The sequence below is a fragment of the Saccopteryx leptura genome, chromosome 4 (assembly GCF_036850995.1).
Source record: "Saccopteryx leptura isolate mSacLep1 chromosome 4, mSacLep1_pri_phased_curated, whole genome shotgun sequence".
Taxonomy (NCBI): Eukaryota; Metazoa; Chordata; class Mammalia; order Chiroptera; family Emballonuridae; genus Saccopteryx; species Saccopteryx leptura.
In genome coordinates this window covers 98,423,071-98,704,853 of record NC_089506.1, presented here as the reverse complement: position 1 = coordinate 98,704,853, position 281,783 = coordinate 98,423,071, and the positions used below count along the sequence as shown (strand labels likewise).

Sequence of the window (281,783 nt, the reverse complement as noted above, 5' to 3'; positions counted from 1 at the left end):
GTATTTTTTCATATCAAACTATTTAGATGTTGTACAACACAATCAGCATTAATTCTAAAACATTTTCATTGCCCTCTCAAAGAAACTCCATACCTATTAGCAGTCACTGTCGATTTCTTGTTAACCCTCCACATGTGCAGTGCCCCAGTCTTGGTAACCACTAATTTACTTTCTGTCTCTAGGGCAGGGGTCCCCAAACTTTTTACACAGGGGGCCAGTTCACTGTCCCTCAGACCATTGGAGGGCCAGACTATAAAAAAAACTATGAACAAATCCCTGTGCACACTGCACATATCTTATTTTAAAGTAAAAAAACAAAATGGGTACAAATACAATATTTAAAATAAAGAACAAGTAAATTTAAATCAACAAACTGCCCAGTATTTCAATGGGAACTATGGGCCTGCTTTTGGCTAATGAGATGGTCAATTAATGTGCTCCTCTCACTGACCACCAACCAATGAAAGAGGTGCCCGTCCAGATAAATGACCTCAGGGGGCCGCATGCGGCCTGCGGGCCATAGTTTGGGGACCCCTGCTCTAGGGGTTTGCCTATGCTGGATATTTCACATAAATGAAATCATACAATATGTGTGTTCTGTGTCTGGCTTCTTTCACTTAAACACTGTTTTCAAGGTTCATCCACGTTGTAGCGTGTGTCAGAACTCGATTCCTTTTTATGGCCAAATATTTCTTTGCACTGATATTGAAGGTGTTTCATCCATTTATCAGTTGATCAGCATCTGGGTTTTTTCCCCTACTTTTTGTTAGTCATGAATAATGCTGCTATGAACATTTGTGTACCAGTGTTTTTCTGTGTACATATGTTTTCAATTCTCTTGAGTGTATACGTACCTAAAAGAGGAATTGCTGGGAATGTATGGTAACTCTGTTTAATATTTTGAGGAACTGCAAACTGTACCATTTTACATTCCAACCAGCAGGGTATGAGAGTTTCAGTTTTTCTGTATCCTAGCCAACACAGGTGATTTTTTATTTTGTTCTGTTTTTTAATATAGTAATCCAAGTGGGTGTGAAGTGGTTTCTTATTGTGATTTAGAATATCTTTCATGAGCTTGATAATCATTTGTGTATATACTTTGGGAAAATATCTGTACAAATGTCCTTTCTCCATTGTCAATTGGGTTTTTTGTTTTTATTTCTTATTTTATATATATAAGTTTCACATACTCTAGACATAAGTCCTTTATCAGATATGTTATTTGGCAATATTTATCCCTTTGCGTGGGTTGTCTCTTCCTTTCACTGATGATATCACATGGAGCACAAAAGTTTAATTTTGATTAAGTCCCCCTGCTACTTCTCTCTCTCTTTCTCTCTCTCTCTCTCTCTCTTTCTCTCTCTTCCTCTCCCATAGCTATGGCTGGATTGGTTCAAGCACAGTGTCCTGGATGCTGAGGATGGCTTTGTGCAGCCTTCATCCTAGGTGCTAAAAATAGCTAGGTTGTGAGCATGGCTCTAGATGGGCAGAGCATTGGCCCCAGACAGGATTGCTAGATGGATCTCGATTGGGGTGTGTTGGTCAAATAAGTTTGTAAATATGATGTATATGCTTGCTCACTTATAGTTTGCATTGGGTGTGGGGGACAGACTCTAAGCAGGCAGGGTCCTTATAGCCTGTCTTAGTTTTAAGACTAAGCTTTTTCCCACACCCTTGACTGTTGCATGATGTAGGGTGGTGCACTCATGAGGAATCTCATTATGCCTCAGATAAGTGACTTTGTATCAGAGACTTTCTTGTTTGTATATTGGATTAAAGGGTTTTGATTTCTACAGTATAAAATGGGGCAGAGGAGCCCATGCTGAAGGAGAGCAGAGAAAGGCCACGTGGAGGAGAGGAGAAGCAGCCAAGATGGTGGAGTGCTGAAGGAGAAGCCAGTTTGTGCAGAGTTTGTGCAGAGAGAAGTAGATGGGGAACAGAGGTGAATAAGGCTGGTGAGGTAGAAAACTTTGATTCTAGGAAACTCAGATGAGTCAGTGGCTTTGGGAGCACTGAATGGAAAGGGAAATGTTTTCCCACTATATGTATTCCTTGCCCACTGGGTGCAAGCTAGGATTAAAGCTAATGGCCCACCAGTTCTTGGTTTTGTTGTTTCATTACTGTCTGTTCGAATCAAATTCAAACCTGCATGGGCCAGGCGGCTGTGATTGTGGCCATGGCTACTGGCTTTACATATGGCGTAGTCTGTGGCAGGATTCAATACAGATGAGTGTGGATCCACCACCACCTTGAGCAGTGGAGTAGTGGACTGGCTGCTGTTATGGTTCCTCATGGCTGTCCTTTTGGGGGCCATAGGCTGGCTGACTTTTACAGGCATGCATGAGGAAACCAAGAGCTCTGTGGAAGAGGCTGCCTGGGACCTGCAACCAAGCAGTGGAAGGAGCTGGAGCAAACATGGGAGAAAGAGATGCTGACTCTGGAGCTGGAGCAAGCACTGGAGGAGGCCAACCCGGTTCATGATATTCGCTTGGAAATGAAGCAGCTGCTGGAGAAGGAATCCCAGGTTCATGAGTTGCAACTTGCCCTGGACATTGTGGAGAGCCAGCAGTGGTGGGAGGCTGGGGCTGGGGCTGCAAGGCCCACAAAACAGAAAGAGGGAGCAGCCCGAGGCTCAAACCCAGCAGCAGGAGCTGATATTTTCAGTTCCTCTTTGGAAGGTGAGGAGAATCGGGCTGGAGTTTCAATCTGCAGATTCCAGAAGATGAGAGCCCAGCAGCAAGGAGTACCTACTATGCCCTTGGTAGGTCTGTGATTTTGGGACATAGGGGTGAATGCCATCATGCTCTCCAGAGCAGAGATAGAAATGTTAACTGCCATTGCTATGTGCTCCTCCTTGGAACAGTGTAAGACCTGCCAGGATGGCAAGGATGAGGGCGATGGCTGAAGCCCCATGTGCATGGACTGATTTCTGGACTATGACCAGAGTGGGCACTGGCTCCTTTGTTAGATGGACTTACAGACTTTGGACACTGCAAAATATCCTGATGCAGGTGGGGGATGGCTTTGCTGGAGGCCCTCCCCCTGCCCTGGGAAGATTTTTCCATGGCTAGAAAGAAGTCTGAGGACATTTTGTGCTTTTGGCAAAGCGCTCAGAGACTAGTGAAATGTACCTTTGTAATTGTTGAAACTGTATGATTTGTGGTGTAATTTGTGTAATGTGCCTAATTTTCTTGTGCAGGAGTACCTGTGCTTTAGATTGTGAAGTGAGAAAAAGGGGTGGAATATTGGTCAAATAAGTTTGTAAATATGATATATATGTTTGCTCACTTATAGTTTGCATTGGGTGTGGTGGACAGGCTGTAAGTAGGTAGGGTTCTTACAGCCTAAGGCATAGTTTTAAGACTAAGCTTTTCCCCACACTCTTGACTGTTGCATGATGTGGGGTGGTGCATTCTCATGAGGAATCCCATTATGCCTCAGATAAGTGACTTTGTATCAGAGACTTCCTTGTTTGTATATTGGATTAAAGGGTTTTGATTTCTACAGTATAAAATGGGGCAGAGGAGCCCATGCTAGAGGAGAGTAGAGAAAGGCCACGTGGAAGAAGAGAGAAGCAGCCAAGATGGTGGAGTGCTGAAGGAGAAGCTAGTTTGTGCAGAATTTGTGCAGAGAGAAGTAGATGGGGAACAGAGGTGAATAAGGCTGGTGAGGTAGAAAACTTTGATTCTAGGAAACTTGGATAAGTCAGTGGCTTTGGAGCCCTGAATGGAAAGGAAAGTGTTTTCCGTTGTGTGTTTTTACTTGCCTGCCGGGGGCAAGCTAGGATTAAAGCTAATGACCCACCAGTTCTTGGCTTCGTTGTTTCATTACCATCTGTCTGAATCAAATTCGAACCTGCATGGGCCAATCGGCCATGATGGTGGCCTTGGCTACTGGCTTTACAGGATGCATGTGGGAGTATGTCTCTCTTTCTCTCCTCCTCACACTTGGAAAAAAAGAAACAAATGTTTTATCTATTATAAGATCCGAAGGATGTAAATAATTTTAAAAATTTAGAGAAATTACACATTTAGAGGATTTTTTGTTTTGTTATTCACTATTGAGATTTCACATGAGTTCATATGATATTTATCTTTCTCTTCTTACTTATTTCATTTAGCATTATACCCTCTAGATCAGTGTTTCCCAACCTTTTTTGTGCCATGCCCCACCTTAACCTTTCTAAAATTTTTATGTCCCCCCCTATGTAACATACATAATTTTTAACATTAAAAAATTGATTTGTTCACTTAATAAACATAAATGATAGGTTCTAGGAAGAAATCACTATGAAATTGTTAACAAAACACAGTAAGTAAAATTTCAAAACATATAATGAAAAACAGAAATTTAAATTCCAAATAATTTTAATACAGATTTTTCTATATTAATTTATTATTTTAATTTAGTGTGTTCCTTGTGCTTGATGCTTGCTGCACAGAGATTTTATATTAGGTTCCAATTTGGTTAGCTTTAGTCTCAAGTCTCCACGTTGTGTTATATCCAGCTGATTTCTTTTTTTTACCAGTAAATCATTTACAGCACTAAATCCACATTCAGCTAAAAATGAAGATGGAAACGGTAGCAATAGTTTTCTTGCACATTTGGTTGAATTTGGGTATTTGATTTCTGTTTCCTCACAAAGCCATGCCATCGCTCCTTTGATATTAAATAAAGCTTTAACTGACTCATCATTTTGCAATTCTGCGAGTTCTTCTTGATACTGCATATTTGATAGATCAGACAAATCCACTAACATTGGCTGCATCGTCCATGTTGGGAAATCAATTTGTTTTAAATCAGAAAATCTTCCTTTTAAATCAGCCGATAGAATATTCAAATGATTGACAATAACAAGTAAAGCGGTATCAGTTACTTCACATTTTTGGAGCCAATGAAACTGTTTAAAGTTTTTGTTGTTAATATGTTTCTGACATAACTCAATATTGGTAATGAAACCAAATATCTTTGCTTTTGTGTCGACAAGAGTTTTATTTGTTCCTTGAAGTTGCTTATTTAATATATTTAGTTTTTCAAAGATATCGGCTAAATAACTCACAAATGCTTTATCATCTATTGTTAACAGATACTTCATTTCAGGTTTGTCACTTAAAAAATCACTAAGAGTATCAAACAGTTCCATAAATCTTTTCAAACAATTTCCTTTAGATAGCCATCTTACTTCAGTATGAAGTAAAAGTCTCACATGGTCTTCATTTTGTTCTTCACAAAATAGCTTGAAAAGACACTCACATTTGGCACTAGCTTTAATAGCATTAACACACTTTATTACTGTATGTAATACTTCATTCAGAACAGGCGAAGATGTTTTTAGCTACCAAGTTTTCCCTATGAATAACACAATGCACAAGAATCATTTCTGGATTCGCATCTTTCATCAATTTTAAGCAGCCATTTTTCTTGCCCATCATATTGGGAGCACCATCTGCAGCACAAGATGTTATATTTTTCATTGGTATATCATTGATATCTAAGTAGTTTTTTAGCTTATTATATATATTTTTGGAGGTAGTGGTGCTTTCTAATCTTTTACAGAACAACATTTCTTCAGCAAAATGTCCTTTATCAATATATCTTATGTAAGTTATCGATACTGCCTCACTGTCTCTCAAAGTTGATTCATCCATTTGCAAGGAGAATTTTCTTGTTTTCAGCTTTTCAATAAGTTGTTTTTCAATATCCTCACTCATTTCGTCTATTCTTCTGCTAACAGTATTGTCACTGAGTGGCATAGCTTTTACATCTTTGTCATCTTTTTCAAGAACCGTTTTAAGAAATGCTGATATTGACGGTTTTATTCAATTCTCTCCTATAGTGTGATTTTCTCCAGTTTTAGCGATGAATAAAGAAATTTGATAACTAGCCTCAAGAACACGATTATTAGTTGAAGTATGAGCAGTAAATAGAGACTTTAATGTTCTTCTTTTTTCAAAATTTTTCTTTAAAGTTTTAAAGTAACTCAAATCTGAATTAATATGAGCACTATGTTTTGCCTTCAACTGCGCCTCAAGACGACCTCGTTTCATTGATTCATTGGTCAAGCATTGCTGGCATAAAAGACAAAAAGGAATCCGCTCATCGTGAACAGCGGGTATGAACCCAAATTTTAAATATTCCTCCGAATATTGACGAGTTTTTTTTCTTCCTTGCACCATTCATTTTACTATGGGCTATAAGAAATAAAAATAAGATCAATTAAAAACTAATATTAAAATATGTGTTAAAATATATTCAATGTGACATAGAGTAAACGTATACTAAAAATTCATATTTATTTAAATGTATATAACACATTTACTACACTACCACCGCAAATCAAAAGGTATCTATATTTTTTCCACTTGACAAAATTTTCTGGAAAGTTATGCTTCTAAAATTAAAATTGTCGTGCATGCACTATTATAGCCCCAATAATATTTATAAAATATTAGTGCTTTCTAGCCCCGATGCAAGAAGTACTTAATATAGAGTTTAATATTGATAAAAATAAAATCAAATACTTACCAATTATATCTATACAATATATATATGTATATTTATTAAATCAATGAGCTTTTACAACAGTTTTGACTGACACTTATTTCAAATTAACACCAACTGAATGATGTGAAACACTACAGAAGTTGCGATGGGCCAATTAGGTGAGAATAACTGCATTGTTTAGCAAGTTTTTAAAACATCCGGGGTTCCCCGTGGCAGACAGCATGCTCCACGGTGAACCCAGGATGAAGTTTACTTGACAACGTCAATCAACCAGTTGATATTTTGGTCTCGTCAAACGAAATTATACTTAATAATTATTTACCACAATTATTTAAGAATTGCATTTTTTGTTAAATTTGGCACCGATATCTAGCATTGCATTTAAATGGCCCGGGGCGAAAGAGTTAAAGTCATGTGGAGTCCATTTTCAAATTGCCCCCCTTAACTATCGAATTGCCCCCCTGTGGGGCGCGGGCCCCACGTTAGGAAACACCAATTTAGACAGTCTGTTTAGTAAGGCTGGGGATACTAAAACGGAGGAAGGTCTTAGAGTAGTAGAAGCAACGGGAGAGAATCTAGGTGGTGTTCTGCTTTTGCTCTCTAGAAACATTATAGGAAAGAAGTGAGCCAAGGCAGGACTGCTCCTTTAAAATTATATTATTTATGTGAGAGAGAGATAGAGGAAGGGGGGAAGAGAGAGAGAGAGAAACATTGATTTTATTGTTCCCCTTATTTATGCATTCATTGGTTGATTCTTGTATGTGTGCTGACCAGAGATCAAACCTGCAACCTTGGTATATTGGGACAATGCTCCAACCAACTGAGCTACCCAGCAAGGGCAAGGTAGGGCTGGCAAATCAGAGAAAAAGGAGGCCATGGAGACAGGTTCATGGAGTAAGCCCAGGACAAGCTGCTGCTACCAGCTGCTCCCGCTGGTTGCAAGTCTTATGGAGACTGTTGGGCGGATAAAATGTATTATGCTCACTTTGTTAAAGATGACACTGCCCACGTGGAGGCCATTACCCAGGTGATATTAATGTGTGTTGGGGACTGGCTGTGGGCAGGCCAAATCCCTGTAGCCTGGGGCTTGGTTTTGGGATTAAGCCTTTCCCACCCTTTTTGATGTGGGGCGGTACAATCCAATCATGCCTCAGAGAAGTGACTTTGTATTAGAGACTTCCCTATTTTGTATATTGGATTAAAGGTTTGGATTTCTACACTATAAAATAGGGGCAGAATGGGAGCTTGCTCTCTTGGTTCCTGAGATTATTATTAGAGGAGAGATCAGAGAGGAGAGCAGAGAGAGGCCACGTGGAGGAGGCTAGGAAAAGCAGCCAAGATTGTGGAGTGCTGAGTGAGATGCCAGTTTGTGTAGAGTTTGTATCTGGGATAAGGAAGGAGATGGGGAACTGAGGAGAATAAGGCTGGTGAGCTAGAAACCTTTGATTCTAGGAAACTCGGATAAGTCAGTAGCTTTGTGAGCACTGAATGTGAGTGGGTTTTGGAGCCCAGTGTGTGTTTTTACTTGCCCGCCGGGTGCAAGCTAGAATTAAAGAAAATGGCCTATCAGTTGTTGGCTCCATTGTTTCTTTACCGACTGTCTGAATCCAATGAGAACCTGCATGAGCCAGGCTGTTGTGATAGTGGCCCTGGCTTCTGGCTCTACAGAGACCCTTAAAGTTTAGGAGGAACTAAAAAGTTCATGCCTGAGAAAGGGCATGGGCTTGCTCTAGCACGAGTCTGCACTAGATCTTTTATCTCTTTATTACAGGCCAGAGTTTTAGGGGAGAGCTTTAGCAGAATATTCATCAGCTTTGCAGGTGCATCATTCAACGTGTTAACTCATCAAAATGAGGATATACTGTAGGAGACTTTGGGATTATTTTCTGGTCAGCTTTACTGTATACATTTTATCTTGGGTCTGCCTGGCCTTAATTGGGTTTTTGGTATTTGTTCCCCTGACTTCATCTGTCTTTGGGTTTGGCTGGCACAAATGTCATTAATTGGGTCTCTGTCTTCAATCTCTCAGACCAGGGTGGTTTAAGCTGTTTATTCTCTGATCAGGAAGGAGAGGTATAAACCATTTGTTCTCAATTGTCCGTGTTAAGGGAAGATAAGGTCCTGTGATTCACTAGCTGCACATAAATTGGTCAAATTGTTTGGCCTTGTTTAATTTATCTTGTCTCAGTTTCCCCATTCCACCTGCCCAGAAATTTTCCTAGCTTCTTACTATCCTGTTTCAAAACCTTCAAGAAGCAAATGTACAAAAGTCATTATACTGATAACATTAACTTATATTAGAAAATATAACTTTCATAGACATTGGTGATTCCTAACCAGCACATATTCATATGGTCCAGTCTTCATGCGACAAATTCCATGGACTTGGATTCAGAGTTAACAGAGTAAATTGGATGATTTTAATGAGCACTGTCAAGGCAGTTTGCAAAGCGGGTGCATTTGCCTTCACAACAGGATTAGACCTGAATGGATGATTTCTTTGGATAGAGCTGGATCTATAATGCCCATAATGACAAGGGCCAAGTGTTTTCTAGGTGTTCACACTAGAACTTCTCCCCCATACCTCTGATTGCCACATACTTTCTTTTACCACCACTCTCCCCATTATTTCTGTAGTTACATCATTTTTAAAATCAGATTAATAGTAAATCTGTGAGTGTGACTTATTTTGCTCCTTTAAAATTACATATCATCTCTGATTATATTCTTTGTAATTTAATTCTTTAAAGAACATCATATATAACCCAAGCTCCAATTTTATGTGTTTGGGAGTGGGGTGGATGTGAACACATTTCTTGCCTCCTTGTACTACTAAGCCTATTATCAGAATATCATTAACCATGTAACAGTGATTTGGGTGTCTAAATATTGTTAATGTTTATAAAATAGCAATGCATAGAGAGCACAAAGAAGGACATATTTTATGATATGTTTATGATGAATTTCATAAATTTAGAGATGAAGCAACTATATAATTTCTGATGTAAATTCATTAAAATAGTGAACATAATTCCACCCTGTTTTTCTCATGGTTGAAATATATAAATATTGAAAGATTAATTACTATGCTTAGTTCATTCTAAAATGGAAGTCCTAAAACTCAATCTTGACAGAAAGCATAGAGCAAATTTTTCTTTGCATAGAAATGCAATAATTGTACAAATTTCAGCAAAATTTATCTTCAGATATCTTAGTCTCATTAAACAAAATGATGTGTGATACCATATAATAAAATGTTTCTCATAGAGGATCAATAAATATTAGTGCCTTATAATATTATACACAAAATGGTCAACATATAATAACAGGTGTTTGTTATAACAGGAACCAAGTGAAATCACAACTTGAGTAAGAATAGACAATTAACTGGTGCCACTACAGTTGAACCAGATGCTGAAATTATCTCATAAAACTTCAAAGCAGCTTTTAAAATGTTTCAATAACTTATAAATTCTCCCAAAACAACTAAAAAAAGAGGAACAAACTAAATCTAAAGTTAGCAGAAGGAAAATAATAATGATCAAAGTGGAAATAAATGAAAGAGAGACCACAAAAATAATAGAAAAGATTGGTGAAACTAAGAGCTACTTTTTTCAAAATGATGAATAAAACTAACAAACCTTAACTAGAGTAATTAATAAAAAACAGAAGACAAATAAATAAAATTAGAAATGAAAGAGAAGACATTACAACTGATACTATTTATAGGTTCATAAGAGAGTACTATTAACAATTATATGCTAATAAATTAGATAAGCCAGAAGAAATAGATAAATTCCTAGAAATATACAACCTAGCAAGACTGAATCAGGAAGAAACAGAAAATCTGAACAGACAAATATCAAATAATGAAATTGAATCAATCATCAAAAAATCTCTGAACACAGAAAAGCCCAGGACCAGAGGCTTCACTGGTGAGTTCTAGAAAACATTTAAAAAAAATTAATTCTACCTGACCTATGGTGGCAACCTGGGCCACTGAGGTCGTAGGTTTGAAGTCCTGGGCTTGCCTGATTAAGGCACATATGGGAGTTGATGCTTCCTGTTCCTCCGCCCTCTTCTCTCTTTCTCTCTCTCTCTCTCTCTCTCTCCCCTCTCTAAAATGAATAAATAAATAATAATAAAAAAACTAATTCCAATTCTTTTCAAACTCTTCCACAAATTTAAAGAGAAGGGAACACTTTCAAAATCATAGTATGAGGGCCCTGGCCGGTTGGCTCAGCGGTAGAGCGTCGGCCTAGCGTGCGGAGGACCCGGGTTCGATTCCCGGCCAGAGCACACAGGAGAAGCACCCATTTGCTTCTCCACCCCTCCGCCGCGCTTTCCTCTCTGTCTCTCTCTTCCCCTCTCGCAGCCAAGGCTCCATTGGAGCAAAGATGGCCCGGGCGCTGGGGATGGCTCTGTGGCCTCTGCCTCAGGCGCTAGAGTGGCTCTGGTCGCAACATGGCGACGCCCAGGATGGGCAGATTATCGCCCCCTGGTGGGCGTGCCGGGTGGATCCCGGTCGGGCGCATGCAGGAGTCTGTCTGACTGTCTCTCCCCATTTCCAGCTTCAGAAAAATGAAAAAAAAAAAAAAAAATCATAGTATGAGACCAGTATACCAGTATAGTATGAGATCATCTGATACCCAATCAGATGAGGACCTTGCAAAAGTAAACTATAAACAGATATTCCTGATGAATATGGATGCATAGGTGCTCAATGAAATATTAGCAAACCAAATCCAACAATACATTAAGAGGATGATACACCGTGAGTAAATGGGATTTATTCACGGGATGCAAGGACACTTCAACATATGTGAATCAATAAATGTGATATCAACTGTAAATATATATACTGCATTAATAGAGTGAAAGATAAAAATCATATGATCATCTTAATAGATGCAGAAAAGCATTTGACAAAATAGAACATCCTTCTATAATAAAAATGCTTAACAAATTGGGTATCAAAGGAACCTACCTAAAGAATAAATGTCATATATGACAATTCTACACTAATATCATACTCAACAGAGAAAAATTGAAAGCTTTTCCTCTGTCAACAGGAACAAACAAGGGTGCTGATTCTCACCACTCTTATTTAACAAAGTACTGGAAGTCCTAACTAGACTACCATATTTCCCCATGTATAAGATGCACCCTTTTTTGAAAAATTTGGTATCTAAAAACTGGGTTCATCTCATATGGTGGTTGTAGATTTTTTTCCCTATCACTTTCAGCTTTTTTATGCAGATAAGGAGTTGTATGAATTTTATGATGAATAAAACTTGAGTTCAATAACTTTATGTAATACATTTTTTTTCAAATTTCAGGCTCCAAAATTAAGGTACATCTTATACATGGGATCATCTTATACATGGGAAAATACTAGTGTTAGGCAAGATGAAGAAACTTAAGGCCTTCAATAATAAACAGCAATAAAATAATTGTATGAGTCTTTAATATCCTACTATAAACAATGGACAGATCACCCAGACAGAAGATAAAGAAGGAAACACAATTTTTTTTTTTTTTTTGTATTTTTCTGAAGTTGGAAACGGGAGGCAGTCAGACAGACTCCTGCATGCGCCCGACCAGGATCTACCCGGCACGCCCACCAGGGGGCGATGCTCTGCCCATCTGGGGTGTCGCTCTGTTGCAACCAGAGCCACTCTAGCGCCTGGGGCTGAGGCCACAGAGCCATCCTCAGCGCCCAGGCCAACCTTGCTCCAATGGAGCCTTGGCTGTGGGAGGGAAAGAGAGAGATGAAGAGGAAGGAGAAGAGGAGGGGTGGAGAACCAGATGGGCACTTCTCCTGTGTGCCCTGGCCGAGAATCGAACCCGGGACTCCTGCACACCAGGCCGATGCTCTACCCTTGAGCCAACTGGCCAGGGCAGGGAACACAAATTTGAATAATTCTATATAACACATAGACCCAATAGACATATACAAATATTCTATCTAACAGTTCCAGGATTTACATTTTTCTCAAGTGCACATTGAACATTCACCAGATAGATCGTATATTAATGACCACAACAATATAAACTAAAAATTAGTAAAAGGAAGATAATTGCAAAATTCACAATATGGGAATTAAAGAACACACTTCTGAACAAGGAATGGGTCAAAGAAGAAATAAAAAGGAAATAAAAAATTATTTTGAGACAAATGAAAATGCAACCACAAAACTTAAGGGATGAAGTAAAACAGTCATAACAGGGAATTTTATAGCAATAAATGCCTACACTTAAAAAAAAGAGTCCCGACTGGTTTGCTCAGTGGATAGAGCACCAGCTGTGCGTGCAGACATCTCAGGTTTGATCCCCAGTCAGGGCACACATGAGAAGCGACCATCTGCTTCTCTACCCCTCGCACTCCCACTTCTCTCTCTTTCCCTCCTACAGCCCGTGCCTAGGTTTATCTGAGTGTAGGCCTCAGGCACTGAGAATAGCTCAGTAGATTTGAGCATGGGCCACAGACAGGGGTTGCCAGGTAGATCCTGGCCAGAGTGTTTGCAAGAATCTATCTCTCTATCTCCCCTCCTCTCACTTAAAAAAAAGAAAAAAGAAAAGAAAAGAAAGAAAGAAGGAAAGAAAGGATCTTAAATAAACAGCATAACTTTATATCCTAATGAACTATAAAAAGAACAAGCTAAGCCCAAAGTTAGCAGAAGTAAGAAAATAACAAAGATCAGAGCAGAAATAAATGAAATAAAGACTACAAAAACAATAGAAAAAATAAAACTAATAAGCTGTTTTTAAAAAAAATAAACAAAAATTACAAACCTTTAGTTAGAATAAAAAGAAAAAAGAGATTCAAAAAAATCAGAAATGAAAGAGATGTCACAAGTAATAATACATAAGACTAAAGACTATGAGAAACTACTGTGAACAATTATGTCAACAAATTAAGTAACTTAGAAGAAATAAATTCTTAGAATCATAAAGCCTTTAACCAAACCTGTGACATAGAACCTATGACTGAATCATGAAGAAAAATAGGAATCTGAACAGACAATTAACAAATAAGGAGATTAAAGCAGTAATCAAAAACCTCCCAAAGAAGAAATTCCCACATCCAGGTGGCTTCACTAGTAAAATCTTCAAAACATTTTTTAGTGTCTGTGACAGAGATAGAGAGACAGAGAGAGGAACAGATAGGGGCGGACAGACAGGAAGAGAGAAAGATGAGAAGCATCAATTCTTCGTTGCTGCTCCTTAATTGTTCATTGATTGCTTTCTCGCATATGTGCCTTGACTGGGAATGGGGGTGGGGGTGGAGGGGTGGGAGGGGGCTTTAACTGAGCCATCTCTTGCTCAAGCCAGCAATCGAGCTCAAGCCAGCAACCTTGGGCTTCAAGCCAGCAACCTTGGGCTTCAAGCCAGTGACCTTTGGGTTTAAGCCAGAGACCATGGGGTCATGTCTTTGATCCCACACTCAAGCCAGCAACCTGTACTCAAGCTGGCAACCTCGGGTTTTCAAACCTGAGTCCTCTGCATCCCAGTCCAACACTTTATCCACTGCACCACTGCCTGGTCAGGCTTCAAAACATTTAAAGAAAAATTAACGCCAGTCCTTCTCAACTAGTCTAAAAATTAAAAAGGAAAGAACACTCCCACCTGACTGGTGGTGGCACAGTGGATAGAGCCTCGACTTGCAATGCTGGGTCCCAAGTTCGAAACCCCAAGCTTGAGTGTGGGCTCTTACAGCTCAAGCACAGGCTTGCCGGTTTGAGCATGAGGTCACCAGCCTGAGCATAGGATCATCTACGTAATGTCGTATATTTCCTGGCTTGAGCCCAAAGGTCGCTGTCATGAGCAAAGGGTCACTAGCTGGACTGGATGGAGTTCCCTCTCCCATCAAGCACGTATAAGAAGCAATCTACGAACAACAACTAAAATGACGCAACTATAAGTTGGTGTTTCTCATCTCTCTCCCTTTCTGTGTCTGGCTGTATCTCTGTCACTTAAAAATAAAAAGAATAATTCCAGACTAATTTTATGAGGCCTTCTTTACTCTCATATTAAAGCCAGGTAAGAACACTACAAGAAAATTACAGTCCAATCTCTATTATGAACACAAATTTTAAAATCCTCAACAAAATATTAGTACACTGATTTCAAAGCATATTAAATGGATCATACACAAAAATCAAGTGGGATTTATTCCTGAAATGTAAGGTTGGCTTAACAAATCAATAAAAGTGATACATCACACTAACAAAATGAAGTAGTAAAGTCATAAGACTGTCTTAATAAATGCAGAGAAATATTTGACAAAATTTACCATTTCATAACTTTCAAGAAATATGGTATAGAAAGAATGCTCCTCAACATAATAAAAGCTATCTATAGCCCGACCAGGCAGTGGCACAATGGATAGAGTGTTGGCCTGGGATGCTGAGGATCCAGGTTCGAAACCCAGAGGTCGCCAGCTTGAGCACAGGCTCATCCAGCTTGAGTGCGTTCTCGCCAGATTGAGCGCTGGGTTGCCAGCTGGAGTATGGGATCATAGACATGACCCCAAGGTTGCTGGCTTGAGCCCAAAGGTCACTGGCTTAAACAAGGGGTCATTCTCTCTGTTGGACACCCCCCTCCCGCATCATCAAGGAAAGCAATCAATTAACAATTAAGGTGCCACAATGAAGAATTGATGCTTCTTATCTCTCTCCCTTTCTGTCTCTCTCGCTCGCTAAAAAAATAATAATAAAAACAAAAATAAAAGCTATCTATAAGTCCACAGCTAACACCACACTAAATGGCAAAAAGCTGGATGCATTTTCTTTAAGATAAGGAACAAGACAAGAATGTTCACCTTCTATTCAACAGAGTACTGACAGTCATAGCCAGAGCAATTACGCAAGACAAAAAGATAAAAGGCATCTTAATTGGAAAGAAAGAAGTAAAATTATCTGTGTAAAAAACATCTTATATATAGAAAACCCTGAATAATCCACAAAAAAATGTCAGAACTAATCAACAAATTCAGTGAAGTTTCAGGATACAGAATCCACATACAAAAGTCAGTTGCATTAAAACACACAACAAACTATCTGAAAAAACAATTTAAAATAATCTCATTTATAATAAAATCAAAACAATAAAATACTAAGACATAAACTTTACCAAAGAGGTAAGAGATCTGTATCCTTAAAGATATAAGACATTGTTTAAAGAAGTTTTAAAAGGCAAAAATATTTTGAGTTCGTGGATCAGAACTGGTATTGTTAAAATGTCCATACTACTCAAAGCAATCCATAGATTCAAAACAATTTCTATCAAAATTTCAAGATCATTATTCACAGAAATAGAAGAAACAATCATAAAATTTGTATAGAGCCACAAAAGACTCCAAATAGCAAAAGAAACTTATTTTTTTAAGCAAGAGAGACAGACAGGGACAGATAGGAAATGAGAGAGATGAGAGGCATCAACTCGTTGGTGTGGCACTTCGGTTGTTCATTGTTGCTTTCGCATACATGTCCTGATGGCGAGGGAGAGAGGCTCCAGCCAAGCCAGCAACCTTGGCTCAAGTCAGTGACCTTGAGCTTCAAGCCAGCGACATTTGGGCTCAAGGCAGTGACCATGGGGTCATGTCTATGATCCCATGCTCAAGCCAGTGACCCTGTGCTCAAGCTGGCAACCTCAAGGTTTTGAACCTGGGTCCTCAGTGTCCCAGGTTGACGTTCTATCCACTATACCTGGTCAGGCTAAAATTTTCTTTTAACATTTATTTTTATTGAGATAAAATTGATATATAACACTGTGTACGTTTAAGATATATAATATTTTGAATTGGTACATTTAGATATTGCAATCAAATTACCACATAATGCTAATACCATTATCATACCCCAAACTATAATTTTTTCTTGTGGTGAGAACATTTAAGACCTACTTTTTAAAAATTTTGAATTTAAATTCTATAATAAATACAATACCGTCAATTATAACCACAATGCCGCACATTAGCTCTCCAGAACTTATTAATCCTCTCACTGCAATTTGTACTCTCTGAGCAACATTTCCCCAAATCTGCTACTGTTTGGTGTTCTCCAAACTCCTTAATCTGTGCTTTGGTGTCTGACATTAAGTTGGGGAAATTCTCAGTTGGTATTGTGTCATGTATTTCTTTTGTTAACTTCTTTTCTTCTCTTTCTGGTATTCCCATTGAGTATATGTTACACTTTTTTTTTTTTTTTAAGTTTTCCCACAGTCCTTGGAGATTCTGTTCCCTTTTTCCCCCACGCTTTGTTCTCTTTGCTTTTCAGTTTTCAGAATTTTTATTAATATACTTAAGCTCAGAAATCTTTTTACTCAACTGTTCTAGTCTACTGTACTAATAAGCTCATAAAGGCATTCTTCATTTGTTAGTGTTTTTTATCTCTATCATTTCTTATTTATCTACATTTTATTAAGGTTTTTTTTCTGAAGTTTTATCGTTGTTGTTTTTTTAATTTGGAAAACATTGCTTTGTTTCTTCATTTTGCTTAACTCTCCTGTGTTGGTTTCTATTGCGTTAGATAAAGCCACCCCTCCCATTCTTAATATATTTTTTAAAAGATTTTATTAATTTCAGAGAGGAGAGAGAGAGAGGAGTAGGGGAGGAACAGGAGCCATCAACTCCCATATGTTCCTTGACCAGAGAAGCCAGAGTTTCAAAAGGATGACCTCAGTGTTACAGGCCGATGCTCTACCCACTGCGCCACCACAGGTCAGGCATCCCTCCCATTCCTGAAGGAAACGCTTTGTGTAGGAGATGAACCTTATCTCATTTTTCCCTGACTTAGCTCTTGGTTGTCTCTCAAATCATTGTGATTGCCCAAGCAACGTACGTTATTTTTAATAGCTTCCGATTGTTGAGGGTGTCCCAAGACTAGACAGTGTCCCCAAGGGGAGGATCTCAGTCAGCACCTAGTTTCAGGCGGACTGGAAGTCAGGCCCTCGAGCAGCAGCTTTTAAGGAATGCAAATATATTCAGTCCATGGGACCATGAGCACAGCCACCAGAGCCAAACGGTCTGCCCGTGACTCTCAGGTGGTATTCGCAAACACTGGGGTTCCAGGTCCTGGCAAGGTAGCTCAGTTGGCAATGAATGCACAACCTAATGGAACAACAAATCAGTGTTTCTCTCTCTCTCTCTCTCCGTTTAAAATCAATAAAAAAAATGGGGCTGTAGATGAGTGTTTAAGCTTCTTTCTGGGAAATAGCCGTCAGCTGTAGTAAGGCTGAGGGGAGTGAAAAGACAGCACTCTGGGCATGTTCCCTGAGAGCACATCTGTAGCTCTGGATGTGTGCCAAACCTGAAGCCTGCCCCTAAATCCAAAGCTCCAGCACAAGCAAGTAGGTTCTTTTACAGACAGGCTGGGATTGTGTTTCAATCTACTGTTTGTGCTGTGCCCTGGGAGTGGTACCTGTCACAAATTGTCTCTTCTATTGTTACAGTCCCATGGAACCCAGGAACCCAAGCGCCCTGGCCTCTGAATCCAGGTGATTAAGGGGTATCCCCTAAGTAGTAGCTGCCAAAATCAGGTCACCAGATATAAAAACTGGAGCATCAGGCACACATAAGAGCCTTTCTCTGAGAGATACTAGCACTATGGAGCAAGGCAGAGAGAGAGCAAGAAGCCCACACCAGATGTCTAGGTCTAGAAAGGTTTAAAGTGTATTTAATCAGAAGCCTGCCCCTGGGCTGCAACTGTGATGATGAGCTCACAGGCCTCTTCCATAGAAAACCTGGGCTCCTGAGTCCCTGGCCTCTTACTGTGCCCTGCGGATGGTAGCTGCTGAAGAACTCTTTCTTCTCTGCTTACTGGCCTGCAGGAACCACAAGATAAATTCCATGGGCCATCAGAACTCGGTGATGTAGAGATGGCCCTGGGCAGCAGCCACAAATACCAGGGCACCAGACAATGGGGCACCATCCTTTCTGGATGATACCAATGAACTGGAGTGAGGCAGCGGGAGAGCCCAAGATTGCATCCACTGGTCTTTGTCTCCTGAGAGCATGTACTCAGGCATCTATAAGTATGCCAGACAGGAAGCCTGACCCCTAGGTCTGAGCTCCTAGACTGTGTGCTTTAGTCTGCTGTCTTTGCTGTGCCCTGCGAGGGGCAGTCTGCCAAGTACGGTCTCTCTAATTGTTACAGTTCCATGGGACCCAGGAACGAGGGCCCCTCTGGCTTCCATAGTCAGGTGATGAAGAGGCATCCCCTAGGTGGCAGCCACAAAAACCAGGTCATCATACTCATGTAGAAGTTCCTCCGTTGGGAAATACTGGCACTCTGGGGCGGTGTAGCAGAGGGAGACTGCAAATATGGCACCTGCTGTAAAGAGAAAGAGAAAGAAGGAGAAAAGAGATAAAAAAGGAGAAAGAAAAGGGAAAAAATGGTGAACACTGGCTCTAGCAAGGCAGAGAGCACAGAAAACAGGGCCTGACAGCTGGAGTACAAATCTGACACCCAGTGGAAAGCAGGGAAATTGGGCCTGCTGGATTTTGCAAGGCAGGGGGAGAGTGGTAAGACAGCCCCCACCAGTCCCATTCCGGGAGAGCTTCCCAGCAGGCCCCTGCCCCTCAGACCAGCGCTGTCACATAAAGCCTGGGCACTTCCCAACGGGCTGCTTCTGTGCTGCACCCTGGGGTGGGTTGAGTCTGTACCCTGAGCCCTTTAAGGACCCTTTCTCAGCCCCACAGGTCTTGTGGGTTAACCTAGGTGTTCTGGGGGCTCAGTTGCTGGTCTTAAAAGTTGAGGGTGCCCATTGTGGGTTACAAACCCCTCACTTCTCAGGGGGAAGCTCCAGGTGTCGAGTTCCCTCCCATTGTGAATCCCAGCACCAGAGGTGGGATTTCTGGCCAGATTGTGTCTGAACCTTTCCCGCCCACATTGATGTGGTTTCTCTTTCATTTGCCTAATGTGAAGAGGTTGGCCCACCAGTTTTGAATTTCTTTTTCAGAGGAAATTGTTCCATATAGAGATGTAAATTTAGTATGTCCATGGGAAAAGGGAAGTTAAGGATCTTCCTGTGTCGCCATCTTTTTTATTTTTGACAGAGACAGACAGACAGGAAGGGAAACAGATGAGAAGCAAGCATTAATTCTTCGTTGCAGCACTTTAGCTGTTCATTGATTGCTTTGTCATATGTGCCTTGACCGAGGGACTCCAACAGAGCAAGTGACCCACTGCCAAGCCAGCAACCTTGGACTGAAGCCAGAGACCTTGGACTTCAAGCCAGTGACCCCACCCTCAAGCTGGTGAGCGGCACTCAAGCTGAATGAGCCCATGCTCAAGCCAGCGACCTCAGGGTTTCAAACCTGGGTCCTCTCCTTTCCAGTTCAATGCTCTATCTGCTGTGCATTGCTCTATCCTGGTCAGGCCTGTGTCGCCATCTTGAACCAGAATTTCTATCATTCATTTCTGGTTCTTTTTCAGGCCTTCCAGTTCTGTGCTGACAGTGCTTATCAGTTCTTGTATGCTGTCTACTTTATCCTTAGAGTCCTTAGCTTATTATTTATAGTTGTTTTCAATTCCTGGTCTGATCATTCCAACATCCCTTCCATGCCTGGTTCTGATGCTTGCTCTATACTTTCAAAGTGTGCGTTTTGCCTTTTAATTTTTTCTTGATAGCTGGGTGTGAGGTACTCAGTAAAAGGAACTGCTGTAAATAGGCCTCTAGTAATGTGGTGGTGTAAAGCCAGTGGCCAGGGCCGCCATCACAGCAGCCCGGCTCATGCAGGTTCGCATTGGATTCGGACAGTCGGTAAAGAAACAATGGAGCCAAGAACTGGTGGGCCATAGTCTTTAATCCTAGCTTGCACCCGGCAGGCAAGTAAAAACACTCACATTCAGTGCTCACAAAGCTACTGACTTATCCAAGTTTCCTAGAATCAAAGGTTTCTAGCTCACCAGACTTATTCACCTCTGTTCCCCATCTCCTTCCTTCTCCCTGTACAAACTCTGCACTAACTCTCTTCTCACTCAGCACTCCACCATCTTGGATGCTTCTCCTGGCCTCCTCCACATGGCCTCCTTCTGCTCTCTACTCTGCTCTCTCCTCTAATGATAATCTCAGGAACCAAGAGAGCAAGCTCTCATTCTGCCCCCATTTTATAGTGTAGATTCAAAACCTTTAATCCAATATACAAAATAGGGAAGTCTATAATACAAAGTCACTTATCTGGGGCATGATGGGATTGTACCACCCCACATCAAAATGGGTGGGAAAGGCTTAATCCCAAAACCAAGCCCTAAGCTACAAGGGTTCTGCCTGCCCACAGCCTGCCCCAACACACATTAATATCACCTGGGCAACGGCCTTCACATGGGCAGCGCCATCTTTAACAAAGTGAGCATAATATATTTTATCTGCCCAACAGGTGGTAAAATGTGGGGGAGGGGAAATTGTTCCATTGTTCTATCTTTATTTTGCCATCTTTTAGTAAAACTATGCCCCTGAACTGTTAGCTTTAAAAGTGTTTTTATTTTCTTTCCTCACGGGTGGGGTAGAATTGGGTTAGAGAGGGCTGGAGTTGCTATTTTCCTTCTTCCACTGGGAAGGCTAGAGCTGAGTAGAGTTGGGTATTACTCTTTCTTTAAATCAGTTAGGCTCTGATAAGACCCCAGTACGTTAAGCTCTGGTTAACTAGTTTCCTCTGAGGGCAGTTCTTGTTAAGAACAGAATGCTCTGGTGTATTTAAAAACAGTTTCTTTCCCCCCTCTCTTCAGAAGTATGAGGATTTTTTTCTCGCACTTTTACTGCAAAAACTTGTCAAGCTCCTGCAGGTAAATCTTTCACAATATCACGGGGCCCCTCCGTGACTGGGTCCTCTGGAATTTTTAACTCTAGAGTTGTCCACACTGAGCCTCCAACAAATCGTCCAGTGTGTTTCAGGTTCTCCTACCTTGGCCGGAGTCCCTGCAGCAGTTTCTGCCCTCGGGCCTCTGCTCCGGTAAGGCGTCACTCCCTGTGTTCCCCGTCAGTCTCTCCAATCTCAGCTGTTTGCCTGGGTCTTCCCCTTTCCTCCAGATTCAAGAAGAGTTGTTGATTTTCAGTCCATTCAACTTTGTACTTGTTGTTAGCACAGAGTGCTGACTTGCAAGCTCCTTACGTGCAAAACCAGAATTGTTTTGCATTTTTAAATCATGAAACATAAAGTACGTGTTGTACCCCTTCAGTTTTGTAGCAGTATTGGTGGTTAGGACACAGTGTAAGATCCCTGGCACTTGCATTTAAGACTGGTCTTTTGGTGGTATCTTTTCCAGTGGATTAGCTCTCCAGTTTGAAGATCAAGTAAGGGCTGCATGGGATAGGAAACTTCACCTGTTGATGATATACATGAGTGTATTTAATAAGATTTTTGCAGTTAATACTTTAATAAGGATAGCTGTTGGCATAGATACAATTAGGGTCACCTAAGGACCAGAGGAAGTAAGGAATCCTTATTGGCCTGCCAGTATAATTCCATAAGAAACGACTGGAGGTGGATGATTCAGGCGATACCAAGGCTCAGTGCAAGGGTTTGGGCATGTTGAACTCCTTAGAGAGCTTGGTGAGTTTGATTTTAAGAGATTGTTTGCCTGTTTCATTTTCCCAGAGGATTGAGGGTGGTAAAGATAGTAACATTTTAGGCTGTGAAGTTCTCTATCACAAGAAAGGAACAAAGGGATCCCCAAGTGAGGAAAATTCTTTCTGGTAAGCAGTTTAGCTACAATTGTGGTGGTAACTTTGTTTGCAGAGAATAGCTTCTAACCATCCTGAAAACAAGAATATGCATATCTTTCTTTTTTTTGTTATAAAAAGGGAAAAGGATGATGAGTAATTGGGCAAGTCCAAAAGCAAGAGATGAATGAGCACAGAGAATTTTTCAGGTTCTGAAATGCAGACATTGGAGGAGAGCCCCAGTTAAGGGATCTCTGGTGTTTCCTTAGTCAAGGCTTATAGGGAAAGGGAGTAATGAAGGCTAGGGATCCAGTCCCAGAAGTAGCCAACTAACCCTACAAACTCTCAGAGCTGTCTCTTGTTCTTAGGGAAGGGGGAACTGATAATGGTGTTAACACATTTAGGGGACAAATTCTTCCCTTCAAGCGAGACAACGTATTTTAGATATTGCTCTCGAGGGGGGCTAAATATTGAATAATTGCATTTTGCTTTTAGAAACTTTATGTCTGTTGTGGGCAAAAACTTGGAGCACCTGAGTTGTCAAAGTGAAGTAAGCAGAGAGGAAGGTCATCTACGTACTAGAAACGGAAAAAGTTGCAGGGCAAGATTAAATTTCTCAGGTTTGCGTTTAGGGTCCTAGAGAAATAATTAACCTGTAAGGCATGGTGACAAACCCTTGAGGAATGGCAATCTATGTGCGTTGTTGATTTTTCCATGTGATAGCAAAAAGGATATTGTGAGTAAAGGTGAAGGGGTATACTGGAAAAAAACAAAAACAAAACCCAGGACATAAGTGAGTGGTGTTGGATGGGATATAAGCCAGGATGGTACTTGGATTAGGAACTAGAGGAAACCTGTGTTTAACTATTTTATTGCTTGCAAGTGTTGGACTAGTCAATATCTCTTGTCATTGGGATTATTTACTATGGGGGTCAGAGTATTACAGGATGTGTTGATAAGGTTGAAAATTTGGAGGTTGTTTTTTTTTTTAATTGACTTCAGAGAGAGAGAGAGAGAGAGAGAGAGAGAGAAACATTGATTTGTTGTTCCACTTATTCAAGCAATCATTGGTTGATTCTTCTATGTGCCCTGGCTGGGGATTGAAACTGCAATCTTTTTTTTTTTTTTTTTATCTTTTTTTTTTTTATCTGTACTTCTCTGAAGCTGGAAACAGGGAGAGACAGTCAGACAGACTCCCGCATGCGCCCGACCGGGATCCACCCGGCATGCCCACCAGGGGGCGATGCTCTGCCCATCCTGGGCATCGCTATGCTGCGACCAGAGCCACTCCAGCGCCCAAAGCAGAGGCCACAGAGCCATCCCCAGCGCCTGGGCCATCCCTGCTCCAATGGAGCCTTAGCTGCGGGAGGGGAAGAGAGAGACAGAGAGGAAGGAGAGGGGGAGGGGTGGAGAAGCAGATGGGCGCCCCTCCTGTGTGCCCTGGCCGGGAATCGAACTGGGACCCCTGCACGCCAGGCCGACGCTCCACCACCGAGCCAACTGACCAGGGCCATCCGCAATCTTGTCATATCAGGACAATGCTCTAACCAACTGAGCTACCTGGCCGGGGCCAGAGGACTTCTAATTTTAAGTATGTTATGATAATCTTGGGAGTTTCGTGAAAGGGTCAATTTCTACTTCAAGAGATTCTCAGGTTTGGTTTATGTCAGTGGAGTGAGCAGCCCAGAGGGAGTCATGTATTTTACATAGTTTGTACTTGTATTTTTTTTTTATAGGAGCAAGAAAAGTCTGATGCTCAATGAGAATCATAAAAGAGAAAAGGTATATATGTGTGGAGTTAGGGGCTTCAAGGGTGAGGCACTTGGGAGAGAAAAAAATACTGATATTCTTACAGGAAATAAATCTCTTCCCAGAAAGATCACTGGGATAGTGGAGCTAAGCAGAAAGCTACGCTGTGTAGTGAGAGGTACTAGGGAGGCAAGAAGAGATTTAGCCTGACCAGGCAGTGTTGCAGTGGATAGAGTGTCCGCCTGGGATACAGAGACCCCAAGGTAACCCGGCTTGAGCGTTGGCTCACCAGCTTAAGCATGGGACCATAGACATGACCCCATGGCAGCTGGCTTGGCTGGAGCCATCACCACCACCACCACCACCCGTCAAGGCTGTCTGTCTCTCTCGCTAAAAAAAAAAGAAGATGGATTTTTGGTCTTTTATTCACTTTTCCATTTTGAGGCTGGTTAATACCAAGTCTTACATTCCTTTTCTTTACAATCTCTGTAATTAGCTCTATCTATGGAAGTTATGGAGGGAGCAGATTGTCCTGGATTGTTTCCTTCAAATTAAGTTTGAAAGTCTTGAGTTTGCATTGTTTTTGTTTTTTTAGTGAGAGATAGACAGACAGACAGGAAGGGAGAGAGACAAAAGGCATCAACTCATAGTTGCGGCATCTTAGTTGTTCATTCATTGCTTTCTCATGTGTGCCTTGACTGGGGGGCTCCAGCTGAGTCAGTGACCCCTTGCTCAAGCCAGTGACCTTGAGCTTCAAGCCAGTAACCATGGGGTCATGTCTATGATTCAAAGCTCAAATCAGTCAACTTTGGGGTTTCAAGCCTGGGTCCTCAGTTTCCCAGGCCAATGCTCTATCCACTGCACCACCACTTGGTCAGGCGAGTTTGCATTGTTTTGATTTGACCTTTTCTGCAACAAAGTCCTTGTGATGTTGAACTAGTGTATGTAGTTCAGAGAGCTATCACCTCACTAATTCACAATATGTTTTAAATAATCTCTCTAATTTCTGGTCATAATCTTTTTTTTTTTTTTTTTTTTTTTTTTTTTTTTTTTTTTTTTTTTTTTTCATTTTTCTGAAGCTGGAAACAGGGAGAGACAGTCAGACAGACTCCCGCATGCACCCGACCAGGATCCACCCGGCATGCCCACCATGGGGCGACGCTCTGCCCACCAGGGGGCGATGCTCTGCCCATCCTGGGCGTCGCCATGTTGCGACCAGAGCCACTCTAGCACCTGAGGCAGAGGCCACAGAGCCATCCCCAGCGCCCGGGCCATCTTTGCTCCAATGGAGCCTTGGCTGCGGGAGGGGAAGAGAGAGACAGAGAGGAAGGCGCGGCGGAGGGGTGGAGAAGCAAATGGGCGCTTCTCCTGTGTGCCCTGGCCGGGAATCGAACCCGGGTCCTCCGCACGCTAGGCCGACGCTCTACCACTGAGCCAACCGGCCAGGGCCTCTGGTCATAATCTTAATGAAGCTAGTGACTAAGGTGGAAAGGGTTCAGCCATTTAAACTGAGACCAGAGTAGTCCTTCCAAACATTTTCTAAACTGTTTCTATGGTTACAGAAAGATTTATCTCTTTGTATTCTGCAATCTTTTACTTTAGCCAATCACTTGAAATTTTTTTATTTTTTTTATTTTAGAGGGAGAGAGAGAAAGAGAAAGAAACATTGATTTGTTGTTCTATTTAACCAGGTCAAATTCACAACCTTGGTGTACTGGGATGACATCTAACCAATTGAGCTACCCACAGGGCTGACCAATCAATTTTCTTTTTTTTTTTGTATTTTTTTTTTTTTTTTGTATTTTTCTGAAGCTGGAAATGGGGATAGACAGTCAGACAGACTCCCGCATGCGCCCGACCGGGATCCACCCAGCACGCCCACCAGGGGAGACGCTCTGCCCACCAGGGGGCGATGCTCTGCCCCTCGTGGCGGGGGGGTCGCTCTGTCGCGACCAGAGCCACTCTAGCGCCTGGGGCAGAGGCCAAGGAGCCATCCCCAGCACCCGGGCCATCTTTGCTCCAATGGAGCCTTGGCTGTGGGAGGGGAAGAGAGAGACAGAGAGGAAGGAGAGGGGGAGGGGTGGAGAAGCAGATGGGCGCTTCTCCTGTGTGCCCCGGCCGGGAATCGAACCCGGGACTCCTGCATGCCAGGCCGACGCTCTACCACCAAGCCAACCGGCCAGGGCCTGACCAATCAATTTTTGAAGGAAGACAGGGAGGGGGGCTTGTAGAAGGCCTTTCCCCTATGGTGTTAGCCTATATGTAAGCCTCAAGATGTTCTGATTTCTTTGAAGGCCCTCTTGAATAGTGGTCCATGTGACTTTTCAAACAATAAAGTGGCATCTCTGGAACCCACTAGTAGTAGCACAAATTGTTATAACTCATGGATCCCAAGAAAATATACCCCAAGAATCAGTCTGAATTGATTACTAGATCCTTCTTTATTTTTATGGAGGTCCGGAAAGACCTCCGGACCTCCATAAAATATAAATCTGGGTGAGATCAAGGGTTGATGAACACCTGCTTAGGTGGGTCTCAGATCATGGACCTTCCCTCACAGGTTGTGAAGGATCAATAATAAGGGTATTATTATTGGGATTTTTGAGCAAAGTAGTTTCATGGAGGCAGGGAGGGATAAAAGGGAATAATAGAGACTGAAGGAAGGAAAAGAGAATCCACAACAAAAGCAGGAATAGTGAGTGGAGACAAGGCTCAGTTGGTTATATGTTGAGTTCTGGATGGGGACAGAGTCCTGAGACTGTGGTCTGATGGTAAAAGGGACAGTCTTTAAGAGACTATAAAGTTTGAGGTAGACTGGAGCTATTACATTTTCAGCCTTCCTATACCAAGCAAAATAAGCTGAGAAGGGATCTTAGAGAATGGAGATTTGAGGACATCTTATAAATAGAGAGGCTTAGGGAAATTCCAAGTATCCCAAATGGGCCACTGGAGTTGTAAGTTGTCCTCCATAAAATCCTGCCATTTTTTGGAAGTAATGATCTGAATTTTGACTTTAATAGGGAAGCATATACTTAGTGAGAATTTTGAAGACACTGGAGAAGTGGATTTAGAGCGTCCCATAATACTAAGTTTAAACAATAGCCAGCCTCAAAACGAGTTGAAACTTTATGTCCACAAAAATACCAGCACATTAGTGTTTATAGATTTATTCACAACTAAAAATATTCAAAGCAAGCTTGACCAGGTGGTGGCACAATGGATAGAACATTGGCCTGAGATGCTGAGGATCCAGGTTCAAAATCCAGGTTGCTGGCTTGAGCATGCGCTCCCTGGCTTGAATGTGGGATCATTGGCTTGAACCCAATGTCACTGGCTTGAGCAAGGGGTCACTGGCTCATCCGAAGCCTCACGGTCATGGCACATATGAGTAAGCAATTAATGAACAAGTAAGGTGCTGCAACTATTGAGTTGATGCTTACCTCTCCCCCTTCCTGTCCATCTATCCCTGCCTGTCTCTCTCACTTTCACTTAAAAAAAAAAAATTCAAAGCAAATGAAATTTCATTTAGTAGGTGAATGGATAAGTAAACAGTAGTATACAATGGCATATTATTCACCAACAAGGATAAATGAGCTATCAAGCCATGAAAAGACATGAGGAGAACCTGAAATGAATGTTGCTAAGTGAAAGAAGATATTTTAAAAGACTACAAACTATGGTTTCAACTATATAACATTCTGAAAGAAGCAAAACTACAGAGGCAGTAAGAAAAGCAGTGGCCCCCAGTGGGTGGGGACAAATAGGAAAGAGGAAGCATAAATAGATTGAACACAGAGGATGTTTTCTGTTTTGTTTTATTTGAATTATTATATGAGTTTATTTGGGCCAAACATGCTGGGAAGCAAGATCACGAACGCTTCTCCAACACAGGACTTTTAGGGCAGTGAGACTGTTCTGTAGAATTCTGCAATGGTAGATACATGACATATATTTTTCAAAACCCATAGAACTGTACAACAAAGAGTGAACCCTAATATAAATTATATGCTTTAACTAATAATATATCAGTATAAGTTTATCACTTGCAATAAATGCATACACTAATGCAAGCTATTAGTAATAGAGGAAACTGAGGGGATGAAGCACATGGGGATTCCTTGTAACTTCCTGCTGGACTTTCCAGCAAGCCTACAACTAATTTTAACAATAAAATTTATTATTAAAAAAGTAAATAAAGCTTAAAAAGCACTCTGCGAAACACGCAAGGTTTTAATTTTTTTTCCTATGTCCTGGCAGGGTAGCTCAGTTGGTTAGAATCCGCTGGATAGTCAAGGTTGTGGATTCCATCCTCCCAGTCAGGGCACATGCAAGAATCAACCAATGAATGGGTAAACAGATGGAACTGCAAACTCTCTCTCCTCAATTAAAACAAATATTACTTTAAAAATAAATATAAAAACTTTCCTACAGACTGATGATTACAAATGAGTGTGTACTTCATTTTTCATAAATTCTAACGGGAAAGCTAAAACACTGAAACTTTAGATGATACGTACTGCGTAATCACTTGGTGCGTGATCACTTGATTTTACCAATAAAATATATGTAATTAGAGAACCCGATGTATCCTATGCAGTTTATCTCATTTAACCTTAAAATAATGACATGAGAAATAATTCAAACAATTGATTAATACGGGAACGGGTGCCTAATTCGGATTCTAAACTCAAAGTTCCTCCATCACACCGAATCCGGTAGAATTAACTATTTTTAATTTAGTGAGCTGAAACAATGAACGGCCGATAAATCTCGCGATACTATGGAAACTACTGCTCCCAACATGCAAAGCGGCTTCTGTCCATCTGCCTATGCCCGTGAGTCTGGAGGGCCCGGCATGCCTCAAGGCGCGAAAGGCCACCTGGGCGACGTAGTTTGCCTGGACACCTAGCGGTTCTGCCAGCACGGCGGCGGCGGCGGCGGCAGCGGTGGTCGCGGCGATTCTCTCGGTTTTAGCCAGCGGTTTCGGTGAGGAAGAAAGGGTGTGGAACCAGAAAAGGGTGAGTCGGCACGGTCTACGCGATAAAGGCAGGTGGCACCTTGGCACAGGGCTGAATTAAATAAATGAACTTGTGCTGCTTTCTCTCCAGAGACAACGTTATCTTTGTACCCGTGATAGCACGGTGAGAAGAAGCCGGACCCTGGTCCTAGCCTAGCACCCGTCTCGGCCTCGGCACCTGCTCTCACCCTCCGCACCTGCTCTTGCCCTGGGCACCTGCTCTCGCCCTCCGCACCTGCTCTCGCCCTCGGCACCTGCTCTACCCCTCGGCACCTGCTCTCGCCCTCGGCAGCCACCGCCATCTGCACCATGCAGTCCCGGGAAGACGCTCCCCGCTCTCGCCGCCTCGCCAGTCCCCGTGGTGGGAAACGGGCCAAAAGGATTCACAGGCCCACAGTTTCAGCTTTTTTCACAGGCCCGGAAGAGCTGAAGGACTCAGCCCATTCTACTGCCCTGCTGGCACAGCTCAAGTCCTTCTATGATTCAGGGCTGCTCTGTGACGTGACCATCGAGGTGGTGACGCCTGGCAGTGGGCCTGGCACAGGCCGTATCTTCCCTTGCAACCGTAACGTGCTGGCCGCCGCTTGTCCCTACTTCAAGAGCATGTTCACCGGTGGCATGTACGAGAGCCAGCAGGCAAATGTGACCATGCACGATGTGGATGCCGAGTCCTTCGAGGTGTTGGTCGAATACTGCTATACAGGTCACGTGTCCCTGAGTGAGGCCAACGTGGAGCGTCTTTACGCAGCCTCTGACATGCTACAGCTCGAGTATGTGCGGGAAGCCTGTGCCTCCTTCTTAGCCCGCCGCCTTGACCTGGCCAACTGCACTGCCATCTTCAAATTTGCAGATGCCTTCGGCCATCGCAAGCTGCGATCACAGGCCCAGTCCTTTATAGCGCACAACTTCAAACAGCTCAGCCAAATGGGTCCCATTCGGGAGGAGACTCTGGCCGATCTGACCCTGGCCCAGCTGCTGACTGTTCTGCGCCTGGATAGTCTAAACATAGAGCACGAGCAGATGGTGTGTCACGTGGCTGTGCAGTGGTTGGAGGCAGCTCCCAAGGAACGGGGTCCCAGTGCTGCGGAAGTCTTCAAGTGTGTGCGCTGGACACATTTCACTGATGAAGATCAGGATTACCTGAAAGGGCTGCTAACCAACTCCACTGTGAACAAGTACTGTCTGGACCTTATTGAAGGGGCCCTGCAAATGCGATACGGTGACAAATTGTACAAGTCTGTGGTGCCAAAGCCAGAGTGCAGCAACAGCAGCAACAACAGTTGCAGCTCTGTTGTCTCCGCAGCAGAAAATCCACCCCAGAGGCTGGGTGTGTGTGCCAAGAAGATGGTGATCTTCTTTGGTCACCCTAGAGATCCCTTTCTGTGCTGTGACCCTTACTCCGGCGATATTTACAAAGTGCCGTCACCTTTGACCTGCCTTGCTCACACTAGGACTGTAACCACCTTAGCTGTCTGCATCTCTCCAGACCACGACATCTACCTAGCTGCCCAGCCCAGGAAAGACCTCTGGGTGTATAAAGCAGCCCAGAATAGTTGGCAGCAACTTGCAGATCGCTTGCTTTGTCGTGAGGGCATGGATGTAGCGTACCTCAATGGCTACATTTACATCTTGGGTGGGCGAGACCCTATTACTGGACTTAAATTGAAGGAAGTGGAATGCTACAGTGTTCAGAGGAATCAGTGGGCACTGGTGGCTCCACTACCCCATTCTTTTATCTCTTTTGACTTAATGGTAATTCAAAACTATCTTTATGCTCTCAACAGTAAGCGCATGTTCTGCTATGATCCGAGCCATAATATGTGGCTGAAGTGTGTTTCTCTTAAGCGCCATGACTTTCAAGAAGCCTGTGTCTTCAATGATGAGATCTATTGTATCTGTGACATCCCAGTCATGAAGGTCTACAATCCAGTCAGAGGCGAGTGGAGGCAGATTAATAATATTCCTTTGGTGTCAGAAACCAGCAACTACCGGATCATCAATCATGGCCAAAAATTGTTGCTGATCACCTCACGCACCCCACAGTGGAAAAAGAACAGAGTGACTGTGTATGAATATGACGTTAGTGGAGACCAGTGGATTAATATAGGTACCACATTAGGCCTCTTCCAATTTGATTCTAACTTTTTTTGCCTCTCAGCTCGTGTTTATCCTTCCTGCCTGGAGTCTGGTCAGAGTTTCCTCACTGAGGAAGAGGAGATACCAAGTGAATCTAGTACTGAATGGGATTTAGGTGGATTCAGTGAGTTGGATTCAGAGTCGGGAACTTCAAGTTCTTTATCTGATGATGATTTGTGGGTGCAGGTGGCACCTCAGTGAAATGCACAGGATCAGCAGAATTTGTTCCGGATAGGTTGAAACACTAAGGTCTTTTTACTGCTTTGGAAAGTATTTTAAAGAAATACCCTTTCCCTTTACTGGAAAAAAAAAAAAAGGCTGATTAACTTCAGGTTTTGTTAGAAAGGGTATCATTTGAAATACTAATATAATTTAATGTTATAGAATTTAAGCACTTCAAAAAATGAACCTATTTAATAATTTACTGTTCTAGAAGTCCAGTATTGATTTGATTGTTTAGTATGTTTTTGTTTGATTATGCTAATTTTGCCTTACATTCTGTTTAGTGCCACAAGTACAGTAACTGGAATTTTAATTTTTATAATAGAACACTGACTGGACAGGAATTACTAGATAGGGTTTTGAAAGTATTTTCCTTCAAAACCGTGTAGTACAGTTCCAAAACTTTAAACTAGTGGGTTTTTACAAAATGTGTTGTAACTTAAATATAGTTTACAAAGTTTTAGTTTAGTTTCCTCCCCTTTCGTGAAGAAAACAATGCATATATGTTTAATGTGACTGAATGGTGATTTCTAATGTGATTGAATGTAATACTGTACAGAATGGCTATAAGCTCACTGATAGTAAAAACAAAACAAAACAAAAAAACCACTCAGAATTCTACTGTTTGAAAAGAAATCTTAGTTTTAAATTTATAATGTAAAATGTGTATTTGCAAGTAGTGACCAGTTTTCCATCAAAAAAGAATTCCATTCTAGCAGTGTCACCAATCATCTACAAAGCTTTAAAAAACAAAAAACCATGTAACTTGCTTTGTAGGTTCATGTTTTTTATCTGTACTTGGTATATGTTTCATTGAATCAGAGGAATTACCCTTTTTCTCACTGGACATGATTGTATAAATTTTTATCCATTGTCTTGAAAAGTTAATTGTATTCTTAAACTATTTTGGCTCTATAGTTTTGCTGTTCATCTTTGAAGGATTGTTAGCAAGATGTGATTATTCTTTACTGTTTTGTGAGGTAATATTGGTTTTGGAAATATGTATAAGCTAAGAACAGTATTTTATATATTAGTAGTCATTGTCTCTACCAACTATAAAATCAAGTGCCAGCAAAGAACTTTACAATTTTAAGTTTTAAGTATAGAACTGTTTTGTGTAGCACTGAAATATTCTGTCAGTTTTGTAAGTCACTAAATGTTATTATCAGCTTAAAGGTATTTTTGTATTAAAAGTTTACAGTTAAATAATGTAAGTGGGTGATGGCATTTGGGGCCAGTAGTGAAAGTATATTTCGTCTAAAATATTTCCCTAAACAGTGGTATACATGGTTATTTTATTAGGGTATTTGTATCTGTTCTGTGTTTTTCTGTGAATCAATGCTCCAGTTTTTGTTTTTGTGACTGTATTAAGGAAAAGTCCAGAAATAGCGACTAAATCACATAAAATAACATTGTTAAATACAAGAAAATGTAAATGCTTACCTCTTGAGGTTTATTAGATATGGTTGTCATTATTCATATACATAATAAATGACCAGGTACTTAGAGTGTATAAAATTTTCTGTACCTAATTAGAATTATCTTCCAAAGTCTTCATTTAATAACATGTTAATTCGTCTTCTGTGTGTATTTGCTAGTGACAGAGTGCAAACCTTTCCTACACTGTGGCAGAGGACTAAGGTGTGTGCTCTCTCAGATGGGAAGGAAACTGGATTTTTGAATGAAATACCATAGGATGAAAATGAAAAAAAGGACTGAAGAGAAGGAAGCAGACAATGTTTTTTTTTTAAAGGTTTTCTGAGTCATTTTTATTGGTCATTTGAAGATTCTATCGAACATTCCTGTTTAACATTTTTAGTGAAATAAGGTGCTTGTCCTAGCAGTATGTGTTCCTTCAAAAGATCAGACATGCATTTAGTTCTCTAAGGCTATATTTTGTTCCATTTGACACCAGGGTTGTTATAAATACACTATTTAACAGAAAACTCTTTCACAGTAGTGTTATTTTTGGCCACCTTTTTCTTTACCAGAAACTTTTGATAGCTTTTTGTTTTTTCATGTTGAAAAAGGACAGTGCTGATTTCATCCAGGTCATCCATCTGTAGAACTGAGGTATGCAGCCAGTTTATAAAAGACAAATTCTCCAGTTTGTCATTTTCAACCTGAAATTTCAGTTAAAGCCTAAAGCTAAATGGCAGTATCTCCATTTACCAAGAGCTTTTCTTGGAAAGAATTTTGGTTTTGTGATATATTTGTGAATTAGGGAATAGATGTTAACTATTATTTTATAGATGAGTGATTTCTATATGACTAGGTACAAATAAAACTGTTACAAAAACCCAGACTTTCTGACTTTTTAGTTCAGTGTTTCTGCTGACTACAACCCTTGCTTGTGCGGTGAGTGACATAACTTGCAGCGTTGAAATCCCCTTGTGACAGAAAAGCACCCTCGTCTCAGTTTTCCAATTAATTATCATATCTTTTAGCAAATTCTCAATACAATGTAGTTTGCAGGACATAGTATAGTATTGTTTGTATTTATAAGATTTAGAATAATTATTTTATTTTGTATCTGTTCCTGTAGTCTGAAAAGCTCCAAGAGCCCAAATATTTGTGAGCTCTTCTTAGTTCAAATGATAAGTGGCATTAAAGTTTCTAAAAGGATGGAGTAGAAATTCATTTAGCATTTAGTTTGTCTATATGTGAATAAAAGATTGGAATGAAATAATAATAAATCTTCATCATTTTTAGTTGAGCTGGAATTTTAAAATTGTACCTGATACTGTTGAGAATCTGGAGAGAGCTTTTGATCCATTCCCTCAAAAGACAAGTATTCTTAATTTAATATTTTCAATTATGACACTTTTGAAGCTCATCAGACCCAAGATAAGAATACTTGTGATAGTCTCTTCTTCCCAATGCCTACTTTAAAACTTCCACACCCTTTTCATTATTCTAATTTTATTTAAAAAGTTTTAAAACTTATTTGATTGTGGAGAAAGGGAGAGAGAGAGTGATTCTTGTTTGTGCTCTGACCGAGGATTTAACCCACAATCTTGACTAGTTGGGATGACACTTAACAACTGATCTGGCTAAGGCCTAACTAATTTTAAAGGAGCACTTACTTTAGTAAATTTGATAAAACAGGATAGTATTAAGAGGCAGAATTATTTATAGAAAATATGACTATCAGTGGAATTCCAAGAAAATTAATATTTTTAGAGCCAATGAGAGGGTTCAATATATATAAACTAATTTAATAGTAATATTAAAAATTTAATAATGGTAATAATAAAGATCCTGTTCACAAAAACTGCCAAACCTCAGAGTACCATGAAGGCAGTAGGTTTCATGCAGAATAGAAAGGACTTCCTCCTTGACTCTGAGCTGGCTATCACCCAGGTCTGTTTCATCAAACTTCCATTCCTCACATCTGTAGCCTTGAATACTCAACATGGTCTGAGGCAGAGGGAGAATAAAAACATTGTGCATAACATCTCATCTATATCTGAGACATATTTTCTCCTATGGGGAATTACCAATCTCTAATGGAGTCAAACTTTTATATTCTTAACCTCCAAAGCCAAAATTGCTGCTTAGAACTACCATATCTCAATCTGGAATATTGTTTAGATCATCTGAAGAAGATAAAATAGAGGTTCTGGCTGTGTCGCTCAGTTGGTCAGAGGGAGTTGGTAGAAGCAGTTTTTTGTTGTCATCCCATACAACAAAGTTGTGGGTTCAATCCCTGGTTAAAACACATACAAGAATCAGCCAGGCCTGGCCTGTGGTGGTGCAGTGGATAAAATGTTGACCTGGAATGCTGAGGTCACTGGTTCGAAACCCTAGGCTTGCCTGGTCAAGGCACATATGGGAGTTGATGCTTCCTGCTCCTCCCCTGCTCTCTTTCCCTTCTCTCCTCTCTAAAATTAATAAATAAAATCTTTTTTAAAAATCAACCAATAAATGCATAAATAAGTAGAACAACAAATTGATATTTCTCACTCTCCCTCTCTTTCAAATAAGTAAGTTTAAAAAATACATAGCCTGACCAGGCGGTGGCGCAATGGATAGAGCGTTGGACTGGGATGTGGAGGACCCAGGTTCGAGACCCCGAGGTCGCCAGCTTGAGCGCGGGCTCATCTGGCTTGAGCAAAAAGCTCACCAGCTTGGACCCAGGGTCGCTGGCTCAAGCAGGGGGTTGCTCGGTCTGCTGAATGCCCACGGTCAAGGCACATATGAGAGGGCAATCAATGAACAACTAAGGTGTCGCAATGAAAAACTGATGATTGATGCTTCTCATCTCTCTCCATTCCTGTCTGTCTGTCCCCCTCTCTAACTCTGTCTCTGTAAACACACATACACACACACACACACACACACACACACACATATATTTATACCTAACACTATATATTTATAATATATATACTCAACCTTGAGGATATATATTATACTCAAGGTTGAGTATTCACTGCTCACAAAAATTAGGGATATTTTATCACTTCATATTCATTTTGAAGTATCCCCTAATTTTTGTGAGCAGTATATATATATATATGGCCCATTATATGCAATGGCATTTACTTGAAGAAAAGCCTGAACCAGAATCTTAGATTCTTCAGGGCTTTCTTTGTACAGAAAGATATCACATGTTTTCTTTCATTTTATACATTAGCTAGGATTTAGGTGTTATATATACAGAGACCCTATAGTTATTTTAATTAGAGATATTTCTCATACAAAAGTTCAATCCATTTTGTTGACCCTGATCTAGAAAGTCATCTGATACCAGACTTTCCTGTTTTTCTGTCCTACTGCCCTTTGAGTTTTGTTCAGGTCCAGATGGTACAAATTAGTTCACCCTTGTGTTCATATTCCAGTTGTCAGGAAGTGGGGGAGAGGTAGAGGAGGGCATGACCCTTCCCTGTAAGGGAAGTTGTTTACATTACTTTCAGTCACATGCTATTGGTTATATCTTAACTACACGGCCATACCTCTTTGCAATGCTGCTTGGTAGAGGCGGTTTTTATTCTGGGTCAACATGAGTATAGGTGAAATTCAGGGATTCCTTCTTATAGAATGGGAGGAGAAAGACTATTAGGTTAAATAGCAATTTGCCACACCATGTGTCAGGTTAGATTTTATCACATGACAGCCAAAATGATGACACCAGGGGTTAGGGCAGTTGACACAACATGAACGAAACCTCCCATCCAGGAAAGACTATGGGAATTCTCTGTGGTCTGCTATTTCTCTGTACAGAAAAGGCAAGGGTACTTTATCTTGTTTTGATTAAATAAAGCTTAATAGACTAATCGGTTGCTGGTACCTTAGATTACAAGCCAAATTCTAGTGTTGGCATTATATCATAGAATGTCCCAAATTCCTAAAAGGAAAGAAAAGAACATTGAAAAATGGCTCTGTTTAATCAACAACATTATTAGTTATCTTAACAAATGTTGCTTCTATTAAATAAATAAAAAATATCAGAGTAATAATAAAAACTGAAAATTTCTTAGAGCAAGCTAGGCTATTTAGCAACATTCTTGCGTTTTCTGTGCCTGTATCATTTTTGCTATGTGAATGTAATCTACTTCTCTCCGCTCTGTTGAAACCCAGACCATTAGCCACAATAGTCTATTCAAAACTTAGTTTCTTGTGTTCTCTAGGCAACGCATATACTAAAATTGGAAAGATACTGAGAAGATGAGCATTGTCCCTGCACAAGGATGACAGACAAATCTCTGAAGCGTCCCATAGTAAAAAACAAACAAAAAATCTTAGTTTCTTGATGCATTCTTATACTGACTTCAGGTTAATCATGTCACATTTTGTGTTTGTGAAAACAAAACAGTTGCCAGAAGATATTTTGAATAATTGCTTTTGTCAAGTATGAGATATAACTTTTATCATAATTTTCATTACAAATACCCATACTTACTTTATTCATTTATTTTATTGATTTTTAGAGAGAAAGGAAGGGAAAGAAACATCAATTTGTTGTTGTACTTATTTATGTATTCATTAGTTGATTCTTGTATGTGCCCTGATTTGGGATTAAACTCATAACTTTGGGTATTCTGAAGATAATTTAACCAATTGAGCTACCTGGCCAGGGCCCCATACTTATTTTAAAAACACATTCAAACAACCTTTGTTTTCATATGGAATCCTAACCTCTACCAGCAAGTGAAGCATAATAATATTTCAGTTGTAGTTGTGTTTCTATTTTTATATAAATATATATAATATACTATATTATATCAGTATATATTATATAATTATATATGTATATAAATATACTATATTATCCTCATTTTAGCAAGGAGAGAGAAAGAAGGGGGGAAGAGCAGGAAGCACCAACTCTCATATGTGCCTTGACCAAGCAAGCCCAGGGTTTCAAACCAGCGACCTCAGTGTTCCAGGTCGATGCTTTATTCACTGCGCCACCACAAGTCTATTTTTATATTATTCAATAATAAAGGCTATAAGACTCCATTTTCTGTTTCACTTCTATTAAATCTCTTATAAGCTTAAAAACAAAAATTTTAATATATGCCGTGACTGGGTTCTTCTCCATATTCTGTACATACACAGCTTGTTTAGTATTACAGTCCCTTTTCTGTCTTTCCTGTATGGCCTTCTCACACACTGGAATTAGTCAATGTATTGATTTGTTTACTCTTTATTATATGTTTCCTGCACGAAAATGTGCACTCCATTATGGAGGGACCACGTCTATCTTTTGCACAGTTCCTAACATTTGCCAGGCACAGCATAGGTATATGGGGAAAATATTTTGAACAAAGAAATGTATTTGGTGCTTTCTTGCATTTATACGAGAAACCATTGCATTTAGAGCTCTCATCTTTCAGGCAATTTTCTAGCTTTGAAGGAGAGCTATTATTAAGCTCTTGCCTGGTTGTCATAGCAACTCTCTGGCCTCCAGAGCTACAGGTTATTTCTAATGGGCATATTCTGCTAGACTACCAAACACTAAGTATTTTCAATTATGGGATAATGATGCTATTATGAATCACATTTCTCATAGTACATATTTCTCTGTCTTTTATAAAGATGGTGGAGAATTAGAAAGTGAATATGTGCAAACCATTGCAAGCTAAAGGAAATAAAGCAGTAGAAACATATCTCTGTTCCCAACCCTTTCATATCCCTTCAAGTTTTTCACCTTTTCATAAGTGCTTGTGAATTTAGTTGGTTTTTCTGTCCATGTTTTTAAGGAAATTTTGAAAGTTAATTGCTATAAAACAAACTCTGAAGACCTTTGTTACAGCTTGAATATTTTGTCTTTCTTTTCCTTGCTCATTTCTTAAATTTTATGTTAAATCAACAAATGATTATAGTGTTACAAAAATTGAGATTTGCTCGAAGAAATTCACAAATCAGGTACTTCCCTTGCCCTCACATTTTAGTGGCAGGAGGTCAGAAGGGTTTTATTAAACTGGATTAGTCATCATAGAAAATTCATTATTATCAGTTCAATAAAATGGGGTGTATCTCGGCCTTTCAACTAGCCGGCTAGCTGCTGGAGATCAAGATGTTGAGCAAGGTCACTTGCTGTGCATACATCTTTAAACTCTCCCAGTTTTTCAAAGTGTAATAAATGACCTGTTTCAATGTCAGAGATGAAGAGTTCCAGCTTGTTTTCAAATGCAAACACTGCTTGTTGAAGGGATAAGACTGTATCCAGCACCTTGCATTTTCACATTGAGCTGGTTCAGATGTTCAGTCATGTCCACAAGATAGTAGAACTTCAGGAGCCACTCAGTGTTAGCTAACTCAGGATGCTCGACGTTTTTCATTTCAAGAAACGTACAGATTTCGCTCAGATAAGCCGCAAAACGGCTGAGCACCTTCTCTCTGGACAACCAATGCACATTGCTGTGCAGAAGCAGACCAGGATAATTATTCCCAACTTCATCCAGCAGTATTTTAAACTGGTAATCATTTAAAGCTCAGGCAACAATAAAGTTGACCACCAGAATGACCAGCAACATCACCTCACCAAGCTGCTCACCACACATCTGAGCACAAAGTGCCTCCTGATGTAGGATGCAGTGAAAACAGGATGAGTCTCTTTTCATGTTCACGAAAAAGCACTACAAATCCTCTGTTTTTCCCCACCATGCATGGAGTACCATCAGTACACACCAAAATAAGTTTATCCATCGGTGGATTTTTTTCTTTTTTTTTCTTTTTTTTTTTTTTTTTTTAATGTGTGTGTGTGTATTTTTCCAAAGCTAGAAACGGGGAGAGACAGTCAGACAGACTCCCACATGCGCCTGACCAGGATCCACCCGGCACGCCCACCAGGGGGCGATGCTCTGCCCCTCCGGGGCATCGCTCTGCCTCAACCAGAGCCATTCTAGCGCCGGGGCAGAGGCCAAGGAGCCATCCCCAGCGCCCGGGCCATCTTTGCTCCAATGGAGCCTCGGCTGCGGGAGGGGAAGAGAGAGACAGAGAGGAAGGAGAGGGGGAGGGGTGGAGAAGCAAATGGGCGCTTCTCCTGTGTGCCCTGGCCGGGAATTGAACCCGGGACTTCTGCACGCCAGGCCGACGCTCTACCACTGAGCCAACCGGCCAGGGCAAGGATTTTTTTCTTTAGTGAACTCGGTGAAAGACTTGAATAAATCCTCCCCTCTTGTTGACTCTTTCATAGGCAAAACAGCAAGACTTTTCTCGCGTAGTGTGTCACCCACGGCATACCTTGCAATCACGCTGAACTGGGATAAATGGCTTATGTCTCTTGACTTATCCAAAGCGAGAGAAAAGAATGGTGCTGCATTTATGTCCTTCACTTGTGTTGCCTCAATTTGATTTGCCATCATGATGGTACAATCGTGAATAGTTCTTGCCAACAGAAGCATGTCTTTTATTCGTTTGATTATCTTGTCTTTATCTGAAAAGTCATCAAAAAATTCATTGGCCACATCAAGCATGAATGTTTTTACTCCACATCGGTGAATGGCTTTCTGTTTCTCACAATTGCTAAAACACCAGCAAAGCTAGCCGAATTCCAGTCACCTTGTTGGGTCCAAACACGGAGTTGCTGCTGACTAGCTTGCGTTCTGCACAGTAGCTCTTGACATGCTTTCTTCCTGCTGTCCCCCACTGGATATTTCGATGCAAATGTAGTATGGCCTGTATCAAAGTGTCACTTTATATTTGACTGTTTCATTGAGGCAATTTTATCATTGCATATTAGATACACTGCAGAACCTGTTCTCTTCACAAAGGCAAATTCCTCTGTTCATTCCTGCTGAAAAGTACGATACTCCTCATCTTTTTTTTCTTTTAGCCATCTTCTTCGTCAAAAGGGTTTCTGCAATTAGCTAGCTGACTACTTGATTAAAAGGAGGGAAGTTTATTTCCTGACCTCACAACAACCCATGTACATTAGGCATTATCCAATAAAAATTTGGTGTTGTCCAGGAGGACAGCTGTGATTGGCTTCAGCCACCCGCAACCATGAACATAAGCGGTAGGAAATGAATGGATTGTAATACATGAGAATGTTTTATTTTTTTATTTTTATTTTTTGCATTTCTCTGAAGCTGGGAACGGGGAGAGATAGTTAGACAGATTCCGCATGTGCCTGACCGGGATCCACCCGGCATGCCCACCAGGGGGCGACGCTCTGCCCACCAGGGGGCGATGCTCTGCCCATCCGGGGCATCGCTCTGTTGCTACCAGAGCCACTCTAGCACCTGGGGCAGAGGCCACAGAGCCATCCCCAGCGCCTGGGCCATCTTTGCTCCCATGGAGCCTCGGCTGCGGGAGGGGAAGAGAAAGACAGAGAGGAAGGAGAGGGGGAGGGGTGGAGAAGCAGATGGGCACCTCTCCTGTGTGTCCTGGCCAGGAATCAAACCTGGAACTTCTGCACGCCAGGCCGACACTCTACCACTGAGCCAACCAGCCAGGGCCAAGAATGTTTTATATTTTTAATGTTATTTTTTTTTATTAAAGATTTGTCTGTGAGCCAGATGCAGTCATCAAAAGAGCCACATCTGGCTCGCGAGCCATAAGTTCCCGCCGACCCCTGCTCTATCCACTGCACCACCAACTGGTCAAGCAAGTTGTCTTTTTATTGTTAAGTTTTAAAAATTCTTTATAGATTTTGGATACTGCTGTCTTATCAGATATATGATTTGCAAATATTTTATACCATTCTTTGCATCATGGGCTGAATTGTGTCCCCCCAAATTTATATGTTGAATCCCTTAACTGCCCTTCCAGTATCTCGTTTTATGTCTGAATTTTTAAGATAGGGCCTTGAAAGAAGTAATTAAGTGAGAATGAGGCACCCTAGTGAGACAGCTAGTAAGCTAGGACAACTAGAATAGGGAAACTGAGACAGATAGTAAAATGACCAAGCATTTTACAGCCATCTAGTAAATCGCAAAATCCTATCTCCTCTAACCAAGGACACTTAAGAATAAAGAGTTTACACTTCTTCTCCCCAACCAGAGGGTGAATAACTTAAATCATCCCACTCAGGGAGATACCCGTAGATAGCAGAAATTCAATCAGTGCCATTTGTGCCACCACACCCAAGGACAGATGAAGTCAGGAAGATGAATCTCATTTTGATTCATTAGCATAAAGCCGATGAATATTCTATTGAGATCCTCCTCTAAGACCTCCCCTAAACTCCCAGCCTTTAGAACCCTGAAGATGAGAGACCCAGTACACTGCTCTCCTTTCCTGGCACAATGGAGCACACGCATGTCTTCCCTTTCTCCTCTTCTCCCCACAGGCACATTACCTTTGCCTCTCTTTTCTATGCTCCAAGGGCCCTTCTTTTGTCTCTGTAACTTGTTTCCTGAGCCCTTTTCTTCTCCTGCTCACTTTTAATTTTTTTCCCCTTTTTTTAGCTTTTGTTTATTTATTTTAGTGAAGAGAGAGAAGAAGGGAGGAGCAAGAAGCATTAACTCCTGTATGTGCCATGACCAGGCAAGCCCAGGGTTTTAAACCAGCAACCTCAGCGTTCCAGGTTGATTTTTTTATCCACTGGTCAGGCTACTGGTGGAATTTTTTAAATAAACTTTCTCTTACAATTTGAGTTCTTGACTCTGAATAATATCTTTGCCGAATTTAGAACCAAGGTCCAGGCCCTGGCCAGGTAGCTCAGTTGGTTAGAGCATTATCCCGACATGCTGAGTTTGTAAGTTTTATCCCAAGTCAGGTCACTTATAAGAAACAACCAATGGTTGTTTGTATAAATATGAATGTATAAATCTATAAATATGTGAAGCAACAAATTGATGTTTCTGTTTCTTTCTCTCTCTAATTGAAAAGAAAATAACCAAAGTCCATAATACAATATACATCATCTGTATATTGTATTATGTGTTCTCCACTGCAAGTCAAGTCTCCTTCCATCACCATTTATTCTCCCTATATCCTATACTTTCTGTACTATAGAAAAATAGGAAGCAGTGCACTCTCCCTCTCAGGAGTATGCACATGCCTTTCTCTTTCCCCTCATTTTCTCCCTCTTCTTCCCCCACAGGCATGCAATTCCTAAGCTCTAAGGAACCCCATGAAACTTGATACCAGGGGAGGAATGGGCAAGAGCAGCTCATTCTGGGCTAAGACCCTGAACTCGTCTCCAAAGCCTCATTTTCTCTGACTTCCCAGTGAACCAAAGCAGCCCCTCCTAGGTTTTCCTGCGCTTTCTTTATCCTAAACCCTTCTTTTTTTTTTTTTTTAATTTTTCCAAAGCTGGAAACGGAGAGAGACAGTCAGACAGACTCTCGCATGCGCCCGACCGGGATCCACCTGGCACGCCCACTAGGGGGCGACGCTCTGCCCACCAGGGGGCGATGCTCTGCCCCTCCAGGGCGTCGCTCTGCTGTGACCAGAGCCACTCTAGCGCCTGGGGCAGAGGCCAAGGAGCCATCCCCAGCGCCCGGGCCAGCCTCGCTCCAATGGAGCCCTGGCTGCAGGAGGGGAAGAGAGACGCAGAGAGGAAGGAGGGGGGGGGCGGAGAAGCAAATGGGCGCCTCTCCTATGTGCCCCGGCTGGGAATTGAACCTGGGTCCCCCGCACGCCAGGCCGACGCTCTACCGCTGAGCCAACTGGCCAGGGCCCTAAACCCTTCTTTGTTTCACTCTCTCCAGCTTTAATAAATGTACTCTCATAAAAAAGTGGAGCATTTGAGATCTTGCTCCCCACGATATGTCAGTTTTGCTCAAATAAACTCATATAAATTCTTTAATGAATGAAAGAAAGAAAAGAAACAGAGTGTTGGGCAAACAAGTGTGTTAGGCTTGCTCACTTGCACTTTGCCTGATTGGTGCATGAGCACAGAGCAGCACCCTGTGTGTATAGTCTATGTAAGGCTGCAGGTGCTTCCCCTCAGGGCAAAAGATTGTAGATTGCAGAATGCTTGCCGCCATTAGGAGGGGCCATTGTTTGCTTTTGTTTGCCAGAGAAAAGGTTTTCCCCTTTGGCCTGTTTGCCCATCAGCTCTGAGAGAGAGAAGCCATTTTCCCTGCCTGCTTACTCATCCCTTGTTGTGAAACTAATAAATGGAAGGGCCCACCATTTTCCGGCTCCACAGTTCCTTTACAGTCTCCCCAAATTCAATGTGAAACTGTATGGCCACAGCCACTGGCCCTAGGCAAATGTAGGAAGGAAAAAAGGAAGGAAAGAACGAAGGAAGGAAGGAAGGAAGGAAGGAAGGAAGGAAGGAAGGAAGGAAGGAAGGGAGGGAGGGAGGGAGGGAGGGAGGGAGGGAGGGAGGGAGGGAGGGAGGGAGGGAGGGAGGGAGGGAAGGAAGGAAGGAAGGAAGGAAGGAAGGAAGGAAGGAAGGAAGGAAGGAAGGAAGGGGGGAGGAAGAGAGAAAGAAAGAAAGGAAGGAAGGAAGGAAGGAAGGAAGGAAGGAAGGAAGGAAGGAAGGAAGGAAGGAAGGAAGGAAGGAAGGGAAAAAAGAAACGAAAACCCAAGAAACAAAACAAAGAACTGAGGTCCAGCCTGACCAGGCAGTTGTGCAGTGGATAGAGCATTTGACTGGGTGTAAAGCCAGTAGGCAGGGCCGCCATCACAGCAGCCCGGCTCATGCAGGTTCGCATTGGATTTGGACAATCGGTAAAGAAACAACGGAGCCAAAAACTGGTGGGCCACAGTCTTTAATCCTAGCTTGCATCTGGCGGGCAAGTGAAAAACACACACTGGGCTCCAAAACCCACTCACATTCAGTGCTCACAAAGCTACTGACTTATCCAAGCTTCCTAGAATCAAAGGTTTCTAGCTCACCAGACTTATTCTCCTCTGTTCCCCATCTCCTTCCTTCTCCCTGCACAAACTCTGCACTAACTGGCTTCTCACTCAACACTCCGCCATCTTGGCTGCTTCTTCTGGCCTCCTCCACGTGGCCTTTCTCTGCTCTCTGCTGTGATCTCTCTGCTCTCTCATGCTAATCATCCCAGGAACCAAGAGAGCAAGCTCCCGTTCTGCCCCCATTTTATAGTGTAGATTCAAAACCTTTAATCCAATATACAAAATAGGGAAGTCTCTAATACAAAGTCACTTCTCTGAGGCATGATTGGATTGTACCGCCCCACATCAAAAAGGGTGGGAAAGGCTTAATCCCAAAACCAAGCCCCAGGCTACAACGATCCTGCCTGCCCACAGCCTGCCCCCAACACACATTAATATCACCTGGGCGATGGCCTCCACATGAGCAGCGCCATCTTTAACAAAGTGAGCATAATACATTTTATCTGCCCAACACTGGGACACAGAGGACCCAGGCTTGAAACCCTGAGGTTGCCAGCTTGAGCACAGGCTTATCCGGCTTGAACATAGGTTTACCAGAATAAGCATGGGATTATAAACATGACCCCATGGTCACTGGCTTGCGCCCAAAGTTCACTGGCTTGGGTCGCTGGTTTGAACCCAAGTTTGCTGGCATGAGCAAGGGGTCACTCACTCTGCTGTAGCCCCTTGGTCAGGCACATAAGAAAAACAATCAATGAAACTAAGGTGCCACTACAAAGAATTGATGCTTCTCAACTCTCTCCCTTCCTGTCTGTCTGTTCCTATCTATACCTCTCTCTGTCTCTTTCTGTCTCTGTCACACAAAAAAAACAACCAATGTACAACTTCACCAGTAACAACTGATGCCATTTTGCCAACATTACCAGTAACACTAGGATGGGCCTAATCTAATCATGTCTGTACAGAGAGGAAAGGCCATTTTAAGATACATTAAGATGGTGGCCATCTGCAAGCCAAGGAGAGGAGCCTCAGAAGGAAGCAAACTGGCCAGCAGCTTTATCTTGGACTTCTAGCCTCCAGGAACTATGAGAAAATAAATTTCTGTTATTTAGGCTGTTGGGGAAAGAAGTGTATTTAGGTTTGTTCACTTGTATTTTGCATTGTACTGGGGCAGTGCCGTGTGTGTAGTCCAGGGGTAGTCAACCTTTTTATAACTATCACCTACTTTTGTATCTCTATTAGTAGTAAAATTTTCTAACCACCCACCGGTTCCACAGTAATGGTGATTTATAAAGTAGGGAAGTAACTTTACTTTATAAAATTTATAAAGCAGAGTTACAGCAAGTTAAAGCATATAATAATAATTACTTACCAAGTACTTTATGTCGGATTTTTCCTAAGTTTGGCAGAATATATTTTTTTTTTACAGGGACAGAGAGAGAGTCAGAGGGTGGGATAGAAAGGGATAGACAGACAGACAGGAACAAAGAGAGATGAGAAGCATCAATCATCAGTTTTTTGTTGCGATACCTTAGTTGTTCGTTGATTGCTTTCTCATATGTGCCTTGACCGTGGGCCTTCAGCAGATTGAGTAACTCCTTGCTCGAGCCAGCGACCTTGGGTCCAAGCTGGTAAGCTTTTTTGCTCAAGCCAGTTGAGCCCACGCTCAAGCTGGTGACCTCAAGGTCTCGAGCCTGGGTCCTCCACATCCCAGTCCGACGCTCTATCCACTGTGCCACCGTCTGGTCAGGCATGAATAAATTTTCATAAAACAACTTACTATAGTTAAATCTATCTTTTTATTTATACTTTGGTTGCCCCACTACTGCCCACTATGAAAGCTGGAATGCCCACTAGAGGGCGGTAGGGACCAGGTTGACTACCACTGGTGTAGGCTGCGGGTGCTTGCTCTCAGGGCAGCAGATTGCAAATGGCGGATTGCCTGCCCACTTGGGAGGGGCATTTGTTTGCTATTGTTTTCTGGAGAAGGGTTTTCCCCCCCAGCCTGTTTGGCTGGAGAGTCCAGAAAAATAGAGATAGGGAGTGCTGGGGGGCTTGGGAGCCCTGTCTTCGCAGCCTGTTTTGCTGAAGAGTGCTGAGGCTGGTGGGAGCCTGTGAGTCTGGGTTGTGAGTCCAGAGAGGGTCGGGGCTTTGGGGAGCTCTGAGTGAGGGGGAAGTGGTCTTCCCTGACTGTTTGCTCATCCACCGTTAGGAGACTATAATAAACGAAGTGGCCCACCACTTTCTGGCTCCACAGTTCCTTTACCGTCTGCCCGAATCCAGTGGGAACCTGCCTGGCCACGGCCATGGCCCCTGGCCTTACCTAGGCCATTCTGGGTGTAGTAGTTTGCTGTGGCAGCAGACTTCAGTATTGGAAATGGGTTTTATTGTTTCAAATATCTAAAAATGTTGGTGGTGGCAAGAACAAAAAATGGTACCACATGTTAGAACAGTGGGGACAGACCGAACCTTGCTTGATTCAGCAATGTTGGTCAAATAAGTTTGTAAATATGATATATATGTTTGTTCACTTACAGTTTGCATTGGGTGTGGGGGACAGGCTGTAAGCAGGCAGGGTTGTTATAGCCTTAGTTTTAAAACTAAGCCTTTCCCACCCTAAGTGACTTTGTATCAGAGACGTCCTTGTTTGTATATTGGATTAAAGATTTTGATTTCTACACTATAAAATGGGGCAGAGGAGCCTATGCTGGAGAAAAGCAGAGAAAGGCCACGTGGAGGAGAGGAGAAGCAGCCAAGATGGTGAAGTGCTGAAGGAGAAGCCAGTTTGTGCAGAGAGAAGAAGATGGGGAACAGAGGTGAATAAGGCTGGTGAGGTAGAAATCTTTGATTCTAGAAAACTCGGATAAGTCAGTGGCCTTGGGAGTCCTGAATGGAAAAGGAAGTGCTTTCCCACTGTGTGTATTTCTTGCACGCCAGGTGCGAGCTAGGATTAAAGCTAATGGCCCACCAGTTCTTGGCTCCGTTGTTTCATTACCATTTGTCCAAATCAAATGCAAACCTGCATGAGCCAGGCGGCTGTGTTGGTGGCTGCGGCTACTGGTCTTACAAGCAACTTCAGTACGTACTTGAATTTTGGCTAGGAAAGAATTCAGTGCTAAGAGGCAAAATAGTAGAAAATCTATTTAGAAAGTCACAGAGGTAAAATAAATGGGCTTGCTCTGGCTGAATTGCTTGGTTGGTTAGAGCATCATCCCTAAGCACAGAGGTTGCCAGTTTGATCCCTGGTCAGGGTACATACAGGAACAGATCAATGTTCTTGTTGCTCTCTCCCTCCCTCTCTCTCTCTAAAATCAATAAATGAAAAAAAGAAAGAAAGAAAGAAATAGGCTTTAAGAAACAAGTTACAAAGGCAGAAGAAGGGGAGCTTAGGAGAAAGAGAAATGCCCCTGTGAGGAAGTGGGAAGGTGAGAGGAAAGCCATGGGTGTGCTTGCCAGGACTGAGAGGGCTGGGTCCTCTGTCCTATGGACTTTTTTTTTTTCATTAGTTTTTTGTTGCGACACCTTAGTTGTTCATTGATTGTTTTCTCATATGTGCCTTGACCGTGGGGCTATAACAGACCAAGTAACCCCTTGCTCAAGCCAGTGACCTTGGGTCTAAGCTGGTGAGCTTTGTTCAAACCAGATGAGCCCGCGCTCAAGCTGGAGACCTCAGGGTCTCGAATCTGCGTCCTCCACATTCCAGTCCGATGCTCTATCCACTGCACCACCGCCTGGTTAGGCTGTCCTATGGGCTTTTAAGGGTGGATATTTTAGAGGAGTTCCCAGGGGAGGATACCAATTGGCTATTCATCAACTCTCCAGGTGTGTCCTTTTGGGGGTTATTGTCTGCACTGAATGGTTGACACTAAGGCAGGGGGACTTAATAAATGCAGCTGGTCCTGAAGTCAGCTGTGGAGTCACTTGTCTGGTTTTGCTGCTTTTCTGGGCTTGGAGCTGAAACACAACTGAGGCCTGGCCTATCATTCTTGATTTGGTGACCTCCTATACCTGACCCATTGTTCTGTCTCTGCTCTTGTCTGTTTAACTGCCTACCAAAGAACCGGGTAATGAGTAGAGGCTGGAAGAATTTTGAGGCACATGTTAGATAATGCCTAGATTGCATTGAGGAGACCATTAACGAAATACAGACATTAAAGGTGCTGCTGCTGAGGCCTCAGATGGAAATAAAGAACATGTTCTTGGACACTGGAGAAAAGATGACCCTTGTTATAAAGTGACAAAGAACTTAGCCAAGTTATGTTCTAGATTTTTGTGAAAAGTAGAATTTGTGAGTGATGAATTGAGATATTTAGCAAACACTTTGATTTCTAAACAAAGTGTTCACAAGATGTGACATAGTTTCTTCTTGTTGCTTATAGTAAAATGTGAAATCAGAGAGATTAATTGAGGTAAGAAATGTTTTTTAAAAAAAGAACTCAAACTGGGAGATTTGGAAAATTCTCAGCTTATTCTTATTGGGGAGAAAAAGTGTGTTCTAGAGAGAACATCAAGGGTATAGCTACAAAATCACTTAATAAGAGATTATGGATGTGGCCCATGAATCTAATCAGCCATTTCAGCAGAAGCCAAGAATAGAGATGAGGTTATACCATCATCTATACCATCATCAATTGCCAGTTTGGCCTAAAAGAAATAGATATTTGAGAAAACAAAGAAAGGCTGTTGGACCCCTGGGATTCTATAGGAAGAAACAACAAAGCTATCCTCTAGCTGTGAGCAGGCCTTATCCTTCAAGAAAAGAAGAGAGTGACTCAGAGATGTGAGGGGCTGTTGCTCCCATCACAAGCCCACAGAGCATGGCCCTCGAGGTAAAGCTGTTCCTTGGTTCAGCAAGCCGGCCACTCAGGGCCTCAGGGGTGGAGCTTCCTTTCAAGGTGAAGAGAAAAGGGCTGCCACCATAGTGGGCCTGAGGACAGAGTACCATGACAAAGAATATTATTTTCCAGCCTTAAAATCAGTGGTGGGATTCATCCAGTTCACACCAATTCAGCAGAACCAATACCTAATGTTTTGTTGAGTTCGGCAAGCCAGTTGTTAAAATGGCACTTGTAATCAGGGTTCTCTCTAAGGTGGGCACCTGGGCAGCCGCCCAATGTGAAAATCACAAATTTACATTCCTTACTCTTTTTTAATGTTCATCTGCGCAACAGTGTGTTCTAAGCAAACATAGTAATGTTCATTTCATCCATAGGTGAAAAAAATGGCAAGTGAAGATGCCAATCAAGAAGCAATATGGAGGCCCTGGCCGGTTGGCTCAGTGGTAGAGCGTCGGCATGGCGTGCAGAAGTCCCGGGTTCGATTCCCGGCCAGGGCACACAGGAGAAGTGCCCATCTGCTTCTCCACCCCTCCCCCTCTCCTTCCTCTCTGTCTCTCTCTTCCCCTCCTGCAGCCGAGGCTCCATTGGAGCAAAGATGGCCAGGGTGCTGGGGATGGCTCCTTGGCCTCTGCCCCAGGTGCTAGAGAGGCTCTGGTCGTGACAGAGTGATGCCCCGGAGGAGCAGAGCATCGCCCCCTGGTGGGCAGAGTGTCGCCCCCTGGTGGGCGTGCCGGGTGGATCCCGGTCGGGCGCATGCGGGAGTCTGTCTGACTGTCTCTCCCCGTTTCTAGCTTCAGAAAACTACAAAAAAAAAAGAAGAAGAAGAAGCAATATGGCCTGACCAGGTGGTAGTGCAGTGGATAGAGAATCAAACTGAAATGCTGAAGGATCCAGGTTCGAGACCCTGAGGTCGCCAGCTTGAGCTCGGGCTCATCTGGTTTGAGCAAAAGCTCACCAGCTTGGACCCAAGGTCGCTGGCTCGAGCAAGGGGTTACTTGGTCTGCTGAAGGCCCATGGTCAAGGCACATATGAGAAAGCAATCAATGAACAACTAAGGTGTCGCAACGAAAAACTAATGATTGATGCTTCTCCTCTCTTGGTTCCTGTCTATCTGTCCTTGTCTATCCCTCTCTCTGTCTCTGTTAAAGAAAGAAAGAAAAAAAAAAAGAAGCAATATGGAAATATCTCAAATAACAGTTCTATTGTTTTTTATCAGGTATTATTTGATATTTTTTCATTAATATTTTAAAACTTATAACATAATCTAGTCTTGTGTACCTCTTTTATTCTTACTTAAGTATTAAATGTGTGAAATAATACACTAACTTTTGGTATATTTTTTTTTATACTAAAAATAGTCATTAGGTTAGAGAACTGGTTGGTAAATTATTCGAATTTTACTACTGCTTATGTAGCAGGAAGCGACCTGACAGAGGATAGACACTCATATAACTTAATCAATAAAGGAAAGAGAATTTAATTTTTTTTATTTATTCATTTTAGAGAGGAGAGAGAGAGAGAGAGAGAAGGGGGGAGGAGCAGGAAGCATCAACTCCCATATGTGCCTTGACCAGACAAGTGCAGGTTTTGAACCGGCGACCTCAGCATTCCAGGTCGATGTTTTATCCACTGCGCCACCACAGGTCAGGTAAGGAAGGAGAATTTATTCAAGCCAGCGGCACATGTGAGATTGTAGCTCCAAAACATGGGCTCCCCGAAGTTGACTTTCTTACAGGTTATATACCTTGTATCTAAGCAATGTGCAGGTGATTTCTTTGTTTAAGGTTTCCCAGGACTCAAGGAGAGGGGAGGGAGAGTTTCGGTGGGGTAAGCAAGGGGAAGGGATTTCCAGATCACTGGTCGTAGTTACATACAGATCCTCTATCATGTTCCTTATGCTGCTCATTAATAATGGCAACAAACACAGACCTATTAAACAAATTTCTAGGAGTAGTAAGACTACTCCTATTAGCATTTTAAACCCACCAAAGGCTACTGGGATTCCATCTGTGCCAAACTTGCATGGGCACGTGTGCCAGTTTTGTCATCGTCTTGTCCAGGTCCTCAGCTGCCTGGCCCTGGTCATCTATTTGCAGGTAAGATTGAATTTCCCACACACTCCTCCTTCTGCTGCTAACAGATAATCTATTGCCAATCTGCTTTGGTAAATGGTGTTTCTCATCTGAGTTTTCTGATATGCAAGAAGGGCCCTCCTAGTCTCATTGATAATATTTCCAAAACTGCCTGCAATCAGATAATCTGGTTTAACATGTAAATGGGGATGCAGTACCCCCAAGATCCATCCTCTGCCCAGGTGGCAGGTCCATAGTATTGGATTATCCACTCTGAGGGCCACTCATCATCTTTCTAGTCTCCTATCTGGAGTTCTCTTTTTACCTGTTGTAAGGGCTGGGGAGCTGGGGAGCCAAGCAGTTCCCGTTACCAGAGGCAAGAGGAAAAAGGAGGGCTTTATCATACCTATTACACAGCTTTCTTCCCAATTCATGGGGAGACGGGTATAAGCCCTATTTCCACAGATCCAGTAAAGTCCACGTGGTGCTCTCCAGTCTCTGGCCCTGCCTGGGTCCCGCCAGGCTCTAGTTAGCTCAGGGAACCTGGCCAACGGATTTCTCTCCATCTGGTTTCCCCACCGCACACTCTGCTTGGAGGTGGCATTATAATACAGTTGCCCAAGGCAAGTCAGTTCCCCGACTGATTCAGTCAGATCTCCTCCTCCTCTGGCTAATGTACTGCCCTATGATAGCGTGTTTTAAAATCTATTGGCTGTCCTCAGAGGTGTGGGGGTTCGTTACATTTGGCCTCGCCTCTGTGGGAACTAGTTCCTTAGCTTCCCACAGCCATCTGTCCCCTGTTAGAGTTCCCCCACATACATAGAAGAGTGATATTTAGGGAATGGGCTATTCCCTCAGCCATCCTGAGGAACAAGTTTTTAGTTGTTGGCAGGAGTGGTGGTAGGCATCTAATTGCTTCTTCATAAAAGCACTTATATACTTGGGAGGCTCGAACCAGGTGGTTCTGTATCTGGCCCTGGATGAAGAGTTTTAAAATCTTGGGCCAGCTCCAGTAATGCCAAGGGTTAATACCTCATTTTTCCTCCAGCGAGGATCCAGAGGATTGGTTATAACTAGCTCTAAGGGATTGCACCATGGCTAGTACAATTTGACAGGGCTGTTCCTTTCTCAGGTATACTTCCCTCTTCTTGGAACTATCCTTTTCCCAGGTTGCCCATAAAACACATGACCAATATACACAGCTGGTTTCACAGGTGAAACTTTGTGAGCATATATACTTTTCTTCTACCCTGTAGCTTCTCTCCCAGTGGAGAGACTGCAGGTGTGTCCTTCACCCCATGTCGCCTGGCTTATGGCTGCACATGCATCAAAACCCAGTGTGACTTGTCTGGGGTTTCCTTTAACTTTGGTCTGGGCTATTGTTGGTCCTTCTACCCATTTCCCCCATCCTCCTGCTGCTATTTTTATTTCAAATATTGTTGTAGGAGGATCTGTAGGATCATAACAGACATAGGGCTGGTTGTCCCCTGGGTCACACACTGAATATTGAATCTGATTACAGGTACAGGTTCCTCTCTGAGTTCCCTCACACTCATAGAAGCCATAGGTACAGGTCCCTCTCTGAGTCCCTCACACTCATAGAAGCCACAGGTACAGGTCCCTCTCTGAGTTCCCTCACACTCATAGAAGCCATAGGTACAGGTCCCTCTCTGAGTTCCCTCACACTCATAGAAGCCATAGGTACAGGTCCCTCTCTGAGTCCCTCACACTCATAGAAGCCATAGGTACAGGTCCCTCTCTGAGTCCCTCACACTCATAGAAGCCATAGGTACAGGTCCCTCTCTGAGTCCCCTCACACTCATAGAAGCCATAGGTACAGGTCCCTCTCTGAGTCCCCTCACACTCATAGAAGCCACAGGTACAGGTCCCTCTCTGAGTTCCTCACACTCATAGAAGCCATAGGTACAGGTCCCTCTCTGAGTTCCCTCACACTCATAGAAGCCATAGGTACAGGTCCCTCTCTGAGTCCCTCACACTCATAGAAGCCATAGGTACAGGTCCCTTTCTGAGTTCCCTCACACTCATAGAAGCCACAGAAAAGCAAGGTGCTGGAGACCTTTTGGCCTTCCTTGGTGACATGGATACACAGTTCACAGTCCTCTGCCCTAGTTCTCCTCCCTCCCCAGAGTCCAATTATAAGGAGCCCCACGGCAAGGTTCCTCGGGCTTTGGTTATAAGTGAACCAGCCAGCTCCCGGTTTGTGGCTGGAGCAGGGCATGCTGCCCTTCTCAGGATCAATTTACAAGGGTTGGCAGGGTCAGTCTCTGCTGTCCATGAAGGTGTCTCTGCTGGGGCCACAGGCTTCAGCTGGCTGTGGTGAATCCAGGCAAGTATGCCTTCTACTTTGGCAGCAGTGGGAGTGATCAGGATCGCGAGGTAGGGTCCCTTCCACCTGAGTCGGAGGGGAGCTGGATTTCTTATATATATTTTTTGTTTGTTTTTTGTTTTTTTTTTGTTTTAATTTTGTGCGAACGCAGTCCCCCACTACCACAAATTATGCATTCAAGTTTCCCACATTTGGGGAAATCGCAGGGGTCAGCACATCCGGAGTGCAATGGATAAGCCTCACCCTGGGAAAACCACCTTCGTGATCATGGTATCTCCCCTGCCAGGTAAGTATGGGGGGAGCTGGATTTCAATCCTTGACCTACACCTGTTTTCCTGGGAAAAAAGAATGGACACGGGCAAACAGACGGGTCAGAGCCCTGTCTAGCACCCACCTGGATATGGTACCGGCCACCTTTGCCTAAAGCATTTATTTGCCTATGTAGTTCTGTTTCTCCTAATTCTTGGGGAGTCCCTGGCAAGCTATGTAATATTGGGAGAAGGCCTATGGTATAATACCTCATAAGGTGAATACCCAGTGTTCTTGGAGGGAGTGCATCAAACCTTAAACAATACTAGAGGCAAAGCTTGTATCCATTTAAGACCTGTTTCCTGGCATAATTTGCTAAGCCCTAACTTCAGAGTCCTGTTCATGCGTTCCATCTTTCCCGAATTCTGAGGTCCGTGTGAAGCTTCCAGGTGATGTCCAACGCTTGAGCGATTCCTTGTACTACCTTAGCCACAAAGGCCGGGCCCTTGTCGGAGCTTATCTGAAGTGGCAGTCCAAACCTTGTAATTCCTTCTCTGAGCAATGCCCTTGTTACTTCTCTAGCCTTTTCAGTCCGAGTGAGGTAGGCTTCTACCCATCCTGAGTAGGTGCACACTAACACTGACAGGAACTGGTAACCTTGACTCAGGCATCTTGGTGAAGTCCACCTGTAGATCCTCAAAGAGGGATGCCCTGTAGGACTGAATACTGGGGGTACTGAAGGTTCCTGTTTTGCATTATTCTGACAGCAGGTTGAGCAGCGTAGGCTGACTTTCTTGGCTAGAGTTGCCAAGAGAGGGATATAGAAATATCTCCCTAGCAGTGTTTCTGTCTTTCCTTGTCCCAGATGGGTGGCAGCATGCAAAGCCTGGACTACTGCTGTCCCCAACAGGTGAGGAACAGCTCCACCATCTGGCAGTTGCAGCCAGCCAGCCTCTAATTCTTTGGCCCCTTCTTTCTCTGTTCACCTTTTCTCTCCCTTGGAATATCTGAGTGCAAGTTCTGGGGCCCATGGGATGAGAGGGGCTATAGTACCCTTGTCGTGGGGCAGGGTAGAAGTCCTGTTTGCCTCTCATCTGCTCTGGAACTTCCCTGGGCTTCTACCGTTCCTCCCTTCTGGTGTCCTTAGCAGTGGGTCACTGCTACTTGTTTTGGCTTCCAGACAGCTTCCAGCAGCTGGAAAATTTCTCCTGGATATTTAAGTTCTTTGCCGCCAGCAGTTAAGAGTCCTCTCTCTTTGTAAATTGCCCCATGCACTTGGAGAATGAGAAAGGCAAAACAGGAATCTGTAAAGATATTCACTCTTTTTCTTTCACTGAGCTCTAAGGCTCGAGTCAGGGCAATCAGTTCTCCCCACTGAGCAGAAGTACCTTGGGGTAGAGGCTGTGCCTCTATAGTCTCTGTTAGAGTCACTACTGCATGTGGCACCTGCATTTTTAGGTCTTGTCCTAAAGTTAGTTTGTCTGCCTCTTGCACCAGCATGGCAGTGGCTGCTAGGGCTCTTAAGTATGGTGGCTTACCCTTTGCAACTCCATCTAGTTGCCTGGAGAGGTAAGCAAGCTACCGGTCTAGGCCATGACTCCAAATCCTGGGTTAATACACCCACTGCAGTCTTGCTTCTCTCTGAGACATACAGCACAAAAGGTTTTGCTAGTTTAGGAAGACCTAGCGCTGGGACAACTTGTAATTCCTTTTTAAGAGTCTGAAAGGCACAGTCCTGTTCTGGCCCCCAGTCCATGGGCTCCTTTTCTCCCCACTTTGTGACTTCATAGAGGGGTGTGGCAAGTACTGCAAAGTTGGGGATCCACAAACTGCAGAATCCTACTGCACCCAGGAACTAACTAGTCTCCTCATGGTGGGGACTGGGATGTTCTTAATAACCTGTTTTCATTCTACCCCTAGCCTCCTTTCCCCCTGTTTGAGAATAAATCCCAAGTATTTTACTTGCCTTTGGCAGACCTGGGCCTTCTTCTTTGAGACCTTGTACCCATTCTTCTCTAGATGATGGAGAAGCTCGTCTGTTTTTTTGAGCACATCCTTGGAGTCTCATGACCTAGCAACAGGTCATGTATGTACTGAAGGAGGACACACTCCATGTCCTGTGGTGGAAACCTCTGGAGTTTCCGAGCAAACACCTCCCTAAAGATGGTAGGGGAGTTCTTAAACCATTGCGGGAGCCTAGTCCAGGTGTACTGCACCTTTGCCTCATAGCCAAGTCCTCCCATTGGAAGGCGAATAGCTTCCAGCTTTCAGGAGCCAGTCTTATACTAAAGAAGGCATCTTTTAAGTCCAAAGCAAGTGAACCATGAGACTTGAGCAGGGAGGATGCTTAAGAGTGTTTAAGGATTTGGTACTATTGGGTGCAGAGTCATTGCTGCCTCATTTACAACCCTCAAGTCCTATACTGGCCAATAATCATTGGTCCATGGTTTTCTGACATGGAGCAAAGGAGTATTCCAGGGTAACTGGTACATGATAATAGTGCCATGCTCATTGAGCCTTTGGAAATGCACCTAGATTCCTTCCAGGATCCCCTAGGAATCGGGTATTGTTTCTGGCTGACAGGCAGTGCCCCAGGTTTTAACTCTTACATGCACTGGCACTTGGTTTATTGCCTGCCCAGATGCAGTAGCAAAAATCCTCTACTCCTCCTCTCTGGGACCAGAGTTAGAACAAGCCTAGGGTTAGGCACCTGTTGTAACCTCCCAGCTAGAGGAGGAGAGCCCGGGCCTGATTCTGGCGATGCAGTGGGAGTCACCTCAGGCTCGGGCTCCGGCTCGGGCTCGGGTGAGCTTATGCTGGGACCTGATAAATCTGGCGATGACGGGCCTGAGTCAGAGGCAGTCTCTGGGGTGGACAGGGAGTCAGGTATGGATGGGTAGAGCCTTGCTGGCATGTAAGGTGGAAGAGCCAGAGTTTCTGCTTCTTCTGGGTCACTAAGGGTTAAATTTCTGGCTTTGGTTGCTATAGCGACTCTCTGGGTCTGGTGGAAAGCTTCCCCGCCTTAGCTACCAATACTGTAGAAGCCTGACCTCTAAGCCAGGTGGGTGGGTGCAAAACTACTGTATGCCAAGTGTCTATGTAGAGAAACTGGTCGGGTGGCCTGGATCTCTAGGGACTACCTGCCATAGCTTCTGTACAACAGACTTATCCAAGCTTCTTTCTGTCGGCCATTCTACCCCCAAAGCGGGCTACTCCTCGATTTCCCTGGGGACATAGTAAACCTGTAATCCCCTGAGAACCTTTTCTTAAAATTCTTGACTATCGTGGCTAAAGGAGTGGGTTTTCCTTGTGAACCTCCCATACCTCCCACGACAGACAACAGTCACACCACAAGAAGAAACCGGGGAAGGGGAGGAGAAATTTAGAGGGGATGCCACTCGCTTTAGTCCATCACCGGCTGCTCCTCTCGCAGGAATGGCGGTCCCTCTTGGCTTATAGCAGGCTGATATAAACCGTCAGCACACAATTCTGCCTCTTAGCTGTATGAGGCGCCCTATGGACTGCGGATCAGGACCCAACACTCACTTCGGCCCTGTGGGAAGGAGTCAGCACCCTCTCCTGGTGTCCGTCTCATTCACTCTGCACTCACTCTCTTTCACACAACTTCCCACGCACCAGTGGAGGGTGATGAGTCACCACTCAGTGGGGACCACCCCCTACAACCAGTGGAGAGTGCATAGTTGCCACTTCTAATCTATGGAGGGAAATTAGTGACTCTCCGGAGGGTGATCAGGCCTCCCTTCTTCCCAGTAGGACAGGACCTCAGCTAGCTTCCCTTGCCTGGCATGCCTTACGCGTGCTTCAGATGCAACCCCATTCCCGTTCCTTTGTTATCTGAATCTTGCTGGGACTGGCAGATGGGAATTCCCCTTTCTGCCCTGTGAGGCATTCACACAGGAAAATTCCTGGTGCGCACTCAGTGGGCACGTCTATAGGACAGATTGGGGGCTCCCCAGTGGGGTTACCAAAGTCTGCCTAACGCAGATGTCTCTCCTACTTGCTTCCTGGCCAATTCACCAAAATCTGTAGCAGGAAGCGACCTGACAGAGGATAGACACTCAGATAACTTAATCAATAAAGGAAGGAGAATTTATTAAAACTGGCAGAGCACATGAGGCTTGTAGCTCCAAAACACGAGCTCCCCAAAGTTGACTTTCTTACAGGTTTATATTTCTTTACAGTATCTAAGCAATGGACATGTGATTTCTTTGTTTAAGTTTTCCCAGTACTCAAGGAGAGGGGAGGGAGAGTTTCAGTGAGGTAAGCAAGGGAGAAGGGGTTTCCAGATCACTGATCATAGTTACATACAGATCCTGCTATTCTTGCTTTGTATTTGTGAAGCCAGTATACACAGCCACCATCACAGCTGACTGGCCCATGCAGGTTCGCATTGGATTTGAACAGATGGTAATGAAACAATAGAGCTACGAACAGGTGGGGCATTATGTTTTATCCTAGTTTGCACCCAGCAGGCAAGTAAAAACAAACACTGGGTTCCAAAACTCATTCATTCAGTGCTCACAAAGCTACTGACTTATCTGAGTTTCCTAGAATCAAAGGTTTCTACCTCACCAGCTTCATTCTCCTTTGTTCCTATAAGACCAGGAGCCGCCATCGTGGCCATTCAGATGCAGGTTCCCATTGGATTCGGGCAGATGGTAAAGAAATGGCGGAGTTGGAGGATCGTGGGCCATTCTGTTTATTGGTGTCTCACCAAGACAGGCAAACCACAAGAGAAGACAAGGGAAAAGCAGAAAACCAGCTTTTCCTATGAAGAGCAAGGGATCAGGGAGGCCCCTGAAATGGTGATAGCAGGAACTGAGAGAGCAAACTCCAGGTCTGTCCCACTTTATAGTGTAGAAATCAAAACCTTTAATCCAATATACAAACAAGAAAGTCTCTGATACAGTCACTTATCTTTATTATATGCGGCTTAAGAGTCTGTTTGTCGCCGATAGCTTATTGGTTGCTTGCATAACTGTACTAGCCAATGGGGTGAAGTTGCCACGCATTCAAATAGTCCCGCCTTCTGGCATGCCACCTCACAAATTGAGATTAAATATTGGAGCAACTATTATGCTGTTAAGAAATCTTAACACCAGAAGGGGTCTTTGCAATAGTACAGGACTAGAGGTTCTCCAATTGAAAAATAATGTCATAATAGCTAAGTCTTTGACTGGCTCCTCTAAAGGTGAAATATATGTCATTCCAAGAATTGATTTGGCTCCATCTCAAACAGGGATGCCATTTCAATTGAGACATAGACAATTCCTTGTAAAACTTGCCTTTGCTATGACCATCAATAAGTCTCAGGGCCAAATGCTTAAGCGTGTTGGCATTTTTTTACCTGAGCCTGCATTTGGACACGGTCAACTTTATGTTGCCTGTTCAAGAGTTCGTGAAAGAACGGATGTAAAATTAAAAATAATTGATGGTCCTCTGCAAGGCGAGCTTAAAAATGATGGAAAGATCTACACAAGAAATGTTGTGTACAAAGAGATCTTTGACATGTGAATTAACATTTTATTATTTAAATCACCTTTATTTATTGAGCTAGTGGTGGCTCTTAAGAAATGTACCGCCAGTGGTTTCCTTCATTGCACTCTACTTTAAGCAATTAAGCAAGTAGAAGGGGGAAACCCCGTGGGGCAGTAAGCAAAGGGGCATCCTCGCTGCCTGCCCTGGGTAATTCCGTTTGAATTAGCAGACACCTTTGCACAAATCATTTTAATTACAATTTATAATATCTAGAACAGCAGTCATTTTGTATGACCGCCGGGCTTTCTAGTCTGAGGCATAATGGAATTCCTCATGAGAGTGCACCATCCCACATCATACCATCAGTCAAGGGTGTGGGGAAAAGCTTAGTCTTAAAAATAAGCCTTAGGCTATAACCACCCTGCCTGCTTGCAGCCTGTCCCCCACACCCAATGCAAACTATAAGCGAGCAAACATATATATCATATTTACAAACTTATTTGACCAACAGTTCCCCATCTCCTCTTTGCACAAACTCAGCACTAACTGTTTTCTCCTTTAGCACTCTGCCATCTTGGCTGCCTCTCTCCTCTCCTCTAGGTGGCCTTTCTCTGCTCTCTGCTGTAATGATAATCTCAGAAACCAAGAGAGAGCAAGCTCCCAGTCTGCCCCACTTTATAGTGCAGAAATCAAAACCTTTAATCCAATATACAAAATAGGGAAGTCTCTAATACTAAGTCACTTATCTGGGGCATGATGGGATTGTACCACCCCCACATCAAAAAGGGCAGGAAAGGCTTAGTCTTAAAACCAAGCCCCAGGCTACAAGGATCCTGCCTGCCCACAGCCCACCCACAATACACATTAATATCACCTGGGTGACAGGCTTCCATGTAGGCAGTGCCATCTTTAACAAAGTGAGCATAATATATTTTATCTGCCCAACAGTATTATACCTATGGGATATAGTTAATTTATCACTGGTTGACTTGGTTACCCCTGCAGGCTCCTTTCCCTTGTATTCTTTTGTTTCTTCCTTCTCAGGGAAGAGGGACCTGCCCCTCCTTCCTCATTTAAAATGTAATAGAATTTTCCCTGGTAAATTTGTACTTGCTTGGGATCCATGAGCCCTTTCTTTTCTCCAATTTTTTACCTTTGGAATGGGAATGTCCATCCTACATTGGTCCCACCATTGTATTTTTTTTTTCACTATTGTATTTTGGAAGTAGGTAATTTTTATGGTTTCCCAGTGTCAGTGGACAAATGTCCAAACCTGTAAGAATTTTTTAGTTTTTTTGAGCCAAACTGTCCACAATTTCCAGGAAGCAAAGTCTGAACGGGTTGAGAAAATGCTCTGAAAAATAGCAGTTTCATCACTTATTTTATACATTATAATCAAAGGGGAACCATGAGGTTAAATGAAATTGAATGGTGATAGATGAGGGAGGCGGGAGAAAGCAAAGTGAGAAGTCTCTGGGACTGGATAAAAAGTAAAATTATATACTGAAACTTTCTTTACATAGGCAGGTATAAGATAGTTAACAGTTAATATGGTAATAACAACAATGAGGGGTTGCTGCTTTTTGCTCTGGTGGGACACTTGCTCTGAGGGGGCCAGGAAAAGATTATAATCCTTACACTTCAAAGGCATGCTATCAGGTACATTATTATAGATGTAAGGCAAGCATTGACCTCTGTTAGAGACAAATACCTCCTTAGGATGTGATTACTGTAAAGCCAGGAACCGCCATCATGGCCATTCACATGCAGGTTCGCATTGGATTCGGACAGTTGGTAAAGAAACCATGGAGCCAAAAACTGGTGGGCCATAGTCTTTAATCTAGCTTGCACCCGGCGGGCAAGTAAAAATACACACTGGGCTCCAAAACCCAGTCACATTCAGTGCTCACAAAGCTACTGACTTATCCGAGTTTCCTAGAATCAAAGGTTTCTAGCTCACCAGACTTATTCTCCTCTGTTCCCCATCTCCTTCCTTATCCCAGATACAAACTCTACACAAACTGGCATCTCATTCAGCACTCCGCCATCTTGGCTGCTTTTCCTGGCCTCCTCCACGTGGCCTCCTTCCGCTGCTGGCTCTACTTTCTCTGCTCTCTCATGCTAACCTCAGGAACCAAGAGCTCAAACTCTCGTTCCATCCCCATTTTATAGTGTAGAAATCCAAACCCTTAATCCAATATACATAATAGGGAAGTCTCTAATACAAAGTCACTTCTCTGAGGCATGATAGGATTGTACCACCTTACACCAAAAAGGGTAGGAAAGGCTTAATCCCAAAACCAAGCCCCAGGCTACAAGGATTCTGCCTGCCTTTAGCCCACCCCAACACACATTAATACCACCTGGGCAACGGCCTCTTTAACAAAGTGAGCATAATACATTTTATCTGCCCAACAATTACCCACCCTGAACTTCTTTTAGTTAGAAAGTTTTAATTTTAGACCATCCTGTGTGGTTACTTTAGCTCTCTGAGTTTGCACGGCCACCATGCAGCTTGTCAGGTGTTGGTCAAATAAGTTTGTAAATATGATATATATGTTTGCTCGCTTATAGTTTGCATCGCGTGTGGGGGAAAGGCTGTAAGCAGGCAAGGTCGTTATAGCCGGAGGCTTAGTTTTAAGACTAAGCTTTTCCCCACACCCTTGACTATTGCATGATAGTGGGTGATGCGCTCTCATGAGAAATCCCCTTATGCCTCAAATAAGTGACTTTGTATCAGAGACGTCCTTGTTTGTATATAGGATTAAAGGTTTTGATTTCTATACTATGAAATGGAGCAGACCAGGAGCTTGCCCTCTCTCTGTTCCTGAGATTAGCATTAGAGAGAGAGCAGAGAAAGGCCACGTGGAGGAGAGGAGAAGCAGCCAATATAGCAGAGTCCTGAAGGAGAAGCCAGTTTTGTGCAGTTTGTACAGAGAGAAGGAGATAGGGAACAGAGGTGAATAAGGTTGGTGAGGTAGAAACCTTTGATTCTAGGAAACTTGGATAAGTCAGTGGCTTTGGGAGCCCTGAATGGAAAGGGAAGTGTTTTCCCACTGTGTGTATTTCTTGCCCGCCGGGTGCAAGCTAGGATTAAAGCTAATGGCCCACCAGTTCTTGGCTTCGTTGTTTCATTACTGTCTGTCTGAATCAAATGTGAACCTGCATGGGCCAGGCGGCTACGATGGTGGCCGTGGCTACTGGCTTTACATCAGGTTCAGCATATGGTCCCTTTTTAAAAAAAAAAAAAAAAAGGATTTTATTTATTTATTATAGAGAGAGGAGAGAGAGAGAGAGAGAGAGAGAGAGAGAAGGGCAGAGGAGAAGAAAGCATCAACTCCCATATGTGCCTTGACCAGGCAAGCCCAGGGTTTTGAACCAGCAACCTCAGTGTTTCCAGGTTGACGCTTTATCCACTGCACCACCGCAGGTCAGGCTATGGTCCCTGTTTTGTCTGCAAAAAGTTCGTAGCTAAAGGGTAATTTTTGCCTCAGAATGAATCATAGCTTGAGTCTCTTCCATACCTGATTTCAATATTTAGGTGAACTTCAGGACTTAGAGCTCCTGGTGGAATGGTTCAGATGTTTCAGCTGTTGGGATTGTGGTCAATCTATTTTGTATGTGAGATGAACATTAATTTTGAGGATCTAGATCAGGGGTCCCCAAGCTACGGCCCGCGGGCCGCATGCGGCCCCCTGAGGCCATTTATCCGGCCCCCACCACACTTCCAGAAGGGGCACCTCTTTCATTGGTGGTCAGTGAGAGGAGTATAGTTCCCACTGAAATACTGGTCAGTTTGTTGATTTAAATGTACTCGTTCTTTATTTTAAATATTGTATTTGTTCCCGTTTTGTTTTTTTACTTTAAAATAAGATATGTGCAATGTGCACAGGGATTTGTTCATATTTTTTTTTATAGTCCGGCCCTCCAACAGTCTGAGGGACAGTGAACTGGCCCCCTGTGTAAAAAGTTTGGGGACCCCTGATCTAGATGGTGGGTGTAAGGCCAGTGGCCATTGCCATACAGATTCGCACTGAATTTGGGCAGACAGTAAAGGAACAGCAAAACAGGAGGATGTTGGGCTATTCCAATTTATTGGAGACTCACAGAGACAGGAGAGCCAAAAGGAGACAAAGGAAAAGGTAAAAACCTGCTTTTTTTAGTGGAGGCAAGGAAGAAAAACCCAAGTGTACCTCTCAGTGTGGGGAGGGGTCCTCTCTTATCGTCCCTGAGGGGAAGTATTTACATCCTTACAATAGTGCTGTCACCTGCTCCTGTACTATTTGCACAAAGGGCTTGCAGCCAGTAAACCTATGAGCAAGCCTAACACAGCCATTTTCCCCACAGTGTGCTAAATCATGTTGTAAGGCCAGTAGCCACACCCACCATCACAGTCGCCTGGCCCGCGCAGGTTCGCATTTGATTTGGACAGACATTAATGAAACAACGGAGCCAAGAACTGGTGGGCCATTAGCTTTAATCCTAGCTTGCACCCCATGGGCAAGAAATACACACAGTGGGAAAACACTTCCCTTTTCATTCAGGGCTCTCAAAGCCACTGACTTATCTGAGTTTTCCTAGGATCAAAGGTGTCTACCTCACCAGCCTTATTCACCTCTGTTCCCCATCTCCTTTTCTCTGCACAAACTCCATACAAACTGGATTCTCCCTCAGCACTCCGCCATCTTGGGCTCTTCTCCTCTGCATTGTTAATTTTAGAAATTTAGAGACAAAGCCCCTGGTCTGTCTCATTTTATAGTGGAGAAATCAAAACCTTTAAGCTAATATGCAAATAAGGAAGTCTCTGATACAAAGTCACTTATCTGAGGTATTTTCTTTGTCTTCTTTTGGCTCTCCTGTCTCTGTGAGTCTCCAATAAATTGGAATAGCCCAACATCTTTCTCATAAGAGTACACCACCCAACATTATGCAACAGTCAAGGGTGTGGGGAAAAACTTAGCTTTGAAAAGATCTTAGTATTAAAACCGATCTTAAGTATTAAAAGATCTTAGTCTTAAAACTAAGCCTTCTTAGGCTATAATGATCCTGCCTGCTTATAGCCTGTCCCCCACACCCAATACAAACTAAAAGCGAGCAAACATATACATCATATTTGAAAATTATTTGACCCACATGTGTCCTCCAAAATTCATATGTTGCATGACTAATCCCCAGTCTGTCTAAATGTGACTGTATTTGTGAAACCAAGTATCCTTATGACTTTGATTAAATTTAGTTTTAAATCTGGTCTCTAGAAATCACCTCTCTCTCTCCCACCTCCAAAGACCTAGCCTTTCCCCAGAATAATCAGCAACCTTTGAGTCAGCAAAAGGCAGTATTCCACACCGGACTAATGGTTCCAGAGTCCTGACCTGTGGTAGGTTAAGGGTAGTGTAAGGCCAGAAGCCGCCGCCACCATTGTGGCCGTTCACATGCAGGTTCTCATTGAATTTGGGTGGACGGTAAAGAAATGCCAGAGTCGGAGGATGGTGGGCCATTCTGTTTGTTGGTGTTGTAAGGTATTTTTCCCCACTGAGAAGGAAGGAAGGGGCCGGAGCCACGAAGTGTGGAATAGTAAAAGGCTTTATTGAGTACAGAGCGTGCATCCCACCCAGTGAGGTTCCCTGGCCCCGAGGAAAGATGGAGGCCAGGGAAGTCGCAAGTGGTGACCCGTGTGGGAAATATTTAAAGGGTCCCTAGAGTGGTCAAGCTAATATGACATGGTGAAATCTCACTGGCTGGCAGACAGTCACTGTTTTCCAAAGGGCTCCAGGGAAGTTTCTTTTGGTACACTTGGTTATAGGCGGTCCTAGCCAAAGTTCGCGGGTCTGGGGTTCCCCACGTGACCATCCCCCACTATCCACCGACCTTACAGGTGTCTGTTGGGCAGATAAAATATATTATGCTCACTTTGTTAAAGATGGCGCTGCCCAAATGGAAGCCCATCACCCAGGTGATATTAATGTGTGTTGGGGCAGGCTGTGGGCAGGCAGGATCCTTGTAGCCTGGGGCTTGGTTTTAGGACTAAGCCTTTCCTGCCCTTTTTGATGTGGGGTGGTGCAATCCCATCATGCCCCAGATAAGTGACTTTGTATTAGAGACTCTTCCCTATTTTGTATATTGGATTAAAGGTTTTGATTTCTGCACTATAAAATGGGGGCAGAACGAGAGCTTGCTTTCTTGGTTCCTGAGATTAGCATTAGAGAGCAGAGCAGAGAAAGGCCATGTGGAGGAGGCCAGGAGAAGCAGCCAAGATGGTGGAGTGCTGAAGGAAAAGCCAGGTTGTGCAGAGTTTGTGCAGGGAGAAGGAAGGAAATGGGGAACAGAGGTGAATAAGTCTGGTGAGCTAGAAACCTTTGATTCTAGGAAACTCGGATAAATCAGTAGCTTTGTGAGTACTGAATGTGAGTGGGTTTTGGAGCCCAGAGTGTGTTTTTACTTGCCCGCTGGGTGCAAGCTAGGATTAAAGATGATGACCCACCAGTTTTTGGCTCCGTTGTTTCTTTACCGACTGTCCGAATCCAATGCAAACCGGCATGGGCCAGGCTGCTGTGACGGTGGCTGTGCCTACTGGCTTTACAGTGTCTCACCAAGACAGGCAAGCCACAAGAAAAGCCAAGGTAAAAGCAGGTTTTCTTTCCATGAAGGGCAAGGGATCAGGGAGGAAAGAAGAAGAAATCCTCCTGCACCTCTCAGTGGCAGGACAGAATCTCCCTTCCAGTAAACATTAGCAAGACAATGGCTCCTCCCAATCAGGAAGGCGACCTGCAACCTCACAGACCACTCTATTTGGCTGCCCAGCCTCCAATGCAAACTATAAGCGAGCAAACATATACAGCATATTTACAAACTTATTTGACCAACAGATCGCATCTTGACCTAAATTATGTTTCAGCATCTGAGCCCTAATGTGAACAGTCAGTAGTCCCCTGGCTACTTTCTGGAGAAGTGCTGAATTTGTACTCAAGACCTGAAGAAAGCGTCGGCCTAGCGTGCGGAGGACCCGGGTTCGATTCCCGGCCAGGGCACACAGGAGAAGCGCCCATTTGCTTCTCCACCCCTCCGCCGCACTTTCCTCTCTGTCTCTCTCTTCCCCTCCCGCAGCCAAGGCTCCATTGGAGCAAAGATGGCCCGGGCGCTGGGGATGGCTCTGTGGCCTCTGCCCCAGGCGCTAGAGTGGCTCTGGTCGCAATATGGCGACGCCCAGGATGGGCAGAGCATCACCCCCTGGTGGGCAGAGCGTCGCCCCATGGTGGGCGTGCCGGGTGGATCCCGGTCGGGCGCATGCGGGAGTCTGTCTGACTGTCTCTCCCTGTTTCCAGCTTCAGAAAAATGGAAAAAAAAAAAAAAAAAAAAAAAAAAAAACCTGAAGAAATAACTCATTACATTTACCTCACCTCTAACCACCCAGTTTCCAACACAACCCCTACATTTTGGGTGTTTCCCTGTATAAACATCATCTGGGAGTTTAGGCTTTTGAGCATTAGCTTTCCATTATCCTAGGTGGCACCATTTATAATAAAATAGCCAATATTTCTTTACTGAAATTCTGGTGTCTAGTGTTTGGCTCCACTAACGCCTGGTGAGTGAACTCTTTTTATTCTGTAACACTAATGGCGACTTTAGTAGGACTCAGCCCTGAGCGGGCTTACCACCTGCAGTTCAATAACCCCTGGCTGGTGGAGGTCTCTCCATGTTCTGTAGGAGCAGCTGCCAAGACTGTTTGTTCCAGGGATGGGCCTGCCCTGCTCACCACCCACTGGGCATGGCTGACCAGCAGAACTTTTCTTTTTTTCCTTACTTTTTTAAGTGAGAGAAGGGAAGATAGATTCTTGCATGCACCACTCAGTAACCCCTGTCTGGGACCAATGCTCAAATCAACTGAGTTATCTTCAATGCCAGGGGCTGACGTTTGAACCAATTGAGCCACTGGCTGCAGGAAAGGAAGAGAGAGAAAAGGGGGAGAGGGAGGGGAAGAGAAGCAGGTGGTCACTTCTTCTGTATGTCCTGACCGAGGATCGAACCTGGGACATCCACATGCTGGGCCAATGCTACATCCACTGAGCCACTTGGTTGACTTTTGTATGTACCCTGGATCAAACCAACAACCTTGGCATATCGTAACAATGCTCTATCCAACTGAGCTACCCAAGCTAGGGCAAAAATGAGTTTTCTTACATAGATTTTCTAGATTATACTATAGATAAAATTTTATATAACTGGCTATATATTGTAAACAGTGTCCCACTCTGGTAAGGTATATTAATAGAGGGGGAGAGTATGCATGTCTGGGAACATGATGTATATGTATAGGAACTCTATCTTTTAATTTTGCTGTGAATCTAAAACTGCTCTACAAATATTCCTTTTTTGTGTGTGTGACAGAGACAGAGAGAGAGAGGGAGAGATAGGGACAGACAGAAAGGAAGGGAGAGAGATGAAAATCATGAATTCTTCGTTGCTGCACCTTAGTTGTTCATTGATTGCTTTCTCAGATGTGTTTTGACTGGGGTGGGGGGGGGGGGTGGATACAGTAGAGTGAGTGACCCCTTGCTGAAGCCAGCAATGTTGGGCTTCAAGCAGTGACCTTTAGGCTCAAGCCAGTGACCATGGGGTCATGTCTATGATCTCATGCTCAAGCTAGCGACCCCTCGCCCAAGCTGATGAACCCGCGCTCAAGCTGGCAACCTCAGGGTTTTGAACCTGGGTCCTCTGCATCCCAGTTCGAAGCTCTATCCATTGCGCCACCTCCTGGTCAAGTTCCTTTTATTTTTTTAATTTAAATTTTTATTTAATTCATTGGGGTGACATTGGTTAATAAAATTTTATAGGTTTCAGATGTACAATTCTATAATCCATCATCTGCATATTTTATTGTGTGTTCACTACCAAAGTCACATCTCCTTCCATCACCATTTACTACTCCTTTACTCTCTTCTACTTCCCCACCCCCTTTCCCTCTCATAGTCACCAAACTGTTTTCTGTGTCTATGAGGATTTTTTGGGGGGGGGGTTGCTTAATTTCTTTACATTTTTTACCCAGTCTTGCAGCTGCCCCTACTCCAATAGCTGTCAGTTTTCTGTCTCTGTAGTCTGTTTATATTTTGTTTTGTAAAAATATCTCTGTTTTTTTTTTCTTTTTGTATTTTTCTGAAGCTGGAAATGGGGAGAGACAGTCAGACAGACTCCCACATGCGCCCGACCGGGATCCACCCAGCACGCCCACCAGGGGCGACGCTCTGCCCACCAGGGGGCGATGCTTTGCCCCTCCGGGGCGTCGCTCTGCCGCGACCAGAGCCACTCTAGCGCCTGGGGCAGAGGCCAAGGAGCCATCCCCAGCGCCCGGGCCATCTTTGCTCCAATGGAGCCTTGGCTGCGGGAGGGGAAGAGAGAGACAGAGAGGAAGGAAGGGGGGGGTGGAGAAGCAAATGGGCGCTTCTCCTATGTGCCCTGGCCGGGAATCGAACCCGGGTCCCCCACACGCCAGGCCGACACTCTACCGCTGAGCCAACCAGCCAGGGCCAATATCTCTGTTTTGAAGATGAGAAGGGATGGCTTTAGCTCAGTGGTTACTTTGAGTCAAGTTTGTTAAAGATGAGAAAGTGGAGGTAGAGAGAGATGAAATAACTTGCCTAAGTCTTACTAAGGTCTATTATGTACAAATAGAAATTGGCAATGAGTCGTTCTGGCATGAGAATTTTTGTTTTTGCTGGACAAACCAGTGTTTTACAAGTGTGTTAGGCTTGCTTGCTTGCACTTTGCCTAACTGGTGCGCGGGCACGGGGCAGTGCCATGTGTGTATTGTTTATGTAAGGCCTCGTTCCTTGTGCTCAAGGAGGCAGATTGCGAATTGCAGATTGCCTGCCACCATGGGCGGGGTGGTGGGGTGGGGTGGGGGTTCTGTTTGCTATTGTTTGCTGGAGAATGACACCCCCACCCCCGCCACCTGCTTTGCTCTTCAGTCCTGAGAGAGAGAAGCGGTTTGCCCAGCCTGCTTGCTTGGCTGCAGTTACAAGACTCTAATAAACAGAATGGCCCACCATCCTCCAGCTCCACAGTTTCTTTACCGTCTGCCCGAATCCAATGGGAACCTGCATGGCCACGGCACCTGGACGTACAGTCTTCAACCAGTGCACTTTTCCTCCTTTTCTGAATTTTGCTTCTTTTACCTAGCAATGTGTCTTGCCGACCAATCCATAAAAGCACACACAGAGCTCTTTTTAAATGAGCCACTTCTGTATTGGTAGACCTTAAGGGTGCTTTTAACGTTCAATTTAGGAGTAATGCTGCATTAGTCTTACACATGTCACTTCTCACATGTGTGAGTACTTACTAAATTTCTGTAAGTGGGGATGACAAGTTAACAGATTTGGTTAGGAGATAATGAAATTTAAAATTCTGATATTTTGATAAATTTCTCCCTATAGAGCAGGGGTCGGGAATCTTTTTGGCTGAGAGAACCATGAACGCCACATATTTTAAAATGTAATTCCATGAGAGCCATACAACGACCTGTGTATGTTATGCATTATCCAATAAAAATTTGGTGTTGTCCCGGAGGACAGCTGTAATTGGCTCTAGCCACCCACAACTATGAACATGAGCGGTAGGAAATGAATAGACTGTAATACATGAGAATGTTTTATATTTTTAACATTATGGTTTTTTTTATTAAAGATTTGTCTGCGAGCCAGATGCAGCCATCTAAAGAGCCACATCTGGCTCGTGAGCCATAGGTTCCCGACCCCTGCTATAGAGGTTGCATCAATTTATACTGTTTTAGCATGGTAAAGTAGGTGTGCCCACTAGAGATGAGAGTGAGGCTTGGAAGGAACTTTCTGTTACTCACAGATCTCAGAGAGGAGATCACTACATGCCACACAGGGCCACAGGGAAAGCACAAGGTTTTGGTAAGGACAGGAGTAAGAGGAAGGTCTAGGCTAAAGCCTTTATTGGCATTTTGCAGGAAAGTCAGGGTAGGCCAGAGTAAACAGTTCAGGATTTGGCTAGTTTGAATAATTCTGGTGGTCTTTGTGCTATAGGAGTGGTTTCTAGTTGTCTACTATCTTGCCCTGGGATAATTAGGGTGGAAGAAATAATGGCTTGGTATGTGAGTTAGAGAAGGAAATGGTAGGGGCCATGGGCTTGGAATTGATTGGTTTATATATTAAAGATGTACTCTGGGGCAAATTTTTTGCTATCTCTAAGACAGAGAGAGCCATAAAAGGGCAGTCTTTCTCAGGCTAGCAAGCTGCTTAAGATGTCAAAATGTAAAAAAAGATTAAAAGCATATACTTTAGCAGTGTTTAAGATCACCTATTTCTCCCTGGCCAATTGGCTCAGTAGATAGAGCATAGGTCTGGCGTGCAGATGTCCCAGGTTTGATCCCCAGTCAGGGTACAAATGAGAAGCAACCATCTGCTTCTCCTCCCCTCCCTCTCCCTCTCTTCCCTTCTCACAGAGGCTTAAATGGTTTGAGTGTGGGCTCCTGGCGCTGAGGATAGCTGAGTTGGTCCGAGCGTCAGCCTCAGGTGCTGAGAATAGCCCAGTTGATTTGAGCATCAGCACCAGACAGGGGTTGCTGGGTGGATCCTGGTCAGGGCACATGTAGGAGTCTGTCTCTCTATCTCCCCTCTTCTCACTTAAAAAAATAAAAAAAATGACCCATTCTCCCACATCTTCACAAAAATTAAATTATTTGATCTTTGGTAATCTGATTGTTGAAAAATGACTTCCAGTTCTAGTTCTATCTGTATTTCCTTTTTAGCTCATTTTTCTTCTGGCGATTTTTTTCATTCATTTACTAAACAACAAATAAGAAGTGCTTATAATGTGCCATGTACTCATGATGTGTGAACAAAATAGACAAAGCCCTCACTCTAAGGGAGCTTACATTTCAAGATGTGTAGGGCCCAAAAGGGGAAAAACTACAAAATTTAGAGACAAAATAACTAAATAAAAGACAATGCTGATAGAAGAATCAATGTCAGAAAAAGGGCAATTATTACCAATCAAGTAGGTATGGTAGGCAGTCACAAAGAGTTTTCTGGGGAAAGGCAGAGGTGGCAATGTGGCAAAATGTTACTTGAAATGATGGCTATTGTTAGGTGAAAGCTGCAGGTAGCCGGTTCGCTGGGGAAGGGGAAAGCCTCCTTTCAGCTTCTCTTGGCAACTGGCACATCGGTATAAATCCTCAACTAGGTCCGACCTGGAGAGATTTCCAGCAGACTGCCTCCTTATCCCGTATGAGATAGCTGACAGGCTAAGCCCCTTCCCGGGTCTATGGGTGGGCACCAGGGAGAGCCAAACTGAAAACACAAGGCTGGTGTTTTCCAAAAGGATTGTTTATTTAAAACGCTTGAGAGCAAATGTGCTGAGACGGACCCAAATGCCGTGTCAGCCCTGGGGAGGGTTGGAGTTGGGTATTTATAGTTTAGTCAGGGGTCTTGGAAAAAGCAGCTGAGGTCACTGCCTCTATAGGTACAAAGTAATATATTTTTCACATGTGGATTGGAAAAGCGCCAGTTTCTCCAAATTGTTTATCTCCTTGCTCGACTGTCTAAAGGAGGCCTGTGCCAGTTCAAAAGTTCCCAGGCCAGCCAGGCAGGCAGAGGCTTCAAGCAAGCCAGTCACCCCTCCTCCCCCTGGTTTGTACGCCCCTTGGAATGGGGTGGGGGCTGATCTCCCAGAATACGGCTATCAAAAGATAGCGCCCCTGGGCCTGTAGCCTGCCTTTTATTGTGACTTAAACTCCTCTGATTGTCAGGTCCCTTTCCAATGTAAGCTTTTCCTGACTTTTGCAAAGATAAACTTTTTGTTATATTTCAAAGTGAAGGCCAGGAAGCCATTAAGGGAGAGACTAGCAAACCAATTAACTACAATCTCACAGTGGGGCTGGAGAATGTACTGCTTTGAGCCTGGGTAAGAAATTAGGTAAGGGGAATTTTAGTTTTAAAGGGGCCTCTGGTTTTATTTTAATTTTATTTTTTGTATTTTTCTGAAGTTGGAAATGGGGAGGCAGTCAGACAGACTCCAGCATGCGCCCAGCTGGGATCCACCTGACATGCCCACCAGGGGGCGATGCTCTGCCCATCTGGGGTGTTGCTCTGTTGCAACCAGAGCCACTCTAGCACCTGAGGCAGAGGCCATGGAGCCATCCTCAGCGCCCAGGCCAACCTTGCTCCAATGGAGCCTTGGCTGGGGGAGGGGAAGAGAGAGACAGAGAGGAAGGAGAGGGGGAGGGGTGGAGAAGCAGATGGGCGCTTCTCCTGTGTGCCCTGGCCAGGAATCGAACCCAGGACTCCTGCACGCCAGGCCGATGCTCTACCACTGAGCCAACTGGCCAGGGCCGGGCCTCTGGTTTTAAAAGCCTCCCTAAACCCAAACCTTATAGCTATGAACATTTTGAAAAAGAAAGGTAATATGAGGACATCTGCTTTATTAGATGTTATACTATAAAAACACAATAGTGAAATCAGTGTGACAACCAGAAACAAATTCTAGCTTATATATAAGCCTATATGTAAACATATACCATACTGTTTTAACTATTATAGTTTTTCAATACTTAAAAATCAGATCGGGTTGTTCTCCCAGTAGTTTTCAGAATTTGTAAAAACTGCATTAAAAAACAAAAATCATTTATTTTTTTACTAAGGAAGGCAGAGAGACAGACTCCTGCATGCACCCCGATAGGAATCCACCTGGCAAGCCCCCTATCAAGCAATGCTCTCTCCATCTGGGGCTGCTGCTCTGATGCTCGGCAACCAAGCTATTTTAGTGCCTGAGGCGAGGCTATGGAGCCATCATAGCACCTGGGGCCAACTTGCTCCAACCATTTGAGCCATAGCTTTGGGAGGAGAAAGGGGTGGTGAAGCAGATGATCACTTCTCCAGTGTGCTCTGACCAGGAATCAAACCTGGGACTTCCACATGCCAGGCCGACACTACCACTGAGCTAACTGGCCAGGGCAAGTTCTGGGTGTTTAGATCATGCTTCTTTGAATATTATTTCATCTAGAGAGTGGACTTCATAGGTTCAAATGTCATAATGGTTGCCCACATACAGCCAGTGTTAACATTCTTGAGGGAAAAAAAGACCCACAGTAGTAATGGGGTATAGGGTCAGAGATTGGGATTTTAAAACTTTTTTCACTGGTTATTTGGATTTCTGTTTATAATAAAAATATGTAACTTTTATAACATCCCACCTATAGCTACATACAAATATATAAAATAATATAGAAAAGGCAGAAATGATCATATCAAATATTTTTGTGAAAAAATATAGGTAAGTTGATAGGTTCTTATTCTTTCAAAGCAAATAGAAAAGTATTTTTTTACAGTATGATTTACTAAAATACTTGTGTTTGTTAACTCTTCTGAGGAATTCTTAAAACCAGCTTAAGGAGATTCACCTTCAAACTTCTAAGGATAATGTCTTCTTATAAAGGTAAAGGAGTTAAAGAATGCATTAAAGAGAAATACTTTACCTACTGAGGTGTTTTCCAAAAAAAATTATTAGTTTATTTAAACAAAACTAATGACATATGCTCAGGAGCAAGATCTCAAATGCTCCCCAAACCGTGGTTTTAAAAATGTCAATTGTGTATTTTGTGTAAGCTAAATGTGGGTCAAATGTAGCAGCATTCCATTTATTGTATACCTTACAATCTTTTCCAACTGAGGAGTCAAGCAACAAAATACATTACTTAGATGACAAATGGGCTATAGATTATCTAAAATATATATTTTTGGACAGAGAGAGAGGGAGAGAGACAAGAAGCATCAATTCTTCATTGCAACTCTTTAGTTGTTCAGTGATTGTTTTCTCATATGTGCCTTGACCGGGGGACTACAGCAGACCGAATGACCCCTTGCTCAAGCCAGTGACCTTTAGGCTCATGCCAGCGACCATGGGGTGATGTCTATGATCCCGCGCTCGAGCCAGCAACCCCTTGCTCAAGCTGGTGACCTTGGGGATTCAAACCTGGGTCCTCTGCGTCCCAGTCCAACGTTCTATCCATGTGCCACGGCCTGGTCAGGCTAAAATATGTATACTTCTTTATAATGCTACATTCATGAAATACCTAAATAAGTAATCTGAACAAATGGAAAAACAAATCTTCAAATATTCCCTCTCCAATGCTAAGCTAACTCTGATCCATATTAGGAAAAAAAACCCAAAACCAGTATTAATTTAATCTTTTGTAAAGTTTTTAATAAGCTATCATTTTCTTACATGTACACTAGTAACCTTAAAAAGACACATATTTACTGCCAAACATTAAATACTGTACAATTTGTAAAAAATATAAAGAATTTGGAGTTATAAAGAGAAGGTATCTACTTCAAATTGATTAAATAATAATATTCTACTTATTAAGAAATTTAATCAGAAAACAGGAAATTTGTCTAGGCCTTGCTCAGCAAACCATGGCTCGTGAGCCACATGCGGCTCTTTGGCCAGCTTAGGAGTACCCTAATTAAGTTAATTACAATGTACCTACCTACACAGTTTAAGTTTAAAAATTTTGGCTCTCAAAAGAAGTTTCAATCGTTGTACTGTTATTTGGCTCTGTTGACTAATGAGTTTGCCGACCACTGCAAGGGAACACTAAAAATTTTTCCTGAAGCCAGAGACCTTACTATTTTTGTTCAAGCCTTCATCTACGTAGTTTTAAATAAATCTTAAAAAGCTATTCCAGTACATATAAATAAGGCTGCTAAACAGTGTATAACTGGGGAAAAGAGGACTATCTAGAATGTGAAGTTGTGAACAGGAATATGTCTTATCTTTATATCCCCAGTTCCTAGCATAATATACCTAATTCAAAGTAAAAAAGTTTAAGCAATGGTTGTTGCCTTGAACTGAACTGGGCAAATACACATTTGTATCTGTCGTCCAATTTGCACTCTACCTGAGCTGCAACCCTTGTTCTTGGTCCTTGACCTTAAATATTGAGTAACATAAGTCATATGCGGACATTTCCTACAATGCCTTTTGACAGGATTCTCAGAACTGAATCCATCACTGGGCTGGGAATCTCATGTGGTCTGATTCTTATTTCTTGGATAGCAGTTAATACCAGTGTATGAAAGTAATGCATTTTCATTACAGGGTAAGTATGTTCGTCTGAGTAAGAATGGAATAAAGGCCTTACTTTTCCAGGTTTAAATAACAGATACATAGCATCTTATGACAATTAGCATTATTTTAGACACTGAACATAACACACTGTAATACAATGCAATGTGGTAGCCTTCCATTTTAGGAACAAAAATAAATTTCACATGAAAGAAGATTTATTTTAAATTCACATAAAATACATTTAGAATAAATCTAAATTTTTAGCATTAAAGTATTTAGAAATAACACAGAAAAGCTTTTAAGATGTGTAGTCTCCATTGTATACAAACAGAATGTTCAAAAGCTCTTTTCTAATTATTGATCATCACCTCGTTGTCTTAAATTTCTCGATTTTCCATTTTCAATTCTTCTCTTTTTGAAGACTGGGGCCACTCCATCTGCCATGACTCCAAGAGAAGTGACTGTTTTTTCTTTAAAAACCACTTTGGGTTCCCTAGAAGCATCAGCTTCTGAGGTTGATACATACTCTCTTTCACTGCTTGGAAGTTCCAAATCTACCTCCTCTCTGGAATAGAAAGTAAAAACAACATAAAGTGTAGAAATAACCTAAAAATGTCAACAAATCGATTGTTGGCCTTTTGGCAAAGATCAAGTGTAAATGTCAACAGAAAAGGAATGGTTGAGCTTAATCAATGCACATCGAAATGATTAAATATTATATAACAATTAAAATAATATTTATAAAATTTTAACAAAATTAGATAATATGATGCTAAATAGGAAAAAAAATTGGGGAAAATACTTCAAAATGTTAGTAGTATTTCTGGCTAAATGAGTAAGTTATCTTATGCTTTCCTTCAATTTCAAAAATTTTCTATAATAAACACATGTTATTTTTAGAGGAAAACCCTTTAAAAATTAGGCTAATCCATTTATGAACTCCAACACAATCCATCACATATTAAACTGGCTGAGTGGTTAAAATTTAACAAGAATGGCTTTATAATATAGTTGTCACAAGAAAAAATATACTCAAAATCTAAGAAACCATTTAGTCAACTTTGAAGTATAGGAGATATTGGTATAGTAGGACCATCTTCCTATTGTAAGTCACTTAAGAAATTACTTAGGGTTGAAATAATGTAGTCTATATATTATTTCTGCAACTTCTATATATATATAGTCAATATGGTTATCAAGGTGACTGGCATTATGTAGTATTAAATATATATTTCCTAATATTTCATTAAGTAATAGATACATCTTGAACCACATAATAGTAACTTTTTTTGGCTTTATTTTTTAATTATTTTTTTATTTTTTAATTATAGTTGACATACAGTATTATATTTGTTTCAGATGTACAACCTAGTGATTAAACATAACATACTAAGTGATCATCCTGGTAAGTCTTGTACACCATATATAGTTATTAGACTATTCACTATGTTGTATTTTATAGCCCCATGACTATTCTGTAACAATCTGTACTTCTTAATCCCTTTATTTTTTTCACTTATCCCCCAACCACCCTCTCATCTGGCACCCATCAAAATGTTCTCTGTATTTATTAGTCTGTTTCTGTTTTGCTTGCTTGCTTTTTAGATTCAAATGTTGATAGATATGTACTTATTGCCATTTTATTGTTCATATTATTTTCTTGAAGACCCTTTAACATTTCACTATTACTGGTTTGGTGGTGATAAACTCCTTTAGCTTTTTCTTGTCTGGTAAAATCTTTATCTGTCCTTCGATTCTCAATGATAGCTTTACTGTGTAATTTTGGTTGCAGGTGTTTGCTTTTCACCACATTATTTGTTGCTAATCCCTTTTGGCCTGCAAAGTTTTGGTTTCAGCCCACAGTCTTACTGGAACTCTCTCTTGTAGGTAACTAACTGCTTTTCTCTTGCTGCTTTTAAGATTCTTTTTTTTTTTTTTTTTTTTGTATTTTTCTGAAGTGAGAAGCAGGGAGGCAGAGAGAGACAGACTCCCGCATGCACCCGACCGGGATCCACCTGGCAACCCCGCTAGGGGGTGTTGCTCCATTGCAACAGGAGCCATTCTAGTGCCTGGGGTGAAGGACATGGAGCCATCCTCAGCGCCTGGGCCAACTTTGCTCCTATGGAGTCTTGGCTGCAGGAGGGGAAGAGGGAGGTAGAGAAAAAGGAGATGGGGAGGGGTGAAGAAGCAGATGGGTGCTTCTCCTGTGTGCCCTGGCCAGGAATTGAACCCGGGACTTCCACATGTTGGGCCAACAGTCTACCACTGAGACAACAGGCCAGGGCCTTCTCTCTTTGTCTTTAACCTTTTGCATTTTAATTATGATGTCTCTGGGTGTGGGCTTCTTTGGGTCCATCTTGTTTGGGACTCTCTTCGCTTCCTAAACTTGTATGTCTATTTCCTTCACCTGGTTAGGGAAGTTTTCTATCATTTTTTTCAAATAGGTTCCATTTCTCGCTTTCTCTTTTCCTCCCAGCACCCACATGATACAAATATTTGTATGCTTGAAGTTGTCCCAGAGGCTCCTTACACTATCTCCATTTTTTTTTTCTTTTCCAAGTTGAGAGGAGGGGAGCTAGAGACACAGACTCCCACATGTGCCCTGACCGGGATCCACCCAGCAACCCCTGTCTGGGGCCAATGCTCTGCCCATCTAGGGCCATGCTTGCAACTGAGCTATTTTTAGCACCTGAGGCAGAGGCTCCACAGGGCCATTCCTCAGTGCCCAGGGCTGATGTGCTTAAACCAAGTGAACCATGATGGATGCAGGGGAAAGAAAGGAGAAACAGATGGTCATTGCTCAAGTGTTGCTGACCGGCAATTGAACCCAGGACATCCACACACCAGGCTGACACTCTACCACTGACCCAACCGGCCGGGGCCACTATCTCCATTTTGGGGGTATTATATTTGTTCTTCTGATTGGGTGTTTTATGCTTCCTTTATTCCAAATTATTAATTTGATTCTCAGCTTCATCTACTCTGTTGATTCCCTGTAAATCATTCATTTCAGATAGTATAGCTTTCATTTCTGACTGGGTTTTTATAGTCTTTATGTCCTCACTAAGTTCCTTGAGCATCCTTTTAACCACTGCATTGAACTCTGTATCTGTCAGTTTGCTTGCCTCCATTTCATTAGTTCATTTTTGGAGTTTTGGTCTGTTCTTTTACTTGGGACATGCTTCTTTGTCACCTCATTTTGGCTGCCTCCTCTTTGTTTTAATGTATTAGCTAGAACTGCTACATCTCCTGGGCTTGGAAAAGTGGCCTATGTAGTAGGTATCCTGAGGGGTCCAGTGGCACAGTCTACCCTTCACTAGACCTGGGCACTTCAGGTGTGGCCTATCCCACCCACCATGTGGGCTGTGTACACCCTCTTGCTGTAGTTGAGCCTTGACTGCTGTTAACAAATGAATAGGAAGGATTTAGCCCCCAGGCTGATCAGCTGAAAGGACTGGCTAGGCACACGATAAAGGAGCAGCTGTGCAGGGGCCCACCCATGAAGCCAGACTTACTTCAGCAATGCTCTGGAGCCTGCTGAGTCTGTCCCTTGAGTGTGTTGCTTCTGGAGGAGGCTGCATGCTGCTCCAATGTGGTCTGATGCTGTGTGCTAAGTGTGCTGGTCCTGAGGCCTCCTGGAAGATGTAGGCCAAGGTCAGCCACCATCTGTGTTCTACCTGCGGCCACCTGGCCTGACCTACAAAGCTATCTGCAGATGGCTGCTACTTGTGCTGGCCATGGAGGTGCCCAGGCGAGGTCATACTGTTAGTACTGGGCCTAGGGACACTTAGTGAGAGGTACAGGACATACTAAGACCCGTATCTTGTTGCTTGTTTGAGAAACTTTAGAAAAGTCTGAAATAAGAGCCAAGACCAGTCAGTCATTCATATGTATAAGCCACTGAAACAGCTTGGTTATGCCTGCATGGTAGGTGGGGCAGGGTCTCAGGGAATCACCAGGGCAGGGTGAACAGTGATAGCCAGGTTGGTGGAGATGTAGATATGGCTCCTGCCTACTGAATTTGCAGGGGAAGGGCTCAGAAAAGGAACAATGGCCTTTGACAACACTTCTGTCACAGGGGTCTCCAAACTTTTTACACAGGGGGCCAGTTCACTGTCCCTCAGACCATTGGAGGGCTGCCAAATACAGTGGTCCTCTCACTGACCACCAATGAAAGAGGTGCCCCTTCCAGAAGTGCAGTGGGGGCTGGATAAATGGCCTCAGGGGGCTGCATGCGGCCCGTGGGCCATAGTTTGGGGACGCCTGGAGGAAAGCTGCACCTCCAGCTTTTGCTCTGATGCCAGACAATTCAGTTCCATTCCACATGTCCTTGGTGCCTTTTGAGCTGTTGCCCCAGCACAGCTCAGACAAGTGAGTCTAAGCAATTCTGTGCATGGGTGCTTTAAGAGGAATGCTTGGGACTCCAAACCCCTTCTGCCTCCCTCAGCCTCAGTCCTAGCTGGGTTTTATAGCCAGAAGTTGTGGTAACTTCTCTTCTAGGTAACAGAGCCCTGGCGGGGGGGCCTGGACCCTCACACATCAGGGGGGACCTCTGCAGCCAAGATATCCCTCCTGATTTTTATCTGTTACACGTGGGTGTGGGACCAGCCAGTTCTGTGTCTCTGGATGTGGCTGCTTCTTTATATCTGTAGTTGTAGGACTTCCATTTAGCTACATTGCAGACAGTTCTGAATGACAGCTGTTCTGTAGTTTAGTTGTATTTTGATGTGGTGTGGGAGGATTTGAGTACCATCTTGACTGCAATTCATCAAAGTAACATTTTAATAGCAATTTTAAGATATATTATGGTGTGTTATCTTTATGGAATCAATTCTAATTAGAACACTGTATAAAGCTGTCTGAAACTTGCACCACTCTATCTTGTGAAAAAATACACACTTTCCATTAAAATACAGTTTTAACAATAAGTGATTTCATTATAAAAGTACTGACAGGGTAGTCATATTACTATTTCAAAGCATTAATGTTTTGGAGAATAACTGCTTACTTAATGCAGTTAGCAGATTTTTTTTTCACCTGCAGATTTTTTTAGGCCCTTAAATAATAACCACCTTTGAAGCTGGAAGTGACACTGTCATTTCACTGTGTAAAATGCTTCTAAGACAGGGGTTGGGAACCTTTTTGGCTGAGAGAGCCATGAACGCCACATATTTATTTTAAACTGTAATTCCATGAGAGCCATACAACGACCTGTGGACATTACGCATTATCCAATAAAAATGTGGTGTTGTCCCGGAGGACAGCTGTGATTGGTTCCAGCCACCCACAACCATGAACATGAATGGTAGGAAATGAATGGATTGTAATATGTGAGAATGTTTTATATTTTTAACGTTATTTTTTTTTTATTATTAAAGATCTGTCTGCAGCCCTCAAAAGAGCCACATCTGGCTCACGAGTCATAGGTTCCCGACCCCTGTTCTAAAACAGTAACTGATTTGAACATGTAAGCTAAGAAAATAAACCAGATTACAACATACCTTGATCTTATTTACTTGATTAAATTTGTTTTTTGAAACCGGCTTAAAAACTTTGGTTAAACTTTGTCATAAGCCATTTTTTTTTTTTTTTTTTTGGTGGCAGAGACAGAGAAAGAGAGAGAGGGACAGACAGACAGGAATGGAGAGAGATGAGAAACATCAATTCTTCGTTGCAGTTCCTTAGTTGTTCATTGATTGCTTTCCCACATGTGCCTTGACCGGGCGGCTACAGCAGTCCGAGTGACCCCTTGCTCGAGCCAGCAACCTTGAGCTGAAGCTGGTGAGCCTTGCTCAAACCAGATGAGCCCGCGCTCAAGCTAGCGACCTCCGGATCTCGAACTTGGGTCCTCCACATCCCAGTCCGACACTCTATCCACTGTGCCACCGCCTGGTCAGGCATGTCATAAGCCATTTTTAAGACAGCAAAAGAATGTTTTTTTCTTGCTTTTAGATGTATCATATGCACCATTTATTTACTCTGCAGATATCTGTTTCTCTGATAGAATAATGATGATAAGTGTAAAAATGGTCATGTGTGCATAATGTGAGCCAGTGTGTGAATGTGTGGTTAACAGAAATGTCATGTTTTAAAGGAATTGAAAACAATCATTAACTTACTTATTTAAAATAATCTTTAAGTAACATTTAAAAATATTAGGGAAGAAAAAACCACTCTAGAAATAAATGAGCTACACTTAATGACCAGTTTAACCTTCAAAATAGTTATTATAATTTACTGAAGTACTGGGTTATAAAATATATACTTGTAAGTGTCAGTGGATTGTGTTTCAGGTACTTACTGAGACACAACTTGTTTAATTTCTTGCCATTCTCCATAGGGGTTTGGTTTTCTATGAGCTTTGGATTTTTCTTCATTTGAACCTGATGAATTCTGCTCTTGGATATTTTTTTCTTTCTGTTTTTCTGGTTCAGTTCCTTTATCACTATTTTTATTATTTTCCTGAAATGTCAAAGTCAAAAAATAACACACCAGCAGGACAGAAACAAAAGTTCTCTACTTAATAGAGTCTTGTTTTTGATTTAAAAATAATAATACATTTACTCAACAGTTTAAATTTGCACATAATAGAACAAATGTATATAAAAAATCTTTAATGCTTGATTAGGTATTTCATTACATTTTAAATGTTCACACACCACAGCCAAGGCTACTTTTTAAAACAGAACATGATCATATTAATGTTATACAATTAAAGGCATATACTGGCCTTTTTTATCCTCTCCTTTCCTGCATTTTCTCTCTACTTATATATCCAACACTGACCTTCCTTTATACTGTGCTCCTTTTGAATTTAATGCCTGCCACTGGACCCTTTTACAACCATTATCTATTTTTTTTTTTTTTCCTGAAGCTGGAAACCGGGAGGCAGTCAGACTCCCGCATGCACCCGACCGGGATCCACCCAGCATGCCCACCAGGGGGCGATGCTCTGCCCATCCAGGGCGTCACTCTGTCGCAACCAGAGCCACGCTAGCGCCTGGGGCAGAGGCCAAGGAGCCATCCCCAGTGCCCGGGCCATCTTTTGCTCTAATGGAGCCTCAGCTGCAGGAGCGGAAGAGAGAGACAGAGAGGAAAGAGAGGGGGAGGGGTGGAGAAGCAGATGGGCACCTCTCCTGTGTGCCCTGGCCGGGAATCGAACCCGGGACTTCTACACGCCAGGCCGACGCTCTACCGCTGAGCCAACCGGCCAGGGCTCAGCCATTATCTATTTGAAGAACTCGCTAAACCTATTAGTCTTAACTGAACTCAGTCTTCATATTGAGTGCATTGCCAGAACTTTGGTGTCCTATATAACTGGCAGCTATGTGAAATTAGAAGACACACCCTGAGGTACAAGTAACTCCCATGGGAGTCCCTGGAGATGGATAGTGCTTTTTGGCACCCCTTCACCTGTGAAAACAAAGCCCTAGGAGCCAATTCAGCAAGTGGACCACGCACCAAATATCAGCCTCTTTGCAAATGTACAACTGTGAATGGCAATCCTAATATACTGTTTTGTTTGCATTTGAATGAATATTAACTCATTCCCTCATGCTACTTGTATCATAGGACTAGGAATCAGCATCCACTTTCTGTTAGCAATCTTGACTGCTTCCAGCCATGACATTTATTATTTTTATTTTTTAGAGAGGAGTGAGGGAGAGAAAGGGAAGGAGGGAAGGAGTGAGGGAGAGGAAGGAAGAGAGGGAAGGAGGGAGGGGGAGAGCGGGGAAGTGGGGAGGGTAGGTGGGAAGCATCAACTTGTAGTAGTTGCTTCTTATATGTGCCTTGATTGAGCAAGCTCAGGGTTTTGAACCAGCGACCTCAGCACTCCAGGTCAATGCTCTATCCCCACTGTGCCACCACAGGTCAGACCATGACTTAAAAAAAAAATTAGGAGGAAGGAAGATGGCAGCGGAGTAGGCGGACACACAGATGCCCAGCTCTCACCACCAAACTGGAATACAAATCAATTTAGGAAAAATCAACATGAAAAACCAACTCTGAACTGCAAGAACAGCTCTCAAAAACCAAAGAGCAAAGAAGAAACCACAATCCTGGTAGGGAGCACCTGAATCTCCTTTGCTTACAGGAACGGAGGGTGGGGGGTGAGACTGAGAGCCCAGAGAGGATCTCACATAGGGAAAAAAGCAGAAACTACTGCTCACAGCCACTTACCTGGCGACCAGGGAGCGAGGTGTGTTGAAAAGACCAGCTTATCTCCCAAGTGGAAAGGACAGGGAGAGGGACAGACTGTGAGGGGCTTAGGAATGCAGGAAACGAACTAAAAAAGCTGACTCATCCGTGCTGGAGGCGGCCATAGCTGGGGGAGGGACTGAACCTTTCACAAAACAGAGCTGAACTGCTTCTGGATCAGAGATCTCCGGACATCTATCCAGCTCCAATCAGCGCAACAAGACACAGCTGAAAACAAGAAATGGGGAGGAGGGGCAGTAACTCAGGTCTCCATGGAGATCTGAGATACACCTCCCCCTACTGAAGCTGAGAAAACCCCCTGCACCCAGTGAGATTAGCTGCTAAAGAGGCCTTCAGAGTCTCAGGTTACACCCATCGCATTCCTGGATACAGTTTCAAGGAAGCCCCCTGCTAAGATCAGTAAACAAGACTATCACCTATTAAGAAAACAAACAAATCAAGACTTCAAAGCTGCCCAAATCCAAAAGTGGATTACAGATAACAGCTGATACCAACCCAAGAAGACCTAGAAATAACACAACTGAAAACTGGAGGCAGACAACACCAAGCCTAGACTCAACCAACTCTACAAAAAAAAACACCATGAGAAGACAAAAAAGTGCAATCCAAATGAAACCACAAGTGACACCATCAGGAGATGAACTGAGTGATACGGAAATAATTAAACTTCCAGATGCGGAGTTCAAAATAATGATTATAAGGATGCTTAGGGATCTTAGAACAACAATGGATGGTCACTATGAACACCTAAATAAAAAAATAGCAAGTATAAAAAAGAATCAGTTGGAGATGACAAATACAATATCAGAAATAAAGACCACAATGGAAGGAATTAAAAACAGGATACATAGAGCAGAGGATCGAATCAGCGAATCAGAGGACAACTGGAATGAAGGCATGAAAACAGAGAAGAAAAGAGAAAAGAGACTCAAAAAGTCAGAGGAAACCCTTAGAGAGCTCTGTGACAACATGAAGAGAAATAACATCCACATCATAGGGGTTCCTGAAGAAGAAAAAGAACAAGGAATAGAGATGTTGTTCAATGATATCATAGCTGAAAACTTCCCTAAATTAATGCAAGAGAAACTCTCACAAGTCCAAGAAACACAGAGGACTCCATTAAAGAGAAACCCAAAGAAACCTACACCAAGACACATCATAATTAAAATACCAAAGCTAAGCGATAAAGAGAACATATTAAAAGCTGCAAGAGAAAAAAAAGTTATCACCTACAAAAGAGCCCCCATAAGGATGACATCTGACTTCTCAACAGAAACACTTGAGGCCAGAAGGGAATGGCAAGAAATATTCAAAGTAATGCAGAACAAGAACCTACAACCAAGACTACTTTATCCAGCAAAGCTATCGTTTAAAATCGAAGGAGAAATAAAAAGCTTCCCAGAAAAAAAACAACTCAAGGAATTCATTACAACCAAACCAATGCTGCAGGAAATGTTAAGGGGCCTGTTGTAAACAGATCAAAGTGGGAAAAGAATATAGCAAAAAAGAAATACACCTTTAAAGAAGAAAATGGCAATAAACAACTACATATCAATAATAACCTTAAATGTAAATGGATTAAATGATCCAATCAAAAGACATAGGGTAGCTGCGTGGATAAGAAAACAGGACCCATACATATGTTGTCTACAAGAGACACACCTTAGAACAAAAGACACACATAGATTGAAGGTAAAAGGATGGAAAAAAACATTTCATGCAAACGTAAATGAAAATAAGCTGGGGTAGCAATACTTATATCAGACAAATTGGACTTTAAAACAAAGGATATAGTAAGAGATAAAGAAGGCCACTACATAATGATAAAGGGAGTAATCCAACAGGAAGATATAACTATTATAAATATCTATGCACCTAATATAGGAGCACCCAAATATATAAAGCAGACTTTGATGGATTTAAAGGGCGAGATCAACAGCAATACTATAATAGTAGGGGATTTCAATACCCCACTAACATCACTAGATAGATCCTCAAGAAAGAAAATTAACAAAGAAACAGCAGACTTATTGGAAACACTAGATCAACTCGATTTAATAGATATCTTCAGAACCTTTCACCCTAAAGCAGCAGAATATACATTCTTTTCAAGTGCTCATGGTACATTCTCTAGGATAGACCACATGTTAGGGCACAAAAGTGCTCTCAACAAATTTAAGAAGACTGAAATCATATCAAGCACTTTCTCCGATCACAATGGCATGAAACTAGAAATGAATCACAACAGAAAAGCTAAAAAATTCTCAAACACATGGAAACTAAATAGCAGGGTGTTAAATAATGAATGGATTAAGAATGAGATCAAAGAAGAAATAAAAAAATTCCTAGAAACGAATGACAATGAGCATACAACAACTCAAAATTTATGGGACACAGCAAAAGCAGTGCTGAGAGGGAAGTTCATAGCACTACAGGCACACTTTCAGAAGCTAGAAAAAGCTCAAATAACTTAACCCTGCATCTAAAAGAATTAGAAAAAGAACAGCAAGTAAAGCCCAAATGTAGCAGAAGGAAGGAAATAAAAAAGATCAGAGCAGAAATAAATGACATAGAGGCTAAAGAAACAATACAGAGGATCAATGAAACTAGGAGCTGGTTCTTTGAAAAGGTAAACAAGATTGATGAACCTTTAAGTAGACTCACCAAGAAAAAGAGAGAGAGGACTCAAATAAATAAAATTAGAAATAAGAGAGGAGAAATAACAACTGACACAACAGAAATACAAAATATTGTAAGAAAATACTGTGAAGAACTGTATGCCAAAAAACTAGACAACCTAGATGAAATGGACAAATTCCTTGAAGCATACAATCTTCCAAAAATCAATCTGGAAGAATCAGAAAACCTAAACAGACCGATTACAACAAATGAGATTGAAACAGTTATCAAAAAACTCCCAACAAAGAAAAGTCCGGGGCCCGATGGCTTCACAACGGAATTCTACCAAATATTCAAAGAAGAACTAACTCCTATCCTTCTCAAACTATTTCAAAAAATTCAAGAGGAAGGAAGACTTCCAAGCTCCTTTTATGAGGCAAGCATAATTCTGATTCCAAAACCAGGCAAAGATAACACAAAGAAAGAAAATTATAGGCCAATATCTCTGATGAATATAGATGCTAAAATCCTCAACAAAATATTAGGAAACCGGATCCAACAATATATGGAAAAAATCATACACCACGATCAAGTGGGATTTATTCTGGGGAGGCAAGGTTGGTACAATATTCGTAAATCAATCAATGTGATTCATCACATAAACAAAAAGAAGGAGAAAAACCACATGATAATTTCAATAGATGCAGAAAAAGCATTTGATAAAATCCAGCACCCATTCATGATCAAAATTCTCAGCAAAGTGGGAATAGAGGGAACATACCTCAACATGATAAAAGCCATCTATGAGAAACCCACAGCCAACATCATACTCAATGGGCAAAAATTAAAAGCAATACCCTTAAGATAAGGAACAAGGCAGGGGTGCCCCCTTTCACCGCTCTTATTTAACATGGTCCTGGAAGTCCTAGCAACAGCAATCAGACAAGAAGAAGAAATAAAAGGCATTCAAGTTGGAAAAGAAGAAGTAAAACTATCATTATTTGCAGATGATATGATATTGTATATAGAAAACCCTAAAGTCTCAGTCAAAAAGCTACTGGACTTGATAAATGTATTCAGCAAAGTAGCAGGATATAAAATCAATACTCAGAAATCAAAGGCATTTTTATACACCAACAATAAACAGTCAGAAAGAGAAATTAAGGAAACAATCCCCTTCACAATTACAACCAAAAAAATAAAGTACCTAGGAATAAACTTAACCAAGGAGACTAAAGACTTGTACTCGGAAAATTACAAAGCATTGATAAAAGAAATCAAGGAAGATACAATTAAGTGGAAGCATATACCGTGCTCATGGTTAGGAAGAATAAACATCATTAAAATGTCTATATTACCCAAAGCAATCTATAAATTCAATGCAATACCAATTAAAATACCAATGACATACTTCAAAGATATAGACCACATATTCCAAAAATTTATATGGAACCAAAAGAGAACACAAATAGCCTCAGCAATCTTAAAAAAGAAGAATAAAGTGGGAGGTATCACACTTCCTAATATCAAGTTATACTACAAGGCCGTTGTACTCAAAACAGCCTGGTACTGGCATAAGAACAGGCATAGAGATCAATGGAACAGAACAGAGAACCCAGAAATAAACCCACAGTTCTATGGACAACTGATATTTGACAAAGGAGGTAAGGAAATACAATGGAGTAAAGACAGCCTCTTTAACAAATGGTGTTGGGAAAATTGGACAGCTACCTGCAAAAACATGAAACTAGATCACCAGCTTACACCACTCACAAAAATAAACTCAAAATGGATAAAAGACTTAAATGTAGGCCGTGAAACCATAAGCATCTTAGAAGAAAACATAGGAAGTAAGCTCTCGGACATCTCTCGGAGCAATATATTTGCTGATTTATCTCCACGGGGAAGTGAAATAAAAGACAAGATAAACAAACGGGACTATATCAAACTAAAAAGCTTTTGCACAGCTAAAGACAACAAGAGCAGAATAAAAAGACAAACTACACAATGGGAGAACATATTTGACAATACGTCTGATAAGGGGTTAATAACCGAAATTTATAAAGAACTTGTAAAACTTAACACCAGGAAGACAAAAACCCAATCCAAAAATGGGCAAAAGAGATGAATAGACACTTCTCCAAAGAGGACATACAGATGGCCAATAGGTATATGATAAAATGCTCAACATCACTAATCATTAGACAAATGCAAATTAAAACCACAATGAGATATCACCTCACACCAGTCAGAATGGCGCTCATCAACAAAACAACACAGAATAAGTGCTGGTGAGGATGTGGAGAAAAGGGAACCCTCCTGCACTGCTGGTGGGAATGCAGACTGGTGCAGCCACTGTGGAAAACAGTATGGAGATTCCTCAAAAAACTGAAAATCGAACTGCCTTTTGACCCAGCTATCCCACTTTTAGGAATATACCCCAAGGACACCATAGAACAGCTCCAAAAGGAGAAATGCACCCCCATGTTTGTGGCAGCATTGTTCACAATAGCGAAGATCTGGAAACAGCCCAAGTGTCCGTCAGAGGACGAGTGGATTAAAAAGCTTTGGTACATATATACTATGGAATACTACTCAGCCATAAGAAATGATGACATCGGATCATTTACAATAACATGGATGAACCTTGATAACATTATACAGAGTGAAATAAGTAAATCAGAAAAAAAACTAAGAACTATATGAATCCATACATAGAAGGGACATAAAAATGAGACTCAGAGACATGAACAAGAATGTGATGGCAACAGGGGTGGGGGGTGGGCGGAGGGGGGGATGGGGTGAAGAAGGAGACAGGGGTTGGGGGAGGGGAGGGGCACAAAGAAAACCAGATAGAAGGTGACAGAAGACAATTTAACTTTGGGGGAGAGGTATACAGCACAATCAAATATCAAAATAATCTAGAGATGTTTTCTCTCAACATATGTACCCTGATTTATCAATGTCACTGCATTAAATTTAATAAATAAATTTTAAAAAAAATTAAAAAAAAAAAGAAATATATAGCCTGACCACGCAGTGGCGCAATGGCTAGAGCGTGGGACTGGGATGCAGAGGACCCAGGTTCGAGACCCCAAGGTCGCCAGCTTGAGCACGGGCTCTTCTGGTTTGAGCAAAAATCCCATCAGCTTAAACCCAAGGTCACTGGCTCCAGCAAGGGGTTACTCAGTCTGCTGAAGGCCCGCGGTCAAGGCACATATGAGAGAACAATCAATGAACAACTACGGTGTTGCAATGCACAATGAAAAACTAATGATTGATGCTTCTCATCTCTCTCTGTTCCTGTCTGTCTGTCCCTGTCTATCCCTCTCTCTGACTCATTCTCTGTCTCTGTAAAAAAAAAAAAAAATATATATATGTATTATATATATATATAATATATATAATATATATATATATTTCTGACATACAAAGAGAGAGGGATACGAACAGACAGGAAGGGACATAAGCATCAATTCGCCTGACCAGGAGGTGGCACAGTGGATAGAGTGTTGGACCGGGATGCAGAGGACCCAGGTTCGAGACCCCAAGGTCGCCAGCTTGAGCGTGGGCTCATCTACTTTGCGCAAAGCTCACCAGCTTGGACCCAAAGTCACTGGCTCGAGCAAGGGATTACTCAGTCTTCTGAAGGCTCATGGTCAAGGCACATATGAGAAAGCAATCAATGAACAACTAAGGTGTTGCAATGAAAAACTGATGATTGATGCTTCTCATCTTTCTCTGTTCCTGTCTGTCCCTATCTATCCCTCTCTCTGACTCTCAATCTGTCTCTGTAAAAAAAAAGAAGCATCAATTCTTCGCTGTGGCACCTTAGTTGTTCACTGACTGCTTTCTCATATGTGCCTTGACCTTGGGGCTACAGCAGAGCGAGTGACCAGCTTGCTCAAGCCAGTGACCTTAAGCTCAAGCTGGTGAGCCTTGCTCAAACCAGATGAGCTTGCGCTCAAGCCGGCAACCTTGGGGTTTAGAACCTGGGCCCTCTGCATCCCAGTTTGACGCTCTATTTACTGCGTCACCACCTGGTCAGGCGAAATAAAGTATTTTTTTATTTTTTATTTTATTTTTTGACAGAGAGAGTCAGAGAGAGGGATAGACAGAGACAGACAGGAACGGAGAGATGAGAAGCATCAATCATTAGTTTTTCGTTGCGCATTGCAACACCTTAGTTGTTCATTGATTGCTTTCTCATATGTGCCTTGACCGTGGGCCTTCAGCAGACCAAGTAACCCCTTGCTTGAACCAGCGAGCTTGAGTCCAAGCTGGTGAGCTTTTGCTCAAACTAGATGAGCCTGCGCTCAAGCTGGCAACCTTGGGGTCTCGAACCTGGGTCCTCCACATCCCAGTCTGACACTCTATCCACTGCGCCACTGTCTGGTCAGGCAAAATAAAGTATTTTTAACAAAGGCCATGACACTTTTTACTTAGATCCTCATGCAATAAATGCCTCTTCTGAGGCTCATAACACCACCTTCTATACAGAGCTCCTCAGTTCCTCCTTATATGATCTAGAGACCTGGCCACCACTCCACATTCACTGATGACTGTGGAAACTCTGGCATCATGTTCTATTCAAACACTTGTCATCCTAGAATTCAAAAATTCTGGAGCCTCAGTTTTGTGAGCTTCAAAGCCAATCATTTTGGTCTTCGCTCTACAAGAATACCTCAGAGATACTGTGGGCTCAGTTCCAGACCACCGCAATGAAGTGAGTCTTGTAATCTTTTTGCTGGTGGAGGGTCTTGCCTTCAATTTGTAAAACACAAAATATGCATGAAGTGCACTAAAGCAAAGTGCAATAAAATGAGGTATGCCTGTATTTAGCCACTTAATGGTATATATCAGTGGTCCCCAACCTTTTTTGGGCCACGGACCGGTTCATTGTCAGAAAATATTTTCATGGACCGGCCTTTTGGGTGGGACGGATAAATGTATCATGTGACCGAGACAAGCGTCAAGAGTGAGTCTTAGATGTAACAGAGGGATGTTTTATTTTTAAAAAACAAAACATCGTTCAGACTTAAATATAAATAAAACAGAAATAATGTAAGTTATTTATTCTTTCTCTGCGGACCAGTACCAAATGGCCCATGGACCGATACCGGTCCGCAGCCCGGGGGTTGGGGACCACTGGTATATATGATAAGATTATATGTAGTTTGCCCTTGCTTATTTGTATTTTGTAATATTTCGTTTGCTTGAAATTAATAGTATTGGTCCCAGATTGAATGCTGGGTTACCTAACCTTAGCTATAATCATTCTGAGATGACTTTTACTGTAAGATCTTTGTTGCTGCTCCTCTACAAACTGGATACATTCCTCACCCTAAATTTCACCAAGATTTATGAGGTAGGTAGAGAAATTTCAGGCAATGACAGGATCCTAGCTATGGCCTCAAAGTACCTTCTTTCCAGCATCCTTGATATTCCTTCACCTCTCTCGACAACAATCTCAACCATGGATCAGTGCTACGTGTCCTGTCTGCTTTGGCACCTAGGCTCCTGAGTGTTCCTCAAAAGGTCACAAAACAAGAGGACTAGTAATACTGTATAAATCTGTTTTTACTTTCTTGCCATAGCTGGGCACTTAGTACCAACTGTCATTCCTCTTACCTGGTTCATTCCCTCTCCCATCCCAGCTCAGTGACTATGTCAATCCATTAATGATATCAAGCTCACCAATGCTACTTACTGTCAGAAGCAAACTTCATTTCTGTATGAGTAAACTGAGACTAAATGGAATGCCTCTTTCAATTTTCTCCAACTCATCCACTGTCATACTGTTTTATATAAAATGAGTTTATTCCTTGTTCAAGACCAACCTATCCACCTACTCTTGCTGGTATTCCCTTTCTACCTCTCCTTTGGGGTCCCTCTCAATGAAAACATCACCACTACAAATCTCTCATGATTAATATGTAACATCCTATCATCTAATTTCATTTCATACCCAAACCACATATACCACAGAGTGAACCACTTTTCATCCCTCTGTAATGAGCTACACCATCCAAAACTCTGGTGAAACTGCTAGAAGGGAATCAAGAATTTCATTACTGTAAAATTCAATAGACATTATTCTTTTACTTAGCCTAATTAATCCTTTGACTTATGGGATACTAAATTCTGCTTCTAGGCACCCCTTTCTAATCATTCTTTTCTCGTTCTATCTTGTGGACTCTTCCTTTCTCTGCCTGCCACTTAAATGTTTAATGTTCCCAGGGTCATTTCTTTAGATTACTGTACTCATTCTGAGATTGAAATTATTACCAGTAGGTTGTTGATACTCAAACAGCATTTGTAGTCTAGACATTCAGACTTGCATGTTAAGACAGCTCTCTAAATGTTACAAAGGCATCTCAAGCTTAGGAGGTCTAGAAATAAATGTACTGTCTTGCAAAGAGATAACAATAAATGGTACAACGATTTATCCAGTTGTCAAAATGCAGGTCTTGGTTTTATGTCTATCTTCCTACCAGAAAACTGAATCAAGTCTAGAGCTCTTTATAAATTGATAAAACTTTCATAAACAGTAAATCCACTAACCTGGGGTGGTGAACACACCATACAGTATATGGATGACATGTTGTAGAATTGTGCACCTGAAACCTGTATAATTTTGTTAACCAATGTCACAATAAATTCAATAAAAAAGAAAAAAGACTAAACCAAGAACCTACCTTAAACTTTATTTTTAGCTTTGTTGTTTCTGTAGAGACCTCTACTTTTTCTGTTTCCTTTTCCCCATCAGAATCACTATGTGAATCTGATGATTTGGACTCTTCTAGAGTTCCAAGTGACTTTTCATTGACTTTACTAGAGAGCAGATCGCCAGAGTGTGGAATGAAATCATCAGGTTTTTCCCATCGGGATTCTATTCAACACATTTTAATAGTCATGTTATTTGGTTACCAATTCAATTCAGAAGTAATTTCCAACATAATGCTTCCTGTCACTTATTAAATAACACTGAATCTATTTCATACCGTCACCTGATCAAGAATATAATAATAGTTCTATAAGCTCTTGCTCTTGTATCTTTCAGAAATTTGTCTTTTTTTCCTTTAATTCTTTTTAAGCTTTTATTTATTTTATTTATTCATGTTTTAGAGAGAGAGAGAGAGAGAAAGAGGGAGGAACAGGAAGCATCAACTCCCATATGTGCCTTGACCAGGCAAGCCTGGGGACCCAGAACCAGAAACCTCAGCGTTCCAGGTCGTTTTATCCAGTGCCACCACAGGTCAGGCTGTCTTTTTTTTTTTTTTTAAGTGAGAGGTGGGGAGGCAGACAGACTGATTCCCGCATGCTCCCTGACCAGGATCCATCTGGAAACCCCTTATGGGGGGTTGCTCTGCCCATCTGAGACCATTGCTCTGTTGCTCGGAAAGGTGGAGAAGCAGATGGTCACTTTTCCTGTGTGCCCTGATGGGAATAGAACCCGGGACTTCCACTTGCTGGGCCAACGTTCTACCGCTGAGCCAACTGGCCAGGGCCTCAAAATAGTCTTGATTCACAAGATGTATAAACTATAGCCCAAATGAAAATAAACTTAAGAACTAGGGAATACTTCCTAAGGACTACCACAATTTAAAACCAATTTCAGGAAATGTATATAATAATGAACCCATATCAGATTTTGTGCAATTTCTTTACCAGAAGAATTTTCTGGGATCTTTACAAAGTGAAAGCATACTGTAAAAATCGAAATAAATTTACTTTATCAGTTTATATAGTAGGGAAAAAACTCGACTGAACTCTACTGCCACCCAGTGGTTTACTGGGTAAAATGAGAGCTTTCTAATTATCTGTTATTCTGTTTTTAGTTTAATAAAAGGGAAAAGAATCCTAAAATGTACAGTCCAATTGGAACGTTTTTAAGAGCAAAAGAGGCTCTATTAATAATCACACTGGTCCAGACATAAACCAAAACTGCTGAGAATATGTATAGCCCCTTATTAAACCAGGGTACTTTCAAGCACTAATGAAAAACATTAGTTTTCTTCGTCTTTATTTCACAGAAACAAAAAGAATTTTCAGGAAATAAAACAATCTGTTAAGCACCCAATATATACCAGGCACTATCCTGGGAACTTTACAGACATCTGACTCTCACAACCCCACAGAAGACATGATTGTGTCTATTTCACTTAAGAGCAACTATAGGCCCACTGACTTACCCATTATCATTTGGCAAGGAAAGAAGCTGTGTGTTAAGTTCAGATCTAACTCTAGAGCTACATTATATAGTACTTAATATCTATAAAGATTCAGTAACTCAACTTAACCATAGGACCATTACTATATGAAGGGCAGGCTAGGTATCTACTTAGAGGTTAAAAGGGCCTTTTCCTCCTAAAAGATTTAATGCTATGCAGAAGAAATTAAGTACAATTACCTAAAATCAAGTTTTATGAAATTAAATTAAAATTTTAATTTGAAAATCAGATAATAATTACATAATAATTAGGCATATTTTATAAATACTTATAACTAGAATATTTTCTTCTTTTCTTTCTTTCTTTTTTTTTTTTTTTTGAGAGAGAGAGGATTTTTTTTAGGAAGAGACAGGAACATTGAGCTGCTCTTGTATGTGCCCTGACCGGGGAATCAAACCAGCAACCTCTGTACACCGGGATGACACTCCACTCAACTGAGCTACCTGGCTAGGGCTTGATATTTTATTGATTGATTGATTCTTAGAGAGAGAGAGGAAGGGAGAGAGAAGGAAGGGGAAGGAAAGCATTCATTTGCTCTAGAATAGGCGTCCCCAAACTATGGCCCGCGGGCTGCAATGCGGCCCCCTGAAGCCATTTATCCACCCCCCACTGCACTTCTGGAAGGGGCACCTCTTTCATTGGTGGTCACTGAGAGGACCACTGTATTTGGCAGCCCTCCAATGGTCTGAGGGACAGTGAACTGGCCCCCTGTGTAAAAAGTTTGGAGACCCCTGCTCTAGAACATTATATAACTGGTAAAGTGAACAACTGACAATCCAGCCCCTGCAAAAACAGCATCAGTTTTTTCTTTTTTAAAAGGAAAAGGCAAGTTGAACTCAGTGAGCTCTAAGGTACTTTCCAGAGTAATGAATATATTTCTAAAACAAGTATGATAAAAATCTGTAATGGCAGAGAAAGTAAAAATCACTCAATTTTTAAAACTTGTGACTGCATTATCAACTGAGAATTACAATGAATAGTACAGTATAGTATATATAAAAATCCTTTTTGCTTTTTCCATTATATTAATGTTTTTAAATTACAAACAAATAATACAGACTTGTTATAAAATATGTTTACCACTGTATATACTAAAATTCCCTAGTTCAAATGATTCATCAGCCAGCTAATAAGCAGTTTCAGGTATAGTTTTAGATAGTTAAGATAATCAAAGGTAATACTTACCTCCTGTTTCTGTATTATAATAATAGGTATGCCCTTCTTCACTTAAACCTTCTACCCAAACAGCCTTCACTGCTGTCTGATGAGAGGAAACAAATAGTGTGGTTATATAGAGACAAGCAAGGCAGAACCAGCCACCCTTTCCTTTCCTCTTGAAACCTGGGAGTTAGAGGTAGTGGTACCAATCATAGCTAGGAAGCTTGATTTGTGTTCATCATAAAAAGCCAACTTTCAGGAAGAGAATGCCTCAACTCTGAAAGCTAGGAATAATTTTGCACAAATGGACATGGGACATGTAAATTGCAACTAATGATATTTGTCCTGCACGGAGTTTTTCAATAGGTTATCACTTTTAACCTCCACCCAGCCTTCTAACAAAAGGATTAATGGAAGGAACAAAGAGTTTGTGAGGAAGGGGGGGGGGGGGTCATTTGATTGTAAATTTGCTTAATAAAACTAAAAAAACCCAGAAGCCAATCTCTTTAAAGAATAAAGCAAAAACACCAATAATGTACTTCAGTTACCTTTTTTAAGTTTCCTTGAAATCCTTCAGGCTTCTCCCACTGAGATGCTTAAAGCAAAATATATTGCATTTTAAAAAATCTTTTTGCTTAAAAATTTTTCAAAAAATTCAATTTGGCAAAAATTGACAGGCTCTTCAATGTGTACAAAACACTCAAGTCTATAGTTAAAAACATAATAAAGAACCAACATACAGTATTGTGCAGAACAATACATATGAATGCTATGTAACCAAGAGGGAAGGGAATGATTAGAAGTTACAAGTACTTCCACAGGAATTATCAAAGTCGGTAGAACTTGTCTTAAAGACCTCATGAAATTCAGGCTTGATAAATCAGGAAGGAAAAACATACCTCCCCTTTTTTTTGACTTAGTCTTTTGATATCTTGGGATAGAAGAGTGAGAGATGGAATGAATTACTCAACAGAGGAAAAAAATCAAGTATGTATGAATTTTAAAAAGTATTAATGTGAAAGTATATAAAGTAGGATGGTAAATAGGGGAAGCAGTCACTAGAAAGGAGGAAAGACATTAATAGTTTCTATGTAAATTTAAATAAAACACATAATCCCTAGCATACAATAATTTATGATTCACTGCTAAAGTATAAAATGCATCTCACTTAAGGCTCAGTGTGAACTGATTATTACTGTTCCTAAGTAGTTTGAACTGATTGTGATTCCAAGATCATAATAATCACAATACTTTTAGCCCAAGGTTTTCTTTATGATTAACTCTCTGATCTCGTTTCCTGCCTTCTTAATTGTCCATTCCTTTAATATGATATACTATTCTTCAGACATATCACTTTTTCTCTTCCTTCTTCTTATGATCTCACATAGTCCTAAGAGTTAAAACATATTATCTGTATTACCAGACTCAATTTATCTTCCTAACTCCCAACTCTACTCATCAATTAGCTACTGAAAATTGCAACAATGTTCTATTGGTACCTCAACCTCAACATATCCAAAATTGAATTACTGTCACACTTAAACTTACTGTTCCCATGTTTCATATCTCAGTAAAGGGCACTGCCATCCTCCTAGCCTCCATGACATGGCCTCGATCTATTTTCCTAGCCTCTTTCTTCTGCCATGACATCTTCAAAGAATCTTATGCTTTACCTCCACCAGATAACTCTTTATTTCCCAAACTTTCAAACCTTCTTTAGAGTCATATTGTCCTACTTATCTGAAATGCTGCTGTACTCTCATAACAAACTACTGCATCTTTTTCAATCACAATACCCATGGAGTGTCTGCACCATGCCAGGCACCGCATCAAGTGCTAGGGATACAAATGGTATGATGATATCTTTCCTGACATCCTCATTTTACTTTATAGATCAGCTCATAAGTGATTTCTGTGATAGTCTCTCAGATGCACATAATCATTATTGATTCCTCACTATTTTAGCTCCCTATATTTTCTTGTGTGTGACAGAGACAGAGAGAAGGACAGATAGGGACAAATATGAAGGGAGAAAGATGAGAAACATCAATTCTTTGTTGCAGCACCTTAGTTGTTCATTGATTGCTTTCTCATATGTGCCTTGACTGGGGGGGCTACAGCAGACCGAGTAACCCCTTGCTCAAGCCAGGGACCTTGGGCTCAAGCTGGTGAGCTGTGCTCAAACCAAATTAGCCTGTGCTCAAGCCGGTGACCTCATGGTTTTGAACCTGGGTCCTCTGTGTCCCAGTCCGACACTCCACTGCGTCACCACCTGGTCAGACTCCCATATAATCTTAATTACATCTCTATTATAGTATAGCTTTTTAATAGTTCTCCTTGTATCACACTTATTTTTGATACTATATTTCTGCAGAGTAAATGTGTCAACAAATGCATTTATTTGTCAGAATTAATATGGAATAAAAATGCCAAATACGGCCCTGGCTAGTTGGCTCAGCGGTAGAGCGTCGGCCTGGCGTACAGGGGACCCGGGTTCTATTCCCGGCCAGGGCACACAGGAGAAGCGCCCATTCGCTTCTCCACCCCCCCCCCTTCCTCTCTGTCTCTCTCTTCCCCTCCCGCAGCCAAGGCTCCACTGGAGCAAAGATGGCCCGGGCACTGGGGATGGCTCCTTGGCCTCTGCCCGGGGATGGCTCCTTGGCCTCTGCCCCAGGTGCTAGAGTGGCTCTGGTCGCAGCAGAGCGACGCCCGGGAGGGGCAGAGCATCGCCCCCTGGTGGGCAGAGTGTCGCCCCTGGTGGGCGTGCCGGGTGGATCCCGGTCGGGCGCATGCGGGAGTCTGTCTGACTGTCTCTCCCTGTTTCCAGCTTCAGAAAAATACAAAAAAAAAAAAAAAAAGCCAAATACATTTAGTTTTAAAGGAAAATAGAAAAGATGTTCTTGATAGTCTTACTAAGAAATACCATTGTGTATTTTTTAGAAGTTGATATTCAAAACATTAATGGGGCGAGGGGGAGCTTTACCAAGTCAATCAAAATAGCTACCCAAAAGAGAAATTAGACTCTGGTTCCCAGTCTGCTTTTCGACAGAAAAATCTTTTCCAGAGTATTTTAGTTCAAGAACCCCTGCAATTTGCAAAGTGGATCAAAAATACCTTAATTCTATGTAAATATTTACATGTAGTTCATTGTTTTAGAAGGTTTTATTGAGAAAACTAAAACTTTAGTTTACTGATAAGGAACCCATTATTAAGCCTTTAACTAACTATGACACTGAGTCTCTGAGAAGGGTACTTTTTATTTTTTATTAAAAAATAATTTATAAAAATTTATTTATTTTTAGAGAGGGGGAAAAAGAGATGGGGAGGGGAAGAGAGAGAAAGAGAGAAAGAGAGAGAGAGAGAGAGAGAGAGAGAGAGAGAGAGATGGGTCTGTTGTTCCACGTATTTGCACATTCATTGGTTCATTCTTATGTGTGCCCTGACAAGGGATTGAATCCACAATCAGCGTATCAAGACACTCTAACCAGCTGAGCTATCCAGGCAGGGCTTGAGAAGGGTACCTTTTAAAAGAGCACATAATTATTTTTTCCCCCCACTGTGGCAAAATATAAAGTTAGCTTTTCATTGTTTAATTATCCCAATATTAACTAAAAGTCTAAAGACAAAATAATTTATCAGTTATCATTCTCTACAGTTCTATGCCTACATGACTTACCTCCTGTGATAAGATCATAATAGTAATGGTAACCCTCAGAAGTTATGCCTTCCACCCATCTGCCTTTTGAAGGGTCTTTTTTCTTTTTCTTCTTTTCTTTCTGTTGATTTGATGCAGAGGTGGGTGGGACAGTGCTGGTTTGTGGTGTTATACTTGGCTCTGGAATTTCTAGAGGAAAGATGAGAGAAGGGTGAAGTTATACACAATATAACTCCCCCCCCCCCCCGGGATAAAACATTTATAATGTTATTCTAATCAAAAAACCTAATAAGATCTCTTCTCAGCCTTGGGTTAAGACCCACATAAGGTTCTTTTGGAAACTTGACACATCATTATAAAGCTCATTTTGGAAAACTAAACATGCACCAATATCCAGGAGAATTACATAAAAGAAGTAAAAGGGAAATGTAGAACTAGTAGGTATTAAAACTTATTCTAAAACTATGGTAAAAAAGACCAATAGTATAAAACTGATGCAGGAATAGGCAAACATATGACTGAAATAGAACAGTACAGAAATAAATACAACTCCAGGAGGAAAGAGAGATCATTTAATAAGTGATGTTGGATTATTTGGAAAAAGGTTAAGCTGTTCTCTTCGCCCTGGTACCTGCAATGTTTTTCACCAATATAAATTCCAAATCAAAAATATTTACAAAAAGAACACAAAGTGCCTGACCAGACGGTGGCACAGTGGATAGAGCGTCAGCCTGGGATGCTTAGGACCCAGCTTCCAAACCATGAGGTTGCTGACTTAAGCCCAAAGGTCATTGGCTTTAGCAAGGGGTCACTGGCTCTGCTGGAGCCTCCCAGTCAAGGCACATATGAGAAAGCAATCAATGAACAACTAAAGTGATACCACTATGAATTGATGCTTCTCATCTCTCTCCCTTCCTGTCTGTCTGTGCCACTCTATCTGTCTCTCTCGCTAAAAAAAAAAAAAAATTAAAAAAAGAACACAAAGTAAAATATAATGTTAAATTTGACAATAAGAATTCAAATATTTTGTATGAGGAAAACAGAAATACACACACACACATACCCACAAACACAAAGAAAAAAAAATGACAAATATGATAGATTAATGTTCCTAACAAAAATTCCTTAAAAATCCAATATTGTAATAGAAAAATGAGCAGAAGAAGGTATAATGGCAATTCAGAAAAATGAACATTTATCTTCACTAATATTCAAAGAAATACAAATAAATATCATACACAAAATTTATATTTGTTTTTAAGTAAGAGGAAGGAAGATCATGAGACAGACTCCTGCACATGCCCTGATCTGGATGTACCCAGCAACCCCATCTTAGGCCGATACTTGAGTACTGAGCTATTTTTAGTGCCTGAGACTGGTGAGCTCCAACAGAGCTATCCTCAGCACCTGGGCCTATGCTTGAACCAATAGGGCCACTGGCTGCAGGAGGCAAAGAGGAAGAGAAGTGGGGGGAGAAGCAGATAGTCACTTCTCCTGTGTGCCCTGACTTGGAATCAAACCCAGGATGTCCATACACTGGGCTGACACTATCCACTGAGCCAATGGCCAGGGTCATATTTTTGCATTAAATAAGTACTGAAAGCAATGACCAAACCCATGTTAGATAGTCTAATCCAGTGGTAGTCAACCTGGTCCCTACCGCCCACTAGTGAGTGTTCCAGCTTTCATGGTGGGCAGTAGCAGAGCAACCAAAGTGTAAATAAAAAGATTTAACTATAGTAAGTTGTTTTATAAAGATTTATTCTGCCAAACTTAGTGAAAATCCGATATAAAGTACTTGGTAAGTAATTATTATTATATGCTTTAACTTGCTGTAACTCTGCTTTATAAATTTTATAATGTAAAGTTACTTCCCTACTTTATAAATCACCATTACTGTGGAACCAGTGGGCGGTTAGAAAATTTTACTACTAACAGAGATACAAAAGTGGGCGGTAGGTATAAAAAAGCTGACTACCCCTCGTCTAATCTATGGGTGTGCAAAATAGGTAGTTTTTATAGCTTTACTTTTTTTTTTTTTCCTAAAGGACTAGCCAGTTATTGCCAACACCAGATAATAAACTAATTTTCTTTCCTTCTTTTTAAGCAAGGAAGAGAAAGCGACAGACAGAAAGGGGGAAAAATGAGAAGCATCAATTCTTCATTATGGCACCTTAGTTGTTCACTGATTGGCTTTCTCATAAGTGCCTTGACGGGGGGGGGGGGGGGGGGGGGGGGGCCAGCAGAGTAAGCGACTCCTTGCCTCCTTGCTCAAGCCAGTTACCTTTGGGCTCAAGCCAGTTACCTCTGGGCTCAAGCCAGCAATCATGGAGTTATGTCTATGACCCCATGCTCAAGCCAACGACCCTGTGCTCAAGCTGGCAAATCCACACTCAAGCCAGATGAACCTGTGCTCAAATCGGCGACCTCAAGGTTTTGAACCTGGATCCTCTGTGTCCCAGGCCAATGCTCTATCCACTGCACTACTGCCTGATCAGGCAATTAATCTTAATTTTTTTTTGGTTTTTTTTTTTTTTTACAGGGACAGAGAGAGAGTCAGAGAGAGGGATAGACAGGGACAGACAGACAGGAACAGAGAGAGATGAGAAACATCAATCATCAGTTTTTTGTTGCAACACCTTAGTTGTTCATTGATTGCTTTCTCATATGTGCCTTGACCGCGGGCCTTCAGCAGACCAAGTAATCCTTTGCTTGAGCCAGCGACCTTGGGTCCAAGCTGGTGAGCTTCGCTCAAACCAGATGAGCCTGCGCTCAAGCTGGTAACCTCGGAGTCTTGAACCTGGGTCCTCCGCATCCCAGTCTGACGCTCTATCCACTGTGCCACTGCCTGGTCAGGCAATTTTTGTTTTTTTTTTTAACAGAGACAGAGAGGGGGGGGGGATAGATAGGGACAGACAGGAACGGAGAGAGATGAGAAGCATCAACCATCAGTTTTTCGTTGCAACACCTTAGTTGTTCATTGATTGCTTTCTCATATGTGCCCTGACCATGGGCCTTCAGCAGACTGAGTAATCCCTTGCTCAAGCCAGGGAGCGACTTTGGTTCCAAGCTGGTGACCTTTGCTCAAACCAGATGAGCCCGCGCTCAAGCTGGCGACCTCGGGGTCTCGAACCTGGGTCCACTCCATCCAAGTCCGACACTCTATCCACTGCGCCACCGCCTGGTCAGGCCAGGCAATTTTATTTCTAGCAAAAGATTAAAATTTGGAGACATTTCTGGAAAAAGGCTGATACTAACTATCAACCTATAAAATACATTCAGACTTTGACTCAGCAGTATCAGTTCTAGTAAACTTACAGAGAGAAATGTGAAAACATGTATACATAAGGATGATCACTGAAGCGTTCTAAAAGTGAAAAATTAAAGGTGAAGTGGATAGAGCATTGTCCCAAGTGCCCAGGCTGCAGGTTCAATCCCGGGGTTGCTGGCTCAATCCCTAGGGTGCCAGGTTGACCCAAAGGTTTCCGGTCAACAGCACAACTAAGTGGAACAATGAGTTAATGCTTCTTCCTTTCTCTCTCAACAACAAGCAAAGAAAGAAATAAACAAAAATAACACCAAAAAATATCTAGGCAACTTAAATGTTAACCAGGAAGAAATTAGTTAAATAAATGTTCGTATTTTTATGGCATTTTATACTCCTTACTAATAAACATATTGTAAGTGGTCATAAGCACATTATACCATTATATTATTTTATTACTTAGTTTTAGTAAAAATCAAAGGTTATAGAACTAGCAAGAGATAAACTCAAAATCTGTGCTACTAACAATTCTGTAGCCACTAAAAATGATGTATATCCTTAATTATTTATAAGAAAAGATATGGTCTGGGCCGGTTGGCTCAGTGGTAGAGCATCGGCCTAGTGTATGGATGTCCAGGGTTCAATTCCCAGTCAGGGCACACAGGAGAAGCGCCCATCTGCTTCTCAACCCCTCCCCCTCTACCTTCTGTCTCTCTCTCTCCTTCCTGCAGCCATGGCTCATTGGTTTGAGCATATCGGCCCCATGCACTGAGGATGGCTCCATGGAGCCTCCACCTCAGGTGCTAAAAATAGCTTGGTTGAGAGCATGGGCCCAAATGTGCAGAGCATTTTTCCCAGACGGGAGTTGCCGGGTGGGAGTCTGTCTATCTCCTCTCCTCTCAATTGGAAGAGAAGAAAAAAATAAAATGAAAAAAGAAAAAATGATGTATATAACATATCAAGAGAAAAAACAATCAATCTCCAAACAGACCATAGCATTAAATGTATAACTTTGTTTAAAAATTCTTTATATTCATTGTTGTACTTTAAAAGGACTACAAAGCCTATAAAGAAAAACAAGGCTATGAAAAATAATAAAAACTCATTTAAATATAAAATGCTAAGATTTATTTGCTCATAGGGCAGCATTATGAATTTTCCCAAACCACAACTACTCTTCTTTAATTCTGTAGGAATGCCAACATCCTTTCCACCCTTAAAATGAACATAACAGCGCTGTCCTTGTGAAAATAACACTTCCCCCATTTTAACTAATGATATCCAGGATAATATTTTTAAAGTCTGGTACAACTGTTCTTATTTGATGAAGGCAATGTTAATTAACTGCTTTCTGTTTAAAAACTTTTTGGAAAGCAGTTTTTTAGAGAGTTAAGAATACCATTCCATACTGACTATTCCAGCCATATGTAAGATCAACCAACTACCACTATTTGCTATATGCCTGGTTTAAAAAAAATGGATCTGTCACAGAAGAAATAAATGGTCACAGAAAGTTTCCAATTTAAAGCCTAAATTCACTGACATATAGATACATTCTACTTAAAGAATGCTTTTAATCTGGAACAGAGTATCCTCAAACCTTCAACTTACTTATTTTCTTGCTAGCAAGGATGTGGTGAAAAAGAAATCCTTACACTGTTGGTGGATGTAAATGGGTCTAATCACTATGGAAAGCAATACAGAGGTTCCTCAAAAAATGAACAAGATTCATCATAAGATTCAAGTATAAACCCAAAGAAACTAAAAACAGGATCTCAAGAGATACATGTTCTCCTGTTTATTGCAGTATTATTCACAATAGGCAAAATAAGGAAACCTAAATGCCCATCAACAGATAAATGGATTGAAAAACACATAGTATCTATACACAATAGAATATTATGCAGCCCTGAGAACGGAGAATATCTTGCCATTTGTGACAACATGGATGGACCCTCAGCACAGTGTGTGCTAAGTGAGGTAAGTCAGAAAGAGAAAGACAATTTCTGTATACCTCTTCTTTGTGGAATCTAGAAAAGAAAAACTTGTGAAAAACAGAGTACAATGGTGGTTACCAGGAAATGGAAGGTGGGGATGTTGTTTAAGGATAAAACTTATAATGAATAGTAAATAAACCATAAAGATCTAATACAAGCAGCAGCAATTTTCAACTGGTGTGCTGTAAGAATCTTTAAAACCTGACTATTCACTCAGGAGCATTGATCTCTTTTTCCCTTAGATCGTTAATTAAAAAAAAAAAATTACAACAGCCAATACAACAGTATAGCTGTAAAGGGAGAATGAATCAAAATTATACCTATTTTTTTGTCAGATCAGAAAAAAATATATTTTCGTGTGCCACAGAATTTTAGTAATTAGTTTATGTGTGCCATAAGATAAGATTAAAAATTGCTGGCATAAAGTAATAAAGATAAATAAAAATAGTGCACTACAACTGCACAATGTGATAAATATCACAATGGCAATGGCATGACAATATATAAGTGTACTGAAGCAACACATTGCACACCTATAATTTATACAATGCTTATGTAAAATACATTCAATTAAAAAAGAAAAAAATTAACTATCATCTAGCAAAAGTCATTTAATTTGTCCACAAATGGCAAATTCACTGTAATTCAACCATATAAATAAACATGATTCAGTTTTCACCATATGGATAAAGTGAACTGTAGTTATAATATAAGGCCCTATTTTTTAATGAATAGATTTTATTTTCCTTTTTAAAGGCTGTTAAATTGACAATAGACCCTTTTTCATATTTTATTTATTGATTTTACAGAGAGAGGAAAGGTAGGGGGAAGTGAGAAGTATCAACTCATAGTTGCTTCACTTTAGTTGTTCATCGCTTGTTTGTTGCTTGTCATTACGTGTCCTGACCAGGCAAGCCCAGAGTTTCAAACTGGCGACCTCAGCGTTCTAGGTCGACATTCTATCCACTGTGTCACCACAAGCCAGGTATGAATAGTTTCTTTTAACCAAATTATTAGAGCACCTAAAAAACCCTGGCTAGACTGCTCACTGGATAAAGCATTGTCCCCATACACTGAGGTTGTGGGTTCAATTTCTGGTCAGGGTACCAATGAGAAGCAAATCCATGAGTATACAACTAAAAAAATGGAACAAAAAATTGATGCTTCTCTCTCTCTCTTCCTCCCTTCCTCTTTCTCTCCTTCAATCAATGGGGAGGGAGTAGAAGAAGACCTAAAAAACTCAAGGTCTCTGAAATGAACCACTGACCTAAGACAGAGCTAGGATTAGTTAATCACCAAGGTAGTATAGTTGTGCTGAATAGAAGTGTTAAAATATGAAGCTTTAAAAGCAAAACAAAAGTGCACGAACAAACTCCCAAAGTCTAAATAGGACTATGATGTGTAACAAAAGCACTATGAGTATACTGAGTGTATGTATAACCTCTTTATGGAAACAATAAAAGCTAACTTAGCATGAACTCTGATGTTACTTTTAAAACATGTTGGCTGTTTTTTTACCTGACTCTAAGCCAAGCCTTTTCAAATCCTCTTGGTATGCTTTTAGGGCAGCTGCCTCCATTGCAGCAAATTCCTTTGATGCCTTTTCTTCTTCCTTTGCCTTGTCCAGGCTTTTTTGCTTAATCTATATGAGATACATATAAAAGTGAAAGCTCTATAAAGGACTGATATTTACACAGAAAAACTGGCAAAGAAACAAATTAAATTACCTCACTGATCCTCTTTGCCACATTTTCCTTATGATTCTTTCCTCTTTCATGAAATTCAACACTCTTGAAAATAAAAAGAAAAAACAAAGGAAAATGACATAAACATCATAATAAGTTCACAGTAAAGTAACAGTTAACTTAGGAATGGAACATAACAAAATTACAACTAAAATGACTGGCAGAAAAGATAAAAAATAATTTTAATGCAAATTGGCCCTTTTTTATTAAATTTAATTGAACTACATTATTTATTAAGACCTCTGACTAGGTCTCCTTGGGTGCTTAAAATATACTTCTATAATACTTCTATGACCTATTAATGGAGAAAAACACAAGGTACACTTGATGACTAATCCAGTGAAAATGTCTGTAATGAGGACTCAAACAAGACGTGAAGCCACAAGAAGAGTGGAAAAAAACCTTAAATTGAAGAGACACTTCTCAACATAAAATGTCAAAACTAGTAGGTCTCCAGAATTTATACTGCTCTATTTGCCACATTAGGTAAGAGATAATAACCAATGATCCTTACAACCTTATTCCTCCAAATTGGGAGAAAAGTAGACATTAAGAAATTTATCCTAAATTGCAAATACTTTTATATAATGTGGTAATGCATAAAATGTAAAACACCTATGTAGAACATTTTAGAAGTATCTATCGAAATTAGACTCCTACAACAGAACAAAGCAGCTCCTAAAATTATTGTAGAGAGCTCCAGGATAGATTGTTCAATTAAAACAACAAAAACCAAAATCCCAAAACAATATGATGCAGGATAGTGTATATAGTATGCTACCTTTAATGTATGTTGGAATAAGAATCTACATCTATATGCATATGCAAACAATAGAAGGACAGCAAGAAAATGAAAAGGTAATAATAACCTTCAAGGAATGATGGTAACTTGGATGAATGGGCACAGAGGTGCATAAGTGAATAGTATTACCTATTTAAAACAGCCAGAAATGCTCCCTATAACTGTATGCAATAAGAATTATATGGTAAGCTCTGCAAAACAAGTTTTGTCAGTCAAATCTTCCACAATGCATTAGCTGACCTATTCTAAGTGTAACTTTTTTGCCTGGTGGCGCAGTGGATAGAGCGTCGATCTGGGACTGAGGCCCCAGGTTTAAAACCCCAAGGTCACTGGCTTGGCTGGAGCCTCCTCAACCCCCACCCCATGTCCTGTCAAGGCACCTATGAAGAGCAATCAATGAAGAACTGAAGTGCCACAACTACGAGTTGGTGCTTCTCTTCTCTCTCCCTTCCTGTCTCTTTCTCTCTCTCGCTAAAAAAAAGTGTGACGTTTTAAGACAAATGTTCATCCTTTATTTTTCATATATTAATTCTTAATTCTTCCACAGTTGATTATAGGCCACTAAGACTATTACAGGCCTATTTGAAAAATAAATTAATTTTGTTTCTAATTAAAAGTTAAATCAGTGTGTTAGCAATTCAAAGATTACTTACATAACTGATAAAATCATTGAACTGTTTGGGTACCTCTAATAAAGAGAAATTAACAGTGATTTGTGTGGTTTTTAAATCTGTGGCATTTATTATTATTTTTATTTATTTATTTATTTATTTTCATTTTTCTGAAGCTGGAAACAGGGAGAGACAGTCAGACAGACTCCCGCATGCGCCCGACCGGGATCCACCCGGCACGCCCACCAGGGGGCGACTCTCTGCCCACCAGGGGGCGATGCTCTGCCCATCCTGGGCGTCGCCATGTTGCGACCAGAGCCACTCTAGCGCCTGGGGCAGAGGCCACAGAGCCATCCCCAGCGCCCGGGCCATCTTTTGCTCCAATGGAGCCTTGGCTGCGGGAGGGGAAGAGAGAGACAGAGAGGAAAGCGCGGCGGAGGGGTGGAGAAGCAAATGGGCGCTTCTCCTGTGTGCCCTGGCCGGGAATCGAACCCGGGTCCTCCGCACGCTAGGCCGACGCTCTACCGCTGAGCCAACCGGCCAGGGCTGTGGCATTTATTTTAAGAATATGCTAAATCAAGTTAGTCAAGAACTTTAGCAACAATTCAAAATGACCAAAAAATAAAAAAAGAAAAACCACCCCAAAAGAAAAATATCCCTAAACTCCTTGTAGACAATAGTAAACAAAATACCTACCAAAGAAATACAACATTGTTATAGACAAGGCTACTATTCTTTTGTGTATCAACTCTACCACTTAAAAGGATGTGCATATGTAATATATTTTTAAAATATGCTAACCTATAGGTACTTTGTACATAGTGCTATGACATGCATGAGAGGGGTAAGAAAAAAGCAATAGTCCTGCTTTTTATGTCTTTGAAGCTGAAACTCGACTAAGAGATACAGTAATAAAATTTGCTGGCCCTGGCCAGTGGCTCAGTGGATAGAGCATTAGCTGGGTGTATGGGCAACTGTGTTTGATTTCTAGTCAAGGCACACAGCAGAAGCAACCATCTGCTTCTGTTCCCCCCTTCTCTCCCTCTTCCCTTCAAACAGCCAGTGGCTCAATTGGTTCAAGTGTGGCCCCGGGTGCTGAGGCTAGCTCCACTGGAGCTCATCATTCATCCTCAGGTGCTAAAAATAGCTCAGTTGATTAAAGCATTGGCCCTAGATGGGGTTGCTGGGTGGATCCTGTGCAGGATAGAGTCTATCTCCCCTCCTCTCAAACACACACACACTAAATCAAATTTAGGTTGATGACAAAGAAGGCATACAGCTTTCCTACAAGGAATGAAAGGATGATAAAAATCTTACAGTGTTTTGAAACAGAGCAATGTATATGAAAATAATTTGTAAACTCTGAATTTAGATAAGAAAGGAGTACTTCATTTAAATACATTATTAGAGTCTCTAATAGTGGACTTGTCATACAGGCCTATTATCTGCTATCCAGCACTTGCAGTAATCACAGAATTTCTTTGGTTGTGACTTCCAGTAGTCCGCCCTGAAAAAGGGAAAAACAAGTCTAAGCTTATTTATAATTTAAAAAGGTAAAATTCTGCATGCTTTACATCTTCTTAAGAGTCTGAAATAGAAGCCTCTGCTACTGAATCTTGTCTTGTTACACACAGCACCTTGTTTTATTATTAACCGAAATTGTTGCCAGTCGAGTAGAAAAGTCTGCACGGGATTTAAAACTTTCTTAGATAAAAGTTTTACATCCCCCCCCCCAACCCCCATTTGTTACTGTCATCAGCATGAAGAAATAGATTATTCTTTTCCATTCCTTTCTGGCATTTTGAGAGGTTGCTATAATAGAGGCCTGAAGCGACTCGTAAAGTTTGCTTTCAGTCAAGTTCCCCTCTAAAAAACAAAGCACAGGACTCCTCCGGTGGGAGACTGAGGTTCCTCTGAGACCGTGAGTTGACACAATTTGCTCTTGAGTCTCCGGGCAAGAAGAGAGAATTGGAAAAGTCAAGGGACCTTTCAGCTGGCAAGACAAAAAGAAACCATTCCTCTAACCGGGGCTGCCCGCTCCTGGTAGGCGGAGGAGCTAGCGGTGGCCACAGTCCATCCCTCAAGTTTCACAACGCCCCAAGGTTCCAGCGCGGCAGAAGCCCAGGCTGCCGGCGACCCCGACTGTGGAGGTGGAAGCGGTCGCCTCGCGGGCGGACATCCAACTTCAATGGCAGTCGGCTTCCCTCCGGAGAGCCCGTCCTCCGTGCCCCCCAGGGCGCTCCGCGGGGCAGCGCTCCCACCTGGCCCAGAGAATCCGCCCTGCGGGTCCCGGGCCGGTCCCGAGCGAGTTAAGATCGCTCCCGTCACGCCTCCAGCCGAGGGGCGGGCGGAGGGAGTGGGGACGAGGGCCGGTGGCGGCGGGAGAGACCCGGGGGAGAAAGAGCCGCCCAGAGAAACAGCACATCCATGTTTGAAGTCTGAGACCCAACTCACATGACGACCAGCCGCTCCGCGCGTCGTCCCCCGTCCGGCTCAAGCTCGCGTTCCCCAAGCGGGGCGAAAAGCAGCCCGACTCGGCGCGAGGCCCACCCGAGCTTCCCGGGCCGCCGCCTCCCTCCTTCCCCTGGACCCGGGCTCCACGGTTCTCAACTACGGGTGCCCAAGCGCCTCAATCCGCGCCCGCACTCCGCTCCTTTTCTCCTCCCCCTCCAGGGGCGGAACTCCCGACTCCCGAGAGGTGGGGTCGGTATAAAGGGGTTGAGGTCACCGAGAAGGGGCAAAAAAGCGCGACGGGATCTAAGCTGAAGGACTCCAGCTAGAAACCTCAGGTCCCCGCGTCATCCTTCCTTTTCCTCCCCTGGGATCCAGAACCTCCGCCCATCTTCTAGGCTCGCTGGCTCGTGGCCAAAGAGCCCGCGCGCCGCCTCCGCCCCGAACGCAAACAGCTGTTCCCCGAGACGTCGCCGCCCTCAACTTTGCCAACTACTCCGCACGCACTTTGACCAGCGGAGCACCCCGGACCTGTGGGCTGGGGCCCGTTGGCGGAGTTTAAAAAAAGGTGAAACAGTTGGTTTCGGGGCCGCGAGCTGCCGAGGTGCGCCTCAGAACTCTCCCGAGGCGCCAGAGCGGCCGCGCTCCCTCCTGCGACGCGCGCGCGCCGGGACCGGGCTGGCTCCCTCGCTCGCGAGCGCGTGGACCGCGGCGGGAGCGGCTGGAGTGGCGCAGAGACCGCGGCAGCAACAGCGGCAGCGTGTGCGGAGTCGGGAGCGGCGGCGAGGGCGCTTGTCAGGTGAGTCACGGCGGCGGACCTAGCAGCACTTCCCATATGGTCTAGCGGTTAGGATTCCTGGTTTTCACCCAGGCGGCCCGGGTTCGACTCCCGGTATGGGAACGTCCTGTGTTTTTTTTTTTTTCAAAGGCATGGGCAATTAATTTATGCTATTTCTAATGACTCTGGCTCCCTGTCCTTCGCCAGCTGAGCTTGTGGAAAACGAGCCTTAGTGGACTTGTTACTTGCTTCGTAACCTGGGCTGCGGCTTTGGGAGTCACGAGTGCTGTGCCGGGCGGCTGAGGAGCGAGTGCGCCGCGGCTCGCTCGCCTCCCGCCGGGGCTGGCGGCGCCGAGGCCGGGGAGGGAGTTTCACTTTCCCCGGGGCTGCCCGCCCGCCCGCCGCTCCGGCCTCCAGCCGTCCCGTTCCGGACGCTCGGGGGGTGATGATTAACTCCGGCCTCGCCTTATCTCCTGCCAGCGCGCCTCGGCCCCACCCTCCGCGGCCGCCCCTTCCGACGGCTCCTGGTGACGCGCGGCGTGTTTGCCCCCTGCCCTCCGCGCCCGGGCGCCCGCGCCCCGGGAGCCTCCCTCGTTAACTCTTCGCGGGGAGGTAACGGGAACCCCCCACCCGAGCCCGGCACAAAGCAGCCTCCGGGGGGCGCTCGCCGAGGGCGGGCGGGAGAGCCCGGCGGGGCGGCAGGCGAGCCCGGGGGCCTGCGGCGCTTGCCCGTCCCGCCGCTGCCGGCCGCGGTGGGCTCCCGCGCCCGCCCCCGCCCAGCCTGCCAGTCTGTCCCGACCTGACGTCGGGGACGCGGGCTCGAGTTCGCTCGTACATCAGACTCGTGTTTAGAAGGCCTCAGGAAGGGAGTCAATTTCCCCCCTTCTTTTAAAAACTGAACCCGCACACGAGCTGTGGAGAAGAAATAGACCCCTACGATGCAATGTGTTTTAAAAAAGAAAATTGACTTTCCAAAGGGTCTAACGCCTGGAGCGCGCGTGATAGAAAATCCTGGGGTGGAGGTGGGGCTTGGGAATAGAAGAGAATATTGGCCGGAGACTCGGAAGGGGCTGTTATAACAAAGTTTCACTGTATTTTTAAATATAGAAGCCTTGTGTTTATTACGAAGAAGGGGCAGCTGTGTCAGCAGCATTTGAGCTGTAAATGAAACAACGGCGTTATCATGAATGCAAGCTGAAATTAGAAAATGGGGCGAGCTATATAATGTTTAGTCTATTGGGCCTCCCGGAACAAATGAAAACGAAAAAGTGTCTCTTGCGGAGCGTTTCTGGTCAGTGCCATTACTGATAACAGACGTTTTGGTTGTTAGTGTGTACGTGCCCAAACCGTTTATAGTTTTAACTGCACAATGAGTTTTGAAATAATCTGTTAGTATGATCTGCGTGGTTAATGATTAATTATATTTACATTGTAAGTATGTCTCCACAACTGAAAATATTTTCATTTATTTTTATTGATTCAAGTATGTGAGCATTTACACTGTACCAAGCATCATCTGATGCTTTTGAAAGTTGCTGGTGTTCATTCAGGTTCTTCATATTAGGACATAGGGGACAGAATACTGAATGGAATGATATTTTGGCCCTTGTGAAGCTGTATGACTTCTGTGTAGATATTTCACCTTCTCTGTACTCTGAGTTTAAAGCCATAAATTTTTTATTTTTATTTTAATTTATTGGGGTATATAATGCTGGTGGCCAAGGCCAGGCAGGTCCACACTGGATTCGGGCAGATGGTAGAAAAACTGTGACTGGAAAGCATTGGGCCATTCTGTTTAATAAAGTCTCACAACCTCGGACAAGCACACAGGCAGGAGAAACCACCTCTCAGGCAAACAAACAGCAAAATGGCCCCTTCCAGTGGTGGGCAGGCAATTCACACATCTGTGACCCCCCAGACCCTCCATCTGCCTCAAGAGCAAGCACCCCTAGCCTTATGTAGGCTATGCACATGTGGCGCTGCCACTACTCACATGCCCATCAGGTAGAGTGCTTCCATCCGTAACCCCACAAGCAAGCCTAACACAGCAGCCCCACATTCCACCCCTTTAGGGTTGCTCGCTTCACAATCTACATGACAGGAAACAGAGACTACAGCAACAGCAAAAGTTACACAATAATTACAAAGGTGTCCTTCACAATGTCCCCCTGAGTACTTTGCCCAGGGTGTTACCTGGAGGCCCACCTCTAACTCCCTAGCCATGGAAGGTGGGAGGGCCTATATAGTCCAGGGCTGTGTCCATGGAAACTGTAAAGTGTCCTTGGTGCACCTCTGCAACTGGATGAGAACCAGTGCAGGAGGGCCTCCACAGGTGCCATGGGTCCCCATCAGGGTTTCTCATACCGTCTCCAAGCAATGTGTCCATCCATCAAGGGAGCCAGTGCCCCCCTCTGGTCACAGTCCAAGAATCAGTCCATGATAGCCCAGCTGTTGGTGCAAATCACCAAGGTAAAAGTCCATTACAGGCAACTAGCCATAAAGCTCTTGATTAGCAGACCTTAGCACCTTTCCATAGTGTGCTGTCTGTTGCCGGAAGCCCCATCCAAACCCCTCAACAAGGTTATAGGGCCTGGTGGGGTCAAACACATTCAAGGCCTGTGTCGCCTTAGCAGTTCTTTTTGCTGCTGCTGTAAATAAAAAGCACCTATTCTAATGTCAACATCTGCTGTACATTAGAAGGGGACCAGTGGATTACCAATTTCACACGGGGCATCTGGCCCCTGCCTGTCCCTGTCAGACAGGTCCCTCGCCCTTCCCCCTATTCAAACTGGGACAGTGGGTCTTGGGGATCCTTTAACCTGAATGCCAACCATTTTCCTGGCAGATGCCAGGGCCACCCACTTTCCCCGCTTTTTCAGTGGCTGGAACCTCTGTTCTAACTCAAGTTGCCGCCAAAGCTCCAATAAGACTTTATTAGGCTTGCCATCTAATTTCTCTCTATCTGCCCCGGCCGCAATCAAATCTACCCACATCTGTGTTTGGGTAACTTTCACAGGCCTATTCCCCTTGCTAGTTGGAGGGGCAGCATGGGCAGCAGCCCTCACAGTTTTGTGATTCCATCCTACCTCCAGCTCCCTCAAATCTGCTACCATCTGTGTAACCAAGGCTGATCCACGTAGGGTCCCAGGATAGCCACTAGTGACCCAAAAAGGGCTAATGGGGCACTCCAGAGGATAAGATCCCACATCTGGACTGTCAACACTTCCTTGTCTGGTCCTTGGGACCCCAGGTGGAAAGCAGCATCTTCATACCTAGTTCCCGAAGGATCTTTACTAACTCACTATAGCACTGCCACCAACTCTTGAGCTCCTGAACCTGCAGTTGTTTCTCCAACAGCTGTTGCTGCCAAGGTTCAGTTTCCAGGGCAAACGGGAACTCATACACAATTCCTTCTCCAGAGACCGCTCCAGTTCCAGGCATCGTTGGTGTTCACCTGTACCTTACAGTGCAACTCTCGGACCCAGTCAGCCTCCCTCTCCAGTGCTGGCTCCAGTTCATGCCATTCCTGCCCCTCAGCTTGCAGTCTGACTTGCAGTTCTCAGATCTGCAGCTCTTTCTCCAGTGACCATTCCAGCTCGTGCCATTGTTGCTGCTCAGTCTGCAGCTCACCCTGGAGCTTTCGACCTTGGGCCTCCTCTTGCACAGAGCTCTCGGTTTCCTCTCGCAGGGCTGTAAAAAACACCCAGTCTACGGCCCCCAGAAGGACAGCCATGGGGAACCATATGCTGGAGAACAGCGACCACTCCTCTACCCCACCCTTCAAGGGTGTCAGCTGCTCCGTACTGATCTGCTCCAAACCCTGTCCACTATGCCGGTGGCCAAGACCAGGCAAGTCCATACTGGATTAGGGCAGATGGTAGAAAAACTGTGGAGCCGGAAAGGATTGGGCCATTCTGTTTAATTTAGTCTCACAACAGCAGACAAGCACACAGGCAGGCAAACAGCAAAATGGCCCCTCACAGTGGCGGGCAGGCAATCCATGCATCCACAATCCCCCATCTCCCTGGAGTGCAAGCACCCTTAGCCTTACATAGGCCATATACATGTGGCACAGCCACACACTCACACACCAATCAGGCAGAGTGCCTGCAGCTGGTAAACCAGTGAGCAAGCCTAACACAGCTGTCCCACAGGGTGACACTGGTTAACAAAATTATATAGGTTTCAGTGCACAGTTGTACAACACATCTTCTATACATGGCATCATGTGTTTACTCTGTACTCAAGTCCCTGTCCATCACCATTTATCCCTCTTATACCCACCTTAACCCCCCCCCCCCATGCAGTCACCACACCGTAGTCCCTGTCAGTGAGCTTTTTTTTTTTCTCTTTTGCTCAATCACTCCACCCTATCCTTCCCAATCTTACCCCTTGGCCCCCCACAGCTGTCGGCCTGCTTTCTATCTATGACTCTGTCTCTGTTTTACTTGTTAGTCCATTTTGTTCATTAGATTCCAGATATGGGTGAAATCATATGGTTCTTGTCTTTCTCTGACTGGCTTATTTCAATTAGCATAATGCTCTTCAGGTTCATCCATGCTGTGCAAAGGGTAAAATTTCCTTCTTTTTACCATGGAGTAGTATTCCATTGTGTAAATGTACCACAGCTTTATTATCCACTCATCTCCTAATGGGCACTTGGGCTGCTTCCAAAGTTTTGCTATTGTAAATAACACTGCAATCAACATAGGGGTGCATATATTCTTTTAAATTAGTGTTTTGGGTTTCTTTGGATAAATTCCCAGAAGTTGAGTCATTGGGTTATAAGGTAGTTCCATTTTTAATGTTTTGAGGGAACTCCATCTTGCTTTCCACAATGGCTGCAGCAGTCTGCATTCCCACCAGCAGTGCATGGGGGTTCCTTTTCTCCACACCCTCACCAACACTTGTTTGTTGATTTATTGACAGCCATTCCGACAGGTGTGAGGTGATATCTCAGTGTGGTTTTAATTTGCGTTTCTCTAATGATTAGTGACGTTGAGCACCTTTCCATATATGTATTCGCCACCTGTATGTGTTCTTTGGTGAAATGTCTATTTAGGTCCTTTGCCTTTATGTTGTTTCAAGAAGTTCCTTGTAAATTTGGATATTAAACCTTTATCAGATGTATTGGCAAATATGTTCTCCCATTCAATGGGTTGTCTTCTCATTTTGCTGATGGTTTCCTTTGCTGTACAAAAGCTTTTTAGTTTGATGTAGTCCCATTTCTTATTTTTTCTTTTGCTTCCCTTGCCCAAGGAGATACATTAAAAAAAATACTGCTACAAGAAATGTTCAAGATTTTACTGCCTATGTTTTCTTTTAGTGTTGATTTTTATGGTTTTGAGTCTTAACATTTAAGTCTTTAATCCATTTTGAGTTTATTTTTGTATGGTGTGAGAAGATAGTCTAGTTTCTTTCTTTCTTCCTTTTTTTTTTTTTTTTTTTTTTTTTGCATGTATCTAATTTTTTTTGTGTGTGTGTGGGGGGGTTTTTGTATTTTTCTGAAGCTGGAAACGGGGAGAGATAGTCAGACAGACTCCCGCATGTGCCTGACCGGGATCCACCCGGCACGCCCACCAGGGGGCGATGCTCTGCCCCTCCGGGGCGTCGTTCTGTCGTGACCAGAGCCACTCTAGCACCTGGGGCAGAGGCCAAGGAGCCATCCCCAGTGCCCGGGCCATCGTTGCTCCAATGGAGCCTCGCTGCGGGAGGGGAAGAGAGGGACAGAGAGGAAGGAGAGGGGGAGTGGTCGAGAAGCAGATGGGCCCTTCTCCTGTGTGCCCTGGCCGGGAATCGAACCCGGGACTTCCGCACGCCAGGCCGACGCTCTACTACTGAGCCAATCAGCCAGGGCCGTATCTGTCCAGTTTTTCCAACATTATTTATTTGGCGAGAGAGACACAGAGAGGAACAGATAGGGACAGACAGGCAGGAAGGAAGAGAGATGAGAAGCATCAGTTCTTTGTCACAGCACCTTACTTGTTCATTGATTGCTTCCTTATATGTGCCTTGCTTCCTTATATGTGCCTTATATGGGTAGGGGGTACAGCAGAGCGAGTGAGCCCTTGCTCAAGCCAGCGACCTTGGGCTCAAGCTAGCGACAATGGGATTATGTCTATGATCCCACGCTCAAGCCAGCGACCCTGCGCTCAAGCTGTTGAGCCCTCGCTCAAGCCAAATGAGCCTGTGCTGAAGCCTGTGACATTGGGGTTTCAAACCTGGGTCCTCTGCTTACCAGTCCGAAGCTCTCTCCACTGTGCCACCACCTGGTCAGGCCCAACATCATTTATTGAGTAGACTGTCTTTACCACATTGTATGTTCTTGCCTTCTTTGTCAAATATTAATTGATTAAAAAGGCATGGGTTTATTTCTGGGCTCTCCATTCTGTTTCATTGATCTACATGTCTGTTTTTATACCAATATGCTGTTTTGATTACTGTGACCTTGTATAATTAGATATCAGGTAGTGTGATTTCTCCAACTTTGTTCTTTTTTCTTAAGATCACTGTTGCTATTTAGGGTCTGTTGTGTTTCCATATAAATTTTTGGAATATTTGTTCTACTTCTGTAAAATGTACTATTGATATTTTGATAGGAGTTGTGTTGAATCAATAGTTTGCTTTGGGTTGTGTGGACATTTTAAAGATATTAATTCTTCCTATCCATGAACATGGTATATATACTTCCACTTATTTATGTCTTACTCAGTTTCTTTCTTCAATGTCTTATAATTTTCCGAGTACAGTTCTTTTACATCCTTGGTTAAATTTATTCCTAGGTATTTTATTCTTTTTGAAGCAATTGTAAATGCAATTGTTTTCTTAGTTTCCCTTTCTGATAGCTCATTACTGGTGTATAAAAATGCAACTGATTTCTAGATTTTTATTTATTTTTTAGATTTTATTCATTTTTAAAGAGTGGGGGGGGGGAGAGAGAGACAGACAGACAGAGGAGGGGTAGGAGCAGGAAGCACCACCTCCCATATGTGCCTTGACGAGGCAAGCCTGGGATTTCAAATTGGCAACCTCAGTATTCCAGGTCAGTGCTTTATCCACTTATCCACCATGTTACCACAGGTCAGGCTGGATGTTTATTTTTTATCCTGCTACTTGACTGAATTCATTTATCAGTTCTAGTAGTTTTTTGATGGAATCTATAGGGTTCTCTACATAGAGTAGCATGCCATCTGCAGATAATGACAATTTTATTTCTTCCTTTCCAATTCGGATGCCTTTTATATCTTTTTGTTGTCTGATTGCTATGGCTAGGACTTTCATTATTCTGTTGAATAAGAGTGGTGAAAGTCGACATCCTTGTCTTGTTCTTGATTTCTTTTTTTTTTTCTTTACTTTTGTGACAGAGTGAGGGACAGATAGGAAGGGAGAGAGATGAATAGCATCAATATTTTCGTTGCAGCACCTTAGTTTGTTCATTGATCTCTTTCTCATATGTGCCTTGACCGAGGGTCTACAACAGAGCTAGTGACCCCTTGCTCAAGCCAGCGACTTTGGGCTTCAAGCCAGCAACTTTGGGCTTCAAGCCAGCAACCATGGGCTCATGTCTATGAGCCCAAACTTAAGCTGGATGAGCCCACGCTCAAGCCGGTACCCTCGGGGCTTCGAAGCTGGGTCCTCTGTGTCCCAGTCCAATTCTCTATTCATTGCGCCACCATCTGATCAGGCTGTTACTGATCTTAATTAAGGGGAATGCTTATAGTTCTTGCCCAATGACTATGATGTTGGCTGTGTGTTTGTCCTGTACAACTTGTAATACATTGAGATATATTTCTTCTATTCCCACTTTGCTGAGAGTTTTTATATAAGTGGGTGCTGAATTTTCTTGAAAGCTTTTTCTGCATTTGTTTATATGATCATGTAGTTCTTATTCTTCATTTTGTTTATGTGGTATATCACGTTTATTGATTTTAAGATATTGTACCACCAACCTTGCACCTCCAGAGTGAAGCCCACTTGATCATGGTGTATTATCTTTTTAATGTATTGCTGGATTTTATTTGCTAATATTTTGTTGAGGATTTTAGCATCTATTTCCATCAGGTATACTGGTCTTTATTTTTAATGTCTTTATCTGGTGTTGGGATGAGGATAATGTTGGCCTTGTAAAATGATCTTGAGAGTCTTCTCTTGAATTTTTTTTTTTTGGTACTAGTTTGAGAAAGATAGGTGTTAGTTCTTTCCATGTTTGGTAGAATTCATCTGTGAAGCCATTGGGTCCAGGACTTTTGTTTGTTGGGAGTTTTTTGATTACTGCTTCAATTTTACTAGTTGTAATCTGTCTATTTACATTCTCTGATTCTTCTTGACTCAGTTTTGGAAGATTGCATGTTTTTAGGAATTTATCCATTTTATCTAGATTGTTTAATTTGTTGGCATATAGTTGTTCGTAATATTTTCTTAGACTCCTTTGTATTTCTTTGGTGTCAATGGTTACTTTTCTTGAGCTAGTCTTCAGCTGATTTTTCAGGATGATTGTTTCTTTATTTAGTTGTAATTCCAGTTGGTCCTGGGAGGAAGCAAGCATAGCTTTCACCTATTCTGTCACCATCTTGGATTCTTATAGCCATACATTCTTGATAATACATAATTCTTATAAACTTTGTTGAGCAGTTCTTATATAGGTCATGAGAGTGGAAGTTTCATTTAAATAGTGGGACTGTGTGATTCTTAAGAAACCATTTACTAAAGAATTATCTCTGTATTTCAAAGAAGGAAAGATTGCTCTGCCTTTATTTCTCTCCAAAGAGGGTTTAATTCTTGATCTTATATTTTGTAACAAGTTGGTATCATATTGTACCAAATGGTACTAAAGTGAATATGGTTTTCAGTTGAACACCCAGTAATTGCAAAAGATTTACTCTGTACTTGAGGGTATGCTGAGGGGAGTAGTTTAGTGATAATATTTTTGTCCAAGATGCAGACTCATATATAGTTTTGTACCAAGCAGTAAAACAGCATCTGAGTTGTGGAAGTACTGCAATAGCACAGAGGGGAGAAATCAGTTCTATCAGGGAAGAGGACTGGAGAAGAGACATGGAAGGGAGAGTGTTTGCCCTTGACCTTGAAGAACTGTTTGGATTTCTCGTGGGGATTGTGAATCATAAAGCTGAGGTGGGGGAACAAATAGGCTGACAAGTAGTCTGGTTCTGCAGGAGCATAAAGTGCCTGGAGTGAGAGCCATGGGAAGTGCAGCTAAGACTAGGTAATGGGATTTTTTTTTTTTTTGGTATTTTTCTGAAGTGAGAAGCTGAGAGGCAGGCAGACAGACTCCCGCATGCTCCCAACCGGGATTCACCCAGTATGCCCACCAGGGGGTTGATGCTCTCTGCCCATCTGGGCTGTTGCTCTGCTATGACCAGAACCATCCTCAGCACCTGAGGCAGTGGCCACGGAGTCATCCTCAGCGCCCTGACCAACTTTTACTCCAAAGGAGCCTTGGCAGAGAGAGGGGAAGAGAGAAAGGAGAGGGGGAAGGGTAGAGAAGCAGATAGGCGCTTCTCCTATGTCCCCTGGCCAGGAATCAAACCCAGGACTTCTACACACCGGGCTGATGCTCTACTGCTGAGCCAGCTGGCCAGGGCGGTAACAGGTTCTTTTTTCAAGGGTGTGATATTTGTGTCATTAGAGTTTTAAGAACATTTTTTTGTCTCTGAAAAAAAAAAATGTGCCTGACCTGTGGTGGCACAGTGGATAAAGCATCAACCTGGAAATGCTGAGATCGCTGGTTCAAAAACCTGGACTTACCTGGATGGTTAAGGAACATGTGGTAGTTGACACTTCTTGCTCCTTCCCCCGTTCTCTCTCTCTCTCTCTCTCTCTTTGTCTTTCTCTTTTCCTCCTCTCTTTAAAAATAATAAAAATATATACAAAAAGAAAAAACCAAATGTAGCCATGATATGTGAATGCTTGTTTTAAAGGACTCAAAAATGTAAAAACATGTAGAATATTTTGCAACCATAGGTTTTATGTTTAGCAATTGAATATTAATTTTTAAATGGTAGAGTAAGATAAACAGTCAATTAGAATTCAATGAAAAAAATGAAATCTAGATTTAAATTATGAGAATGATCTGCACTTGTGTTCTTATTGGCTTACTTTTTTGAAAATGACCTTAATGTTCTAAGACAGAGCTGCTACATATTGTCAGTAAGCCATGCACTTTAAATTGGTTAAGAGTAGATGATAAATTTTTAAGATTCATTTGTTTGCTTAACTTCCAAAATACCATCAGTATTCATGTTTTAGCAGTTGTGTGTTGGGCCACAAAATCAAGTGATAACTGATTACCCTAGTAGTCGCTTTAATATCTGCTATTATTAGTTGCAATTAGAAGATATTTAAAAGTTCAACAAGAGTTTGTGCAGATGGGCACTTGTATTTAAAGAAATACAGGGTATTAAAAAAAATGATGATGGCATTTTAAAATCCAAAGACCTTACCTTGGTTTCTGAGGCTCAAGATTATCTGGCCTCTGCTTATCTCCTCAACTTCAACTCCTACCTTCTCTGCCCCTTTCTTCATTATACTTCAGCCACACTGGCTTCCTTTTTGTTCTTTGAACTTACCAGACTTGTTCTTTTCTCAAGTTTTATTTCTTGCAGTTTCCACTGCCTGGAATATTTCCCCTCTAGCTCTGCTTTTTTTTTTTTTTTTTGGACAATCAGAGAGAGGAACAGACAGGGACCGGCTGACAAGAAGGGAGAGAGATGAGAAACATCAATTCGTTGCAGCTCCTTATTGTTCACTGATTGTGTTCTCATATGTGCCTTGATGGGGGCAGGGGGCTATAGCAGAGCAAGTGATCCCTTGCTCAAGCCAATGACCTTAGGCTCAAGCCAGAGACTGTGGGGTCATCTATCTCTATGATCCTTTGCTCAAGCCAGCAACCCTGTGCTCAAGCTGGTGAGCCCACGCTCAAGTCTGCGACCTCGGGGTTTCAATCCTGGGTCCTACATGTCCCAGTCTGACACTTTACCCACTGCGCCACCCCCTGGTCAGGCTAGTTCTTCAATTCTTAGGTCAGTACAGTTGTCCCTCGCTATATCTTGGTTCACTTTTCACAGTCTTACTGTATCACAGATTTTTAAATTGTATATATCTAATTTTGTATCGCGGATTTTTTGCCATATTGCGGGATTTTGTAGTATAGGTATTTTTATACATTTATTATCTTAAATTACTTTTGTGGTAAAATAAGTGTGGGAAAGGTTTATGAGTGTGAGGAGGGTATATAAAGCCTTAATATATATATAAATATATATAAATGATAAAATAAATAGAGTCGCTATGTCGTGGATTTTCGCCTGTCACGGGGGGGGGGGGGGGGGGGGGGGCGGGGAGGCGGTGTTTGAACCTAGCCTCCACAATAGACAAGGGACTACTGTATTATTTTCTCAGAGAAGCCTTCTCTTACCACCCTACCTTTTGTTCACCCTACCTAAACTTTCATTTAGTTTACCTTATTTTATTTCCTTTTTATTTTTTATTTTTATTAAATTTATTGGGGTAACATTCGTCAGTAAGATTATGTAAATTTTATGTGTACATTTCTTTGATACATGATCTGTATATTTGTGTGCTTACCACCCGAGGTCAGATCCTCTTCTGTCACCATTTATTTGGACTCCTCCTTTTTTTTATTATCTAAAGTTAACATGTTTACATATTTTTAAATTTTATTTCTTGTCTTATTCCACTGGAATATAAGTTCCTTGAGGTAAGGATATTGTATGGTGAGATTATTCTAATTCCAGAAGATTCAAATAGTAGAGATGCTGGAACCCTAATACATTGCTAGTGAAAATGTAAAATGGGGCAGTTACTTTGGAAAAGAATTTGGCAGTTCTCTCAAAATGTTAAATATTGAGTTACCACAGTACCCAGCAATTCTACTCTTGTGTGTATACCCAAGAAAAATTAAAACATGTGTCCACACAAAAACTTGTGAACAAATTTTGTTTTGTTTTGTTTTGTGGCAGAGACAGAGAGAGGGACAGATAGGGACAGACAGACAGGAAGGGAGAGAGATGAGAAACATCGATTCTTTGTTGTGGTTTCTTAGTTGTTCATTGATTGATTTCTCATATGTGCCTTGACCGAGGGGCTACAGCAGATGAGTGACCCCTTGCTTGAGCCAGCGACCTTGGGCTCAAGCTGGTGAGCCTTGCTCAAACCAGATGAGCCACGCTCAAGCTAGTGACCTCGGGGTCTTGAACCTGGGTCCTCCACATCCCAGTTCGACGCTCTATCCACTGCACCACTGCCTGGTCAGGCTGCACAAATGCTTACAGCATAATTATTTATAAGCAGAAAGTGGAAACAAGCCACGTGTGTGTTACCTGATGAATGAATAAATGAAATATGATGTATGCATACAATGGAGTGTTATTTGGCAATAAAATGAAATGAAGTGCTAGTACATACCACATCATAGATCAGTCTCAAGAATGGTATCCTACTTGACAAAAAACCAGGTTGAAAAGACCACATCTTATATGGTATCATTTATATAAAATTTCCAGAATAGGCAAATCTATAGGCAAAGAGGACTGGTCATGGTTACCTAGGATTGGAGGGTGAGGGGTTGTATAATAGGGCAATGGGAAGTGATTGCTAATGTAGGGAAAAGGTTTCTTTTAGGGTGATTAAAATATCCTAAAATTAGATGTGATGATGACTGCACAATTCTGTAAACATACTAAAAACATTTTGAGTTTTTCTCTTTGAATAGGTGAACTTTATGATAATAAATTACATACATCTCAATGAAACTGTTACAAAAGATTGAAACCGCCTGATCAGGCGGTAGCACAGTGGATAGAGCACCAGACTGGGATGCCGAGGACCCAGGTTCGAGACCCCGAGGTCGCCAGCTTGAGCTCGGGCTCATCTGGTTTGAGCAAAAGCTCACCAACTTGGACCCAAGGTTGCTGGCTCGAGCAAGGGGTTACTCGGTCTGCTGAAGGCCCGTGGTCAAGGCACATATGAGAGAGCAATCAATGAACAACTAAGGTGTCACAATGCGCAACGAAAAACTAATGATTGATGCTTCTCATCTCTCTGTCCCTGACTGTCCCTCTCTCTGACTCTGTCTGTCTCTGTAAAAAAAAAAAGGAAAAAAAAGATTGAAACCATAAAAACAGAATATTTCTCTCTACATTTTGCATTTATCATTTTGATATTAAATAAAAATAAATTTGGAATAATTTAACACTGGAACTCTAGTTTCTTAGATTATCCAGGAATGTAACAAGTGCTCAGTAAATAGCCGATGAAGGAGGGTAAAATTATTAAAATAATTTTAATTATTATACAGAGCATAGTGAGATAAATGCTCAGAGGGGACTAAGCAAAGGGTTGGTTATAACGGTTTGAAGGTCTCCAAAATATTTGGATTTGTGTGAGGAGAACGGAGAAGGGCTTCCTCTAGACGGCAGCATTTTGAGATGGGCTTTGAAGTCAGGTTAGGCTTTTGCTGCTGAAGATGATAATGGTGGGAGGCAAGGCAGGATCAGAGGCACGTTATCAGTTGCTAGCGTAGCACATTTTGGCTGAACTAAGGGAACTAGTAACATAGGAATGGGAAATAAGGCTGCAAAAATAGATGAGGGTCTATAGCAGACAATGTTAGTGTTAGTAAATCTCCTTTGGTGTCTTTTTGTTATTGCCCAACCCCTAGTGTTCTTTCAATGGCCCACACATAGGTAACAGAGAACTGGAAGTATCTGGGGGCTTGTCTTCTTTCCCTAGTAGTTTTCAACCCAAGACTGTCTAGTCAGAACTATAACTTTGGAGCAGGGACTTTGACTTGTACCCCTCAGTATCATCAACACTTGGAGCAGTGCTTGGCACTCAGTGAATATTTAGGAAATATTTAAATGAATGAAAACCAGTAAGTTTCAAGGTCTATTCAAAGTGAAGTTTATTTTACAAATCCCCTTGAGTCTTTTTAAACTTAATTTATGTACTGATTTTGGAGAGAGGTGAATGGAGAAAAAGAGAGAGAGAACGTCAATTTGTTCTACTTATTCATGCATTCACTGGTTGATCAAATCCCCTTTACTCTTGCAGAGCATTTAGATAGAAGATTTTAGAAGATTCTAACTATGAAGGTCCTTGAATTTTGGGAATTTACTTAAGGAATTAACTTAGCTAGGAGAAGGGATTTTTGGTAATATAAGGGTTTTAATGAAACTAATTTGGTAGTAGTGTGTAGGATGAACTGAAGAATGGAAGGATTGTGTTGAGGTGTCCATTCCTGTCTTCCTATTCCCATTCCTGCTCCCATTCTTCCTGGGTTAGGCCTTGACCAAGGTCAGGGTCTCCTGTAGTACAGTAATAATGTAACATCTCTCTTTGCCTCTAATCTCCTCTCAAATAAGGTTCACTGCTCACAAAAATTAGGGGATCAGGCAATGTGCGAATACTCCAGTACTTTCAGCCTTTTGTACAGTGCATTTTCACCAATGAAATATAAGTTGGTTTTGCATAATCAAACAACTTTCTTTGATTTGTCCTTTGCTTTTCTGATGTTCTTGTTTAGTAAAAAAATCAAATGTTTCTTTTTTTATTGCTTCATATTCATTTTGAAATATTCCCTAATTATTGTGAGCGGTATAATTAGTTGCAGCAAAATAGAGAGGATCAAAGAGGTACCTTGAGGGAAAAATGTAAGATGTCAGGAAAGAAACAGAAGTTGTGAAGCATAGATTTTTTATTTTTATTTTTTGAGAGGCAGACAATTTTCATTGCTAGGGTTAGTTAGACAGTAAATATGTGTTGCCCACCTTCATATGTTTGTGTTTGTGGCTTTTTGATTATTGAACTTGTTCATTGAATCCTGAGACAAAATTAAGACTGTGAGACTGCCACCCTGTGGACAATATAATTTAGTACTGAACCCCTTAAAATTGTAATACAGCTTCATTCATTTGAAATTAACTATTTCAGAACTGCTTATGGTTCTTCAACATTGGTATATCTAGTTATGCTTATTAAATAGAAAGTTGAAATTAGCTTGTTTTCTGAGGTATTCTAATAAACAGAATTTAAAATACAATCAATAGCTTAAAAGTTGCAAAGAAATTCAAGAACGCTTTTTAGATGGCATCTTCATCTCTCCAATAATTTCATAGTAAAGAGTTTGTTTTTAAAACATTACGGCATATAAGCCTGTTGTAAAATGGTCTTCTTTCCTACTATTTTTAAATCCATCTTATAACAGATATATGGTATTGTCCTTGAGAGTTATATTTCTTGAGAAATATGTGAAAACTCCCCCTACTTTTTTTTTTTATCTAAGTAAAAGTGGTCTTCCCTTTCCATTTTTTGTGAAGTTGGATTTTGATAGAAATTCTCCATGCTTTGAAGAGTTGCCTTAATTGTATTTATGTGAACAATTTGGATTTTATTGTATATTATTTAGTTAGAAGTGTACTCTCCTTAAAAATTAAACTGGTAAACTAGCTTCGATCAAAATGAAATGATGATTGTGAAAGACTTATTTGCTCTCTGCAACTCCGGGAATGGTTCTGTCTTGAACTCTATAAAACTTTCCCAGCAGACGAGCTGTGTTGCCCAATGTCGTACGTAAGAGGCTTACACACTTACATTCCCTGAAGTGACAGGAGGAGTGGGATTTTAGCACTTGAAATTTGTGTTACCAGTTAGGGATAAATGGGCTGCAGCAGCATTCTGAGGTCAGCAATCAAGTTTTCTGTTTATGATATCCAGGCTGAGGAAGAGAATGGATAAGTATCCACTGATCCCTAGCCCCTTAAGTTACCTAATACTTCACTTTAGGGACCATACATTTGGTAATGGAGAGATTTTTCAAATATAATGTTAATGATTTTAAATATTTAAATATTTCTCTGAGTTTTTCTCAAAAGTATGACAAACATGATAGTATACCTTAAATATTTGGTTTTATTTACCCTTTTCAAAGTAAATGTATAAGATTGTGTGTGGCTTTTCTAAATTACTTTTTTTTTTTTTTTTTTTTTTTATTTCTGAAGCTGGAAACGGGGAGAGACAGTCAGACAGACTCCCGCATGCGCCCAACCGGGATCCACCCGGCACGCCCACCAGGGGTGATGCTCTGCCCACCAGGGGGCGATGCTCTGCCCCTCCGGGGCATCGCTCTGCTGTGACCAGAGCCACTCTAGCGCCTGGGGCAGAGGCCAAGGAGCCATCCCCAGCGCCCGGGCCATCTTTGCTCCAATGGAGCCTTGGCTGCAGGAGGGGAAGAGAGAGACAGAGAGGAAGGAGGGGGAGGGGGTGGAGAAGCAAATGGGCGCTTCTCCTATGTGCCCTGGCCGGGAATCGAACCCGGGTCCCCCGCACGCCAAGCCGACGCTCTACCTCTGAGCCAACCGGCCAGGGCTCTAAATTACTTTTTGCTACATTTATACGTTATGTTCTACCGTTGATGTATTCATTGTAATTTTAAGCAAAGCAGACTATGAGTCATGAAAATGCAAATTTTTATTTAGACCCATAAGGTTTGCTATATTAAAAATAATAGTAATATTTAGGCATTATTTAAGGAAAGTAACTTTCAAAATATTTTGTGTTCTGGCCTGACTAGGCAGTGGTGTAATGGATAGAGCATCAGCCTGGGAACTGAGGACCTGGGTTTGAAACCCCGATGTCATTGACTTGAGCACAGGCTTGCTAGCTTGAGCGTGGGATCATAGATGTGACCCCATGGTTGCTGGCTTGAGCTCAAGGGCTTGAGCAAGGAGTCACTGACTCAGCTGGAGCCACTCGGTCAAGGCACTATAAAAAAGCAATCAATGAACAACTAAAGTGCCGCAACTATGAGTTGATACTTCTCATCTCTCTCATGTTCTGTCTGTCTGTCCCCCTCTCTCTCTCTTTCTCTAAAAAAAACAAAAAAAAGTTTATAGTCTATTTGTTCCTTTTCTTTTTTATTTTTATTATATTTTTTTTCATTTTTCTGAAGCTGGAAACAGGGAGAGACAGTCAGACAGACTCCCGCATGCGCCCGACAGGGATCCACCCGGCACGCCCACCAGGGGCGACGCTCTGCCCACCAGGGGGCGATGCTCTGCCCATCCTGGGCGTCGCCATGTTGCCACCAGAGCCACTCTAGCGCCTGAGGCAGAGGCCACAGAGCCATCCCCAGCGCCTGGGCCATCTTTGCTCCAATGGAGCCTTGGCTGCGGGAGGGGAAGAGAGAGACAGAGAGGAAGGTGCGGCGGAGGGGTGGAGAAGCAGATGGGCGCTTCTCCTGTGTGCCCTGGCCGGGAATCGAACCCGGGTCCTCCGCACGCTAGGCCGACCCTCTACCGCTGAGCCAACTGTTCCTTTTCTAAGTATTGGAACTAGGAGCCTATAAAGTTAGAGATATATTTGAATTCTAAACTTCCTTAATGGTCTTGTTTTTAAAACTATAAATGACATTGAATTTATAAAGAAATTTTTAGTTTAACGTTTAGCCCAGGGGTCTCTAACTCAACTCAGCATGTGGGCCACAGAGCAAGATCACAGCCATTCGGCGGGCCGCACTAGGTCTACAAAAGGCAACTGTTACGCAACACTTTTCTCACTGCAGTTGAAAACAAAAAAAAATCAGTACAACAAGCACAATCGTACATGCAGTTTACTCAGTGTCACAAAACGACCAGAAACTGTAGTTCGCATCACAACTGCTGTTAACTAAGCTAATATCTAGCTAGGATGCTAGAGAAATGAAAAATACAAGTAGGCCCCTGGCTTACTTAATTTTATCCAAAATATTTTGAACTTCGTGGATTAGTCTGCGGGCCGCACAAAACTGTTTGGCGGGCCGCATGCGGCCGCGGGCCGTGAGTTTAAGACTCTTGGTTTAGCCTGTACTTAAAATTTGTTATCACACAGTATCTACCTTATTTGCTAGAATGGCGATTTAGGATTAATGATAGTTAGTGTTCACACTTGGGTTCATTTTTACAATTGTAAATATGAAACCCTTTGTTCTTTGAAAAGTAATTCTAGCATACATGACTTGAGTTTTGGTTAAGCAGTAACAAGTGTCCCATATTTATATGTGTGTTGGGTACGTGTGTGCAGTTTGTAAGAGTTTTTATTTTTTAATGCAGACTACTTATTATTAAAGAAATACCTTTGATTTAAAACTTTTTTTGTTTTGCTTTATTTTAGATCTCTGGGAAAGTATTTGTCTAATGACTTCTAGATCCAGAGTCCTTCTAGATAAATCTTAAGTCTTATTTATAGTTGAATCTTTTAGTCAAGTTAAAAGTTTGTTTTGAATTCAAAATACCATGATGAGTATACATTTCTGACATAGGATGTATTGATACCTTGCTTTGTGTGAATATTTTTATCTGTTTCAAGATTTAATTAATTCAGGCTTTCAAGGTTATAATGGAATTGGTTTTACCCTAGCTTTCCTTACATTGGTGTTTATCACTGACACCTCCTTATGCCAAGGGACACAGATGACCCTATTAACTGGGAAGGATGGGGCCCTGCCACTCAGTCACCCACTGAATAGGGCAGGCACTGACGCAGTTGCAAGAGCTTAAGTGGAAAGGAAGAATATGATGGTAAAGCTTTGACAGAGTCCCAGCACACAGGTTGGGGTAGGGTTGAGGGGAAATACTGTGATGGAAGACGGAACATAGGCTTAAGGAATTCAAAACGCTAAGCAGGCATTTGGCATCAGGGAATTTCAGATATGAGTGGGAATGCTTTTCCCTTATTCTCCCTTGTTTTTGTTTTCACATTTCATACCAATTGCAATTTTATTGTCCCTTAAATCCTGCTTTATAAGACTTTTTTCTTTTTCTGTTTTCTCAATACCTTTTTGAATGTCTGTTAATTTATGGATATTTCAAGAGGGCCTTTTTATCACATGTTTGTAGGGGGAAAAAAGCTTGTGAAATTTGTATAAAAGCACATCTGTCCCCTCACACTCATTGGTATGGCTACTTTTAAAAAACAAAAAATAACAAATGTTGGTGTAGAGTTGGAGAAATTAGGGCTCTTGTGTACTATTTATGAAATTGTCAGTGGTGCAGCTACCATGGAAAACAGTATGGCAGTTCTTCAAAAAATTAGAGATAGAATTATCATATGATCCAACAATTCTGTTTGTAGCTGTGTAACCACAGAATCAACTCATAATGGTCCTATCCTGTTTGACAACCAGGACATTATCCGAACACCAGAACCCTTTTAGAAGGCAATGGAAGTCAAGTGTTGATGTCCCTTTACCATAAATGGCTAAGTTCCAAGGTCCTCCAATTAAACCTTGCCCCACCAGCACTTACATATACCTTTTCCCCTAACCGCTTAAAAACCCTTGGCCTAGTCCAGTGAGCAAGATGGATTTGAGGCACCACCAGGTCTCCCATCTTGGTTGGCATCTTCTCAATCAATAAACCTTTTGTTATTCCAGACTCTGACATTTTGAGTTTGGGCCTTTGAAAGGATTAGTTACACAGACTTTGGTTCAAAGAGATTTTTATATACCCATGCTTATAGCAGAATTATACACATTAGCCAAAAGATGAAAGTAACCAGAATGTCTATCAGTGGATAAATGGATAAACAAAAGTGATATATACTTAAGGTGGGATATTTTTTAGCCTTAAAAAGGAAGGAAATGCTGGGACATGCTATAACACTTGGGGACATTACACTAAGTGAAATAAGCCAGCCACAGAGTGACAAATACTGCATGGTTTTACTTATGTATGTGGTACCTAGAGTGTCCAGAATCATAGAGACAGAAATAGAATGGTGACTCTCAGGGGTTGGGGAAGAGGGAATAAGGAGTTGCTTAATAGATGTAGAGTTTCAGTTTTGCAGGATGAAGAATTCTGTATTGGCTGCATATGAAGTACTGATTACCACTGAAATAGTTAAAATGGATGGGCAGAGCATCGTCCCCTGGTGGGCATGCCGGGTGTATCCCGGTCGGGCGCATGCAGGAGTCTGTCTGACTGCCTCCCCGTTTCCAACTTCAGGGAAAAAAAAATAGTTAAAATGGTAGATTTTATTTATGTACCACAATTTAAAATTTAAAAAGACCTATATGAATTTATATTTGGATATGCAGAATGTAAGTGTAAAAAGCATCTGTAATGAGATTGAAGATATTTATTTGGTCAATATTCAGTTATTAGGTTCTGGGAATATAAAAATGAAAAAAAAAGTAAAGATCCTACTGAAGCTTATAGTCTAGTAGGGGAGACAGATTTTTTTTTTTTTTTTGGTTTTTTTTTTTTGTTGTTGTTTAGAGAGAAAATGAGAGAAGGGGAGGAGCTGGAAGCATCAACTTGCATCAATTCATAGTGGCTGCTTCGTATATGTGTCTTGACCAGCAAGCCCAGGGTTTTGAACCAGCAACCTCAGTGTTCCAGGTCAATGTTTTATCCACTGCACCACCACAGGTCAGGCATATGAATCTCTTTTTACTTTAAATGTTTTATTTCAGTCTAAAACAGAATTGGAGGTTTATTGGTCAGTCTTTTGATGAAGAGGCCAAGACTGTTTTCTTTGCAAATGAACCCAGTGGTGTAGCTGCATACTGTAGTGTCTTTCTTACATTCCCACAATATGTTGCCTAAGATTTCTAGTGGTTTTTTTTTTTTTTTTTTTTTTTTTTTTTTGTGACAGATACAGAGAGAGGGACAGACAGACAGGAAGGGAGAAGCATCATTTCTTCATTGTGGCACCTTAGTTGTTCATTGATTGCTTTCTCATATGTGCCTTGACCAGGGGGCTACAGCAGACCAAATGACCCCTTGCTCAAGCCAGCAACCTTGGGTTCAAGCTTGGGAGGTCGCACTCAAGCCAGCGACCTTGGGGTTTCAAACCTGGGTCCTTCATGTCCCAGTCCAATACTCCATCCACTGCGCCACCGCCTGGTGAGGCTCTAGTTTTGTTTTTTTAAGTGGAACAAGGACCTTATTTTTTGTAAATCATTTGCTGAGTTTGAACAACTGTATTTGCCTGTGTCAGCTTTTAATGAACAAGTCATAATTTTTTTTTTCAAATGCTTTTTTGCTTCAGCTAGTTGTTTTTTAAGTTATAATTTTTTAGCAACTATATGTATCACCTATATTGTTTTTTATGATTTTGTGGGTTGACTGGGTGATTCTTCAGATCAGAGCTGACTTAGTTGTGGCTAGACATATAATCTAGGGTGGCTTCACTCACATGCCTGGGGCCTCTCTGTATGTCTCTCATATTCTAGTGGTACCAGAAGGGATCCCAGCAGCAAGACAGCATAAGCCCCAATACTTTTCAAGCCTCTGCTGTGTTTTATTTGTTATTATTTCACTGACCAAATTAAATCACTTGGCCAATTCCATGTTTGAGGGATGGAGAAGTAGACTTGGACTTTTTTTAAAAATGTTAATTTCCTTAATTTTAGAGAGGAGAAGGGGAGAGATAGAGACAGGAACATAGATATCTTCTTGTATGTACACCGATGGGGGTCAAACCTGCAACCTTTGAACTTTGGGATGATGTTCTAACCAACTGAGCTATTCAGTTAGGGCAACTTGGACTCTAATGGAAGAAGAGGCAAAGTTGTATTTCATATAGAGAAGTATGAACAAATGAGTAGCTGTAAGTGCAGAAGTTTACCGAAGGAAATAAAGGTATTAGCTACCTGTATATCTAACAGAAAAGCTTCTAGGCAGCAAGAACAGGCTGTGCCAAGACCTACGGGGTGAAGAATGCTTGACTTGTTCATGGGATACCAAGGAAAAGTCCGTGTGACTAGAAGACAGACAGCAAGTAGGACATAGTACAAGGTGCAATCTTAGAGGCTGGAACCAGGGTCAGATCTTGCAGTCCTTGTAAGAAGTTATGAAGACTTTTATTTTTGTGTGGAACAAGGAGCTGTAGGAGTGTTTTAAAGCAGGAGGGTGATATGACCTGACTTACATTCTTAAGTAGATTACTTTTGGTTGCTGCTTTGAGCTAGAGTGTAGGAAGAAAAGAATAGAAGCAGGAAGGGTGCTTAGACAATGACAGTGATGCAAGTGAGAGATGACCATGGCGTGCATGACATAACAATGAAGTTGAGTGGTTATACAGTTCTGTTTATGTTCTGAAGCTTAAACCAACAGGATTTCCAGACAGATTGGATATATGACAGAAAGGGACATCAAAGGTTTTTGGTCTGAGCAGCTAGAAGTATATACTGAGTCACCACTAAGATGACTGGAGAAAACTGTGGGTAGAATAGGTTTTATAGGAAAGATCAGGAATTCAGGTTTAGATATGTTAAGTTTGAGAAGACCATCAGCTATTTGAATGGAGTTGTCAAGTTGGATAGAGAAATCTGGAGTTAGGAACAAACCTGGAGATAGAAATTTGAGAACATTAAAATTTTAGAGTACTGTGTATATTCAAGAAATACTTCCTAATATGATCATAAATCTAAAATAGTTTTAAGTTTAAAGTTTCATTTATACCAATGGTACAGTTTTAAGCATGAAAGAAGAGCAGCAGAGCAGTTTAACTAAAGCTAACGTGTCTTTTTCTTTTTTTTTTTCTTTTAGATTTTATTTATTGACTTTTAGAGAAGGATGAAATGGGAAGCATTGACTCATAGTAGATGCTTCCCATATGTGCCTTGACTGGGCAAGCCCAGGGTTTTGAAAAGACCTCAGCGTTCCAGGTCAACACTATCCAGTGCGCCACCACAGGCCAGGCACATGTGTCTATGATGATAATAAATGGGAATTCAGAGAAGTTGTTAATTGTTCCATCTGTACAGTATTATGAAACCTGAATAAAAGGAATTATAGGCTAAATATTTTGAGTATTCATTTTTACTGAAACCTGTATTGGCTTGCTTCTAACTGGGGAAGATCATTGTCAAGAGGCTGTGTAAGTTAAAGCCTAAAAGAAACAGAAGACCAAAAGTTGAAAGAAAGGGCCACATTTGGATATTTGGATAATTCCTTCTAATTTAATGGAGTTTTTCTTCATTCTCTCCTTTTCTGTCTGCCTGCCTGCATGTCTGTGTGTGTCTCTCTCTCTTCTCTCCCTCTCTCTGCCTCTCTGTCTCTAATTTTACTCATACTCTATTAACACAATCAGATGTTCAGATGTAAACTCTGGGCTGATCAAGAAGCTGCTCTCTCTTAACAAATTCAGAGTTTTACTGCTGTGGGCTTGATCCCCAAACAGGCCTGCCAGAACAACCAACCCTATTTATAGAATTTAGACTACTCAGGAAGGGGAGAAAGGGCCTTGCTTTGTGTAATTTAGACTTATAGAGAAATGACCTGAAAATGATTTGGATTGGGTAGAAGAGAAAAAAACAGATTTATTATTGAGCCAATATTTAGTTGAACTTCTGAATGTTTTCATTCAGCAAATATTTATTAAACAACTCTTGTGGGTCAGGAATACTGTCAGGCTGAAATAAATGACCAATGAGACATAAAAACAAAAACAAATGATAAAAAGAAAAAATACAGTGTTCTTTATCAGATATTCCAGCAGAGTAGGCAAGAGCTATGAATGAAATCAGTTCACCTTTAGGTCCCTCAAACTTATCTGAGTGCTTTTGCACATTGCAACAGTGCATAAATGTATGTATGAATAAAGAATGTGAAACATGCACCTGTTAGATCATTTACAAAATACTGTAGGAACACAAAGAAGGAAGAGACCAGTTCTTCCCTTTTTTTTTTTTTTTTTTACAGAGACAGAGAGTTGGAGACAGGGATAGATAGGGACAGACTGGAACGGAGAGAGATGAGAAGCATCAATTCTTCCTTGTGGCACCTTAGTTGTTCATTGATTGCTTTCTCATATGTGCCTTGACTGTGGGCCTACAGCAGACCGAATGATCCCTTGCTCAAGCCAGCGACCTTGGGTCCAAGCTGGTGAGTTTTTTGCTCACACCAGATGAGCCCGTAATCAAGCTGGTGACCTCGAGGTCTCAAACCTGGGTCCTCCGCATCCCAGTCCGACGCTCTATCCACTGCGCCACCGTCTGGTCAGGCAAGTTCTTCCTTTTAATGTTGGAGGACAGAAAGACCTCCATCATTAAATTGCAGATTCATTGGATGGGGAAGGCCAGCGAATGTGGAGTGAGAAAGTGTGACATGCTCTGAAATAATAGGAAGTTCAACAAAGCTGGATTGTAGAGTTTGTGTAGTAAGGTTGAATGGCCACAAGTGAGGCTTTAATTAGGTAGCTAAAGTCAAGATGCAAAAATATCTTGTAATGGAATTCATTCTGTGGGGGCTGCTAGGCCACTGAATTCCTTTATTTTTTTAAGTATATTAAGACATAGAATGTATGAGAAATTTTTTTAGAGAATGACACTATTCTTTTTTTGTGTGACAGAGACAGAGAGAAGGACACAGAGGGACAGACAGACAAGAAGTGAGAGAGATGAGAAGCATCACTTCTTCATTGTGGTACCTTAGTAGTTCATTGATTGCTTTCTCATATGTGCCTTGACTAGGGGGCGACAGCAGAGCGAGTGACCCATTGCTCAAGCCAGCAACCTTGGGCTTCAAGCCAGTGACCATGGGGTCTTGTCTATGATCCCACGCTCTAGCCAGTGACCCCGTACTCAAGCTGGTGAGCCTGCACTCAAGCTGGATTGTTTTGAACCTGGGTCCTCCATGTCCCAGTCCGACACTCTATCCATTGCACCACCGCCCAGTCAGGGAAAGACATTATTCTTGAATTGAGAAATCAAATGTTGGTAGAATCTTTAAGTTGTAAACATATACATTGGAATAAGCATGGCTAATAAGTCATATAATTTATCACAGAGCCTATTTTATCCCTTTCAGATAACATGATTTTACTGTAGGTAAAACCTACTTTAGGTAATCAAACTTACACTAAGGAAATCAAAATATGCAGGATGGCATTGGATTGTTTTTGAAAGAGAAAAATATTTTTGCTTTATGAAATTACTGCCAAACTTACTCTTTCTTCAAGATTCTGGTAAAAATTTAAAAACTTATTTTGAAATGCTTTAGGTTTACAGAAAAAGTGCACAAATACTACAGAAAGTTCCTGTACAGTATATTCTTCATCCAACTTCCACTAATGACATTTTACATAGTCACAGTTCAATGATCAAAACTAAAAAATTAACATTAGTACAATATTTTTTTATTGATTTTAATTTATTGTGTTGATATAGATTCTAGTGTTGCCCTGAATGCATTCCCCCTCCGCTGTATTCCTCTCAACATCTCCCTTGCTCCCCTCCCCATAGGGCGCTCCCTCCTTCTCTTCAGGTTTATTCCATCCTATCATCCCCTTCCCTCTTTCCTCTTTTCCTCTGGTCTCTTTAATCTCTCTTCTGTCTCAATTCTGTTCCTCAGTTCACATCGTTCATTGGATTCCTCCGATGAGTGAGGTCATATGATGTTTTTCTTTTTCTGCCTGGCTTATTTCACGTAACATAATAGTTTCCAGGTCTATCCATGTTGTCGCAAAAGGTAAGATTTCCTTTTTCATGGCCCCATAGTATTACATTGTATATATGTACCACTGCTTTTTAATCCACTCGTCCACTGACGGACACTTGGGCTGTTTCCAGATCTTCGCTATTGTGAACAATGCTGCCATAAACATGGGGGTCCATTTTTCCTTTTGAAACAGTGCTATGATGTTCTTGGGGTATATTCCTAATAGCTGGGTCAAAAGGCAGTTCCATTATTTATTTATTTTTTTTCATTATTCCAAAGCTGGAAACAGGGAGAGACAGTCAGACAGACTCCCACATGCGCCCAACCGGGATCTACCCGGCACGCCCACCATGGGGCGAAGCTCTGCCCACCAGGGGGCGATGCTCTGCCCATCCTGGGCGTCGCCATGTTGCCACCAGAGCCACTCTAGCGCCTGAGGCAGAGGCCACAGAGCCATCCCCAGCGCCCAGGCCATCCTTGCTCCAGTGGAGCCTTGGCTGCAGGAGGGGAAGAGAGAGACAGAGAGGAAAGCGCGGCGGAGGGGTGGAGAAGCAAATGGGCGCTTCTCCTGTGTGCCCTGGCCGGGAATCGAACCCGGGTCCTCCGCACGCTAGGCCGACGCTCTACCGCTGAGCCAACCCGCCAGGGTGGCAGTTCCATTTTTAATTTTTTGAGGAATCTCCATATTGTTTACCACAGTGGCTGCACCAGTATGCATTCCCACCAGCAGTGCAGGAGGGTTCCCTTTTCTCCACATCCTCGCCAGCACTTATTCTGTGTTGTTTTGTTGATGAGCACAATTCTGACTGGTGTGAGGTGATATCTCATTGTGGCTTTAATTTGCATTTCTCTAATGATTAGTGATGTTGAGCATTTTTTCATATGCCTATTGGCCATCTGTATGTCCTCTTTGGAGAAGTGTCTATTCATTTCTTTCGCCCTTTTTTTTTTAATAAATAAATTTTTATTTTAATGGGGTGACATCAATAAATCAGGGCACATATATTCAAAGAAAACATTTCCAGGTTATCCTGTCATTTAGTTCTGTTGCATACCCATCACCCAAAGAGAGATCGTCCTCCGTCACCCTCTATCCAGTTTTCTCTGTACCCCTCCCCCTCCCCCTGTCCCTCATTCCCTCCCCCCACCCCCCATAACCACCCCACTCCTGTCCATGTCTCTTAGTCTCATTTTTATGTCCCACCAATGTATGGAATCCTGCAGTTCTTGTTTTTTTCTGATTCACTTATTTCACTCTGCATAATGTTATCAAGATTCCACCATTCTGCTGTAAGTGATCCGATGTCATCATTTCTTCTAGCTGAATAGTATACTAGATGGTGTATATGTGCCCCATCTTCTTTATCCAGTCTTCTATTTTTTTTTTACAGTGATTAAAGCCTTTAAGCAAACTCTTGGCCAATACAGCAAGAATCCATAAAAGAGTAGTGTCCTTAACATGTTCACCAAGTCCAAGTTGGCCCCATCACCATGCCAAATTCCTGAAAAATGCAACCCAACCACAGTTCAGTCTGTTAGGAGCTGTCACAGGGAGCAGGAGTCCAGGAAAAGTCCACATCCAGGAAAAGTCCTCATGGCACTGGAATTGTTGTCACCATTCTATACTTTGCAGCTCATGTCCAAGTCCCAATGACCACTGCTTCTAGCTGGTAATGATTCAGATAGACTGGAAAAGCCATTTGCAGCATGCGTGGATATGGAGCTTCTGTTTTCCTCTGCTTGGAGAGATGAGACCAGGTTGCTTTTCCCTGGAGCTCTGTGACTGTGGCATGGTAAAGAGAACCCTGGGATACACTAAACTGGGTGGCAAAAGTAGATTCATAATAGAAGTTGGCAAAAGGGGGAAAGAGAGCTCTAAATTAGGAGTAGGTCCCAGCCTGAAATATGAGTGGGGCATTGAGGTAGGAGGGATAAAGGAAACACTATATATTAAACAAAGCAACAGAAAATAGGACTATCAACACCCACAACAGAGATCTTTGAGGGAAGAATAAAAAACCTGACTATTCAGGCAAGACACAGTTAAGTGGCCCTTGTGCAAATGAGATCAGTTTACCTGCTTCTTGGAAGAAAACCCTAGGCTCGTCCACAGTGTGGTAGATGGGGCCGACGGCCCTGGGCACCTTCAGCCTTCAGTGGCAAACCCCAGCATTCTGGGCAAGGTTAGGTCCTAGGTGGCTGGAGCAGGGCTGGAAGAGACTGAACCCTTCCTTAGAGGAGCGAGGGGGAAGCCTACCTTCCAGTGTCCCTGTTTCCTCACAGCAGAGGCATGTAAGCCTGGCAGGCTTTAGCTCAATGACCTTCCTTTCCACTATTGAAGTAGGACCCAGATGGCATCCTATGAGACCCCTTTGGGGCATTGGAGCCTTTAAGGGTGTATCCTAAAAGCTGGTAGTTCCCCTGATCTCTATTGGGCTTTTTCTGCCTCTAGGTATCTTAAAAGCCATGCTCAGAAGATCTCGCTGAGGGGTTTGAGGATCCCCATCCGCCTATATAAATCTATTCCATATATCTGGAGCAGTCTCGGTGTGGCTTCTTCAGTGTTCCTTGGTTGAAGAGTCCTCTTAGTTTAGTCCAAAGTTGGTTTTTCCAGATGATAGTTCATAAAATTAGTTTGTAATCCACTTTGGTCTGGGAGGTAGATGTTGGTGCGTCCGCCTACTCCAGCGCCATCTTGTCTCCCTCGCCCATTTTTTGATTGGAATGTTTGTCTTCCTGGTATTGACTTTTACAAGTTCTTTATAAATTTTGGTTATTAACCGCTTATCAGACGTATTGTTAAATATGTTCTCCCATTGTGTAGTTTGTCTTTTTATTCTGTTCTTATTGTCTTTAGCTGTGCAAAAGCTTTTTATTTTGATATAGTCCCATTTTTTACCCTGTCTTTTATTTCACTTGACCGTTGAGATAAATCAGCAAATATATTGCTGCAAGAGATGTTGCAGAGCTTACTGCCTATGTTTTCTTCTAAGAAGCTTATGGTTTCACAGCTTACATTAAGTCTTTTATCTTTTTTTTTTTTTTTACAGAGACAGTGAGTCAGAGAGAGGAATAGACAGGGACAGACAGACAGGAATGGAGAGAGATGAGAAGCATTAATCATTAGTTTTTCATTGCGCATTGCAACACCTTAGTTGTTTATTGATTGTTTTTCTCATATGTGCCTTGACTGCGGGCCTTCAGCAGACTGAGTAACCCCTTGCTGGACCCAGCGACCTTGGGTCCAAGCAGTTGGGCTTTTGCTCAAACCAGATGAGCTCGTGCTCAAGCTGGCGACCTCGGGGTCTCAAACCTGGGTCCTCTGCATCCCAGTCCGACACTCTATCCACTGCGCCACTGCCTGGTCAGGCAAATATTTTATCTTTACATTAAGTCTTTGAGTTTATTTTTGTGAATGGTGTAAGTTGGTGGTCTAGTTTCGTTTTTTTGCAGGCAACTGTCCAATTTTCCCAACACCATTTGTTGAAGAGACTGTCTTTACTCCATTGTTTGCTCTTACCTTCTTTGTCAGTTGTTCATAAAGGTGTGGGTTTATTTCTGGGTTCTCTGTTCTGTTCCATTGATCTATATGTCTGTTCTTATGCCAGTACCAACCTGTTTTGAGTACAATGGCCTTGTAGTTGATATCAGGAAGTATGATACCTCCCACTTTATTCTTCCTTTTCAAGATTGCTGAGGCTATTCATGTTCTTTTTTCGTTCCATATAAATTTTTGGAATATGTGTTCTATATCTTTGAAGTATGTCATTGGTATTTTAATTGGCATTGCATTGAATTTATAAATTGCTTTCGGTAATATAGACATTTTAATGATGTTTATTCTTCCTAACTATGAGCATGGTATATGTGTCTACTTGTTTGTATCTCCTTGATTTCTTTTATCAATGTTTTATAATTTTCCAAGTACAAGTCTTTAATCTCCTTGGTTAAATTTACTCCTAGGTACTTTATTTTCTTGGTTGCAATAGTGAAGAGGATTGTTTCCTTAATTTCTCTTTCTGACAGTTTATTGTTGTTGTATAAAAATGCCTCTAATTTCTGAGTATTAATTTTATATCCTGCTACCTTGCTGAATTCATTTATTAGGTCCAGTAGTTTTTTTTGTTTTGTTTTGTTTTACAGAGACAGAGAGAGAGTCAGAGAGAGGGATAGATAGGGACAGACAAACAGGAACAGAGAGATGAGAAGCATCAATCATTAGTTTTTCATTGCGCGTTGCAACACCTTAGTTGTTCATTGATTGCTTTCTCATATGTGCCTTGACTGCGGGCCTTCAGCAGACCGAGTAACCCTTTGCTCAAGCCAGCAACATTGGATTGAAGCTGGTGAGCCCGTGCTCAAGCTGGTGACCTCGGGGTCTCAAACCTTTGTCTTCTGCATCCCAGTCTGACGCTCTATCCACTGCGCCACCTCCTTGTCAGGCCAGGTCCAGTAGTTTTTTGACTGAGGTTTAGGGTTTTCTATATACAATATCATATCATCTGCAAATAATGATAGTTTTACTTCTTCTTTTCCAATTTGGATGCCTTTTATTACTTCTTCTTGTCTGATTGCTGTGGCTAAGACTTCTAGAACTATGTTGATTAAGAGTGGTGAAAGGGGGCAGCCCTACCTTGTTCCTAATCTTAAGGAGATTGCTTTTAGTTTTTTCCCATTGAGTATGATGTTGGCTTTGGGTTTGTCATAGATGGCCTTTATCATGTCGAGGTATGTTCCCTGTATTTCCACTTTGCTGAGAGTTTTGATCATGAATGAGTGCTGGATTTTATCAAATGCTTTTTCTGCATCTATTGAAATTATCATGTGGTTTTTCTCCTTCCTTTTGTTTATGTGATGAATCACATTGATTGATTTGTAAATATTGTACTAGCCTTGCCTCCCCAGAATAAATCCCACTTGATCATGGTGTATGATTTCTTTCATATATTGCTGGGTCTGGTTTGCTAATATTATGTTGATGATTTTAGCATCTAAATTCATCAGGGATCTCGGCCTATAATTTTCTTTCTTTGTGTTGTCTTTGTTTGGTTTAGAATCAGAATTATGCTCACCTTATAAAAGGAGCTTGGAAGTCTTCTTTCCTCTTGAATTTTTTGAAATAGCTTGAGAAGGATAGGAGTTAATTCTTCTTTGAATATTTGGTAGAATTCACTTGTGAAGCCATCTGGCCCAGGGCTTTTGTTTCTTGGGAGTTTTTTGATAACTGTTTTGATCTCATTTGTTGTAATCAGTCTGTTCAGGTTTTCTGATTTTTCTGGATTGATTTTTAAAAGATTATATGATTCAAGGAATTTGTCCATTTCATCTAGGTTTTTTAATTTTTTGGCATAGTATTTTCTTACAATCCTTTGTATTTCTGTTGTGTCAGTTGTTATTTCTCCATTCTCATTTCTAATTTTATTTACTTGAGTCCTTTTTTTTTTTTTCTTGGTGAGTCTGGTTAAAGGTTCATCGATTCCATTTACCTTTTCAAAGAACCAGCTTCTGGTTTCATTGATCCTCTGTATTGTTTTGTTAGCCTCTATGTCATTTATTTCCACTCTGATCTTTATTATTCCTTCCTTCTACTACCTCTGGGTTTTACTTGCTGTTCTTTTTCTAGTTCTTTTAGAGGCAGTGTTAAGTTGTTTATTTGAGCTTTTTCTAGCTTCTTAAGGTATGCCTGTAATGCTATGAACTTTCCTCTCAGTACTGCTTTTGCTGTGTTCCATAAATTTTGAGTTGTTGTATGCTCATTATCATTCCTGTCTAGGAATTTTTTTATTTCTTCTTTGATCTCATTATTAATGCATTGTTATTTAATAACATGCTATTTAGTTTCCAAGTGTTTGAGTATTTTTCAGTTTTTCTGTTGTGATTGATTTCTAGTTTCATGCCATTGTGATCAGAGAAAATGCTTGATATGATTTCAATCTTAAATTTGTTGAGACCGGTTTTGTACCCTGACATGTGGTCTATCCTAGAGAATGTACCGTGAATACTTGAAAAGAATGTATATTCTGCTGCTTTAGGTGAAAAGTTCTGAAGATATCTATTAAATCTAGTTGATCTAGTGTGTCCTTTAAGTCTGTTTCTTTGTTAATTTTCTTTCTTGAGGATCTATCTAGTGATGTTAGTGGGGTATTAAAATCCCCTACTATTATAGTATTGCTGCTGATCTCACCCTTTATATTCATCAGAGTCTGCTTTATATATTTAGGTGCTCCTATATTAGGTGCGTAGATATTTATAATGGTTATATCTTCTTGTTGGATTGCTCCCTTTATCATTATGTAGTGACTTTCTTTATCTCTTACTATATAGTCTTTGTTTTAAAGTCCATTTTGTCTGATATGTGTTGCTATCACAGCTGTTTTTTCATTTCCATTTGCATGAAAAAATCTTTTTATCCTTTTACCTTCAGTCTAAGTGCATCTTTTGTTTTGCAGTGTGTCTCTTTTAGACAGTATATGTATGGGTCCTGTTTTCTTATCCACACAGCTACCCTATGTCTTTTGATTGGATCATTTAATCCATTTACATTTAAGGTTATTATTGATACGTAGTTATTTATTGCCATTTTATTCTTTAAAGCTATATTTCTCTTTTGCTATATTCTTTTCCCCCTTTAATCTGTTTACAACAGGACTCTTAATGTTTCTTGCAGCATTCGTTTGGTTGTAATGAATTGCTTGAGGGTTTTTTTTGTCTGAGAAGCTTTTTATTTCTCCTTCAATTTTAAACAATAGCCTTGCTGGATAAAGTAGTTTTGGTTGTAGGCTCAGGTTTTGCATTACTTTGAATATTTCTTGCAATTCTCTTCTGGCCTCAAGTGTTTCTGTTGAAAAGACAGATATCATGCTTATGGGGGCTCCTTTGTAGGTGATAGCCTTTTTTCCTCTAGCAGCTTTCAAGATTTTCTCTTAGCTTTGGTATTTTAATTATGATGTGTCTTGGTGTAAATGTCTTTGGGTTTCTTTCTAATGGAATTTTCTGTGCTGCTTGAACTTGTGAGATGTTTTCCTGCCTTAATTGAGGGAAGTTTTCAGCTATGATTTGATTGAACAAAGTCTCTATCCTTTGTTCTTTCTTTTTTTTTTCAGGAACCCCTATGGTTTGGATGTTATTTCTCTTCATGTTGTCACAGAGCTCTCTTAGAGTTTTCTCAGACTTTTTGAGTCTTTTCTTTTTTGCTGCTCTGCTTCCGTGCATTTGTTTATCTTGTCCTCTAACTTGCTGATTTGATCCTCAGCTTCATCCACCCTGCTTTTAATTCTTTCCATTGTGGTCTTTATTTCTGATACTGTATTTGTCATTTCTGACTGATCTTTTTTATTATTTCAATGTCCTTTTTTATACTTGCTATCTATTTAGGTGTTTGTTATGACCATCTATTCTTGTTCTAAGATCTTTGAGCATCCTAACAATCATTATTTTAAACCCTGCTTCTGGTAATTTGTTTATATCTGAATCATTGAAGTCCTTTTTTGGAGATTTCTCTTGATTCATTTGGGTTGCATTTCTCTTCCTTCCCATTTTGTTTGTGTATAAGAATCATGTGGCCACTGGAGTCCAATGGGTGTGGCCTCTGTGTTCTCTAAGTGTGGTCTGTCTGCAGGCCCATCACCCCCTCTGTCACTGTCTCAGGCGTTGGGGTATGGACATTGCTGGTGCCGTCCACTGCGGCTATTACTGTGGTTTTTGCCTCTCCTCCACTGGAGGGGCTGTGTTCATGTGCCCCGATCTACAAGCCTCAGCTGGCCTCGGCCTTTGCCCCGCCCCCTTGGGTGGGGCTGCGCTTTGTGCTGGGCCCACAAGCTTCAACACCTCAGGCAGGGCTGAGCACCTTTGCTCAGCCTTGGGTGTCTGCCTGTTCTGGAGCTTTCCCCCACCCCCGCGAGCAGAGCTGCACTGGTGCTCTGGGTCAGAAGCCCTGGGTCCACAGGCCAGGCGGGGCTGCATGCTGAGCTGAGCCACAGGTCTCTGCAGTTCTCAGGCTTTCGCCTTTCCCGTGCAGGCAGGATTGCAGGCAGACCGCTCTTGCTCGCTCGGTTGCTTTCGTGAGTCCCTTCCGCCTCCACCAGGCAAGAATGAGCTCACTCCAGGCCTCAGTCGTGACCAGCGGCTTCTGCCCCGGACCGGACCCGCGTTTTCATATCCTGTCACCGCGGGTCCTCCTGCGAGCCCTCAGCAATGTGGGCGGGGGCACTGCAGCTCAGACCCTAGCACTTAATACTGTATTCCTGAAGGCTCCCTCCTTCTAAGCGACTCTGTTCTGAGTGCTGCAGGAGACCTTGTTTGGCTGGTATCCTGTTTCCCTTTGCTGGTATTGCTGGTTCCAGGGGAAATACTCACTTTAGATTTGGGGGGGGGGGGTGACTCAGCCCAGGGGTTAGGGTAGCTGTCCCTCAAAGTGTTTCTCCCTGTGCCTCCTAGATTACACTCTCTTCCTGCTACACTGGTCTTCTCATCTCTCCCTGTCCCCTGGAGCCCTGGGTGAGTGGTTGTGAAAGAGGTTTTCTGTGCGGTCTCTTTAAGAAGAATCCTGGGTCAGAGAAGTCTGTCTCTTTCTCACAAACAGTATCCTGACTTGTTTTGCGGCTAAATACTGTCCATTCGCTTTTTCTAGGCTCTGCAGGTTGGGGCTGCAGGTTGGGGCTTTGTTCCTGGGGCTCAGGATCCTCCCCTCTCTGCTAAACTCACTTCCTACCTTGCGAGTCCCTCTGGCTGCCGTTCACTCCTGGGAGCTGGGAAGTCCTTTCCGTGATTCTGCCCCTCCTACCAGTCTCAGTGTGGCTTCCTCAGTGTTCCTTGGTTAAAGATTCCCCTTAGTCCAAAGTTAGTTTTTCCAGATGATGGTTCTCAAATTAAGTTGTAATCTACTTTAGTTCTGGGAAGTGGAAGTTGGTACGTTCACCTACTCCATTCTTCTTGCCACTCCAGTACAATACTATTAACTAAACAGTAGACTTAATTAACGTTTTCATAGTTTTTCCAGCAATGTCCCTTTTCTGTTCCAGAATCTATCCTGGATATACTACTGTATTTCCCCATGTATAAGATGGATCTTAATTTGGGGGCTCAAAATTTGAAAAAAAAATGTATTACATAAAGTTATTGAACTCAAGTTTTATTCATCACAAAATTCATACAACTCCCCATCACTGTCAAAACTCCCATCCATTAGCTTGTCCTCATCTGTGTCTGATTACAAATCACTGTCCTCAACAATGAGCTCAAAAACAAATGCAACAGTGCTGGACATGCAAGTAAAAGTAATCTACAACCACTGTATAAGACGCACCCAGTTTTTAGACCCCAAAACTTTTGAAAAAAGTGCATCTTATACATGGGGGAATATGGTACATTGCACTTAGTTGTCGTGTCTCCTTAATCTCAAAATTTGTGATGATTTTTTTTTTACCTTGACACTTTGAAGAGTACTGATCAGATATTTTGTTGAATGTCTCTCAGTATTATTTTGCCTAGTTTTCTCATGACAATGGACTGGAGTAGTGGGTATTTGGAATATTGGAATTAAAAAAAATTTTTTTAATGATAGTAAAATTGACCCTTTTTTTTTTTTTAGTATATAGTTCAGAGAATTGTAACATGTATAAATTTGTGTGGCCAACACCATGATCAGGATATAGAACAATTCCATCACACCTCAACAATCCTTGTGGTTTCTCTTTATAGCACACCATCCTTCTAGTTCATATCCCTAACCACTGATCAGTTCTTCATCATTACAGTTTTGTCTCTTCAAGAATGTTGTATAAATGGAATCACACTATGTCATTGGTTTTCAACCTTTTTACACTTGGGGACTGGTGAAAATAGAATTATTTTGGGGGCTACTAAGGCAAAAATAAAAACGTTTATTAGTATTTTGTGTATTATCTTTTAACAGTATAAATTTCTCTTAAAATAGCCAGATGAACAGTAAAATGTATATATTTTTAATAGACTACAACTGAAATTTCTAGAGAGTAATGTTTAATTCAAATAAAGCTAGTGCGAAATCTGTGGTTGCTTCTTTGCAATTATATTTCATAACTGAGTTGCAGTTTTGTTTTCGAGAGATGAAATACTGTAATAACATCCATTTGATTTCTCTGGTTTTTATTAGTGATAGGCCTGAAAAAATCTTCTCAAATGAGTAGAAAATACGATTAAAAATTTAATAGTTTTATAACTAAGAGATGGATATTTTTCTTCCAGTGATATTCAAAATTGTGTCAATGATTGCATTTTATGTTTGGACACCAGAAGATCAATCTAAATTTTTTATAACGATTAAAGGAGCTGGAGTTGATGTCTTCCACAAATGAGTTATTGATCCAGAAGTTAGCTTTATGGGGATCCTCATTTACAGGGTAATAATGGTCAGAGTTTTGCACTAATGCTCTAAAATTTTGACTTACTATATTAAATGAGAATTTCTGGTTGATGTCGCAGCAATCAAAAAGTCTTGGAAAAGTGGAAACATTTCTATATCTTCTTCCTGTATGCAACTTTCCCAAAGACCAAGTTTCTTTTTTTTTTTTTTGTATTTTTCTGAAGCTGGAAACGGGGAGAGACAGACAGACTCCCGCATGCGCCCGACCGGGATCCACCCGGCACGCCCACCAGGGGGCGACACTCTTCCCACCAGGGGGTGATGCTCTGCCCCTCCGGGGTGTCGCTCTGTTGCAATCAGAGCCACTCAACGCCTGGGGCAGAGGCCAAGGAGCCATCCCCAGCGCCCAGGCCATCTTTGCTCCAATGGAGCCTCGGCTGCAGGAGGGGAAGAGAGAGAGAGGAAGGAGAGGGGGAGGGGTGGAGAAGTAGATGGGTGCTTCTCCTGTGTGCCCTCGCCGGGAATCGAACCCGGGACTTCTGCACGCCAGGCCGACGCTCTACCACTGAGCCAAACTGCCAGGGCCAAGACCAAGTTTCTTTTTGAATGTATCCTTCTTATTTCTTAAAGTAAAAATGTTTGTATTGAATCCCTGAAGAGAAATATTTAGTTCGATGGGGACTAACTATATATACCCATCATATATGCAAGCTTAGCCATCCATTCTTAGTCAAACTAAAGCTCTACTAATGCAGAGTTTTGTTCTTGCAGAAACTGTTTCACTTCTCTCAGCTCTAGAAGGTGTGAAAGAAGTTTCCTCTTGAGAACCATCTCACTGTCTGTAGAGCAGGAGATGTTTGTGTTGTGAATCCATGCTTTCAAATAGTGTTGTGAACAGTCTATAGTTCAAACCTCAACTACAAATATATTAATGATCTTCACTGCATCATTCATCACTGTGTTCAATCCAGGGGAAAGTTTCTTTGGAACTAAATGCTGCTGGTGAATCATACAGTGAGTGGACAACATATCTGGATGTGCAACATGCTTTATTTTTGCAGCTACCCCTGAGTGATGTCATTCATGCTTACTGCACCATCCACACTCGGACACACTTTCCCAAGTCTAAGCCCTCTGCTTGAAAGTCCTCATAAGGGGCCCTGGCCGGTACATGCGGGAATCTGTCTTTCTGCCTCTCCACCTCCCTGCATCTCAGTTAATTAAAAAAAAAAAAAAGGAAGTCTTCATTAGGAACATTATATATCTCTGAATTAGTGGTCCAACCAGGTAAATGAAGACAACAGAGTAGTTCTCACCTAAGTCTTTATTATCAATATACCTCATGAACCAAGCAAGAAGCATGGTTACTCAAGTCAGTTGATTGATCAAGTTGAATGGCAAAACATTTTGATTTCTTTATTCCCTCTACAATTTTCTCTTTAATATCACTGGCCAAGTCAACAGAGTGACATTTTCCTGAGTGACATCTAAGATGCAAGGCTTGACTAATTCTTCATCAACAGTGAATGGGTTTTTTTTGTTTTTGATATTTGGAAGGCAGCTAAATTAAGATGCTCAAAGCAGTGACTTGTTACTAGTCATAATTTTCTTCATTTGAATTTTCTGACTTTTCATTTGGTTGGGTAATCTTTCAAAAAAAAATCCAGTGTCTTCTCAGTGAGATCACTATGCTTCATGTGCAAATGATGAATAAATTTGAAAGGTTTCATTGCATCATTTGACATAATTTTTTTTTTTCTTTCTTTTTTTTTTCTGAAGCTGGAAACGGGGAGAGACAGACAGACTCCCGCATGCGCCCGGCACGCCCACCAGGGGCGACGCTCTGCCCACCAGGGGGCGATGGTCTGCCCCTCCGGGGCGTCGCTCTGCCGCGACCAGAGCCACTCTAGCGCCTGGGGCTGAGACCAAGGAGCCATCCCCAGCGCCCGGGCCATCTTTGCTCCAATGGAGCCTTGGCTGCGGGAGGGGAAGAGAGAGACAGAGAGGAAGGAGGGGGGTGGGGGTGGAGAAGCAAATGGGCGCTTCTCCTGTGTGCCCTGGCTGGGAATCGAACCCAGGTCCCCTGCACGCCAGGCCGACGCTCTACCGCTGAGCCAACCGGCCAGGGCCTCATTTGACATAATTTTAGAACATATTTTGCACCAGGGCCATAGTGATAATTCACTACCAAGTGCCTCAGTGAAACCAAGTTTTAAATACTCATTATCATACTGCCTAGCAAGTTTCCTCTTCTATTTTGGTTTCTTTTGCACCTTCCACATTATCAACATATTTCTTTTTCACTGTTACTTTTAAACTTGAAGGACTAGTACTCGCTTTACTTTCAGTGTCATTGCTACTTTTCTTTTGACTATTGTTTTCTCTTTTGGAGAAAGTAACAGTGTTTTGTTGTTTTTTTCTTTCCAATTTGTAGTGTTTAAAATTTAAAGCACAGTGACAAACAATAATTTATATGCAAACAGTATGGGCATGTTCTGAACAGGCAAGTATATGCATGACTACTTGCGCAAGTGTGAAAAAATGTACTGAGAGAGGGAGGGGGTCAGAAATAGAAACACACAGCAAATAAAGTTTTATCATACTGCTGACAGTAGTGCATCATGGTAGAAGCTAGTGCTTGATTTCCTTTCCTTTTTTTTTTTCTTTTCCAAGTGAGAAGAGGGGAGCTATCTCCCACATGTGTCCTGACCTAGATCCACCTGGCAACCCCCATTTGAGGCCAATACTCTGCTTATCTGGGGTCATGCTTGTAACTGAGCTATTTTTAGTGCCTGAGGCAGAGGCTCCCTGGAGCCATCCTCAGTGCCCTAGATGGTACACTTGGACCAATTGAGCTATGGCTGTGGGAAAGGAAGAGACAGGGAGAGGAAGGAAGAGGGGGAAGGGGTGGACAAGCAGATGGTCACTTCTCCTGTGTGCCCTGACTGGGAATCGAACTTGAGACATCCACATGCCAGGCTGATACTCTACCAGTAGGCCAACCGCCAGGACCTAGTGCTTGATTTCCAAACTCCACATATGCAGTGCTACATAAGTTTGTCTGAATGCGTTTTGCCTATTCTCATTATTTGTAAAGGTACTCTGCATGGTACTAAAGGTTATTCAAAAAAGCCTACAAGTTCCCAAGATATTTAAGACAACCTTAACAGTTTTCATCAATGATATATAATGATAAGTGGTACTCACCCTGAGCATAAACAAATTTGACTAAGATCATTGTGCCTATAATCTTCATACAACATCAGGGTGATTAACTCTTTTGCTAGACTGGTACAAAATTTCTGGTGGACTGGCACTGGTATTGGACTAACGGCTGAAAAACAGTGCTTTGACTCTGGGTTCTTACACTCAACATAATACTTTTGAGAGTCATCCAGATTTTGTTCATCAATAGTTTACCCCATTTTATTGTTGAGTATGGATGTTACTACTAGTATATTTGTTTATCTCCACCTTATTGGTAACTATACACTTAAAGACACTAGGTTGGTGCTATAATAAACAATTTAAGTGAATTTTGTCTGTATGTATGTGAAATAGGGATTAATTTTATTCCTTTTACAGAAGTTGAAGCAGAGGCTTAGAGTTCTAGGTCAAATGACTAGTTATAGTTAGTGGACTTGGGACTCAATCCTGGGTCACCCACTCTAAAGCCAATTGGACTTTTAACCATTGGACTGCTAGTTGCTAATGTTATTTTCTTCTTTCTCTGTTTTGATTATCATGTCATTAAAAGAAATTGAAGTTTTGTTTCTTTAACATATCTTAAAGTTCCCCTATTTTCTGTTTTTATTGGGTTCTTCTTTTTATTAAAGAGCAAAAATAATAGCAAATATTTTTTTCATGTTGCTGGATTCAGGGCTAACTAAGCATTCTGTGATTCAGTACCAAAGCAAAAGTCAGGACAAGTAAATTATCAGTGCACCTTAAATTATGAATTAACATCGAGGGTGCCCATTTGTAAAAATTAAAGTCGTAATACTAAGCTTTTTCTTTATCTCCTTGTAAGCAGAGTCTTTATGAGGGTGGTTTAAAATGAGAGGCCTGCCTTCTCTTACATTGTTTAAATTTTAGTAATGGCAAAAGAAGTCTTTCTTTTAAGAGCATAGAGTTTTGATGTATTTTAGATGAACTTTTTTGGACTTGTGAATAAAAGACCATTTACTTAAATATCTTATTGCCATAGGATAAAAAAAATTCTAGAATATTCTATATTAGGGGGGATTTTTTTTTTTTTTTTTTTTTTGCTTTTTAGTAAAGTGTAATTGAATTTTGGAAGATTTTCTAAAATTCCATGTTACTCTGAATATATGGTAATTTTGTATGTTACTTTCAGTAAACAATATAAAAAATTGAAGAGACATCTTTTAAAAATATAACTTTAGTATATTTTTTGTTTTCAGTTTCTCAAACACTATTCAGAGATCTTGAGAAGACTATAAAAATCATAAAATGTCAGAACTAAAATGGATCTTCAAAATTACTAGATCTCTAGACTCTCCTAATGTTTTATAAAAAAAAGAAAAAGAAAATTGAAATCCCATGGTAGTTTGAAGGAATTTGTCTACATTCACAACTGATTATAGTAGCTTCATGATATAGTTCTGCCCTCAGGTGGGTTACCAGCTTATCAGTTTATACAGACTTGTATGTACCATATTTTTCGCTCCACAAGACGCACCTGACTATAAGACACACTTAGGGTTTTAAGGAGAAAAATAAGAAAAAAAATATTCTGAACCAAATGGTGTGTTAAAATATTTAGTAATATACCATATCTTCCACTCCATAAGACGCACAGGCATTTTCCCCTCCACTTATAAGGGGGGAAGGTGCATCTTATGGAGCAAAAAATATGGTAATTAACTGTAGTAAAAATGGTATAATCTGTGTAATAGAAAAGGTACTGCTTTTCTAACAACAATCACCCCCCAAAAAAAATCTTTTCTTGATCCCTTCACAACAAAATTACTTTATAGCTTTAGTTTCTTACCTCTCATTCTTTCTTAAATTCTCTCTTATCAGATGGTTTGTTTGTTTGTTTTTATATATACCACACTGTGAGAAATTCTTCTTTTAAAATCAGTAGTGCCCCGGCCCTGGCCGGTTGGCTCAGCGGTAGAGCGTCGGCCTGGCGTGCGGGGGACCTGGGTTCGATTCCCGGCCAGGGCACATAGGAGAAGCGCCAATTTGCTTCTCCACCCCCGCCCCCCCCCCTCCTTCCTCTCTGTCTCTCTCTTCCCCTCCCGCAGCCAAGGCTCCATTGGAGCAAAGATGGCCCGGGCGCTGGGGATGGCTCCTTGGCCTCTGCCCCAGGCGCTAGAGTGGCCCTGATCGCGGCAGAGCGACGCCCCGGAGGGGCAGAGCATCACCCCCTGGTGGGCAGAGCGTAGCCCCTGGTGGGCGTGCCGCACGGGTGGATCCCAGTCGGGCGCATGCGGGAGTCTGTCTGTCTCTCCCCGTTTCCAGCTTCAGAAAAAAAAAAAAAAAAAAAAAATCAGTGGTGCCCCTGGCCGGTTGGCTCAGTGGTAGAGCGTCGGCCTGGTGTGCAGAAGTCCCGGGTTCGATTCCCGGCTAGGGCACACAGGAGAAGCGCCCATCTGCTTCTACCCCCCTCCCCCTCTCCTTCCTCTCTCTCTCTTCCCCTCCTGCAGCTGAGGCTCCATTGGAGCAAAGATGGCCCCGGGCGCTGGGGATGGCTCCTTGGCCTCTGCCCCAGGCGCTAGAGTGGCTCTGGTTGCGACAGAGCATGCCCCGGAGGGGCAGAGCATCGCCCCCTGGTGGGCGTGCCGGGTGGATCCCGGTCGGGCGCATGCGGGAGTCTGTCTGACTGCCTATCCCTGTTTCCAGCTTCAGAAAAATACAAAAAAAAAAAAAAAAAAAAAATCAGTGGTGCTGTCCATGTTGCTAAATTCAACTGTCATTTTTTTTCCTCAGACCTCATCATTTGTTTTTGATTTGTCATCATTTGGCACAGTTCCTCATTCCCTCCTCTTGGAAATATTTTTTACTCTAATTCCAGGATAATACCATATTCGCCTAGTTTTCCTGCTGCATTTCTGGGTACTCCTTTTCTGCCTTTTTTGCCTTTTCTACCTCATCTCCTCTACCTCTGAATATCAGAGTGTCCCAAGATTCTGTCATTGTTACCTTTTATATCTGTAACTTTAATATAATATATATGACTCCCAAATTTATATATCTACCTAGACCTCTATGCTGGGCTCAGGACTCTGTCTTCAGCTCCAGTTGGATAATATATCTTATTTGACATCTCCCCTTGGGTAGCTAATGAACATCTCAAACTTAGTGTGTTCAAAACTGAACTCCTGATACTCCCCTACTCCAAACCTTTGCTGCTGTAGTCTTTCCTGTCTCAGTTTTGGCAACTGTAGTCTACTAGTTGCCAGAAATGGAATTTTGAAGCCTTTCTTTTCTGCACAACCCACTTTTAATCCATTCAAAAATCTTGGCTATTCCTCAGAAAAAGAAAAAGTCCTAATTTAACTATGTCTTCCTTTTCTTCTGCCTCCTTTGAGTTGTTCTCTTTTCTGGGTTATTGCATTAGCTTCTCCTTGCTCTCATCCTTGCCCCTTATGACTTATCTACTTAAAACTCTCCAATTTAAATATCTAAACAGTGAGGTTCTATTAGTTTCAGTCTTCTATTACTCTCCTCCTTATTTTCTCAAAACACACTTGCCTTGGACATTTCCTTGAACATCATGTCAGGTGAGCTCCATTTTATAGTTTGCACTGGCTTTGTTCTGCTGGGAATGGTCTTTCTTAGATATGTTTACATACTTAGGGGTCTTCACTCAAAAGTGACTGGACAAAAGTAAGTCCTCTATAGCTGGTTTATTTAAAATGTCATATTCTTCTTTGCTCTTTTATTTTTTCCCTCTTTGACCTTATCACTAGCATACTATATATTTTATTTATATCTTTTACTTATAATTAACATACTATGTATTTAGTTTATTGTTTGTCTCCCTTGTGAAAATATAGGCACCACTGTAGGTAGGGATCATTTATCAGTGTCCCTTTTGTTCACTGCTCTATAGCAAGGGCCTAGAATAGTGCCTGGCACATTGTAGGTGCTCAGTGAATATTTAAATGAATGAGTGCCTAGGATTACCTCAAATCAGTCATTAACTTGATATTGATCAAGTCACTTGTCTTAATAGACCTCCTTTCCATGTAACTGGGGCCGTAGAGGGAAGCCTTCATGCAGAGAGCACATTTGAATGGAGACTGTGAAGGATGGATGAGTAGGAAGAGAAAAGGGGTAGGGTAGGAAATAACTGCTTTCTAAATCCAGGGAAGGCAAACAAATGGAGCAATCCAGAAAGTTTCAGAAGACTGGAGTGAGTGTGTGTGTGAGAAAGAGGTGTGAGAGAGAGAGAAGCAGACAGAGATATAGTGGAGAGAGGTAAAGAGTAGGGAAGATAGGCTGGAAAATATTAAATTGAGGTCAGATTGTGAAAGCCTTGGAAACCATGATAAATAGTCTAGCTTTTTATTTTGCCTCTAAGGGATCAGTTTGTTTTTCAGCCTTGAGTGACAATCACATTACTCACAGAGTTGTTTTTTAGGGAGATTTCTTTGTTAGTGGATTGAAAGGTGAATTGAAAGTAGGCAGTTGATGGTAGAGAAAGGGACAGTTAGGATGTTGTGACATATTTCTATATGATGCTTTTGACTGAAGAGTAGCAAAGGAGGAGCTTAGGATTTCCTCTCCATAACATTTAGAGATTGTTGAATAGTAAGGTGATAAGTGTCTTTTTGAGTGGCTACTGTGTGAGGAGCACAAACTACCGTAGTATACATGAAGTACTAGGGTTACAGAACAACAGAGCTGTGGTTCTTACTAGCCTAGGCTCTACTCACATTACTGAATGTTTCTAGGAGTGGCATGTATCATCAAAAAACAGCTTCACTAGATTCAGAGGTGCATTCTTGGTTACAATCCACTGAAGTAAAAGATACCATATTGTCTTTAATATTAAATTTAAATTTTAATTGTAAGATAAAATATCATGCCTATATGAAACAATTTGAGATTGAAGTCAGCATATTATCTAGGAGCATTGTAAAGAGTATAATTGTACAATCAATTCTTGGTTATTTTTTTACAAGAGAGGAAAGAATAACACCCATAATAACATGACAATAGAATCTTAATAACACAGTTCATTACATGAATCCAGCATTTCAGGTGAATGCTTTCTCCACTGCTCCACCACAGGTCAGGCTAAAAATATTTTAATGTGTAGTAATGTCTTGATATGCTATGATTTATCCTCAATGAACCTTTTTACAAAAGTTATTCATTTATGTCTTTGAGTTTCTGCTACGTGTTTGGCCCGCTCTTACTGATAGGAATCCAGTAGAGACCAACAACAGACAGAGCCCCTTTGCCTTTGTTATGCTTCTTAAAACATACAGACATTTGTTCAGGAGGACCTTTCTTATGGTGGATGGGCCCTAATTGTGCAGAAGCGGGAAGGAGGTCTAGTAATCTAATAATAGATAATAGAGAACTGTGTTTACATTAAGCTCACATTCGGAAATGCAGTCTGTTCTTGTATGTGCCCTGACCAGGGATCGAACTGGTAACGTCTGCACTTTGGGATGATGCTCTGGCCAGGCCATGTCATCCTGAAGTATTTGAAACTAGTTGCTTCTACTATGACACATAATAAATAGATGATGTTTATGAAGTGCTTACTAAGTTCCAAGTACTATATAGTAAGCACTTTATATACATGAACTGTTTTTTTAAAGTCAGGTATATTAAGATTTCATTTATATATTGTAGAATTTGCCCTATTTAGGTGTACAGTTTTATGATTTTTGACAACATAAAAGGTCATATAACTATAAACCCGTGGTCACTGGTACTAATTCAGCGCCAGTAGGAATCCCCAATTTGGGGTATGGTGAGGAAGGAAACTTGACTCAGTGCAAAACAACATACCTGTGAGGGCAGCCCAGGGGGCAGGCCCCTCTCTGGCTACACAGTTCTACTTTGCTCTTTACTGGGTTGCTCTGCTCCGTGCTGGTCTGCTCTACTCTGCACTGCTCTGCTCTGCTCTGCTCTGGTGAGACATCTTTGGTGTTTTATTATAGCTCAGCCAGGGATATTTAGTCTCCTTTTTTTTTTTTTAATTATATGAGAGGCAGAGAGACAGACACCCTCATGCGCCCTGACCAGGATCCACCTGGTAAGCCCCTTACTGGGTAGTGCTCCACCCATCTGGGACCACTGCTCTGTTGCTTGGCAACCAAGCTATTTTAGAACCTGAGGCAAGGCCATGGAACCATCCTCAGCGCCTGGGCCAACTTGTTTGAACCAGTTGAGCCATGGCTATGGGAGGAGGAGGAGAAGGAAGAGAGAGGGAGAAAGAAGGAAGAAGGGGAGGGGTGGAGAAGTAGATGGTCGCTTCTCCTGTGTGCCCTGACCTAGAATTGAACCCCAGACTGCCACATGCCAGGCCAGTGCTCTACCACTGAGCCAACCAGCCAGAGCCCTAGTCTCCATTCTTAAGTGGAAAGGGAAAGTGCACCCTCAGAGCCAGGGTAGGAGCTGGCTTATGTAGACAGAAGTTCCTACACCTGGTTCTTGATTCGTCTGCGCTCATGAAAAGAGGACTCCAAATCTTTTTTTTTTTTTTTTAATTTTTATTTATTCATTTTTTTTAGAGAGGAGAGAGAGAGGGAGAGAGAGAAACAGAGAGAGAGAAGGGGGAGGAGCTGGAAGCATCAACTCCCATATGTGCCTTGACCAGGCAAGCCCAGGGTTTCGAACCGGCGACCTCAGCATTTCCAGGTCAACGCTTTATCCACTGCGCCACCACAGGTCAGGCAGGACTCCAAATCTTTATAGTCCTGATTGGTCAGAATGGAGCTCCTCTGGTTGTTGAAGATATTGATAGGAGCAGGGGTATATAGCTGAGCAACTCCAGTTGGATGGGGAAAGCCTCTCAGCCCTATTGATTGCAATAGGATTTCAGAAACTCCTCTGTGAGGGCTGGCTCAGGTGGCAGAAACCAGTGCAGGCAGGCAGTTAAGTGCAGAGGAAGGTAGTTCAGTGTAGGCTTCTTCCTGAAGTGCAGTTAGGCACCAGGAGCCATTCTCAGCAGGTATCTTATTTCTCAGGGTGCACATAACCAATACCACAGTCACCATAAAGAATATTTCTATCACCCCTAACATTCCCTTGTATTCCTTTGTAGTCAATTCCGTCCCCTCATTCCCATCCTTGGCAACCACTGATACAATTTTTGTCTTTTTGTTTGGCGGTTTTTAGAATGTTGTATGAATGGAATCATGCAGTATATATTTTTAGTCTGGTTTATTTCACTCAGTCTAATGCATTTAGATTCACACATGTAACATTTATCAGCAGTTCAGAATTGATACCTTTTTACTACTAATAGCATTTTTATTAGATGGCTATATGACAATGTGCTTAGCCATTCACCAGTTAAGGGATATTTCAGTTTTCAGTATTTGGTGGTTATGAATAAAACTGCTATAAATATTTGTGTAATAGATACATATCTTCATTTTACTAGAGTAAATATCTAGGAGTGTGACTGCTGGATTGTATAAGTGTATGTTTAAGAAACTTCTAAACTGTTTTCTAAATAGGCTATACCATTTTGCATTTCCACAATGTATGAAGATTGTTTTTGCTGCATATCCTCACCAGCACTGTTTTTGTTGTTGTTGTTGTTGTTTTGGATTTTTCTGAAGTTGGAAACAGGGAGGCAGTCAGACAGACTCCCGCATGCGCCCGACCGGGGTCCACCCGGCATGCCCACCAGGGGGCGATGCTCTGCCCATCTGGGGCGTCGCTCTGTTGCCACCAGAGCCATTCTAGTTCCTGAGGCAGAGGCCATGGAGCCATCCTCAATGCCCGGGCCAACTTTGCTCCAATGGAGCCTTGGCTATGGGAGGGGAAGAGAGAGACAGAGAGGAAGGAGAGGGGGAGGGGTGGAGAAGCAGATGGGCGCTTCTCCTGTGTGCCCTGGCCGGGAATCGATCCCGGGACTCCTGCACGCCAGGCCAACGCTCTACCACTTGGCCAACCGGCCAGGGCCTCCAGCACTGTTTTTTTAAAGCTATTCTAGTAATGTATACTGGTATTGTGACTTTAATTTGTGTTTCTTTATTGAGTAATGATGTTGAGGTCTTTCCTGTTTATATCTTCTTTGGTGATGGTTTGACCATTTAAAAAAGTGGTTTGTTTTCTTACTCTTGAGTTTTTTTAAGTTCTTTATATTTTGAATAGTAGTACATGGACTGATTTCAATTCTCCCAATAATCTTTTGAGGTAGGTGCTATTAACTTAAATCACAGATAAAGAAGTAAGGCACAGGATTGTTAAGCAATTGTCCAGAATTTCACAGCTAATAGGGATAGAGCTGGGATTTGAACACAAGTAGATTGGCTCTAGAACCTGTGCTATTTCTGTGGGGGGGGGGGGGGCTTCCTGTGGGGATTGATTTTTTGGGGCTGTGATTAGAACCAAGATCCAGTTCCTATGAGTGGTAAAATAATGCTAATAGGGATCCTCTTGGTCAAAAGGGCAATATATTTTAATAGCAACTCTGGAATCCTCTCCTTAGGAACAGCTAAGATACTTGTTTCTGTTGAGGATGGGTAATTATTTTCATTTGCATCTCTTCTATGTGTGACCAAAAATACTTCTTTTAAAATTACAGTCCAAATATCTGCTATTATCAAATAATGAGTTTTTTGTAAATGGGTTTATTTTATTTTTTTTTAATTAAGGTGAGAGGAAGGGAGATCGAGAGGCAGACTCCCACATGTGCCTGACCAAGATCCCCCTGCAACCCCATTTAGGGCCAGTGCTCAAGTACTAAGCTATTTTTAGTACCTGAGATTGATGTGCTGCAAGGGAGCTATTCCTCAGCCCCCTGGGCCACACTCCAACCAATTCATCTACTGGCTATGGGAGGAAAAGAGGGAGAGAAGGGGGAGAAGCAGGAGGAGAGAAGCAGATGGTCGCTTTTCTTGTGTGCCCTAACCAGAAATCGAACCTGAGATGTCCTTATGCCCAGCTGACACTCTATCTACTGAACTACCAGCCAAGGGCCATAAGTGTGTTTTTTAAGTAGCAAAAGCTTATCCTTTTATGTATCTGTAATTCATAAAAAAAATTCACACACTTGCTGTTATTCATTTTGTCTTTTAAAAACGTTTATCACAATAATGCTGGCTTTTAGGCGCTTAACTGTGTGGTGATGTACTTAGGAAGATGTAGAATATATTGACTTTATAGGCTAGCTTTAGATCCTAGTATTTTTTATGATATATTTATCTGTAGTTTTATAGGTTTTTACATTTTTTTCTCTCATTATCAGCTTTGTCACTTTTTCATACATTCTCTATTCCCTCTTTCACTCCTTATAATTTCAATTTCTAATTAGCTAAAAAGATAATCAAATTACTAGGCTTATATAGATATCATCTAAATAAGTTTCAGCTCTGGAAAATTACTTGGGTTTTCCTGTGACTGTGCAGAGGACCTTTTTCTTGCTGTTTGGGTACTGACTAGTCATTCTGAATAAATGAGCTTAATTAAATGAAATAAGACATTTGACAATAGAAAAAGTGATATGTTTTCTTTTTAGCATAATTTCTTTTTGTGACAGGGAGAGAGACAGAGAGAGGGACATATAGGGACAGACAGACAAGAAGGGATAGAGATGAGAAGCATAAATTCATCATTGCAGCTCCTTAGTTGTTCATTGATTGCTTTCTCATATGTGCCTTGATGGGGAGGGGCGCTACCGCAGACCGAGTAACCCCTTGCTCAAGCCTGCAACCTTGGGCTCAAACCAGCAATCATGGGGTCATGTCTATGATCCCACGCTCAAGCTAGCAACCTTGGAGTTTTAAAATTGGGTTCTCTGCATCCCAATCTGATTCTCTATCCATTGCGCTACTGCTTGGTCATGCTTTTGTAGCATAATTTTTATTCATAATTTGTTTAAGCATGACAATTATTTTATAAAAAGATTTTACTTACTGGTTTTAGAGGAGAGAGAGAAAAGCAGGAGGGAGGGAGGAACAGAAAGCACCAACTCACAGTTGCTTCTTATATGTGCCTTGACCAGGCAAGCCCAGGTCTCAAACCAGCAACCTCAGCGTACCTGGTCGATGCCTTATGCACTGTGTCACCTCAGGCCAAGCACATGGGGATTATTTAAATAAAAAGATAAACAAATAAAGTAGTGTTTAGTGGAATAGAATAAATAGGTGCTTAATGGGCAGCAAGTTGGTTCATTGTCATTATGTTTTTGTGGCAGTTTGTAAAGTTCCGAAACCAGTGACAGCTTGTCCTCTTAGCTATGCCTCTAGTAAGTCAGAATTATTACTTCCAAGTAATTAACTAAAGGGAGAACACCTTGCCAAATCCCATTTACTTTTTGTAAAATATTAGGATGAAGGCTAGCTAGTGACTTGCATTTCATCATTTATAGCGCTTTTGGAAAGCATTAGCTTTCAAGCCATTTTGATCAATTTCAGCTCTTAGAATAAATAAATATTCACCAGGGGCAGTGTAAATAATGTAATGTTTCAGCTGTTTGGACACCTTGTCAGTTGTAGGGTGGCTTGGAGAGCAAAACTTCACTGGCCTTGTCTTTGATGGTACCCTCAGGTTAGACATGTATGGTACAGCAGAGCCCTTGCATATTTTTATTTGTGGGAAATTTTGTTTGAAAGTAAAGAATACTGTCTCTTGGACAGCTATCTCTTGGAAGCAGCAGAATTATGAGCCATAATTTGTTCATAAATTGATAATTTGTTTAAAATACGGTTTTATCAAGTTTGCATATCTATTTAAAATACATATTTTTTAAATATTGAACTTCAGTTCCTTTCTAATCCTGAGTTTGGTACTTTTTAAAATATAAACCAGATTGATTCCCACCTATTTTTTCACTGAACTTTGAATTTTCTAGTTAATATTATCTGTTTAGTGAGCTTATAAATCTGCCTCTGATATTGCAGTTTGCTCGCATTTTCAGATTGCATAGTAATATGCCCCTTTATACAAGGTTAATGAGTAGCCAGGTCAGACTCACCAGCTCATTGTTACATTAAAGAAGCCAGAAAGTTGCTGTCTCCTTCCATTCTCTCCCAAGCTTTTCTCTCTCATGGTTTTGTTTACTCAGTATGTTAACATTACTTTAAAATTTTTAGATTTTCTTTTTTAAAACAACATGTGATTTTTAATTTTCCCTCCTTGTAGATTCTGATTGTATTTTATTGTTAATTTTAAATTATAGTAATTAACATGAGCTGAGTAATGATTTAATCAAGGTGAGCTTGCTCCTGGGCTCTGCCTTGCTTTTTTTTCTATACTTCTCCCCCTTTTTTACCTGTAGATTTGCATATTTGACCTCGCAGAATAATTGGGTCCACAGCAACATGGGCGTGGCTCCCTTAGAAACACTTAGTTTCATGTATGACTCATAAGCCGAAGCACAGACACCACTTCCCCAATCTACAGGAGCCATTTTAACAGCATAAAACTTGATGGATTGCTTTTTATTTTCAAGCCCAAAGGACAATATCTAAAGATAATGAGGATATTTGAAGGTAATGTTATGATTTTGGATATTTGCTTCTGGCTGTTTCCTGAACTGATAAACGGAGGGTGGTTCTTACCTGTCGAAGAACATGGCTGAATGTGTTCTTTAACTCTGAAAAAATGTAGTAAGTCACATGCTTGATTGCACATAACTACAAGGGGGAAACAAAGCAATCAAATACTGGAAACTTTTCTATCTTTTTGGTAAAGCATTTTTTATGTTTTGTGTGATTTTTATTCCCCCTGTATGACTTGAGAATAAAGGAGAGTTTTCTTTTTTCTTTTTTCTATCACAAAGCAAATGAGGTCAAATTTTAATTTTAAAAAACTTAATTGTATTTTGAGGGTAGTCAGAAGTCACAATGAAATAAACTGTACTATTCATGTATGGTCTGGGTGTTAAGAAAAATTCAGAAGCAATGGTTTTCTTTCAGCATTTTAGTTAAGGGGATGTTTTGGGACAACTCAGTTATAGATGTTGCTCCTTGACTGTTCTATCCTTCTCTTTTTTTCTTTTCCTTAAGTTAATGACATGATACTAAACATTTAATCTTGAAAACGAAATAGAAGTTTAAGTAAAATGATTGGTCTTTTAGATAACAAGTTAAAGTAACTTAAATAAAGAGGAAGAAAGACTAGAATATGATTCATTAACTGTTAGAAAAAATAATAAAGTTTTATAATTCACACTGGAAGCTTGTAACAGCCTTAGAAATATAGTAAATATAGTTAGCTTCTAAGAAAACATAGTATTTCAATTTGTGTAAAAATGAAAAAAAGAATATCAGCCTTCTTTCTGTTTTTAAAATTTGCTTGTTTTGTATTTTATAAAGTAAAACCTTATGTATCCTGAAGTACTTATCATTATTGAAATTATGAGATTTTGGCAAGTCTATGTTCTGGTGTACCTGGAAGTTCTAGGTACTCTGATAAGCTGGATATAGTAGTGTTTTAGTTACGAAAGTTATTTATGTAATTATAATTTGAAATTAAAATTAGCCTATGCAATGATTATGAATAAAGTTTTGGGGAATAAAACTTGCTAAGTTATTTATTTTTTACTATGATGGTATTAAGCTAGCACTTTGGGAATTTGCTTTTACTAACTTTCTAAGTGCTTGAAGGCCTATCAGACAAAAGGGAAGATAGAAAGGCATTCAGTTATTATTCCTTAATCTTTTGGAAGGATTGTCGATATTAACAGATCGGTTTTGTGGTCTTACAAGAAAGGCACAGCAGACATTTTACTCTTAGCCATTTGCTGTCATCTTTGCACATTGCTGAGTTAGTCAGCCTTTGACTAAGCAGAGACTGTATTTACCTCTAGGCTGATCTCTGTGAAAAATCTAGTAATGAAAATATTTTGCCTTAAATTTTTTTTTGAGTTTTTAAAAGCCAGTGACCCATAAAACAAAAATTGAGAGGCACACAAATAAGCAAATAATTAAGATTTTATTTATTAAAAAAAATCTATCTAGAAAAGTAGAATTTAGTTTCTTAACATTAAGATACTGGTATAATTTAAATAAAATAGGTATTGGTTATATATTTCAGTTTCTTATTATGTAAAGAAGGCTCATAGGAGCTTCAAGGAGAAGGGAGGAAAAAGAAAGCATGGAAGCAAGGGAAGACTTTACAGGTAGTTAGTTCCCTTCCCACTCTTTTCCTCTCATAAGATTGAATATAAGTTTAAACTGAATCAGGAGAATTAATCTTGGAATTATTAATTTACACAACTGCAGCACTAAAAAAGACCAAAGGTCATCCAACTGCTTCATTTTTATAAATGAAGAAGCATGGCCCAAATAGGTCCTGTGACTTCCTCAAGGTTGTGCAGTGCTTCGTGGTGGGGCTTCTGGCCCGGAGCTGCTCAGGCTAGTCCACACCAACAAGTGATGCTTTGTTTGAAACGGTCTGTACTATTTTCTTAAGAGTAAATAAACCTTAATTAAATTGCTTGGTGATAATTTTGGTCATAAGATGTGACCAAATGAATTAACCAGTGATTTTGAAAATGTGTTCAATCTGGTTTCTTTTTCATCAGAGCGATGATAAATTAAAAAATTTTCTGCAACAGCTTTTTTTCACTGTTAGAATTTTTTCATAGTTGAAGCATTGTTTGTGACAATGTTTATTTAAGATGGGCCTAGGAGAGGTGAAAATATAAGAAGTTGGGAATTTATTTGAAACTTCTAGATACAAAGACAGGTTTATTTCTGCTTTAATTTTACCTTATATTCTTTGAGAAGGGCAGATACTGTTTAACATGATGTCTTGTTCTATTAAATTGTGTGTGTGTGTGTGTGTGTATTGAGTAGGATGTTGGTATAAAACTTTGTATGTGAGTTTAAAAAATCTAGAGGTCTCTAAACACCAACATAATATTTACCTTGAATTTAATTTTCCCAAAATTAGTAATCTCATTCAATTTGTCTTATCTTTTCTCCTTCTTTTTTGAGTTTATGTACCAGGAAATTTTAGATGCTCTAGGGAATACAAAATCTTTGTTAACATTTTGATGTATCGTATTGAGATGGTTGAAATTTATTTATTTTTGAGATAGGCAGGAAGAGAAATACAGGAACATCAAGTTGCCCTTGTATGTGCCCTGACTTGCGGCAACCTTCATGCTCCGGGATGACACTCCAACCAACTGAGCTATCCAGCCAGCACTTAATTTTTAAATTTATGGATTGATAGAGACAGAGAGGAAGAAAGAGAGAGGGGAGGGGGAAGGGCAGTATTCATTTCATTCCACTCAGTTATGCATTTATTGGTTGCTTCCCGTGTGTCCCCTGACTGGCGATTGAACCCGCACCCCTATCATCTTAGGACGACGCTTTTAGCCCACTGAGCTTACCAGCCAAAGCAAAATTTACTTTAGCTCTGCCTTCCCTAGATCTGAAATTGGGATTTTTATACTTACTTTGCACAGAACTGTCAAATCTCCTAAATTTCCAAGTCTTCTAACCCAGTTCAATTTCAGATCCTCCACAGTGTGGTCCTAATTGTTCAAAGCAACAAACAGGGCACAGAAAGTTAGAAAACATGGGCTCTATCCTCACAAACTCAGATTCTTATTGGGAAAACAGGGATGGTAACATAGGTGAAGTAAGTAAAGAACAGAATCAAACCACTGAGAAGTTAAAATCAGGTTCAGACTGTCTAGAGATGAAAGATGACTGAGACTTAAAATAGGAAAGTTTATGTATCTTTAAGAATTATGAATACTGAAGAATGCACATTTGCCTAGGTTAAGAAGAGTGTCTTCACCAACAAGAAAAAATATATATAAGCTCTTGATATCAGAGATATTTTCTTCTAGTTTTCTGTCTTTTTCCATCTTTGACAAACTAGTAAGCACATATGAGTAAGCAATTATTACTTGCTGCATTAAACCCTTGAGTACTCAGTTGGATAGCTCCTGCTAAACTTAGGAGTGGCAAATCTTTAGATGGTATATGATCCTCAGCTCACTCTCTGTCTGGTGTCTGCACATTGTAACCATTCAAAGAAAAAAATAACACCTTCCTGGTAGTATAAATTTTATTTATAATTTTATTCAGGAAATTAAATTTAATGGGGTGACATTGATCATTAGAGTATGCATAGGTTTCAGGTAAACACCTCTATAGCATTTGAACTGTTGATTATGTTGTGTACCCATCACCCCAAGTCAAATCATTTTTCATCACTGTATATTTGTCCCTCTGTACTCCTTTACCCTCCCCCAACCTCATCCTGCTGGTAACCACTTCCCTTTTATCTATGTCCATGAGTCTCAGTTTTACAGCCTACCTATGTGTGAAATCATATAGTTATTAGTTTTTTCTGATTTACTTATTTCACTTAGTATAATATTCTCAACTTCCATCCATGTTATTTTAAATGGCAATGTCATCATTTCTTAATGGCAGAGTTGTATTGCACTGTATGTATGTACTATATCTTCTTTATCCAGTCCTCTATTAAGGGATACTTCAGTTGCTTCCATGTCTTGGCCACTGAATAGTGCTGTGACAAACATGGGGGTGCATATGTCTTTGTTTACCAATGTTTTCAAGTTTTGGGGGGTAAATACCCAGGGGAGGGATTGCTGGGTCATATGATAGTTCTACTCTTAATTTTTTGAGGAACCACCATACACTTTCTTCCATAATGGCTGTACCAGTTTACATTCTCATCAGCAGTGAATGAGAGTTCCTTTTTCTCCTCTCTAACACTTATTAATCTATTTTATTGATAACAACCAATCTAACAGGCGTGAAGTGGTCTTGATTTGCATTTCTCTAATAGCTAGTAAAGATGAGCATCATTTTATATATCTGTTGGCCATTTGTATATCTTCTCGAGAGAAGTCTCTGTTCAGATCCTCTCCCTATTTTTTAATGGATTGTTTGCTTGTTTGTTGCTGAACTTTGTGACTGCTTTATATATTTTGGATATTAGCCCCTTATTGGAGCTGTTGTTTGTAAATATCATCTCCCATTTGGTTGGCTGCCTTTTTGTTTTGTTGTCGGTTTCTCTTGCTGTGCAGAAGCTTTTTAGTTTGATATTCATTTATTGTTGCCCTTATTTCCCTTCTCTTTGGGGTCAAAGTCATAAAATGTTCTCTGTTGCCAGGGTCCGTAAGTTTGGTATCTATATGTTTTATTTTGTGTAACTTATGGTTTCAGATATTGTATTATTTTCAGAGCTTTCAACTGATGGGACACTTATTCCCTTCTCTGTGCCTTCCCATTCTCAGTCCTGCTGCCCAGAAGCAGCCACTTCTTATAGAAGGTCTTTTGTTTTATAAAATATGTGTTTTCTTGGATGTTTCCTTGTCCTGTCTTCTACCCTATATATTAGAAATTTTTCAAAGTAACAGGATTCAGAATGATCTTGCATGATGTAAAACCATGTAAATTTCATTATCTATGTGATGGATGCCCTGTCAAATTGTGGTCATTGTGTTTTTGCAAAGTTGTGTAGTACAATTTAAAATATCTAAATTAAAAAAATATTTTGTTTTAGAAAACAATCCTATAACAATGAAACTAAAAAATTTTATAGTAAAACTATAAAAATAAGATGTTGACTTAGTAATTGTTAGTTTATCTACATCTTATTTTTATATCAAAATATTAAATGGATGCTTAATATTGTAATGGGACAGTTTATTATCCTTTAAAACTGAAATATGCATGTAGGAGAATGTATAAAACATACAATTTAGCCTGACCAGGCGGTGGCGCAGTGGATAGAGCATCGGACTGGGATGCAGAGGACCAGGTTCGAGACCCCGAGGTCACCAGCTTGAGCGCAGGCTCATCTGGTTTGAGCAAAGCTCACCAGCTTGGACCCAAGGTCACTGGCTTGAGCAAGGGGTTACTCGGTCTGCTGAAGCCCCATGGTCAAGGCACATATGAGAAAGCAATCAATGAACAACTAAGGTGTTGCAATGAGAAACTAATGATTGATGCTTCTCATCTCTCTCCATTCCTGTCTGTCCCTATCTGTCCCTCTCTCTGACTCTCTCTGTCTCTGTTAAAAAACAAACAAACAAAACATACAATTTAAATACAATTATATAATTATAAAATGTTTGCCCTAGGTTAATAAATAGGGCATGTTCATTAAGATATCCCCTACTCCTGCTCATGTTTGTTTCTCCTTAAAAATAACTGCTCTCCTGGTTTCTGTGGTAATTATTTCATTATACTTTTACCCCTTTGAACTTTATATAAGTGGAATCACACCATATATAGTCTGTAGTAAGTTGCTTCTTTCATTCAACCCTGAGATTTATTTCAATTTTAATTGCAGTGTTGTATTCCATTGTCTGCCTATACCAAAGTGTATTTATTGCCTCTTGTTGAGGGTATTAGATTATCTCCATTTTGGGAAAATTCCTGCACTTGGTTACTGGAACTGTAGTGCAAGAGTCTCTAGGGCGGTGAAGGTGAACCTTTTTCTAAAAACCGCCCACTTTTGCAGTGCTGGTCAACCTAATCCCTTCTGCCCACTAGTGGGCGTTCCAGCTTTTATGGTGGGTGGTAGCGGAGCCACCAAATGGCACTGTGATTGGCCCACCATGAAAGCTGGAACGCCCACTAGTGGGCAGTTGGGACCAGGTTGACTAGCAGTACAAAAGTGGGCGGGTTTTATTTATTTATTTTTTAATTGTTTTGTTTTTTTTTTTATTTCTCTGAAGCTGGAAACAGGGAGAGATAGTCAGACAGACTCCCGCATGCGCCCGACCGGGATCCACCCAGCACGCCCACCAGGGGCGACGCTCTGCCCACCAGGGGGCGATGCTCTGCCCATCCTGGGCGTCGCCATGTTGCGACCAGAGCCACTCTAGCGCCTGGGGCAGAGGCCAAGGAGCCATCCCCAGCGCCCGGGCCATCTTTGCTCCAATGGAGCCTTGGCTGCGGGAGGGGAAGAGAGAGACAGAGAGGAAAGCACGGCGGAGGGGTGGAGAAGCAAATGGGCGCTTCTCCTGTGTGCCCTGGCCGGGAATCGAACCCAGGTTCTCCGCACGCTAGGCCGACGCTCTACCGCTGAGTCAACCAGCCAGGGCTAGGCGGTTTTTAGAAAAGGGTTCGCCATCATGGCTCTAGGGCAATATCATCACCTTGAGTTTTGTGAAGAGTTTATAAAAAGTATAGAGAGAATGGGTAGGTTAAGATGATTTGGAGTTCTTCATTATCTTTCCTAGGGACAGATGCCTGCTATTGATGCCCTTTTACCCATCCAACATTTTACTATGGTATACATATTGCCTTGGGGCAGTGGTTGGCAAACCGCAGCTCGGATCCACATACGGTTCAATCATATTGAGGAAGTTTTTAGCAAAGGCCAGTTTAGGAGTACCCGAATTAAGTTACTAACAGTGTACCTACCTATATAGTTTGAGTTTAAAAAATTTGGCTCTCAAAAGAAATTTCAGTCGTTGTACTGTTGATATTTGGTATTTTAATTATGATGTGTCTTGGTGTTGATTTCTTTGGGTTTCTCTTTAATGGAGTTCTCTGTGCTTCCTGAACATGTGAAATGTTTTCCTGCCTTAATTGAGGGAAGTTTTCAGCTATGATTTGCTTGAACGAAGTCTCTATCCCTTGTTCTTTCTCTTCTTCTTCAGGAACCCCTATGATACAGATGTTATTTCTCTTCATGTTGTCACAGAGCTCTCTTAGAGTTTCCTCAGACTTTTTGAGTCTCTTTTCTTTTTTCTGCTCTGCTTCCGTGCCTTTATTTATCATGTCCTCTAACTCGCTGATTCGATTCTCAGCTTCATCCATCCTGCTTTTAATTCCTTCCATTGTGTTCTGCATTTCTGATATTGTATTTGTCATTTCTGATTCTTTTTTATTATTTCAATGTACATTTTTATATCTGCTATCTCTTTATTTAGGTGTTCATAATAACCATCTATTGTTGTCCTAATATCTTTGAGCATCCTAATAATTGTTATTTTGAACTCTGCATCTAGTAATTTGGTTATATCTGATTCATTTAGGTCCTTTTCTGGGGATTTCTCTTGACTCATTTGTGTTGCATTTCTCTGCCTTCTCATCTTCTCTGTGTAAAAGAAGGTCTTAGCTACTGGAGTTCACTGGGTGTGGCCTCTGTTCCCTAGGTGTGATCTGTCTGCAAGTCCCCCACCCCCTCTGCTGTTGCTGCCTAGGGTGTTTGAGTATAGGTGTTGCCGGTGCCTTCCCACTGGGGCTGTTGCTGTGGTTTTCGCCTTTCCTTCACGGGGTGGCTGTGATCACATGCTCAGGTATATAAGCCTTGGTGGCCTTGGCCTTCGCCCCGCCCCCGTGGGTGGCGTTATGCTCAGCCCTGAGGACAGTGGCGAGCACCTTTGCTCAACTGCAGGTCTCTGCCTATTTCCATGCTTTTGCCCTGCCCCTGCAGGAGGAGCCCACTCGTGGAACAGCTGCAAACCTTGGCTCCACAGGCCGGGTGGAACTGCATGCCCACACTCAGTAGCGGGACTCCGCCTGTTCTGGGTTTTTGGCTCCACCCCCGTGGGAGGAGCCGGCTCCTAAGTCAGGCCACAAGCCTTGGTTCCCTGGCGGGGCAAGGCTGTGCTCCTGCACCCTTGCTCAAGGGCCTGTCTCCACCCCTTCCAGGGTTCACCCCCCTTCTCCTGCAGGCTGGATTACAGGCAGCTCGCAGCTGGGCTTCGCCACTTTTGTACGCCCCCTCCTCCAGCGAGCCCTCAGCCGTGTGGGTGGGGCTACTGCAGCTCAGACCCTAAGACTCACTTCTGTCTTCCTGCTACTCCAGTCCTCTCCTCTCTCCCCATTCCCCGGAGCCCCAGGTGAGTGGTTGTGAGAGAGGTATTCTGCGCGGTCCCTTTAAGAAGAATCCTGGGTCTGAGAAATCAGTCTCTTTCTCACAAACAGTATCCTGACTTGTTTCCAGCTAAATACTGTCCATATGCCTCTTCTAGGCTCTGGGGCTGCAGGCTGGGGCTTTGTTCCTGGGGCTCAGGACCCTCCCCTCTCTGCTAAACTCACTTCCCGCCACACGAGTCTCTCCCGGCTGCCATTCGCTTCGGGGAGCTGGGCAGCCCTCTCCGCGTTTCCGCTTTTCCTACCAGTCTTGGTGTTGCTTCTTCAGTGTTCCTTGGTTGAAGAGTCCTCTTAGTTTAGTCCAAAGTTGGTTTTTCCAGATGATAGTTCTTAAAATTAGTTTGTAATCCACTTTGGTTCTGGGAGGTGGGAGTTGGTACATCCGCCTACTCCAGCACCATCTTGTCTTCTCCTCAACTTTTTTCTACTGTTGATATTTGGCTCTGTTGACTAATGAGTTTGCCGACCACTGCCCTGGGGAGTAAAATCTTCTAGAACCCTAAACAGATGGGCAATTGATGCATTCAGAGTAAGTTGCAGACATAAATATATATTTCTTTTTTTAAAGTTTAATTATAATTTTTTTTAAGCTTTAGAGTGAATTAAAGAAGTGAGTTTCTAAAACAAACTTAGCCAGAGATTTTCTTACAGCAGTTTAGAACATTTTATGCTGGGGACCATCACAGTGTCAGTGGTGATGATACAGCCTGCACCTTTTAGGCAAGTTAAAAGAGATTGTTGAGGTTAGGCCCCCAGGCTTCTTGTTAAAATCTCCATACATGGCATCCCTAAAGTGAACTATCTTCTGCAGAAGTTTGAACATTTTTTATGAGAGGCATCATTGATGCTTTAATGCTGCTTTGTGCATCTTATTTTAAAAAGATTTATTTTTTAATTACAATTGACAGACAATATTACATTAGTTTCAGGTGGAAGTGATCACCCTGATGAGTCTAGTAACTATGTGACACCACACAGTTATTATAATGTATTGATTATATTCCTTATGCTGTATTTTACATCCCCATGACTTTTTTTTTTATAACTGGCAATTTACACATCTTGATCCCCTTTCCTTTTTCACCCAACTTCCCTCCAATCTGGCAACCATTAAAATTTTCTTTGTATCTATGAGTTTGTTTCTGTTTTGTTTGTTCAATTGCTTTGTTTTCTTAGAATCCACATGTAAGTGAAATTATGTAGTATTAGCGTAATGTAATACTCTCTAGGTCAATTCATATTGTTGCAGATGGCAAGATTGCACTTTTTTATGTCTCAGTAATAATCCATTATATATATGTATCATCTTTTCATTATCCCTTCCTGTATTAATGGATTCTTAGGTTGCTTTCGTGTCTTGGCTATTATAAATAATGCTGAAATGAATATATGGATGTATATGTCTATTTGAATTAGTGTTTTGATTTTCTTTGAATAAATACCCAAAAGTGTATTTGCTGGGTCCTTCTTTGTCTCTTGTAATGCCTTTGTTTTAAAGACTATTTTGTCTGCTGTAAGTATTGCTACCCAGCTTTTTAAAATTTTTCATATATATAGGGCTTGTTTTCTTACCCATTCAGTTACTCTGCCTTTTGAGTGGAACATTTAATCCATTTACATTTAAAGTAATTATTGATAGGTATGTAGTTATTGCCATTTTATTATTCATATTTTTTAACTTTATTTCCTTCATAAAAAGACCCTTTAACATTTCTTGTAATACTGGTTTGGTAGTGATGAGCTCCTTTAGCTTTTTCTTGCCTGGGAAACTCCTTATCTGTCCTCTATTCTAAATGATAACCTTGCTAGGTAGAGTACTCTTGGTTGTAAGTCCTTGCTTTTCATCACTCTTGAGTATTTCTTGCTAATCCCTCTAGCCTAAAAGTTTCTATTTAGTAATTAGCTGACAGTTTTATGGGAGCTCTTTTGCAAGTAAATAACTGCTTTTCTCTCCATGCTGTTAAGACTCTCTCTTTGTCTTTAACCTTTAGCTTTTTAATTATGATGTGTCTTGGTGTGGGCCTCTTTGAATTCATCTTGTTTCAAACTCTGCTTTTGGACCTGTATGTGTATTTCCTTCACCAAGTTAGGAAAGTTTTCAGTCAATATTTCTTCAAATACACTTTCAATTTTTTGCTTTCTATGCCTTCTGGTACCCCTATGCCAGCGGTTCTCAACCTGTGGGTCGCGACCCCAGAGGGGGTCGAACGACCAAAACACAGGGGTAGCCTAAAGCCATTGGAAAACCGCTGCCCTATGCAAATGTTGGTACACTTCATGTTGTTCTGGAGGCTCCTTAAACTATCTTCTTTTTTAAAATTTCTCTTTCTTTTGGCTGTTCTGATTGGGTGTTACATTACCTGTCTTCCAAATTGCTGATTTGGTCCTCTGCTTCATTTAACCTACTGTTGATTCTCTCTAATGAAGTTGTGTGTGTGTGTGTGTGTGTGTGTGTGAGAGAGAGAGAGAGAGAGAGAGAGAGGGAGAAAGAGAGACAGAGAAGGACAGATAGGGACAGACAGAGAAGAAAGGAGAAAGATGAGAAGCCTCAGTTCTTTGTTGTGGCTCCTTAGTTGTTCATTGATTGCTTTCTCATACGTGCCTTGACCAGGGCAGGACTCCAGCAGAGCATTGACCCTTTGCTCAAGCCAGTGACCTCGGGGTTTTGAACCTGGGTCCTCTGTGTCCCAGTCCGATGCTCTATCCACTGTGCCACTGCCTGGCCAGGCTCTAATGAATTCTTAATTTCAGTTATAGTATTCTTCATTTCTGATTGGTTCTTTTTTATGTTTTCTGTCTCCATTTTTATGTTTTCTACTTCTTTGTTAAAGTAATCTCTGTATATCAATTCTTCCCCTAAATTCATAGTATCTTTTTACCAGTTTTTTAAACTCCACATCTGGGAGTTTAGAGTGAATTAAAGAAGTGAGTTTCTAAAACAAACTTAGCCAGAGATTTTCTTAGTTATTTTTCTGGTGTTTTGTTCAGTTTCATTTTGGACATGTTTCTTTCTCTCCTCATTTTTGGATTCCTCTTTGTTTGTTTTTATGTATTATGTAGAGCTGCTGTATCTCCCAGTCTTGGTAGAGTGACCTTATATAGTGGGTGTCCTATGAGGCCCAGTGGCGCAGTTTCCCTGGTCACCTGATCTGCATGCTCCAGGTGTGTCCCTTCTGCGAGTTGTATGTGCCCTCTAGTTGTATCTGAGCTTTGATTGCAGATGGCACATCAGTGAGAATGGCTGAGACTACAGTGGAGGAGCTATTGTGGAAGGGTGATTCTGTGGTCCAGGATTTGCTTTAGTGGGGCTCTAGTGCTTGCCAAGTCTACCCTTTGGATTGTGTTGTTGTGGTGGAGGCACATATGAGAAAGCAAATGGGCTAGTCAGGCCTCAAAATGTTTTATGTGAACTTTCTAAACTGGACGTTATATTTGATCTGTAGATCTATGGATCAGAGACAAATGTGAGTATTGTTAGAGGATAATTTATAACCTGTTAGTCTTGGGAATAAACTGAAAGGAAGATGTAGTACTTATCTGCCACTGGTAGAATAAAATAATTGCACACCATTGCTAACATATTTGTTTGTTGAAAGGTGTTGAAAACAGGTTCTCTGTAGCATTTTGATTTATTTCTCACCCCTTAGAGTAATTCAACCATCAGAGCCAGAGGCAGTGGGAAGGGACTTACTCTGTCTGGAAAATGGGTACTTTCCTCAGGGTTCAGGAACACTTATTCCTGGAGATTTGGAACAATTGAGGTAATACATTTTAATACATTTACAAGTATGAGCAGAAAGAAGTATATATACTTCATATGGCTATGAAGGCACTAGTAATAGTAACTCTTCTACTCTTGAAAAGAATGAAATAGATTCATTTATAGAAAATTACTGAGGAAAAATGAAATTGTTTTCCAAGCTATTCATTTGGGAAATGTTACTTTAGGAGCGTGGTGCCATGCTTAAAGCCAATTATTAGGTGTATATTAAGTTCTTTTTAAAAAAGAGAGGTCACAGGAAGCTCCAGATATTCTTATATGCAGTAAAATGTTGATTTGTTTTGGATATTGACTAAGAGAGGAATATCACTACAGCCTGGTGAAATTGTAGTATGGTAGCTTATAGGTTAGGTAAGAATTGACCAGTATGAATGAAGAATGCTGCTGCATTGTTTCAAAGTTTTTATAGAATATGAGGCATATGAGCAATGAATTGAGGTGATTCTTAAAAATTATAAGGCAGCTAGCCATGGTGAAAATGAGCACTTCTGTATTAGTTGTACTTAATTGGAAGTTTGCTTAAAATGACTAACAGTAAGAATTTATCTTTAAAATTTTTTTAATTAAAAAGTTTTAAAATTTATTTTTTATTGAAGTATAGTTGACATATATAACATTATTAGTTTCAGATGTAAAACCTAATGATTTGATATTTGTATACACTGGAAATGATCATCACAGAAAGTCTTGTTACCATCTGTCACCATACAAAGCTTCAAAACATTTTTTCTTGTGGTGAGAAGTTTTAAGATTTACTCTCTCAGTGACTTAAATATTCACTACAATATTATTGACTATAGTCACCATGCTGTATATTACATCCCGTGACTTATTTGCCTTTTGAAAATAGAGTTTTATTTGGTCTGTGTATAGTTGAAAGTTGAACATAAATGAGTAAATATGTAAAACCAAGTTTGAGATATTTGGGAAGTGGGCAACGGGGTAGAGATACAGTTTGGTTGGGGACACAGATTATAATCAGAAGAGTGCTGACAGGCCATGGTAAAAAATGACCAAAGATCAGAGGCAGGCTATCTGGCTTGCTCTATTTTGAGTCAATTGCTTGAAGGCCTTTTTTCTTTTTTTTGATGGTACTTATCTTTTTTGGGAGGTAAGAGCAGGGATTAGAAGGGGGTCAGGTATCTCAATTGCAAGTGTTACTTATCTAACCAGTTGGGTAAATAGTTTGAGGGATTATTCTATTGTTCAGGCATTTGATTTTTTTTTTATTCAGTCATTATGGTTTTCAGGTCTTAATTTCTGAGGCATTTACTACTAACAACACTACTTCATTAAACTATAATAATGAGTCTTTGTGTGCATAATGGACTTGGATCCCAACTTCAAGTACCTTTTTATTTGCTGTTTTCATAAATACTCTTTACCATTGGTATATTATGTTTCTGACACTATATTTTGTTACATTTTCACATAAACTATTGGACTATTTATAAAACCAGACATAAAAATGTAGCAGAGAAGGCAGGAAATACTTGAAGTTTGTATGCCATATCTTGTTCTCTGCTTCCTGTCAGTTAAACCACGATGAGAGGAACAGAGACACAGATGTACAATTGCTGCTTTAATTTACCATTAGGGAGACCAGTTAAGTATGAAGCTTGTTTCATTAAACTTTTGTCACTTGTTGATTCTGGGTATGTTGTAGACCTGTTTTATATTCTATGGAATGTCTAGATTACAATTAGATGTGTTGTGTGTAGAAAAGATTGGCTGTTTGTATATATGGTATACATTCAGTATGAAATGATAATCTAATATTTTGATCTCAAAATTTTAGTATTCTAAGCATTTATTTTTATATTTGGGTATATCAAGATTCTTTAATACTTTTAAAGCATTTTATGGTACAACTTGAAGGTGACGAAAGGAAGTCCTAGAGGTTGACTTACCCAGAAAATATAATTAGTAAGTGGCAGAACTAGTATTTGAATGCAGATCATCTGATGTTAGATCTTGTATCCTTTAAAAAAAAGTTTTTTTTCATTAAATTGCTGTTTCACCTATTATTCAGTGTTTTAAGCTTTTAAGTTTATCTTTGCTCCTTCTACCTGGAATGCCCTGCCCCACCATTTTCCCTCACATTCTCTCTACTTTGAATACAGGTTGCTTATCCCTACAGAAATGACCTGTCACTTTTTCATTTTTTTGAGGTTTCCTCAGGTTCTCAGAGGCATTTCTTTCTTTCTCTCTATTCCCTCATCACTTGATTTACTTATTTATTTACATTGTTCTGTAGTTATCTGTTTACATTTTATCTCTTTCTTTAGGCAGTGAACTACTTTATTTTTGTATACCCAGTACCTAGAATGTAATAGATTTTATAAATACTTCTTGGATGAATAAATACATGCCCAGATTTCTTTTCTTCATTCTAAAGTCAAAAACTATTTTAAAACTATTGGACTACTTATAAAACAGAACTTGTAAAGTGGCTCTTTTCTACAGTATTCCTTTATGGTTTAATTGTAAGAAATAATTCATTATGATTTCTCTCCTGCTTCTGCTTTCACCCTGTTTGTTTTGCTGTTTATAGAAATCAAGTATCTTAGTGAAATTATGAGTGTTTCTATCCTAGCTAAAAGTGGTGATTATATATTGGTCCACTAAAAAAAATGTAGCTGAGGCCTGACCTGTGGTGGTGCAGTGGATAAAGCATCGACCTGGAAATGCTGAGGTCGCCGGTTCGAAACCCTGGGCTTGCCTGGTCAAGGCACATATGGGAGTTGATGCTTCCAGCTCCTCCCCCCTTCTCTCTCTCCTTGCTCTCTCTCTCTCTCCCCCTCTCTCTCTCCTCTGTTAAAAAGAAAATGAATAAATAAAATAAATACTCTTTAAAAAAATGTAGCTGAGAATACTTGGGTTTCTTAGATTGCTGAGCATCAAAAGTCTTTAATTTTTTCTTTAGATTAATCTGAAGAAAATATCTAGATCTTTACTGTAATTCTAATTTCTTCACTGAATGGAGGGAATGATCCCTTTTAACACTTTTTGCTTCTCTCTATATTACTCTCTGTTCTTGTCTCTAAGTCTTATGTTCTGTAATTTTTTGGCTTGCAAATTGCAGCCTTATCTCCAGAGGCATTTCTTTCTTTCTCTCTATTCCCTCATCACTTGATTTACTTATTTATTTACATTGAGCAAGGTTTTTTTGCAGGTGGGACTTAAATTTATACCTGCCTATTTAGGTATATGGGTTTTTTTTTGTTTTTTTTTTGTTGTTTTGGTTTTTTTTTTTGTATTTTTCTGAAGCTGGAAACGGGGAGAGACAGTCAGACAGACTCCCGCATGCGCCCGACCGGGATCCACCCGGCACGCCCACCAGGGGCGATGCTCTGCCCACCAGGGGGCGATGCTCTGCCCCTCCGGGGCATCTCTCTGTTGCGACCAGAGCCACTCTAGCGCCTGGGGTAGAGGCCAAGGAGCCATCCCCAGCTCCCGGGCCATCTTTGCTCCAATGGAGCCTTGCTGCAGGAGGGGAAGAGAGAGACAGAGAGGAAGGAAGGGGGGGGGTGGTGGAGAAGCAAATGGGCGCTTCTCCTATGTGCCCTGGCCGGGAATCGAACCCGGGTCCCCCGCACGCCAGGCCAACGCTCTACCGCTGAGCCAACCGGCCAGGGCCTAGGTATATGTTTTAAACGTTTATGTATTAATAGTTTTTCCAGTTGAAAATTGATATAGATTACAATCTTATTTCTAAAACAGCAAATTTAAATGACAAATAAAAAAGTAAAATCTAAGGATTTAAGCCTTCTTTTATAAAGCTATGTGAATTTCAGTTTTAAGGAGTTTCAAAAGAACCAAGTAAATAGTTCTTTTGTTTGTTAAACCTGACTTAGGCTAGACATGTGGAAAATAATTCCTAGGGTTTTTGAGTGCCCTTTCACATGTATGGCTTCTTGTTTTTGAGCTCTTTGTTGGTGGTGGTTGTATTTCTGTGTTTGAATCAGAAAGTACATGTGTATGTGTCACTTTGAGATAGTGAAGCCTAGTCTGCCACCATTTGGTTTTGGCAAGTGAGTTCATCATGTACAATTCCATAAAATGATGAAACACTACTCTTACCATTTTAATCAAGAATTTCAGTAAGTAAATATTTTTTATTAACAAAAGTAAATGTCCTTTGATCATGTGGCCTAATTTGACTTTAAACACAATGTACTCTTAATATTTTTAAATTTTTTAATTGATTTTAGAGAGAGAGGAAGTGGGAGAGAGAGAGAGACAGGAACGTCTGTTCTTGTGTGTGCCCTGACCAGGGACTGAACCAGTAACCTCTGCTCTCCTAGAGGATGCTCTAACCAACCAAGTTATCCGCCAGGACAATATTCTTTTAAATTATGTTAGTTAATGATGAACATTTAGCCTAGCCTGTGGTGACACAGTGGGTGGAGCACTGACCTGGAACGCTGGGGTTGCCAGCTCAAGGCACATACAGCAAGCAAGCAATGAACAACTATAGTAAAGTGACTGAGTTGATGCTTCTTGCTTCACCCCCTCCTTCTATAAAATGAACATATAGAAAAAATTTGTCTTTTGCTCTCAAGTAACTTAATAATCTTAAGAGATGGGACATAGTAAATAATTACTGAATAGCACTGGGAGAATAAGTCTTGTATCCACTTTGCTGTATTGTGTATATTATTGTGATCAGCATTTGTCTTAGCTGATAAATGGTGATTGCACATAGGGAAAGACTGTGTCTTAGACACCTGTCTCTTTCCTATCTGGCAGACAGGTCCCTAGTGTGTGCTTGCTAAATAAATAAAAGAATATAGGCAGTACTGATGCGATTTCTGAAGGCCATCTAGTATATAGGAAAACACAAACACAGGAAGAATTATCTCTTCCTCCTTGAAGCGTTTGTATTTGTAAAGGGGATTTAAAAAATTCCCAATATACTTTATTGTTGTTAAATTTCAATTCAAATTTCACATTAAAAATTTAAAGTGAACTAGGGGCCCTGAGGTTACCTCTAGGTTAATCATCTTTGCCTGGAAGAAATCTGCCTTTTGATTTAGCTTTATCTATTTTCTCCCCAGATTTTCCCTTCCCCTCTCCTTAGGTACATATCTGAAAGGTGAAACATTTTCCCCGGGACTCTTACTCTCCAATACAGTGGGAGAGGTCACATTTCTGTGTCCAACTGAGAAGTCATGGGAGATAGACATGGGTGGAGAGTGGCAGAAGTTTCTATTTATAGGTTGTGAGATAACAGCTTGTATTACTACATTTTTAATGCAGAATATTTTGAAGGGGAACAATGTTCTGATTAGGACTACTAGATTAGAAGCCCCATGAAGGCAGAAATTTTGGTCTGTTTTGTTTACTGCTGTATGCCTAACCCTTATAATAGAGTCTGGTATATTGTAGGTACTAAGTGGATATTTGTTAAATAGATGACTATAAGAATGAGCATGAACTGAAGACAGACACATGCCCAGACTCTCTTTGAACACCATGAGTATTCCTTTGACATATCAGATATTTATCATGGACCATCTGTGTAAGTTAAGGGAGTATGATAGTGACAGTCACTGCTCCTATTTTGTTGTTTCTCTTGATCCTTATATTTATATTTATATATGATATATATATATATGATATATCATATAATGAGGTGGATATGACTGATCTGAAGATTTAAATGACAGATATAGTAAAGTTCTTAGTATAAGGCCTGGTACATGTAAATGGTAACTATTACTTTCTTCTACATATTTATTTTCTAACTTGCTATCATCTCTTACTTAAGCTCCTTAAGAATGTCATGGTTTTTTGTAGCTGCTAAAATGTCAGTGGCTGTTGAAGTATGTGAAACCAGTAGCCACGGCCACCATCACAGCAGCCTGGCCCATGCAGGTTCGCATTAGATTCGGACAGACGGTATTGAAACAATGGAGCCAAGAACTGGTGGGCCATTAGCTTTAATCCTAGCTTGCACCCAGCGGGCAAGTAAAAACACACACTGGGCTCCAAAACCCACTCATTCAGTGCTTACAAAGCTACTGACTTATCTGTTTCCTAGAATCAAAGGTTTCTAGCTCACCAGCCTTATTCACCTCTGTTTCCCATCTCCTTCTCTCTGCACAAACTCTGCACAAACTGGCTTCTTCCTCAGCCCTCCATCATCTTGGCTGCTTCTCCTGGCCTACTCCACGTGGCCTCTCTCTGCTCTTCTCTCTGCTCTCTCCTCTAATATTAATGTCAGGAACCCACTTTATAGTGCAGAAATCAAAACCTTTAATCCAATTTACAAAATAGGGATGTCTCTGATACAAAGTCACTTATCTGAGGCATGATGGGATTGTACCACCCCACATCAAAAAGGATGGGAAAGGCTTAGTCCTAAAACCAAGCCCCAGGCTACAAGGATCCTGCCTGCCCACAGCCCGCTCCCAACACACATTAATATCACCTGGGCCACGAGCTTCCATGTGGACAGTGCCATCTTTAATAATGTGAGCATAATATATTTTATCTGCCCAACAAAGTAGTATATATATTTTGCTTTTTAAATGGTAAAGCACTTATTAAACATTAGGTATTATAACACAAATGAACCTTATTGTGCTCTTGTACAATTCCTGGGTATATTTTTATGCTGAAGTACTTTTTAAAATATGATGGTTTTTAAAAATCTGATAAGTTTTTGGCCCTGGCCGGTTGGCTCAGTGGTAGAGCATCGGCCTGGCGTGCAGAAGTCCCGGGTTCGATTCCCGGCCAGGGCACACAGGAGAAGTGCCCATCTGCTTCTCCACCCTTCCACCTCTCCTTCCTCTCTGTCTCTCTCTTCCCCTCCCGCAGCCAAGGCTCCATTGGAGCAAAGATGGCCCGGGCGCTGGGGATGGCTCCTTGGCCTCTGCCCCAGGTGCTGGAGTGGCTCTGGTCGCAACAGAGCGACGCCCCGGAGGGGCAGAGCATCGCCCCCTGGTGGGCAGAGCGTCGCCCCCTGGTGGGCATGCCAGGTGGATCCCGGTCGGGCGCATGCGGGAGTCTGTCTGTCTCTCCCCGTTTCCAGCTTCAGAAAAATTTAAAAATAAATAAATAAATAAAAATAAAAATCTGATAAGTTTTTAAAAAATCTGTTCCATCTACTAGGCAACTTTGAATTCTTGCATTTTCCAAGAGTAATGCAAAGCCATCAAGAAGAACATACTTCTAATAAAAAGCCAAGTTTAATGCAGCCTTAATTGGTCAACTAGATGTTTTCATCTGTCAATTTTAAGCATCACAGTGGAAGAAAGTAAAGATTCCTTGATTGTTGGTGATAGCAATCACTATTAAGTGACTAAGAAACTTGTTCTATTGTGTATATCACACCTTTCTTCATTAATTAACTGTATCAGCATTATCTATTCAAAATACTTAAATGACAAGATACAGTTATCTATAGATTTAAGTAGTTAATGTATTTCAAAGCTTCACTGGTATTCAAATGGTTGGTTGTAGGGCAGTTTCGATGTTCAATTAGATAATTTGTAAGAGGTTATATGGTAATGAGTCATATCTTTTTGAAAATCTTATTTTTCTGTCCTTCCTCTTCCAATCCTTAAGTGAAGAACAAAAACTTGAAGTAAATTGAATTAGTTAAGTGATTTTTGTTTGTTTTAAATAATCTTTCCACAACCTGGGCATCTTGAAACCACTGTTGAGAATCTCTGTTATAAGTAATTAATGAAGAATTTAAGGAGGGTAGTATACACATTGGTGGCTGGAAGCTATCACTGTAGCAATCATGCTGTGGAATGTTTGTTTAAGCTGCTCTCATGGTTTTTGGATGTTGGTTATCATTTCCCATGTTTGTAAGTTGCATTGGGCGTTGTAACAATAGGGACCACACTTGGTTGTTGCATTCTGATTTGAAAGCCTCTAGGTTCCACATCTTCCCAAATCAAGCCTAAATTCCACTTCCTGGCTTTGAAGGCTCTCTATAATTTAGTTTTGCTTTACTTATTTAAGCACATTTTCTACTATTTTCCATTATCGGTTCTTAGCTCTTGTCAAGCTACTATCTCCAAACTTACTTTGGTTAGTTTTGATTCTTTGTTCACACTCTCTCCCTCTCCTTCCCCTCTCCCTCCTTTCTCCCTTCCCTCTCCCTACAGTCTCTTTATATCCTACTTTCCTTTAATGAGTTTAAGTCCCTTGTTGTCTGGGAAGTATTTCCTTGATCCCTTTGAATGTCCCTCTTCTGAAATGTCCCTCAGGACTCACCAGCTTTATTAGTATTTAATTAAATACTATCTTTCCGGTTGGCTGAGTGGTAGAGCGTCGGCCTGGCGTGCAGAAGTCCCGGGTTCGATTCCTGGCCAGGGCACACAGGAGAAGCGCCCATCTGCTTCTCCACCCCGCCCCCTCTCCTTCCTCTCTGTCTCTTTCTTCCCCTCCCGCAGCCGAGGCTCCATTGGAGCAAAAGATGGCCCTGGGCGCTGGGGATGGCTCCTTGGCCTCTGCCCCAGGCGCTAGAGTGGCTCTGGTTGCGACAGAGCAACGCCCCGGATGGGCAGAGCATCGCCCCCTGGTGGGCGTGCTGGGTGGATCCCGGTCGGGCGCATGCGGGAGTCTGTCTGACTGCCTCCCCATTTCCAGCTTCAAGAAAAATACAAAAAAATAATAATAATAATAATAATAAAATAAATAAATAAACACTACCTTTGGTGTTCAATTGTCTTTCTTGGTCTTATTTTCTGAACTACATTATAAACTTCACGGGAACAAGTTCATGTATTATCCCCCCCCCCCTTTTTCTTTTACCATAGTACTGAGCTCTTAGGGGAAATTCAGTAAATAATCATCAACTCATTACCACCAAGTCAATCAGTAGAAGCATAGTTTCTTTTGAAAATGGATAACACGGGATCTTTTGATTAGCTCTGGGTTGACATCAAATAAGTACGTATAATAAAACTTTTCTATCAGAGAAAACGTAATGCAAGGGGTAATTGACACACTTTTTAGTTCAAGGGGTTATTGACACACTTTTTAGTTAACAGTAACTGAAATAGATTCAAATGATTTAAAAATTGAAAAATTATTATGGCCTAACCAGGTGGTGGCGCAGTGGATAGAGCCTTTGACTGGGATGTGGAGGACCCAGGTTCAAAACCCTGAGGTTGCAGGCTTGAGCAGGGGCTCACCAGCGTGAGCACAGGGTCACTGGCTTGAGTGTGGCTTGAGCCTAACGTCACTGGCTTGAGAAAGGGATCATTTGCTCTGCTGTAGCCCCCCGGTCAAGGTACATATGAGAAAGCAATCAATGAACAACTAAAGAGCCACACAAAGAATTGATGCTTCTCATCTCTTTCCCTTCCTGTCTGTCCCTGTCTGCCCCTCTCTCTGACTCTCTCTCTCTGTCTCTGTCCAAAAAAAAAAAAAAAAAAAATATATATATATACACACACACACACACACACACTATATATATATAGGCCATATATATAGCATTATAAAAAGTGAGAGGCCTAAAATTGTAATTATTCTGTATTGTACATTTTCACATTACTTATAAAACTACTTAAAGTTTATTTCTAAGATTTGCACAGTAGGAAAATATACTTTACATGTATAATTTATAAATATTACATTGCTGTATTTTAAGTGTATATGTTACTCTGCTAAGCCCATGCTTTCTCTTCCTTTTCACATTTCATCTTGTGGTTTAGCTGCTTCTAGTTTTTCAGTGTCATTGAGTTTAGAATCTTAGGTGAGTGCCAGGCAGTAGTGAAGACGATTGGAAGAAGAATCCCATTTTAAGGATCTTCACATGGAACACCAGAAATTATTTGAAAACTTATTTAAAATAGTTTTTTATTTTTTAAAGAAAAGGAGTGCCCTATGAAAACAGTAGGCCATTCTCACACATGAGGAGACGGAAGTTTTATGCACAAGGAATCTCAAAGTCCATCATATTTGTTGTTAACTTGGGAAAAGGTGAAAATGTTTTGCTTCTCTGAAGTTTATATCCTTGAGTCTAGTACCACTGCAATTTGGAAGAGGACCTTGTGATCACCATAATAAAAGATCATCCAAGAACACATGGATTGAAGGTGGCAATGAGCACAGACAGAAATCTAGGAATGGTCGGTATACATAGGGTTCTAGGGGGAAATCAGGCAGGGCTGACTTTGGCTTCTTTAATACTAGGGTGGGTAAGAGGCCATGAGAGACTATAAAATACAGAAATGCTGAAATACCTGTTTTTGAAATAAAAAGTATTAAAATTGTGACACTTTTAAGTTTAATCCCTGGAAGATTCCTGACCACTTTTATATTGTATAGATAATCTATTTTGCAAATCTGACTGGCCCCGTTTTTCTCATACCTTTGCAACATCATGAAGAGCCAGTTAAGCCCTGTTCATGGATTTGAAGTTTTTCCCATAGGTAGTGGAAGCCACTGATTAGTTTTAAGTAGAGGCGTAAGTAGATAATATTTTCATTTTTGACAAATTACTCTTCCTGCAGGGTGAAGAACCACTGGAGGGGACTTAGAGTATAGGTGTAAGGACCTATCAGTTGAATACAAGAAGCAGCTATCACCTAGTAATGCAATCCATGGCCATTAAGCTGTTTACATGATCTTTACATTTTGCTTTCAGCTTATGGTGTGTCTCTTTGTAAGAGTGGAACTTCTTATGACAGAAGACAGTTTCTTCTAAAAGAGTATTGTGTAATGTGGGAGTCGGAGTTGGGGGGAGGTGTGTCATGTAGCAAAATTTCTTGGGGGACTTGAACAACACATCCCTAGCTTTTCTGCTTCAATTTGAGCCAGAGTGAAACAGTTTTGTTGAGAATCTGCTATGTTCTTAGATTGGGGAACCATTGCACTAGAGCTATCTTCTAAGAAGATGAAAGTATTAAAAAGTGAGAATGAATGACCAGAGAAATGAAACAATTTCCTTGCAAGTTGATTGTTACAGAGAGAAGATTTTAGCTACCCAAGCAGGTCTTATAGGTAAGCAATTTTAGCATGTCTTTGTTTCCTGGCTAGGTGTGTTTTTTTTGTTTTTTGCTGTCTAATCTTATCTTTTTGTTAGTCTTAGAAAATCTCTCTTTTTTTCTTTTTTTAACAGAGTCAGAAGGAAAGGAATAGACGACCAGACAGGAACGGAGAGAGATGAGAAGCATCAATCACCAGTTTTTTGTTGCGACACCTTAGTTCATTGATTGCTTTCTCATATGTGCCTTGACCTTGGGCCTTCAGCAGACCGAGTAACCCCTTGCTCAAGCCAGTGACCTTGGGTCCAAGCTGGTGAGCTTTGCTCACACCAGATGAGCCCGCGCTCAAGCTGTTGACCTCAAGGTGTGGAACCTGGGTCCTCCGCATCCCAGTCCGACGCTCTATCCACTGCGCCACCGCCTGGTCAGGCTAGGTGTTGTTGTTGTTTTTTCACAGTTCATATTTAGGGTACTAGAGAGAAGAAAGATTGTTCAGTCAGTTTATTTGCAAAATAGAAAGCACCAATTAAATAACATTTTGATAATTATAACTTTCAATCTTTTGAGAAAGAAAGAAGTTAACCTTTTTACATGACCAAAGTGAAAGCAGTATCTGATTACTGTTGAATAGTTCTCTGCTTTTAAATTCTCCTGTTTTCAGAACAGGCTCAAAAAAAGGGGTTAATTTTGAGACCACAGGTTCAGACAGGTCTAGGTATGTGATCTGTTTGGCTGTTTTGCAAGGTGCTATAAATGCTGCCAGAGTGTAATCTGATACCAGGTAGGCCCAAGTGGCCAATGGTGGAAAGTGGAGAACAATGTGAAAGAACTGGAATTTCAGGTCTGGGTAGTGAGTAATTGCAGCCTGCCCTCTGAGCCCTGGAACTGTTCATCTGAGTGTCAGCATAAAGGTGAAAACATAGAGGGAAGTCAGCCTGTTGAGCTTGATCATATTGACTTTGTGGGTTTTTTTTTTTTTTTTTTTTTTTAACATGGTTGAAGTTAAGGTGAATTTATTCAGGTTCCCAAGGCTTGCTTCAGTTTTGCATGTCACCAGAAGCCTGACATGACTGACTTCCTATTTAAAAACCATCAATTTGTGCTTCATTCACACAAAAATAAAACTTTTTTTTTTTAAATAAAACTACTTTTGAAAAAGTTCTAGATACTTCCTCTTATCTACCTCCCACCCCTTGCAGTGAAAGATGCCTAAAGCAGGATAGCTACTTAAAAGATAATGGTGGTAATATATATGGTACTTGTAGGAATTCCAAGACCGTATTTTAAACCTTTAATATATTTTTCTTAGATTCCTTAAATATTTAGGATAATTTTAATTTAAAAGTTGGAATATAGAAACGTTTTCTTTTTGAATTAAGTTATGATTTGTCTCCTTTGTATTGCTTACTTGTGTTTTTCCCCTTTCTATTTTGTATATAGAATACATGATTTAGAGGACTATACAGTCAGATTTGTTTTTCAACTGGTGTCTTTGTTTGTTTGTTTCCTAATTATTAGGAACTGAGAGACTAACTGCCTGTGTTTGAGGAAGTGCAGATCTGATTACTTAACTGTAACTACATTTTGGTGTGGTTATCATTGTTGTCCATATCCATAGATTTTTAAATGTGATAATAATACTGTATTTTAAAAACAAGCAAGAAAGCCTGACCTGTGGTGGCGCAGTGGATAAAGCATCGACCTGGAAATGCTGAGGTTGCCGGTTCGAAACCCTGGGCTTGCCTGGTCAAGGCACATATGGGAGTTGATGCTTCCAGCTCCTCCCCCCCTTCTCTCTCTCTCTCTCTCCTCTCTCTCCCTGTCTCTCCCTCTCCTCTCTAAAACGAATAAATAATAAAAAAAAATTTTTTTTAAAAACAAGCAAGAAAAATTCACTAAAACTTTATTTCAATGAGTTATTAAGTTGTGGTAGCTTTATAAAAAGGCTTACTAGTGTTTTCTTTACACTTTTTAGGCTGACTGAAGGTAAAAACAAGATGGTAAGATGTGATAGTGCTTGGGGAAGAACAGTAATAGTAAAAAGTTGAGATTTAAAGCAATAGTAGAAAAATCTACAAACTCCTGCCTCAGTTATTCCAGGTAAAAATATGATTGAAAATGACTTAACAGGCATCAAGAGGTTGTGTGAAATAGAGTAGAGACCATTGCTATAGGTATTTGTGTAAAGGGTTTATTTTTCCAGATATTCTCCTAAAGAAAAATGCTAATCAACTTTTATTAATCTAGCTATTGGAGCGTGACTAGGACCTGGGACCTCTCCTGTTTTTATTGCCATTAGCTGCCTGTGTGACCTTAGACAAGTCAGAGTGCTCCAGTCCAGATTAATTAGCTCTTCAGTGAATGCATTGTCCTAGGACCTAGGTAATTCTTAGATCTTTTCTAACTCTAAAATTGTGTGAGTCAGTACTTTTAAAATAGGCAGGCCCATGGAAAAGTGTACAGAATTTATTTTGACACCACTGATTTAGTTTAATTTCTGCTGGCAGTAATATGAAGCCTTCTACAATTTCTGAAAACAAATGAAAAGACCTAACTATGATCTGTTACACAAGAATTCCAGTCATTACAGCAAATGGGTTTATTGCTTTTTTCTCATGTATATAGCTTCCCCTTTTTTCTCACTTTTTTATTTTATTTTTTCTTTCATTTCTGTTGTATTTATTTTAATGTCATGTTTTTTCCAAATTACCTACTTTTCTTATAATAGGTATGTCTATAAGTTGAGAAGGATTATCTATTAAATTACTACTTCACATAAAAATACTCAATTCTACTTGGCATTTGGGGTTAGTACAGAATTTCAGTTCTCTAGATCCTCTCAATCCTATAAATATTAAGTACATACACTGTTGGAATATAACACTTGAAATCTTTTAGAATAAATTGAACATAAATTAACCATTTGAATTGGTTGTAGTAGCCAGTGTAACTCTGGGTTTTGTGTTTACAGTCAGTAAATTCATTCTGTTTGGAACAGAGGCATAATGACTCTGTGTTAAGAGAAGCTTGCCAGACAGGTTGAGGTCCTAGCCCTGAAGCATCTGGATTTATCAAATAGTTGTCAAATTTTTAGGTACTTGAATAGAATTATATTTCTGCTGATAATGGGCTCTAGTGTTCTTTGTTGGAGTCTGGCAAAAAGCTGTGGTAAAGGAGAGAAGGAGACTCCCAGATAGTGTAGAAATAAGATTTAAGGAATAATTAGTTACCAAGCATGCACCTGTTACACATTTCTTGCACGAAGCTAATGTTTTATTGACTAAAATTTATATGCCAGGCATTCTGCACATGCACTTTGCATCTTACCTTCACAACAACTCTAGATTTTGGTGTTATTTATTACACCCATTTTATAAAATGAGGAAACTACAGCTCATACCTGTTTTGCATAGAGAGGCAACTGCCATTAAGTTACTTGTCCAAGGTCGCAGTGTAAAAGATTCAACCCTGAGTGTTCTGACTCCAGAGCCTGTGTTCTTGTTTTGCTTGCTTTTACTGTTTTACCTTAAATCTGAAGATTATTTAGGTGATAAGAAGTTAGGAACCTTACTGCTGAGATATTCCTCTGGCATGTGCTTTTGAAGAATATGAATATGGTCCTGACCCAGTTAAAAAACATGAGAGTTTGGTAGGGACACTTTTATTTTTTAGTAGATGCTCAATAGGATGACCTCTCAAAAGAGTACAAATAAGTTAACTGATTATGTCTTTGTGTTGCGTAAACAACTTTCACTTATATTTTTTCTTTTTAAAGACATGACACTTTGAAAATGAAAAACACCAGGCAGTTGCACAGTGGATAGAGTATTGGACTGGGACGTGGAAAGGCCCAGGTTCAAAACCCCGAGGTCGCTGGCTTGAGCACAGGCTCACCAGCTTGAGTGTGAGGTTGCTGGCTTGAGCATGGGATCATAGACATAACCCCATGGTTGCTGGCTTGATCCAAAAGGTCACTGGCTTGAAGCCTAAGGTCACTGATTTGAGCCCAAGGTCATTTGCTCTGCTGTAGCACCCTGGTCAAGGCACATATGAGAAAGCAATCAGTGAACAACTAAGATGTCGCAATGAAAGAATTGATGCTTCTCATCTCTCTCCCTTCTTGTCTATCTGTCCCTATTCCTCTCTCTGACTCTCTCTCTCTGTCTCTGTCAAAAAGAAAAGAAAGAAAATGAAGTATGTTTGAAAATTTAATACACCCTGGCCAGTTGGCTCAGTGGTAGAGCGTCGGCCTGGCCTGCTGAAGTCCCGGGTTTGATTCCCGGCCAGGGCACACAGGAGAGGCGCCCATCTGCTTCTCCACCCCACCCCCTCTCCTTCCTCTCTCTCTCTTCCCCTCCCGCAGCCAAGGCTCCATTGGAGCAAAAGATGGCCCGGGCGCTGGGGATGGCTCAATGGCCTCTGCCCCAGGCGCTAGAGTGGCTCTGGTCGCGACAGAGCAACGCCCCGGATGGGCAGAGCATCGCCCCCTGGTGGGCATGCCAGATGGATCCCGGTGGGGCGCATGCGGGAGTTTGTTTGACTGCCTCCCCGTTTCCAGCTTCAGGAAAAAAAAAAATTAATACAGCAGAGTGTCTCCAAATGTAATCTATATATAGCTAATGCAGACCTTATAACTTATTACAAGAAAGCAGAGGCATTTTTTTCTTCTCAAGCTGGGTACCCATGTTTAACCATACAAGAACAATGTTGAAGAATAGAATGTTAGGTTCAGTTTTGGATGTGTTTTAGACACATTTATTTTGAGGGGTACTGAGTCAGATTTATCTAATAGATGGTTTAGAGCAGTGGTAGTCAACCTGGTCCCTACCGCCCACTAGTGGGTGTTCCAGCTTTCATGGTGGGCGGTAGCGGCGCAACCAAAGTATAAATAAAAAGATAGATTTAACTATAGTAAGTTGTTTTATAAAGATTTATTCTGCCAAACAATGAAAATCCAATATAAAGTACTTGGTAAGTAATTATTATTATATGCTTTAACTTGCTGTAACTCTGCTTTATAAATTTTATAAAGTAAAGTTACTTCCCTACTTTATAAATCACCATTACTGTGGAACTGGTGGGCGGTTAGAAAATTTTACTACCAACAGAGATACAAAAGTGGGCGGTAGGAATAGAAAGGTTGACTACCCCTGGTTTATAGAGTGGACTTGGAGATCAGGAGCTGAACTGGAGATAGGGATTTATTTTCCTCCCATTTGATATACGTGTTTACTTAGAAGTCTGTGTTCTAACCTATAAACTTAAAAGATTTGGGTAGGTTTAGAGGCAAGGTCATATATTGTAGTCATCATGGTCAGAGTCCTGATTTAGAGGATGAGGATTGTAGTTGTAGTTCTTTGTGTTTTCAGACTATGAGACCCTGGGCACAGAGACTCAGTTTGCTCATGAAAATGTGAATCATTGATCTAGGTGTTTACTCTCATCTATTACTAAAAACATTTTAATATACAGGGTCTTTTTATTTAAATACCATTAATATATGATATATAGGTGATACCTCTGGATCAGGAATCAGAACATTTATTCCAAGAACAACCTTTGGTGCCATGGGTTAAATAACTATTCAGAGAAGAGGAAGAGCAAAAAGGGAAAAGTGTGAAAAAAGACAGAGGGCGAAAGGCCTAATTAAGGCAAGCAATAGGTCAAGAGTTTTTCTTAACTGACACATTTTCAGTTAATGAGCTTCTGTATAGAAATAAACAAAAGCTACCTACTAGAGCAAAGGTGTGTCTGTTCTAACAAATGGTTCAGTGAGAATGAGCAGTCATTTCTGTTTTGGTATAATGCGGTTTGTTGTTAGTGTGTACTGCAAGGTGTATGTTGATTGATCATCCTTGTTTCTGAGATTTTTTTTTAAAACATTAAAGCACAGTAGCCATGTGCCAGTAAGAAACGGTATATGACTGCAGAGGAAAAGAAAGTGAAACTTTACATAGTTGTGTTCACAATGGTCAATGGTACAGTGTCACTCTGTATTTACAAACAAATAGATTTTGGAATAGTTTTTGAAATTTAACTTTTTACATAGAAACTTTTGTATTTGGAATATGGTTTCCTCATTATCAAAAGTACTACAGTCGTTTATAAAGAATATTTGTAGAAATAGTTTAAATATTTAATGATAGACTTTTTAAATGCTGTCATTAATATAATTCTTTTTATTATTATTATGGGCACACGGGTTTGTTAGGTACAGAAGAAATTTTAGACAATGGTTACTTACTGAGAAAGTTCAGAGAGGTTTTGTTCTAATTATCTTGGTATCTGGCACACTGCTTTGCAAATAATAGGCACTCGAACACTTATTCTGTTGAATTAGGGGGAACATAGTTTTCAAATATGAGAGTGTACAGTTAATGCTAACTTTGTGGCATGAGCAGCAGGTGCTGTCTTTTTGAAGGTTCATAAGGTCAAGGCATTGAGGTTAGGAAGTTTTGTGAAAGAAAGGGTATTTCAGTTGAACATTGAAGTGTTGGGGAGGGTAAGAGTGGAAAAGATGCTAATGGGTGCTGGAAAGTGGGGAGGGGGGGTATTCCTGAAATGGGAGTAACAGAAGTTGACAAGGGGGGCAAGAAATTCTCTAGTTTGTGTGGAGGACTATAGTGAGGCAAGCCTAGTATAAAATAATTGGGTTGGGTTATAATTTAAAGGAAAAGATTGTAAGTAACTTTTGTTCCAGGTCAAATTTATGTCTATGTTTATATGTTTGTCTGTGATCAATGTAGGTCAAAACACGCCCTGCCCTTTAGATATGGTGCATTGCTCCAAACTACCTGAATGTGCTAAAAATACCCAATGTGGGAGTCAACTCATAGTAAAAAAGGGGTAGGGTGGGTGAGTGTGGGAAGCTCTACTGGGTTATAATTTAGTAAGTAGAAATGACACCTGAATTGAATTATTAACCCTTATTTTATTTTGATATTTAGTTAGGGAAATCACACTCATCTATGATGGCCCCTAGTTTCCACAATATACAGGGAATTGGCTTTACTGAAATTAGAAAACTGAGTATATGATTTGGCTAGCACATGCTAGCTGAATTTTAGTTTTCAGGGAAATTCATTCACCAGCTCTGCTTCATTCCTGAACTTGGCTCTTTAAAAATAGTTAAATTGTGCCTGACCTGTGGTGACACAGTGGATAAAGCATCAACCTGGACCACTGAGGTCACTGGTTTGAAACCCTGGGGTTGCTCAGTCAAGGCACATGTGGGAGTTGATGTTTCCTCCTCCTCCCCACATCTCTCTTTCTCTCTCTTTCCTCTCTCTCTAAAAATGAATGAATAAAATCTAAAAATTAAATTAAATTATAAATACTGTTTCAAAGAACTGGTGTTATTTAATGTGATTTTTTTATATCTTTTTTTAAATTCTTATTTATGACTATAACCATATGATGCAGTATTTAATAAAATTAAGGAAAATTTTAAATTAAAATATTCCTTTTACTTTTGTTTGTAGTGGTAGTTTTTTTTTTAAATAGGCAAACATCTTTGGAAGGTAGGTACCTTTTAAGCATATCTCCCTCCACTGTGAATTGTTTTCACTCTTCAGTTGCGCTTCTGTTTTTCTACTATTGTAAAGTGCAGTTCTTTGCATGTTCTAATTTGCCATGACGTGGTCAAGTGCTGTTTCCTTCCTGTTGCTTGCAAGCCTGTGCTAGAGATAAGGATACATTTCAGTGCATTAAAAAAGAAGCCACTGAAGACACGCTTAAGCATGGTAAAGCATTTCACTTTTGAGAACATTTTTAAAGAACAGGAGTGGGCTTTAATTTCTCCTTACTTTTTTAAAAGCTCTTAAAATAGTACTTACTAAATTTTAAATTTATTAGATCTTTAAATCCTTATATGTATTAAGCCTAATAAGGATAGTCTAATGTTCCTCTTAAAGCAAAAATATACATTATGAAATTACAGATACCATTTCCTAAGTATGTGGTGTGCTGGGTTAGTGGAAGAAGAAAATTGTTTATCTGTCCTTTATTGTAATTATAAACCTAGTTACTACTGGGTGGTTGGATGTATATTTTAAAATATTCGGTACTTTTAACAGTAGTTTAACTGTGGGGGAGGGGAGGGTGGCTTCATTTTCATTAATGAGAGGTGATTTTATCTTTGCAGGAATGAAATCTTCAAAGAAAATATGTACCTAAACTTATTTAAAAAAAAAAAAAAAAAAAAAAAGCCTGTCTTCATTAGTCAGGTTGATTAGTAATGTTTGCTTAAAAACATTAACAAAATTACTTTGGAGACACTGCCCTAGGTATCAATTGTTACATTCTAAGTGGAGTATGATTGCTTTTTGTAACTAAAGCCTTTGTTTTTCAGGCCAAGAAGTTCTAGAGAAGAACAATTTCAGAAAAATTGCCTCAGTTTGAATCGAGTATCAGAAAATTTGAAGCACCTTCCCTAAAGAAACCAAGAACATTTGAAGCACCTTTTCTAAAGAAAACCTCGGTATACAGTAACTTTACAGACTTGCTAGGGGTTTTTGTTGTTGTTGTTTTGTTTTGTTTTTATCCAAATTGTCACTGGATACTCCTGTCTGATTCTTGAAACAGTTTGGATTTTTTCTCATGTGGATTTAAGAGGAATGATTTATTATGGCTGCTGTTGTCCAACAGAACGACCTAGTATTTGAATTTGCTAGTAACGTCATGGAGGATGAACAACAGGTATGAGACCCAGAAAAAAAATTGGATTTTAATAAATTTATTATGATTTCTTCATTTGGATCACAGATTATTTACTTTGAAAGACAGTAGGAGAAACTTTATTAATATAAAAATTTAGGTATTAAAAATTTGGAGGTAATTGTGATCTTATGTTTTAAGTACTAGTTAATTTATTAGATTCTTACCCTTAGATGTGATGTGATAATAAGGAAGTAATACTTTTGGAGTTAAGCTTGTTTTTCTGTAAAATGAGACATAAATACCTTAAGTGATTATTTGAAAAGTTCTAGAATACATACTAACAAAACATGTAAAATTTTAAAATAATATATATTATTGTTGTAGTAGTTGCTTGTAGTTACACAGTTTTAAGGTATGTGGTTGGTTAATATTTACAATAGGCTATTTTTTTCAAGCTAATAAAAAGATGTTAGCTATCCCATAATCATACATTATTTCAGTTCAAAGTCTGTGATTCTAAGGAAGTTACTTAACTTCTCTAGAGTTAGATTTCATCATCTTTTAAATGAAGGAATTGAACTGAAGAATTTCAAAATTGTCTCTTATTGAATTTATACAAGATGTTCAAATTACTGTTTCTAGAATGTAAAATGTATCCAAAAAGTGTTAAGAAAAAGGTCTAAGTCAACTTTAAACCCCCCCCATTTGGGGGGAGAATGAACTAGGGGTTCTTGGGACTTTATAATTCACTTCATTTTGAACAGGCCATATGGGACATGGTGTGAGAGAAATGGTATAAGTGTTAGAGAGACTCAGTATACTGGGAAAAAATATTTTGAGGGCCAGTAGATTTAAAATATGCCTAAAAATGTTGATTTATGTACTGATATAAGCCTAATTTCAAATATCTAACTTTAATAGATCATTTATAATGTGTCATGTTTTTATTTTAGAAGCAATGTTAATACAGATAACAATAAAATTGATTTTCACTTTTGGCAGGGCATTGTAATTTTTTAGCTATTTGTATTGTCTACCAAAGTGACAGAATTAAAAAGCATATGTAAACAAATCTACAAAAGATCAGAATTTGGAGAAAGGTGCCTTAAAATCAAGATGAGCTTTGGGTAGAAAGGCAGGAAGTTTGAGGGAGAAGATTGCTTAGGCTCAGTTAAAAGTATATTAATAGTTATGTGGATTTAATCTAGAGATAATAGAAATTTCAGGTGGAGAAAATGTTTTGAAATGTTTTTAAAGCAGGATGTTTCTAATATATTTTAAAGATTGAAAACAATATGTTTACTGTGCAGCCCTTTTAGGCAAAAGATCCCAGGCTTGATGTGGTGAGGTTTGTTCTCTGGCTGTGGCTGCAGAACACAAAACTCTTCAGCCACTTGCTGGCATGCTTCATCCAGTTCAGTGGCTTTGATACAGTTTGACCGTGAGAAATGGATTTTAAATTATGGTGCAGTGTTCATACATGTGTCTATAGCCTTAAAAAAGTTTTATAAAGTAATACTTAACCCTTACTCTGTATGATGCACTTAGTTTATCTTGGATAGGTTACTAATGTCTTTGGATAGGGATAGGATAGATGGTGCTCTTAGGTTAACATCAGAATGTCCATATGTATATATGTTTTCTTGTTACTTATTTTTATCTAACTAAAGGAATACATATTAGTTTTGTGCAAATATTATTTTCAGGATTTTACAGATATTAAACACGAGGCAAATGCTATTATCCATATGTTACAATGAGGAAATTGAGACATGAAGAGGTTAAGTGACTTGCCTAAAACCATACAGCTAGTAAAGAGTGGAGCTGCATTTGAACCTAAGCAGTTTGATTCTCACTAATGATGTTGAACACTCTTGCAATGATATGTGCCAATCTTACTATGTTAAATCAGTGTTAAAATATTTGGAACAGCCTGACCTGTGGTGGCGCAGTGGATAAAGTGTCGACCTGTGAATGCTGAGGTCGCTGGTTCAAAACCCTGGGCTTGCCTGGCCAAGGTACATATGAGAGTTGATGCTTTCTGCTCCTCTCTCTTCTCTCTCCCTCTCTCTCTCTGTCTCTCTAAAAAAAAAACAAAAAAAAAACCCAAAAACTGAATAAAGTTAAAAATAAAATATTAAAAAAAAAAATTTGGAACAGTTGGCCTGGTTCAGAGTTCTTCAATCTGTGACACAGTAAACTTAATCGATCCTTATGGGGGTAGATCCATAAGTGTGTGTCAATCTTATTAGCATCTTTTCTAACCTGTGCTTCTACTTCCTTGTTTGTTTCCTTGTTACATTTGTTTTTATTATTATTATTATTATTATTAATTAGAGAGAGAAGGAGAGAAGAGGGAGATAGAGAAGCATCAACTCATAGTTATGTCACTTTTAGTTTATTGATTGTTTCTAATATGTGCCTTGACCAGAGGGGCTCAAGTTGAGCCAGTGACCCCTTGCCCAGGCCAGCGACTCTGGGCTTTAAGCTCAAGCTGGTGACCATGTGCTCAAGCCGTGGTTTTGAACCTGGAACCTCTGTGTCCCAGGTTGATGCTTTATCCACTGCACCACCACTGGTCAGGAGGCTTGTTAATTTGTTTTTAATTTAACAGTAATACCATACCAATTATAAATAAGTTACCTAATATGAAAAATATGTAAAATAAATAGTGAAAGTCTCTCTTCTTCCTCACTCTTTAATTCTGTCTTCCCCCAAAGATACCAGTAGTGAATATTTTTTAGACAAAGGCTTAAACAAAAGAACACTATATGTACATACAAACCTACACCCAAAGATTGTTTTTAAGATACAAGTGAAAGTATGCCAAATCATTTATGAGACTTGTTTTTTTTACACTTAACATATCATTTATTTTTTCACTTGATGGATAGATCTTTTTTTTTTTAAAGATTTTATTTATTCATTTTAGTGGAGAGAGAGAGAGAGAGAGAGAGAGAGAGAGAGAGCGTGAATGAATGAGAAGGAGAGGCAGGAGCAGGAAGCATCAACTCCCATATGTGCCTTGACCAGGCAAGCCTGGGGTTTCAAACAGGCAACTTCAGCATTCCAGGTCGATGCTTTATCCACTGAGCCACCAGAGGTCAGGCAGATGGATCATTTTTATTCTACCAGTCTGTGATCATGGACAATCGGCTATTAATAGTATTTTGCTATTATAAACTATATTGAAATAAACATCCTAGTTTGGATGTGTTTAAGTGCTCAGATATTGAGGTCAGAATACCTGGATTTGAATCCTCACCCCACCTCTGTGACCTTGAGCAAGTTCCTTAACATCTCTATGCCTTGGTTTCTTTATCTACATACAAAATGAGGATGAGAGTAACAGACCTACTACATATTCTGAGGTTATTGTGAGGATTAAATGAGTTGATGCATATAAAACTTTTAGAACCATGTTTGGCACACAGCTAATATTTACTGAGCACTAGCATTTTGTTATTGCATCTCTATGTATGTGTGTTTAATTATATATATATTAGTGTATTTTTGCACACTTGTGTGATTTTTTTCTATAGGATTTCTAAAAGTAGATTTACTAGGTTTCCTAAAAGCATAAACATATTATCATTCTTCAGAAATGCTCTGTTAGTTTCTTCTACCACCAATTGTATATTTTCTAAACCATCACTAACAGAAATCTTATTTTTTCTTTTTTGTTAGTCTTTTTTGGCGAAATTTACATTTTACTATTTTAATTTTAATTTTCTTGAGTAGTAGCAATTTGGTTGTTGAATTGTTAATTATAATTATTTTTCATTTGAATTTTTTTCAAATTACTTATTAATATTCTTTTGTCTAGTAGACAAAGTGGCTATTACATTAGTGTCATTGTCTTCTAACTAAGTCATTGTACAGTTAATGGTAACTTTTTGTATGATATGAGGCTGATATTTTTTCCCAATTTGATACCATCTTTTTAACAATATATCTTTTGCCCTATATTTTAAAATTTTTAAATATTTGTGTCATAAAATTTACTGGTTTTTTTGGTTTTTGCTAAGCTTTCTTCATCTCTAAATTTATTAAGTATTCTGTTTTCTTCTAGTATGTTTTGTATGTTTAACTCCTCAGTTCAGATGAAATTAACTTGTATAGAACATCAGGTGTAGGGGTCTGACAACTCTCTTCTCCCATAAGTCTATATTGGTTTGATTGGTTGGTTCTTTATAAAATCACTGTTTGAAGGCATGAGATTAGAATATATTTCCTGTTTTCAGTTATGGTCTGTAGTTGTAACTGTAGTTATCTAAAGAAGCTGACACCATTAATGTCTGTGGTTGCCACCACCTTAACCATTTTTCTTTATATCAATTCATACTCTTTCCAGAATTGCATGGAAGAACTCTTTTGGGCAGGGGTCGGAGGTGTGTGTTTGAAAAGGAAATATCAACGTTGTTGGTGTTGGCAAGCCATTTAAAAGTCTATTTTTGCTATCTATTCCAAACTGGGAATATTTGTAATTGAGAATGAGGGAGGTACTTCTGTGTGAGAGCAACACCATTAATATTGAATTGAAGTAAACTTTTACTTGCAGGTGCCTTAGTTTGACCTTATTAAACAGGCGTGTTTGCCTGGTGAATGTATGAGAATAAAAAATGCTGAAGGCTGTGGATACAAGTTTCTAGAAAAAAGGAAACAACTGTTTGCTCAAATATTCTAGAATTTAATTTAATGAAAAACAGCTGATTGTTTAATGCTTTTTATAATTTTTATATATGGTGTATCAAATTTGATATATCATTTATAATTTTGATAGATCATGTTTTTTAGTTATTGGTTCTAAAAGTAGAACTTAGTAAATCATAGTTATTTATGCTTAACTGACTTAGCTCACCAGTGAAAGCTTGATGACATGCTTGGGAAAGTGAAATGAGTATTTTCGCAGCATTTCATCACAATATAAAAAGATGGTCTTATGACTTTCCTTCTTAGGGTGTAAATTGGCTTGCTCTGACTACTGATTCCTAAGGGCTAAAGGGTAAACAGTGCCTTTTTGTTTTTTTTAACAAACTGCCCAGTAATTCTCAGGCCGTGTTTGGGAATCACTACTCAGTGTAACAGAGGTAAGCCCAGATTGCTGTGGATAAGAGAATGGAGCCTTTGACAGCATTGCGACTTAGAGAAAGATTTACCCTGGAAATTGAACTGGATCTTGAAGGAAGATTCAGTTAATCTGATGGAGTGTTCTAGAACAGTAGATTGTACCAAAAGTTTTGGTAGATTTCTTTTGACTATATAATCAATATAGACACCGTAACTTATGCTTAGAAACTTTTCGTAGTGTGACAGTCTCACACTTATTTTTGTCTTTGTCCTCTATTAATTTTGCCAGCCTCCTATATAATTTCCCCAAATTCTTTACTGTTTCCCCAATGTTTGATTTCCCACATTCATACCTGTTACCTCTTTAAGTTCTAATCATCTTTCAAAATCTTAGGCCAAAACCTATTTATTTCAGGAATTTATCCTAAAGTCATCCTTTCAGGAATTAACAACTTTATCCTGTTGCTCATATATTGCTTATTGTCAATGTCACACATTTGCCATGTTAAATTTTTTATATATGCATTACTAATTTCCCTAGGTAAGTGCTAAACTACTTAAGGAAAGGGAATGCCTCCTCCTCGCTTAATAGCTCCCAAAACATTTAACATCATTTATAATACATTTATTGGTTAAATCCTCTTAAAGATTTTTCTCCTTCCTCTTAACTCCTTGGTGGTAAAATGATGTAGGATATATATGTGTTCATTTATGGCTCTTATCATGTCAGAAGACCTTTGAATGATGAGAGGTGATGTCCTGCCTCACAGCTTTCTTGACTGCAGTATATATTTTTCTGGGAGCTATTTGTCCACATCCTCACTTTGTGCATGGACAGTGGGACCATATCTCTACAGTTCCAAGACCAGAAACAAATACTTGTGGAGTATGTGTTTACTGAAAACAACCTCAAAATAGTTTTTTTTAAATGTCACTGAAATTGTAAATAAGTAAAATCTATTAAATGACACTGATTGCATTTATTAAATCTGGTTGGTAAACACATAGATGTGTTCATTTTTCTGTCTGCTCTGTTAAAGGTTTAAATTGTCCCCCTCAAAAAAAAAATAGAGATAAACTAATCTCCATATAGAGTTTTTCTATTTCTTGGGAGACACCTTCAAATTGTAGAAGTAGTTTTTGGTATGGTTGCATCTTGAGAATGAGGTTGTATTCTGTAGACTGAGAAGATACACACAAGAATATAGATCACACCAACCTGCCATTTTTTCAGCTGGAATGGTAAAATTCTGTTAGGTCAGCGGTTAAGTGTACCTCAAGGTACAAGAAGGAATGAGCTGATAGTGCTCTATGTAGAACTTGTTCAGTACCAGTGATGTGGAAGATAGGAAGATGGAATGATATTACTAACATGTACATGAACACAGTGGATTCTTTGTTATTGACATACAATTCTAGATATATGGACCATTTTTACCTGTTCCTATTTCCCCTCTTTTTTAATATTGGCAGGTCAGTTTTATCAAATCCATTTGAAGTTTGGCCATCTTTAAAACTAACATACAGAAGTCACTTGTTTCTTTTCTGTATATGTGGAAAAGCCTTCATAAGAGGAATTAAGTCATTGGGCCCCCAATACAAGCCTGATTATCTTTGGGAAAAGTCTGACTTTGCATAGGGCCTGAGACCCTCTTCAGGTTATGTAAAGGGACAGCCTGCCTGTGGCCCAGTGTTTGGCCTAGTTTGGCCTGGCTTATCTACCTGCCAGCTACTGGCAGCAAGGAAGCTGATGGTCATTACGAAGGAGTAGCTGGTGATGGGAGTAGTTGGAGTTTTTTATTGCTCTCTTTGCAGTACCTCCCTTTAATGTCCCCTAAGCCATCACACAGAGGCCCTGGGATAACATCTTAAAAAGAATATGGATGAAATCATTGCATAGAAGTAGGACATGGACTAGATGGCCTCAGTGCACTTTACAGGATGTTCTTCTTTAATTTGTACAATAGTCTTGTGAAGTAGGTGCTCTAATTCTCATTTTATAGAAGAGGTAAATGAAGCTCAGGGAAGGGAATTGGTATTTGTGTTTATCCATTCTGTATATCTTTCCCGTTTTTCCTTTTTTTTTTTTTTTTTTTTGTGAAGTTTGTCTTGGTCAATTTTTTGTTGGGGGTAGAATTAGCAACCTTTCTTCTCTCTTCCAGAAAGTACTCAGTCATCTAGAGCAGCCTTGCTGGGGAAATAGGAAATTAATATGTCTGACACATCTCAGTTTAGCTATGATCTTGAAAGTTTTGCCTTCTTTCCATTTCACTTGACACATAACACATAAAGTATAAACCAGTAAGTACATAAACAGATAGTATCACTGTGTTACTGACATTTTTTTAAGTCAGGGTCACCTTCAACACTATGTAGAGAATATTGATGAAATAATGTCTTTTGATTTAATGAAGTAAAAAGAAAACTAAATGTGTTAATGGTTTGTTAGAATGTGAACTTAACAAGTGATGCCTTCAATAATGTTCATATCTAATATACGTAATATTAAATAAGTTAGTGTATAGGCAGGACTTTTATTTATTTATTTTTTACAGGGACAGAGAGAGAGTCAGATAGAGGGATAGATAGGGACAGACAGACAGGAACGGAGAGAGATGAGAAGCATCAATCATCAGTTTTTTGTTGCGACACCCTAGTTGTTCATTGATTGCTTTCTCATATGTGCCATGACCGCGGGCCTTCAGCAGACTGAGTAACCCCCCAGCTCGGGCCAGTGACCTTGGGTCCAAGCTGGTGAGCTTTGCTCAAACCAGATGAACCCATGCTCAAGCTGGTGACCTCGGGGTCTCGAACCTGGGTCCTTCCGCATCCCAGTCTGACGCTCTATCCACTGCGCCACCACCTGGTCAGGCTAGGCAGGACTTTTAAAAACACAGTAGCGCCCTGGCCGGTTGGCTCAGCGGTAGAGCGTCGGCCTAGCGTGCGGAGGACCCAGGTTCGATTCCCGGCCAGGGCACACAGGAGAAGCGCCCATTTGCTTCTCCACCCCTCCGCCGCGCTTTCCTCTCTGTCTCTCTCTTCCCCTCCTGCAGCCAAGGCTCCATTGGAGCAAAGATGGCCCGGGCGCTGGGGATGGCTCCTCGGCCTCTGCCCCAGGCGCTAGAGTGGCTCTGGTCGCAATATGGCGACGCCCAGGATGGGCAGAGCATCGCCCCCTGGTGGGCAGAGCGCCGCCCCATGGTGGGCGTGCCCGGTGGATCCCGGTCGGGCGCATGCGGGAGTCTGTCTGACTGTCTCTCCCTGTTTCCAGCTTCAGAAAAATGAAAAAAAAAAACAAGAAAAAAAAAACACAGTAGCCAAAATTCTCACTATCAGGGCAATTTTATTTTATTTTTGGAAAAAAATTATAATATAGTTACTGGTAATACATTTGTGAGCTTAATATGTTTCCTCTAGTGTCGCCTAATGTGACACTGAGCATGCAGTTAGGAGGCATACCCAGGGAAGTTGCCTGGAGTTGTGGGGATTGGAATTAGGGAAGGAGAAAAGGTGGTATTTTAGGTGACAATTGAAAGATTTATAGTATTTCATGATTTTGTATGACTTATATACTTCTCCCATTACACTTTATTTCCTGGTATGGACAATAAAACTAAACAAGAACATTTAGGAAAAATTTTAACTTATGTAAAGGAAGCAGCTACAGGGAAGCTCAAATAACTGGTAACTCCACCCCCCTAACCCACCACAACACACAAACACATTCAGAAATAATTTGGTATTAAAGATTAACCTGGGAGATTTTTTTTAAAGTTATTAGTTTGTGTGCATACAAACCAACTGCTGATAACTTTGACATAATATTGAAATCTGGAAATTGATAATTCTTGTCAGTTAGAGTCTGTGTGATGTGGCATCAGGAATCTAGTTTGGGAACCAGTCACCACCACTTATTAGATTTGTGAATTCAGACACATTTTTTTTTTAATTTTATTTATTGATTTTTAGCATGAGAAGAAGGGGAAGAGAGAGAGAGAAGAACATCAATCTATCCTGTATGTACCCTGACCAGGAATCAAACCAGCAACTCTGTGCTTCAGTTCGGTGCTCTAACCAACTGATCTGGCCAGGGCCAGACAGATTTTTAAATTTCACTGAGCTTTGATTTCCTCCACCAAAAATAAAAGAATTACCTCCCAAGGTTATGAGCATTAAATGTTTTAATAAGGCTTTAGCACGAGCCTAGTACAAAGGAAGCAGTCAATAAATGTTGCAGTTACTGTATTAATGATGAGTTCAATTTAAAAAATATGTTAAAAGTACTTTGTGACCCTGGCCAGTTGGCTCGGTGGTAGAGCATCTGCTTGGTGTGTGGATATCTCAGGTTTGATTCTCAGTCAGGACACACAGGAAAAGCAACCATCTGCTTCTCCACCGCTCCCCTCCTCCTTCTCTCTCTTTCTCTCTCTCTCTCTTCCCTTCACACAGACCTAGCTCAGTTGATTCAAGCTCATTGGTTGGGCACTAAGGATGGTTCCATGGAACCTAAAAATAGCTTGGTTGCCAACATCACTACAGATGGGCAGAGCATCAGCCCTAGTTGGGGTTGCCAGGTGGATCCCATTCAGGGCACATGGAGTCTAGCACTCTTCCTCTCACTTGGAAAAGAAGAAAAAAATAAGTGTTTTGTGTTCCATTATGTACTCTATATTACTCAATTGTTTTGGATATGCGAGGTAATGAGCAAATTTTATGACTTGGATACTAGTTAGATAAAAAACTTTTGGCTTTTCTTTCTGTTTTTTGGATTTTTTTTTTTTTTTTTTTTTTTTTTTACAGACAGAGTCAGAGAGAGGGACAGACAGACAGGAACAGAGAGATGAGAAGCATCAACCATTAGTTTTTCATTGTGCGTTTCGACATTTTAGTTGTTCTTTGATTGCTTTCTCATATGTGCCTTGACTGCGGGCCTTCAGCAGACCGAGTAACCCCTTGCTCGAGCCAGCAACCTTGGGTCCAAAGATGGTGAGCTTTTGCTCAAACCAGATGGGTCCGCGCTCAAGCTGGCGATCTCGGGATCTCAAACCTGGGTCCTTCTGCATCCCAGTCCAACGCTCTATCCACTGTGTCACCGCCTGGTCAGGCTGGTTTTTGGATATTTGAGAATGACTGGCTTGGTTCTGTATAAGCCAATGAACTTGTCACTCAGGATTTTAAAAATCTGGCACATTCTGTGGGAAAGCATTCTCCTTTAATATTATAACATGTTGTTTGTTTTGACATCATTTGACATGGAGTTGTTAGGTTTTTTTTGTTTGTTTTTGGTTTTTTGTTTTAGAGACTTTAATTTCTGCCATTGCCTATGATCAGCTAATTAACATGACTTTTCTATTCTGGAAAAGGCTTTGTTGTAGTTAAAATGCCTATATTCAGGAATGCCCTGCCTTACTTTATTCAATGATTTGTACATACCACATAAGATTCTTGTCAAAGCTCATCTTTTAGAAATAGGAATTGCCTCTTTAATTATGATTTTACTTAAATATATTTGTATATAGAATCTTCATGTTTTAAAACATTTATCAATCTGGCAGTGATTGCTTTGATGTTATCTAGTTAGGTTTTTTTTCCCTTTTTTTAAAAAAATTAATTTTAATGGGGTGACATTAATAAATCAGGGTACATATGTTCAGAGAAAACATTTCTAGGTTATTTTTTTTTTTTTACTTTTTTTTTTTTTTTGTATTTTTCTGAAGCTGGAAACAGGGAGAGACAGTCAGACAGACTCTCGCATGCACCCATCCGGGATCCACCCGGCACGCCCACCATGGGGCAACGCTCTGCCCACCAGGGGGCGATGCTCTGCCCATCCTGGGTGTCGCCATGTTGCGACCAGAGCCGCTCTAGCGCCTGAGGCAAAGGCCACAGAGCCATCCCCAGCGCCCGGGCCATCTTTGCTCCAATGGAGCCTTGGCTGCAGGAGGCGAAAAGAGAGACAGAGAGGAAGACGTGGTGGAGGGGTGGAGAAGCAAATGGGCGCTTCTCCTGTGTGCCCTGGCCGGGAATCGAACCCGGGTCCTCCACACGCTAGGCCGACGCTCTACCGCTGAGCCAACCGGCCAGGGCCCTAGGTTATTTTGACATTTGATTATGGTGCATTCCCATCACCCAAAGTCCAATTGTCTTCCGTCACCTTCTAACTGATTTCTTTGTGCCCCTCCTCTCCCCCAACCCATAACCCCCAAACTTTTGTTCATGTCTCTGAGTCTAATTTTTATGTCCCACCTATGTATGGAATCATATAGTTCTTAGTTTTTTCTGATTTACTTATTTCGCTCAGTATAATGTTATCAAGGTCCATCCATGTTGTTGTAAATGATCCGATGTCATCATTTCTTATGGCTGAGTAGTATTCTATAGTACATATGTACCAAAGCTTTTTAATCCACTCGTCCACTGACGGACACTTGAGCTGTTTCCAGATCTTCGTTATTGTGAGCAATGCTGCCATAAACATGGGGGTGGCATTTTTTCTTTTCAAACAGTGCTATGGTGTTCTTGGGGTATATTCCTAACAGTGGTATAGCTAGGTCAAAAGGCAGTTCGATTTTTAATTTCTTGAGGAATCTCCATACTGTTTTCCACAGTGGCTGCACCAGTCTGCATTCCCACCAGCAGTGCAGGAGGGTTCCCTTTTCTCCACATCCTCGCCAGCACTTATTCTGTGTTGTTTTGTTGATGAGCGCCATTCTGACTGGTGTGAGGTGATATATCATTGTGGTTTTAATTTGCATTTGTCTAATGATTAGTGATGTTGAGCATTGTTTCATATGCCTATTGGCCATCTGTATGTCCTCTTTGGAGAAGTGTCTGTTCATTTCTTTTGCCCATTTTTTGATTGGAATGTTTGTCTTCCTAGTATTGAGTTTTACAAGTTCTTTATAAATTTTGGTTATTAACCCCTTTTCAGACGTATTGTCAAATATATTCACCCATTTTGCAGTTTGTCTTTTTATTCTGTTCTTATTGTCTTTAGCTGTGCAGAAGGTTTTTAGTTTGATATAGTCCCATTTGTTTATCCTGTCTTTATTTCACTTGCCCATGGAGATAAATCGGCAAATATATTGCTGCGAGAGATGTCAGAGAGCTTACTGCCTATATTTTCTTCTAAGATGCTTATGGTTTCACAACTTACATTTAAGTTTTTTATCTATTTTGAGTTTATTTTTGTGAATGGTGTAAGTTGGTGGTCTAGTTTCATTTTTTTTCAGGTAGCTGTCCAATTTTCCCAACACCATTTATTAAAGAGGCTGTCTTTACTCCATTGTATTTCCTTACCTCCTTTGTCAAATATCAGTAGTCCATAGAGCTGTGGGTGTATTTCTGGGTTCTCTGTTCTGTTCCATTGGTCTATATGCCTGTTTTTATGCCAGTACCAGGCTGTTTTGTGTACAATGGCCTTGTAGTATAACTTGATATCAGGAAGTGTGATACCTCCCACTTTATTCTCCTTTTCAAGATTGCTGAGGCTATGTGTGTTCTCTTTTGGTTCCATATAAAGTTTTGGAATATGTGATCTATATCTTTGAAGTGTGTCATTGGTATTTTAATTGGTATTGCATTGAATTTATAAATTGCTTTGGGTAATATAGACATTTTAATGATGTTTATTCTTCCTAACCATGAGCACGGTATATGCTTCCACTTGTTTGTATCTTCCCTGATTTCTTTTATCAATGTTTTATAATTTTCCGAGTACAAGTCTTTTTTTTTTTTTTTCTTTTTCTGAAGTTGGAAATGGGGAGGCAGTCAGACAGACTCCCGCATGTGCCCGACCAGGATCCACCCGGCATGCCCACCAGGGGGCAATGCTCTGCCCATCTTGGGGCATCGCTCTGCCGCAATCAGAGCCATTCTAGCACCTGAGGCAGAGGCCACAGAGCCATCCTCAGCGCCCGGGCCAACTTTGCTCCAATGGAGCCTCGGCTGCGGGAGGGGAAGAGAGAGATAGAGAGGAAGGAGAGGAGGAAGGGTGGAGAAGCAGATGGGCGCTTCTCCTGTGTGCCCTGGCCGGGAATTGAACCCGGAACCCCCGCACGCCAGGCTGACGTTCTACCACTGAGCCAACCGGCCAGGGCCCCGAGTACAAGTCTTTAATCTTACTGGTTAAATTTATTCCTAGGTACTTAATTTTTTTGGTTGCAGTGGTAAAGGGGATTGCTTCCTTAATTTCTTTATCTAGTTAGTTTTTAAGTGGGCATTTACATTGACTACACCTCCCAAAATCTACATTTTTTTAACTTCATAACTGATTCTGTTCACACTTAGCCAGACATATATACACACAGCAATATATTGAAATTTTAAAGTAGATTCTAATAACAAAACTAAGATTGTTTTTAGTAACTGTTTTACTTTTTGAGACTCATGGCCAAGTTGTAATTTAGCCTAGCTTAAAAAAGAAAAATCTGGGCAACAAAGCTGGTTGTCATGGAAGATTTAAACTGGGATTTAGCTAAGTCAACCCCTCAGGGATTTCCCTTGGAATTTCCATCATTATCTTGGGAAAATCTGGAAAAAAGGCTGTTTTGCTAAGGCCTTTCTATTTTATATGGTGCTGTGTAAGGGGAGCAAGGCTTCTTCAGAAACACTTGTCTTCACTGGAGCCAACAGAAATAAGATCAATTTTTTCAGTGGTAGCTCTAATACAGTGTTCAAACATTTATATTTCAAGTCCAAGCTTTTAACTAAGCTGAAACTTTTATTATGACTATAATTATCTGTTGGATTTGTCCTTGTATAGTCTATTGTAGTGGTTAAGCATGGGGACTCTGAAGTCTCATTGCCTGTGCAGATTTCAGCTCTGCCTCTACCAGCTTGCTGACCAGTGCCAATACAACAGCATAGTGTCCTGGGGGTTAACTGAGATAAGTCATAGAAGAACTTAACGTAGTAGCTACTTTGATCACCACCACCACTTTAGGAATACCATTTTGTTTATTTTATTTTATTCTGTTTTATTATGCATGATATTAAAGAACTATTAAAGAGACTGGAGAAGGACACTTTACTCAGCATTCTAATGAATTTCCTTTTAATCAGATTAAGGAAGTACTTTGTGTTAATTATCAGAGATTTTAAACATTTTTCCCTTATACATACTAAGCCACTGCCTGTAACATATTTACCTGCATCATGATATTTATAGAAGGTACATAATCCATAAAAACCTAGCTTTTTTCCCTGGCCGGTTGGCTCAGCGGTAGAGCGTCGGCCTAGCGTGTGGAGGACCCGGGTTCGATTCCCGGCCAGGGCACACAGGAGAAGCGCCCATTTGCTTCTCCACCCCTCCGCCGTGCCTTCCTCTCTGTCTCTCTCTTCCCCTCCCGCAGCCAAGGCTCCATTGGAGCAAAGATGGCCCGGGCGCTGGGGATGGCTCCTTGGCCTCTGCCCCAGGTGCTAGAGTGGCTCTGGTCGCAACATGGCGACACCCAGGATGGGCAGAGCATCGCCCCCTGGTGGGCAGAGCGTCGCCCCATGGTGGGCGTGCCGGGTGGATCCTGGTCGGGCACATGCAGGAGTCTGACTGTCTCTCCCTGTTTCCAGCTTCAGAAAAATGCAAAAAAAACAAACAAAAAACCTAGCTTTTTTTTGAGAGAGAGAGAGTGAGAGGCAGGAAGGGAGAGAGAGGGTGAGAAGCATCAACTTGTAGTTGCTATCACTTTAATGTCCCCTTGCTCAAGCCAGCAACCTTGAGCTTTTCATGCCAGCGACCTTATGGGCTCAAGCTGGCGAGCTTTGGGATCGTGTGGATGATCAGTCATTCAAACCAGTGACCAGGTGCTGGGGAGCCTGCAGTCAGAGCCTTGACCTTGAGGCTTCAAACTGATAACCTCAGCGTTCTGAGTTGACATTTTATCCACTGCGCCCCCACCACCAGAGGTCAGGCAAAAAACCTAGCATATTGAAGACAGCCATTGGGAAATGAGAGGACTGATAGAAGCACATAAATTTTGTAGCCTGATGTTGCTCTGGATGTTAACCTCTGTGCCAAGAAAACACTACCTACTCTAGTCTTTTTTTTTTTTTTTAAAGTGAGAGGAGGGGAGGCAGAGACAGACTCCTGAATGCACCCAGACTGGGATCCACCCGGCCTGCCCCCTAATAGGTGATGCTCTGCTCCATCTGGGCTGCTGCTTGGCATTGGAGTGATTTTAGCTTCTGAGGCGAGGCCATGGAGCCATCCTTACTTAGCACCTAGGGCCAAACTTTGCCTGAACCATTCACACCATGGCTGCAAGAGGGGAGGGGGGAGAAGGAGATGGTCGCTTCTCTTATGTGCCCTGAGTGGGAATCGAACCTGGAATTTCCACACGCCAGACCGACACTACTACTGACCCAACCAGCCAGGGCCGCTAGGCTTGAGTAAAGTGTAAAAATAACACTACCTAACATTTTGTAGAGCTCTTGATAGTTTGCAGACTGTTCTCCACATGCACCTTGATTCTTGCGAATCACCCTGTAATATAGTATTCCCATTTTCTTTTTTTACAATTTTTAAAATAATAGCTTTATTGACATAATTTTTACTCTTTTAAAGTATACAATTCACTTATTTTTAGAATAATTCACAGGGTTTACAACAATCACCTCTATACTGAATTTTAAAACATTTTCATTACTTCAAAAGGAAACCCTGTACCCACTAACAGTCGCTTCCCGTTGCTCTCTTCTGAGTCACGGATACCTAATAATCTGCTGTCTCTATGGATTCGCCTATTCTGCACATTTCATGTGAATGTACTATACAATAAATGTCCTTTTGTGTCTGGCTTCTTTCAGACAGTGTGATGTTTTGAAGGCGCATCCATGTTGTGACATGTATTAGTACTTCATTTCCTTTTGTGACTGAATAATATTTTGTTGAGTGGATGTACCACATAGTGTTTATTCATTCATCCATTAATGAACATTTGGGTTGTTTCCTCCTCTTGGCTATTATGAATAATACTGCTATAAATATTCATATACAAGTTTTTTTATGGACATATATTTTCAATTCTATTGTTAAAGACTTAGGAATAAAATTGCTAGGTCACATGTTAACTCTGTATTCAATTTTTTGAAAAACTACCAGGCTATTTTTCAGAACAGCTACACCATTTTACAATTCTACCAGCAGAATATGAGGGTACCAATTTCTCTACATCCTCACCCACATTTGTTATTGCCTTTGTGTTTTATTTTATTTAGATGTGAAGTGGTATTATGGTGTGTTTTTTGGGGGGTTTTTTTTGTATTTTTCTGAAGCTGGAAACGGGGAGAGACAGTCAGACAGACTCCCGCATGCGCCCGACCGGGATCCACCCGGCACGCCCACCAGGGGCAATGCTCTGCCCACCAGGGGGCGATGCTCTGCCCCTCCAAGGCGTCGCTCTGCCGCTACCAGAGCCACTCTAGCGCCTGGGGCAGAGGCCAAGGAGCCATCCCCAGCGCCCTGGCTATCTTTGCTCCAATAGAGCCTTGGCTGCGGGAGGGGAAGAGAGAGACAGAGAGGAAGGAGGGGGGGTGGAGAAGCAAATGTGCCCTGGCCGGGAATCGAACCCGGGTCCCCCACACGCCAGGCCGACGCTCTACTGCTGAGCCAACCGGCCAGGGCCGGTATTATGGTTTTGATTTCCCTAATGACTAATGATGTTGAGCATCTTTCATGACCTTACTGGCCCTTTGAACAAATGTCTATTTAAATCTTTTGCCCATTTTTAAATGATCTATCCTGAATACAGAGCTCTTTTTATTATTATTTTTAAATTTATTGATTGATTTTACAGAGGAAGGGAGAGACAGACAGATAGACAGAAACATCCATCTTTTCCTGTATGTGCCCTGAGCAGGGATCAAACCCGTAACCTTGAATACATACAGTTATACCTTGAGATATGAGTAGACCATCATTCGAATTTTTGTAAAATACGAGCTGCGCCTCAGTCCATATTTTTGTTCGAGATCTGAGCGAAATTCTGAGATACAAGTCGTGATTCAGGAAGCTGCCGCTAGTTGGCACGTTGGCACATGGGTCCATTATCAGCAGCCCAACACCAGCATCTCATTCTTTCTCATGTGTTACCCACAGAACCAAGACAAATCTCGTGCGCTATACTCGTTCTTGCATCATTTTTGTATTTTTTACTAACTTTTTTTGTGTGCTATCATGGGGCCGAAGAAAGTGAGTGTAAAGGACAGTGGTGAGAAGAAGAGAATGATGCTGATAGAAGTAAAGCAAGAAATAATAGAAAAACATGAGCGTGGTGTACGAGTGATTGAACTGGCAAGGCCGTACGACCACAATACATCTACAATTTGTACCATCCTTAAACAAAAGGATCCCATCAAAAGCACAAATCCAGTGAAAGAAACTACAGTTCTGTCCCAATTAAAGACAAATATCTATGAAGAAATGGAGAAGCTTCTGCTGGTGTGGGTGAAAGAGAAAGAGCTGGCAGGAGATATACAGTGACGGAGACTGTAATATGCAAAACGGCACGTATTATTTACGGTGACTTGAAGAAGAAAGAACCATCAACCTCAAAACAGGCAGCAGAAGATATGTTTAAGGCAAGTCATGGCTGGTTTGAAAATTTCAAGAAGAGATCTGGCATCCACTCGGTGGTGAGGCATGGTGAAGCTATGAGTGCTGACGTTAAGGCAGCTGAGGAGTACATCGCATGTTTTGCTGCGCTTATTGCAAAGGAAGGCTACATCCCCCAACAAGTGTTCAACTGTGACGAAACAGGATTGTTTTGGAAAAAAATGCCCCAGAGGACTTTCATCACCACAGAGGAGAAGAAGCTGCCAGGCCATAAACCCATGAAGGACCGTCTGACCCTTGCATTGTGTGCAAATGCTAGCGGTGACTATAAAGTAAAGCCACTGCTAGTGTATCATTCCGAAAATCCTCAAGCCTTTAAGACTCACAAAATTCTTAAAGAAAAACTGCAGGTTATGTGGCATGCCAATGCTAGGACATGGGATATGGGGCAGTTTTTTATTGAATTGGTAAATCTTGTCTTTGGTCCTGCAGTGAAGAAATACCTTCAAGAAAATAAACTCCCAATGAAAGCATTACTAATCCTTGAAAATGCTCCAGCCCACTCACCTGGTGGACATTCTCGATGAGTTCAAATTTGTGAAAGTCTTCTACCTCCCACCCAACACGACTTCAGTCTTGCAGCCTATGGATCAGCAGGTCATTTCCAACTTTAAAAAGCTTTACACAAAGCACTTGTTCCGTCACTGTTTTGAGGTGACTGAGAATACAATTCTAACCCTTCGAGGGTTTTGGAAAGATTACTACAACATCGTGATATGTTTATGCATTATTGACTTGGCATGGCAAGAGATTACAAGAAGAACCTTGAACTTGGCATGGAAAAAGTTATAGCCTGATGTTGTTGCAGACAGGACTTCGAAGGTTTCGAACCAGAGACCAAGACCGAGGTAGAAGCGTTGAAGGAGATTGTGTCCCTCGGAAAGTCGATGGGTCTGGAGGTAGATGAGGGTGACGTAAACAAGCTCATCGAGGAACATGAGGAGGAACTCTCAACTGAGGATTTGAAGGAGCTACAGATGATGCAACATATGGAACTTCTGCATGAGATTAGTAGTGAGGAGGAGGTAGAGTTCAAGGAAGTGATTTCTACAAGTGAAATTAAAGAGATGCTGGCAATGTGGGAGAAGCTTTCAAGTTTCATTGAAAAGAAACACCCAGAAAAAGTTTCAACTGGTTGTGCTTCAGCACTTTTTAATGACACTTATTTGTCACATTTCCATAACATTTTAAAAGGCAGGCAAAAGCAAACCTCTTTGGATTTTTATTCAAAAGTCCTGCAAGTGAAAGTGCTGAAAGTGCAGCCAGAAAGGCAAAAAAACAGGTGATGATTAAATGAAAAATACGTAATGTTAAGCTTAGGTTAAGTTTAAAGTTAAGAAAGTGCATTTTTTTACAATTAAGTTTTTGTGGTTTCATTTTAAGTAAAGAAAGTACAGTTTCAGTTTTGTTTAAAGTAAAGAAAATGCAGTTTTAGTTTACATTTAGTGTTAAAAAAGTGCAGTTTTCGTTTACGTGTCTACAGTGCCTGCATCCCTTCCTCCCTCCCTCCTCCTCCGCCATTCACCTTCGTTAGCCTCACTCGTCTGTCTCCAAGGTAAGAATACAGTACTAAATAACACTTTTTTCTTTTATTTCATATATTTTGTTATGCATTGGTAAAGTATACATGTGTGTTTCTTAACTAAAAACATGTCTTTTTTCTTTTTTTTTTTTTTTTTTTTTTTTTTTTTTTTTTTAAATAAATTTTTATTGATGTTAATGGGATGACATTAATAATTCAGGGTACATATATTCAAATAAATTATGTCTAGGTTATTTTGTCATTAAATTATGTTGCATACCCCTCACCCAGAGTCAGATTGTCCTCCGTCATCCTCTGTCTAGTTTTCTCTGTGCCCCTCCCCCTCCCCCTAACTCTCCCTCCCTCCCTCCTGCGTCCTCCCTCCCCCCACCCCTGGTAACCACCACTCTCTTGTCCATGTCTCTTAGTCTCGTTTTTATGTTCCACCAATGTATGGAATCATGTAGTTCTTGTTTTTTTCTGATTTACTTATTTCACTCCGTATAATGTTATCGAGATCCCACCATTTTGCTGTAAATGATCTGATGTCATCATTTCTTATGGCTGAGTAGTATTCCATAGTGTATATGTGCCACATCTTCTTTATCCAGTCTTCTATTGAAGGGCTTTTTGGTTGTTTCCATGTCTTGGCCACTGTGAACAGTGCTGCAATGAACATGGGGCTACATGTGTCTTTACGTATCAATGATTCTGAGGTTTTGGGGTATATACCCAGTAGAGGGATTGCTGGGTCATAAGGTAGTTCTATTTGCAGTTTTTTGAGGAACCACCATACTTTCCTCCATAATGGTTGTACTACTTTACAGTCCCACCAACAGTGTATGAGGGTTCCTTTTTCTCCACAGCCTCTCCAACATTTGCTATTGCCCGTCTTGTTGATAATAGCTAATCTAACAGGGGTGAGGTGGTATCTCATTGTAGTTTTGATTTGCATTTCTCTAATAACTAATGAAGCTGAGCATCTTTTCATATATCTGTTGGCCATTTGTATTTCTTCCTGGGAGAAGTGTCTGTTCATGTCTTCTTCCCATTTTTTTATTGGATTGTTTGTTTGTTTGTTGTTGAGTTTTATGAGTTCTTTGTAAATTTTGGATATTAGGCCCTTATCTGAGCTATTGTTTGAAAATATCAGTTCCCATTTAGTTGGCTGTCTGTTTATTTTGATATCAGTTTCTCTTGCTGAGCAAAAACTTTTTATTCTGATGTAGTCCCATTCATTTATCTTTGCCTTCACTTCTCTTGCCATTGGAGTCAAGTTCATAAAATGTTCTTTAAAACCCAGGTCCATGAGTTGAGTACCTATGTCTTCTTCTATGTACTTTATTGTTTCAGATCTTATATTTAGGTCTTTGATCCATTTTGAATTAATTTTAGTACAAAAACATGTCTTTTTTCATAATTTAGGATGGTTTGGGGATGTTTCACAGGGCTGGAACAGATTTAATCTATTTAAGTTATTTTAAATGTGAGAATTTTGATATACGAGTTGACTGATTTACGAGCTCGGTTACAGAACAAATTAAACTTGTATCTCAAGGTACCACTGTATCTCTTATTAGCTATATGATTTGCAATATTTTCTCCAATTTTATGGGTTACCTTTTAACTTTTTTTCTTTATTTAAATAATTTTTTACTTTTCAAATACAGTTGATATACAATATTTTATTAGTTTCAGATGTACGTACATGGCAGTGATTTGACGTTGTATAATTTACTAAGTGATCATCCTGATAAATCTTGTACCTGATACCACACATAGTTATTAGAATAATATTGACTGTATTCCCTATACCAGTGGTCCCCAACCTTTTTTGGGCCACGGACAAGTTTAATGTCAGAAAATATTTTCACGGACGGGCTTTTAGGGTGGGATGGATAAATGTATCACGTGACCGAGACAAGCGTCAAGAGTGAGTCTTAGATGGATGTAACAGAAGGAATCTGGTCATTTTTTAAAAATAAAACATTGTTCAGACTTAAATATAAATAAAATGGAAATAATGTAAGTTATTTATTCTTTCTCTGCGGACCAGTACCAAATGGCCCACGGACCGGTACCGATTAGTGGCCCAGGGGTTCCGGACCACTGCCCTATACTGTACTTTATTACATCCCCTTGACTATTCTGTAACAACCCATTTGTACTTTTTAATCTCTTCACCTTTTTCACACTGCAAACCCCTTGCATCTGGCAGCTGTCAAAATGTTCTCTGAATCTGTGAGTCTGCTTCTGTTCTGCTTGATTATTTATTTATTTTATTTATTGATTTTAGAGAGAGGAAGGGAGAGAGAGAGAAAAAATATATCAAGTTGTTGTTCCACTTATTTATACATTCATTAGTTAATTCTTGCATCTGACCAGGGATCAAACCCACAACCTTGGTATATCAGAACTACACTCTAACCAACTGATCTGTTCACCAGGGACATTTATTTATTTTTTTCAGATTTAGGATAGATACTTATTTATTGCTATTTTATTGTTCTTTTTTTTTTTTTCCTTAAAGAGGGCCCTTTAACATTTCAAATAATACTGGTTTGGTGGTAATGAACTCCTTTAGCTTTTTCTTGTCTGGGAAGCTCTTTATATGTCCTTCTAGTCTAAATGATAGCTTTGCTGGGTAGGGTAATCTTGGTTTTAGGTCCTTGCTTTTCTTCACCTTGAATATTTCTGGCCTGTCCCTTCTGGCCTGCAAAGTTTAAGTTGAGAACTCAGCTGATAGTCTCATGGGAGCTCCCTTTTAGGCAACAAACTGCTTTTCTCTTGCTACTTTTAAGAATTTCTCTTAGTCTTTAACCTTTTGCATTTTAATTATGGTGTGTCTTGGTGTGGGCCTCTTTGGGTCCATCTTGTTTGGGACTCTCTGTGCTTCCTGGACTTGTATATCTATTTCCTTTACCAAGTTAGGGAAGTTTTCTGTTGTTATTTTACCAAATATGTTTTCATTTTCTTGTTCTTTGACTTCTCCTTCGGAGCACCCCCATAATGTGAATGTTTGTATGCTTGAAGTTGTCCCAGAGGCTCCTTACACCTGTGTTTTCGACCTTTTTACTTAGAGGACCAATGAACATAGTAGAATTATTTAAGAGACTGCTAAGGCAGAAATCATTCTGAGCATAAGTGAATTCAACTAAGATTTTTGGGTCTATAATCTTTATACTACATCAGGGAGGTTAACTCTTTCACAGACCAGTATGAAATTTCTGGTGGACTTGTTTGTGCCCCAGCAGCTGAAAAACACTGCCTTACACTATCCTCATATTTTTTGATTCTTTTTTTTTTCACTTTTGATTGGGTGTTTTTTGGGTCCTTAAATTTTTCTATTCTTTTTTTTTTTTTGCATTTCTTTTTTTTTTCTGTTTAGAGTTAAGTCATTTTTTTTTTTTTTCTGAAGTTGGAAACGGGGAGGCAGTTAGACAGACTCTCACATGCGCCGGACCAGGATCCACCTGGCATGCCCACCAGGGGGCGATGCTGTGCCCATCTGGGGCGTTGCTCTGTCGCAACCAGAGCCATTCTAGCACCTGAGGGCAGAGGCCATGGAGCCATCCTCAATGCCCGGGCCAACTTTGCTCCAATGGAGCCTTGGCTGCAGGAGGGGAAGAGAGAAACAGAGAGGAAGGAGAGGGGGAGGGGTGGAGAAGCAGATGGGCGCTTCTCCTGTGTGCCCTGGCCAGGAATCGAACCCGGGATTCCTGCATGCCAGGCCGACGCTCTACCGCTGAGCCAACCGGCCAGGGCGTGACCTTAAATTTCATATCATTGATTTGATTCTCAGCTTGATTTACTTTACTGTTGATTCCCTGTAAATTATTTTTCATTTCAGTTAGTGTATTCTTTATTTCTGACTGGTTCTTTTTTATGATTTTCACGTCCTTTTTTATACTGTTGAAGTTCTCACTAAGTTTTATTGAGCATCATTATAAGCATTGTTTTGAACTCCATATTTAGTAGATTGCTTGTCTCCATTTTGCTTATTTCTTTTTCTGGAGTTTTGTTCTGTTTTTTCATGTGGGGCATGTTTTTCTGCCTCCTCATTTTGGCAGTCTCCTTGTGTTTGTTTCTCTGTATTAGGTAGGGTTGCTACATTTCCAAGGCTTGGTAGAGTGGCCTAGTGTAGTAGATGTTCTGTAGGATCCAATGGCATAGGCTCTGCAATCACCCAAACTGAGAATTCGAGGTGTGCCCCCCATGTGGGCTGTGTACACCTTCTTAGTGTAGTTGAGCCTTGATAACCGTTGGCATGTCAATGAGAGAGATTTACCCCCAGGTTGATCAGCTGCAAGAACTGGCTGCCACCACCGAGCGTGGAGGAACAGCTGTGCAGGGGCCCACTCCACAGTGAAGGACTTACTTCAGGGCTCTGGTGTCCTCTGAGTTCATCTATGAAGTGTGTCACTTGTGGTGGTGGTTGAGTAGTGTTTTGACATAGTCTGAAGCTGTCACCAGGTGCATTGGCTCTGGGGCCACCTGGCATGAGCTATGAAATGATCTGCAGATGGCTGCTACTGGTACTGGGCTCCAAGGAGCCCAGGCAAGGCCAAGGTGTGAACCAAAGCTGGTTGCTGCTAGTGGCAGTCCTGGGGCCACTTATCGTAAGGTACACAGGGCTCACTGAGGCCAGATGCTACTTGTTTGAGAGGTTTTAGGAAAATCTAAAGAATGAGCCAAGATAGGCCATTCCCGTGAAAAAGCCACTGAGAACTGTTTGTGTAGGCCTGCAAGTTAGGTGGGGCCAGGCCTCAAGGAATCACCATTGCAGGGCACACAGTGTGAGCCTGGTTGATGGAGACTCAGGTATGGGGGCCCCCTACTGGCTCTGTGGAGGGGGAGCTCAGAAAAGGAACAGTGGCCTCTGCCAGCACTTTTGTTTGGCAGAAGGCTACCCCCTCCAACTCTTGCCATGATGCCAGACAATTCAGTTTCTCCTGCTCAAAAGGCATACATGTCTCTGGTGCCTTTTGAGCTGCTGTCCCAAAGCTGAAGCTCAGAGGAATTGAGTCTGAGTAAATCCGTGTACAAGCCCTTTGATAGAAATGCTGAATGCCTAGGACTCCAGCAGCCTTCTCTTTCACTGAACCACAATCCCCCCTGGCTTTCACAGCCAGAAGTTACTGGGATTTCTCTTCCTGGCACTGGAACCCGTGGCTGGGTGGCCAGGTGTGGGACTGGGACCCCTCACTCCTCAAGGGAGAGCTCTGTAGCCAAGATATCCCTCCCAGCTTTTACTGCCAGTCGTGGGTAGAGACAGGCCTATTCTATGTTTCTGCTTCTCCTACCAGGCTCGGTGTGGCTTCTTCATATCCTTCCTTGTAGGATTTGTGTTCCGCGAGGTTTCAGGCAGTTCTGAATGATGGTTGTTCTGTAGTCTAGTTATAGTTTTGATGTGGTTGTGGGAGGATGCAAGTACTGTATTTCCCTACATTGCCATTTTGACCAGAAGTCTTTTTCCCATCTTCTTTTGTAGAATATTTATTGCTGGCTAAGAAGAATTAATATATTAGAATCCTCTAACAGATTTCCAGGTCCAGGTTACAGAGGCGCCCAGAGTATTGTTCAAAATAACCTAGCTTATCTACTGAAGTTATTTGGATTTTAATTTTGATTTAATAACATTTCTTTAGAATATCTGTTAGTGGATAATTTGTCTTATTAGCTGTTTATTTCCTCATTAATTTTCTTGACAGTACTTGACTTACTTACCTTCCAATTAAGAGATGATGTAGATCTGTGTGGGGATTTGATATATTACTTGAGCTACTACATTTTTTTTTTAAATTTTGGAATGATAGCAGTAAATATTTGGTATTTTGTTGGAAATGAAAATGCACTAGTAATAACAGTAACAACAAAATCTAAGAAAATTCCCGGGGAACAACCCGCACATGGGTAAAGCTGGCAGGCCCATAGTTTTATGGGTGAGTTATTTTCAATTACAATGAATCCTTTAAATAGTTTCAGTTTAGAAGTTTCCTAATCCATTTTTACAAAGCAAACATAATATTGATACCAAAACCTGACAGCACAAGAACAATAGGCTAATCTGACGATATTTTGCTCAACTGTAACATTGATATTTATATTTATTGACTCTTACCTTTGCTTGGGTGTTGGTGAAAAACAGTTCTCATTTGGTCATCACAGTAACCCTGTGCAGTATGACAATTTTTATTATCCTAATTTTATGAATAAAGAAAGCCTTTATACAGAAGAATCTCAGCAAGATCGACTGAAGAAACAAAATGTTGCTTATAAACACAACTGTGAAGTGACAGCTTTATTGGAACTGAGTCTTTGACCCAAGAAAGCCCAAATATGCTAGGAGAGATAGGAGATAAAAGGAATCTTGTAGGAAAAAGAAAATCTGGAAGACTATTAAATAAATTGTTGTTAATAATATTTTTAACTGGGATAAGTAGGATTTTTACTTTCAAATATATTAGTGTTAAAAATGTTTTAATTAGATTCATGTACTACATTCTTTTAGACCAATGTGTCAGGCAATATGTATTGCAGCTACATAGACTTTATGATTGCTAAAACTGCTTTTCATTTTTTAAAAAAAATAGACCCTAGGGCTTGACCTGTGGTGGCGTGGTGGATCAAGTGTCAACCTGGAATGCTGAGGTCGCTGATTCAAATCCCTGAGCTTGTCTGTTCAAGGCACATACAGGAAGCAACTATACAAGTAGATGCTTCCTGCTTCTCCCCCCTTTTTTTTACTCTTTCTTTCTCTCTCTCTCCCCTTTCTCCAAAAATCAATAAATAAAATTAAAAAAATAGACATTAGGAAGGATGTATTCCCATGAAGAGAGCTTAAGTTGATCAACAGACGTATTCTCATTTGCAGATAATTAAGCTGTTTTAATGACAAAATTTTCAAAGTATATATAGAGAATTTGGCTGTGAAGAATGCTTTTTATTATTTATTTTGGAGGGGTGACATCAGCTAATAAAATTATAGGTTTCAGGTGTACAATTCTATAATACATCATCTGTATATTGTACTGTGTATTCACCACTCCAAGTCAAGTGTCTTTTCATCACCATTTACACCCCCCCACACCCCTTTCCCTCTGGTAATCACCATACTATTGTCTGTGTCTGTGAGATCTTTTTGTTTCTGTTTTTTCTTAATCTATTCACCCTTTTCAGCCAACCCTGCAGCTTCTTTCCCCTCTGACAGCTGCCAGTCTGTTCTGTATCTGAGTTTGTTTCTATTTTGTTTATTTTGTTCTTTCTATTTTGTTTGTTTCTTTTGTTCATTAGATTCCACATTAAATAAAACCCTGATACTTGTCTGTCTCTGACTGGTTTATTCACTTAGCATAATGCTGTCTAGGCCCATCCATGCTGTCACAAAGGGTAAGATTTTCTTTTTACAGCTGAGTAGTATTTTATTATGTACCACATCTTTTTTATCTACTTAACTACTGACAGATGCTTGGGCTGCTCCCATAGCCTGGCTAAGTAACGCTGCAGTGAGCAGAGCATGCATATATTCTTTCAGCTGAGTGTTCCAGGTTTCTTTGGATAAATTCCCAGCAGTGGAATTGCTGGGTCATATGACAGTTTAATTTTAATTTTAATTTTTTTAAGATTTTATTTGCTGAGTCCTGGTCGGTTAGCTCAGTTGATTGGAGCATCATCTGGAAGCGCTGGGGTTGCCTGTTGATCCCCAGTCAGGGCACAGGAACAGATCAATGTTCCCCTCTCTCTCTCTCTCTCTCCCCCCAACCCACATTTTCCCCCTCTCAATCAATAAATTAAAATTTTTTTGAAGATTTTATTTACTGAGAGAGAGAGAAGGGGGGAGGAACAGGAAGCATCAACTTGTAGTAGTTGCTTGTATGTGCCTTGAGTGGGCAAACCTAGGGTTTCGAATCAGTGACCGTAGCATTCCAGGTCCACGCTTTAGTCACACTGCTCCCACAGGTGAGACTCATTTTTAAATTTTTTGAGGTAACTGCATCCTGCTTCCCACAGTGGCTGCACCAATCTGCATTCTCGCCAACAGTGCCCAATGGTTGCCTTTTCTCCACACTCTCACCAATACTTGTTGATTTATTGATGATAGCCGTTCTGAGAGGTGTGAGGTGATACCTCATAAAAACTTTGTGCTGAGCCTTGGAGATCTATTGCACCACTCGGGCTTGTTTTATATAATGCATTAATTCCTGAAATCATTTAAAATGTACTTTGGAAATTGGTTTTAGTGGTAGCTATTAGAGGAGGAGGACTGTTTGGAAATGGGACAGTAATGTTGTATACTCTTAGAATATAAATATGTTCATATATTAATCTATTTCCAAAAATAATTTTTAGATTTTTTTGTGACAGAGAGAGACAGAGAGAGGGACAGATAGTGACAGTCAGACAGAAAGGGAGAGAGATAAGAAGCATCAATTCTTCATTGTGGCACCTAAGTTGTTGATTGATTGCTCTCTTTTTTATTTTATTTTATTTTTTACAGAGACAGAGAGAGAGTCAGAGTGAGGGATAGACAGGGACAGACAGACAGGAACGGAGAGATGAGAAGCATCAATCATTAGTTTTTTGTTGTGCATTGCGACATCTTAGTTGTTCATTGATTGATTTCTCATATGTGCCTTGACCACGGGCCTTCAGCAGACCGAGTAACCCCTTGCTTGAGCCAAAGACCTTGGGTCCAAGCTGGTGAGCTTTTTTTTGCTTAAACCAGATGAGCCCATGCTCAAGCTGGCGACCCCGGGGTCTCGAACCTGGGTCCTCAGCATCCCAGTCTGACACTCTATCCACTGCGCCACTGCCTGGTCAGGCTGATTGCTCTCTTATATGGGCCTTGACCAGGGGGCTCCAGTGGAGTGAGTGACCCCTTGCTCAAGCCAGTGACCTTGGGCTCAAGCTGGTGAGCCTTGCTCAAACTGGATGAGCCCGCCCTCAAGCTGGCAACCTCGAGGCCTCGAACCTGGGTCCTCCGTGTCCCAGTTCGACGCTCTATCCACTGTGCCACCACATGGTCAGACCAAAAATAATTTTTAAAAGTGTATCACAGGAACTTGTTCAAAGTATTTTAATTTTGATTAATTTTGTTTACTGGTCACCCTGATTTTGTGTGTGTATATCCACCTAGATGTGCTTGTGTCTAGAGAGCTTTATAAATTCTATTAAAGCTTGTATGAGTGAATGAAGGTACCGTCACAGTCTTTGATCTGTCCCTGTCTCGTCCCTCAGCTGTTCTGCTCTCACCTCTGCCCAGAACAATGCTCGGTGCGGAAGGAACTATGGAATAGTGTATTGAAGGCAGTTGGAAGCTCTGTTTCTCCTATCAGAGGGACCTCTGCTTTTTAAACTGTTTATTGAAGTATAGCATAAATACCCAAATACATATAAATCATAAGTGTGTGATTTGATAAATTTGCACAAACTGAACATACATTGGTATCCAACTTTTGCTTTTAGTTGAAGCTAAATGTTGTTGCTAAGAGTAGATGGGTTTTTTTCACTGTTTTTCTGGAAAAAATATTCTAGTTAAAAACAAAACATAAACCACGCCTAGCAGTGTAAGATTGTAGCAAGCCAAGTTCCATCCCTTGCCTTTATTTAGGTATAATTTACTTGTTTAAGATGTACAATGTAATGATATCTGCATATAATTAGTAAGCCTGATTCTAAGTATTTCTATCTAAATCAAATATTAAGGGCTTTGATCATCAAAATATCTTACTGAATGCTTACTGTATGCCATGTGGTATGAAAATGATAAATTTACATGTTATTTAATTCTTACAACAGCTCTAGAAGATAGTATTATTCTTATTTTAGATAGACATGAAAACTAAAGCCTAGAGAGTCTAATAATTTGCCTGTGTTCAGATACCCTACACATGCGTGGTGCATTCCAGCCTGTTGAAGAGGTCATTGTGACTCTTGTGTCTGAGCACTTACTGTTACATTCTGTTTTCACTATGTGTATTTCTAGTGCATTTGCTCTGTGGTAAATATTGTCAGATTGTATCCTGAGGGAGTTCTTGTTTTTTTGTTTTTGTTTTTTAAATCAAAAGTGAAGGAAGTTGTTTCAAAGCAGTGTAGTCTTTTAGGATAAAGTTTCAGGGCAGCATTCTGATTGAAAGAGAGAGGACATGGGAATTCACATCAGAGATGTGTTTTCATAGCAAGTGCGCTATTTAGTTTGTATGTTTATTGGGTGGCGTTGGAGCGTGCAGTTTTGGGAAATTATAGGATGAATAAGGCCTCCATGCCACTTTTGGTATCTCCTTTTCTTGAGGCAAAAATATGATATACGTACACTACTTGGAAGTGTGCTCATTTTGCACCTATCTTTAAAAAAGAATATCTACATTGGGGAAATTTTTAGACTGTTTTTAACCTACTTTCCTTTCAGAAAAACTGATAGCTGTTTCATAGAGGACTTTGGCAGGATGTTTCAGTCTCATACCAGATTGAGCTCTGTCTGGTAGAGAAGCTCGGTAAATAAGTTAATTGAAGAGTACTTTTGCCTTTCATACCCCCAAACCTATGGAATAAATTTATTTAGCAGAGTTGGAGTAATGATCCATAGTTTCTTAAATATCCACCTGAGGCCTTGAAAAGTGGTATGTTGAGGAAGCAGGCAAGTCTAGTCAGGGTAATACATATTGTACTGTTTACAAATTGGTCACTTTCCTTCTCTTTTTAACTTGATGGTATTGTCACATATATCATCCACCATACCACACGGAGGCTATATAGTAAACTATGTTGAAATGTAGGGAACTGTGTCTCTTTCCTGCTAAAACTTGGTTTGATTTTTATTATTGCTTAAAAATATTGTTAAAATTTAGCTTTTAACTCTTGTCCTAAATTTGCTTGAAATTAATAGAAAGGAAATCTGGTACGTGTATTTTTCTTTCTGGAATTGTAAAGACCTTGAATAAAGTTATAAAGCAATTGAAAGTCAATTATCACTACAGTTTAATTTGCTTACCAAAACTGAGGCTTTGAAAATTCTGATCTTTGACAGATTTTAATCCCCAAAAGTCTTTCTACTGCCGCCATCATTTGTAATTTATTTTGGTTCTATTCCAATAACAAATGGGAAAAAATCTGCAAGTGTCAAACAGCAAGGGATCTTGTAATAACCTTTTTTTTGGTGGAGGGGATTAATGGTATCTCAGACATTGGCATAAATAGGGTTGACTCAATTTAGAGGATGCAGTTTGGAATCTTGCAGTTTTTTAAAGCAGTGGTTCTGAACCCTGCATGCCCATTGATTCACCAGAGAGCTGTAATAACAGGCCCGGCAACAAACATCCCCAGATATTCTGATTTATTTGATTCCATGTTGGGTCAGGTATTGACATGTTCGGATGTTTTCCAGTATATACTCAAGGTTGGTAATTACTGGTGGAGTTTACAAAAGTTCCCTGGCTCAAATAAAAGGTAATGGAGAAGCCTGGCCTTTGGTGGCGCAACGGATAAAGTGTCGACCTGGAATGCCAAGGTCCCTGGTACAAAATCCTGGGCTTGGCCGGTAAGGGCATATATAACAAGCAATCAATGAACAACTAAAATGAAACAACTATGAGTGAATACTTCTCACTCCTTGCTCTACTCTCTTCTCTCTGGAAAATCAGTAAATAAAATATTTTTTTAATGAAATTAAATAAAAGGTAACGGAGAGAAGATGCTTAATATGATTTTTTAAATGAGATGTTTAGAGAATTTTTTTTTTTTTTTAAAGTGGCTAGCCAAATGAAATACAGTATTTTTCTTAGGGCATCAGTGACATGTTAATATCTTCATGTCTTAAAAAGGTATAACAGATTTTATTGAAGATTATAGTAGATTCTGATTGAAGAAGCCCTGCAAAAAATAATATTGAAAGTCATGCCTCAACATAACTTCTTATTTGTTTTTCTAAATAGAACCAAATAAATAGTAAATACGCCAACAAAACAAGATGCTCCATGTTTGAGGCTGACTGTAATAATAATGTACAGGTTAAGAACATGGACCCTGGAGTCAGTTCATGTTAAGGTTCTACCACTTACTACATGACTCGTGATGAACTATTTCCCGTATATAATATAGATAATCCAGTGTATCTCCCTCATTGGATTTTATGATGATTAAATAAAGTAGTAATCCATATAAAGTGATGAGCAGAATCCGTGGCATATATTAAGTACTAATAAATAATAGCGACTAGCTATAGCATAGGCAGCAGGTGTGTGTACAGTGTGCATGCTCCTCCCTCCCACTTCATGTATTCCAGAGAATGAATAATCTCTTCTATTGTTGTTATAAACAGACATAAATTTAGGATCTATGCCTTTAAAATATATCTTAACAAAAGAAAACCTGGAAGTGCCCTTCCAGGACCAGCTGGTGCTCTTCTTTAATTTAAAGGGAGGAAAACACAACCTGCCAGGTGGTGGCTTAGAGGATAGGGCATCAGACTGGGACATGGAGGACGACCCAGGTTCAAAACCTCGAGGTCGTCAGCTTGAGCTCAGGCTCATCTGGTTTGAGCAAGGCTCACCAGCTTGGACCCAAGGTCGCTGGTTTGGGCAAGGGGTCACTCGGTCTGCTCTAGCCCCATGGTCAAGGCACATATGAGAAAGCAATCAATGAACAACTAAGGTGCCGCAATGAAGAATTGATGCTTTTCATCTCTCTCCCTTCCTGTCTGTCTGTCCCTATCTGTCCCTTTCTCTGTCTCTCTCTGTATCTTGTCACACAAAAAAATAATAAGAAATAAAAAAAGTGAGGAAACACAGTCATGACAGTTGGATTAGAGAAGGCCCTAGGTCTCCTGGTTCACAATCTTAGTTTTTCACATGTTGCTACCTTCTAAATCACAGAACCATGTGACTTTTTGCATTCTTAATTAAGCTTTTGCTTTATAATTTTTTCTCTCTACTTTTATGTGTTTGACATTTTTCTTTAAATGTCTTAAAATTATGAAAATCTTTGAACTGAAGTGAGAAGTAAATTAAAATATGGTTGATACGATACATAGACTCTTTGTTAGGAAATGAGAAACTGGTAACAGTGACTGCCTCTGGTGGGGGACACTAATGCTGGAATAGAAGTAGCATTGATTATGGTGGTATATGACAAGGTGTTCCTCAGACCTAAACATTTCTGGAGAATAATCAGTCCCTCCAATTTACTTGCAGATTAGTAGAGTAGGACAAGGAAAAAAGTAGTAAGAAGTATCTATAGTTATTTGAAATTACATAGATCCTGATAAAATTTTGGAGATATCTCTTGTCATAGCCACACTCCTAACATTTACTACCCAAATTTAGGGGCCAGATTGATTTGGATAAGAAGGGATATTTTGGTTTCACTTCGGTGAGGACTGCTGTGTATTGCATTGACAGGCCTCTGATTTTAGTGGGTGACCCTGAGTAAATTTCTTAACCTAATTTCTCATCTGCCAATGGATAGGGATGGTAAGCCCTGTTCTTACCAAGTACATAGTGTTTTGCAGTGTAAAACTGAAATCATGTAAAAATTAACTCAATTCTAGGCTCAGCATTATTAAACTACTAGGAGCTTAACTGGAACTCTTAGGAGAGAAGTGTGTTTAATAAGTGTATGTTGTTTGTGCTAGGTTTAATTGCAGGTGCAGTATTCAGCTCTCAAAAAGAGAAAGGAAAGCCCAAATTCAACTATGCTTTGACCACTTTATATGATACTTCCCCTGTGTGTGTGTGGGGGGGGGGGTACAGTGTAATGTTTGAGCCTCCTACTTCCGTTTAAAACTTATGATTTTGAGAGCCAGTTTACTTCTGACTAACTTCCTCTTTTCTGAAATAGGAAGAAACATTTTGAAATAAAACAATCCAATACATTTTAGTGTTATTACCCAAAAATTTCAGAGTATAACATTCAAGAAAGCACTGTTAGTATCTGTTTAGCACCTACAATAATCATATTTAATTTAAGTGGTTGAATTCTTACTATAGAAGGAATAGATAACCTCATTGTTCAGTGCTACAAACACACTACTTTTTTTACAAATTGAGGCTGCTTAGTTATAATGAAACCATGAATAGTATTTTTTAATATAGCAGATTTACAAAGTACCTGAAAGTATTACCTATGGCAGTACCTTTTTCTTACATTTAAGAAGATAAGGCCCTGGCCAGTTGGCTCAGTGGTAGAGCGTCGGCCTGGCGTGCAGAAGTCCTGGGTTCGATTCCCAGCCAGGACACACAGGAGAAGCGCCCATCTGCTTCTCCACCCCTCCCCCTCTCCTTCCTCTCTGTCTCTCTCTTCCCCTTCCGCAGCCAAGGCTCCATTGGAGCAAAAATGGCCCGGGCGCTGGGGATGGCTCCTTGGCCTCTGCCCCAGGCGCTAAAGTGGCTCTGGTCGTGGCAGAGCGACACCCTGGAGGGGCAGAGCGTTGCCCCCTGGTGGGCGTGCCGGGTGGATCCCGGTCGGGCGCATGTGGGAGTCTGTCTGACTGTCTCTCCCCATTTCTAGCTTCAGAAAAATACAAAACAAAAAAAAACAACAAAAAAAAGAAGATAATACTTTATGGGGATATGGTTAAAAAACAGGATAGTTACATAGTCTTGAGCTATCTTCCCATAAGATAATTAATTAAACTAAAAAGAGGAAAATAGTAACTTTATAGTGGTAAACTTGGCTGACACATCTCCCTAAGTGATCAAAGTTAATGTCACTAGTAATGGGACCACACGCTGTTTTGGACTTCCTGATGTAATATATTTGAAAAAACACATTACTTCTTGGTATTCTTGCCAAAAATGTAGACTGAATCTAATCATGAGTTAATATTGCACAAACCAAATTGGGGGATATTTTACAAAACAAATGACCTGTATTCTTCAAAAGTCTCAAGAGCATGAAAGACAAAAATTAAAGAACTGCTTTAGATTAAAGGCAAAGAAATTTTTCCAGCCTGACCTGTGGTGGCGCAGTGGGTAAAAGCGTCGACCTGGAACGCTGAGGTCGCCGGTTCGAAACCCCAGGCTTGCCTAGTGAAGGCACATATGGGAGTTGATGCTTCCTGCTCCTCCCTCTGTTCTTTCTAGCTCTTTCCTCTCTCTGTCTCTTTCCCTCTCTGTGTCTCCTCTCTCTAAAAAAATGAATAAATAAAATGTAAAAAATAAAAAAAATAAAAAATTTTTCCAAATTAAAAGGATTGTTATTTTTTTAAAGGACATTAATGAGACAATTGTAGAAATGTGCATAAGTTATGTAGGTTAAATAATAGTGTTATATCATTGTTACTCTTCTGGTTATGATCATTGTACTATCTTTGTATAAGATAATATTTATGTTTTTAGGAAGCATACACTGAAGTTTAGGATTAAAGGACCAATATGTCTACCATTTTCAAACAAATCAGAAAAAATATAGGTATAGAAATAATATTTTTTACAGAGAATGATACAGAGAAAGATGGACTTAAGTATTAAAATTAGGAGAACATTGGTGAAGTTTGTAGGGGAATTCTTTGTACTATTTACACATTTTTAAGTCAAATTTGGAAAAAGGAAACAGCAATTTAATGAGCTTTGTTACAAATTAACTGATTTTTCTCTTTTTTGTTTTAATAGGCTGTTTATTGAATATCTGGTTTGGGGGATGATTATTTGCAGAGAAATGTTAATATGAAAATGTGGCAAATTAATAATACCATTATAAAGTGGCAGGAAGGAGTTGATAAATGTCAAAGCATTTTTACTGTATTTGAAAAGTAATTATTTTATAGACAGCCCTCATTATTACATAGTGTTAGGATTCATGTATACAGTATAGCAATACATTTAAAGAACTTTTTATTTGGTTTTTACTTTTGACATTAAATTCTTTTCATGAACAATTCACTGATTTTTGAGCAGGTTGTTCAAAACCCTCTCTGGGTTTATTTTCTCGTCTGTAAAATGAGGTAGGTGGGCTAGATTATACTTTGAGGGTCTTTTCAGTTCTAAAATTCTGAGATCTTATAACTAGAAAGAAAATGAAAGTTAATTTTCTTATTTCAGTTTGTTATTAAACACAGCCTATGGCCAAGTGACAGTGTAAACTCACAGGTATTTTTCTGTCAAAGGAACTTTTTTTAGTGTAATTATACATTTATATGGAACTTCTTCTGCATTAATGATATTAGTAAATTTAATATAGTTTAAAAGTATAGTTTTATAGGATTTTCCATTGAAAACTTTGTTAAGACTCAAGATTAATAATGAAAATTTATGTGTTTCTAATAGACATATATTTACTGCAGCTAGGATAGGACTGTCAAGGTATAGGTAGCTGATGATACAAAAACTAAATTGATGTTCAGTATAAAATAATTTTTGGATATATTTAACAAATGCAGATTTTGGTTAATTCTTGTTCTCCGTCCTCTCCCCCAGCTGGGTGACCCAGCTGTTTTCCCTGCAGTGATTGTGGAGCACGTCCCTGGTGCTGACATCCTGAATAGTTATGCAGGTCTCGCCTGTGTGGAAGAACCTAACGACATGATCACTGAGAGCTCCCTGGATGTCGCCGAAGAAGAAATCATAGATGATGACGATGACAACATCACCCTTACAGGTACATGTTCCTCCAGTGGCACCTTACTTAAGCCTAGTTTTAGGCAGTGTGGTGGCCCTGTGATTTTGGGGGCATACAGAGTCCCTGACTTGGTTTTGAATAACTCTATTACCTTCAGAGGCTAGAGCCCTGAAGAGAGAAGGAAATTACCTTTCCTTTCTTTTTTCCTAAATATTACATATTGAGAAGACCGTGACAAAGTGACATATGTGAGAGGAACCAGACCAACTCAATTCATTAAGTCTTTTCTGAGCACTTCCTATGTGCCTCGGTATATTGCTGATAACAATGGAAAGTTGTTAGTAGGGAAAGTTTGTTTTTGTTCTGTTTTGTTTTGTGTTTTTTTGCCATTGCGTAAGTCAAAACAGGAGGCCATGATCCAAATATAGGATGAGGTGCTGAGGATAATAATAGTGCTGTTTTCACCAATTTTCTAAATACATTTTTATACGTTTACATGCGGAGATGTTGGAAGTAGCTGAGAAAATCAGTTATTTGGAAGCAAAGGTTACTTAAATATTCTTAACTTAAAAACAACAGAAAATTAACACTAGTCACAATATTATTAACTAAACCTAGATCTTATTTGTATTTCACCTATTTCATACTATTTCTACCCACGTGGGTGAAATCTGTTCCAGGATTCTATCTGAAATCTTATATTGCATTTAATTGTTAACTCCTCTTAGTCTTTTCCAGTGTATAACAGTTCCTCTGTCTTTCGTTGTCTCTCATAACCTTGATACTTTTGAGAAGTACTGGTTAGACATTGTAGAATATTTCTTGATTTTATTTGTGTGATATTTTTTCATACTTGGAATAAGAAAAGCATGTCCTTGTACATTTATATTTTTTGTTTGGAGAAACCCAGTAAAAGTTTTTTTTGATAAATCTAAATTTGTTTCTTTCTTATGGATTAGAGAATTAGAACAATCAAGTTAGAGGTTTCTATTTATTGCTGTGATCTGTGGTTTTGTTTAAAAGAATGACCACCACTATTGCATAAATACGTATTGTGTACCTAGTGAAGTTTCTGCAGTATAATTTGAATTCTTGATGCCTATAGGGAAGGCTGTACTCTCTAGGTTGCAAGCCAGTGTCTTTCCAGTTTTATTAGGGAAGATATTAGTCTTAAAACCCATTAGATGCCAAGTTTGTATTTATGATTTTTTTGGTGTATTCTGTTTGAAAATGGAAGTAGGAAATGGAATTTATGGGTCTGTATTTGAAAAAAAATTTAGTTGGTTTTAATAATTTTTATTGATACCCATTTGGGGGCTCATGGAAACGTTCTGTCTCAAAAATTTTGACAGCACAGCCAGTATTACACTCACAAAACAAACTCAGGCTCTATGCCAAACAGGAAAGCATTCGACATCTACTCCGACATTACATTTTCTACACTGTTTGCGCACATTTGTGCCACATACAGCACATTGCCTTTGCTTTCCTTCTCAGGTCCTTTCCAGTACATGTCCAATTGGATCAAATCTAATTTGACACCACTTCTTGAAACCTTTCAGGTACATGGCTTCTCCTTGTCACGCTTGAACTGGGTCTTCCAGTGACTTTAGGATTGGATAATGAGTCTTTCTTCATATATGTTCTTGCAATGTTGCATCTGAAATCTAATAATGAGATGCTTTCATTCAAATCATTATAGAGAGCATGAGCGTTAACAACAGCAACATTGCCTGACCAGGCAGTGGCGCAGTGGATAGAGCAATCAGACTGGGATGTGGAGGACCTAGGTTCGAGACTCTGAGGTCGCCAGCTTGAGCACGGGCTCATCTGGCTTGAGCAAAAAGCTCACCAGGTTGGACCCAAGGTTGCGGCTCAAGCAAGGGGTTACTCGGTCTGCCGAAGGCCCACAGTCAAGGCACATATGAGAAAGCAATCAATGAACAACTAAGGTGTCCAACGAAAAGCTGATGATTGATGCTTCTCATCTCTCTCTGTTCCTGTCTGTCTGTCCCTATCTATCACTCTCTCTGACTCTCTCTCTGTCCCTGTAAAACAATTAAAAAAAAAAAGCAACATCAATGGCATTTGTAAAAAGAGGAAAACACCACTTCTATTTATTAATTTTTTTAGAGAGGAGAGAGAGACAGACAGACAGACAGATAGAAAGGAGGAGTAGGAAGCATCAACTCCCATATGTGCCTTGACCAGGCAAGCCCAGGGTTTTGAACCGGTGACCTCAGTGTTTCCAGGTTGACACTTTATCCACTGCGCCACCACAGGTCAGGCGAAAACACCACTTCTTTCCTCTAAATTTGATTAGATACTTTTGGATATTGCAGTCCAGCTTGTGTTGACAAGCCCATATATTTGTTATATTGCCCTACAATGTGTGGTCTATCCACTCGACATTCTTTCTTAGAATATCTTTTCACTTTTTCTAAAGGTAGTACTCCTAAATAATTTGACTTAACTTTGACACAGTTATTGTCATTCCAAATCAATGCCAAAATTTTATTATTTTTATCATAACAGTAATCATATGATCCACGTTCTTTTTTCATAATGCGATCAGATTTCAAGGGACACTTATTCATTCTGTTATACCATGCTGTTCCTGTCGCCTTGTATTACGTTCTTTCAATATCAATAATAATTCAAAGCTGGTAAAGAAGTTGTTGAAAAATACTTCATATTCTGATGGATACTGCAGAAAAGAAGTCATCTTCATTATTACAGAGGCTCCTATACCACTCACAACTTGTTGTTCTTCACAGATATCCATATGAAAACAATACCCAGATTCAGAGCAGCACATTTCCCAGTGTTTGAAACCAAACCTGATTGGCTTCCCTCTTATAAATTGTTTCAAGAAGTGGTGTCCATAATATCTTACCATTTGCTCATCGACTGAAAGCTTTTGAGTAAATATTCTGAACTTTCTAAAATTTGAATTCAATTTGTCAATCAGAGGCCGAATTTTAAAAAGTTAACCTTTCTTTTCCATGGCAACTATGGAACTATTGTTGAAATGCAAGTTTCTTTTTATTTCTAAAAACCTGTGCTTTGGCATACAGTTTCTAACACAGGTAAGATTCATATCTTCATCCTCACACCAGTATAATTGTTCCTGTGGTAAGGAATGGTATCCAGATAACAAAAATATGTCAATAAACTTTCTAAGGCAATTTGTTGAAAGGTCAAAATTATGTCTGTTGTTTTGTCTTGCAAACATTATACTTTGGGTTACTATGTAGCTTAGCAAATCTTCATCAAAAAATTGTTCAAATATGTCAACAGGTGATTTATTTTTCAAATGTTGAGTCATTTTTTATTTCAGTGCAGATACACAATCGCTCTGTAAGGTGCAGATACACAATCGCTCTGTAAGGTGCAGATACATTATCGCTCTGTAAGGTACTGCTGCAAAACTTTTTGTTCCATTTTTTCCAGTCACTCTTCGGCAACTCTTTACGTTTTGTTTTTGTGTAGATGATGGAATGTCTTCTAAGGCACTAGAATGTAGTTCTGATTGACCAGGAACATCCTGAGGAAGAGTGTCTTCTAACATATTTTCATCAATTTCTTCACAATCTGATACTGCACATTACTGGAAGGCAATTCAACTACAATGATGATTTCTTGTTCTAGTTGGTCAAGAAGTTCATCACTTCCCAGTAGTTTTTCTGTATCTCTAACACTAAGAAATTCTCTAGCAGCCATACTGCCCCAAAAACTGCAGAAGCAAAAAAACTATGAATTACTGAAGTACCTAAATATTGTCCATTTTAAACATAGAACATTCCATGGGCCCCAAACGGGGAACCGCATATTTTATAGTTTATCTTTTATAATAGGTATCATATGGACTTACATATTATTGTGCTATCAACTAAAAGGATTTGTTAACAGTCTCACACACAACCTGCCAAAAAAAAAAAACCCAAAAAAATTATAACCAAAAGTTCCATGGAAAACAACGTAAACATTGGAACGCCATTTTACCCCAAAAGTTATACATTTTTATGTCAAACACTTTTACCGGTTAGGCAATATTGAAACAAAAAATACTTTTGAAAACTAGAAGGTCTGTGTGTTTAAAAGAATGCACATCGGCCTGACCTGTGGTGGTGCAGTGGATAAAGCGTCGACCTGGAAATGCTGAGGTCGCCGGTTTAAAACCCTGGGCTTGCCTGGTCAAGGCACATATGGGAGTTGATGCTTCCAGCTCCTCCCCACCTTCTCTCTCTGTCTCTCTCTCCTCTCTCTCTCTGTCTCTCTTCCTTTCTCTCTCCTCTCTAAAATTAATAAATAAAATAAAATAAAAAATTTTTAAAAAAAAGAATGCACATCTATTCACTATAACTGTACTGGAAGTGAGCAAAACATAAAATATTAAAATCCCCTTGTGTCAGCCGCGGCAGCTAATTAAAGAAGAAATAGAGCCTAGGAAAGTAGCTCTTAGATCTCCAAGGAGAGAAATTGCTTCTTCCTGTCAGTGTTGCACTCTCTTAGTCTTGGACTTAAAGATAGCTGATGACGAGCCACAGACAGATCCCTTCCTTCCTGGAAAATAGAGCTGGTATGGAAAGGGTCCAGAAATCAAAACATATCTTGAAAACTAGAATTGCTTTTTTTCTTCTTTCTTCTCCCTCCCCTTTTTTATCTTACAGCTCTGTTTAACTCTTCCATCCTTGCTTGAGCAATGTCTTAAGAAAGCAAAGAAACTTGTAGTGCCCCCCTCAGTCCAGAGTGGGAGAGGGAAGAGTACTGGACTTTGGAAACACTGCAGGGGAAGAGAGAGGAATAGAACACTTTTAAACTGTACATGTGAGTCCTAGGTAGCATCGAGATGATATTAAGGAATTATTGTAAATATTTATTGTTAATACTTTTAAATATGATAATGGTATTGTGTTAGATTCCTTATCTTTTAGATACATATACTAATATATTTAGAAGTAACTTATGTGTCTTGGAGTCTTTCAAAGTAAACCTTGAGGGCAGTGTGAGTGATGTATAAATGAAAGAAGATTGATCATGTGTTAATATTGGTTGATACTGTGAATGGATATGTGAGATTTCATTATACATTGTTCCATGATTTTGATTTTGTTTACAATTTGCAATAATAAAAATTGAATGATTTTTATGGATTTGAGGCTTATATTAATGACAGCAGCTGTTATCTATAACACCTGATTCAAATTCTTTTTTTTTTTTTTTACAGAGACAGAGAGTCAGAGAGAGGGATAGACAGGGACAGACAGACAGGAATGGAGAGATGAGAAGCATCAAATCATTAGTTTTTCGTTGCGCATTGTGACACTTTAGTTGTTCATTGATTGCTTTTTCATATGTGCCTTGACCGTGGGCCTTCAGCAGACTGAGTAGCCCGTTGCTCGAGCCAGCGACCTTGGGTCCAAGCTGGTGAGCTTTGCTCAAACCAGATGAGCCCACACTCAAGCTGGCGACCTCAGGGTCTCGAACCTGGGTCCTCAGCATCCCAGTCTAACGCTCTATCCCAGTGATTTTCAACCTTTGTTTCTCACACACTCATAAACTAATTACTAAAGAAAAAGGGGCCCTGACCTCTTCTTCTTTAGTAACTAATTTATTTGTGTGATGAGATGAAAATGGTTGTATTTAGTCAAAGGCACTGACCTTAGTAATTAGTGTGTGTTTGTGCCATGGAAAAAAAAGGTTGAAAATCACTGCTCTATCCACTACGCCACTGCCTGGTCAGGCCTGATTCAAATTCTTATGTTCATCAAAACACTTTTATTTTTATCATTGACATATCAAGTTTGATATAACTTGAACCTATAAAGTAAATGTGTAACGATAAAATACCACTTCTATATGTTTATATGTTGGAGTTCCATATAAGGTTTTATTTGAAAAAAGGTTGTAGTCTTAAAACTTTTTGAAAATAATTTAACTATTAGCTCTTACCTATGTGGAGATTCTTCTTCCACTACCAGTCTTTGAGGATCTAAAAGTGGAATTATTAAAGGGTATGGTAGAAATTACACTTCCACAAATGGAAGGTAACCATGATGACTATATTCATTAATAAATCTTCGCTTTAAAAAAATAATACTAATGGCCCTGCCTAGTTAGTTCAGTCAGCTCAAGTGTCATCCCGAAATGCCAAGGTTGCAATTCGATCCCCAATCAGGGCATATGCAGGAATATCGCAGTGAGTGCACAACTAAGTGCAACAACAAATGAATGTGTTTCTCTCTCTCTCTCTCTCTCTCATTCTTTCACTCTCTCCCTCTTAGTCCCTCCTCCCTACTCTCTGTCTCTAAAATTAATCAGTACATTTAAAAATATTCTATGTCTCTTTTTTCAAATTTACTTCTGTTTTTACAAGGACAAACATAATTTTTAGTAATTTATAGTAATTTCAAATGTCTTTAATGAGCTGTTTCTTAAGTTATTATAATATCAATGCTTTCTGTCCTTGGTGTAAATAATAGATTTAACTACTTGTCAGATCATGGCTTATCTATTCTGAAGGCATTTAAAAATTCATGTATTAAAAGCTTATGGGGGCCCTGGCCGGTTGGTTCAGTAGATAGAGTGTCAGCCTGCATCCCAGGTTCGATCCCTGGTCAAGGCACACATGAGAAGCGACCTTCTGCTTCTCTCCCCCTCTCTTCCCCTTCTCTCACTCTTCCTCTCTTACTGCCAGTGGCGTGATTGGTTTGGCTAGGGCACTGAGGATAGCTGTATTGATTTGAGCATTGGCCACAGACAGGGTTGCCGGGTAGATCCCGGTCAGGGTGCGTGCAAAAATCTGTCCCTCTATTTCCCCTTTTCTCACTTAAAAAACAAAACAAAACAAAAAAACCTTATGGGTTTTATTGTTTCCTACAAGAAATTTTTATCATCTATTTAATATTTAATGAAAGGCCAGCATTTTTCCTTCCTTCCTTCCTCCCTTCCTCCCTTCCTCCCTTCCTCCCTCCCTCCCTCCCTTCCTTCCTTCCTTTCTCCCTCCCTCCCTCCCTCCCTTCCTCCCTCCTTCTTTCCCTCCTTCCCTCTTTCCCTCCTTCCTTCCATCTCCTCCCCTCCCCTCTCCTCCTCTCCCCTTTTCTCTCCTCCCCTCCCCTCCCCTCTCCTCCTCTCCCCTTTTCTCTCCTCCCCTCCCCTCCCCTCTCCTCCCCTTTTCTCCTTCTCTACAGAGACAGGAAGGGAGAGAGATGAGAAGCTTCAACTTGTAGTTGTGGCACTTTAGATGTTCATTGATTCCTTCTTATATGTGCCTTGACCGAGGGGTTCCAGCTGAGCCAATGACCTTGGGCTCAAGCCAGTGACCATGGAGTCATGTCTGTGATCCCATGCTCAAGCTGGCAACCTCGGGATTTCGAACCTGGGTCCCCAGCGTCCCAGGTGACACTTATCAGCTGTACCACTGCCTTGTCAGACCCATTTATTTTTCTGAATTAAACATTTAATTAGCCTTTATTGTATGAAATGTGGTTCAGAATAATGACATAGATGATGAAGGAAAGCCGATCATTATAGAGAAGTTTAGCTAGTAAATGCTGGAAGAATGATAGGATTAGAATTATTTTTGAATCCCTAATGAAGTAGTGGATCTATGCAACTATCAGGAATGACTGCTAAAGCCATTATATGAAAGGCTAGTGGAGAATTTTATAACAACCTAATCTTATTAGGCTGACAGCACTTGAATCTGATTCTCAATCTTAGCAGTACTGAAAATATGATTAGATTCTATAGCATTATTTCAGGAGGCACACAGAATAAGGCATGTCGCTTTTGAAGTATTCTTGCCAAAAAATGGAATGTGACTTTAATCAAGCTTTTAGAGATAACTACCAATTTACAGTAGATACATTAGAGGGTTGGGGGGTATGGCAGTGGCACCACAGAGGTGTAATCTGCAAAATTTAAAATGTGGGAAACTGTAGACAGATAACCCTGTTCTATGATAAATAGCAAAAAGGATGCAGTGCATGTCACCAAATGGTAATGCAAAAACTAGGGATCCTAATTTTAAGAAAATCAACTTTAAAAAAAAACCCAGAGACATTGTTAAACTGGGCCCTTGATATGTGGAGTTTATTATATGATTTTCTCTAATCTTGTATGTGTTTGAAATTTTTTATTCTAAAAGGTTTGACAATTAAGTGGTTTGAAATATTTTTGTTCTTAATTGATAGGCAGCTAAAGTTATACATACTAATTTTAGCATTTTCGTCTACCCAGAATTTAAAATATTTTATAAAACTTATTAATATAAATTAATATCTAGAGTTATGTTAATGTTTAGAAGGTAATTGTTATCTGTTCCTTATTTGCCTGATTTAAAAAAAAAAAATTAATTTTAGGCCTGACCAGGTGGTGGCACACTAGATAGAGTGTCAGACTGGGATGCGGAAGGACCCAGGTTCGAGACCCAGAGGTCGCCAGTTTGAGCACGGACTCATCTGGTGTGAGCAAAAAGCTCACCAGCTTGGGGCCCTGGCCGGTTGGCTCAGTGGTAGAGCGTTGGCCTGGCGTGCAGGAGTCCCGGGTTCATTTCCCTGCCAGGGCACACAGGAGAAGCGCCCATCTGCTTCTCCACCCCTCCCCCTCTCCTTCCTCTCTGTCTCTCTCTTCCCCTCCTGCAGCCAAGGCTCCATTGGAGCAAAGATGGCCCGGGCGCTGAGGATGGCTCTGTGGCCTCTGCCTCAGGTGCTAGAATGGCTCTGGATGCAACAGAGCGACACTCCAGAGGGGCACAGCATCGCCCCCTGGTGGGCATACGGGGTGGATCCTGGTTGGGCGCATGCGGGAGTCTGTCTGACTGCTTCCCCGTTTCCAGCTTAAGAAAAATGCAAAAAAAAAAGCTCACCAGCTTGGGTCAAGGCACATAGGAGAAAGCAGTCAATGAACAACTAAGATGTTGCAACGAGAAACTAATGATTGATGCTTCTCATCTTTCTCTGTTCCTATCTATTCCTAAAAAAAAAAAAAAAAAAAAAAATTAATTTTAGCCTGACCTGTGATTGTGCAGTGGGTAGAGTGTTTACTTGGGATGCTGAGGTCCCAGGTGTGAAACCCCGAGGTTGAAGCTGGAGCTTGGGATCATCAACGTGACACTATGGTCACTGGCTTGCACAAGGGGTCACTGGATTGGGTCACAGAATCTGGAGCCACCTGGTCAAAGGCACATATGAGAAGCAATCAATAAACAACTCAAAGTGACACAACTGCAAATTGATGCTTCTCATCTCCCCCCCCCCCCCCCCCGCTCTGTTTCTTTCTCAAAAAAGGAAATTAATTTTAGTAGGATATTTTTCTCAATTCATAGAATTTCAAAGCCTTGACAGAGGAGTAATATGCTTTTTAACTCTGCCTTGGACTTACGAGGACTTGGAAGTAGAACAATTACCGGAGAGATGACTAGTGGTTTCCTTCCAGAGTGTAAGCTCTGTTTTGCTTACTCTGACCTCTCAGTATCTTGCAGAGGGTTTTGGGTCTTTTCTTTTTTACCTCATATCTTACAGATTTTTTAGGAAAAATAAGTATTTAATAGTCATATTCAAAATAGAGTTTATATGTTGATACACTGTAAGTATATAAATACAAGTATTAAGTGATATATCCTGGTTCAAGAGATCAGAATCTGTGTGGTTTAGAGCAGCAGATATCTTGTACTAATTCTGTTTTTTTTTAATGAATTATAGTTGAAGCTTCCTGTCATAATGGGGATGAAACAATTGAAACTATCGAGGCTGCTGAGGCACTCCTCAATATGGACTCTCCTGGCCCTATGCTGGATGAAAAGCGAATCAGTGAGTAGTTATGTGTTATGATTGTTCATGCTTATATACTTTGACAAGTTATTTTTGCCATCTCTCTTTATTAGATGATAAATATCAAGAGACCAGAGACCACGTTTTATATTTTTCTTTGTTCCAATGGCATTTTAACGTACAGTTCTAGTTGAGGCATCTTTACGGATGTGTTCAATTAAACAAGACTATTAAAAAAATTGGGGAGTGAGGCCTTTAGGAATAAAAAAGAAATATATAGTTGTCAAAGCAGGTTATACACAATTTTTTATCTTAACCTCATTGGTGAAAATATTAGGATATGTAGGGCCCAAACTATTATTATTTAGTGATTTCTGTAGATGGTTGTCAGGAAATAGGCAAACATCCATTGAAAAGGGTTTTTTTTAACACTCCATGGCATAAAATTACTGCCACATTCGCTCTGCTTTTATTTATTTATTGTTTGCGGGGGGGGGGGGGGGCAAGAAAAGCCACTTTATTTGGAAAGCCAGTAAGCCGAGAAGATGGTGGACTAGCATCCTAGAGAACCATCTTGACAAAATACAGAATTCAGGCATCTCTTATTTCAAGGGAAGGGGGACACTGAGGAGTTTGAGGACAGGAGTGACTAATGACACAGACAGTAGGACATTAGCAAGAGTCCAGAGGGAATGGTGAAACTTCAAACTCTGGTTGCTGAGGTCTCAGTAAGAAAGTTCTTATAAGTCTATTTTCTCAGTCAAGTTCTCCTTATGCCTCATTTTATATCACACTCACACCACATGAAGTTCTCACCATGTCGCACGGGCTGGTCTAAGAGGTACTAACTAAAGTATCCATAAACATTCTGATCTGCTTTTAAATCCATGTTCTCCTTTGGGCTTTTCTGACAGTAAAGTAGTTAAACTCAAAATGAATTAATACTGAATCAGTTCAAGATGCTTACTGAATATTTTTATGCATACCAGTGCATTAGACAATAGTGCTATACGAATGAAGAGATAATGCCTCTTTCCTCAGTCTTAAAATTTAATTTTGAAAAAAAATAAAAGCCATGCAGGAAGAAAAGAACGGTTTTATGAAGGGAGTGTTTTGACACTATAAATGACAAACTTTTAGTGAGTAGAAGAGACAGGAAAAAGTATTTAAAGTAGAAGAAATGGATTAAGCTAAAGACACAGGTCTGTAAACAGCAATGAAATGTCCGTAAGAATGCTCTGGTGTGGCTGAAGTGGCTGTGAGACTGGAAAGACAGGTTTGGTTCCAGACTCGGGAAGCTTTGTGTGGCATGTTCTTACCGTTTTTCCCTTCTGAACTATGGGAAGATATGTCAATATTTTTTTTCTTTTTAATTTTCAGGTGTAAGGTTTTTATAGAAAAGGATAATATGATCAGATCAGACTTAGGTTTCAGGAAATCAGTTTAGCAGCAGTGTGAAGAGTAGAAAAGAGAGATGAGAGAGACTGGTGATAGGAAGTCAATTAAGGGAGACATTAAAATAGTTTAGTCAAGCTTGGACTGACTAGGATATCTGATTTAAGGTAGAGGAAATAAAAAGCAGGGACTAGATTTCAAGATTTTATTTCTACTTTATTCTTCACAGAAACAGGAAATTATTTTATAAAATTATTTTGATTTTTAATACAAAATTGATGATAATTAGTTGATTTTATTTCCATTAGATAATAATATTTTTAGTTCATCTGAAGATGATGTTGTTGCCCCAATCACCCATGTATCCGTCACATTAGATGGGATTCCTGAAGTGATGGAGACTCAGCAGGTTCAAGAGACATACGCACGCTCACCGGGAGCCTCCTCACCAGAACAGCCTAAGAGGAAGAAAGGTGAGTGGTTAATTGTTTAGGGAAAACAATCAAGTCTTTTTTTTTTTTTTTTTTTTTTGTATTTTTCTGAAGCTGGAAACGGAGAGAGACAGTCAGACACACTCCCGCATGCGCCCGACCGGGATCCACCCGGCAACGCTCTGCCCACCAGGGGGCGATGCTCTGCCCCTCCAGGGCCTCGCTCTGTTGCGACCAGAGCCACTCCAGCACCTGGGGCAGAGGCCAAGGAGCCATCCCCAGCGCCCAGGCCATCTTTGCTCCAACGGAGCCTCGGCTGCGGAAGGGGAAGAGAGAGACAGAGAGGAAGGAGGGGGGGGGGAGAAGCAGATGGGCATTTCTCCTGTGTGCCCTGGCCGGAAATCGAACCCGGGACCTCTGCACGCCAGGCCGACACTCTACCACTGAGCCAACCGGCCAGGGCCAACAATCAAGTCTTGATGTGGAATCTAAACATAATTTTTATTTAAGGATATTTCTGTAAGATATTCATATTAGGTTTCTTTTGTAAAAAAATTATTTCTACATTAAAAATATGTGGTCTTTCTTACAGAAAAGTTATTTTCCAACTTCTTAAAGCTTCAGTCTTTTATCTAAACCCTTTTAGCCACATTCAGAAAGAGTTTGGGGAGAGGGGCAGGTCAGCTTACTCCCACAGGACATCATTTGAAAACTACCAGCATAGATTCCAATGTAAGCATCCAGTGGGAAAAATACAAGTTGGACATCATCACAGAAGTAATTGAAGAGAAAAATGTTAGAATGTGTTAAAGGGAATTTTTAACTTTTCACAAATTAGGACCATTCTTACATTTTAAAGTCTAGCGCTCTTTCCATTTTATTGCATTCTGATTCTACTCCAGCTTGTTCAGATTTTGAGTTTAATTTCTTGATTAATGGCATCAGCACTCACCACCAAGTAATCTAACTTCACATTAAAGTAGGAAAAATTCCAAGAACCAAAAACAAGAGAAAAATGAAAGCAGTAAGAGTGAGCTGGCCTGACCTGTGGTGGCGCAGTGGATAAAGCGCCGACCTGGAAATGCTGAGGTCGCCGGTTCGAAACCCTGGGCTTGCCTGGTCAAGGCACATATGGGAGTTGATGCTTCCAGCTCCTCCCTCCTTCTCTCTCTCTGTCTCTCTCTCCTCTCTCTCTCCCTCTCTCTCTCTCTTCCTTTCTCTCTCCTCTCTAAAATGAATAAATATAATTAAATTAAATTTAAAAAAAATCCTCAAGGGTTGTAACAGTTACAACTCTGTTTAAAAAAAAAAAAAAGGAAGGAAATCTTACCTTTAAAAAAAAAAAAAAAGAGAGTGAGCTAGCACTGAAGCAGCTCTGAAGGGCTGAGAAGGCTATCAGTCTTGATATCCACATAGCTTGCATTTTATTGCTCTTATAGAGGCAGACGCTTAAGTTTTGGTCCAGTGCAGGATGCGGTATGGTTGGCCTGACCTGTGGTGGCGCAGTGGATAAAGCGTCGACCTGGAAATGCTGAGGTCACCGGTTCAAAACTCTGGGCTTGCCTAGTCAAGGCACATGGGAGTTGATGCTTCCTGCTCCTCCCCCTGTTCTCTCTCTATCTCTCCCTCTCTCTCCCCTCTCTCTCTAATAAAAATGAATAAATAAAATCTAAAAAAGTAAATAAATAAAAAAATTAAAAAAAAAAACAACTAAGCTTAAAAAAAAAAAAAAAAGATGTGGTATGGGACAGAGACCTCAGCATATAATTAGGATCCTCGAAAGGCTATACCATCAGGAGAAAAAAAATTGCCCATTGGCACAGACATATCAAGAAACTTATATTTCGGCCCTGGCCGGTTGGCTCAGCAATAGAGCGTCGGCCTGGCGTGCGGGTGACCCGGGTTTGATTCCCGGCCAGGGCACATAGAAGAAGTGCCCATTTGCTTCTCCACCTCCCCCCCCCTCCTTCCTCTCTGTCTCTCTCCTCCCCTCCCGCAGCCAAGGCTCCATTGGAGCAAAGATGGCCCGGGCGCTGGGGATGGCTCCTTGGCTTCTGCCCCAGGCGCTAGAGTGGCTCTGGTCGCGGAAGAGCGACGCCCTTGAGGGGCAGAGCATCGCCCCCTGGTGGGCGTGCCGGGTGGATCCCGGTCGGGCGCATGCGGGAGTCTGTCTGAACTGTCTCTCCCGTTTCCAGCTTCAGAAAAATACAACAAAAACAAAAAAGAAACAAAGAAACTTATATTTCTCAGCTGCAGCTCTGAATAGAGAAATTCTTCCTTTGAAAATTCATAATCCTAGGCTTGTCTTAACCTAAGTTTACAATTAGATTTTCAACTGTCATTTACATAAATCCAAATAATTTACATAAAATTGGGCCTAGGCTAGCAATAACTTTGGGGCACCAGGCAGAGCTCTTGTAACTGTTCTGGAAAATCATGCATTTAACCAGGCTGCATGAGATTTTCTCAAATAAAACCCTATTGAAAGTGAATTTACATTCTAGTATCACAGAATATGTGAGGAAGACAATTCTTAAATGAGAAACAGCAGACATAGAAACCCTAGGGTTAGTTCTCTAAAAACTTCAGATTGGCCCTGGCCAGTTGGCTCAGCGGTAGAGCGTCGGCCTGGCATGCGGGGGACCCGGGTTCGATTCCCGGCCAGGGCACACAGGAGAAGCGCCCATTTGCTTCTCCACGCCCCCCTCCTTCCTCTCTGTCTCTCTCTTCTCCTCCCGCAGCCAAGGCTCCATTGGAGCAAAGATGGCCTGGGCGCTGGGGATGGCTCCTTGGCCTCTGCCCCAGGCGCTAGAGTGGCTCGGGTCGCGGCAGAGGGACGCCCCGGAGGGGCAGAGCATCGCCCCCTGGTGGGCAGAGCGTCGCCCCTGGTGGGCGTGCCGGGTGGATCCCGGTCGGGCGCATGCGGGAGTCTGTCTGACTGTCTCTCCCGGTTTCCAGCTTCAGAAAAATACAAAAAAAAAAAAAAAAAACTTCAGATAATAGAATGATCAAATAGATACTTTCAATGAATGTGTTTGCAGTTATTAAAGCAAAAAAAAAAAAAAAAAACATTGTCAAAGAAATAAGACTTTTAAAAAATATTGGGTAGAACTTCCTCTTTTACTCAAGATGGAATGATAGAATCTGACATGGCAACAGTTCTTTGTATATGACACCAGAAGCACAAGCAACAACAACAAAAAATTAATATGTGGGACTACATTAAACTAAAAATGTTCTATATATCCAAAGAAACAATTAACAAGATGAAAAGGTAACCAATCGAATGGGAGAAAATATTTGCATTTCATATATCTGATACAGGGTTAATAGCCAAAATATGTAAGTAATTCATACAATTCAATAGCAAAAAATAAAAATCTGATTAGAAAGGGGCAGAGGACTTGAACAGACAATTTTCTAAAGAAGAAATACAAGTGGCTAACAGGTACATGAAGAGATGTTCAATACCACTGACTATGGAAAATGTTAATTAAAACCACATAGATGCGCCCTGGCCGGTTGGCTCAGCGGTAGAGCGCGGCCCGGCGTGCAGGAGTCTCGGGTTCGATTCCCAGCCAGGGCACACAGGAGAGGCGCCCATTTGCTTCCCTCCCCCTCCCCCTCTCCTTCCTCTCTGTCTCTCTCTTCCCCTCCCGCAGCAAGGCTCCATTGAAGCAAAGATGGCCCGGGCGCTGGGGATGGCTCTGTGGCCTTTGCCTCAGGCGCTAGAATGGCTCTGGACGTAACAGAGCGACACCCCAGAGGGGCAAAGCATCGCCCCCTGGTGGGCATGCCGGGTGGATCCCGGTCGGGTGCATGCAGGAGTCTGTCTGACTGCCTCCCCGTTTCCAGCTTCGGAAAAATGAAAAAAAAAACAACCACATAGATGCTAAAAATTCTCAACAAAATATTAACAAACCAAATCTATACATAAAAAAGATCATACACCATGATCAAGTGGGATTTATTTATTCCAGGGAGGCAAGGCTGGTACAAGATTTGCAAATCAGTAAATGTGATTCATCACATAAACAGAATGAAGGGTAAAAATCACATGATCATATTAATAGATACAGGAAAGCACTCGATAAATCCAGCACCCGTTTATGATAAAAACTCTCAGCAAAGTAGGAACAGAGGGAACGTACTGCAACACAGTAAAGGCCATATATGACATACTGACAGCCAACATCATACTCAACAGGCAAAAACTAAAAACAATCTTCTTAAGATCAGGAACAAGACAAGGGTGTCCCCTTTCACCACTGTTATTCAACATAGTACTGGAAGTCCTAGCCACAGCAATCAGACAAGAAGGAGAAATTAAATACATATGAATAAGGGGTTAGTAACCAAAATTTATAAAGACTTCTAAAACTCAATACCAGGAAGACAAACAATCCAATTAAAAAAATAGGCAAAGGAGCCTGACCAGGTGGTGGCGCAGTGGATAGAGCATCGGACTGGGATGCGGAGGACCCAGGTTCGAGACCCTGAGGTCACCAGCTTGAGTGAGCTCATCTGGTTTGAGCAAAGCTCACCAGCTTGGACACAAGGTCGCTGGCTTGAGCAAGGGGTTGTTCAGTCTGCTGCAGCCCACGGTCAAGGAATATATCCTAAGAATCACTAATTCAAAACAAGTACCCCCACTGTGTCATAAATGGTTTTTCTGTAGCTATCTGCGGTGATGGATGTTGAGACACCTGGCTGACTAGGTTCACTTTTATACATTTGGCAGTCTTAAGAAGGGTCTGACAAGTGACATTTTTTACCCTCTTCTCCATGACTCTTGTTCATCCTTCAGAGAGTCAGCTCAAGAATGTTAGAGTAAGAGGTACTAACTAAAGTATCCAATTATGCTTAATCTTCATTGTTTCTCATATACTGAATAGTACAATATTCAGACAACATGATTATTTCTTCATAAATCACAGGTAGCATTACCACCAAATTGTAATTGTAGATAAATGGCAAGTGAAGATTGTGACAAGACTTGAGAATAGTTGGTTGATCCAGACTGAGGCTGCACAAAATACAGTTTAACACTGTTGGAAGGGACTTGTTAAGCAATTGGTTGATGGATAACCATCAAGTTTGTCTGCTATAAACAATAATAAATAGAGAAACATGTGATGTTTAAATATACACAGAGGCCCTGGCCAGTTGGCTCAGCAGTAGAGCGCCAGTCTGGCATGTGAAAGTCTCAGGTTCGAGTCCTGGCCAGGACACACAGGAGAAGCACCCATCTGCTTCTCCGTCCTTCCCCCTCTCCTTTCTCTCTATCTTTCTCTTCCCCTCCCGCAGCCAAGGCTCCATTGGAGCAAAGTTGGCCCGTGCGCTGAGGATGGCTCCATGGCTTCCACCTCAGATGCAAGAATGGCTCCAACTGCAACAGAGCAACGCCTCAGAGGGGCCCCCTGATGGGCATGCTGGGTGGATCCTGGTCAGGCACATGCAGAAGAGTCTGTCTGTCTGCCTTCCCACTCCCTCACCCCCACTTCTCACTTCGGAAAAATACAAAACAAAATTTAAAAATACAAAAAAAATTAACATATATAGAAAATTAAAAATTATGTGCTTTGCCAATATTATGCCTCATTTTTATATCTCTAGAGTTTGGGAAAGTTTCCAGTATATGAGAACTAGCTATGCAGAGAACAGAAAAAAGCTAAACATCCAGTTTTCCTACCATAAAAAGATAACTAACAGCAGACAAATCTACATGGTATATATATTTTTTAGCTCAACTTCTTTGAAAATCAAGAACATTCCCTTGAATTTTATGAAAGCTGTCAGTATTGTCAACTCAGAGACAATATGCAGTGTTTTAAACTTAATGGTCTGTTTACAAATGAGCCAAAATATCATTTCAAAGTGTTTGTGATCTAACCTACAGTAATGTTACATTTTTACTGATTTTATTTTTCTTTTAGTAAATAGTACTTAAGAAGACCAATATATGTGATCTATGTATAAAGTGTTTGGCACTTGAAATTTAAGTAAAAGGACAAAATAGCATTTATAAACAGCTAAATTGTCCACTCTTTCCCAGATTTGAGGGCAAATATTTATGCAAAACTGTTTTGCTTTCAGGGAGAAAATCTAAACCACCACGACCAGATTCCCCAGCCACTACACCAAATATATCTGTGAAGAAGAAAAACAAAGATGGGAAGGGTAAGTGCTGCTGTAATTTCCCTATAATACTTATGGGTCAGATAACATTCAGATTGCTTTCTCCCCAATCAAGGCACATAACAAGAATCAACCAATGAATATATGAATAAGTGGAACAGCAAATTGATGTTTCTTTATCTCTCTCTCTCTCCCTTCCTCTTTCTCTAAAATCAATTAGGATAAAAAGATTGCTTTAAAATAAAGACATATTGTAAGCAGAAACTACTAGCTTTTGTTTTTTTTTTTACAGAGACAGATCAGAGAGAGGGATAGATAGGGACAGACAGACAAGAATGGAGAGAGATGAGAAGCATCAGTCATTAGTTTTTCTTTGTGACACCTTAGTTGTTCATTGATTGCTTTCTCATATGTGCCGAGTAACCCCTTGCTCGAGCTAGTAACCTTAGGTCCAAGCTGGTGAGCTCTGAGCAAACCAGATGAGCCCGCGCTCGCTGGCGACCTCGGGGTGTCGAACGTGGGTTCTCCGCATCCCAGTCCGACGCTCTATCCACTGCGCCACCGCCTGGTCAGACACTACCAGCTTTCTTGACATAGTAAAATCTTATTGCTCCCACATGCTTATTAGATACAGTTGCACTTTCTGTAAAGAGCATGATAATCTTTAAAAGATTTTCACTCACTTGTGAAAAGAATCTATTCATTCATTTAATAAGGAGTCTCTTGGAAGAGTTCAGCCCCATTAGGTTTTCATTTTATAGACATGTTATTACATTGTGTTGGAGTTCTAGTATTTTAATAACTGCTGCCCAAATTTGAAGAAAATTGTTATGGCTAATCCACTGGCTCTAATATAAAGAGAACAACTACTGAAAAGTTTTGTGCAAATCTTTTTCACTGTTTCTTTATGTAATGGGTCTTAAAGATTGGGGGGGATAGTCTAAAAAGTGCTTTCTCCCTAAGTCATCTCAAATCTAATTGGTAAGATTGCTCTGTTCAGATGTCTTATATGGGACTAATAAAAAAAATCTATATTAAGCCCTAAAAATTATAACCATTATATTACCAATACTAACTGAACTGTGAAATATTTTTGTGTAATTATAGATGGAACTTATAAGTCTTTTAGTTGTGTTTTATTATGCTCTTTCAAATGAAATTTTGGTTAGTTTAAAAGTAATTGTTTTTGTTTCAGGAAACACAATTTATCTTTGGGAGTTTTTACTGGCTCTGCTCCAAGACAAAGCTACTTGTCCTAAATATATCAAATGGACCCAGAGAGAAAAAGGCATTTTTAAATTGGTAGATTCTAAAGCAGTGTCCAGGTTGTGGGGGAAACACAAAAACAAACCTGATATGAATTATGAGACCATGGGAAGAGCGCTCAGGTATGTGAAGTTCCTGTAGTTCATTGTGCTAAGAATATAATTTCCTAAATACTAAAGAATACTTTTAGATAACTTCTAAAAAGTTAAGGAATTTTAAAAATGGTGAATTTTATTTATTGAAGTGCTAAAGCCACACTACTTATAGAAATCACCGTGCATTTAAATTGAAATCTTCAGTCTGAGAAAATGTTTGCCTTCTAAATTAAGAGATCTTCATGCAAACAACAGATATTTTATTTATAAAGGGATTGGAAGTGTTAAGCTATCGTTAGGTATTATAAATTGACCACAGGCCTCATATGTTTTGAGCCATTAAACTTAAATTCAGCACAAAGTACAAATAGTGATGATGCAAGTACTTAATAAGGGATGCATTTTTTAACATAAATCTCTGGTATGATATGTAATATCTTATGGTGTAATTATTACTTTGAGGATAAATATTAGAAATTGAAATTTTTCAACTAGGGTATCATTTTATTCTTCAGTTCACTTAGTTTTTCTCTGGTCATGTCATTTATTCTTCAAGATATGCAATGTATTTGAGAAAAAATTAATGGAAAGCTACGATGTGATAACTTGATAACCTTTTTAAACTAGAACTATGTGTTTAGTTACAACTTTTTTAACATACACTTTTTGGTTACTAATTTAAAATTATTGAAAAAATTTGAATTCTTTCTATTTGTACATTATTAATTTTTATATAAAAGTTCAATAAAATTTACAGAATCAAATTTAAACTGGTAGGGATGGTAAAGGAAGCTATGGAAGGGAAATAATTTCTTGAGGTTGGTATGAGATTTGATTATTTCAGCAAGTTAGCTGAATGATCGAGGAAGAAGACAAGTAAAGGCTAGAATGATCCACATACTTTATCTGCAGCCCCCTAATTAGAACTGGTTTTAGATTTAGTTGATAGTAAGGACTTTATGAGTAAATGTGTGTTTTACATGTGTTTTAAATATATTTAGAAGACAATGTTTTAAATTACACTATCTTATATAAAGTAACTGCCCTTCATTTAGGAATTATTTTCTCACTTCTTTGTTTTCAACTTTAATCTTTAGTTTATGATTAGGAAATTTTTATTTTGGTATTATTTTAATTTATCTTTGAATAAAATATTTATGAAATTGTCTGCTTTGAATAGGTACTATTACCAAAGGGGTATTCTGGCAAAAGTAGAAGGTCAGCGCCTGGTGTATCAGTTTAAGGAAATGCCGAAAGATCTTATTTATATAGATGATGAGGACCCAAGTTCCAGCGTCGAGTCTTCAGATCCCTCACTGTCTGCAACAACCACTTCGAGCAGGAACCAAGCAGGCCGATCAAGAGTATCCTCAAGTCCAGGGATAAAAGGAGGAGCCACTACAGTTCTCAAACCAGGGAATTCTAAAGCTACAAAAACCAAAGATCTTGTGGAAGCTGCACAGCCGTCCGAAGTTCTGAGGACAGTGCAGCCCACACAGTCTCCATACCCTACCCAGCTCTTCCGGACTGTGCATGTGGTACAGCCAGTACAAGCTGTCCCGGATGGAGAAGCAGCCGTGATCAGTTGCGTGCAGGATGAAACATTAAATTCTTCTGTTCAAAGTATTAGGTGAGAAAACTAAAGTTTATTGATGTGTATTATTATGTAATATCCTTGACCAGAGTCATTATTTGTTTAGTGGTTCAAGATTCAGAGTAGAAATGAAAATGATAGTGATTTCATGCTATCATTTTGCTTTTGGTCAACAGATCATTTCAGCAGCAATATTTATTATGTCAGGCCTCTGATTGTATCAGTGCTTCTTTATTTTTACACTTTGATATTACTTGATATTAAGCTATCAATTTAAGTCTAGTTCACTATACCTTTGTGTGTGTGTGTGTGTGTGTGTGTGTGTGTGTGTGTGTGTGTGTGACAGGAACAGATAGGGACAGACAGACAGGAAGGGAGAGAGATGAGAAGCATCAATTCTTGATTGCGGCACCTCAGTTGTTCATCGTTTTCTTTCTCATATGTGCCTTGACGGGCTACAGCAGAGTGAGTGGCCCTTTGCTGAAGCCAGCGACATTGGGCTTCAAGCCAGTGACCATGGAGTCATGTCTGTGATCCTTCGCTCAAGCCAGATGAGCCCACACTCCAGCCAGCAACCTCAGGGTTTCGAGGCTGGGTCTTTGGCGTCCCAGTGTGATGCTCTATCCACAGTATCATCCCCTTTTCAGGCCTCCTCTACCTTTTTGAAACTGGACTGATCCATACAATACAAAATCTACATATATAAAAACTCAGAGCATTTTTCAGAGTCAGAAGCTATGAAAATTTAACAAAAATGGACATATCATGACCTTTGGAATACATTGAGATCCAAGAAATAAACATTATTCTTCGGGGAAATCCTATTATGGAGCAGTTAGTTCCAGAGTTCAAACAGGTAGGGAGGCCAAGAACCTAGCTATTCTTTTCTTAAGGCTTTCAGAATGACAGAAGTTGGCTTAACCAACTTAACTTGTAGTTGCCTCATAGCCCCAGGAAAATTTGCCTCATAGCCCCAGGAAACACAGGAAACAACAGATTGACCAAGAAAATCCTGTCAGCTTTAGAGTGATCCTTTGCAGAAATTCAGGACCAGTCTTGGCTGGTTTAGAATGGGAGTAAGGAAGAGAGAGAACATCAGATAGACTTTTGTAATGTTCTATTTTTCTGTTTCTACTGTCATGAATTTCCAGAACATGAGTTGTCATAAAATATAGGAACCCTTCCAAATCTAATGAAAATGACTCTGATTACTTTTATTAGTCAACTTCAGTTTTACATGTATATATTCCAAATATAAATGCTGGATTTTTATTCAGTTTGATCATAAGTAAGCAAACATTACCTAGGATCAAGATAGACTTAGGTGGGCCCTGGCCAGTTGGCTCAGCTGTAGAGCGTAGGCTTGGTGTATGGAAGTCCTGGGTTCAATTCCCAGTCAGGAAACACAGGAAAGATGCAACCATCTGCTTCTTCACCTCTCTCTTTCTCTTCTTTTCCTCCCCCCCCCCCACCATCCACCCCCATCCCCCTCATGCAGCCATGGTTCATTTGAGCAAGTTGGCCCTGTGCTGAGAATGGCACCATGTCCTTGCCTCAGGCACTAAAACAGCTCAGTTGCGGAGCAACGGCCTCATATAAGCAGAGCATCCCCCCATAGGGGGCTTGTCAGGTGGATCCTGTTCAGGGAGCATGTTGGAGTCTGTCTCCCTGCCTCTCACTTAATTAAAAAACTTTGGGTTCAGTCTTTCTTGTATGGTCCTTTTAAACTTCTGATGTTGTGAAAATTTAATTATTTAAACCTTTAATGGACTTGCACAGAATCTAAAGATCACGTTTTTGTTTTTTCATTTTAATTAGACAGGAGTGATTCATTTTTAACTGACATTAAAGAAGTACTTATTTAGCTATTTCCTTTTACTGTTTTATTTTCTTGCAGATCCTATTGGTTGCATGTGATGATAAAATTGGAAGTATGTGTTTCCTTCCATTGATTTCTAGGCTCTGTCATCTTATGATTATATGTATTTGTGTTAATAAGAAACATATACAGTGGCCACAGCATCACTGGGACCCCCTTCTTAGAGTGATTCAGTGTTTTTTTTAGCATCTATAATCAAAGTTTCCTTAAAGATACCCCCCAAAAAAAAACCCACACCCTCTAGTTCTGGAAGATTAAATTGTGATATTATATTGGATCTGTTATAACTCTGAATGTCAATTTCTCAATGAGACTCAGTACCAGACATGAAAATATTGTATTTATCTTTGGTATATCTTTCAAAAGTTTTACTTCCAGGTCCTTGAGAGTTCTGTGGATTCTACCTGCTTCTTGCCTCTAATATTTTTTCTCTTCAGTCCAGCTAGTATATTACTACTACTCATAGCTTTGTTATGTAGCCTTCTTCCAGTTTTTGTTAGATCTGTGTTGCATATGGAGTGCAGTTCTTTCTGTGGTCTCAGCTGCCAGCTCTCACTCTCTGCTCATAATTCTTTCCTTGCTCTCCAGTTAAAGCTGACTGCTTGCCTTTCCCTCGGTCTAGTACATAACCCAGGTGTTTCAGTCTACTTTAATATTACTCACTGTCTTTTTCTGGCACCTGACATAGTATCTGGCATATAAACATCTTCATAATTATAGAATTTATTTTGAAGTAGTATATATACTGCTCACAAAAATTAGGGGATATTTCAAAATGAATATGAAGCGATAAAAATATAAAGCATTTGATTTTTTTTATTAAATAAGAACATCGGAAAAGCAAATGACAAGTCAAAGAAAGTTGTTCAATTATGTAAATGAGATGCAAAACCAACTTTTATTTTTTGGTGAAAATGCACTAGACAAAAGGCTGAAAGTACTGGAGTATCTGCACATTCCATGATCCCCTAATTTTTGTGAGCAGTATATATTTTTTTAATTTTTGATTGATTGATTGATTTTTGTGACAGAGATAGAGAGAGGGACAGATAGGGATAGGCAGACAGGAAAAGAGAGAGATGAGAAGCATCACTTCTTCATTGTGGCTCCTTAGTTGTTCATTGATTGCTTTCTCATATATGCCTTAATGGGGGGAGGGGCTACTGCAGAGCAAGTGACCCCTTGCTCAAGCCAGCCACCGTGGACTTCAAGCCAGCGATCTTGGGCTCAAGCCAGCGACCTTGAGCTTGAAGCCAGCGGCCTTCAGGCTCAAGCTAGCAAGCATAGGTTCATGTCTATGACCCCACACTCAAGCCAGATGAGCCCACACTCAAACCAGAAACCTCAGGGTTTCGAACCTGGGTCCTCTGTGTCCCAGTCCAATGCTCTATCCACTGCACCACCGCCTGGTCAGGCAAATTTTTTACTTTTTTTTTTTTTTTTTTTTGTATTTTTCTGAAGCTGGAAACGGGGAGAGACAGTCAGACAGACTCCCGCATGCGCTCAACCGGGATCCACCTGGCACGCCCACCAGGGGCGACGCTCTGCCCACCAGGGGGCGATGCTCTGCCCCTCCGGGGCATCGCTCTGCCATGACCAGAGCCACTCTAGCGCCTGGGGCAGAGGCCAAGGAGCCATCCCCAGCGCCCGGGCCATCTTTGCTCCAATGGAGCCTTGGCTGCGGGAGGGGAAGAGAGAGACAGAGAGGAAGGAGAGGGGGAGGGGTGGAGAAGCAAATGGGCGCTTCTCCTGTGTGCCCTGGCCGGGAATCAAACCCGGGACTTCTGCACGCCAGGCCGACGCTCTACCACTGAGCCAACCGGCCAGGGCCAAATTTTTTACTTTTAATTTATTGTGTTGACATGGTTTCAAGTGTCCCGTTCAATATAACACCCTCAACCCTCTGCATCATACCCCCAAACCCCATGCAAAGTCTCTTTCCATTCCCATTTCATCCTGTTTGCCCCCTTTCCTCTACCTCCATCTCTTCTTTCTATCTGGGATATATTCATTCTTTAATCCCCTCATAGAGCAATTAATTCTCTAAACAAACTTAATTATTAGGCTGAAGTAATATGAAATTTAATTTTTCAAACTTTAAAACATACATCCTTATTGTAGAAATCATTCTGTATTTATATGTATGTAGGTAGGTGTCCAAATACATTCTTACTCATTTCTTTTACTTAAAAAAAAGAAAAATCTTGACCTGACTAGGTGTGGTGCAGTGGATAGAGTGTCAACTTGGGATGCTGAGGACCCAGGTTTGAAAACCCCAAGGTAGTCAGCTTGAGTGTTGGCTCATCCTGCTTGACCATGGACTCTCCAGCTTGAGCACAGGGTCATCGGCTTGAGTGTGGGATCATAGACGTGACCCAAAGGTCGCTAGCTTGAAGCCCAAGGTTGCAAGCAAGGAGTAACTGGCCTCCGTACTCCCTGCCAAGGCATTTATAAGAAAACAGTGAATAGCTAAAGTGCAGCAACTACAAGTTGGTGCTTCTCATCTCTCTTTCGTCCTCTCTGTCTCTGTGTGTCTGTCTCTCTCTCTGTCTTGCTTAAAAAAATAAAAAAATTTCTCTCATCTGGTTATATAATTTTCCTCCCAAAAATTCTACTTTTTTTTTTTTTTGTATTTTTTCTGAAGCTAGAAACGGGGAGAGACAGTCAGACAGACTCCTGCATGCGCCCGACCGGGATCCACCCGGCACGCCCACCAGGGGGCAACGCTCTGCCCCTCCGGGGTGTCGCTCTGCCACGACCAGAGCCACTCTAGCGCCTGGGGCAGAGGCCAAGGAGCCATCCCCAGTGCCCGGGCCATTTTGCTCCAATGGAGCCTTGGCTGTGGGAGGGGAAGAGAGAGACAGGAAGGAGAGGGGGAGGGGTGGAGAAGCAGATGGGCGCCTCTCCTGTGTGCCCTGGCCGGGAATCGAACCCGAGACCTCTGCACGCCAGGCCGATGCTCTACCACTGAGCCAACCAGCCAGGGCCAAATTCTACTTATTTTAAAGCAGTCAAAGCTTTAAATGAATGCATCTTATTCCCTGAAATTACTAGAAATGGAAAGTTAATGAATAACAACACTCTTTAAAGACTTGACACCTGCTGAATATAATTATTCAGGTTTTGCTATTACGTTGTTTGTATTCATAGAAGGAAAGTAAAAGTGTTAGAAGTTTCAAGCAAATTGTATATGCCTCTGAAATTTTAACATATTGTTAGATTATCTTTTTATTAGATTAATTTCTTGTTTAGTGATTTCTTTCATTAAATAGCATTTTTAATTATCCATTTTATTATAAAAAATGTCAAAATATGGAAAAGTTTAAATAGTACAATGAATACCTATTTACTCTCCACCTAGATTTTCAATTGATAGCTTTTTGCCTCATTTGTTTTCTCTATATATGTTTATTTATTCCCTTATTTCTGTTTGGCAATTTGTCAAGTAAGTTGACATTATTACATTTCACCCCTAAAGAGTTACACCAACAACTCTTAAGAATAGAGATATTATTCTAAATAACTACGTTATTACTTCTAAGAAAATTAAAAATAAGTTGGCTTTTCATTTTTAGAAAAATAAAAATAAGTTGGCTTATCATTTTTAGAAAATTAAAAATAAGTTGGCTTACCATTTTTATTTTGACTACTTATTAATAAATTCGAAGACCTTTTAAAGATTATTTTCTGTAGTTGAAAGGTAGAATACATATGCCTTAAAATTAGATTATTAAATTAATATGTAAGAACTGATACTTTCAGAACAGTATACTTCATACACTTTACATATAGTAATGCATGGAATCCTCATGCTCAGTGAGGTGTAGGTAATATTATTCATATTTTACAGATAAGGAAACCGAGGCAAGGAGAGGCCAAGGAGCCTGGTCACATATTGTAAGTGGTGGAGACAGTATTTTAATGCAAGCAGTTTAGTTCAAAGCACTGAGCTTAATTATTTGTCATACTGCCTGTTGATTCACATAAATCGCATGCATTATCAGTTATTTACAGTGAAGTATCAACAGTTTTTATTTTCTCATTTTCTTTCCTTTGCTCATTTATTTTTGTCTCACGTAATTGCGTGTGTTTATGTTGAAATCAATTAAGCTATGCTTAATTGACTTATGGGATGTGTTGTCAGGTTTTACAAGTTTTATTTTGATTCCAGCTTCTTGTTATTCAAAGAAATAACAAAAATCTCTGATAAAATATTTTTCAAAGATTGTCCCTTGATAAACTTGGAAGCCAAATACCAACCTAGCATAACTTCTTTCTCTATAATCTGTTTCCTCATCTACAAAATAAAGATGATAATACTTAACCTTACAGATGGTTATAACAATTAGGGAGTAGTGAACACACAATACAGTGTACAGATATGTTGTGGAATTGTGCACCTGAAACCTGTACAATTTTGTTAACCAGTGTCACCCCAATATATTCCATTAAAAGGGGAAAAAATAAGTAAAAGATACTTCCTGACATCTGAGTAGATACTCAACAAAAGCTCAGTGTTATACAGTCATGCACCACATAATGACATTTCTTCCAATGATGGACCATTGTATATACTAGTGGTCCCATAGATCAGTGATTTTCAACCTTTTTTGAGCCGCGGCACATTTTTTACATTTACAAAATCCTGGGGCACACCATCTACCAAAATGACACAAAATGACACTCTAACACAGTACATATTATACATATAGTTAATAATATAGTTTCTAAATGTATTTATACTCACTTAGTGTGAAACCTGGGCTGTTTCGATGAACACAAAAGGGATATCCTGGCAGGAATGGTAGAAAGATACACACAAAGCTCTTCCTCAACAGTTCTCAGTCTCTGTTTTTAGTTTTTATCGCAGTCAAGCTTGAGAAGCTCAGCTCACATAGATATGTGGTTGAAAGCGGAAGCAATGTCAAAATAGCTTTGTTGGCCAGAATGGGGAACTCCTTGGCAACAGATAACCAAAAACTGTCCAAAGGAAGATCAGCAAACTTTAGCTTTAAAGTTAGATAACATTGTGATGCATTGTGATGCATTATATATCACCCTCTGCAGGGGCCTCTTTTAAAAAGAAAAAGGTCAAATATCTATATACACCATCAGGATAGACATAACCAGCTGAGGCTGAGGCTTCATCTAGTGATGGCTACATTTACCTCTAGTCCTGACCAGGATTAGAAATCGGGACCATGGGGAGGAGTAGCAGCTTCAACTACTCACCATGACCACACAATGACAAGTGCGCGGCAGCCCGCGTGGGGTCCTTTCTGGGTAAGGATGAGAGGCGGCCTACTATTGGTTCATCGCTAGTGGTTGGGATGAATCCTAGAAGGTGATTGGTCAGTGAGCGTTCCCTGTGCCTCCACTCTTCCTGTCGCTGATAGCTGGAGGGATTGTGAGGGGAATGTTTATGTTCGGATGGAGGCAGCGGGCGGCGGGCCAGATAAATAGCCTCCGAGGGCTGTAGTTTGGGGACCCATGTTTAATTCCCCCATGGCACATCTTACCATGTCTCACAACTAGTGTGCCGCGGCACACTGGTTGAAAAACACTGCCATAGATTATAATGGAGCTGAATTTCCTGTAAGAAATGGAAGAATATGTGGTTCAGGAGGAATTGTTTTTCCTCTTACTGGAGCAGTATTTTGGGGTTTGGCAATAGATTCCTATGTACACAGAGCACCTCAGTTTTGAGCATACAGATTACATGCCGGGCAGACAGACCTTTTACAGCACAGGAACCTGACCCCTAGCATACTACATACTGAGAGGGTGCTACAACCCTCCCAAATCTAGTTTGTCTTCAAAGCACATTGCTGTAAATTACTTGTACTAAGGTCCTGTAAAAGGACACAGTTCTACAGGAACTACCTTAACTAGTATTAAGTGTCACTACCACTTCAGAAAAAGCTTTCTGTGGTAGTGTGGAGCCTGCCAGCCTATACTGTGCTTTGGAAATGTTTTCAGGTTGTAATGATGAAAAGTACAGGTAGGTTTTATTTCTTCCATCAGTTCAGTGTCAGAGAGAGCCCTTTGTTCCAGATAGGATCATGGAACCAAAAACAAATTTTCAGTCAAAATAACTGACTCAGTTCTACACCCTTTCCATGTTAAACAACCCGCCCCCCCCCATACTTTTTTTATGAATACCACGGAATTTCTTACTTTCATCAATGCAAAAGCCAAAACCACATTGCCATGACAATCCCCTATTTTCCTTTATTTCTTCATCTTGATTTCTTATTCCTACTGATACTTTTCACTCCCTCCTGATAATCACTATTATAGTTACCTATGCTTACCAAAACCAGTTTCTCATCAATATTTCCAACCATTCCAGCCCACATCTCTGTTCACGGAGCGGCACTCACAGCTTTGATGTTCTATTCCAGATCCAGTTGGAAAGAAGTAGGGGAAGGGTTTGTGGGACATTGTTTATGAAGTGTACAGTGGGGTACAGTAATGTCATAGGCCTTCACATTCACTCATTACTTGCTTACTCACCTAAAGCAACTTTCAGTCCTGTAAGCTCCACTCATGGCACATGCCCTATACAGGTGTAGCGTTTTATATACTTTCACTGTACCTTTCTTTGTTAAGATACATAGATGCTAACCATTATGTTCAGTTGCCTATAATGTTCTGCACAGTAATATGTGTACAGGTTTGTAGCTTAGGAGGAATAGGCTATACTGTATACCCTAGGTGCCTAGTAGTTCATACCATCTAGATTTATGTCCACAATTTTAAATCTTTTTCATCCCAGGGCACAAATAAAATATTTACTAAAATTCTGCAGCATACCAAAAAATATATTTATTGCTGATCTGACAAAAAAAATAGGTATAATTTTGATTTACAACAAAAAATAATCATTACCTACCCTTTTTTGCTCTTATCTTTTGTAGGGTTTTTTGGGTTTTGTTGTTTTTTTTATTTTTTTACAGGGAAAGAGAGAGAGTCAGATAGAGGGATAGATAGGGACAGACAGACAGGAACGGAGAGAGATGAGAACCATCAATCATCAGTTTTTCGTTGAGACACCGTAGTTGTTCACTGATTGCTTTCTCATATGTGCCATGACTGCGGGCCTTCAGCAGACTGAGTAACCCCCCGCTCGAGCCAGCGACCTTGGGTCCATGCTAGTGAGCTTTTTGCTCAAGCCAGATGAGCCCATGCTCAAGCTGGCAACCCCTGGGGTCTCGAACCTGAGTCCTTCCGTATCCCAGTCCGAAGCACTATCCACTGCGCCACCGCCTGGTCAGGCTGCTCTATCTTTTGTAAAATATCTTTACAGAATTCAGAGGAAACACAGTTGAGATCCAGATGTTGTTTTTTCAACTGCATTTGTTTTTATTAACAATGGTCATAACTATAAATTTCACAGCTATGAACTTTTAAAATTAGATTGACTCGATATCATCTATGTACCTCTTTATTCAATAAGTGGGATTAACAACCTTATATAAAATAAATTTTATGTTAAATTGTAGCCTTATGCCTAAATTTTGTGACAACTATTTGAGCTGAGAAAACTGCTAAAAAATACCTGTATCTATTTTACCAAAGGTTGGCTTTATTTTATTTTTTGCTCTCTCTGACAGCCTATAAAGAACGCTCACAAGTTAATTATATTTATGACTTGTTTTATAGAATATGATAAGAACTGTGAACTGTTTAAATTCTTTTGATAATGCTGTCACATGTGAATTTAAGGCTCAGGTGTTTTTCATTTTAATCAATTGAGCATTTTTATACTATCATAGTTAATGACCTCAGAGTTTTGTGTTGGACATTTCTGTATGTACAATGTTTACTACGGGGTCTGGCATGATGTTTGTTATGTTGTGTTAAAAATATTGGATGTAAAAAAATGTATATTGGATGTAACATTTGAAAAATATACTCATATTTTGTCAAGTATGACTTGTCAATCTTAAAGTTTTAAATGATGTAGAATGTTAGTTTTCTCACTTTTATTTCTTAATCTCAATAGGACCATACAGGCTCCAACCCAAGTTCCAGTAGTCGTGTCTCCTGGGAATCAGCATTTACATACAGTAACACTCCAGACAGTGCCAATCACAACAGTTATAGCCAGCACAGATCCATCCTCAGGTGCTGGGTCACAGAAATTTATTTTACAAGCCATTCCGTCGTCACAGCCCATGACAGTACTGAAAGAAAACGTCATGTTACAGTCTCAGAAGCCGGGCTCTCCTCCTTCAATTGTCTTGAGCCCTGCCCATGTACAGCAGGTTCTTACTAGCAATGTGCAGTCCATTTGCAATGGAACCGTCAGTGTGGCTTCATCTCCGTCCTTCAGTGCCACTACACCTGTGGTGACCTTTTCTCCTCGCAGTTCACAACTGGTTGCCCACCCCCCTGGCACTGTAATCACCTCAGTTGTCAAAGCTCAAGAAACAAAAACTCTTAGACAGGAAGTAGAAAAAAAGGAAGATGAAGATAATTTGAAAGAAGACACTGAGAAAACTCAGCAACAGCCACAGCCTTATGTCATGGTGGTTTCCAGTTCCAATGGAATTACCTCTCAGGTAGCTATGAAACAAAATGAACCTCTGGAACCCAACTCTTTTAATTAACATACCAAAAGAATTGTGGATGATTGGTTTTTTAATTGAACATTTCCAGTTGAATGCAGATTATGGAATTCTAAGACAAATTCTAAAAAATGTTCCTAATTTTGTAGTTAAAAATAGTTAATTTTGAGTTTGTTAGATGAGAGAGTATACCAAAGTGTTTCTCTGTTTTCCACGTTTCGGCATTCAGTTGTGAAGGAACGGGCGTTTTATACTATGAAGACATTCTTTTGAGATTTTTTTCAGTTACTATATCATAAGCATTTTGAAAGTTTCTTTTTAAATTTTACATTGTATTATCTTCTGGTTCTTTTATAAATACAGTACTTAAAAGAAGACAACAGGAAATTTATATAGGAACTATCTTCATTCCAATTGTGTAAGTTAAGTCTTGATTTTCAAATGCAAGACACCTATTTTATACTTTGTTAAAATTATGATTTCACTAGATTGACTATTAGTTGGTTGCACTGTATATTGAACTATGAATATGTAAACTAGTAACATTAAAAATTGAAATGTGCCCATGCTATGGCTGAACCTGTTTCAGAAGTAGGGAAGTATAAAGGTATCAACCTAAGAGTGACTCCTACTAACCAATTTGTAACCTTGGGCACTCAGTTGTTCTTTTTGGCTTCAGTTCTCTCATGAAAGGAAGGAATCCATTTCTATTAGACTAGCTAATCTTCAGTTTCCTGTCTAGTTCTAAATTTTATGATTCCAACTTCTATATTTTAAAATTATATCAAACATTAACAGCTTATTTCCTATGGTAAGTATAGCTAAAATATTGCAGAAAAATAAGTGGTCCTACAAAATTTATTCTCTTTTCTGTAAGATTGCTATGAACCTGAATTCTTCCTAAATACTTGGTTCATTAACTCTTTAGGCCCTGTGCACTGTGGTCTATTAGTAAGCTTACGTTGCTGAGTGCTAAATAATACACTGCTGTCTGGAAGAGTCAAGACTTCTGTAAGGGCCCAGAAAGCAGCCAAGCCCTGGGCTCATTTGTTTGAGTAGTCAGTTGCTGTAAAAGGATAATTGCTTTATATGTATTTTGGATCTTTTTTAAATTGGGAGTGGGAGGATTGCATACAAAGATAATATACATATATATCCAAGTTTCTGAAATAACTTTTAGATTACTTTTTCAACTGTAAATAATGTACATTTAATTTTACAAGAAAAATGTTTTCTGCAAATTTTCTAGTATAGGAAAGAGAAATTTTTGTAGATGAAAAAAATCATTTTGTTTAGAGATCTAATGTTATATGTTTTCATATTACAGAGTGAATTTGTATTTAAACAAAAATTTAAATTTTGGAATCCTCTAAACATTTTTGTATCTTTAATTGGTTTATTATTAAATAAATCATGTAAAAATTCTCAGTGTTTGTGTTTTCAAGCAGATGTTTCTTAAGAACAAGTATACAGAAAATGTTGCTAGTATTTTCAGTGTCAGTAAATGCTTATATAACATTCTTCCTAAATACTTGGTTCATTAACTCTTTAGGCCCCGTGCACTGTGGTCTATTAGTAAGCTTACGTTGCTGAGTGCTAAATAATACACTGCTGTCTGAAAGAGTCAAGACTTCTGTAAGGGCCCAGAAAGCAGCCCATTGGTCACAACTGCAGAATGACACCCTTCAATTTTCTCTATCATGCCAAATGGCATTTTCCAGACGTCACACAATGGATTACAAAGCTCCAAAAATTAAAAAAAAAAAAAATATTCTCAGCAATAATATAAAACATAATTGTAAAACAAGTTTTCTAATTAGAAATTAGACCAATTAATTGGTTCACAGAATAGAATAGAGGAACAGAATATATTAAGGAAATTAAAATCTCAATTCCATAGCCCTATGTCCAGAAGTTACTTTCACTTACTCATTTTCTCATGTCAGTTAATATTCTTCCAAAATACCATTTTAAAAGGAGCATTCTTCTAAATATGGAGAGATGCTGAGAAGGATCTGAATGGACAGGCCTTGCTGACTTTCCCCAATTTACTACCCTTCACTCATGCCCTTTTGTTGTATCATTTTTTCCACAACTTTCCACTCTTCTTCAAACTAGTATAAAAACACTCATGCTTAACCATTTCTTTGAATCTTTACTTCCTTCTGAAGGCTTCTGTGTCACATAAAACTTATATTAAATAAATGTACTTGCTTTTCTCTTTAATCTGTCTTTGTCAGCTTGATTTTTTAGGCCTAGCTAGAGATGCTGAGAAGGGTGAGGAAAAGTTTTCCTCGCCCAGAACTCCCTCTAGCCATACACTCTGTAACATCCCGTTATACTGACCTCCTGAACAGGGCATAGCTCTCATTCAGTACTTGGCCTCTATGCATGAAATCATTGATTCAACATATATTAATTAAGGAGAAGCACCTGTGATGTTACTGTCACTATTTTTAACCTGTAAACTTGAGACATTCTTCACTTCTTTTATTTTTATTTGTGACAGAGAGATGGACAGATAGGGACAGACAGACAGGAAGGGAGAGAGTTGAGAGGCATCAATTCTTTGTTGTAGCACCTTAGTTGTTCATTGATTGCTTTCTCATACGTGCCTTGATAGGGGGGGGGAGCTACAGCAGAGCGAGTGATTCCTTGCTCAAGCCAGTGACCTTGGGGCTTAAGTCAGCAAACATGGGGTCATCTCTATGATCCCACACTTGAGCCAGCAACCCCGCACTCAAGCTGGTGAGCCCACACTCAAGCTGGTGACCTCGGGGTTTCAAACATGGGTTCTCTGCATCCTAGTCCAACACTCTATCCACTGCACCAGTGCTTGGTCAAGCTTTCTTCACCTTCCTTTCACTTTTTAACCCTCTTTAATATTGCATTTGTCCTCACAATTACCCTGAAATTACTGTTGCAAAAGTCACTAAATAGTAATCAATTTCCGTACTGCCAGATTTCCATCCTCTTCCTTGACCTCTCCAGCATTTGTTAACCTTTGATAACTCACTCTTCCTTTAAACTTTCTTATGCCTTCACTTCAGTGGCCAACTCTTTCCTGTCCTCCTCCTGCCTTTATAATAACTTTTCAATGTTCCTCTTGGATTTCTCCAGAGACTTTTTCAAAGGTTGGAGCTCCTCCAGATTTTATCATGTTCTCTTTGACTCACTTTGTTCCCCTCCAGTCTGTTCTCAATGCAACAGGAGTGCCAATTTAATTTAATTGTCAAGCCCTTTATGGTTCCATACTGTTAAGAGTTGAGGTGCCGCATGGTCTCACCTCTTGCCGTTTTGTTTTATCTTCCCCCCACCTCTTCTTGCTCCTGCAAGCCTTATCTTCAGATTTCACTCTCCAAATTACTGTCAGGGTTAGGATCCTCCAAATAGAAAGAAACAAGACCCAATTCAAAATTATTAAATAGTATGAAACAAGAAATCTGGAATTAGGAGATTTCTAGGTTGGTTAATTCAGGTCAGTGGTGATGATAAGCAACCAGACTTCTTCCATCCTTCTGCTTTACCACCCTCAGAATTTTGATTGAGTTTACAGGATGACTCTTGCCATGGTTGCAAGATAGCTGCAGTAGTACCTTGAATATTTGTTTGTCAATGGGAAGGCCTTTCCCAGAACACCCTGAGCAGCCATCTCTTCATAGCTTATTGGCTAGATTGGCCATATATACCCCTTAAACCAATTGCAGGATTACTGTAAATAATTATATGTTACTGAGATGGACAAACAAAATTGGGGCTTCTATAGCAAGGAATAAGGGTGGAATGTAGCAGCCTACTGTCACCCGTACACATTTTTATTCCTATACATACACTTTCAAAAATGTTCATGCCTACAGGAACGTATTTCCCAAAGAGATCATCCAAAGTCTCATTCAATTACTTGATACATTTTCACGACTAGGATCACCAAGGTGATGTGCAGTCCTTTTTTTCAAATTAGCTGTAGCTCCCTAGTTTCTTGTCCTCCACGGCCACATCTAGTATGAGCACAGGGAAGGATACTCTGCAAGGTGTACACTTCTTGATTGTGTAAGTTTGATACCCTGTCTCAGGGTCACCATTTCCTCAGCGCTGTCCTCAGTAACTTCCATTCTGCCTCATCTACCTGGCTTGTTATACATACTAGGGTCTGTTTTGTAGCATTCCACTTCCAAATACTAAATTTTCTGTAAGTTTAGGATCTTGGTCATCGCAACAGTGATGGATTCTGGTTTTCAGCATAAAAGATTTTATTATAAGAATATTGTGCAGCTCACAGAATAGATAAAAGGACTAGGGAATCAGGGTCAAGCTGAGTCACATAGCTAGGAATGAATTGCAAAACTACTGCGCAACTGGTCTGGTGAGGAAATTGTAGCCACTGTTGGCAGGCATGAATCACTGAGTTTTGTACCTCTGTCTCTACTGCTGTAGGATTTTATTTTGATATAACTGGTATAACTTCACTTAAAATTAACCAAGGTCCTTTAAAAATTTTTATTGATTTTAGAGAAAATTTATTGTTCCACTTATTTATACATTCGTTGGTTGAGTCTTTTTTTCTTCTCTAAGTGAGAGGAAAAGAGATAGTGAGACAGACTCCTGCATGCGCCCCCCACCAGGATCCACCCAGCAACCCACATCTGGGGCTGATGCTCAAATCAATCAAGCTATTTTTAGCACCTGAGGCCAATGTTGGGACCAACCCAGCCATCCTCAGTGCCCAGAATCCACAGTTGAACCAGTCGAGCTGCTGGCTACAAGAGGGGAAGAAGAAGAAGAAGAGGGTGATGGAGGGGGAGAGAAGCAAATGGTCATTTCTCATGTGTGCCCTGACCAGGAATTGAACCTAGTATGTATGTCCATACACCGTGATGATACCCTATCCGCTGAGAAAATCGGCCAGGGCCCATTGGGTGATTCTTATATGTGTCCTGACTGGGGATGCAACCACAACTATGGTGTACTGGGACAATGCTCTAACCAACTGAGCTACCCATACATCAACTCATAGTTGCATCATTTTAGTTCATTGATTGCTTCCTCATACGTGCCTGGATCAGGGGCTCCAGCTAAGCCACTGACCCCTTGCTTAAGCCAGTGACCTTGGGCATATAGCCAGCGACCTTTAGGCTCAAGCCAGTGACCATGGAGTCATGTCTATGATCCCATGCTTAATTTAAGCTGGTGACCCTGCACCTGAGTTGGTGAGCCAGTGCTCAAGCCGGATGAGCCTGTGCTCAAGCTGGTGACCTCAGGGTTTTGAACTTGGGTCCTCAGCGTCCTAGGTTGCTGCTCTGTCCACTGCACCACCACCTGGTCAGGTTATGGTGCTTTTTTTGGTGCACTGTGTCAACTAGCTACTAACTTAATGTGATTGGCAGATTCTAGGTCAAGTGTCCAGGTCTTTTAACTCCAAGGGAAGTTGAGAAAGCAAGTTCAGCTTCTCAACTAGTTTGGCATTTAAGCTTCTATAGAGGAAGTTGCTATAGTGACAACTAAGATTTAGAGAATTCTCCCCAACATTCAAGGGGGATTAGATTCTGTGTTGCCCAAAAGAATGACCCATCTCCTCTGAAAGGGCAAATCCAGATTTTGTGAGGCCTGACTTTACACAGTTTGGTGGTTGGGTGGATAAGGAGGCCTTAGTTTAGGGAAAACACAAAATTAAAATACCAAATTAGAGGATTTGAAGCAATTTAAGCAAATGAACAGCCCTAAAGCTATAATTTCCAACTCTGTGTTCCCTCTACTTTTCGGAGATCTGCATTTGCTGTCACTTTGCTTGGTAGTTTATTTCATTCTATTTGGCTAACTCCTACCTGTTCTTCAGGCCTGAGCTTAGATATTATTTTCTCTGAGACCTTTGACCATTCAGAACCTTGCTGTTGCTGTCATAGAGCCCTTTAATTTCTTCCACTTGGGAACATAGGACACTAAATAATTGCCTGCTGTCATTCCAACACTAGATTATAAAGAACAAATGTTGTAGTCACTTGAGTACCCTCAGTCCCAAGCATAATACCTTTATAAATATTGATCGACTTACGACCTATGCAACTTACGACCATTTGACTTTACGACCACAATCACTAGCCATGACTACTCCACGTCTGGCAGCGTAAGCGTTGCCCAGCTAGGCATACGACAGTGCGGACCAGCTTCCAGCAGCACTACCATCTCCGCGTTCACTATTTCAACTGTTATCCCAGACTTTTGTGTTTTGTGTCTTGGATATTTTTCATCAAACCCCTCCCAAGATGTCTACCAAGAGGAAATTGTCTATGCAAATATTAAACCAGTTGTACTGGTAATGCAGTGTTTTACTTAAACCTGACGAATGTAAAAATAAGAAACAAAATGGTATAAAGATTATACAAATGGCATAAAATGAACAAAGAAAATTATGATATATAACAATAATGAAAAAATTATGATACAATATGACTTAAAGATTTTTATAACATCATTTCACAGTACTGTACATATAGCCTACTCAACTTACAACCAAATCGTGTTTCAACCAGTCTGTCGGAACCAATCATGGTCGTAAGTCGAGCACTAGCTGTACATAGTAGTTACTCAATAGTTATTAAATATGTAACGATACCACGTGTCCTTGCCTGCTTTCATGCTCATGTTGCTAACTATCTGTATGCTGTTGATTATCAATTCTTTTATACAGCTCTCAACTTGTTTTTAAAATGTCTTTAGAGTTATGATAGACATATAATAAACTGCACATATTTAAAGAGTATAAACTCATGAAATTATCACCGTAATCGAGCAGTGAACCTATCCGTATGTTTGGTGAACTTACCCTAAATGTTTTCTTGTGCCCCTTTGTAATCACTCCCTTCTTACTGTTCCTCCCTGCTCTTGGCCCATTCCACTTCTCCGAGCACCACTGATCTGCTTTCTGTCACTATATATTAGTGTGCATTTTCTAGTATTCTATGTAAATGGAATCAAACAGTATGTACTATTTTTTGTCTGGTTTCTTTCATTTATCCTAATTATTTTGACATTCATCCATGTTGTGCATTTCTTTTATTGCTGAGTAATATGTATATTCCAGTACAAGGATAAATGTGTGTTTTTCTATTCACCTATTTATGGACATTTGGTTTGCTTCTGGTTTTCAGCTATTATTAACAAATCTTTATATGGACATGTATTTTCATATCTCCTGGGTAAATAGCTAGGAGTGGTCTGGCTGTATCATATGACATTATTTTTCATCCCCACCAGCAGTGTATGAGTCTTCCAGTTGCTCCATATCTTCTCCAAAATGGTTAGTCTTTTATATTTTAGCCATATTAATGAATGTACACTGATATTGCATTGTTTTTAATTCACATTTTGTTAATGACTAATGATTTTGAGCACCGTTTCATGTGCTTTTCTTGGGATCTGTATATCTTTTTTGATGAAATTATTGTTTAAAAAAATTTGGGGACCCTGGCCGGCTGGCTCAGTGGTAGAGCGTCGGCCTGGCGTGCAGAAGTCCCCGGTTCGATTCCCAGCCAGGGCACACAGGAGAGGCGCCCATCTGCTTCTCCATCCCTCTCCCTCTCCTTCCTCTCTGCCTCTCTCTTCCCCTCCCGCAGCCAAGGCTCCATTGGAGCAAAAGATGGCCCGGGCACTGGGGATGGCTCCTTGGCCTCTGCCCCAGGCGCTAGAGTGGCTCTAGTCACGACAGAGCGACAACCCAGATGGGCAGAGCATCACCCCTGGTGGGCGTGCCGGGTGGATCCCGGTCGGGCGCATGCGGGAGTCTGCCTGACTGCCTCCCCGTTTCAGCTTCAGAAAAATACAAAAAATAATAATAATAAAATAAATAAATAAAAAAAATTGGGGGCCTGACCAGGCGGTGGCGCAGTGGATAGAGCATTAGATTAGGATGGGGGGACCCAGGTTTGAGACCCCGAGGTCACCAACTTGAGAGTGGGCTCATCTGGTGTGAGCAAAAGCTCACCAGCTTGGACCCAAGGTTGCTGGCTTGAGCAAGGGGTTACTCAGTCTGCTGAAGGCCCGCAGTAAAGGCACATAAGAGAAAGCAATCAATGAACAACTAAGGTGTCGCAACAAAAAACTGATGATTTGATGCTTCTCATCTCTCTCCATTCCTGTCTGTCTGTCCCTATCTCTGACTCTTTGTCTCTGTAAAAAAAAAAAAAAAAAAAAAATTGCCCATTTTAAAATTCTGTTGTTTTCTTATTACTGAGTTTTGAGAACCCTATATATCCTTTCTAATTTTGGTCAAGTCTAATTTATCAATTTCTTTTATGGGTCATTTAAGAAGACATGGCTTTTAGTGTCGTGTCTAAGAAATTTGTGGGGATTTGGCCCTGGCCGGTTGGCTCAGCGGTAGAGCGTCGGCCTGGTGTGCGGGGGACCCGGTTCGATTCCCGGCCAGGGCAAATAGGAGAAGCGCCCATTTGCTTCTCCACCCCCCCCCCTCCTTCCTCTCTGTCTCTCTCTTCCCCTCCTGCAGCCAAGGCTCCATTGGAGCAAAGATGGCCTGGGCGCTGGGGATGGTTCCTTGGCCTCTGCCCCAGGCACTAGAGTGGCTCTGGTCGCAACAGAGCGACGCCCCGGAGGGGCAGAGCATCGCCCCCTGGTGGGCAGAGCGTCGCCCCCTGGTGGGCGTGCCGGGTGGATCCCGGTCGGGCGAATGCGGGAGTCTGTCTGACTGTCTCTCCCTGTTTCCAGCTTCAGAAAAATACAAAAAAAAATAAAAAATAATAATAATAATAATTAAAAAATAAAATAAAATAAAAAAAGAAATTTGTGGGGATTTTTTGACAGACAGAGTCAGAAAGAGGGACAGATAGTCATGCTTTTTAAAAAATTTCAGCAACACCTTAGTTTTCATTGATTGCTCTCATATGTGCCTTGACCGTGGGGCTACAGCAGAGTAAGTGACTCCTTGCTCAACCCAGAGACCTTGGCCTCAAGCCAGCATCCTTGGGCTTCAAGCCAGCAACCATGTGGTCTATGATACCATGCTCAAGGCAGTGACCCGTTGCTCAAGCTGGCAACCTCAGGGTTTTGAACCTGGGTCCTCCATGTCCTAGTCCAATACTCTATCCACTGTGCCACTGCCTGGTCAGGCTCTAAGAAATCTTTGCTTAATCCAAAGTCACAACAATTTTCTTCTAGAAGTTTTTATAGTTTTGAGTTTTGCATTTAGGTCCATGATCTATTTTGAGTTAATTTTTGTAGATGATGCAAGGTATATATTCATTTTCTTGCTTTTATATATCCAATTTGTTAAAAGACTTTAGTTGAAAAGTCTAAAAAGACTATCCTTTCTACCATGAATTAATTAGCTTTGGACTTTTGTTGAAAATCAGTTATCCATATATGTATGGCTATATTTATGGACTCTATTCTGTACTATAGATTCGCCTATCTTTATGCCAGTACTGAAAGTTAATGTGCTGATTGATATCAGGTACTGTTAGTTATCCAACTCTGTTAGTTTTAAAAGTTGATTTGACTATTCTAAGTCTTTGGCATTTCTATTTGAATTTCAGAATCAGTGTTTTCAATTTCTGAAATGGGAGGGGCAATTTTGCTTGGGATCACAGACCAATTTGGGAAGAAGCAACATGAGCTAGTCTTTGGACTCATGAATGTAGAGTGCCTCTCCATTTGTTTAAATGTTCTTCAATTTCTCTTAGCAATGTTTTGTAATTCTTAATATACACATTTTGCAATACTATGTCAGATTTGTTTTTCGGTATTTAACATTTCTATGCTATTGTAAATGTCATGCTTTTTTAAAAATTTCAAAGTAATTTATTTTCTTTGTTTTAAATCCCTCCTATTTTATTGAAGCATAAAGTACACATCTTTTTTTAAATAATTTAAAATTTTTTTATTTTTATTTTTAGATTTTATTTATTCATTTTAGAGAGAGGAGACAGAGAGAGAGGGAGAGAGAGACAGAGAAAGAAGGGAGGGAGGAGCAGAAAGCATCAACTCCCATATGTGCCTTGACCAAGAAAGCCCAGGGTTTCGAATCGGTGACCTCAGTGTTCCAGGTCGATGCTTTTACCCACTGCGCCACCACAGGTCAAGCAAATAATTTAAAATTTTTATTTAGAAAATTAACTTTAACATTGTGACATTGATCAATAAGAGTACACAGGTTTCAGGTACACATACATTTCTATAACATTTGAACTATTGATTTTGCTGTATACCCATCACCCCAAGTCAAATCATTTTCTGTCACCTTATATTTGTCCCTCTTTACACCTTCCCCTCACCCCCTAAAGTGCACAAATCTTAAGTGTACAACTTGGTAAAATTTTACATCTCAACACATTGGTGTAATTACCACCCAGGTCAAACTATGTAATATTTCTGTATCCAAGAAGGTTCCCTCATGGCCCTTCTCAGCTTAATCATCCTCTGATCCCCCTCACAGTTCTTTAATTTTAATCTTTATATAAATAGAACTAATCAGGCTGTACTGTGTCTGGCTTCCTTAACTCATCCATATTGTTGTGTGTACTGGTAGTTCATTCTTTTAAAATTATTATTAAAAAATTACTTTTTTTTTCTTTTCTTTTTTATTTTTTTACAGAGACACAGAGAGAGTCAGACAGGGACAGTCAGACAGAAACGGAGAGATGAGAAACATCAATCATTAGTTTTTCACTGCGCATTGCGACACCTTAGTTGTTCATTGATTGCTTTCTCATATGTGCCTTGACCGCAGGCCTTCAGACTAACTAACCCCTTGCTCGAGCCAGCGACCTTGGGTCCAAGCTGATGATCCTTTGCTCAAACCAGATGAGCCCGCGCTCAAGCTGGTGACCTCGGGATCTTGAACCTTGGTCCTTGGCATCCCAGTTTGATGCTCTATCCACTGCGCCACCACTTGGTCAGGCAATAATTACTTTTTTTTTTAAAATTTAATTACAGAGACAGAGAGTCAGAGAGAGGGATAGACAGGGACAGACAGACAGGAATGAAGAGATGAGAAGCATCAATCATTAGTTTTTCGTTGCGCATTGCAGCACCTTAGTTGTTCATTGATTGCTTTCTCATATGTGCCTTGACCACGGGCCTATCAGCAGACCAAGTAACCCCTTGCTCGAGCCAGTGACCTTGGGTCCAAGCTGGTGAGCTTTTGCTCAAACCAGATGAGCCCACGCTCAAGCTGGCCACCTCGGGGTCTCGAACCTGGGTCCTTCCACATCCCAGTCCGACGCTCTATCCACTGCGCCACCGCCTGGTCAGGCAATAATTACTTTTTTATTTACAGTTTTTTTATTTCATTTAAATTTATTTTTATTATGGTTAATATTTTTTATTTTACAGTTACATTATTATTTAGTTTCAGGTATACATCCAGTGGTGGGATTCAAATAATTTAACAACCGGTTCTCTGCCCTAATGACCATTTTAACTATAAAATAACGATATACTAAAAAGTAGTTGTGTGGCCAGTATCCATGGCCTTCATCACAGCCGCCTGGCCCATGCAGGTTTGCATTGGATTCAGACAGACCCTAATGAAACAATGGAGCCACGAACTGGTGGGCCATCATCTTTAATCCTAGCTTGCACCCGATGGGCAAGTAAAAACACACACTGAGCTCCAAATCCCACTCATTCAGTGCTCACAAAGCTACTGACTTATTTAGAGTTTTCCTAGGATCAAAGGTTTCTAACCTCACCAGTCTTACTCACCTATTCCCCATCTCTTTCCTTCTGACTGCACAAACTGGCTTCTCACTCAGCACTCCACCATCTTGGTTGCTTCTCCTGGCCTCCTCCACATGGCCTTTCTCTGCTCTCAACCTGCTCTCTGCTCTAATGCTAATCTCAGGAACTGAGAGAGCAAGCCCCCGGTCTGCCCCACTTTATAGTGTAGAAATCAAAACCTTTAATCCAATATACAAAATAGGGAAGTCTCTAATACAAAGTCACTGATCTGAGGCATGATGGGATTATACCACCCCACATCAAAAAGGGTGGGAAAGGCTTAGTCCCAAAACCAAGCCCCAGGCTATAAGGATCTTGCCTGCCCACAACCCACCCCCAACACACATTAATACAATCACGCCCATCCCAAGCAATCACCTGGGTGACGAGCTTCCATGTTGGCAGTGCCATCTTTAACAAAGTGAGCATAATATATTTTATCTGCCCAACAGTAGTTTATTATTTCATGCATTTAATACTTAGATAAGAATAAAAGAGGTACACAAAACTAGATTATAAAAATTTTAAAATATTAATTAAAAATATTAAATAATATCTGACAAAAACAATAAAACTGGTATTTAAGATATTTCCAGATTGCTTCTTTTTTCTTTTTTGTGACAGAGACAGAGTCAGAGAGAGGGACAGATAGACAGGAAGGGAGAGAGATGAGAAGCATCAATTCTTTGTTACGGCACCTTAGTTGTTCAGTGATTGCTTTTTCATAGGTGCCTTGACCAGAAGGCTACAGCAGACCAAGTGACCCCTTGCTCGAGCCAGCAACCTTGGGCTCAAGCTGGTGAGCCTTGCTCACACCAGATGAGCCCACGTTCAAGCTGGCAACCTCAGGATTTCGAACCTGGGTTCTCCGTGTCCCAGTCTGATGCTCTATCCACTATGCCACCACCTGGTCAGGCTCCGGATTGCTTCTTGATTGACGTCCTCACTTGCAACTTTTTTACCTATGGATGGAATGAATATTACTACAGAGAACCGAGTACAGTGCCATTTTAACAACTGGTTTGTCAAACTCAACAAAAAATTAGTTATCAGTTCTGACAATCCAGTGTGATCCAGCTGAATCCCACCACTGTGTACACTCCAGTGATTAGACAATACATAATTTACTGAGTGATCATCCCATCTGATACCATACATAGTTATTGACTATATTTCCTAGGTTGTACTTTACATCCCTATGACATTTCTGAAATAAGCAATTTGTACTTCTTCTTTTTTTTTTTTTTTTTAATTTGTACTTCTTAATCCCTTTACTTTTTTCACCCAACCTGTCAACTTCCTCCCATCTGGCAACCATCAAAATGTTCTCTGTATTATAAGTATGTTTCTGTTCTGCTTGTTTTTTTTAGATTCAGTTGTTGAGAGATATGTATTTGTTGCCATTTTATTATTCATATTTTTGTTCTTTTTTTTCCATCTTTTTTTTTTTCCCCCATCTTCTTAAAGAAAGCCCTTTAACACATCATATAACACTGGTTTGGTGGTGAACTCCATTAGCATTTCTTGCCTGGGAAACTCTTTAATCTGTCTTTTGATTCTAAATGATACCCTTTCTGGGTAGAGCCAACTTGGTTGCAGGTCCTTACTTTTTATCAGTTTGAGTATTTTTTGCCACTCCTTTCTGACCTGCAAAGTTTGTTGAGAAATCATCTGACAGTCTTAATAGGAGCTCCTTTGTAAATAACTAACAGCTTCTCTTGATGCTTTTAGGATTTTCTTTGCCTTTAACCTTTCCCATTTTAATTATGATGTGTCTTTGTATAGGTCTCTTGGGTTCATCTTGTTTGGGAATCTCTAAACTTCCTAGAGTTGTGTATCTATTTTCTTCACCAAGTTAGGGATTTTTTTTCTATCATTTTTTCAAATATGTTTTCAACTTCTTGCCGTCTCTCCTCCCCTCCTGGCACTTCCAGGATGCAAATGTTAGTAAGCCAGAAGTATTCCCAGAGGCTATTTACACTATATTCATGTTTTGGATTTTTTCTTTTTGCTCTTCTGATTGGGTATTTCTTGTCTCCTTATCTTCCAAATCTCTGATTTGATCTTTAGCTTCATCTACTTTACTGTTGGTTCCCTGTAAATTTTTCATTTCAGTTAATGTATTCACCTTTTTTTATGGTTTTATCTGTTTTTGTGTTTCCTATCTCTTTGCTGAAGTTCTCACTAGGAACATTTACTCTTCCCTCTTCCCCTAAGTTCAATGAGCATCCTTATAACCAGTGTTTTGAATTCTGCATCTCATCTGGTAGATTGTCTCCATTTTGTTGAGTTCTTTCTCTGGGGTTTCATTCTATTCATGTGGGACGTGTTCCTTTGTCTCCTCATTCTCATGGCCTCCCTGAATTTGTGTCTATGTGTAAAGCCAGGAGCCGCCATCGTGGCCATTCACATGCAGGTTCACATTGGATTCAGACAGTCGGTAAAGAAACAGTGGAGCCAAAAACTGATGGGCCATAGTCTTCAATTCTAGTTTGCACCCGGCGGGCAAGTAAAAATACACACTGGGCTCCAAAACCCAATCACATTCAGTGCTCACAAAGGCACTGACTTATCCGAGTTTCCTAGAATCAAAGGTTTCTAGCTCACCAGACTTATTCACCTCTGTTCCCCATCTCCTTCCTTATCCCAAATACAAACTCTACACAAACTGGCATCTCACTCAGCACTCCACCATCTTGGCTGCTTCTCCTGGCCTCCTCCACGTGGCCTTTCTCTGCTCTCCTCTGCTTTCTCTTCTAATGATAATCTCAGGAACCAAGAGCGCCAGCTCCCGTTCTGCCCCCATTTTATAGTGTAGCTTCACAACCTTTAATCCAATATACAAAATAGGGAAGTCTCTAATACAAAGTCACTTCTCTGAGGCATGATTGGATTGTACCGCCCCACATCAAAAAGGGTAGGAAAGACTTAATCCCAAAACCAAGCCCCAGGCTACAAGGATTCTGCCTGCCTTTAGCCCACCCCAACACACATTAATATCACCTGGGTGACGGCCTCCTCGTGGGCAGCGTAATCTTTAACAAAGTGAGCATAATACATTTTATCTGCCCAACACTATGTTCCTACATCTCCCAAGCTTGGTATAGTGGCTTACTGTAGTAGATGTTCTGTAGGAGCCAGTGGCACAGCCTCTCCTATCACCCAAGCTGAACACTTGAGGTGAACTCCTTGTTTGAGCTTTGTGTACTGTCCTGTTGTATTTGAGCTTTAACTGCTGTTGGCAAGTCAATGGGAGGGATTTACCCCCAGGATGATCAGCTGCAAGGACTGGCTGCAACAACCAACCACCGACAACTGTGAAGATTCAGTTGTACAGGGACCCACCCCACAGAGGGCTTCAGCAAGGCTCTGGTGACCACTGAGTCTGCCCCTTGTGTGTGCCACTTGTGGAGGTGGTTGAGTGATGGAGCTTTGACATGGTCTGAAGCTATCCACTGGTGCACTGGCTCTGGCCCTCCCAGAAGGTGCAGGCCAAGGTTAGCTGCCACCTGTGTTCTACCCAGGGCCACCTGGCATTAGCTCCAAAGCAATCTACAGAGCTAGGCTTGGAGGTGCCCAGGTGAGGCCAAGCTGTGAACCAAGGCCAGCTGCTGCTAGTGCTGGGCCTAGGGCCACTTAGCAAGAGGTATGGGGCTTGCTGAGGACAGATGTTGCTTGTTTGAGAGAGGTTAGGAGAATATGAAGCATTAGCCAAGACAGATTATTTGTATAGAAACGCCACAGGAAACAGGTTGGGTGGGCCCCAAAGTTGGGTGGGGTTGGGCCTCAGAGAGGGGCAAACAGGTTGATGGAATCTCAGATATGTCACCCTCCTGCTGGCTCTGTGTAGGGGGGGGTAGGCTTATCAAAGGAATCATGGTCCCTGCCCTGTACTTCTGTCTGATAGGTAGCTGCCCCTCCCTATTTCACTCTGGATGCCAGAGAATTCAGTTTCTCCCCATAGGTCTTTGCTGTCTTTTAAGCTGCTGCCCCAGTACTGAAGCTCAGAGGGAGTGAGTTGGTGTAAGGCCATGTAAGTCCCATTAAGAGGAACTTCCTGGGGTTCTAGCAGCCCTCTGTCTCACTCAGCCTCAATCCCCACTGGTTTTTACAGCCAGTTATGGGAGCTTCTCTTCATAGTACTGGAACCCTGGGCTGGGACCTTTCACTCCTTATGAGACTTCTATAGCTGAGATATCCCTCCCAATTCTTATCTGCCACACGTAGGCATGGGACCAGCCTTTTCTACATCTTTGCCCCTCCTACTAGTCTACATGTAGCTCCTTCTTTAATTCCCTAGTTGTAGGACTTCTATTCAGCCAAATTTCAAAAGGTTCTGAATGATGGTTATTCTGTAATTTAGTTGTAATTCTGATGGTATAAGAGGAAGCTAGTACTGCATTTACCTACACAGTCATCTTGACTGGAAGTCCACAGATTTCCCAAAGCCTTGAGTGAGCTTATCATATGCAAGCAGATTCTGAAAGGAGCATTCTTCCCTAACCAGTAAAAATATCTGCCTCCACAGTAGCTCCCAGGTGAAGGAACATGGTCAGGAGCAACCCCCACCAACCCCACCCTGCCAAGGGCATTGTAAACAGTCAGGCCCTCTTGTAGGCCCTGCTGAGGCCCAACTATCAGAAGGTCCAGCAAGGGGAACTGTTGGGCAGATAAAATATATTATGTTCACTTTGTTAAAGATGGCGCTGCCCACATGGAAGCCTGTCGCCCAGGTGATATTAATGTGTGTTGGGGGTGGGCTGTGGGCAGGTAGGATCCTTGTAGCCTGGGGGCTTGGTTTTAGGACTAAGCCTTTCCCACCCTTTTTGATGTGGGGGGGTGCAACCCCATGATGCCTCAGATAAGTGACTTTGTATTAGAAACTTCCCTATTTTGTATATTGGATTAAAGGTTGTGAAGCTACACTATAAAATGGGGGCAGACCGGGAGCTTGGTCTCTTGGTTCCTGAGATTAGCATTAGAGGAGAGAGCAGAGAGGAGAGCTGAGAGAGGCCACATGGAGGAGACCAGGAGAAGCAGCCAAGATGGCAGAATGCTGAAGGAAAAGCCAGTTTGTGCAGAGAGAAGGAAGGAGATGGGGAATAGAGGTGAATAAGTCTGGTGAGCTAGAAACCTTTGATTCTAGGAAACTCGGATAAGTCAGTAGCTTTATGAGCACTGAATGAATGGGTTTTGGAGCCCAGTGTGTGTTTTTACTTGCCTGCCAGGTGCAAGCTAAGATTAAATATGATGGCCCATCAGTTTTTGGCTCCGTTGTTTCTTTCTCGACTGTCAGAATCCAATGTGAACCTGCATGGGCCAGGCTGCTGTAGTGGTGGCCGTGGCAACTGGCCATACCGGAGCCCAGGTGCACTGGGTGCACAGCCACTTTGTCTCCATGTACTAGTTCATTTTTTTTTTTTTTTTTTGTGACAGAGAGAGGGACAGATAGGTATAGACAGACAGGAAGGGAGTAAAATGAGAAGCATCAATTCTTTTTTTTTTTTTTTTTCATTTTTCTGAAGCTGGAAACAGGGAGAGACAGTCAGACAGACTCCCGCATGCGCCCGACCGGGATCCACCCGGCACGCCCAGCAGGGGCGACGCTCTGCCCACCAGGGGGCGATGTTCTGCCCCTCTGGGGCGTCGCCATGTTGCAACCAGAGCCACTCTAACGCCTGAGGCAGAGGCCACAGAGCCATCCCCAGCGCCCGGGCCATCTTTGCTCCAATGGAGCCTTGGCTGCGGGAGGGGAAGAGAGAGACAGAGAGGAAGGCGCGGCGGAGGGGTGGAGAAGCAAATGGGCGCTTCTCCTGTGTGCCCTGGCCGGGAATCGAACCCGGGTCCTCCGCACGCTAGGCCGACGCTCTACCGCTGAGCCAACCGGCCAGGGCAGCATCAATTCTTTATTGTGGCACCTTAGTCGATCATTGATTGCTTTCTCATCTTTCTCATATGTGCCTTGATTGAGGGGCTGCAGCAGACCGAGTGACCCCTTGCTCAGGCCAGCGACCTTGGGTTCAAACTGGTGAGCCTTGCTCAAACCAGATGAGCCCGCGCTCAAGCCAGCGACCTCGGAGTTTTGAACCTGGGTCCTTCGCCTCCCAGTTCAATGCTCTATCCACTGCACCACCTCCTGGTCAGGCTACTAGTTCATTCTTAATCATTGCTTTTTAGTTTTTCTGTCCTATGAAAGGATATTTTATACTACTTCCAGTTTTTTTCTATGTGAATAATGCTACAATCAATATTCTTGTACAGGAATGCAACTATTCTTTTTTTCTTGGGTATATGCTGTGGTAGAATTATTGGATAATAGGATATATATGAGACTAGCGTTAGTAGTGTCAAAAAGTTTTCCAAAGTAATTGTACCAAATTATACCTCCATTAGCAATATATGGTGCTCCATATTCTTTCCAATGCTTGATACTGGAATTCCTATCATAGAAAACCATTCTGGGAGGATGTTTAGTTCTGACTTGAGATTTTAAAGTTCCTGATATACCTATAGATATAGAACTTCTTTTCATATGCATATTGTTAATTTAGAGAATATTTTAAAGTCAACCAATGTAACTCACATTAACATATTAAAGAAAAATACATATGATTTCAATAAAGGTATTTTTTTTATTTTTCAGGTGAGAGGAGGGGAAATAGAGACAGACTCCAGCATGCGCCCTGACTAGGATCCACCCAACAACCAACCCCCTTGTGGGGCTCATTCTCTGCCTATCTTGCAATCTAGCTGTTTTTAGTGCCTGAGGTGGAGGCTCCATGGAGCCATCCTCAGTGCCTAGGGCCAATGCACTTGGAACCAATAAGCCATGACTGTGGGAGAGGAATACTGGAGGGGTGGGGGAGGGTGGGGAAACAGGTGATCATTTCTCTTGTGTGCCCTGACCAGGAATCGAACCTGGGACATTCACATGCTGGGCCAATGCTTTACCACTTAGCCACCAGCCAGGGCTACCCAGCCATTTCACTCTTGGGTATTTAACTGAAGAAATTCAAAACACTAAATTGAAGACAGGCAATGCACCCATATGTTCAGTACAGTATTATTTACATTAGCCACGATGTAGAAGCAACCTAAGTGTCCATCAGTAGGTGAATGGATAAAAAAAGTGGTGCATATATACAATAGAATAAGACTCAGTGATAAAAAAGAATGAATCCTGCCATCTGCAACAACATGGATGGACCTAGAGGGCGTTGTGTTGAGTGAAATAATTCTGGCAGGGAAAGACAAATACCATATGATCTCACTTCTAGTGGATTTTAAAACGTCAAAATAAACAAACAAAAACAAAAAAATAAACAAACAAGCAGAACAGACACAGACTCACACAGAGAACATTTTGATGGTCGCCAGGTGGAAGGGAGGTGGGGAGGGATAATGAAAAATGTGAAGGGATTAAGAAGTAAAACCTGGTAGTTACAGAATAGTCATGGGAATGCAAAGTATATAGTACAGGGAATATAGTCAGTCATATTGTAATGACTATGTATGGTGTTGGGTGGGCACTAGATTTATTGGGGACAATGACTTTGTAAGTTATGTGTCTAACCATATGGGTTATACACCTGAAACTGATATACCATACTATTGTACATCAACTATTATTATTTTTTAATTTTTTTAATTTAGTGAAAAGAGGGGAGGCAGAGATAGACTCCCACAATCACCTCCCTGGCAAGCCCACTAGGGGGCGATGTTCTTCCTTGCTCCAGTAAAAACTGGAGCCATTTTTTTTAGACTTTATTCATTTTTAGAGAGAGGAGAGGGGAGAGAGAGAAGAGGGGAGGAGCAGGAAGCATCAACTCCCACATGTGCCTTGACCAGGGAAGTCTGGGGTTTTGAACCGGCAACCTCAGCATTCCAGGTCAATGGTTTATCCAGTGTGCCACCACAGGTCAGGCCAGAACCATATTTTAGTGCCTCAGGCCATGGAGTCATCCTCAGCACCTGGGGCCAACTCACTCCAATTGAGCCATGGCTGCAGGAGGGGAAGAGGTACAGAGAGAGAGCAGGAGGGAGAGGAATGGAAGGGTGGAGAAGCAGATGGGCACTTCTCCTGTGTGCCCTGACTGGGAATTTATTTATTTTTTTGTTTTTGTATTTTTCCTAAGTGAGAAGCGGGGAGGCAGTCAGACAAACTCCTGCATGTGTCTAACCAGGATCCACCCAGCATGCCCACCAGTGGGCGATGCTCTGCCCATCTGGGGCGTTGCTAGATTGCACCTGGAGCCATTCTAGTGCCTGAGGCAGAGGCCATGGAGCCATCCTCAGTGCCCGGGCCAACTTTGCTCCAATGGAGCTTTGGCTGCAGGAGGGGAAGAGAGAGACAGAGAGGAAGGAGAGGGGGAAGGGTGGAGAACAGATGGGTGCTTCTCCTATGTACCCTGGCCGGTAATCAAACCCAGGACTTCTGACTGGGAATTTAACCTGGGACATCCACATGCGGGCCAATGCTTTACCACTGAGCCAACTGGCCAGGGTTTCAAAAAATTATTATTTTTATTATTTTAAGTGAGAGGAGGGGAGACAGATTCCTTCCTACATGCGCTTCGACCGGAATCCACCCGATAACCCCCATCTGGGGCTGATGCTCAAATCAACTGAGCTATTCTCAGTGCCAGGGGCTGATACTCAAACCTATGGAGCCACTGGATACAAGGGCAAGAGAAAGAGAAGGGGGAGAAAAAGGGAAACAGAAACAGATGTCATTCTCAAGTGTGCCCTGACTGAGGATCGAACCTGGAACATCCACATGCTGGGCCCATGCTCTCTCCACTGAGCCAGCTGGCCAGGGCCAAAAAATATTAAAAAAGGAGAAGTTAGTGGGGAAAATGACAAATGGCAGCATTTTTTAATAAATAGGACTGAGTCAATTGGATATGCATGTGGGGGAAATTAAACCTTGTTTCTAACATCATACCTTTCGCAAAAATGAACTTGAGACAAATCAGAGCTGAAAGTGAAATAATAAAATAATAAAGCATCTAGAAGAAAATACTGGAGAATATCTTCATGGCCTTGGCATAGGGAAAGTTTTCATTATATATGATACAAAAAGCATTAATCATAAAACATAAGCAAACCCATATAGTTTTACCTCAAATTTTTCTGTAATTCTTACCTTTCTCTCCATGCCTACAATCCCTGAGCTATATGATCCACTTTGGCCTGTTTGGGGGCCCAGAATGAGCCACACCAAGATGTGCCTCAATGGTATGCAGATTGAGGTAAAGGCAATTTTAGCTTCAGGGTCAAGAGAAACTTCTGCCCACCTCCCCCAAGTACCTAGAAGAATTTAAATTAGAGGCCTTGTCCATAAGAAATTATGAGATAACTTCTTTTGACCTATTTATAGGGTATGGGGAAACTACTAATTACTGAACAGCTGGTCTTATCATACTGCAATGACCTTTGGAAGTTCCCAAGGCATCTTACCTCATCACTAGCTCAGAATGTCTTACATACTTTTCTCTATCTGACCCTCTCAGGTATTCATGGTCTCTGACTCTCATCTATGTGGGGGTCCCATGTATATAATATTCTCTTTGGTGTCAATCTGCCTCCTACTGATTTGATTATTTGCTTCCTTGCTGATAACCTGAGCGGCTAGTAGTAATTCCAGGTCCTGAGTGAGAACCATGCAGAATGAAGAAACTAGGCTTAAAGAGAAATAGGAGGGGGATGGAGGGTGGCGGAGGACGATCTCTCTTCGGGTGATGGGTATGCAATAGAACTAAATGACAAGATAACCTGGAAATGTTTTCTTTGAATGTATGTACCCTGATTTATTGATGTCACCCC

The 281,783-nt window shown here is 40.8% G+C and overlaps 3 protein-coding genes and 3 non-coding genes across 12 annotated transcripts; 4 read left to right on the top strand and 2 right to left on the bottom strand.

Moving 5' to 3' along the window:
* Positions 1-28,817: 28,817 nt before the first annotated feature.
* On the top strand, positions 28,818-33,678 carry LOC136402871 (kelch repeat and BTB domain-containing protein 6). Its single transcript, XM_066380823.1, has 2 exons — positions 28,818-28,937; positions 29,028-33,678. Exon 2 carries the CDS (start codon positions 29,246-29,248, stop codon positions 31,271-31,273), a length of 2,028 nt encoding a protein of 675 aa, XP_066236920.1. The 5' UTR covers positions 28,818-28,937; positions 29,028-29,245; the 3' UTR covers positions 31,274-33,678.
* Positions 33,679-36,916: 3,238 nt separating this feature from the next.
* Positions 36,917-37,022, top strand: LOC136404637 (U6 spliceosomal RNA). The gene has a single exon (XR_010751357.1). It is a non-coding gene; the product is annotated as a U6 spliceosomal RNA (small nuclear RNA).
* Positions 37,023-53,890: 16,868 nt separating this feature from the next.
* Positions 53,891-54,054, bottom strand: LOC136404508 (U1 spliceosomal RNA). Its single transcript, XR_010751275.1, has one exon. It is a non-coding gene; the product is annotated as a U1 spliceosomal RNA (small nuclear RNA).
* A 20,651-nt stretch (positions 54,055-74,705) lies between these two features.
* On the bottom strand, positions 74,706-110,493 carry WBP4 (WW domain binding protein 4). Its single transcript, XM_066380822.1, has 10 exons — positions 110,358-110,493; positions 109,338-109,410; positions 106,473-106,535; positions 106,264-106,387; positions 99,505-99,672; positions 96,377-96,423; positions 95,856-95,931; positions 93,135-93,328; positions 81,899-82,059; positions 74,706-76,162 (listed from the first exon to the last, which is right to left on the bottom strand). Coding segments are annotated over exons 1-10 (1,119 nt in total). The 5' UTR covers positions 110,360-110,493; the 3' UTR covers positions 74,706-75,951.
* Positions 110,494-111,016: 523 nt separating this feature from the next.
* ELF1 (E74 like ETS transcription factor 1) lies at positions 111,017-261,654 on the top strand. 7 transcript variants are annotated; one of them, XM_066380816.1, is made up of 10 exons: positions 111,039-111,153; positions 131,424-131,576; positions 193,024-193,370; positions 228,943-229,123; positions 238,792-238,899; positions 240,564-240,728; positions 246,783-246,866; positions 248,020-248,212; positions 249,366-249,815; positions 259,667-261,654. In XM_066380816.1, exons 3-10 carry the CDS (start codon positions 193,299-193,301, stop codon positions 260,271-260,273), a joined length of 1,860 nt encoding a protein of 619 aa, XP_066236913.1. In that variant the 5' UTR covers positions 111,039-111,153; positions 131,424-131,576; positions 193,024-193,298; the 3' UTR covers positions 260,274-261,654. The 7 variants fall into 7 exon arrangements, with proteins under 7 accessions (XP_066236911.1, XP_066236913.1, XP_066236916.1 ...); XM_066380814.1 differs by lacking the exon at positions 131,424-131,576 and having other exon boundaries at positions 111,017-111,153; XM_066380819.1 differs by lacking the exons at positions 111,039-111,153; positions 131,424-131,576 and adding an exon at positions 156,794-156,816.
* On the top strand, positions 111,184-111,255 carry TRNAE-UUC (transfer RNA glutamic acid (anticodon UUC)). The gene has a single exon. It is a non-coding gene; the product is annotated as a tRNA-Glu (tRNA).
* Positions 261,655-281,783: the final 20,129 nt, after the last annotated feature.

Coding starts and splice junctions, on each gene's coding strand:
- LOC136402871 (XM_066380823.1), top strand. CDS start 29,246: ATGCAGTCCCGGGAAGACGCTCCCCGCTCTCGCCGCCTCGCCAGTCCC.
- ELF1 (XM_066380814.1), top strand. CDS start 193,299: ATGGCTGCTGTTGTCCAACAGAACGACCTAGTATTTGAATTTGCTAGT. Junction 229,124..238,791: donor TGACAACATCACCCTTACAG/GTACATGTTCCT, acceptor AATGAATTATAG/TTGAAGCTTCCTGTCATAAT. Junction 249,816..259,666: donor TCTTCTGTTCAAAGTATTAG/GTGAGAAAACTA, acceptor TAATCTCAATAG/GACCATACAGGCTCCAACCC.
- WBP4 (XM_066380822.1), bottom strand. Junction 95,932..96,376: donor TTCAAGGAAACTTAAAAAAG/GTAACTGAAGTA, acceptor TCCTCTCATCAG/ACAGCAGTGAAGGCTGTTTG. Junction 82,060..93,134: donor AGCTAAAAATAAAGTTTAAG/GTAGGTTCTTGG, acceptor TTGACATTTCAG/GAAAATAATAAAAATAGTGA.